This window comes from Lineus longissimus, chromosome 4, assembly GCF_910592395.1.
Source record: "Lineus longissimus chromosome 4, tnLinLong1.2, whole genome shotgun sequence".
Lineage (NCBI taxonomy): Eukaryota > Metazoa > Nemertea > Pilidiophora > Heteronemertea > Lineidae > Lineus > Lineus longissimus.
Window position 1 is genome coordinate 4,893,033 of NC_088311.1, and position 228,115 is coordinate 5,121,147.

Below are 228,115 nucleotides of genomic sequence, written 5' to 3' on the forward strand. Positions count from 1 at the left end.
TGGTTGCGATCGTTCTTTGCTGCAGATAAGACCGACATTGTAAATAACCAACTTGCAATCAATGGCGATACTTCCGTGTTCATATTGGAGTTTGATTTAAGGAGCTTTTGTTCCCGTATATTGTTAGCGCGCGGATATGCAAATTCTGGAAGCCTTTGCTAGTGATGGAACATGCCCATTGACCGAAATCCTTGCCTGTAGCATTTTTCTGAATTAAGCTATCGGACTTCTGTCCAGTGAATAATACAATTTTGCATGGCTGCTGCTGCGGCACCGTGAACGAACTTGGTCAGTGGTCGTCTTAAGAGTCTCAGGAAGCCTCAGAGGATCAATGTAAGGCTGTCCTCTAGTTCATCAGTGGATTGTTACAGGAGAACCGTTAGAACGAGTTTCAGTTTGCTGCTATTATCGCATCTCTGCCTGACCTAACCGGTGTGTGCGTGTGGCGAACGCTCTCGATAACCATTAGCGTACGGCACACCTTCTGGTCCGTCCAGAGGTCACCTATTTTCCCGACATTACGTAAACATACCATACGCAACATGACAGTCATGTCTTCCGTCCTGATAGATCTGCGTATTCAATATATATCTGGCCTCTTATTACTACTAATATCATGATATTTAATAACATTGTTACATGGACATTGTTTCCAGTAATGATAGTTGCGCAACGACATCATTGTGTCGGTCCATTACCTGTGTTATTCATTAGTAACCAAGGAGTCTCGGGTCCGGATTCGTACACAATGCACAAAGAGGCTGAATTTAAACAGGCAGTTTCGTTATTAGTTTTCACTGCGAGTTGTTTGAAGACAAATTCATCATAAACTCCAATTTCGACGCAATAGATCAGAAGTACAAAAATCTACATAAGTGCTTCATAATTTCTGTAGACGTCACCTCTGCTGGTTTTTCGATATCTTTGCTGCGATGAATCAAGGTCGGAATACGAGTTTGGATCAATGGATTTTCTCGAAAAAGACACTTATGGATCTTTTACATGTAGTGTGGATCGTAATGGTCATGATAAGTTTACGTGAGTACGAATCTAAAGGGCCGATGTGGAGGGAAAATTTTGTCGCCCGTTTTATTAGTCCTACCATTTTTTTCACTAATTGTTTAGGAACGGTCTAGACATCAGATTGTGCTCGTTCTTCTATTGTCCTTGTTTTGCCCTGGACATACCTGACCACTACAAATGTGTCCTCTGTCACTAAAGTTACGCTTACACTACAGACAACTTGTCGTAAAACAATTTTTCGTCATTTTGTCCGTCGTGTACCCGTCCCGTTTGCGGCAAGACAAATTTCCCGAATTTTCGGTATGATTTATTTGGGAAAATTTAAAAGGAAATCTCGTGTTTCCCGTGATTTCTATAGTCAACTACCGCGTTTGAATTCGACAGGTCGCCATATTGGGCAATTATCCCGAGAACTTTTAACTTCTGCTTCTACCTTCCCCCGATATGCAGCAATATCTGATGGTACGATCTTAGAAAGGTTTTTGGGCTTCATTTCGCTGAAAACCCCTACGAGGTGCTAATTTGTTTTGGTCGAAAAACCTAGAGCTCAGAAACCTTTATTTCTTTAAGTGTGTCCTTCCTGAGCATTAAACAGATTTACTATGACCTGATCGGACAAAGCCGTCGAGCAGTTGATTTCGTTCCAATCAGCAGGGAACGTGCACACGCTATATCAGCAATAGTAGAAATAATGTCATCGTGATGAAATAATATACATGTATGGAATTCACGCAGCGTTTCATAACTGCCTTCCATTTTCCTTTATTCAAGTTGCCCATCACGCAGCTGCCACCACTACAGTTCAAGCGACCACTACGGATTCAGCCACTACTGCAGATTCATCCACCACTGTAGCTTCAGCCACCACTACGGACTCAGCAACAACTGCTGAGGATTCAGCCACAACCGTGGATTCAGCCGCAACCACGGATTCAGCCACCACTACTGCAGAGGATTCAGCCACAACCGCGAATTCAGCCAACACTACTGCGGAGGATTCAGCCACAACCACGGATTCAGCCACAACAGTCAATCCAGCCACTACTGTGAATTCAGCCAACGCTACAGACTCAGCCACAACTGGACTTTTAGCCACTACTACCTCGGATTTAGCAACCACTGCGGGTTCAGACACAACCGCAGATTCAGCCACCACTGTCGCATCAGCTACCACTTCGGATTCAGCTACAACTGCAGATTCAGCCACAACTGCAGATTCAGCCACCACTGTGAACTCAACATCTAGTGTAGCTTCAGTCACCACTACAAATTCAGTCACCACTGCCGATTCGGCCACAACTGCGAATTCAGCCACAACCACGGATTCAGCCAACACTGTAGATTCAGGCACCTCTACGGATTCAGCTACAACTGCAGATTTAGTCACCACTACGGACTCAGGCACCGCTGCTGATTCAGCCACCACTGCTGATTCAGCCACAACGACTAACTCGGCCACTACTACGGATTCAGCGGCCACTACCGATTCAGCAACCACTATAAATTCAGCCACCACTACAGATTCAGCCACAACAGTGGATTCAGCCACCACTATAACTTTAGCCACCACTACAGATTCAGCCACAACTGTAAATTCAGGGACCACTACGGATCCAGGCACCATTACGGATTCAGCCACAAGTGTGGATCCAGCCACAACAGTCGATCCAGCCACTACTACGAATTCAGCCACCGCTACAGTCTCTACAACTAGAATTTTAGCCACTACTACAACGGATTCAGCCACCACTGCGGATTCAACCACCGCTGTAGCTTCAGCCACCACTGTAGCTTCAGCCACCACTATGGATTCAGCCACCACTACAGATTCGGCCACAACTGCGGTGTCAGCTACGACTGCTTCCAATTCAGCCACGACCTCTTCAGACTTAACTACAACTGCTGAGAATTCAGCTACAACAACTGCAAATTCAGTTTCAACATCTTCGGATTCAGCTACAACTTCTTCAGATTCAGCCACAACTGCTGTGATTTCAACTACAACTACTGCAAGTTCAGCTATGACTTCTTCAGATTCAACCACAACTGCTGGGAATTCAGCTACAACAACTGCAAGTTCAGCTATGCCTTCTTCAGATTCAACCACAACTGCTGGGAATTCAGCTACAACTACTGCAAGTTCAGCTATGACTTCTTCAGATTCAGCCACAACTTCTGTGATTTCAGCTACAACTACTGCAAGTTCAGCTATGCCTTCTTCAGCTTCAACCACAACTGCTGGGAATTCAGCAACAACAACTGCAAGTTCAGCTATGCCTTCTTCAGATTCAACCACAACTGCTGTGATTTCAGCTACAACTACTGCAAGTTCAGCTATGACTTCTTCAGATTCAACCACAACTGCTGGAAATTCAGCAACAACAACTGCAAGTTCAGCTATGCCTTCTTCAGATTCAACCACAACTGCTGGTAATTCAGCCACAACTACTGCAAGTTCAACTATGCCTTCTTCAGATTCAACCACAACTGCTGGGAATTCAGCTACAACTACTGCAAGTTCAGCTATGACTTCTTCAGATTCAACCACAACTGCTGGAAATTCAGCAACAACAACTGCAAGTTCAGCTATGCCTTCTTCAGATTCAACCACAACTGCTGGTAATTCAGCCACAACTACTGCAAGTTCAACTATGCCTTCTTCAGATTCAACCACAACTGCTGGGAATTCAGCTACAACTACTACAAGTTCAGCTATGACTTCTTCAGATTCAACCACAACTGCTGGTAATTCAGCTACAACTACTGCAAGTTCAGCTATGACTTCTTCAGATTCAACCACAACTGCTGGTAATTCAGCTACAACTACTGCAAGTTCAGCTATGACTTCTTCAGATTCAACCACAACTGCTGGGAATTCAGCAACAACAACTGCAAGTTCAGCTGTGCCTTCTTCAGATTCAACCACAACTGCTGTAATTTCAGCTACAACTACTGCAAGTTCAGCTATGACTTCTTCAGATTCAACCACAACTGCTGGAAATTCAGCAACAACAACTGCAAGTTCAGCTATGCCTTCTTCAGATTCAACCACAACTGCTGGTAATTCAGCTACAACTACTACAAGTTCAACTATGCCTTCTTCAGATTCAACCACAACTGCTGGGAATTCAGCTACAACTACTACAAGTTCAGCTATGACTTCTTCAGATTCAACCACAACTGCTGGTAATTCAGCTACAACTACTGCAAGTTCAGCTATGACTTCTTCAGATTCAACCACAACTGCTGGGAATTCAGCTACAACTACTTCAAGTTCAGCTATGCCTTCTTCAGATTCAACCACAACTGCTGGTAATTCAGCCACAACTACTGCAAGTTCAGCTATGACTTCTTCAGATTCAACCACAACTGCTGAGAATTCAGCTACGACAACTGCAAGTTCAGTTTCAACATCTTCAGGTTCAGCTATATCTTCTTCAGATTCAACCACAACTGATGCAGGTTCAGCTACCACTGCTTCGAGTTCAGCTACGACCTTTTCAGATTCCTCTACAACTAGTACAGATTCAGCCACTGCTGCAACAGATCCAGCGACGACTTCCTCAGGAACGGTAAGGTCATTGTCGTAAGATTATTATTTGCGACTTTCCGCTTTACCTATTAGTTTTCAGATTAAAAGTCAGAGAATGGGACACTAGGCCATGGCGATTTAGTCTGCAGCCTCCTGCCATACACGACTTAGTGTCTTGATTTGACTCAGTGAGATGGTGAAGGTGGTGGTCGGCGGGAAGGTTTGCAATGTTCTGGTAAATACTATCCCCCGGGACTATCCCTCATCCTTTCTAAATATTCATAGAACCCCATGGAGCATGTGAGTACATGTACGACATGCGTGTGACCTCAATGAATATTATACACGTATATACCGGTACATACTGATAACATTCATTAAATGATTTACAGTTGCCATAGCGAATGACGCATTGTGTGATTTGATTTATTTTATGCAACAGAGGTATTGATAGCCCGCTAGAAGCTGGTGCATGTCCCAATTGAATTAGTGATCGAGTGGCTTTTTTACTTGAGTAATGTTCTCGGTTGACGAGTTTTCTCAATTTGGTTTCAGCTCTAACATTTAAACTTGTAAAAAAACCCGCCTGTTTACATGTTATTTTCAGCACGCTCAATACCTGTCACCATGCATTGATCCGCCAAACAATATATTATCGCCGCACGGTAGCCTTTCTCGGTTCCAGTCGGGAAATGAATTATACATACAACATGTATCACGCTATTCCGATTTTAATTTCGACTGCGACTAAGATAGCTTTTCTTCACAAAGGGTTCATGTAATATACTGAAGCAAGTGTCTGGCCGTGTTGCTCCAGCCTTACAATGCATATTTGCCACAGTCAATCTTAATCTCAAAATCATTTGGTTATGTTACAGAGTTTGACTTGCTACAGCTGCTCGGGTAATATGAGTGGTTGCGGAGAGGCAAGGACATCCTCTGATGCAACATGCGCTAGTGGCGAATATTGTTGGGTAAGTTAACAGCTCACTATTAATAAAAATCATATCAATAAGAATTATGCTCTTTTATACCGCCAACTCCTTAATGCAGGTAATGGACTATAGATAACCTTTGCACCTACACTCGGCGATGCCGTCCATCCATCATCAATCTTTTTTTTAGATTGCTATTCACCTCATACACTCTACGATGCCATATAAATATCAAAACACCGCATAAATCTATTTCGTTTTGGAATGCACCAATGATCACCATTATATTCGAAATAGTCGGGAAGCGTAACCCTTATCATTCTAATTTTTACCCCCCCCCCCCCCCCACGTAATGATCGACGATGCCGTGACCTTTACCGTCCTCTGTAAACTGTTGTTTCAGATTACTTTATGTATGCATCGATATATTCTCGAAGACGCGGAATATAGCATAACCGGTCTTTATTCTTTGTTTAGATAATCTTGCACCAATACGCCAGGACGCCGTACAACTTCACCAGGACATGCTCCTCCGAGGCATGCGGCTCGACCTATATGGATACAGAGATGTGCTCTACGTCAGGATTAAATTCGCTGTGCAGGAAATGCTGCAATACAAACCTATGCAATGCGGCGACATTGGCGGGCTATCTAGGCAGCTCCGCCTTTCGACCAACTGTTGATACGGGCATTCTGTTACTGGTGGTGACACTGGTTTTATCGCAAGTTCTCATGCTAGACGCGTGAGCAATCTGAACGTTGGCAATCGGGTTGATGACTGTTCATTTTGGGTTGGTGAGAGGTACAAGCTAGAAGTGTGCACCGTTAACATTTATTGCTACATGTAGCTGTGTGATATACTCATTTGAAAGTCCTTTAAAACACTGTGATGTATATAGGATCTCACTCCAAGGAGAGGAAGTCAGTGGAATAAGACGTGGTTGAGTTGTAATCCAAGGCGTTTTTCTCAGGGTTGGACTATACATCCCTTAGGGAACCTTCATTTACTTTTTCAACGGGGTCAGAATACAAGGTAGCTCCATATGAAAGTGCTCATGAACGGACATTTTGGACTTGGTTGACGTGTAAAAAGTCCAATGATGTCAGGGATCTGGCGTGTTGTTTCAGTGTCATAGGCCTTAGAAATGATTTCATGGTATCTTGTATGAAAAATATGCCGTCCGTAAATAAAGACTGTGTTATAAAATCATATAATATTATAGTATGTATAAGAGAGTCTTTTGTTAACTTTTTCTCAAGAGCTGACTAAGCCTTTCATGCCAACTTGCGAAAAGAAGCCCGAGTTCAGGATGAGGTATCTTCCGTATGTTTCTTATGTCGTCAAAGAAGGGAGGTTGGTAATCATCATTGCCAAGGAAGTTGAACTCGGTGATGACGGCAAATAGACCCTGAAGTTTTAGACTCCGCTACGTAGCCTCGGACTTCGTTACAACTCGGATAGTTCAGATATGATATCGAACAGTAGCGTCGAAAACGAGGCATACACGACCAATAACATGGAGAGTGACTAATGAGGTGATCCACCGAACGTGTCGGGAGTATAAGTCGCGGTGTGGCGTCAGGTTGGTAAAGGAAAACATTGGCCCGGTTGTTCAAAACAGTTAATAGGGTCTCATAGGTCCGTTTACACACGACCAAACCGAACTAGATCGACCAAGATCGGTCCAGTTTGGTCTAAATGTACGTTTAAGCGCGCGCCAATATGAGCTGCTGTGAGCGGCTGGTCTGGTTCAATGTGTCTAAAAAGTGGAACCCCTGTAAATTTTCTTTCACCATTAATTGTCGTTTTCACTTGAAACGATTCATCAATGAGGCAGCAGACATAACTACTTGTAGTAACACAAGCATTTACATTAAGTAGGCAAGAGGTATCAAACCATTTTTTGAATTATTGCCGAGCTTATTCGGGCTGAATATTCGTTTCTACGGCCATGGATTCAGTTTGTGAACAGTAACCCCCGTTTCCTCGCCACGATGCTTATTCTGCCATCTCCACAATGCATGTATGTAGGTCTGTAACTTCAAGGAAGCTAATCCATATATACACCTAGGATGTGGGAGACCCAAGACAAAACAAGAATGGAATATATTAGGTATTTTATTGGCAATTTGTTGCTCCTACATCGTTAGTTACAGAACAAGAGACCAGTCTGAAAAACTAAAACAGTTTGGCTACACAAATACTGACACAATAAATAAACGCGGGATTGAGTGCTGACAAAATATGGGCCACTCAACGGTTTTCTTCATTCATATCTATTCGTATATAAATATATTTTACAAGTCTTTCAGAAATATTGCCAACAGATTCTTCATGATATTCAGTACAAATGCATTTGTTCATTTCATCCAGTCAATATACAGTCAACCTCGCACATGTCAAAATAACAGCCCAATTAGTCAACTTGCGGTCAAAATCCTGATGATAGTTACATTTATTTTTTTAAAACTATGTAGAATTGACTGAATGAATCAGTTGAGGAATGAAAACCCTTTAATTGAGCTATTATTAGGATTTCAGTAAACTACTGATTACCAACTACCTTTTAATCACCTCACATAAATCACACTTAAATCTCTAATTAAAACTGCTGGTCCCACTGACTCTTAACTTCTGCGAGGTTGACCATATACAGCATGTCCCGAAATAAAGTGTTGCAAAAATAGCACAAAATGTGTCAGTCTAAACTCGTTAGGAAATGCAAAGTAAAGAGGAAAACAAGACCTATCAAGTTATCATATTCTGTTTACAGAAATAAGCTGTTTTTGATTGATTTTAAGCTAGTATGACACTATTTCGGGATACGCTGTAGGTTAGAAGTGGCCCATGGTCACCACTTTTCAAACATCCAGATTTTGACATGTTAAATGAGAGTATATGCAAATTCCAGTAGGCACACCCTATGAAGTGCATCTAACTCCTTTTTGAAACTCCTAGGGGGTGACTTGATATTAGGACCAACACATATGATCAACTTCTGTTTCTTCTCTAAGAAACAAGAAATTCACAAATCTGTGGCAATTTCTCATATCAGACCAAATCTGAAATTCATTGGAGAGCATAAAGATGTTTGATCTTCTTTGGGGGAAGGAGACTGATCAAGGCTGAAGAAAACAAAAGAATTCAGATGTCTAAATGCCACGGACGTAATGCATGAAAAGAATGTGTCTACTGAAATTGCACAAAATGTATTGGCCATGTTTTGAACCAATAAGATGCTCTCTTTATGATAATATCATAATATATTAAAATCTAAAAACCCATAGACGTCCCCCGTGAACAAAAATGCACATCTCATATTGATAATATGTAAAGAAAATGTATTGCAACTTTAGCAATTGCAAGAGATTTGATAATAGTTCATTTCAACTGAAGTGAGCCTGAAACACCTGTATACATACATGCATTCTAAACACAGGCACCTGTATGATATCTATATATCAATGCACAATCACCTGTATACCATAAGTATTTTGATACACAGCCACCTGTAGAAGCTCCTGTATATCTCTGAAACACCACCAGAAGTTGACCTTCGTTTACTGACACACATGCACCATTGACACACAGCCATCTGTACAATCTTCTGTGTGTCAACAGCTGTAATATCTTCTGTATATCTATTGTTGTACAATCTTCTGTCCTGGTATATCAATACACAGACACCTGCTGTATAATCTTCTGTATATCAATACACAGTCATCTGTACAATCTCAGCAATCAATATAATCTTCTGTATATCGGAAGACAGTGACCTGTACCAATAAACAGTAATCTATATCTTCTGTATATCATCAATACAAAGACACATGCTTAAAATGTTCAGGTAGGCAGGCCCTCTTTGGTTGAAATGAACTGAAGAATGTGAAGTGAATTCTGTACATTGATGAGCAGACAGACTACGATATAAACAAAGGGGACATGAAACTTGTATAGACACTGTACAGCTAAATGTGTAAGTCCCAGGACCTATCATCATGTGGTTCAACATTAAATTCCCCGCAAAGTTAAATACATCCAATAATGAGTCTACTACTGCTGCACTAGATCTACATATTTAAATAAGAAATATCCAAACAATATTAAACAATGGGGTGAAGGCCTCGCATGGATACAACTGTATTTCAAGAAGTCAAACCACCTAAGCTGACCATTGTCCCCACACAATCAAAGGCATGTCCCATTACTCTCCATTAAGGCTTTCCATGTCTGGGGTTGGTTTTCCTGTGCAAATGATACTGTTTTCCCTGCAGAGCAGGTTCATTGATTAGATTTGAACAGCATGCAGAGAAACTTCCAAGCTGATCAAAACAGACACAAATTTTTTTATCAGTAAGGAAAACGAGATACATGTATTTGAAATTTCAAAGAGATTCTTAACTTCTGATGGGAATATTTAGACCTTTCCCTCAAAATTCCCAATTTCACTTGGACTTTCACCATTTAACAAAACCAAACTATTACAGCTATGTGCCACATCTTTGTGTGGATAAGTTTTTAGAAACACAAACCATGTAGTAAGCTGATGTCAGCGAAAGTTACTGAGGCCCACACTTAAGTGCAATTTCTGTGCTGCTTGAAATACAGTCTATCATTTTCTAGCCTTTTCAACAATGACATACTCCTAATATGGTCTTCTATAACTAGTAGAACTCATGAGAGATAAAAATGTACAAAAGAAATTAAGAAAAAAAAAACCAACCTTCAATAAATACATCTTGAGACAGATAATTGTAGCTATATGGATACTGTACAAAATGAATATTTTCCAAAATAACAGTGGGCAAGTTCTCAAATGCCTCAAGGGACTGGTATGTGTCATAAAATTTTGTAGAATGAAATGGCCAGGGCCATTGTGCTCACCTCATGTGGAGGAAAGATGGATAAAGAGCATGGTATTGTGTCATGTAGTGTTAGGTTTGATGTAGGTCCAAGCAATTACAATTTCCCCAAAATGGCCAATTTACAGTACATTCGACCTCTGTGACCTTGAAAAGTAGGTCAAATCAAAGAAGACCCGGGTGACACATTGAATGGTTGTTAGAATTAGATGTACCTATGATATAAAATTGGTGCCAATCGGGCAAGTCATTACTAGGAATAATGGCATTTTGAAGAATTTAGGATTTGGCCCCCTCCCTGGAGGCCAAACGGCAAATCAGATCGCACCAAACTTCGGTACCTGAGATCACCTGACCAAGGGGTACATGTGTACTTAATTTGTGATCAATAGTCATTGCAGTTAAGAAACGTGCCATAGTTACGGCCTGACAGCCAATTTACGCCATTTGACCTCTGTGACCTTGACAAGAAGGTCAAATTAAAAACCTGTGTGACATATACTGTATGGTGGTTAGATGTACCCATGATATCAAATTGGTGGCAATCGGGCAAGAAGTTAAGGAATAATCACATTTTTAAGGTTTTTGGATTTTGCCCCCTGGTGGTCAAGTGGTGAATCATATTGGACCAAACTTCGGTCCCTGAGATCACCTGACTAAGGGGTAAATGTGTACCAAATTTGGTATCAATAGTCATTGCAGTTTAGAAACGTGCCATCGTTACATCCTAACGGCCAATTTACACCATTTGACCTCTGTGACCTTGAAAAGGAGGTCAAATCAAAAACCCGGAGGATATATGATGCACCTTTGCTAGAAGTACCTACCATATTTTTTTCAAAATTTCCCGACTACTATTAAGGGAGATATTGCATATTTTCACTTTTAACGTTTGGCCCCCTGGTGGCCAAACCATGAAACGAATCGGACCGAAACTTGGTCTCCAAGGTGTCATTACATAAGGGTACATGTCTACCAAGTTTCAACTCAATAGCTCTAACAGTTACGAAACGTGCCCTGCTAACGGACGACGGACGACGACGACGACGACGACGACGACGACGACGACGACGACGACGACGACGACGACGACGACGACGACGGACGACGGACGCCACGGTATGGGATAAGCTCACCTCTGCTAAGAGGTGAGCTAAAAAGGATGATGTCCTACCAAATGTCGTCAGCGGGTTGGGTTGCAAGGGAAAAGACCAGGAGGCTACAATGCTGGCATAATTAGGAGGAAGTTTTGTTGATGGAAAGCTCGCAAAATACTCTGCAATAACAACATGGATGCTTCATTTCGTGGAGTTCCATAAAAGATGGAGGGGCTTGTCGCATGGTAAACTTTGCCGGGCGAATTTCCAACATATCAAAATGACAGATACACTGACACTTAATACATCAAGTTAGAATTCAAAACGTTGCAGGGAAAGCCATACTGTGTCTTCAGCACGGTGAATACTGTGCGTGGTCCTTTTGTACAGTGCACAGGCTCAACTAAATAGCAAGTGACTGTTGGAACTTAATTTGTCTACACACTGTTACTGTCAGTGTTTCTCATTCCAATTGAGAGTGCAGAAATCCAGTGCATAAACGCGGTTACTCAGGTTTTCAGGTGTGCATTGTACTTTACACGTACACCAATACAAACACTTGTATTACTTTTGTCGCCAATTCTGTGGAAGGATTTCCAGCGTAAATTTCAATGCCAGATTCTGCAGGTCTGTAAAATGCAAGCAGCAGCTTAATATCATTCTGCAAGCCGAATGCCAATGAGGACAACACTAGCTCCATACACAAGTATTCCAGTGAAAGCAAAGCAGACATAAAACACTTGACAACTTTGCTATCAAAATATAAATGTTTTCAGTGAAATCCAAGCAAGATGGCAACTTGCTGTTGAAATTATTAGGTGAATGAAAATTTCGTTCTGCAATTCAAACAGACAGCAACTATTTTTACTCAAATTAAGTGAATATTTCTGCAATCAAAATAGATGGCAACTTTCTTACTGAAATCAGGTGAATAGAAATGTTCTTCTGTAATCCATAAAAACATTCACACAAGTTGAATCCAGAGCAAACATAGCTAGTTCAGTTTTCAAAATTATTGATGAAGGATCAGGGCCTCTGATACTTACTGAAGCAAACACAAAACAGAACATCTGGTTGAAAAGAACAAGGGGTTCAAAATATTCAGAACACAACTGTCATTACCAAAACATCATAAAAAGGTTCTTTTCTGGATGCCATGACCTGTCATTCACCATGCTATAAGACACATCAGTCAACATCGCAAAATCCCCACATACTGACTACATCGCCTTCTATACACAACAGTTGAAATGGAAAACCAATGAAATGATACGTTATTTACAGTTTTAATGAATGTGTAATGATCAATATTTCAAAGAGGACTACACACCAAGGAGCACAGTATCGCTAGCACATTTCAAACACATGCCAACTGGTTATGAAATTTTTCAGTTTAGTCCTACTTTGCGTAATTTATACAAGACATGACTGCTGCCCAATAAGTGTGCTGCAATACTTTGCTCCAGTGGATTGTTTGAACAGTCACCAGCAAACACACAAAGTCACGTTTAGGGAAGGTCGTACAAACAGTCTGAACATTGATTAACAACATACGATAGCCACCCTTCTTCATCAACTTTGCAAGTGCCGAGTTCCAAATAGAGCTCATCCGATCCAAAGCATATAATATTAGGATTTTTGGTTGCATTGTACGATACGTTATTTCAAAACATTCCCAGACTGTTCGGATCGACCTGACCTGTTGTCCAAGACCAAAATCATTTGAGAAACACCAAGTATTCATTTAATTTTGAATGGTTCACAGGCACCGATAACAGAAAAGTCATGTTTGTTTGCCACAGTAGCAAATTCTCACTTGGCAACAAAAGCAGGTCACAGTTCATAAGAAATAGAGATCAGAACTATGTGAGGGCCTGCGTTTCTTTCAAGGCAGAATTGCCTAACTCAGCAAAATAAGAGAATAAGATCTAACTTTGCCTAACTCCGCATAGTCAGAGGATTGAATCCAAATCAGGAAAGTCAGACTCAATGTGCAGAGATGGTGCAATTACACAGAAGCATTTCGAATATTTCAAAGTACCAGGTATGTATTTAGCAATTTACACTTCACTAGACGAGACTACTGGATGCGTAGATATAAAATACTTGATCCTTCAGGTCGGACATGTTGCCCAGTGTATGTTCATTTTAAATTGTGATCAATATCAAAATGTTTCTATTAATACAGATGAAATTTTAACCTCACTAACTGATAAATGACACCACAAAAGTATGATAAGATCTATGTATGTTTACAAATGGATGAAGATAACGTCTACTGAGCAGACAACCAAAATGTTGCCGCTTCTGCCAGATTCGAAAATAAATCATTATTTGAACAAGAATGAGACTGAAGAGTTACCAGTTATATTCAAACAGGTCCAATAATCTAACCCAAAAAACAGTAAATTATACAAGAGAAATTTGGCGCAGGATGCATTGCTGAACTGGGTGAGGTTACTGTGCTGCACTTTACTCAATAGTGTAGCCAAGCATAACCCAAGAAGCAGAAGAAATCTTGAATGGGCAAGAACAATGTAAAATTGACAACACCCTCGGATAAGACTGTGCCAAACAGCACACCGGCATGATTTTTGGCAGAAAATATTCATAAAAATCTAGTTTTCATCGACCCACATCAGCAAAGTATTCCGCAAAACAACTTCACTCTGTTCAGCATGATTGCAACCCACGCTCTTTATTGCCGGCACCTATGGTGATAACTCTGTCAAACACCAGCAATGATATTCATTATGTAGCCCTGCAAAATTCTGTACAATTTTCCCACAAAAGAAAAAAAAACTAATTTCACATTTGACTCCAGACCTCCATATTTTTCAAAGCTGCTAAATAAATATAAAGTTCAGATCTATGTTCAGACAGTAGATGTATTTTGGTACCTGCTTTATCAAGAAACATTCGAAGAAATTATCTTTGTGGATATTCGAGTTTTATCATTCCATTTGATAAAAGATAAGTACCAAAAACAGCTACTGGAAGCATTTATTCATCGATAAGCTTTGCGCCCTCTATTGTTTGCACATTTCCCTGTGACTTACATAGAGCAAAAAACTGTAAGTTCAACTCGGCGACTGATGCTGGTCAGCACCGACCACAAAGATAGTCAAAATGGACAAGTCCGTGACCAAATGAATTCATAAATTAATGAAATAAATAAACATAAATGTTTTAACATGACATCAGGAGCATTTACCAAATTGGTTAAAAGGAAGTCATGAAGACTTCTACAATTATAAGGAAATTGCCTGAAACCATGAGACCCAACAGAATTACAAAGTACACTCCTTGTTCAGAATTGGTCAATCAGTCTGGACAAAATATTTTTCAATCATCTGTTGTGGGATAGGTCAAGTACTCACTAGTCAAGACAAAAGATTTTCTAAAAATATCAAAAAAATCCTAAGACCTTATCTCAATTCAACTGCTGTTTGTTCAACTTTAAAATTTTCGCACTTTTCAAAACATCAAAATGTCCCGTACACATCTTATTGGGAAATGCTCATGATAATCAAATGTGTGATGGACCCTCAGACTAAAAAGGTTTTGATTTATCTTGGAATTTGCGAGAATATTTTCTGAACAATCGCTGACTCTTTTAAAGTAATTAGAATCTTTAAACTCATTCATACTTGAATTCCTCAAGAAACAGACAATCAGTAATGGAAGGCTCGCCACAACGGAACACAATATCTGAAGAATTCGGATCCAAACTGTGATATACGCCATGTATGAAGTTTTGAAGTCAGCTACCAAGTGGTATGAGTTAGCCAAATTTCAAGCAAATTGCTCAAGACATCCAGATCCAGATCTTTTTAATGCATTTCAAAACAAAATTTCAGAATGCATGGCAACTTTGGAACCCAATGCAAATGGGACAACAGGAAGAGAACTTCTTCACGGTTCAAAAACAGATGACAACTGGACACATTTTTACAAGTCACTCAGACAACATCACGCCAAAATATTGAGACAGGATGGCCAAATCAAATCGAAGTTGCTCGACTCTTCACACACAACCTGAGGATCCATCCATTGAACAACGCCACTCACACCATCAGCATAAACTGACCTGCCAAGGGACGCCACATGCCCGCGCTGCAACTATCACCGTGCTTACGTACAGTGCAGGCCAGCAACTAAATCAATGGCAACTGTCAGGGTGTCACTCCAACATTCGCCATCGGCTCAGTCACCTGTGTGCACAGTTCTTTAGTAGATACTGTCAACTGCTAAATGTTTCCACAAGTTTTTTATTTTTGTACTTTTCACAAAAAATTGCAATTCGCAAAAATATTAATTGCAAAAATCATTTTTTGATTTGAAAAAGCGAAATAAATTTCGCAATCCATCAAAAGACAAAGCATGATTTTTTATTTTTTTTTTGAGAAATTTTTACAAAAGAATCAACAAGTGTGAAAATTTTACAGTTAACAGCACCAGACTTACCAGATCCAAGGCTGGCATGGCTTCCCATTCATCAACATATGAATAGAAATCTTGTTGCAGTGCAGCAGGAATTGAAATCTACACTAATAGACGGCGGTCCCTGAAGTCCACACCATAAGTCATAGACGTCTCTTCAAAATTAATCTCCAGGGTGAACCTCCAAGCCGTGTTCAAACTTCTTTCAAAAGCTGGCAGTACCCTATCATGCACAGTGCCAGTCCTGCGCAGCAGTGGCAGCACTGTGGTCCCATAACACACACAGCAGCGACTTCATGATCCACAGACAAAGTCACATGCACGGTGACTATATTAGTCACCAGATGGCAGTTTACCCAGCATTGCGCCAGAATCCCGAATGAGAGATAATGCTAGCACTGCACAAGTCAAATATCTTTTTGTATGATTATCTTTTGAAATGAGATTATTGCATGAAATAGTCCGAATGATCTGGCGGGCCCTCTGTTTTTTCAAATCGTTTTGCTTCCTCCTGCATGCTTTCTTTGATCTTCAATATAGCAGCCGATTCGTTTTGATCCTGAAATAAAAACGTAGAATAAGAAACAAGGTTCATCGGTAAGCTTTTATCTGAATGGGCAGATCACATTATTCCAACGTCCTATTTGAAACAAAGTACTTGATACGTACATTTACAGGGGGTTGGGGCACGTTGTCTTGATAAGGATTATAACCACCCATTTCTGATCCTGGCCCCCCGTTTGGGGGCATATCATCTCTAGGTGTCCCTGGGCCGTTCGCTGGTGAACTCTTCATTCCATCCATTCCGTCTCCTGTAAAAAAGAAGAGAGCATGAAGTATTGCCAATTCACAAAATATTGATAAAATAGACTTTAGCATCTGTGTTACAACAAAAGTCGAGAATTAGCCTATATCTCTGTTAAGAGATGAATCAGTACTCACAGGATGAAAAGGATTCTGACTTACCATTCATTACTGGTGGCATATCTCCTGGTCCCATTGGACCCATTCCCCCTTCAGGGCCCATTGGCCCAAACTGAAAGAAAAAACAATAATCTTGAGCATTATGACAAGACTAAATGCAAATTTATGCAATGATATAACTCCAATGGGCCTGAACATTCAATGAAAATGCATAATGACTATTTGGAAATCACGGTGCTTACCCCCGGCATTCCATGTCCCATATTTGGTTTCATCATTCCATACATTCCGTCTCCTGAATTTGAATCTGAAAAAACATCATATAATTTTCTGACGTTAAAGGCATAATATTCAAGAAATTATGGGTATTACAAGTATTTCAAATAACAGTGATAACTTCAAAATCAATCCCCTGTAAACACAGGTTTACATGTTTTGGAAAGTTTTGGCATTGAGGATGAAAATGTCTCATAATATCGACTGATGCAATCTGGTCTTTCATTCACATTTCTTTTGTAATTTTCTGTCACATGCACTGATTTGGACACAACCAGCTGTGAATCCAAGTTCGTTGATGTTACACTAGATGTCTCACCCATCAATGGATCAACTTTTTCATTAGGTTTCCTCCCAACATAAGTTCTGTTAACACTTATGTATTTTGACAAACCTGATATTTTGCAAGTCTCTTTTCAGGGGTCATTCAGGGGTCAAATTATACAAGGTGCAAATAAATGTAAAAGTTCTGGGCTGGGATTATAAACATATCAAAATGGTTATGAAGGGTTTACAGTAGAGATTCTCACTCTGTCCCTCCAGACATGCCAGTCGATCTTACTGAATTACTGCAGGACACAACCACCACCGATGATGAAGACTATAGGCACAAGATAGGTAGGTCACAGTTAGTTACACAATGTTGCCAATAGGGGCCTCTCCTACCTTAATCAAACATGACCCAGTTCCCAAACTGTGCATATTTGTCACCAGAAACCCACCAATTTGATCCCCCTAGCTCCTGCCTATAGTCCCCCTTTAATGTCGAGATTATCAAAAGATTCATTCAGGAGCATCCCATACCAAGGCAAAGAAATGCTGACCACCAGTCAGTAAAACCTAGGACAAAGATCAATGTTAAGATTTTACAATTTCTGGGCCAGATATATGCAATCATGCAGTTAAATTAGCAGAAGCTGTCTTCCAAACACCAAGAAAGATATTTGAATAATTCAAAAGTTCCTTGAATTTCCAAAGTCAATCGTCGGTGTTTTTCACTGTATAAGCCTGTTGTACACAGGCGATCAGAACAGGTGCGATTATTGCAGCAACTTCAATTTCCTGTTAGTAAAGTTCAGGAAACATTTTCAGTAAAGCAGGACATTACATTTGCTTGGAGGATGGCACCTTATGTGATCGCCCATGTCTGGTGGCTTTATGGCAGTTTGGGTGCAAGGTGTGGTGGGCTATAGTTGGTGCATGTTGACGGATTAGTCTCTTTTTGTTAGGTCAAGTCCTGATCAGATGAACATGGTCCTGTAGAATAACCGAAATCAGCTAAAACAATCGTCATACAGGTTGCTGCTAAAGTGACGATCCCACAGAAAGAACAATTTCGTGATTTCAATTTCAATTGTATTAGCGAGGACCTAGTTAGCCTGACCAGGACTATATAATCGATAAATGATTCACCTCGTCGTGGTGTGGGTAATCTGTGACTGGCGGGTGAATATGGACCTGTTGAGCCTGGCAGGAGGAAATGCATGGTTGTGTACTAGAGTGAAAATATTAACCCTTGAGGGGCTAGGGCGAACATGAAGACTTTTATTGCAAAATGTATGGTAAATCCAATGCTGTACATATGTAGAAGCGCATGGTGTTTAAATTTCACAGCAATCAGGTCAATTGAATGCTTTTTTTTCAAAGGACAAAGGTGGATTTATCGCGTTTTGCAATAAAATTCAAATATTAATACGGCCAGGGCCTATACCGGGGCTGGGGTTCTGTTATTGAAGCAAATTACAAATAGGGGTTGAAATAAAACTGCAACCAAGGAATGAATTGATTTCTAGACTGAACAAGCAGACAGATAAGGAGATTTCCTAAACAACCCACTTATTCCAAATGGAATGAACCAAACTAGACAAAAATCTTTAACTAGATACAATGAGAAGAGATATAGCAGACTTCCATCAAACCAGGAGATAAATGAGTTTATTTCAGAAGTACAGAAGTCCTCTTACGATTCAAAGTAAGGCTGTTTTGATTCAAAATATTCTTGAATTCTGCTATATCTTGGGAGTGAAAAACTAAAAGTTGAACTACGGCCACAGAAAATAACTGTCCTGGAGGGAGCCAAGCATTAGATAGATATTTTCAATGAAGAGTTCATTTTTCACTTACCATGGGGGCTTGACATAATAGGCGTACCCGGTGGCCCGGACTGAGGTGGACCCTGAAATGCATAAGATAATAAAGCATTAACTAAAGGAAGACAGAGGCTCATGGATGACAAGGAAGACCAAAGGCTTACAGATGCACCTCTAGGATTTTTTCTTACTGCTGTGCCGCATAGTGAAACATAGGCTCAGCTGCAGCGAGTATTTGGTTCAAATTAAATTACTCCCTGACATGTTTAGTGTGAAGTGCAAGTACATGTATCAAACCTGCTCAATGAAAGGAAAACGCATGAAAAAAAGTCTGCGGAGGCAATCTAGGGTTAAACGATGACAGTGTACGCCACCTATACTTACATTATAGTTCCCTGGCGAGGCGGAGGTATAGTTTATCTACAAATGAAAAGAGCAAAGAAGGGGTGTTAGTAGTGCTGTAAGCTGTTAAAGGGGGTGAGCAATATGGCGAAAATAAGAGGGCCCTAGCTAAAAATGTTGCAAAGCCGGGGAAGGAACGATTAAGAAAATAAAATAAACATGATAAAGAGCAAACCACATGTCTTTGCACAATATCAGGATGGCAGCCAAAATGATTGGATCATGTCTTCCGTTTTCCATCATTCAAAAATGTTTCCAATGAAATCTAAATCAAGACAATATTGTGACTAGGATTGTAAGAAATAAGGCATGAATATATGGAAAGCATAAAAGCTTCATTGCCAAATGCAATAGGAATTGTAAGATGAAATGCACATTTTCACTCCAAAGGCCTTGTCCAAACTAAGACTGCATTTCTCATAACTGAGCCATTAAAAGAATAACAGCCAGACTAGAAGGCGGTTTCATAACTCTACAATGTAGTGAACCATGAGGAATTAAACGATTTTCTCAGAAACAATGCCAGAGGTGTGAACATGTGTATGAGCTGTACGACAAGATACTCACTGTTGATGATGTTGGCGGCCACGGTCGATTTCCTTGTCCTCCCGGCCTGCAAATAAAATGCAATGCTCAATGACAATTTGGTGAGCTGGGAAAGATATACAAGTCTTGCTAAAGCATGTGATGGGAAAGAATCCTACTACAATGTCATGATACACGATACCATTCATGATTTCAATGGTCATTTTCAGTGTGATCAGAGCTAGACTAGAGGTATCGACAAGCAATGATTTTCCTGGAAAAGGTCGCATATAGTTTTTACATCATCTCATTTTTACCTTTCTTCTTCCTTTTTTTGGTTTCAGATATCAAACTGAAGAAAGGAGTTGGATTTTTTTGCAAGGTGTTCCAAACTATCTCAAATTAAACACAGAAGAGTTTAGTTCCTCAAAAATACTGAAGATGGCACCACTGGAGATGAAGCAGACACAAATAGTGTCATACAAGAACACATGGGAATTTATGCTTGGCATCTCTTGGTTACCAAAATGCGTCTACTTACATTGACATAGGCGGCATACCACCTGGTCCTCCAGGCCCTGGTCCCATACTGTTAGGTGGCGGACCCCTCATACCATAATTCTAATGAAAGAAAAGGTCAGTATATGAATATCTTGCCAATTTCATTTGAACTCATGAGTCTTGTATCTGTCCATGCACAACATTGCATACATGCAAGTGATACATATCAAATGCTTCACCATTACTGCAATTTTCGTCAACTTATTTAACTGCCTGCTACGTAGCATTTGGGTGGAACTGTCCTACTGAAAGGGTGAATGTCAAGCTCGGTGATAACATATTGCAAAAGTTTAAGCCAAGTTTGCTGAACAATTGCAAAAGATATTGTAAGAAAACATGTGACAACTTTACTAAGCTGACTTAAAGTGTTCCCACATCTACTGCACTTGTCAGCTGATTTTAATTGAACTTTGATTTCATCTATTTTGAACCTTGGTGACATTGGGCATCACCCAGACTGAGATTAACCAATTCAGCCCAAGTGCTCCTACAGACTTACTGGATTCATTGGCGGTCCAGGCATTCTTCCTGGATGGCTCATTCTCTGCATTGCGCCCATTCCAGGATGACCTAAAATGATATAAAGTGGTAGAAAACCATAAATACAATGTAACAAATAAGGCATAAAACAATATCAAAAGTAAAGAAAGTAATGTTTAAAATATAGTAGGAAACAGGTGCCTCGTGGATGGGGGGGGGATTTTTTCATTTTGCAGCACTGGGGGTAAAGCTGACTCACCAACTATAAACATAAATGGATGCTTTCTTTAAGGGTTAAATTGAACAGATCTCCTCAAAGACAGCGCAATTGAAGACCCAACATAATCAAACGAATTTTCCATGAGACACGAGAGAACGCGAAATGGCAATTAGAGTGGAAAGCCTCTGAAGTATTACAATCAAAACCCTCCAAGGAGATGGGCAATTAAGGCTATCAAATCATCCTGGTCGGTCTCATCAGTGCGCCTAGAAGCTGTACGACACAATACGCATATCAAGACACGAGTACAGCTCGTAATACCCAATTTCCGAATTGAGGGTCTCATAAACCGGCACAATCTGTCATAATTAGACCTCCGATTTGCACAGCGTGTACAACAGGCAAATATTCCGCAAGGTTGATTTGCCTGGCGTGTGTGAAATCAGTCTTTAGGATCTAATGAGGCTTGAAATGAAACCAGTCCCTCTATGTTGGTCGCGCACCTCCTGGGGACATTGGAGGAACACTCAACTGAAAGGGCGATTGCGCCAATTATGATAAGCAATGAAATATACTTCCTTTGATATTAGTATCAGAGAGATGCAATAACTCGTAAGAGAGCTATGGGATCAAATGGCTGGATACCACCAGGCTATGATGGGTTTACGATCGTGTAGCACTTCAGTTGTCAGGTAGATGTCGTGGATGGCATATCAGAGAGCTATGAACCTGTCATTGGTCGAGACTAGTGCAATCAGTGTGCAGCACATCGTAATCGACTGTAGATCTATCTTTAGTGGTGCCATAGCATTCAGTGGAATAGGTGGAGGGAAATACGAGTATGCTTTCAGTTTGTAGTGAAGCATGATCAGGATTGGAAACGACTTCAGTCTGCAGGGATGACAGCATCATTCATGGAATGTACAATTGGGATAGTAGTTTCTCATTCGATCAGGAGACAATAAGGTGGTTACCAGTCATGAATTTGTAATCAGTACCTTATAACTAACAGGATTTATCTTTGGATCACAATATGGCATATGATGGGTTTTTGATTAATTTTGCGGAAGTATAATTTGCTCTGGATTAGTAGGCTCCTGTTGCAGCCCGGATTATAATCTTAATAGGATAAATAATGAAGGATTAGGTTCTAAATCATTGGATGCTGGTGAGTACTGTCGGATTTACAATGACCCGTCTTCAACTTGTAGTATATGAGAGAAACACTACAGCAATCAGGTACATTTATAAAGTTGTATTTTAAATGTCAATCTTTTAATGCTAGAGTGAGGAGATACCTACCAGAGAGATATCGTGGGGAGACAGTACTATAGCAAAGGGGAAGGGCCTTAGCACTACAGAAAAGGTAAGACTTAAAATTCTTAGAGCCTAGAATCATTTTAGATTATCTTTATTGCTGATTGGGTCCCCATGGCATTTCATGATCTGGTCAGGTCAGTGGAGTTGGTGTAGGCGAAGTTCAGATCTGATGATAATCAGAAATGAAGATTATCTAAAATGGATTTAGACTAGGTCCCTATAATCAGATCTGAACTCAACTCATCTGACCTGACCAACATGATCATGAAATGCCATGGGGAGGCAATCAACAGTGAAGATAAGCCAGCTGGCATCACCCCCTAACCAAGATAAACAAAGGAGGACAGAGATTGATTGGCTAAGACGATGGAGATAGTAACATGTTTTAATCAGTTTCTGCAGCCTACCAGAAGGACACAGACCTCTCAAACTTGAAAGTGGCAAGCAAGCAGTATCACAGACCCTGAAGGATATACACTTCTTGAAGAAGAAGCAAGCAGGTATCAGTCACTGAAGGGAACTGACCTCTAAAACTTGAAGAAGCAGGTACCACCACCCATTACACAACATTAACCGTAGCGTGTTGATTTTTATCAAGTACACATCTCTGACACCAGAGAGTATGGTTTCATCTTCCAGAAGCCAAACAAACAACGATGAAGAGAAGCATCTCTCAGCCACTTTCTTGCATTCTGTGAATCTCCAGCCTGTCAGTTTGACAGTGGGCATAACTTTCCACTCATGTGCTTGAGAACAAGTCAAGAACATAGAGAGCTCATTTCAGCAGATAGACATACAACAATAACCTCTTAACAACAACTTCTCAAACTAAAGAAGCATGTTCCTAGTGATGAGCCAACATTTACAGGACGTATTGCATGCTAACCACAGTAGTTTAAAAGCACATCTCCATGATTATAAAAGAGTTATGCAAAGGCAAGTCATTTCTGAGTGTAAGACAGCTAGAGAATGTCTGACCTAAAACATGACAGAAGTAAAAGTCCGAAGCTTCATCAAAGTTCAAGAGGGAAACTGATGTTAACAAAACCCCAGTCAAGTGTTGCCGTGAGCTACATAACCAACACAGCATTTCCATCAGCTTTTTAAAGTTTTGCTGAAAACTCACCATTGGCAACTTAGCCAATGTTTGCTGGAAAAACAAATAGTTGTTGTTTGCCACTTTCATCCGAAAAGGATAAGATGACATGGCATGACACGCCGCGTTGTGATGGGATGGGCATGTCTTGCTGACGGTATGTTCTATAAACCTCATGGTACTTGCTCCTCGAGAAAATAAGTACATGACAATGTTTATCCCTTGAAGACAGGCTTTACCTATCTTGAGCAATGAAAGTGAAAGTTCCACTGTTGCTTCACCCAGAGTAAAGCATAATTAGGATACCTTTGATTTAATTCTGATGATCATATCCAAGATGCAGGTGTAATCCATCATCTCATAAAATTTTCACCTTGAGTAGAATTAAAGCAGGTGTTCAATTCTCGAAAGCATTTTTTATTACGAATAGATTTAAAATGCTTTATCATCTACATTAATAAAGCATTTTTTCATACGTGTGTTACATGTACCAATCAGTCAAACATAGGATTCAGCTCCATCAATATTAGGGAAACTTTGCGTTAATAGACTAGAGTGATCACAGCAAACCATCAGTTTTACCTCGGTGATTGAACTCTCAGTTTCAGCAGCAGCCCACAGATGAAAGAGGACTTAGTGTTTCCAATTACCAAAGGCATGCAAGTGGGCTTCATCAATCTAGAACTCCAAAGGAAAAACGATCTCCAATGCTGGAGGCTGGTGATACCACTGTTGTAGGCATGCACTCTCAAAGGTGATCACAAGAGCAGTATTACATACACTGTGTTGGACTTGAAGGGATTCCCTGATTTGTGCCTTGTCTCTCATTTGTGTGGAGATAACTAACTGTGGTAGGCAAGCTTCATTTGAAGTGAAATCACTCTGGTTACAAGGAGTAGCATTGATGTATGAAAGGCTTTAGGTAATGGATGGTGATTCATGTAAAGAACAACTTCACTGTGTATATGAAGGAGAAAACCCTATCATCTTTTAAAAATTTTGTGCACCTTATCTTCAATGAACTTGCTGAAAGTACGCCCAATTAAAGCTTAGCAGAAATGTTTGTGAATATGATATGAGAAAGCATGAGTTAACAACACAACCAATATGCCATCGCCAACAATTCAGAAATAACTCGAGTCAAAACAAGATCAGCTCATCATTACCACACAAATTGTTGTATCTTTCTTGTGTCTACAGAAATAATGCTATAATAATGAACTATGCGTTCAATGGAAGTTTTCTCTCATTTTTGACAGCACAGCTAATAGGGATGTCCACACCAACTCAGTTGGCGATGCAATCCAGGATAATTCACTGTGACAGAGATATCACATTAGGACCTGAAGTGATAAAAAGCTGCAGCATCACTCAGATGGTTTACAGCACAGGCGAGGATTAGCAGCAATCAACCAGGTTTTCTGCCGGGAGCTTTCTGGGCACTCGATTGACAGCAGAATACCTCCTATGACAACCATGATCCAGCGATAGAGCAGCCATTGGCGGAGAAGATCTCAAAGGCATTCAGCTACCACTTCTTGAGGTAGGCACATATTTATCTTCTTTTTTCTTTTTATCTTCTTCCCCAAGGGTGGAAAGCAATGCCAAGGTCAGGCAAAATGGTAATGGACATATGATATGCTTACAAGAGGCAAACTAATGATATATTCAATATGACACTAGGGGGCTGTTAACGCATTGAACATCATGCCTAACTTTAAGAAGCTCTTAAAGCTTAGCTTTCAAGAAGTATCAAAGCTGGATGCATATATCATCATTCAAACAGGCTTCGTGGTCACTTGTAAAGCTACTTGAATAAGGTGCAATGCTAGTGCTTCCTGTAATGGAGTAACAGCATTTAGAACTAAGTGATCCTGTCCAGACTGACTGCTTCTTATCACAAACATGCTCCCGTGATGTCCCATATGTGTTCATGCAAGCCGCATTAATGAGGCTTCTCATGATCTGATCAGTAAGGGCATGAGTTGATGGATGGGATAGGCATGACTGCAGATCGAAAACAGACTTGATGGCATGATAATGTAAAACGTCATGCTCAGATTCACCTGGTATTGTCCACAAGATTCCCTTGAACTTTAATAACTTGGCCCTCTTAAAGACCACGACAGTCAAAATCCAGGTGGCAAAATACTCTAAGGCTATTTCATCTTCAAGATTGGGAATCTGCTGGGGAGTCTTGTCAGAATCCACTTAATTTCAAAATGCACCAACTGAGAGGCACAATTAATCAGTCGAGCCATTATAGTAGAATTAACTCCGCAAACCACAAAGACTGTGATCACGTGCATTCTCAGACCTCCCCTAATTGCTAAATAGTTTTAACAAGAGGATGTGCTGGCCAATAATTAGACATTCCTGTCAGCCAACACTTCAAGCCAGTCAAGTTTGGATCGCTGGAGGGGAAGGCAGGTCTGGTGTTTGTGCTATTGAACATGTGACACTGGGAATTACGATAAAAAAACGAGGAATCATGTTCTAAACAGTCTTTTAAACATTGGATTTTTCAGCATAATTTCAAAACAACACATCACTATATAACGGGAGAAACGTTTTGAAACTACCGGCATGCAATACTGCTTGGAGCTGTATACCACCAAATAAGCATCACACAAACCAAACAAATTTCTTGTATACTAGGAAGTCTGACTCCAATATGGACATAATCGACCTCAATATGATATCCAAATCATCATTTATGATTAATTTACTAGACATTATAAACCAAGATTATTAACATCTGTAGTCCAAATTCAATAGTCATGACATACAAAGGAACTGCTTTTAAAATATCACCCAACTTTCAATAACATGGTCTCCTCTTTCTTCTCAAGAAGACATGAAAATAAATTACTGTTACTCTGTCAGTAAGTCAACCCATCAATGTACATTAACTTGACATGACGCTTCTAAAGATATCCCTTAAAGTAATATTACCAAGTGAATAATTTATAGTTCGAGAAAGCTCGGTGTTGATTGTGTATTTATAACCAAACAGTAAATGCTTTCAAAGTGTCATTCAATGTTAGTGGCACTTCCTAAAGAATCTTAAAAGAAATACACCGGGTATAGTCTCTGAGTCTCTGGTATATTTCACATGGTACCAGATATGTAGAGTCCTCAAGATATGTGGAGTCCTCCCAGGCAATCTAGCTTTGAAGACATTCTACCCTGAGTAGTTATTCAAGTATTGCATTCAGAATCGTTCAGTTGTGAGGATTTACCATGAAGCCCCACTCTGGGAGACTTCAGAGGCCGCTCAGATAAACACAGAACGGGCAAAGTGTCTGACATGGCAAAGGAGATGAATTGCCCCAAGGAGTGGAGATAAGTAACTCAACATTGCCACATTCTTTGTGTTAGTTGTCTACACAACACTAAGAAGCATGCTTCCTGATGGTGTTGCGTTGATGGATATGTGATCATGGTAATCACTAAAGGTATGCTAATTAAATTTCCTTGCTTCAGTTACAGGTTACAGTTTATGACATCTCGACTGAATGTGGCTGATGACCAGCCACAGAACAGATGGTAAATATCAAGAGGAGATGCCAAAGATCTGCTGATACATGTAAGACAGAAGGCAAATCTGCTGAACCGTCCACAAAAGGCCCAAGGATCACATACAGGAACTTGCTGAGGAATGTAGAATTTAAAAGCCGGTGATGGGAAGCTGCTAGTTCTTGATATGCCTACACAAGTGACTGGTACTGTAAGGCTTTTGGTGATGGCAGCACAACTGGCATTTTGACAACTTTTGCCACTCAATGACCAAAGGAAAATGACGAGTCCATGAAAGGGTCAAGGAGCGTTTGTTCAGGAATGTAAGAGCAGATGATCAAAAGTGATTAAGTTTGGCAGATGTTCAGAGAATGTGGAGAGCACTATACTGAGTGACATGAACTTGTGATGCTAACAACAACAGAGTAAGGAAGTTCACAGTGCCATGATTCAGGGACAGTTTGGTTATCTCCAGCAGAATGTTCTTTTAACTATCAACACTGGATTGAAAGGATGAACAAGAGAAGATGGTAAGTACCATACTAATACTTGTGTTGCCCAGGAAAACATTTGTGGGCCCCAGCTAATGTTGTATGTAGGCTACTTCCCAGGCTTGCAAGTCTAATACTGGCTGCCTGGGGACGACTAAAGCATGGATCACATTTGCTGCTATTCAGTCCACCAGCTAGCAGCACTGTTTCCAAGCTCAGCTAGGCAATACATGTATCACTCCGTTGCAAAGTTTGGTCCTAAGAAGGACATCAAAGTATACATTAAACTGAGGTAATTTTGAAAGTCACAACCATCCAAGACGTCATCAGTATTCTGTTAGAAGCAGACCAATGATTCAAAGCACGTGGACGTTTAAGACATTTCAAACGACTTCATTAAGAAAGGAAATTCGTTTGAGCACGCCTGATTACTGCTTCTCTGCGTATGCATATTTGATAGGCCACTTTATCACAGTTTTGCTTTGAAGATATTAAGATATTAGTTTAGAATTCTCCTTGGCCAGAGCCGATGCATTTAGCTTGAGTATCAAGAGTCCTCAGGATTATGAGAATTGAGAGCTTATTCTGTGTGCAATGGCTTGACAAGTATGCAGACCTATGCATAGCAGTTTCAGCTGGCAGATATTCATAACTTTTTCTGTGTAATGAGTGGTGCTTTGTGTTCAGATAACAGCATTGATTACCTTCCTGTGCATTCTAACTTGTCAAAATATCACTTTCACAGTTTGATGATTGATGTCATCATGCATGAAAGGAATCATAAAGCTCATGAAATTCCAAAACTCTATCACAACCTTCACTCATATGTAATTCAACCGAAACGAATAAAGAACTAACAGAATAAAGAATGTGAAAGTCTTTATATTTGATTTCTGCCATAGGTTCTGAGGTCCCAGTGGTCACAATATTATAGTCCCAGGCAAAACATGATAAAATATTGAATTCTGTTTTATACGGGTTTGCCATTCAATTCAACCTAAAGAATTGGCAAAAGCAAAACATGTCTCTGACAAAAAGATAAGTCCATTATGCACATTGTCAGTCTCTTCAATTCACCCAGTGATAAATATCCCTTTCTCAACCATTTCACGACCAAACACAGTCTTTTCAGTTTTAGTTATTCATGCTCAGATTGGCCTGTACTATGTTCCCTTCGGACTAAGACTCGCTTAATTTTGTCAACAGGTAGCTGTGATAATGGACCCAAACATGAGGGTCTTGTTTTTCATTCAGCTGTCAGAGATTGAGGAAGATGTTGTCTAGTGATTCAGAAAACAGAGACCTGAGGTAAGAGGGCCCATTTAGGCCACAATTCCTTAGTATAGGAACTGCAGGGACTGCAGGTGCATACCATTTCGACCACAATTCTACAGTATTAAAGAGGGGACTACTGTTGCACAAGTTGGTATACCGATTCAGCCACAACACCTGCCTATGCACAAGCTTAGGAAGAGTGAAATCAACAACATTTTTCCCAACATCAGATAGGGGTAAATATCAAAGAAACGTGCAGAGGATGCCATCTTCTATTTTATCTGAAGTCAGCTGCTTTTAACAAATTTTTCTTCTTTTTAAAGAAAAGCCATCAAGATAACGATAGCGAGGGAATCACAGGAAAGGAATATGAAGGTCTGCAAAAGGAATGGAGCCAAGATCATCATCAACATGTCCTTAGTGTGTTAATTTCAACTTAGGAATACTGAATCATTAGACCAATCATGGAATTACCACTACAGTCCAGCAGCAGAAATATCAGAAAAAAACATTCAAAGTGTTTTGTTGTGTTTGAAATGCAAAATATGATGAATCTAATGAAGCACTGGGGTGAATACATTTGAAGATGTTGAAAACACAATGCATCAGAAATATAAGTGAAACACTTCGGAATACAAAAGCCTACATCAATTGCTACTAAGAATATCAATGGGATATTTTTATTTGTGGATACATAAAACCTGTTTGTAATATGTCAGTTGAGAAGGCAACTTCAATGGAATATCAGATATACCACAGAGTTTGGATTCATCCGATAATAACTACTTGGAAAGGTATTTAATCTGCAACCTGGATATCTCTGGAATTTTTATGAATTTTTATGAACAATTGAGGAAGCCTGCAAAAAGTGGAGAAATAAACCTCATGGAATAGCAGACGCTAAAGAAGAAGTGCAACCACTGCACCTGGATGTTGATTCAAAACCAGTCAAAGAGATATAGCAGTAAGTTGTTTATTATACTCTCTTGCTTGCTAGAGACAATCTTCAACACTTGAACAAAATATCAAGGCAGACAGCTGATCTAGGTCATTTCAAGTACAAGAGAGATGTTGCTGGAGGGGGTAGAGGGTGCGTGAGTTAAGCCAACATAATGTATTTTATGGAATGAAAGAAATGAACTTACCCATCATACCATCAGCAAGCCCTGCAATGAGGACGAAAATACATGGTTAGTTTGGAAATAGGGCCAGTATTTCAAGGGTTTTCCGAACTTGTACAATTTACCCAATCATTATGGGTTTGTTAGTTAATTTTCACTATTCATAAATGATACAGCCTCTTTGTAGGTGACATAGGCAATTTCATGCAACCATTTTACCAGTGACCTAAAATAATCTTGACCAACAAGGTTTTTGTTTATGATAGCTATTTGGTATTTGGGGCATGGCCATTGCACATGGGGTCCAATGATCCCTGAAACACACAGCTAGGTCTTTTAATTACAAGCATAAGTTGACAATTTAAAGATTTTGGTTGTTTTAGAACCAGGATCATGCAAAAGACAGACAAATACTCAATCGATCTGTCAGCAAGAAATTTACAACATCATAACACATGTTTCATGCAAATCACTCAAGAGACACACATAAGCACAACAATCACACGCAATACACTGGAATTTTTTCAGTGGAATATCTTGCAAAACATATTTTGAAGTTTGATGTCTAAAAATTCTAAAGCCTCAAATAAATTTTTAAAAAACATAAAAAGAAGACACATTCACCAAAATGGCGAAGAGAGATTTCTAACAACACCACAAGAACCTGTTTTTTCAGTACACAAGTCTCTCAAAACCCACTTTTACAAAATAATTCCATCAGCTAAGTCACACTTAGTGCAGCCCACCTGCAGGTTTTGATACTATTAAATAAAAAAATCCTAAATGAAATTGTGCTTTCCTTTTGAATCCAATGCATCTACCATACATGCAATATTCATTTAAAGTAGATACGTGAAGTAGATCTTTATATCTACCAATTTACAGATCAAAGGCCCAGAATATCAAAGAAAGAAGCAACAAAAATTAAGTGTATGGGAGTTCTTCTTCCCGACTGAAATGTCATGAACTAAAGCAAAATGTTGCATATAGTGTGTCCCAAAGGCGCTTTGAAATCCAAGGTGCATCATTATTACCAAACTCCTACTGAATTCTCATACAAGATGTGGCCAGTACCCAACGAAATTGTTGGAAGGAATCAAGTTTCAAGTCTTTTGCCTGTTAACAAACTTATGATATTCACCTTAGCTTATAAGTTTTGTGATTTTTTTAAAGAAGAAATTGGAAGTTTCAAGCTGGATTTTTATTGGAGAGATCACTTTCATACAGATTTTCCCCATCAATATCAAAGGCTAGGTTTATATTACAACAGATATACACATCCTCCGCCTTGTTTGCATACTGGTAGCCAGCTCTTTGATGCTAAAAATGAAGCTTATTATTAGCGATAGTAGTGACAAGATTTACATTACATGCTAATGCAACTCCTGTGTACTATATAAACTCAAGACACCCTGGCAGAGCTCGTATTAAGTGAGTGATGCGCTTTGGAATATAAACGTCTTACTTCTATGCTTAGGTGAGTTATACACATATCTCCTTTATATTCATCTTTGGGGTGTGCATCTATTCCGAGTTCCTTGATATCATTTTCAATATCACAACAGGAAGCCGACATATACTTTAAGCCAAAATTTGTAAAACTAGGCCTACTTTAAGTGCCAGTGAGATGTCTTATTAGGTTTATTTAGATTGTTTATTTGTTTTAAATTCATATATACCTCATTTTATAACCTTCCTCTTCACTAAAACAATTGTCACAGAGGGTTTTGTTGTCACTGTTATGGATCTCAACACTCTGAGCTCATGTTAGTCGTCAAAGTTATAGGTCTCCGCACATTCTGGATGACACAGCCCTTACTTGAGCTTGAAATTGGAGGCAAACTATGATCGCATTAACTCGTACATCACAACTGACTTGTACGTCCTTTATCAAGTCTGAACATGGGAGCAATACTCAGCATCTTTCCATTCTGAACAACTTTTCTAACAATGTTTTGTGAAATGAGGTGGATGAATTTGGCTAATGGCACAGAGTTGTGTTGTGATGAATAACAAAGAAGAAACGTATGGTACAGCTTAGGTGGATTTGGAACTTCTTGGTCCAGAAATAAAGCCATTCCACTGCTTGATCAGGGCAATGACTTTGTTAATGTGTAGAGGACATGTGTTGATAACACAGTTGTAATAGAGCAGAAGCTAATATCTTGCTCATTTTCATTTTTCACAATGATGTTGTGTTTGGTAGACAAGCAAATGTTTAAAATGGGGCACTTTGAACCAAAATCAACATTGATTGAAAATGTTCTGAATTATTGTTAGTCATGTGCCATACATCATGTACAACGAAAAAGCAATTTTTTGGCGCATTGACATAACGAAGACACAGAGATGTATCGTACAGGTCTGGTACGTGTATATCGGTTTTCCTGCCTTTGGCTTCTGTCTCAATTCCTTCGCTCACAGCCTTCCAATGACATGTTATCTCTTTGCCAGCTTTCATGTTTTTCTACTATCTGAATGAGCTACAAGAGATCCTTTATCCCTCCGTATCTCAAAAGCCAATTTCCGTAATTGCAGAAGATGTGTCATGTTCCAAGTCTTTGATTAAAGGGGCCCTACATGTATAATGGTAATGGGTTGAAAGGCATTCTTCCAATATGGTTAGGCCTGTTAGTGTTGTGACAGTACATTAGGATGGTTTATAAATGGACCAAAGGCAGACATTGGGTAAAAAACATACAATAGGCCACAAACCATGTTTTTTGTTGTTGATTATCAGGGTATGTATATTGCAATGACCTCCTTTATATATGGTACAATCCATTCTAAGACGTCATTGGTATCAAACTTTATCTTATGAGTAGTAGGTTTCAACTGACCCATTTTCATGAACGTCTGATCTCCTTGAGTACTATTAGAGCTATGATAGGCTGAGATCATTTCTACGACCAACATGCATGTCAAAGGCCATGATTACTGATCTATAAGAGATTATTCCACAGTGCCTTTATGTATAGGCCGACCCTTTGCCCCTTATAATCTTTAATATTGAATGATGTACCAACACCGGTCATAGACTCTTTGATATAACTAAAGGATATCTTTGCATCAGAGGTAAGATCAACATACATGCATCATGAGAATACAAAGTTTGCCCATACACATAAATGTCTGGCGAATACTACAAATAAGAAGAAACATAAACCTCCCTAAGAGCTGCTTAACCATATTGAATGCCTAACATATCAAAAATCACCAGTGTTTCAAATTCCACCACTTATGAAAACGTAATGAGACGGGATGGTTCCCAGATCAGTCTTGTTAAAGATTTATTAAACAGGCTACATTATCTATCAGCTGCATTACTGTTATTGAAAAGATAACACAGAATCTATTACAGTCAATTTATTTCCTGGGCAGTAAGATTCTGCATTATCGTAATCTTAGTTGCCACATTCCACGTTAGATTGATCTCATGCAGGCTCCATCAGAATACAGACCGATCAACATGATCAATCAACAGAAGGCATTATAATTGCTCTCAGCCTTCAAAATCTAACTCAATCAAGTTGGCAACTTAATTGAACCCAATTGTTTCCAGTTTAGATGATTATTTTTTCATTAGAAAACTCATACCTCTCGGAGCTTGTCTCTGCCAGTTTGTGAAGTTCATTTTTCTTACCCAGCTATAGGCACCCACCTTATACCTCTCCACACAAAATGGCCATTAATATAAAGTCAAGTTACTTGCCCAAGAGCAAGAGCAATACTACAAGTCCCAGAGTGTGGTGCTTAAACTGACTGCAATGACTGCTTTTTGCCTTTTAAAAGTTTCCCCCAAACTTTTCGAACATAGCTGCTGCGTGATAATGCCGATCCCCATCTTTGGTGTGGGAAGTCTCATGACAAACGAAACATACCCAATGCATTACGAACACTTCAATTAGTCTTGTTCTCTCGTAAAATGCTCCGGGAAATTCAAATAGCCAGATGCTGTCATTAGAATGGCTTTTACTGTCAACAATACAAGCCACCAATTAACGAAACATGGCAAATTAAACAAAATAAGCTCTAGGCAAAAATCGTTCCAAGAGCACTTAAAACCTGAGCAATTCAAGCAATCATCCAGAGAAAAAATTCATTTGGCCTTGGAGCAATTCCTATGGTAGCCATTTCACTGGCATGTTCTTTTTGTACTACCATTTTGAAGTTATTTGAGTAATGCTCGAGTATCGTTCAGAAGACATGTTAGGTTGCTATGGTAAAGTAATCGTTATAGTAAAGAATCAAAACGCTATGGGATCGATGGAATAAAACTTCATGCATTCCAACTTGAGAATTGAGCACCAATTTTCTCAGCATAGCTTAATTGAATACAGTTACTTAGCAAAGCATAGTTCACCCGCAGTAATAACTCTCCATTACCAATACAGCTCTTTTCTTTTTACTCAACACTGTTAAGTTACATAATATTATATTAAATGTCATCTTTTTACCCAACAATGTTAAATCAAATAGCTCTTTTTTACTCAGCAATGTTAAGCCAAAGAGCTCTCTATTTTTTACAGAGGAAAGTCCAGTACATCGATGCACATCTCCAAGTCCTTGTATCATACTTCTTATATTACATCAGGTTGGAAGAAACAATCCCCAGGTGTTAGAAATCTGACCGGAGGCAATCAGTCCAGCCAATCAGTGCAACAACATGGCCATCTTAGGGTTCCCGGTCACACCCTTCATAGGGGAAATGATACTCGATTCAATTACAAACAATATGAAATAGAAACTGTTGGTAATACTTTTCATACCCCTGTACTGACTCTTTCCTGTAAGCCTACTTTGCAGTAAGCTGCTGCAGAAAACCACTGTGATCTCTGATACAGTTACACTGCTGGTCATAACTATAGAAAACATCAGAAGAAGAAGGTAATATTGCAAATGGGAACACACATGGGCAGATAGCAGAAGTAAATAGGCATTTCTCATGTCATATTTACAAATGATACATCTTCCATTGGACAGGCAGGTTTTTACCATCATGGCATAAATCAATGGGAATATTACACAGCAGCATGAACGTGCTCTGTTGTCAATCTCTGCAAGATGAGCTCTCAAGTGGAACTCTCAAGCAAACAAGATCCATTATCCCCTAGCATCCATTTACAAATTGACTGCTTCAGGTAGCAAACCCATCCATGTTAAAGATATTGGTGCAATCATGCAATGCACAACTAGATACTCTTTTCAATATCAAATAAGTTTCTGGTGTCATAATTAGTTGCCCTCGAGCTCTAGACACTACTACATAAGGACGTTATATTCATGTCTCCAAGCCTTTGATGTGTCAAATGTTTGAGATTTCTGACATATCCTTCAACTCGTGTGCACTCATGTTCAATGCCAGCCGCATTACTGAGGCATAAAGTTATGTCATGAACTGGTTACACTTGGTGAACTCACATTTGCCATGACAATTAAATTGTACAATCATTATCCTCCCCTCACTCTATCACTTCAAATCTTCACCTTATCGGCCTACCACAACTTCATCAGCACATTTACTGTAGCATGATCATGTCGACTGCCCCAACTTCATGAGACCTTTTATACTCGGCTTATTCTCTTTGGGCCTACCACACAACTACAATGTGTGCGTGTGGCCTTAATAGGAAGCTGGTTCACTGTAGTGGTGAATATCATAACTTCATGGTGCGGTTCAATTTCTCGATTGGGGCCTACCAACTCAGGTGGCTCATTTACTCAAATGGGTCCCTACCAACTTCATGTGATTCTAATTAGCAGAGCAGATTTGGCAACTAACTGGGTCTAAATGTGACACCACATAAATCTACTGACTGCTCTCTCATTCCAGCACAGTACAGCATGCAGGGTCTTCCCATCATCGCTGTGGCCAATTGAGATATATCAGACTCTATCCAGAGATCTTGAGTAGAAAGCCATTTGATGACAAAACATGACTAGGGGATAGAGTTAATCTGTTTCTTGTAGCAATGCTAATGGAACCTCTACTCGGCATCTTGTACAACATGACATTGTTCTTAGAATGCATCTTGGCCACAAACATGGTGTACATTAACTGGAAGATTCCTGCCCCATTATCTATTTTCATTCTAGCCTTTCATCCTCTTGGTTTACAACCCCGGTATCACCATCCATTAACATATTAACAGATGAAAGGGCCAGTATGACTAAGTGGGAAAGCCACACAGGAAGCACCTCAAAGGATAAAACAGCAAGAGAATGAATGAATGGGTGAATATACACACAGTGATATAGGTCCACCAACATGACTGATGAAAGCCTAATGAAAAGAACCTAAGGAAGCAGAGGATGGCACTTCCATTACAAACGAAATCTCAAAGCTCTCCCCAAAGCTTGCTGGAGCTCTTTTCAAAATGCCCTAACAAACCATAGACTAAAGCCTTTTCAGATAACTCCCATAGGACTTGTAACTGTAGCCATCATTATCAGTATCTGCAGAACAAGTGTTTCTATGAATGTGCCATGGGCCTTTGCAAGCTTGCCTGAAGCCAGGTCAATATGAAGACACCTACTGCTCAGAAAGGTTAATTCACTTGATGAACGGTGCCAATTTACAATCATCTTGAATAAGAGTCTCATCTCTGTTCAGAATCAGTTGAAGCCATGAACACTTTTGTACGTACTGATAAAATCCCTCATCGTGTGATTGACCGATGGGGGAAATATATGAATAGATCGTGCCTGCCCGTGTAAGACAGATCGACAGCAACTGACACTGGTCGTTCTGAGATCCGAGATCCTGAGGCGTTACTTAATGAGGGTGAAACATAGCTGTATTAACTTATTTGAAAAGATAAGATGCATTCCTTGCTTTATACAGCATGATGTCTCTCGAACCTCTGTACCAGAGAAATTCTGAAAGCAAGTCAAGCCAATGAATCCACCCCATCTTAGAATAAGATGGTGAGGAATCATTCAGCTATCATCAAAAGGCCAGGCAAACTCAAGAATGCTTCAAGTGGGATAATGGTAGTAGCTTTTAAAGCTAACATCTATCTGACTATCGATGGGCCATTAGGATGCAGTCGGCCTCAGTTGGATGAGTGTCAAGTGAGAGATCCTGCGTCAATTGTTTGCCATCACCAAATGTTTCCATCTCGCTACATCCTGAGCTTGAGAGCTGTCAACCGATAAAAGTCTTGCCCAGGCCAACCCTACACTACTTGACGAAATCCTTCCAGTCTGATAATGGCAGTAGCTATAAAATTCATCATTAATACCTGACAATCGTGGCCATTCGGATGCAGTCTACTTCAGTGTCACTATTAAAACCATCCATGAGCGTCGACTGCGAAATCCTGCTGAAGTTGTTAGCTGTCACTGATCTAAATAGTTCCATCTTGCAACATCCTAAAAGCCGTCAAACCAAAAATGGTCTTACAGGCAATCACATATTTACTGGCTTTATCATTGTGACTGTGGCAGAAAACTATTATTTACTCTTACTCGACAATTAGGCAAGTAGCACGCAGTTGATTAATAGTCCTCAAAGGAATATTGTTGACAGTTTATTTAAGAAACAAGAAAAAAACTTCCGCTGCTGGGATTCTGCTCGACTTCACTGGAATTAATCCTTTAACACCACAAAGATTGATTCCTTTGCCTTGTAGGAACTGTACAAATAATATGATCTCATCTCTAAAAATCCTATGAAATAAAAATACTCCGTTGGTCAATCGACTTCTCCATCTTGTACATACTATCTGTCCTCTGGTAAGAGGAGTGCATCTGCTCACGCAAGTCTTGGACATCAGGGGCTTCCGATGTCGCAAAGATAGCCCGCATAACATGACATGTTTAACATGACCAAGGCAAATACAGCAGATTATTGCAGTCCCCGTGTTTAAAAGGATGTTTTCTGAAAGGGTTGACAGCATACACCCGGCTGGTGTCAGGGGCTTCAAACAAAACATATATTTGAACTGTGTGATTGGGCAAACATGCAAAATGTATCGTAAATCCTGCAGCCAGCTTTGTTCTCAACATCATTTTAGGGTTGTCGAGCACACAAACATCTAATAACTTCTACTTCTCTCAATTTTTAGGGCTTCAAAACCTTTTTCGGCGGTCAAGAAAGTTACTATAGCCTTAATGGTTTTCTGTATGATGTTTTGTCACTTTGTGACATCTGTAATAAACTTCCTGACAACGAATACATTGGCAGACCAATGCAAGGCATTTCACGATTGTCAAGGGAAATCTTATACTCAATATTGCAATGTCTGTAGTTCTTGTTATCATTCTGCCATCGAGTTGATTGCATGCATCCATTCTATTCACTACAGGGGCTTCAAATGATGCCAAGCACACAATAACTTCATACCCCAATGCAGACATCACAATTGTTTTTGTAACTGTTACAAAGTATCAGACAAAAGGTTCTATTTTTCGACTGTGTGTAGAAATTTTCCAGAAAACAAACACATGACAAATGCAAACAGCACGTCAACGACTATGCTGTTCTACTCTGGAAGCTACCAGAAATTAACAAGACTTAATTAATTTTTCAGCTTGACATAGGAATTGGTAATGTCGATTGCAACATGCATGTGGATGTTGGAGTAGCATTACAAGGTAGGCTGACTACAAAATACTGTATCAACTCTTTGCACCAGTTTTCCCTGCTGGAAGCTATTTCTTATTGTACACTTGCTCATACTGCTGAGTATGATCACATGCATAACAATATATCAAACAGATATCAAGTCGACTTTGATGTAGATATTGAAACCTTTATAATCTTTAATCGTCCAACCAAAACATTATAGTGAGTTTCTTGGCATCAACTTCTTTAGATGGCGCTATCAATTGCCTACAACATATACCCATCTCCTCTGACACAATTGGTCTTCGCACAAGTAGACATTGGAGATCCCCAATGATCCAGTTTTGTACTCTGAAGTGCTGTCTGGATCAAACATGGATTCATCCTTTCATCATTTGAAATTGGAACAAAGCAGTTTTAGCTGATAATTTGATCAAATTTCAATTGAATTTTGCGATGAAGAGAACTATCCCACTCATTCACACTACACACGCTGCTGACATTCAACCTCACTGCCATCTAGTGTCATTCACATAAACCTATTCAAACTGAGCAGAAACACCTGAGTTGCCATCTATTAGAACCAGCCTGAAGTCTGCTACTTTGTTGACTTCAGCTGAACTGGGTTTCCGAGCAGGGTAAGCCTAAGTTGTGTTTCAGAATGTTCAACTAGAGGCATCGTCAGTGGCAGTCTGCAAGCCCGGAACGATTTTCACTGACATGTCATTAGTGCTTGCCAACCATTTTCCAGAGACAGACCATTTTCACACAGAAAACAAACCAATAATCAAACAACACGACAACAGTTGTAAACAGGCAGAACTGAAATGCTGGGTTTAAAGCACAACTTTCCAAGCTTGGGACAGATTTTTTATCAAAGTGTAAACTGTGACACAGAACAACCACGATAATCCACCAAACACATTTTGAATTGAATTGACAGAATCCAAGGATTCTGTACCATCACCAACCGAGGGCATAGGTAGTGTATATAGTAATGCATGGTGATACATAGCAATTGTGGTCAAACTACTTAATATCCCCTTCATTCACCTCTCTTTTAAAGTTTTACCGTCTCTTGAAAGTGGATTTCTCATTGAAGGCAAAACAGTGGTTCTGATGAGACCAAATTGTAATTCCTGTTTCAAATTAGGGAAAAATTTCCAAAATGTGTATGCTGGATGAAACTTCGACCACCACGAAAACATTAAGATTTCATCGTAGTAAATGTTGATAAGTACCCGGTGAGTGCACGTCGTGGAACCTACCTGGCCGCACGTCCATACTGTTGGGTATTGGCATTTGACCTCCACCAACGCTACCTGGTGGCTGAAAAACAAACCAAACAGAGGCATATAAATACTGGTTTAACATGTACATAACTGCATTACTAGTGGCCCTGAGAGGGTAGCCCAAGAGTATTCTACAGCGAGAGAATGACTATTGCCCCTGGCCTGAATGCTACAGTATGACACGGCCCACTTTAAATTACATCGCCTTTATTAATCTAAAATCTGGAAGAAAAATACAACTCAAATGATCGTTTTTTCTTATAGAATGTTTCAATATGCTGAAAGTTTAAGGTGTTATCAGTTTTTAACAAAATGACTTTTAGCTTTGTCTTGGATAACCCATTTGTATATAAATCAATAGATAATTACTGGCTGAAATTAGAACTTTTATTAGTATTTTCCCTGAGTGCAACATAGACCACATATCTGTCAATATAACTTCTCCACAAATTTTACCCTACTCACAATGACATTGCAAAAGTTCAACATTTGAAGACTAGATAATTGGATCTATAAGAAATTAAAAATTACACTTGGCAATCATGTTACCAGGACAAAACCCAAAATAAAACCTGATTTAGTACACTTGGGTTACCCTCTTCAAATGGCTGGAGGACAACATTCAAAACTTCAGAAACTAAACCTTTGTCTAAGACATTTTTTATTCTGCAAACAAACTGGACATTTTATATTTCGTTTGATGGCAAAAGTAATTCATATCTTTTGGCACTAAATGATTATACACACTTAGAAATAAAGGTTTTTGAGAAACCTTTTATGATTTTTTTGCCAGTATGAATATGCAGCCCGCAGAGGTTTTTCGGTAAATGAAAACCCCTTAAAAATAGTTTTGAAGACTCAGAAAAACTTTGCAATGTCCAGTTTTTTCACACAAATGAAAGAAAACGTTGCACCCCTGCTTTAACATGATAAAAGAAATTTTCACAAATAAACAGTAGGTGTTTTGGGAGGAACACATCACCTCAATTAAACTGAAAACAGAGGAGTCTATTAGGAGACAAAAACAGGGTCAAAGACGGGGATCAACACACTTCACAATGATTACGATACAAAATGTGGAAACAATCACTTAGACCACATTAGCATTTAAAATTATAGGTTTTCTCTCAAATCACGGGCTGCAAAAAGAGGACATAGCGAACAAATTGCGCTAAAGCAGAATATGGGTTGAAATAGTCACTGCTAGACATATACAAAACACACAAGTGCTCAGTCAGACACGGTACGAATAGTTCTGCTGATGAATTGAAAACTGATAGAAATATATATATCCACAAACTTGTACTCCATTTCAAATGCTCATGATGCACTTACATCAAATTCGCCTTGATTTGGCATTCGTACAGGCCCTCGCGGACTGCCGTAGCGTGGAGACATAAATGGCTGAAATTAAAGGAAGATGTTGTATAATGCTGCTGGGTGGATAGGATGTCCCTCCAGAAGAATTAACAACAGTTATCACAATTGCAACAGACTAAAGTAAATTCCCAAAACACAGTTTGATTTAAGGAGAACTGTTTTACTTTTCCTCCCAATTTTGTTTCTGCAGTGAGCCTTCTGATGAACGCTGAAACAAAGTGGGACAATCGTGTGCTAAACAAATGCTGGCCATTCTGCAAAATGGACAAAAATAATGCAAATCATATTCAGTGGAGCTATCTGTGATCTGACAACAAGACTACAAGTCTTTCCATTTTTTTCATATTTTGTTTAAGCCTTTTTATTAGCCCTATTGGAGACAGATGGCCAGGTCTGGTTGATGACAGCAAGCCCATGCATATTCACACAGGCCCTGCAAACACAATGCAGCGGCAGAGACATTTTCCATAGGCGTATGGGTACACAAACAATGACATTTAGCACCAGAACACCCTATGAAAGGTCTCTGGGGTCCCTCCAAAAGTGAATGTAGGACGAGAATAAGTTTGACAACATTCCACGTGATGACCATTTGCAGATGTTTGGTTCCATCAGTCTACAACAGATGGCACCACTGTATAAGGAAATGACTATTGGGCTCTCCCATTTTCCTGGATTTTGATATTGATTTGACGATTATTGATTAGCTAAATATAACTTCCACCATCGGGACAAAGCCTCAAAAAGGGGATTACCACTCTCTACTGTAGCTAGTATAGTGTTAGTTGTAGTGCAACTACCATTGCGCAAGGATGTGTTATTAACGTCCTTATGCTCCAATATATCTAGGCAAAGTTAGCAGAACATGAACTTGTTGAAAACTATTTGGCAAAACTTTCAATTCGAATTTTTCTAAAATTAAAGCTCTTAAACCCACTGTGGTGCTGTATTAGCAAATGATAATCGCAAATGGAATGAACGAAGCTTGGAAAGAACCCATTTTCACATCATCTAACTTGACACCCTGTGGATTTAGCAACAACATCTTCAAATTTGATTTTGGTAGGATGCATTGTTACGTTTGTTGTTTGTATGGCTGGGCTTTTTATCTTGGAAGCAAAATCTCACAAACTACACATGCAACATGAAAATTCATGCAACTTTTGAACTTATTGCCACAAAACAACAAGAGAATTCACAATATCAGAAAATACCATCAACTGCTAAAACAATTTAGCCTTTTATTTAGAAGAATGATGGAAAAGCAAAATGTGTGGTTGGGAGCAGTTTAAGGGTGTAAGAGATACCAGTATCTTGGGCAGATGTAACAGACATTGACAGTCGTGTAGCAGCCGTTCCAGGTGTGGCCATAACATTCTTCTAAAGTTGAGCATTGCAGCTTTAGTCCCACATAAAAGGCAAAGAGTTAAAACACAGAATCCACAATTGGCCTGAAAGCTGGAGAAAAGTTTGGTTTTTAATAATCTTTGTAACAAGTTTAAATCGTTCCGCGCAGAGCAGCCTGCGTTCACTGGACTAAATGTAGTCATTCTGAAGTACAACAGTTAGAATTGCATGCATAATTAACAGCATTAGCATATCATGAATATTCATACAAGCTTTACTAACTAGATACAATGCAACTGTACTACACATAAAGCGGCAGAGTAGCATGATGGTTGTGAATAAGGGATGATGGAATATATCTAGATTTTCCTTAGCAAAATACTCCAGATCTTTCTGGAAGGAGGGTGAAGATTGCCAAAAAATGTTTTTGCTTTTTTAGATATGTTTATGGATTTTATGCAGGCAGAAAAGAGCTATGAAGAAAGTGGAACACAGGTGTTGGTTTAAATAACACCCAAGGGGGCCCTCCATGGTCAGGGATTATTGGATGTTGTGGGGATCCTGTCTGAATTCACGGGGGGGGGGGGGGGAATAGGGATCGGGTCTGCAATTATCACCAAACACCCTGGACACCCTTTGAAAGACACCCTGTCACTCATCACAGCGAATATTCTATGCCCATTTGAAATTCTAGATGTATCATGACTGCGAAAAATAAACTTTCTCAGAAAGTTGTTATTTTCCTATTGAAAAATAATGTTGGTTGTAGACTGAAGATATTCAAACGGAAAACTTTCATGACAACAATACCAAATCATGATGGGGAATTTTACATTAAAAGATAAAGCCTAATTCCTTGATTTATAAACCAAATGAGGATATTGGGCCAGAAATTTCTTGTAGTACACTCTAGCAAAGTACATCTAGAGAACCAGGATGAGCTTTACGAAACAACACACAAGAGAATTCGAGGGACAGGCTGGTTGCTCAATGAAGCACAAGGGTTTTTCAGATCATTTGTCAAACCTAGATTATAAAATTTGATATCATGGCGGACACTGCCTACAGATTCAATTAAAGTTGTTAGGGGAGTTTGCTACATCTAGATGTGAATTCTGAGGACATTCTAAAATGGTGCAGTCAAAATGACAATCCTTATTTCCTCTACACCCTCATTTTTCACCCCCAACTGAAAAGGATCATGACAGACTTACAACGTTATCAGCACTTTGCAAAAAATCTGCAGAATCACGTTTTTAGATGTCATGCCCCAAAACCCAGCTGAAAATGCCTTTTAAATATGTGCACCGTGTATCTGCAGCACCTCACCAAAATAGAATGTCTGTGAACCTAATGCTATGTGGTGCAGTTAATTTCACATCAGATCTGATGGAAAACCAAAACATCATACAGCCTCATGTATGAAGTATACAGGAGGCTCTAGCCATAATGAGGTGAAATGAACAATGCTAGATCTTTCTGCTACAAATCCAAAAGAAGTTAAAAATCTGCCTTCTCCGCACATATTTCATGAAAGTGAAAGTCTGTGCAAAGAGTTTTGATGTAAAAATCACTAAATCGGCTTCAGGTCTTTTCGAGTAATACTAAGTCTCGTGCTGTAACTTAATGTATTTTGCCATAAAAAGTCTTTATACAGTTCCTGGAAGAATTTTCATGCACCATACGTAGCAGAAAGAGCCTGGCCATCCTTTTAAGTTTGTCCTCACATCACAGCTGCCATGACCTTGTTGGCATACTTAGCTGATGACCAATAATGTTGATGACATGGCTTTCCTTAAAATTGGATTGTCTGCTGTAACCCAGTAACTGCAAAAGACTCCTAGCCAAGCAAATATTGTTTAAATAAGTGGTCTACAGGAAATCTGTGACAAACAATTTCTCTGAGTCTCTGGAAACCCATGGTGCCCTATCGACTGACTCTACTGGCTACAGGCTACAATGGACACACTCAAGATCTTTCTTATATAAAGTTTAGAGGGGTGAAATGCACTCCTTACACCCCTAAATTTCACATTCAGATGCAATTTTTCACCATCTCATATACCTTAGTCTTTGAAAACCTCGTTCTTTTCATCCTTTTTTACCAAGGATTACAGCACACCTAGGAATTTTAAGGACGGCCAGATGATGATGACGATGATAATGATGATGATGATGATGATAATGATGATGATGATGATGAATATGGTTTTATACTCACTTGATTCTGTGGCATCATTTGATTGTGGGGTGCCGAGGGAGGATGGGGGGACGGCTGTGACGCTGGAGGTGGCTGTGGAGGGGAAGGAGGCATTGTGGGTCGTTGTACCAATACGGTTTATTAGGGCACATATTGTCATTTGGTTCCAGATTGAGACCATAATTAATTCCAGAAATTGCCCGAGCTTTTACAGGAAAAAGTGTTTCATTCCAACACATTTCATTGGCAATAGCAATTCCATGCCAACCAAATTCGGTGACATTTGAAATGGTATCACAGTCCACCTGACATTTGAAGTATGGTGTTACTGTCCACTTGACATTGGGAATGTGGTCATGGCATAGTCAAAATGAGCACAGAAATGTATTATCACATCCCAAATGGCAGTACATGGTTTGGTGCAAACTTTCCTTTTCAATGCAAAGCCATACCAGATGCAGGTGTAAGGCTGACGTTACATAGGCCTCATTCGTTCACTTCCCACATGTCACGTTCCAGCTTTACTTAACGTTCCTCGGTGAATGCACGGCCTTGTGGCATGCATTCAGTGAGGAACGAACGCATTAAGGGGAACGTGACATGTGGGAAGTGAACGAATGAGGCCTATGTAACGTCAGCCTTAGGAACGGGGTGACACATTTGACCTGCCTCAAACCATGACAGAATCTATAACCAAATGAACAATAATGTGACTTTGATTGTGGTGATTCTCAAATAATGATCCTTCAGAAGGGACAGACAGACATACCAAATACACAGACATAAACAAGAATACACTGCAGTCAATGGGAATGTGGCATTTGACTTTAACATCTTAAACATGTTCCAGTTTGAAAGTACATGACTTGGCTGAGAGGGTTTGGACATCAGTTTTAGTGGTCAATGCATTGGAGACCTGGTACACATGTACGTCTGGACACCATGTGAAGAGTTGCCACATGCACCTACAGACCTTGATATGTTGTAAGCAATGGCACATGTGCACAAGTTGTGTGAAGCATTGCAATAAAGAGTGTTAGAAATGGCAACTAAAACATAACCTGTTATATTTTACTAAGTGGTCTACTAGCATTTTGGAATAAAGGCAAATGAAGTTGAAAATGTGGATATTTAAATAAGGATAACTGAAGCAATGCTTATCGTCTACTGTCAAGCAATTACTTTGATGATTGGATCTGGGGCAAATTTGTTTCATCATTCTTGTAGGAGGGACTACATGTCTGACTCTTAGTTCAAGTGCTGGAATCACCAGTATTTTCTAACAGTTAAAGAGAATGATTGAACATTTTGAAATGGAGGTGATGTACAGTTCCTTTCACTCATTTGGCTCTTTGCTTTTTTTTAACCTTTTAGCCACAATTCGCCTGCTTTCCCAGAGACCATCCCAAAATTTTCTTGGAAAAATATTCTGAAAATATTCACAAAACACATCAATTTTGCCTGAACTGACAACTTAGCATGATTAACATGGCTTACTTTAATTCTTTTAGCCAAACCAAATAAGTGAAAGGAATATTGGTGATGTTTGCAGCAAACAACTGCAAGTTATGAACATGTGACATGAAGAAGATAAGCCAGCACAGACAATACGAAACAACCAAAACAGTAGACATGCGTCACAAAACCGAACATTTACAGGTTTGGGGTATACCGGAAATGTAGGGTATTAAACTACAGTCAAGGACTATTTCTTCATTTAGGCTCATAACATCCCTTTTTACCAAAGTATTTTAGACCTGATGTCGGGATATTTTTGTATTCAAGGTACACCGAATGTTAAGCCATCCTACATCAAAAAGATGGTTTGGCGGCCAAGGTCTCTGGCACATGTCACACACAGGGAGTCATCACAAATGAAAGTGCAAAACACATCCCTAATGTCTCAGAAGTCTGGCCTCCACATGTTGGGAACAAATTCACACCCTTAAAATGCTATTCTGTCTCGTTTCATTTTTACCCGGAACATGAGTGAAGTTTTCAGTAATTTTCTGGGCAGAATTAACTATGCAGCACATGGAGATTAGAAGAAAACGATTCCTTAGTTATGAACAAATCTGCAAAAGAGAAAATTTCGTAATCTCTCCGCAAAAGAGTGACACCTATTGGAGAGCTAAGAAGCTAGCAAAGATGCAAAAATCGTCTACGAGAAATCTACAACTAAAACTAAAAAGAGTGTGTTAGCAGTGCATCTATAGTACATAAAACATGAAATGAGTTGAAGTTTTCATAAATAAACAAGGAACAAACAAGGACATGAAGTTGAAAGATTGATAGCAGTAAATAAGAAGCGATAAATAGAACTTAATCAAAATACGGTTTGAATTATGTTGAAGCATGTAATTCATGCCCACTTTCAAAAGTACAGTCCCAGTTACAACTGACATACCCTCTGCTTTGCATATGCTGCGTACAACCCACAGTCTAGTGATGCACAGCTGCATGCACATACAGACTGGTAGGCATACACCACCATGAAGGTTTTGTCTTTGTTACGTAACATATTGTGATTAGGTCTGTATAACAAGTTGCTGTAAATTTCAGCAACAAGGTATTCCACCATCAGACAATGCACCTTGCTAGCTGCAGACAGAAGGTTGTGCTGCCCATCCTGATCATCCATTATGGCATTAGAGTTGCCTCTAAATGTCAAAACCACATTACACCCACATATAATCTCTAATCAGTCCTAGGTTTTTCCAAATTACATACTTCAAGGGAGAAGCCCTACCAAATTTCAGCAAAAATGAGAAATCTGCTTCATGCCAGTTTCTGCACCACAACTGATAGTCAAATATGTCATAAAATGGCCGTTCTTTCCCATTGCAGACGCAGGCAAGACACAAGGCTCAATTCTCAGAGTGAACAGCTTTCCCTGACGTTCCATTCAGATGGCACCCCACAATAAGTCGAAAGGATTTACTTTATTCTACGTTTGTGTTGGATTAGACCTCTTTAGACAAGAGGGGATGGCTAGGACAGTTATATTCTATGTTAACAAGGCCCTGCTGCCCAATGTTGCTGTGTCAACACACTGTCCCAAGCAGTGGTAATGGAACTGTCACATTTTATGAAGAAGACCTTTAGCAGGACTCCTATCCCATGCAGTATCCAGAGGACTGTCACATTCTATCATAAATCTCTAGCAGGGACAACTGTCCCATCCACTGCCAAGAGGACTGTCACATTCTATGCTGGATACATTTAGTAAGTGCTACTGTCCCACTTCAGGTCAACAGGACTGTCACATTCTATGTTGGATATATTAAACAGGGGCTGCTGTCCCATGCAGTGTCAACAGAACCGTCACATCCTATGAAGGATATATTTAGAAAGGGCTGGGTCAACCGGTCTGCATTCCAAGCAGTGTTATTAGGATTATTACATAGTATGGTGGATAGTTTAGCTGCTGTCCATCTTTTAAAAATGACAGTATACAATTTCTTTTCAAACTGTTTATTCTAAAATTCTTACCCCTCCCTCCCTCACCTAAACTTGTCTCTGTTAACAGCATTGAACATCAAACTTAAAATCTATGAGATCAACAAGAAATGGAGAGCCACTTACCGGAAAAAAACCTGGTGGCATAGGGCCACCCGGCATGCCATCCTGAGGAGGCATTTGACCTAATGGACTTGGTGCTGGTGCATTCTGAAGTGAGAAAAGAGGAACATATGGTTAGAAAGGTTTGACTATATATAATTCCAGGGAAATTTTTTTTGTAATATCTACTGGTAGTTCAAATTGACATGTATGATCAGAACAGTGAAAGATTTCTAAAACATCAAAATCTCCGGTTTTCTCTTTCGTTAGGATAGTATTTGTGTTAATCAGTGAAAATATAGCCTTTAACTAATTTGTAACCTCAAGAGTGTTCCATCTCTTTTCACTGTTCTGACTTGGACCTTATGGTCAGCCCTTCACTTGCTGCAGCTGCATCCTGCATGAACTCCATGGTATTGTCCCAAGACAAGGGTAGAGGTCAAGGCCATTTCGTTACCATGAAAGACAGGAGAAACAACACAATGATACTTCAGAGGAACCCATGGAAACTTTATAACTAGAGTCTCTTTCAAACCGCATGAGTTTTAGAAGGTTTTGGCAGCATTTAAAGTAACAGAACGAAAGCGTTTTTCTTCTTTTCATATACGTGGTTGAGATGTTTGAAATAATGGACCACTAACACAATTTGCAATTCAACTCTCACTTGACAGTGCATATCACTGCGGTTTCTAGTGGATTATATATCCACTGGTCTTTGGCGGTAACTGGAGCACATATCCTCTTTGGTATGTAGGAGTACAATGCATCCCTGGTATGGTAGGTACGGTAAGGGACATACAAGGTAGATCGCCTCCTCTTCCCAAATTGTAGGGACTAAAACACTATCTAGAGACAGTGAGGTCAAGTGGTAGCAATCAGACTAATTGAAGATCACCAGCAAGCCATATTTACAGAGCTGCCACATCCCCCACCCCCCACCCCCTAGAAGTCGTATGACATGTGCCTCAGTCCACAATATTCAAGAACAACCTATACCACTGATTTTCACTGTTCAACACTACAAGTATATCAATGCAGTAGGCTGCATTGTTGTACAATTACCATTTCCCCCATACATCAGCTGAGAGAACTACACAACCTGGCCTACCTAGCGCACCAAAATAGACTCGTCCCAACACTGCTCCTGTGCCATTGAGCCTGTTTCAAGGTACCCCATTTATGGGGCCTGAAAGGGCAAACAATAAAGCATGTTGTTAATCCAGTCTGGATAACAAGGAACAAATTGACCAAAAAACATTTGAATGAATCACAACAATACAATAAGTGTCTTCCTACCACCCATATTTTCAAATTCAATTCTTAGCCTATTTTGACATTTGGGTTTGTTACAGGGGTTTTAGCACAAAACATCTCAAAACCTCTCTAATAGAATGTCAAAAGCATGCTGTGTTGGAACAACCCAAGCAGCCATAACTAAAACAAAAATATGACAAACTACAGTTCTATATTTTCAACAAATCATCAAGTCTCAACTTGACATTATTTGTAAATCTGGACACTTTTTATTTGCAGGTAAAAAATTAATAATCCAAAACTCTAAAGTAACCTTGACCAAGGGGGTGCAAACAGTCAGCTCAATAGCCAACATTACAGCATCAATCAGTAAATATAGCCAGAATGGTCCAGCCCACCAACCATATACATGAAATTCAATATGGCTTAGTACAGGGGGGTGAGAAGTTACTTTCATGGATTTCTAGAATTAATCAACACCTCAAACCTGACTTCACAATTCACAAAAAATTATAGTTTTTTAGTTAAAGAACACTATAACAACACCAAGTGTACCGCTTGTAACCATTGCACCTGTTCCTTTCCCTTCAAATAGGCCTATCTGACCTAGTTATGAAATAGGGCGGTCGGTCTAGTTTTCAATGTCTGAAATAAGAATTAGGCTCAATAACACGTTATACATGAAGGCCCATGGCCAAAACACAATCCATCATATAATAAAGTCTACAATCCACATTTTCTCCTTTTCCTCAACATTGCTGTCTATTTTTGTGTTCCGACAGTTCTCACTGACCTACTACTCAGTTGAAGAAGCCTCCCAGGAGGCCCAAAAAGGTCATAGGCCCCTGGCCAATACGTGTTACATCATATTTGGTCTGTATGATCAACTTTTTTTCTTTCGAAGAAAACAAATGGGTTAAACCAATTATGTCATTCACCGCTTTTATTCAATACTTTGGCCCAATTTCAAAAGTAATGAAAGCATGCCACAGTCCTAAGGCCTAGGAAAAGACCACACGTTGACCACACATCAAATACTTCAAGTGACCTTGACCTCTTTTAACCTGATCAATGGCACTCAATGGGTCAAGTTGACCTATGAAGTAATTATCAACCTCTGCAGATGCCCAATAGGGGCCAAATAGGTATTTTAGGCTGCAGCACAACTAAATGTATTACGGTCAGAAAAACTTGACCTGATTCAATCAATGCTGGCTTAACCTGATAAAACATTTGGATATGTATAATTTTACACTTTTACGTTTGAGATTTTAATAGACCCTCTGAGAGTAGCCAAGCCTGTGTTTAGGATTGTGAAGTCATCTCGCCAACATATACCTCGAAGGGGAACTTGTGATATCGTGTGCCGGGAATGTTGAGGAAAAGAGTTTGATGTGCTTGAACATCGACCTAATTGTTTTATTATCACCATAGTGAGTTAAGTTAGTACTGCTTATGAAGGAATGGGAAGCTGGGAGGAGCAATAAAATCAATTTGAACGTAGATTAGACCAGCAAAATAAGAGAGTTATCTATCAGCAAGTTGGTAATGCAATTATGCACCACCACCTATGAATATGTTTAGAGCCAATCACTGTTCGGGTCTAGAAACTGGCGGTCATTAAAGCATTTACACAAAATTGAAGTGTGATCTTGATCACATATATAAACATTAGTCAAGGTGTCACAAAAATCTGATATGATGACAACACTGCCATGGTTTTGGAACGCACCATACTATTCTTTTCAGAACAAAACATTCATGGATGAACTACATGTAGGTGTGATGGGGATTCATCTGATGGCCTCGATCTTGGTTTGACCTATTTTTGCGGCCTCTTGTACTTGTTTCACTATTGTTAGGCCCGACATAGCTAATAGAGAAAGCAAGGTATGTATTTGTCAAGAACAGAGAGCCATGCAGAATTACTGTTGGTTTATCAACAAACCATATGTAACATCATTGAATAAGCTCAATCAACTTGCAACTTCTGAGAGCAAACAGAAGGACTTGGTCTCGTCAGCAACAGTCTTCCCCTTCCCCAATGATTCAAAGGTAGAAAGAGGTGGATGAAGCTTTTCTGGATTGATCAGGAGAATCGTCACCATAGACTGTTCGAGACACAAACATGATGACAAACATAGCAGACGAGAGATGATCTTGGGCCAATGATAGCTATCTGGCTGAGGATGACATGATAAAATGATGAAAGATATCTTGTGCAAAACCTGTTTATAGTTCTCTCCGCATGATGACCTTCACTCTCCACACTCCACCCTTCCCATCATATTGGCCGTGAAAAGTTTTATGTTTCGGTTACATCAAACTATTTTTTTGAGGCGACCCAGACAAGACATCACAGGAAGAGCCAACTTTTTGGTGTAACCATCAACCTCCAGGTGTCTCTAGTGAAATTTCTAGGAAACTACCCACCATGTGGAGATTCATCTGAGCTGGTTGCCAAGGAAACATCAGCCTCTCTACTGCTAGGAAGACTAAATACCACATGCACACTACCACCAGTGTACCAACGGTGAAGCAGGCTGGAACATCTGAGCATCAGAATCACCTGGCCAAGAAGAGTTCCACTGCAAAACTGAGAAAGGCCGTCTCCAAACAGGCACTCATTCTGTCTCTGCCACCACAGGCAACCATCACTGAAACCATGTGACTAAATTCTTGGAGCAGATCACAGGCTTGTGTGACGTGGATACTAGAATCATAGCAATCTCAACCCCAAATCAACTGATAGAGACTCTGAGCCCTAGCAACTTTAAAACGAAAGAGCAAACAAAAATGTCCATGCTCCTGTTCAAATACAAATCTTGCCCACAGCTTGCACCGCATCGTCACACTTGACATTAAGATGCAAAACCAATGACAAAATTGCCATGCCTACATGTAAGCAAAACGAAAGATTGGAATTATTGTTCCTCTAATGCAAGGAATTGAAACAGTAAGGACAGCGCACCAACTGTCATTGCCAACCAATCAGAATGCAGGATTTCCACCGCCTCGGGCATCCCGCGATGTGTTGCAACGTATTCATCACCAAGCCTAATGCCAGAATAAGATTTGACAAACAGCAGCAGATTAACTCTTGGAGTTTTTGTTTCAGTTTGGGAAATATCAGAACTTGGAAATATCTCTAAATTTGGGATGATAATGCGTCGAAATTTGGCTGTAAAAGTATTATTCAAATTTTCAGGTTATTTAACTGCCTCATCCTTTTTATGTAATGTGCACATCAAGCAGGAAACAAAGCTCATTTCACCCCAGTCCCATTCCCGTCTCAAACACACAGTCTTTGTTAAAGGAACTTTGCTACGATGTATCTCTGAGCCTCCCTCTGGGCCTGGCGATACAGAGAAGATTCTGAAGACCAGAAGATATTAGTGGTCCAGCTAAATATTTAGCAGGTACGTGTGACACACTGGTTTCCTTCTATTCTTTCCGATTTAAAAGACGAAGACGACATATCCGAAAATACCTATCCTTCAATGCACTACTCGCATATTGTTTTTGTGGTGTTGAGACTTACACCATAACCAAGGAGTCTACCATATCGCTGCCAAATGCCACAGTAAATGTCACATTACAGCATGGATAAAGAAACAACAAAGACATTGTATTGAGAGACGAGACACCGAGTGGTATCTATAGTTGGGCCAGCAAAACAAAATAGCAACTTGTATCCAATAGCAATGAGCAAATCCTGAACGACCAGCTCAATGATTTGAGGTGGTTTTCATGCAGCACCTTTTCTGAGTGTTTTCTCAAGCGCTTTACAAACTGGAACTATTCGCAAGCGCTTTACAAACTGGAACTATCACAGGTCCCCAGAGCGCTCTGGGGTATTAACAAGGATGCTCATACTCTTAAAGTAACTTGCTTCAACAACCTGTTAGTTGTATCAATAGTGAAATGGCAAGATCAAAGTCACTTGTCCAAGGTAACATGGCTGTGTCTAATTTGTTTTACTTCCTAACACTAATGTTAGACAACTTCACCACACATTTACTGAAGTCCCATTGTACCATCAACGACAGTCAGCAGGTCAAGGTCACTCACATAACCTCAAATGTTCTAACTGGAATTGCACACTTAACAGCCAAGGCTATTGAAGTATATATGTATAAAATAATTCATTATTTACTTCCAAGCCAAATGAGTCAGTTGCACTGCTCCAGGACTGTGTCCCACACCTAAGCTCTCCTAAACCTCTATTGATTTTTCTTGGCTTGTACTGATAGAATCTAAGGGACAGTCCATCATATCAGCAGAGGGTGGGTAACCGCCAAACTCAACTTCTGCTTGCCGATACAATAGGGCTGGCTTGGTGGGGATGTGCAGAGAAGCAGGTACAGAGTGTGGAGCCTGTTTACGTTGGAGAATTCTTAACCCACTCCAGGCTCAGGATTGTTCTTGAAAGACTTCAATGTGAAATCTTTTGCGGGATTACGTTTTTCCAGAGCAAATCTCAGATTACGATTGGTGAGCAATTTTGAAGCCATGGTATAACAAGCAAACGTCAAATGTTTGCGAGCATTTCATTTTTTTTAGATTTTCGATACAACACACAAACTTGCAAAGAATTTAAAATGTAATACACTAACCAGTAAATTTTGGCAGCCAACACAATATTTAGACTACCACCAATTGAAAATGAGCAAATTTGTTACATTTCACTTTGTACTTTGAAGGGTTAATCAATTCGAGCAACATAATCCACAGCGATGTGCGAAAAAAACGAGAAAAATCTTCGGGTCCGCACACGCCAGCTCCAAGACTATTGATTTTATAATCATAATATGCAAACATTAAGTGCAACTGAGGTTCACAAAGCTATGCGGGAAAAGTCCACAGAAAATCAATGATAGGACAATTCGTCGGGAGAGAGAGACGCATCTAACCAGATGACGAAATATACTAAATTTAACCCATAGATTGAAAATGTATCAGTGACAGAGCCAATTGTCTTGTAAAATAGATCACTGGCTGAAGACGGTAATTTTTGTTTGTCCATACGCGTAACAACAATTAGTTTATTGCAGGCCAAGAGCAGTACCCAGGATAAGGACCCCAGAACCATGCATGTGTCAAGCCACATGCAGTCTCGCTCTCGCCCTACCACTAAAAGCACATGAACTGTTCCACTTGAAATCTTTCATCTGAGATGATCCCCAACACAAGCGATGGCAAGGAGAAGTACCAAGGGAACATCTCAAGACCTGACACGAGGTGAAAACTTACTGCTATTGCTACAGCACTATCTAATATGGATGGAACATCACTGCTGAAGCTGCATTTCAGCTGATAGGATGGAGCAGACACTTCTGAATCTACAAATTGCCCGGCAACTATTACTGTTAAGATGGCCGCTAAAATTGAGAATAGTATCTAATTGCTTTCCCAAAGAGAAAGAAAAAAAGAATTTGGAACTTACTCAACATCCTCAGTGGCTCATATTGTAGCCTACACCACTCCTTACCTCATCATTAGTTCAGAAAGGCTGAGCTGATTTCAAGGTGTGTTTATGAGTTTTACAACAAGTATGTACCTGAATATTACATCATTCATATTGAAGTGAAATTTGTCACAAAGAAAAGTGGGTTGCTTGGTTGGAGAAATTTTACTTCCACCTTTGAAACATGGTTTTGATAACTCCATCCCCTTTCGACACTAAAACAGATAAATGACATACAAATCATCATTTTAACTGTAACAATTACAAGGACATCACCGATAAGTTAGTTCACAGTAACACAAAACAAGATTTTGCCAATTCTGTCTTTCATGATGACTAGCAGAACTCTCTGAAATTGACAAGGGTTAAAACAGTTTCTGAGACCACCCCTCCAACTAACCATAAAATTGATCAGGGATCAGCTCAGCGGCACAGGCGAACTGATGACCAGCTGAAACATAGGAATGTTGAATGTCTGAATTTGATAGTGAGTACTAGTTCTTGCACTAAAGCTCTCGGACAATATTCTGTTTAACTCTTTGAGAACCATTTCTGTAGTCATGCACCTGAAGAAGTGACAGAATACCTCATTTTGGGTTAAAGTTATTTCTGAAGACTTCAGAGCATATTTGGAAGTTTTATACCGTCAACCCTTTTATTTTCACCAGCATAGTGAAAAATGCAACCATTCATTGAAATCTAATTTTCGGAGCACAATGTATATTTTCGCAACTATTTTATAGGGCCACAAAATTAAAAAGGTTTGCAGTAGTTTTGAGCAAAATTTTGATCAAGTTGACATTTTCCAGTCAAATAACTTTGAACATGTTGTGTACCACCCCTTACCCAAGCATCACCAATAAAAATACCTGCAACATGGGGAAACTACAATGTATGCAAACTACCGTATCCATGACAACAAGCCCACTCACACAAGGGTTTGAAGAGAAATCGATCTCGACTCGACCACGTGGTATGGTGGATGACGCTGTGGGCCATGTGACAATAGTCATGACAGTCAGTTCCACGATCGTCATGGGAACACTCAAGGCCCAGAGAGAGGGGACCACCGTCATTGCCACAACCAACTGAATCATGGGTGCAGTCATTGACATATGTGACATGTAAAAAATCAATGTCTGAATCCAGCCAGCATAATCACTTCACCTCTCAAGCGTGACATGCATATACTAACACCTTTTTTCCAATTTTCTAGAAATTATCACCAGTGGACTCAAAAATGATCAGAAATCCAGCCTATAATTTGCTTAAAAAGGTATGACATTGAAACATACAATGGTTTAAATCCATCCCTGTTAGCTGTATATGATGCTTTTGGTATTCTATTGGGAAAACAAAAGTTCTCCAAGTGGACATGCAAGACAGTCCAAGAAAATCACACTATCGAACTTGCACTTGCATTGAGATGGTTTCGTCCAACTCACAAACCAATTTATCTTGATTTCAATAACTGTCATAAGTACTCTGGATACTCAAACATACTAAACTAAGAATGAAACATTTCAGGAATCTGAAATGACGATGTTCGGTTGAATAAGATTATGATTATTGAGACAAATATTCCAATAACAAAATCTTAAACTTCTCGTCATAGTCATAGTCAATTGAACATTGAAGGTTCTTGGGATGATTTGCTATAGCGAGGGGTTTACTCATAAGAGTAAGAATTTTTTTAACGAAAGTCCAGGATCACAGCGAGAAGGCACAGCAAACATAATCATTATCCCCATGGCAACAGTAACAACAAGAAGTTTCCTTCGGATCCAAACTCACGGATCACAATTCTGTATGTATTTTTTGCTGCCGTGAGTAGACTAGGTTCACAACTTCTGAAAGTGCAGGAGCCAGCACCGCCACCAATGAATGTTGTTCATGGCTAAACTCTGTGGAGAAAATGACCTTCGGTGATATTTTCAACTTCATTGGAATACACAGTCGTTAATGACGTCATGAATTCTGCCTAAGGGAAGATATGACAAACCTCTTTATCACAACCAGAATACTGCAGACTCGGAGAGCTTTTATTATATCTAGCGATTAGTAAGAGAGAGATTTCAGTCAACCCCGCTGCAAACTGCCATGACGACACCCGACAACCAAACTGCGACCACTTTCCAATCATCATGTTGCCATAGCTACGTCACAGGTCGCAGAGACAGATATCACTCGTTTGCGAAGCTCTTTAGTTCGACAACCACAGACTGCTGAATGACTGCTGATATGTTTCAACTTTGTATCTTATAAGGCATTAAAACTGAGTCTTTTGCAATAAATGCAAAGTCCCTCTAAACTCATGTTTCATGATTTTGGGATTTTTCGCTTCTGCTCATTTGACTCTTCAACCCTCACCGCAACAAAACTGCAACATGATTATTGTCTCTCCAAGCAGCCTCAGCATGAACTGGTTCCCTTCTACATAGAGTCTCTCTGCACAGCACAGTGGAATAGCTTATTGATTTTTCACGATTCTGGCCCATGATAGTGATGTAAGTACCCATTGTTTCGGGGACCATGACTGGATGTACACAAACCCAGTTTGAGGTCTAGGACCATGGACTGACTGTGCAGTTGAAATCTAAGCTGACTAAAACCACATTACTATGGTCTTTAAAGTTTTAAAAGGGAAATGTTTACTTCAATTTTAATTTGGGTCATTAAATTATATGACAGAGACCTGCTGCCCAAGGACCACATGGTAAAGATGGTGTTCACTTGGAATGAGGCTGCTGAAGTAGCGAAAGACAGAAAGTAAATGAGAAATTGTAGTCGGATGTTCGACTACATATGGAGAGTTGTAAGTTTAGTTTGTAAGTTAAAGGCCAATTAATCAAATTGGCACCCAACCATTATGGACCACACAAAAAAATGCTCACCAGATTGAATACAAAAAGATACTGGGTGTGCAAGGAAGAAGTTCATCTTGCAAGAAAGTTCAAAGTTGGGAAACTGAAATTAAAGTCGGAGTACTAAACGATTGCCTTCGCTTCAGTGATACAGGACGTTCCTGCCTATTGCAATATTTGTTCGCCATGTTCGCGATGAGCATAACCTTCAATCGGCCATTCTGCGATCCCACAAGATAATTGATGCAGACTTTTTCTTGCGTTATTTCCCCGGGGATGCATCATCAGCTTGGGATGTTGGGCCCAACGTCGTGATATACCACGTATACCGTTAGCAAGCGTTTGGGCGGTACTCCAAGAAACAAGCGAGTTGACTACCGTAATTGATAAGGTAAAGCCTTTGTTCTTTATTTGCTCTCAAACAGGGACGAGACAGAAGAAATATAAATCCTGAAGGCATTGTTAACACAATCTTTACCACGAGTAAAATACCCTTATTCACTTCAGGGCATCAGCATGAAGAGCTCCTATGGGTTATTTCCTCAGTTTCAATATAAACTATCACACTGTCTCATTTACATGTTTACAATTTACCAAGCTGATGGTATCTCTAAGACAGCAAAGTTGGAGCGCATATAATCAACAAAATCAATAAGAAGAAAGAATGAAAGCTATTGAATGTTAATTGTGTCCAAGCTGCCTCGTCTGCTTAGAGTGCAAGGTTTTTGAAAGTTAAACTTTAGCTTCTCACTATAGCACTTTTCCGGGACAAGTTCCAGTTGGGCCAAAGAATAAAGTAACCTGACACAGTCGTAAAAGTTTCCCAAGGCAGTTCTTATACAAAACAATAGTAGACTTTTAAGGTACTTACATGTGCTATTCCATTTACAGCATACCCTGAATTTACAAAACCCTGAAAAAAAAGAGACAAGGGAACATTATGATCAAATTATCAGTATTGACAGTAATTGTAATACAGGTAGGGCTAAAATGAAAGCTAGACTCCTACGCTAGTGAAACAACAACGACACGAGACTGCCAACACAGGCCGCCATTTTGGATCCGTTACTCCACAATTCATGGCGTAGATCACAGGTGCGTGAAAATTCAAGAATCATCGCTTCATCGATTTGGATGAATACAAAGCCTGTTTACTAAGTAATATTCTGGCACCAGAGGGGAGTTTGGTGAGACAACCAATACTAAAAGTGAGGTATCAATCAGTAATTCTAAACCACCTCGATCACACTTTATACATATCAGGAAAAGTTGGCTTTTGACACATTTTATACCAACCCCAAGAGGTTATGGTTGTCTTTAGGGCTAATACAACTGATTGTAAAAAAAGGAAACAATGTGAGCTAACTCCAAAAAGTTGAGATAACACCGCTGAACATGTTGAACATAACATAGTTAAACAACCAGAATCAATAATAGGTTTGAATGGCTTTGGCATAACACCGGGCTGCAACAGGTGTTCCAGTAGGTGTAGATTCCTTGCTACATACAGTCTTTCATGGGAGACAATGGCCAAACGACCCATGTATGTACAACACCTGTTTTCATATCTGATCTGGATGGACCGTCATCCCATGTCAGCACCAACACGTTGTATGGGGATATGGTTACAGGACTTTCTTTCACGCAATGGCTACTACAGGATGACAGGGGCCACATCGCCTTCAAAGGCCAAGTTCCTTTGTCTATATTTTTACCCGTACAGCAGTGGCCAGCTGTTTTTAAATTAGAATATGACACTGTAGTGTATAAATTTATACACACCAGAGGAGTACAAAGTATCAGTGTTAAAAGCATTGCATAGCGTAATTAGTGAAATACAAGATTGACAAATATCAATTGGATTCCAAAATTAACCTGACCTTTTCTATTGACAGGAAGCATGGGTTATCAAACATCAGAAATCATGCCTTGAATTGAACAAACTTTTAATCCATCTCAGAGAAACATACATGGGCCTCTTTACGATATTTTGCCAACTTCAGAGGAAAATTTCAAGAATTACAACATGAGCTTTATAGGCAAAACAAACAAATAAAACCATTGTCTTAAAGAATGTCTTTTGGTGACATTCGCAAACAGTGAAACAAGACAGCATCACGATACTATAAATATGACATCCCATTCTTGGTATCCATGGAGACGATTAGCCCATCAATCCACATTTGCATATGATTTTGTGATATGACATTCAAAATGTCATTATGGCCCACATGCTGTGACAAGTGCACAGGTCTGACTCACACAGGGTTCTCTACTGGCCTTGCTGGGATTTCCCACCCTTCCAAGGTCCCCCAGCTGACCCCTGGATTGCCCCTTCCTACCCACCAAAAAAACATAATTCTAATTGAAATTGACACCTCTACCCAAACTCCTTTAAAAATCCATTATGCCTCTAAACTTCTATATTGAAATTGACAACTCTACCCATTATGCCTCTAAACCTGTCTAAAGACAGTGGGTTTTAGACAAGAGGCTCAAGGGCTTGGTGCTCAGCTGAAAGTCACACCATAGCTGTTAGCATGAGTTGCTCTTTCAGCTCATGTGGGTGATAATCCTCTTAAAACCAAAACAACAACACACCCATCAACGCTTACAATGTAAAAGGTGAGATACCAAGAAGACGTTTCAGTATTATCTCAATAAGTTAGGCAAGTGCTGCATCGCTAACGAATAATGATAAAGACACAAGAAGAGAGATGTCAGCACATATTCTACTGGACATTGCTGTAAGTACTTGTGTTTTTTCCCGCCATGGACATATTCCATAAAAGTCACCATACATTTTTATTGGCTGCGAAAACATGGAAATCAATAACTCATACTTTAACTTTATGCCTAGGTGAGTCCAACATTTAATAGAAGCGCATAAGATATCATCCCAATCAGGATTGTGAGGACAAGTCGCAATCATAATGCCGGGATAAGATCACTTTAAGCTGATTCTTGAGGTGACAGTGCACAGAATCAGAGGTAGAACTTCGAGAGAACCTGACAAAAAGTACCAGAAGATGCTGTGGCTGGTGTTGTCATGGCAACACAAGTTGTGTTGGCACCCGAGAATGAAAAGGTGCTGGGCTCCTTAAAATCGATCTGACTGCTCTGGAGTTCTATAAACCCTGGGACGAGATCCCAAATTGTTGCTCCGAGACAATAGATTTACATATGATAATTTAAAAGTCGCTTTTTTTGAAGGGTGCCCTTTAAGTTAAAGAAAACGTATACTGGATAAAGTCCTAGAGTAAAGGAAGCCCCCAGTAACTGTTCATGGGACAAAAAATTAAAATTTTGTTGAGAGAGCACCAGGAACTTAAATGGAATAAAGTACCAGGTTAAAGAATACCAGAGAAAAGGAAGTCGAAGAAAATAAATGTGAAATAAAGTAGGAGTAGTAAGAGGAGAGTTTAGGAAGTCGAAGAAAATGAATGTGTGTGGGATAAAGTATAAGAGCACAGGTACCCCAAGAAACTGAAATTGGGGATGAAGTAGCAGAGAAAAAGAAGCCAAAGAAACTGAACCAGAGAATTAGAAACCCAAGAAACTGAAATATGGGATATCTTATTACCGCTACCATAGGAATAAAGCCCCAGAAACTGAATTGAAGGACTAAGTACCAGATTGTCCACTGTGTTTACATGTCCTTGAGTCTGTACATGCTGAAATGACCAGGGTATACTAGTACAGTGGGGATATAAGTGCACTAGAATGGATTTGACTTCACTATTCTTCTTCTGAAGTCTGACACACTACCCTTCGGTTGAGGGAGGAGGGGGAGGGGATAGAGGGGGAGGAGATAGAGGGGGATACTAGATCCCAGACTTGTTTCCAATTCCACATATTATTCTACAAATACTCACTAAGCTCTGTGCATTACGATGCAGTAGGCAAACTGGGTCACACTCTCCAGTAGATCTGGATCAGAGTGATTGACCGCTGCCCACTTGGAAGAGCCAACCAAGAAGTAAAGTTTGCAGCAACCTCTATATCAGAACATAACCTGTGCAGAAGAGGCTATCAGTGGTGGACCAAACATATTGAGATTTATGTGTCATACTTCATGCCCCCCCTACTGTGTATTGACGATCTGAACTGAGGCACCTTGACACAAGCACTTTTGTGACCCCCCAAAAGACAATCAATGGTCCAAAACTTACATAAATCTTTAAAAGTGAAGCTGTTTTGCATTATTATTTTCCCCTGTTCACCAAACAATATACTGCTGGCATGACAAGATGGAATTACACCTCGTCACCTGTAATCAACACTAAATCTCATCGCAAGGCCACCATCTTCATTTATACCAAAGTGCTTTTTTAATTTTACATGCGAGTTGACATTTTGAAATGTCAACCCCAGAGGCTTTGGCATGGGTTGGCACCCTAGTAGGCAAGCTGGAACATCACCCTGCGGCTGCCGGAGTCTATCCTAACTATACGTGGTCCACTACAGTGTATCAACTCCCGCTGATTCTAGCAACAAATGTACCTCTTCACTAAGAGACACAAGAAATCAATAATGCTGGGGAGGTTGCCATGGCAACATAAAGCACATAGGTCAAGGGTCAGGTGGCAAGTCGAATGATTGGAAATCTTTGCCGATAGGTAACTAGAAAGATCTGCTGTGTTAAGTTCCGATGAAAACATGTTAAGTCAAGGTATTTATGGATACATATAATCCTTTGATGCATCAAGAATGCTTTGTCTTATTTTGTGTAGATATTAAGGAATGATATTTTAATGAAACCTCCTTATGAAGTTTTGTACAAACTTTTAACCTCAAACTTTAACCTCAAACTCCCGCTTAGTTTTATCTTTCAGAACTTCCGATTCCTTTTAAGAATAATGCGTGTTGTATATAATAAAATACTACAGTATTACAGTTGTGACTTCATTCGGGGTTGTTCTTTTTTATTTTGGAAAAATTAAATGTGAGAATAATCCAAACAAAGAAAACAAGTGAATAAATTTTATTCTACAGAATAGAAAATGTTTGGTTACTTCTTGAATCTAAACAATAGAATGATGCACCTGACTATATGAATTATGCACTGGATTGGAAACATTCATTCAAGCATGGGGCAAAAGTTTAACAGATCACCTATTGTGGGCCCCAATACTCTCCAACACTGTTTCCAATGAAACACTCTCCAAGCTACATGTAATGCACTCTCCAATACTGTTTCCAATAAATCACTCTCCAACAGCACAGTGTAACGATGATGTGTCTCGGAGCCGGAATCACTGATTATCTCTGAACATTTGGAGTTTTTCATTATTTTATTTTTGAAAGACTTACATAATCATGAAATGCTTTGGCTTCACTAGAGTGATCACATGTGTCTCTTCGTTCTGGCGCCGCACAGTATAAATCCCAAAATACACTGAAAAAGAAGAGGGAGGGAGATTAGTAATTGGAACAGCCGACAATGATGCAGGTTGAGTCTCTACCAAATTGCTGGCCGAGGGTGGACAGTTAACAAAACTTTTTGACCAAAAAAACTTGGTGGTAATTGGTTTCTTTTGGCAGGTTATTGTCTGGTCATCCAATTCAAACCGGTTACTGTATATTACCGCAAAAAGTGACAAATAGTGATAGCTGATCCTTTTCATGATAATTTCTGACTTAGATCATGTCCTGCCTGTCCCCCCTGGAATGCATCAGCCATCAATGTGGTATATCAACCAGACAGGACCCGATGTTCAGGGACAGACTCTAGTACTGGGAGAGCCATGGTTGATGGTATAAAGAGTGGGCATGGCAGTGAAATATATGGCTGAAACTGAATCAGATGAAAATGAGTTTTCTGACTCAAGAACACATACATAGAAAACAAGATCTGAAATTCTCTTTGTTTCTCAGAGCACGTTTTTCAACCAAAGCCAAACAAGGTTTTATCCCCTGGTGGCAAACACAAACATCACAAGGCAAAAGCAAGTATCAAAATCAAGGGTTTGGAATAAGCTTTTTTGTAGCTGTGAACCTGGCGGTTTGGGTAAAATTTGATAAAGACATTTAGCCTACATTAACAATCTTTCTTTCTTCTGCCCCCACGTTTCTAATCCGGAAACCAAGTTCACCTGTGCACAAGTCTACTACATTCTCCTCCATACCAATCGTCATACAGTAATCAGTCATATTCCTTCAGCTCAACCATAACAATAGTTTTGTCATTCCTATATCTAAATACTCCTCAAGAAAGCCTTGGACCCAAGTCATTGCCCGACACTTTCGACAATATCAACTTGTCGAAAACATTCTCCTGCGGCAATACATTTTACTAGTATTACCAATGGAAACCAAACAAAAAGGCAGTTTCTAGTCAAGTTGCTCGCTCCTCTCTTCTGAACCAATCCTATGATTTCATTGAGAATTTATATCTCCCACAATTCAACCCACGCCATGTATATAGTTTCCGCATTTAGAACCTAAAGTACATGATGAGCCTGAGGTTGGGTCCCTAAGGTAATGTATGCTCCAGGCTTGAATCCACACCACCGCTGATACTGAACCAGAAAGGTGAAGCAACCTCAACTCTTACCTGAAGGCACATGCCATGCCATCAAGGACATGGAAGGGACAAAGAAACCAGTTTTCCACTGGTTGAGCCAGGGACCCCTCCGAGTCCCTTTCTCAGAGAACAACTTTGAAACAGAAAGTTCAGTTAAGAGTTGTAAGCGATAGTCATTAACAGATAATCTTGAAGTAGTCAATTTGAAAATCGTCTAAAAAAATCTACAAAGGTACCCCACTCACATTGGGTAACAACATGAGATCGTAATCAGCTCAAGGTCAAATTGTAACCCCATTGGTTGGGGAACCGCTCCCTCTTTCAATAGATACGCCAACACTCAATTCCGAATGAATTACTTTATCAGCTTGCTGAAAAGCAATTCTGTAACGAGCAATGAAAAGGAGAGGTCAGGTCCACCAGGAAAGACAATGTATTCATCATTCACTATGTATTTTTGCAAAAAAAGGTTTCAACATCTCAAGATGCAATACTCTCATTTAGACATTTTAAAGTTGTTACATCATTGAGAATACTCAAAAATATTGTTTCACAAACCTTCCATTTGATGAGATAAGGTGGGATCAGAGGCATGCATCAAGATATTGGATAAGAATGTGAGAATAATTAAGGGACACAAACAGAGAAATATTTCACAAAGACACTGGGTGAGGCTGTGTTGGGATAAGAGAAATCATTCATCAAGACATTGGTTGAGGTTGTGTGTGACACTGATCAAGGGAAAGAGTCAGAAAAATCATTCATCAGGATATTGAATGAGGTTGTGACACTGATCAAGAGAAGGGGTCAGAGAAATCATTTAACAAGACATTGGATGAGGTTGTGACACTGAATCAAGGTACCAGATCAGAGAAATCATTCATCAAGACATTTGGGGAGGTTATGACACTGATCAAGGGACGGAATCAGAGAAATCAATCATGATGATATTGGATGAGGTTGTGACACTGATCAAGGGATGGAATCAACAAAAATTTTCATTGCTACATTGGATGAGGTTGTGACACTTATCAAGCGCTGGGATCAGAGAAAGCATTCATCAAGACAGTAGATTAGGTTGTGACACTGATAAAAAGATGGGATCAGATAAATCGCCTATACAGATATTGGACGAGTTTGTGACACTGATCAAGGGACTGGATCATTCATCAAAGACACTGGACGAGAGTGTTACACATGTTCCACTAATTATGGGATGGGAACACAGAAGACTTTGTATGGGTATGGATGTTTTTGGCCAATGGTGAAGCAAGTCCTGGCCCATCTCATAGCATGAAAGCAGAATGTCCATGGCTCCTTGACAAAACCCTTACGAGAGGAAGGCACCTTGACCACATGGTCACAGTGAAAGGGAGTTAGGCCCTCTGCTAGCTTCCCCCTCCCTCCTCCGGCTTTGCCCTAACTTGGGTGTGCGTACACAGTTTGACCATATCAACCAGATACTGTATTCAGATGGGGTGAGATGAGGTTGTGTCACAATTCAAAGGTTGGGATCAGATAAATCTTCTTTTTTTCAAAGAAATTTGACATTGACAACGCTCTTTAGTCAGGCACCAGTTCTAAAGGGATGCGACCACAGGAACTTCTATTATTTATCTGTAACAACACAAAATATAATGTAAATCTGTTAATATTCTATCCAACATCATCCAACTTGATGGTGACAAAATGTCCATGCATGATGGGTAGAATACCAGTGTCATTGAATTTTATACAAGACCGACCTTATGATATATACAACACAGGTAGGTGAAATTTTCAACACAATATAGTATAAAACTATTCAACCAAAATTAGGTCACATTCATTCCCGTCATTCTCTTCCATAAAAATTTTTAAACACAACCATCCAGGTTTGAAATATAAATGTAGGTTAGCAATAGAATTAGTACAACTGGACTAGATTTAACCATTTGATTCTCTCCCACTGGCCCTGCTTAAAAGTTGGAGGAGTATTTGCCGGAAGCAGGGTGGCACAGTGAAAGAGTATCTGAGTTGTGATCGGGAAGTCATGGGTTCAAGGCTCCAGCTAGTGCCACCAGGTACTTTCAACTGGCCTAAAACAGCCCAGTGTTGTGGAGTGCATGCACTCCTTGGTGTCTTCAGGAAGTTTCCTGGGTTAGGTTGGGGAACAAATGTAAAGTGCTTGGAGACATTACAGTTGTACAGTAAAGCACTGTCTTTATGTAAAAATATAGTTTCAGTTTACGACAGTCACTGATGTATGGTTCCTTTCATTATCGGAAGGAATGTGTCTGCAACTCACACATGGACGAGATTTGAGTTGAGATAATCTACGCCATTTGACCTCCTCAACCTTGAAAAGCGGGTCACATCAAAAACTTGTACACTGTCATGTAGTTTGGATATGATGGGATAACTAGATCAGGACATATTTCGCTTTTGTGTTTTCATTTTTGGCTTCCTGTGACAAAGATAAGAACCAGATCGACAGTCATCCAACTGATCTAGGGGTTCATGTGTAGTGTTTCAATTCAATAGTTTTCATGGTTAGAGGATGGGTTAGCTAACTGATTCTGTCCTTTTTACTTGCTATTCGGTCCAAAGACAGCATTACCATCGGTTCTACAGTGCAGAGCTAGAGAATCAAGGCGTTCTGAGAGGACTTTAATGATACCTACCACCACCACGAATGTAAAAAACCTGGCGGTTCCCCTAATGTTATGTTCTTTTCCCATCGTATCTGAAATGAAAGAAGAGGATGGTTAAGAATGCACCAATAAATCATTTGAGGAGGGATTGTGCGAGTGTGATCCCCTCTTCAAGGCAATGCAGGGAACCTAGGGGATCGGCTAAATTGCCCAAAGTTATGACCAACATGAACCAACAGCATACAGGTTCTTCAAGACCATGGCTGAGCATACATGTGTCCTTGGGCTAGACACTTAACCCTACTTACTATCTCTCCAAGTTCCAACCCATCCAAGTCCTCAAGGAAGTATTCATTGCACAAACTTGTTTTTAGACAGTGACGTGCAATCCAGCTTTTAGTAGAAGGTCAGATTGTAAGAAGCAAATGTTGAACATGCATCCAGGCTAACCAAGAAAAGCATACTAGCATGATAGCAATGCAGCTACCTAGTCTGTACATGGAACAATAACAGTATACATTGTATACCCTTATGTACATGACATCATGGACATAGTCCATTTTGACTCAATAAAAGCATATAAAAAGGAACTCACTTCTGATAAAAATGTCTGTGCACTTTTCTGTGCTCCGACGTGTAATAAATATTCATATACATATAGTGCTAATCTGAAAAAGACAGAGGAAACATGTGTAAAACGCGTTGTTTATTTACTGGTCTCAATATACATGGGGGCCGCCATGTTGGAATTTTGAGTGGATGCGTCTTTCAGAAAAGTGGCGATTCTGGAGTAACAGGAGCAATAAGTGCTCAATCGATGCATCCTGAATATGCTAAATAAACCAAGGATAACATACATATGAGTTGTTTAGCTATTTAGACAATAGCGGCTTCAGCTGCAGTGTTTTTGTTAAATAGGTTACCAGGCGGGGGGCTGCGCGCTGAATGGACCAGCTATTATAAAGCATTCAAAAAGGGGCATTCCTCACGTTCAGGTGGAGATTTCTACCGATTCTAGCAAAATACAGGGCAGAATTTTACCGGCAATGTGGCAGAAGGCTAGTACAATGTATCATAGAGCTAACTGAAAAATAGTTTGCATTTACTTACTTTTCTCTGGCTTGAGCGTCGGAAGGTACAGTGGAGCCTTTCCCTTTGGCATACATGCTTGAAGCTGAACTGTCACGCACCTGTCAAGCCATCAAGAGGACGACACTGACCCCGTCTCTATGGTGACGTCAAGAAGACCTGTCAAATAGCGCCTTTCGATTGGGTATTCAATTACCGAGAAATTGGTGCGCCTTGAAACAGTTACTGCAAATATCACGTGGCCACATCTATAGACCGATTGGCGTATTGCCAGTTTCAACGCATACACAAGTTGAGGTGGTTTTTATGAGCGAGTATCGTATCCAGTACATATCGGATCAACTGCGGTTTTGCGCACACACTGTGCAATAAAATTCAGTGGCAAAGTGAAATGTTTTTGGTAGTTCCATGTTAGTTTGTGGTTTGGCACAAAAAAGTGTGGAAGGGAATTCCTCAAATATAAAAATGTATACAAAATTTCATGATCTCTCTGCTATGCCGCCATGATCTACTCTGTACACTACGGACGCAGTAGACCGGCCTCATCCCTCACCCTATTTAACATGAGACAGACAGAATAGGACGACGATACGGACTGTCTCGGGAGTCGAAATAAATGCATCCATGCGTGCGCTTTACGGTCCTGCACTCGGAGTATATCCCATGTCAGTGGTACACTCCTGGGCAGTACATTGCGTCATCCTAATTGGGTCTCCTAAGGGTGACGAACGGGCCGGTCCACTGCGTCCGGAGTGTACCCATGTGGACGCATGCTCGACTTCCAGCGGCTACGCGCGTTGTCGGAAAGCTGGGCAATGTCAATACATTGAGGGTCAAGATGATGTGGAAGGGGATTGTCCTTGGGGCTGATTTTTTTGGCCTGACTGAAGATACTGCCGGGGAGATAAAAATATTTTTCCTTTTGTGACGGCACACAAAACGAATAGTATAAAAATTGAAATCAACCATAATTTTGACACAGGTAACAGTCAAGAATATACCCCCTATATTGTCAGAAAATCTGCTTGGTCCCCTTTGTCGCGTAAGTAGTACGCCCGGCAGTACGGTTCTCATCAATCAGACCGAGAGCCAGGCAATATTATAGTTACTTTAGTATAAAGCTACTTTGAAACAAATTAACGCTGGTCTGCTGAAGTACTCATCACCGGCTCATAAGTGATTAGATTCGCGTATTTTTTTCGTATTATCCCGTATTTCAAGACTTAGGCCTACACTAAGAGGGTCGATTGTTGCATTTTCGTTGCAGACACTAACAGACAGGTTTTGCAACCCCTACGAACGAAGAAGTACGAACGACGAATGTCTGCCTGTCGTGTCATCAAGCCATGTGCTAATTCATTTACGCGACACTCGTAAATCATTTTCTGTACTAATTTGTATGAGGAATCGGGGAAACTTTCGAAAAAAGTCGTCAATAGAGTACATTTCCATACTTCGTATTTCGTTGTTCGTAGCTCTTCGTAAGGGTTGCGAAACCTGCCTGGTATATTCCGCTCTTGCAACTAAAATGCAAGGAGAACGGGTTAAAATGATGACCCAGTTAGCGTGTTCAATGGAATGGGGCGCTTGAAACAATCCGGGCGACACCATTTTACTTGTCCAAGGTATGGTATTGGAGTCCTGCAGAAAAGCCGGGAATTTCCCCATCTTGACACGAAAGGCGCGGGATGGGACGTTTTGGGATAAAATCAGGGGCTTAGATGGAGAAATCATTGATTACGAGTGAGCCATCCATTGTCATTGCGTGGTTGGATGTACACTAGAAGAACATTTTATTTCCCTCCGATATCTGCCGCGCGCTCATTACTCCCATGATATAAAGTGAAGTTCAATTGCAAGTAAGGTTGTGGCACGTACGCTGCTGCAGTTTTTTTTATGGGGGAGACGGCCTAATTAGAAATGCACGGTCGTTGAAAGTTCTGCTTTAGCTGAAATAAACTTCCTTGGTGGTGTTGATAATTTCTCAAAGTATCAATCAATGCTCATGTCAATGTAGCCCTTTATGAAGCCTCGATCCGCTACGCCGCAACATCATTTTGGGTTCGAAGTATTGGTTCAATGTCAATTGTGTGTGCTTTAGTGTAGTCAATTAAGTATAGAGTGCAGCACTGCCCAGCCCTAATTTGGCTTTTCCTCTCACGCAACAGCCCCCCTCCGCAGTCAAGGTTATAAGAATGGCGTTTGGGTGCGTTTCCCAGCAGCAGTTCCAGGAAGAAATTCTACGAATTCAGGCCTTTTCTCAGCAAAATGACTCTTTTCCTTGGTCCGTCAGATTTGTCCCGGCAAGTGCCTCCTTTTCTTATTACGTGGTATATGTGCTTGTTCTTTGTCATGTACTAAAGTAACACTTACACATGGGATACTCCACTGTAGTTGTGTATCGTGGTACAGGCTTAAAGCTGAACTGTCGATTTTTAGTCGAAATTCTTGCCATATGGTGATGGGAGAAAATCGGGTCCACTGTTAACACGGTTTCCAGATCGTTGTGAAACGCATGACTGCAGACTGGTCAGCGCCCAAACAAACTTGGTCTTATACATGCACCACCTCTTGGGCCTAATTGAGTCTATGTGATCATCCACGCTACCTTCACATTTCAAAGCTAACCTTAGTCTCTGGCTATTTTAGGGACTGCAAGAAGATGGATACTTATGCTGCAGGAGGCCAAGGGAGTGGAATGGTGATATTAGTCCAGATAGGATGGACAGCAATATTGAAGTCCCTGAAGAAGTGGGGAGTCAGAAAATAGTTGATGAAGTAGGTTTAGGTTGGGGGTTCGTCTGATCTGCTAAGCCGGCCCGTGATATGTACTGCCATAGGAAGGTCAGTGACTTAGGGATTAAAGCACCTTGCAATGCTTATAATCAGGAGACCACAGGTTCAACGCATGTAAGTTAATGGCCCCAGCTTTAACTAAGTCACGTGATAAATGTATGATGACAGATTTTCCTTGCACTAACAAATCTTTTTGCTAATTCTTTAATCATTTTCAGGATTCAGCAGCCCTGGATATTCCTACGTCTGAAACGTGCAACTATGAGTATCACATTGTCTACAGTGCAAGCTATGGCGTCCCTGTGCTTTATTTCAATGCCTGTAAACAAGGTTGGTACCGTTCTATGAATTTATATGGGACCAATGACTTCGGTGTAGACTCCCCATCAGTGTTTTAACTCCTGCTTCATGTGATCGAAGGAGATATCCAGAAATATTAATCAAGTAATCGATGAGATGGTGACAAAATAGAAGATCAAATTGAAATTGCTGTTACAGTGTTGTCAGATCTCGAAATTAAATGTACAGTGTAAAGGACGAAATTTCATGAAACTCTTGACTTTCCCTGCAGATGGCCAGCTATTGAGTCTTGAAGACATCTGGAGGAATGTGCCCCAATACCACCAAGATCGCTTGAGGCATGAGAAATGGACATTTATTACACAGCAGGTAAGACTGTACACTTTAAGATAACTCAACCTTGGTGCTGCCACCTGAACATCACTACAGAATAGAATATAATAATAATGTCTTGTTTTCTTTTTTCTCTTTTCTCTCTAGGAACATCCACTTCTTGGCCGACCATTCTTCCAGGTCCATCCATGTCACACTTCAACGTTGATGAAGCAAGTTCCGGAGAAACCAAGGTGTGCAACGGATAAATGTTCAATCACAAAATGGCTTGAGGAATATAGTAAACAAATAATGTAGGGCATAACTCTCACAAAAAGATTACAGTGCTGCTTTCTTATTAAAGCACTGCTTTCTAAAACTCTTACTTGTTACTGCATTGTCATTGTTCTACTTCTAGTTGTTACGATACCACAATGTCAATCAAAAAAGACATTCAAAACTGTAATTATTTTCAGAAATTATGTTGTCAGCTGGCTGAGTGTTGTTGGACCAGTTGTTGGTATTGATGTTCCAATGTCATATAGTGAAATAGGGTGAAAGGTTTGTGATTCTGAATGGACCATTCAACAAAAACTGTCAGTAATGGTTTCAGCTAAAATAGGTAGGTGGTATAGGTCTTCATTGGTCAGCCTTGACAATAATAGTTGTTGGCAAATTAAAGAGTGGCCAGTGGGGCTGGATTAAATTGTCCACTAATGACCATTATGGCTTTTGATAATGAAAAGTTTACTTAACCTTTTGTAAATCAGTGACATGCCCCACGAAGGTCCACTGGTGGGGCTCGGCCAGAATGTCATTTTGCATAACCGCAGCTTAAATATAATGACAAAAGATGAAAAAGCACTAGCGGCCCTATCTAACTATTCTTTATATTTTCAGAGATCTAATGCCGACCATGGCTTTCCACTAAGTCTGTCGGATAGGCCTGTGGTATCAGTTAGATGAAATGAGCGGGAGAGCTCTCCCAGTCAGCATGAAGAATGAACAACTTGGCTTAAAGGGACCATACAGGAAATCAACAATCTGAAATCTCTGTCGGTCCTTCTTTTGCATTTCAGTCCTTCTTTTGCATTACCTCTTAGACTTATGCGTGAATCTAAGAGTCAGTCTTGTCAATGCATGCAACAATGGCTTTGTTTGGGTGGCCATCTATACTGGAACTCTGCAACTATACATTGGTGATGACCTTGAGTATCTTGTGCCGTCATGCAGTGTTGTATTACAATGTAAGAACTTATTCTTGAAGGCATGGTCTGCAGTAATTTGCATTTGAATGGATTTTCCAATTCAAACTGTAAACCAAGTTATTGCAGAATTATTCATTTCGTCATCGAAATTGAAAATAAATCCAATAAATCCAATAAATATTGATACATATTAACGAAGTTGAGTCGTCTTGATTCATGTGCGCATCAACTCGCGTAGTGCGTCGCCCGGCCTTATTGAGCAATCTGTGCCTTACACGTATGTCAATTTTATATCCACTATCAGATTGTGACATAATGAAGCTCATAAACACCGCATTAAGTATTTATTCTACACATTTTGGCAAAAAATATGATTTGAAAAAAGAATATGACTAACGTATTTTCATAAAAACCTCGATTTTCTCCAAAAATATGCTCGGAACAAACCATTATCTCAATGGATGATTTCCTTGAGCGTCGCAACCTCATTCTCGGCATCCATGTCATTCTATTTCTCAATACTCTAGGTATTCCGGGTTCCGTTTTCCCCAATGATATATATCTGAAATAAAAGTACCCGATATGTTCATGTCGATGCCTTTTCCATACATTCTCTTATAAAAACGGTGGTGTCACTTCACACATCACACCTCGCACGTTAGCACCTCGACCACCATAATGAAAACATGAGCATGGTCTTCAAACTGCGCGACGACCAGTTTGGCAGTCGCCTGTTGCCTCACCAATGCATACCTTGCCTCAATACATTTTTTCCCGCTCTATTATTACCGGTATTAGCCACAGCATTACAAGACAATCGGGTTAGTCACGTGATCACAATGACGTCACATTTGCTGGATCTTGCCAGACGACAATAAATTCGATCGAGCTGCTACGTCTTGTGTCGTGTTTTATTTGCGCTCAGTGAATTATTAGGCCTACATCAGGAACACAATGGTAGAGGAGATAGAAAGCGTGGTAAGAATGTATTTTTATGATTTTGCAGCTATCATCATTGTTGTGTGATTTTTTGGACCTCTGATTTAGGCGTCGAATTAGTGTATCCCAGTCTATCAATTCAAATACACCAGTCTCGTTTTTTCACTTGCCGTTCGCTCACCCCGTTGCCCTCCAACTCGCTCATTTCTTTGTTGTGGGTTTATGGCAAAAGAGAACAAGACCTTTACATTATGTACACAAAATCGTCTGGATAATTTTTCATTCCTCGATTATAAGCTACTACTACTCTAGTCTTAAGCGCCCCAGTCTCAAACGAGCGGTTTATATCGCTGCGACATGCGGTCGTGATGTACCAGTTTCAACGCCGGTGTGACAGCGGATATAGTCCCCCTGGAGTCATAGTCCGGTAGCATTGTATTTGACCAGTTAAGCAGCATGATCTATTGTACCGCTAACCCTAACCAAAACATTTAGCAATGCGGGCTATTGTTACACGGACTATCAGCCCTAGGACTACTATCCCCGCCACACCGGGCTTTTCATATACATGTGTATAATTATACTGAGGACTTGAACCTAGGGTGACTTGCAATCCTATTATTACAACGACCTGAATCCACTCACGAATTGATAAAGTCTACGACCCGTGCCTTTGCTGTGCGCCTCTTTGGACAGAACGTGCTGGGTAACCACAGAGCATCTATTTGTTACCATGGAAACCTGCGACTCGCATAGATTTGAGAAGTCCATGATGGGTAAACATACAGGTAATGTCACTGTCATATAAGGTTCTCTGGAAGGAAATAATTATATCTTCGACTCTGATATTGATGTCCTACTGGATGTTCTGCTGTGATATGATTACTGTCTTACTCCCGCAGGAAGAGTTCCAGCAGTTTCTCCAGGATGCTGGCGACAAACTGGTCGTGGTGGAATTCGGTGCTGAATGGTGTGGACCGTGCCGGTTGATGGGTCCTGTGTATAACGTGAGTTAGCTAAAAGTGCATGGTCAGTCCAGTGACGACCATGAAGAGAGTTTTCTTCACTGGGAGTCGGGGTGCTAAGTATAAACACCATTTAGGGATAATCCCTAGCGAGATTGATCAAAAGTACATCTACACATTTTATGGAGAAATACTTTGATGAATATCATATTCTTTCTTGTAAGACGAACCGATTTTCTGTGCGACGAACTATTTTTTCCAGAACATGCGACAAAAATTATTGCCTGTCCCACAGGCGTCAGTACTAACGATCATCGTTACATGTAGTTCAGTAACAGATTAAGATCTCGGTTACTTGAAACCAGATAACAGAATGAGTTGCCTTGGTTACTTAATGTGGCGATTTACCTTATGTGTCATATTGACAACCATTTTGGAGGAAACGAGATAATCATTTCGTGATGACATTATCGAACGTGCATAAATTCGTTGATGATAAAAATAGATAAGACTTTTGATGATTGGATATTGATTAGATTAATTTCCGATGAGGTCATGGCCAAGGTGACTGTCATCCAACGCCATAGCTAGTTACTTGTAATTTACTCTTTTTTCACTCAAGGTCGATGGTCGAAAAGCAGTAGAAAATTACCCCCTGGAAAAATTGTCCTCCGTAATCAATGTATTCCGCTGACGGATTATAGCATGTGGTTCTATAGAAACCATGATTCATTTCCTCAGAGATAAAGCGCATAATGGAATCCTTTGTTTCCAAGACATTCTAGGACATTCCACACTTTTAATTGTGAACTAATCAGGCTTAGAGACCGTGTCCAACCGTGTTCAACTGTAACACACCGACTTTTATCTTCCAGCAATATTCCAAAGATCCGAAGTTCAAGAATAAAGTCATGTTTTTAAAGGTGGACGTTGACGAATTATCGGTAAGACACCACAGGCCTTCACAGAGAAAATCTCATGATCAGGTGACGCTTGTTTCTAACTTACTGGCGGTACATGTAGATGTCAAAAATACACATTTATTAGCTGTCGTAAAGATGTCAAGAGAAATTGTAGTTTTACAACAGAGTAGTGTTTTTCCGGTAAGCTCATTTAATGACCACGCAGATAGATGGCATCACCTCCCCTCCTGAGTACATTGTAATATATAGAATATGTAATCCATTATCCCGTCTAAAAATCTCGAAATTGGCGAACTCCTCGGCTGGCTTATCTCCAATTGTTCGTCGTCATTGCTGGCTGATCTCGCATTGTTCGTCGTTCCAGGAACTAGCAGAAGAAGTCGGTATTGCATGCATGCCCACATTTCTATTCTTCAAGCATGGGGAGCAGGTAGGTAATTGTATCCTGAGCTACAGGAGGTTACATTGTGGTCTGGTTCACACGATGGTAACGGTACATGTCACTTTTAAATTGTTCTCGAAGGGGATTCAGTTGGTAGTTCAGTTGCAAGCATTCGCTCCTGGATGAGGTGTTTGTTTATAAAGCGACACAAAATTGCTTGCCTTTCATCTCCCGTTTTAGGTTTCTCAACAGATTTTGATATAATTTTACAATATACGTGCATAATCGAGCTTCTAGAAAATTGCTTCTTTCTTTCAGATTGATGACATGTCTGGCGCCAACAAGGATATGCTGTATCAAAAGATGATAGATCTTCTCTGAAGGGTGCACCATCAGGACAATACATGTAGCTTTAGAATACCTTCTTGTAGCATGATACACGTTGCATGTACACAGACTAATCCGTTTGGAGGAGAGGGGGTGGGGGGTGGGGGGGGGGGCGATACTGATTCTCCTGGGTGAAAACCGTCCTAAAAAAAATGCGGATTTCAGGCAGAACTTCCGATCTTAACAGCCTTTGTCATAACAAACGAGTAATCCGTCCAATGAGGCATGGGAAACGCGCTTTCCAGTCGAAACGCAGCAATAACGAATTTACCAGGGAGCCAGCATTCTCGTTGTGTGAGTGTTTTGCTATAAACGAGTATATACATATATTTCAGAATGAATTTCCAATTGGGATCGCAAACTCTAACGCCATGAGGTGATTTTACGTTTTACCGGGGTTTCCTTACTTCTTGCGAAAGGCGAATGAGGTTACTATTGAAATGTATAAGACAATGCATCACTCACGTGCATTCACAAGCAGACTAACGATATACAACATGAATCCATCCATATTGAAATATTAGCTATAGACATGATAGAAGTGAAATAAATTCCGTTTAGTTTATTATCCTCTTCTTTCTTTGGTCGTCCCATCATCTCGTGCGAGCATGATCCTCCACACAGGAGCCTGAGAGCTAAACCTCAGGTTCACTAAATCGAACTTCAACAAAATCGTAACCTCCGATATGGAAGAAGTCTACTCTTCATCTTGGCGAAGACTCTCATTTTGTTGCCATGGATGTACACCATCAACAAGATGTTTACAGAGGAAATAATAAAACAAGGGTCAAATGCAGCGATACTTTGTATTTAAAAGGTATAATATAGAGTTAACCGACTTTGCTTATACAGTTTGCACGGTATACACGGGCATGTGCAGGTGTATACGTGGCTTTCTGAAACCATGTGCCATGCAACCTTGGAAGCCCGGCCTGGGGAAGACTGTTCTAGCATGTTCTACCTTGGCGAATCTCTCCGTAACGTGGGCCCACGGGACACTTGTGAGTCCGTTGCTGAAGGTGATTGCTGCAGTTATCCCGATCACTGCTCCGAGGGTTGGTCGGGCTGGTAGGCTGTTTACAGAACGTTACATGTACGATATTCAAACACACTTTTGTAGCGAGCAAAACTATTGTTTTTGAAGATGTGCGTGCCGTTACTCTCCGTTTTCATATTTGAATATCAGCCTAACCGAATCTTGTGAGTACTACACTGGTAGAATATCGGTCTCAATTTGCCAGTTATTGCACATGTTTTCTTCATCACATGGAATGTAACAGTGATTCTCTGGCGGTTTCACAACTCCTTGTCTAGTGCCTTGCATTTGTTTACAAAACTTGCTTTTGTAATAGTACGTGGAGCATTTTCTCTCTAAACCCTTGATGACATTTTCTGGAAAGAAAGTGATATTTTATTCATCCCATCACGCTAAAAGAAGCATTCAGATCCCACCAAGTATAGCAAAGGGTGAAGATTTGGATAACCAGAGAAATCTCAGTCATAATGGTATGAAGTTGTTTTGTTCATTAAAGAGTCAATATTATTTCAATTGATGACAAAACTTTGTTTCATAAGGTTTGTATTAATATAATACGATGTAGCTATTCATTGTCATGTGGTCATTGGTTGAGCTACAGCGGGGGACCTCATACTCTCTGCGTTCAGATGGAGCCGCCCTGCTGATTGTTCCGCGCACCAAATGCAAGACATTTGGTGACGGAGTATTCTGCAGGGCTGCTCCATATACCTCTGGAATCAACTCCCTACGTCCATCCGCAAGGCGGATTCAGTGGTATCTTTCAAGGCCGTTTTAAAAACTCACTTATTCAGGCATGCTTTTTTCAACAGCGCCTGAGAGTCGAGGAAATTGTTTCCTCGAATCAGGCGCTATATAAATATTTTAATTGATTGATTGATTGACAATGTATAGCCATACACGTATTGTCAATGCTTATAGTCATATAGCCATGCAAGTCATTATTGTCACATATATAACAGCCATAAAAAAAATTTGCTACTTACTGCTGTCCACCATCAGTACTAAAAGACATTGTCCAGAGCAGCTTTCCTTTCCATTCAAAGCTGTTGGTGATAATGCGCACAATCCTTCATCGAACCAGTCACCATTTCTTGCTTTTATTGATTCGCAGCTCCAACATTCAATGCTTCCACCTGGAAGAAAGCAGTTACTAAATATGTGATGGCATACAATCCCCCTATAACACAAAAAACCAGTCCTGCTTTATTCTGATTTTTTCTTCCTTGATATTCTACAATAAAAAATCTATCTCACCCTATCTCTTTGCTAATCGCAGAGTAAATTGTCGCACGTCGCTGCGATTAAATTGCTTGTCCGTGGTGCGTTTAGAGGCATAGGAAGGATAACGAGAATAAATGAGAGAAAATGGACTTAAAATTTGTATAATTGATATTGTTTATTGTCTTGATACAAAAATAATCAAGTGCCGAATTCAATTCATCATCGACATTGATTATGATTTGGCTCGTCAGTAATTTATTTATTGAATTTACCCGCAGACTAATACGACTTAGGAAGAATTATCATAAATGGCAAATATTGCACGTTTACATGTACATATGGAGGTCATTTACTGCTGGTATGAGCTCACAGAATTGAGAAGCAAAAGGAACGGAGAGGAATGCCTTTGACCCCTTCAATAATTTTTTGACAAAATATTCCAGTGAACATGCACTACTTTATAACAGGTATAACGCTGCCCAATCGAAAGAATGTATACCGCTTACCAGCCATAATAGACTCGCCCGAATACTTTCTCAAACGAATTTTAGAAGGTTGAAATGCACGCCTTCCACCCCTCAATTTCACCAATCACAATAGATCGGGCGGGCCTATTGTTACAGGAAATCTATTCCCCACGCAGTACGGTCGTCTCAGAACTAGGGCACAATGACATGAGTATACATTTCAATCGCCACAATGGCTTATATAGAAGTATGTAATACCATCATTGAACACCATATGGTATTGAAGTGGTAACTCAAAGCCTAGCTTCAGCAATGATTGTTGTTACCTACAGTTATACTTCTGTTGTATTGGTCCTACAAGTTTGCGCATTTCACTTGATCACGTCAATTGAATTGAGCATTGGCTACACTTGATCACGTCAATTGAATTGAGCATTGGCTACACTTGATCACGTCAATTGAATATGAGCATTGGCTACACTTGATCACCTCAATTGAATTGAGCATTGGCTACACTTGATCACCTCAATTGAATTGAGCATTGGCTACACTTGATCACCTCAATTGAATTGAGCATTGGCTACACTATCATGTGCATGTACGACTTGCAAGAGTACACGCGATTCACGGCGCTGTCGCTTGCCATGGTTAACGTGGAACATTTAATGTTTGTGAATTGACCAAAAGTAACATCGTGACATTATTGGACAAATCGAAAGCAGACGTACTTGGTCACTTAGAAAATAAGTACAGGTAGTTACTTGAACCCAACAATACGATGAACGTTTAAAGATTGCGCGGGTCGAAACTGTCGTTGGTACATTTGGTCATATACGAATGAGAAGATATTTGAACTCGACAATAGGATAACCGTTTTAAGATAGCGCAGATCCGGCGATTGCATAGGACATTTTAAAAAAGGCGGTTCTGTGAACTCAACAATTTGATAAACGTTCAAAGAGAGCGCAGATCGAAAGCAACTCATGTACGAGTATGAAGGCGATCATATGTGAAACGAACAATAGGATAAATACTGGAACGATAAGGGAAGTGTTAAGGGAATTTGACTTGACCATGAGTGTACATACCTTGTTCTAAAAGCATTAGTAATCCTATCGAATGGATAATCACCAATGTCAAGTTAACCGAGGCGGACATTTCTCCAAGTAATGTTCAAAATGAATGGTTTAAAATTTGGAAAGCATCAACTTCTCATTTGACTATCCAGTTTAGACTTAATTCTAGCAGTGTTTGAAAACTGTCTGTGAATATTCTCATGATAATCATATAGTCCTGTTATAAAATGGGGAATTCATCACTGTCACTTAGTGTTTCAATCCACATGGGTGTTGTATTGCTTTGTTAGTCCTAATTCAATATATATGCATGGATCTATCACCAGATCATTTCACAGAGGGACCATTGACACTTGACTCATAACTTTGCCAACTCTTCAGCTCTCCAACCAGATGTTGAACAAATTAGTTCATTTAGGCCTACGCTGATTTCAATCTGAGAACTTAGACCTTGGAATATGGTTCTAAAGCGATGTAAAGTGATGATAAATCTTCCAAAGAAATATTATCAACATGCTAAAATAAAGGACATGAATTTGATGTGCTCAGATTTGTTATCAATCTTTTGTGACATCGCTGCATGAATAAACATATTTCCGACGAAGAAAACATACATGTATATCGAACGGCATTAAGATCAATAATTTAACCTAAAACTAATCCGATATGAAACCTGTTTGACAATTCATGTTGAGCAAATGTAGTCTAAACATCCTCCCTGGCAATTTTCGTTTTAAAAAGCTTTGCTGGAACGGCTGCTTGATGTACATTATTTTGCCTGAAAACCTTTCCTCGATACGTGTGTTTCCGTGTGAGATTTTGGGCTAGGCAAGTTTAAGTTGACAAGATTCACTTGGAGATGTGTCGTGGACAATTTTGATCGAGATATAAAGATGGAGAGATCAGTCAAATGTTGATTGCAGTGTGCCGTGTGGCCCCACTGAAAGACCTAATAATTTTTACTATGGACAAAAATGCAGTCTCTCGCAGACAGTGACAGACACCGGATCAATATGATCAAATCACAACACTACTGACTCGGTTATATCATCAATTACCTCGCACTTTTCATGGCCTAAACCATCATGCTGTAAGTATCAACAAGTCTCCAATTGTCAAGAAAAACACTGGGCAGCACCGAGTAAACAAAAACGCAATTTCTAGGGGTGACTTATATTTCATGAAGAAACATACAGTAATTATAGAATTTGAGGAGAAGATGTTCAAAAAGGTTTGGTTTTTTATCACTGCTTTGATTGAGCGGGCATCTCGCAGTATCCATACGCCTTTTCGGCATCGTCCGTGTAACACCAGGGTTTACCGGCAGAATCTTGTTCCGTACACTTCTCGTACTTCACCTTCTTGTAGGTGAAGGGAAAGAAGCAGTTGCCTGTGGTTGACTTCACGTCTGAAATGTCAAGAAGAAAAGTCGGTCATTTACATGTAGCAGCTATACACGTACACAATGCATCATGCATTCCTCATAATGCATCATGCATACATTGAAATCCTTACATTTTATTCATCATTGTAGTGTGCTGCACTCACACGTATAGTGCATTTGAGATATTCATGATGCATTGCTCAAAACTAGATCACAAGTATATAATGTATCCTCTTACTTTCTCTCACTTTCCCTTCTTTTCCACAAGCGTATTCCTTTCCTCCATGAGTCCAAGTGGCTCCTGCATTAACTTTCTTCTGTTCCTGTGTTAGACATATAGCTGGAATGAGTGATTGAAATTCAGGGATGAATTTTTCAAAATTATAGGAATAAACAATGACATAAATGAGTGTTTCTGGGGCTAATCTTGATTAGAACCAGAAACGTTTAATTCAATCAACGTGCAAAGTTGTCATCTCACTATTGCACACGAAATACTGCTAAGTTTCATCTAATTATGGGTGTCTAATGGGTGTCTTGAAGACAAAATGTATGTCGCTGATAACGGACACCAATCTTCATTACATGAGAAGAATTTGAGACATAAATTTCAGTTTATGAGAATTCACGAGAGCAGGTTAAACAGGGTCCAACTTACCGATACAACGCCCCCACTTCTTGTCTACATCGTAATCAGCAGAGGTTGCACACCATGCATCGTCATCAATACATTCGCCGTAGTATTTGTTGTTGTATTTGAAGGGGAAGACGCACTGACCTCCTTCTTTAGTCTTGACGGTAACTGGAGGTAACAAACAAATGAAAAAAATCTCAATACAATCAGACATAATCAATACATGTACATGTCGTGGTGTCTGCATAGGAGAAATTTGATTTGCTAACATCTTTTATGATTCAGTTTGTTATACACATGGTGAACAGTGAAACAACCAATTGTACCCTTGATATAATCATTTGACAAGAAAAAAAATTGGCAGATAAAACCGGGCAGTGAACCAAGAAACAAGCCTCCTTCCGCCAAACCTTACTGCTAACAGCGATTGAGAAACTGGGCCCAGATGGTTGTTCCAATCCCTCCCGAACTATTCAAGTAAGATATTGAGCGCTTGCTGCGATTTTTTGCGGCCTTTTGCTTCTTTGCTTGCAAAGCAAACAGAACATGCAGCTGACCATCAGCTCAGTAGGCTTTGCTCTGTACTTACTCTCCTTCACTACGTCAACTAGTGCATTCTCATCACAAAAGTATTTCTTTGGTCCATCAATCCACCATTCTCCGGCATTCTTTAATCTGCCCTGAACTTTACATTGAGCTGGAAAGGACATTACACACTATATGAAACAAGATTCAACGTTAATTAACACTGATGATACCACGTTTGGCGAAATTCTTCACCATTTTTTACAACAAGGTATTACAAGGTTCACGAATACCTGTAGTTGCGAAAACTGTATGGTGGTCGGAAGGTGATGGTAATAATTTGCTCAGTGATGCAACAGAATGTCCTAATGTCGGTGCAGCCCTGAATCTCATTTGTTTTCAGGGCTGAAGTATGCAGGCAAAGAATCAAGAATAGCCACATTCGCTTACGTGGGCAGTATCCCCATGTCGACCCGTCCTTGATGGTGCCGCACCAGGGTTTCTCCGTTGAAATCATACATTTCCCGTGGTAGTATCCGTTGTAATAGTATGGGAAAACACAGCCAGATCCACCGCCACTACCTCCTGTGGTCATGGAGTAATCTGAAATGAGATTACGAAAGTTAGAAATCGTTACAGTGGCTAATTTTCAATCTGTACGATGTAGAGTTGAAACAAAGTCAGCCTCTGTTTGATCAATGAGACGTGATCTCAATCGTTTTGTCAACATTTATCAACAGATCGGTCATTTAATCTATTTCATCGATAACATCAATTATCTTATATACATGTAGTTCTAGCCTACCTCCTGTCACATTGCCAATGGTTCCATCTGTGTTACAGAAGAGTTTCTGTCCGCCGAAAGTCCATGCATCACCGGGGTACTTTATCAAACCGGACACGGTTCGGCATGTAACTAGACAGAAGAAAATATAAAATGATTTCTTTCAGATTTCGGGTTTGAAATGACCGGTCTTATGTCGTGATGCAAAACCTAATTGAAGCTTCGGTCACAGGTTTATCGCTGCTCGCCATACGTATTGGTTCGTCAATCCTACCCACTGAGGGCAACTGAACCTGACGATCATCAACAATTTGGCAAAATAGCTCTAGTAAAAATGATTGTAATGGTGTTATCATCACTTTGATCAAGAATGCATTAATTCAATATTACTTTCATCTACCTGGGCAATAGCCCCACTTTTGATCTTTGTCGTAATTCTCGGTTGTGCTGCACCATTTCCCCCTATCTCCTCGTACACAATCCTCCTGCCAATGACTGCCATATAAGAACGGAATGACACACCCAGCTCCCCCGCCGCTGCCTCCTGTCGTCTCTGGATACATCGGGTCTGAAGAAGAAGAATATTAATAGAAGGTGGAACTTTAGGCATATGTATCCATACCCAATGTGTTGAGATCTTACACGAGAATCTCAGTAAGCTCAAGGTAAAGTAGCCTGTCATCAGCATAGCATCAATAGCATCTGTCCTCATCAATCCCATTCCACACTTAAAACGACTTGAAACAACGCAAATCATCAATGACCACCCCTATTTAAAACTGCGACCCCTGGGTCATTAAATTGGTAAAAAGTAATGTTTTTCCGCGTTGGACGACAAAGCAGTCGGGCACATCTTCAGATGGAAGAAGAAGCTATACATTTTTTTATCGAGATCGAGGGCATGTAGTTTCACCACACCTTGAAAGCATTTCTTGGTTGGCTCATGCCATTTTTCTCCCTTCTTGCACCCTGAAATATACACAAAGCAAATAAACACTGATTGAATGAGTTAAAGAGATTGAAAGGCAACCAAGATAATTCCTTCTCTAAGCGTTAACCCTGGAGACTGCTGCTGTAATTTTGGGGACGCATGGGCGTTACGGGCGTTCTTTTTTCTGATAAATCAGGTGAAGGCCAGCATCATTACTGGCAGAGCTTTATAGTAACATCGAAAATTCCTCTTTTGACCATCGGCTTGGTAACCAGAAATATGACATGCATGCTACCGCAAATCTAGAACACACGGCAGCCGTAAGTTTATCAGGACTTTTTCACTTTCGAACTATACGGATGCTTCTGACATTTCAGACAGTGAAAGAAGATTATTTGCGGAACTGTAAGAAACGTATAAGCAAATTCACATAACGTGTACTTGTATATACATGTCGTGTAGTGTAGTTTTGCAGATAGAAGGCACATTGGATTTACATGTATGTGAAATCTTCCAACTTGAAATTGGGCGTTTTGCACGTACAACGTGTACATGTACACCATCATTGTATGTAATTTAAAACAAAGTCACACGTGAAAAGTGCTTGACCTTCGCTGCACATACTCACGATTTTCACAGCGGTTCATCTTCCATTCCTGGTCAGACTGACATCCTGTTTTGAATAGAAGTTTTAAAAATGAATAGTGCATGAAGTTTATTATTTTCAAGAGGTTTAACAACTGAGTGCTTGTTTTCTAAGCATTATGTTACATTTAGCACATATTTAATCCTTACTGTGTATCAGTGTCATAGAGTATATGCACTGCCACACACCACGGTGATTGATACTTTTATTCCACCTGGATATTTTGTCCATACACAACCTGATTGTAACATACAGAGAGCACCATCTCAACTACAAAAAAACCCAAACGTCTCGTAGACATACAAGAAAGTCTACGAAATTCTAATTTCACGAGGTACACATCACAATTCGTCCACTTACTCGGTACACATTTCTTCTTGGCTTCATCCCATTTATCAGCTCCTCCACATACTGGAATATAATGCAAAGGACTCAGATTTAAGTTAATTGCTGACCGTGCTATAATATATTCACGAAACATTCCTCTTGTGATCAACACTGCTATTGCATTTTTAGCTTATCTTATGCCAAGGAAAGGTTAAAGATGTGTTTTCAGTCTGGTATCGACCTAAGCAAGTGTGGCTTAATCTATACTTGACTTAACCAAGCTCCAAGTTAAAACCTATTGATTTCGACTCAGATCGATACTTACAGTCAGTGCATTTGTGTAATTGGTTATCCCATAACATGTGACCAGTACAACCTATAGTCGAAAAGAAAAAAGACTTGGGTGTTGTATAAATACGTAAACCTGCCTGTGAGGAGGCGGCCTTTGCCAATCGCTGCATGGCTAATGCAAATTGAAGTCTCTGAGAACACACATGCTGACAGAGCTCTAAGAGCGAGATTGGACCTATTTGGGGGGAGAGGGCGGCTTAGATGATACAAATGAACACGCCATATTTTTTTTGAACGAGACATACCACACCTCCATTCGCCGGGCCGCATCAGGAAGCGTGGTTCCAGAAATCGTCAGAAAATCTGTCCTCATCAGTTGTGTTCACTATTGTTCTCTCTTATGACCTGTTCCTTCATATGCCATTCTTAAAAACATCATGCAGACATGCTCATTATTCAAAGAGTTGCTGACTGATGAAGTGAACGAAACAAACTGAACAACCGCATGTTGACTTACGGTCGACACATTTGCGTTGCATTTTGTCCCATTTGGTGTTTACATCGGGGCAACCTGGAAAGGAAATCGTCATGAATGTTATTGTCGAGGACTCTGCAGCAGTGCTGGTATTACCAATTACACAAGAACTTCAGTGTGGGTGCTGTCAGGTCAGTACAGGACAGCAGTATAGGACTGGTCATGGTGGTGGAGAAGACCAAACAAATTAACATCGTTCCTGTCCCTTGAAGGTGTGGGTTTGATCTAAGTTTACATCACTTCGTCATGTTATCAACTGATAGAGAAGGCAACTAATTTTGATAGGTTTATTCGTTTCTTCCTACATTCTGTAACAATGACAAATCACCCATTTTCGTTTTTAGAAGCTTTCATCTAGCTGATCCCAATCTCGTATTTAAGTAAATTATTGGATGGCCAGATTTGGATAACTTTAGCTGTCACAGCGAGTGTACTTTGCCAGGATTCCGTGACCTTTCTGAGGAGCCTAGTCTACTCACGTGGGATGCATGCTGATTTAACAGTTGACCACTGTGTGTCTTGGTTCGGGCATCCTGTAATGTGAATGAATAGAATAACGCTCAAATATTACGATCGATAGACATTTCACCTCAAAATTTTATTATGAATTCTGCATGTTGATGCCCCGGGTTTAATGTATACAGGCAACATAAAATCACGCATCAACGCCTCAGAGAAGGTAGAATCGCTTCAAAATTTATTTTCACATACAAGCAAATGTGATTCCAAACTTCTCGTTCACCAGTAACCTTAGTTCTTTTTTATAACAGGTTAATAAGCTTACTTACGTAGGTTGCATTGCTGGCCTTTCCATTTGGTTTGAACGTCAGGACATCCTACAATAATTTAAGTGTATGACAATTAAATTTATTAAGAAAAACTATATAGCACAGAGCATGCGTAAACTGCAAAATTTCTGCACTCTATATTTTTAAAATTCGCAAAAATTTCTGAAACAGACAAAAATAAATGAGGTATTCACAGTGTCTGATCTGTCTAACTTTGCTTCAATAATAAAAAAAAAATCGGTCCACTTACTTGGAATACATGATTTACCATCCCATTTGGTGTCCACATCGGGGCAATCTGGAATATGGGTATGGTATCATTTGATATACTAAGGGGGCAACTATTAAAGCATTTTACAATACACGTAATTTCTTTTCGGGATTTTCGACCTTAATTTGGATCGAGTGTCAAGAATCCGCATCTTTTAGTTCATCAGTATAGTGCCAATCAGCTTATGAATGATGGTGTATGCTATCTGAATACAAGACTGAAAGATTAAAATCTCGTGTTTATTGGCTTACAAATGCCCCCTACAAGAGACGAGTGGCTCTTTGTCTCTCCGACTTTGACACCCAACTACGACCATATCAATAGATCAGCCAGAGGTCCTTGGTGTCGCCGCGTGGGAAACGCCCGGTGAAATTGTTTGCAAACGCAAGGGAACCCTCTATCTGTAATCTATAACCAGCGTATTCCCTATTCAAGCTGGTTATAGTCGGGTGCTACACAACTGAAGGGATAGTGGATCCAAGTGAACGATTGTTGTGTACATATTATACGGAGGTCAACTTATACTCACACAGAACACATTTAACTGACTTGGTATCCCACTTTTCTTCTGCTTTGGGACATTCTAAACACAGAACAAAAATTTGTTTTATTAAAATTCATTCTTCATAAAACAATAAACAAGGCTTGCTTGCAGCCGAGTCGGCATAACACCATTCAAACTTTGAAATAGAGGCTAGTTCAATGGCCATAATCAAACACAATCTGTTATTCGAGACACAACGTAAATACATAATGATATTTTTTTAATTTTATGATACGAGTCCATATATTTTGTCAGCATTCACTGCTAACTCCAAGCCAATGCTACGTCTATTATACATATATATAGAAAGGAAATACAAAATATTCTCACAGTATACTTACTTGTCTGGCAAGAATGTCCATTTCCATCGAATCCATCATTACACTTACAGGCGTACATTCCATTGACTGCAGCACAACTAGCATCTTTATTACAAGCGGGGAAGGCTACTTTCTTCAAGACCCCTTGCCCTGTGCATTGGTACTTGGTTGCACAGTCTGCCAATACCACCGATTTGCCACTCTGAAATGAACAATTACAGCTATGAAAGTGAAAGCATTTTATCAGCCTATATACATCATCATTTTCATAGGAGATGGATGATGCTGCTCAAGGAAGGCCCATTGGCCCATTCGAGACTATCGTATCAGATGAGTACTGCAAGGTTGTAAGCGGAATTGCATGTGCTGAGGCAGTAGAAGCGCAGCGTGATATTTCAATAACCCTATGATCAGGGCATGCCAGGGACCCACTATCATCATGACTACAGGCGACACAATTCGTGATGAGGGATATATAGGAGCATAGGGCAACGGCATGGACAATCAGAGCGACCTCAAACCAATCTCAAAGCAAAGCGTTGCGTGACTGCTGGTAAGGCATACATGGGTACTGTAGTAGCATATTATTGACAGACTCTCTCAGTCTAGTCCCCAAACATCTGACAGGTCTCATTAAGATGACACGGCGACAGTGAAACGGATTTTTGTAACGATCTTGAACTCACGTCGATATGCTGTCCGTCACTGACATCACAACCGCACTGCGCTGGAGGTACACAGTCATTTCCAAGTCTGAAGAAGCCATTGTTGCATGTGCAACCATCCTCGGGCTCTCCACTGTCACAGTCTTTTGGGGAAGTCCTCTGTTGACAGGTCTTTTCACATGCAGGGTACATCTTTGGGGAGTAGTGAGCATTTGCTTCACATTTCATTGCTGGATAAAAACATACAGGTCAGGCGTTGTCAATGATTTCGACACAGATGGATGTGTGGTCGTACAATCTATTTTTCGATTATCACTTTGTTAGGAAATGTACGTTATCACGTAGTCACACTAAAATGGATGTACTCTTGTTTAACGTCAATTTAAATTGTCATGTTCATAGTCATTCATAAAAATTCGTGCAGTTCGAAAAATGACACTTACGACAGAAGTTAGCTCGTCTCCAACTATTTCCAGCACCCTGTTTGGCACATTCATCGGCAAAGGCAGCCAGATTCTTACAGACCACCTCAGGAACATCCTTGGCTGCAGTCGCCTGCTTAGAGTAGAAACAGGCGTCAAATTCACAGCTGTCTTTGAAACGCTGTACATCCACTAATGCACTGGTGATACATGAACCGAATGGACCGTTCTTGCTTGAGATGTAGCCACAGTGGTCATTGTTCACGACTTTTGTGGCCCAGGCTACAGTGCAGTCTCCATTGACATCCGCTGCTTTACAATTTCTGTGGAAGACAAAAATGGTCATGAAGAAAACCCACACAAAGACACATAAATATGAACCAGATACTTGGAAAATACTAGACATAAAAGCGACATGTGATATATCGTAGGAAGTTGAGGGAAACATTCAAATTTGAAGCAGTACAGTACACCGAGCGTACCACTCCCAACATATTTATTATATGACTGATCTATCTATTTGCATTTGTTCCCTCCAGAGTAACCGACATGACCATTCGTAATGACCTCATGACAAGCACCTTCTTATGGTACTACATTGTATTACTTGTTTCACGATTGACTACATTTTAAGGTAAATAGGAACTTTTTCCAAGTCAGCGCCCATCGTTGAAGAGTTAGGTGACAGATTCACCCCAACAGATCAAGCCCGAGTATTACACCTACCCTTGTGTCTGCAGACCAGAATCATCAGGAATCGACCAACTCTCGGAGAAAGTCAACTTGTTAGTCGGCTTTTTCGTTCTCTTTGCAACTAAGTCATCTCTTCGGTCGCCATTGCATGTTCCACACATTCCTTCGACTTTGCTTCCCAGTTTTGAGGAAAGGTAGGTCTCAATGAAAGTGTTCCTGTATGAAGTGACTATACCGCAAGCTCTGGCATCAACGCTGAACTGACGGTTAGCGAAGGAGATCGTAATTGGTGTTCCCATGTTCGTTTGGATTTGCATTGGGAACTTGCTCTTTGTCCTGTCAATACCATTTATCTACAGAATAGATATTTGAAAAGTAATAGCAAAAAAGTGGGCAACAATGTCTTATCTGTATTTACTAGCAGTTTATACACAGTTTTGTTCAGGTGATCTTAAATATTTCCCTATTTCTCTGATAGAAGCAATATGTCCTTGATGAGTTCATACGTGTTGGACTCATAATAACGAAATTAAGATATTGATTAACTACACGTAATGTTTCATACCGTCAATCTACATGTACTTTTTTTCTCGGTTTGACGGGATACTTACATAGACTTTCATGGTTTTATCATTGTATCTGAAGGTCAGGTTCTCGATCATTATATCAACAAGCTTCACATAGCTCACGCGCTTGTTACCCAAATGAATGTTCTTTTCTTCAACGTTGAAGTAACACTTGGTGCGCTTGTCAGCACCGCTGAGCTTGGTGAACGTGTACTTGCATTTCCCCATGAAGTCGATTCGCGTGCCGTCATATTGGAAATAATGGGGATCACCAGATGCATAACAACGACAAGTTTCTGTGGAGAGCATAGCATGATGTATTAAACATACAAATTATATCCAAATGGAACAAATGTGATTTCGATAGATCAATAGTAGACAGCATTTCAGAATTTAAACAGAAACTATGGCTTGTCATTTTAAAGTGTAGTCACTTAAGATACACTTGACAAGTTGCAGATTGTTTGAAACAATGAAAATATGATAATACAAACTCCAATCATTGCCGGGTTAAAATACCCCGGCAATTGGCGGGCAAAACTAATCCGCATTAAATTTTCAAAGGTGTAAACGCAAATAAGCCGGGCCAGACCCGGCATTTTCTAATGGTGTAAACGGCGCCACTTGTTTTACTCATCGTTGCTGAGACAGAGTAGTGACAACTGAGACACTTACTAGTTTCACAAGTTCCGAACATAGCGTTGTATTTCTTCGGTGAAGCGCATTCTGCAAGGCAATAAGTAAAGTCCGTTCGTTAAGAGACCATCTCAAAATTCATTGATGTCGCAAAAGACCTCATAGAGTTTGTCTTTATCTTTACCCTCTCCCAAAGACTTAACATGGTGGTACATGGCATAATGGATGTTTCTACCAGATGCGTAAAGTAGTTGAAACTATCGAAATCCCGACACCCGCCTTCCACTCCCCCTGTAAAATCACACGATGATACCAAAATTAGCACTTTATGTATTTTGTGATACCAGTGAGATTGCCCTATGTTGCCAGTGCATTTCGTACATTTTTCTCAATTTCTAATTCAACTCATTAACGTGAGAGGGAATGTATCGTTGGGTTCTTCTCTCAACGCTGGCTATCTATTTCGCAAGTACACACGTCTCATCACGCTGGAAAACCCCGAGCTAACATTATAATAACTTACTCGTGAGGTGTTTCATCAAAGATTAGGTGCACATGTAAAAAACTTACTTCCTACACATTTCTTTCCGTCCCACTTCTGACTTGCCAAACAACCTGACGAGAAGACATCGAAAATGAATCTATCGTAATATCTATTGGAACCTGAGATTCATAGCATGAGCATGAGTGTATGATACACTGCTGATAGAATTTATGGTTTCATGAAGGCAAAAGTACTACGTAGAGTACTACTTCTCTTGTTCCAAACGCTATCGCCAAGGATAAACCTCGCTAAAACTACTACGCTGAAACCCATCCTCTTTGAGACCAGGTCAATGTTCGGTTCCCTGGCATCATGATGGCGGGATCATGGATGGATTTGAATAAAGTAAGGATTACCAGCGTAAAACACATTGTTGGCTACTTACGGACGGCGCATTTTGTTCCGTCCCATCTCTGCTGGTAGTCGGGGCAACCTTGAAGTAACAATAGAGACGTTGTGCATCAATGACGCCTCCGACAACGACCTTAACGATTTTTGATGTACCAGAACAAAAGAAGGCCTTTCGATGTGGTGACACACCCTATGCTCACGAAGAGGAGCAAACGAATCTCTTGAGATTTTGTTGATTTAAAACTCGATAAAGTATGGAGTAGAAATTCAGAATGATGTCTTGTACTTACGATCAACGCATTGTTTAGATTGCTCGTTAATCTTGAAGCCTGGGGAACATGCTGCATACAAAAAAAGACATGTCCGAGGATCAACAATTTATAGAGTTTTTAAAGTAAAAATTGAAAGAATATGAATGAGGCATGATAATAAGTTATAAAAACTTAGTTTTTTAATTCATTTGATTCATTAACTAAAATAGTGCTCAATAGTAGAGTTACACAAAATACATGAACTTCACACAGTTCAGTTACATCAAAACAGGAATATGGTGATATTGGACAAAAGCAATCACACATAAACCATAAAACATCTGTAAAAAGCTTTTTTTTTGCATTTCTCGTCAAAGAAACCACTGGACAAGACAGTGTAACACACTGATATATCAGCAGTATGGACTGTGTGGAGATACATGTGGTATTACCATGTACCTTTGAAAATCTATTCTATCAGTTTTTGATGAATTTGTCATCGGAAAATCTGGGCCAACATGTATAGGCCTACTTATCGAACATTAAAGGTGAAAAAAATATTACTTACCAATTGGATCTTGTTCTATAATAAATCAACAAGAAATCAACTTGAGAAGGTTAATTTATTGAAAAAAAGGCAATGGCAAATTATGGGAAGCATTTTGTATTAGACACTAAGAAGCTTTAAAAGTTCAGTTAACTCTAAGCGTAATTTGCATGCTACACAGACAAATACATGTATAAAAAGGACCATGCATACTCTTGAGAGAGATCACATAAATGATCAGCCTTGATCTCTACTTACGGGGAGGTACATATTTGGTTCCAAACACTTCGACTTCGCATAGGGTCAGGTGAACACCCCTCGACTGAACAATCGACACGTATCTGCCGTCTTTCCTGCAGACGAATGTTGCTGTACCACCTTGTGGGACGGCGCCAGTTTTACTAGCACATACATCGGCAGAAGTAAACACGAGCTTCCTCCCGGGTCTAGGCTTGGTGTCCGAAACCACTATTTTGAAATTTGCCAACCTGTTTCCTGCAGAAAAACTGACAAAGATACATGTATGGTTACCACTCATTAGATGCCGTATTTGCTTAGACTCTCCCCCAACATCACTCCATACCCTCAGTGATTGGTCGACACGGTAGCACGCAGTTATCGCCGTCAAGTCATCGCTGAATGCTGCGCTGGGATCGCACGATTCAATCTCCAGACAGCTTTCTTGTGAACAACTGCACGCAAGGGCATTGCATAGCAGAATACATCGCAGCGCCGGGGCTTCCGTCCGCGATCTAGGCCAGAAGCAGCCATGTTACAGGCCAGGCCGACTCACCACAGCAGTCTGCTCTGTTATAGAGTACCACACGTTGGACTGATGATTTGGTCCCTAAATCTACCGACCACCAGTTGTTGTTGACCTTATCTCCAGCTTTGGCGCTGGTGTGCGAGCAGCTGTTACCGCGATAATTCTTGTTCTTGTTTCCGTCAACAGCACGAGAGGCAGAACCTCCACAACATCCATCGATCTGCGTCGCTTTTTTTTTCAAGGCCAGATTGACCGAGCCTGGTTCAGCAACTGGAGTTAGAGATAGAGGTTGTGTTTATTTGGATATCACAGACGACGGAAATTTAGCCAGAAAAATGGCGAATTCAAAACGATTGTTCAAAACCAACCAAAGCTGAGTATCTAATTTTTAGAGCTGCATATCCGGAATGTTACTTCTGTCGATCTAATACATAGAGAGTGCATGTGATTGCTCGCTCAAATTCTTCAATCATAAATTCTCCTAGTCTAATCTGGTTTCACTACCGTATCTAAATGAATTAGCCATAAGTCTAATTATCTTACCGTCTACCAAGCTTGCGATGACCAAGATGGCCACCAGTGGAAGCGGCGTTCTCATACTGAATATGAAGGAAAACAGGAAATACAAGGCACCGTACATTGTATGTATTTATTTCAAATTGCGTATACTTAGTGAAATAAGGATAAGAATACGTCCAGATATATTGTTGGTATCTCGAGGAATACAGATAACTCAAAATTTTGACATCATCGTCACTATATTAAGGGAATAGGAAGATGTCGTGTCGATCAAGATGAACAATATCAGAAAGAAAGTATAAATAACACCATTGTTTGTAGATCGACATAGAATTATGTTGAGCCTGGCTTCCAACACTACCGTATCTTCTTCAAGGTCTGCCAGGGAAAAGTTTTACATAGTACATGTACACGTATGTGACTGTCGCACAATTTTCGCTCGCACTGATGAACTGATTAAAATATTTTTTTACATAGCGTGATGCCTGATTTTCTGGTAACCTGGCAAATCTTTAACTCCCAGGGATTTAAAAAATATCTAAACGACTTTTTGGAAAATCGAGTGAAACATTATTAGACAGCAATAAGTAAAAATAAGACAATAGATACCTCAGACTTCGGTGTTGACCTATCTTTGATGAAGATTAGGGACGGGTTGACGTCTGTTCCACCTGAACATCCAGTACAAAATGCCACGATATTTCCAAACCCACAAAATTGACATGAATTAATTAACAGTTGTTCCTTCTCAGATTTCCTCTTAATGTTTGCTCAACAAATTGTCCGTTTGAAAATTTGTCAAATAGTAAACACGCTGCATCTTGAGTTGACCAAGTCAAATATCGGAGGACGAATTCAATACAATCAGATCAGATGACGTGTATGGCAAGCCGTCTGTCTAATAATTAAGAAAACCAGGTTTTATTGAAAAAACCTGGTTTTCTTCTTAAAAAACTTAGTTTCATGGAAGAAAACATGGTTTTTATGAAAAAAAAACTAGGTTGTTTTAATTATTATAGTCAAATGGCTGGATGAAAACATGGTTTTTTTTTTCTTTTTTCGAAACTTGGTTTTGAAAAGAAATCATGGAACCTACACTTTATCTAAAAAGAATATGTTATTTTTAAAAAACCTAGTTTTATGGAAGAAAACCTAGTTTTCTTGTTGAAAACACACTTTTCGGGAAGAAAACCATGTTTTCTTCTTAAAAACCAAGTTTCATGGAAAAAAAACATGTTTTCTTCCATGAAACCAGGTTTTTTAAGAAGAAAACCAGGTTCTTTTCAAGAAAACTAGGTTTTATTGATTATTAGACAGACGGCTTGCCATAGACGTGAGCTTTTCAGAAACATGTGCAGAAGAATAGCCTCGTACCGCTAACGATTTTTCCGATCATTATGAAGTAATCCGATAGGAATAACTCTGGCTTAAAGTATTTTTTCCTTATGGGTTTATTGACATGCAAAGTGACAAAATGCGATTTACAAGGAAAGACAGGTGTTGTTGTTTGCAAGCAATGCTCCACGTTGCAATCGAGGGGTGCATATTTGTGCTGTCCATTAACTATGGGTGAAGCTGATTGCGGAGGCGGGCAAATCCCCTCCCCAAGAAGTCACCAAAAAATGCGTTTTTGATCGTGATTTCAGTCGAAAAATTTCAAAACGTGTCATTTTGCCCACTCCCTCCAAGACCAGAAAACTAGTTAGGCCCCTGAAAGGTTTTTCAGTAGCTCAAAACCTTTATTTCCGAAAGTGAAGGCTGGACTCCTTAATTTTCACTGGTAAAACCCAGCGCTACATCCTTCAAATCACATGGAAGACTGAATGGTGTCGGTAAACCTCGAACTTCATGTGCCGATTCGAACCATCCTGCTTGGTTGCCAGTCTCAATTGATCTTATCCTAGGAACGAGGTTATTCGACTAATATCTCAGTCAAATATATACTTTACAAACCGAACAAAGGAATTAAAGGTACATTGTTTTTTTTTCGATGTATGTGGTTTGAGATATACAATGTCTTTATTTCACTGCTCTTCCTTGGAAAAACACGGAAATTTTATATTTCGATGACGCCACACTTATGGCAGCCAATCGTACGTCATGTTACCAGAGCTACTAAAAAGAACACATAGTTGATGAAATATGTATACATATATAAAGGAAACTTAAATCTTCAATTGAAGGCACATTTTTATACACAGGATCGACCTGAATATCACCAAATGGTGACATACAGCAAGTAAACAATCATAATATCAAATCTATGGTTCACTGCTCTTGTGAGAATTATAATGAAATCGTTTTGAGTTTCGGCAAAATCTATCGTTCCGTTCAACAAAAAAAGCTATGACATATAGCTACCTTCAATTATGGTACGCCTCAATAGCAACATGTACTCCGAATTTCAATTTCAACCTTTAAATTTCAGTTTAATACCATTTCTACAATCATTCATTGAAGTATAAAAAAAGTGTCGGGCGGTTTTCACTTTTTGAAACTCGACCTATACCGGCCACAACCTCGAGTTCTTCACCAATCACGTGCGCCTGTAATTTCAAAAAAGTGTCAGTAACAACGAGCATCTCTAGTCGAACTTCTCGTCTTCTTCATCCGCTCTGTAAGGACATATTGGCTCCTCCAACCTACAAGGATGCTCAAGGTGATACTGCCGCGCCAGGACGACGAAGGCCAGGGTGATCAGTAGAAGGAAGGCAGCATGACCGTAGTAGACGTATTCCATATGAAAATCGTCCAAGTCTTTTGGATTAACTGAAGAGGGAAAAGCGAAAAGGTTCAGTCTTTTCATATTGGGGTCATGTAGCCTAAATCTCAAAGGACCGCTGAATCAAATTTTACCCTTTAGGTGAAGAGGTAAAGTGTAGTACACTTACTAAAGTGTGTGTGAGGCACACCGATCATACTGTTTTGGCAGGGTCTAATCGACAAGTGAAAATTGTCCCCGACTTCATTCTGAACATATACATGTATTCCCATTCTACAAGAATCTGCTCCATAAATACTGTGGAACACATTATTAGCAGACGTACATGCAAAGACTGGCTATTGCAGCACCTCAAGAAAGAGAAATTTGGCGTCAATGTACTTGGTAATGCTCGCACGTCTTGCTGCATAAAAGGATGTGAACAGCAGCACCCAAGGGAGAACAAATTACTCGTCAAAGCAGTGGTGATTGGGACTTTACGTCTATCACATAGAAAGAAAGTAAAAACTGAAATTTCTCAAAATACAGTGTATTGATTTAATTTAATCTAACCTAAACCCTTAATTGATTAGATCGGCTAATTACGTACTTAATGAGCCAGATGCACCCGCATAACAGAAGTATGCAAGAAAGTTGCCGAGTCCATACGTCGAAATGAACATGCCGATTGTAAAGCCTTGTAGTCCAGGTAAACTTTCAGTATTCGCAAATTCATATGCTGGAAACGAAAATAAAGAAGAGATAATAACTTCTCTATGAGTATACATATCGTTGACGCAGATTTCAATGACTATATCTGGGCAAGATTGTACAAAAAGAGAAGGGCCTCAAAGTCCCAATAAAATGCCGTTCCAATCAACAAAAAGCTTGATCTTTCATTGGCGATTGATGCCTATCATTACCTTACATGACAACATACCAGATATTTCTCCGAATTCTCCTATTCCCAAGATGATATATTGTGGCACCTGCCAAAATACAGATAAACCGTGGTGATTCTTGCGGAGAGTCTCTAGAATCCCAGCACAAAGGACTGCTATAGCGGCGCAGATAAGACCAATGCCTGAAAGGGAAAAGACATTGCGTTATGTTACAAAACGGGTTCTGTGCCAGGACCCTGCTTCGTAAAGCAGCATGGCATTATCATATAACATTATCACTCTGCCGTCTCATTTTTGGGTCATCACCGGAACCTGGCTTTGTGAGATACTCCTGCAAAAATGTTCACCGTTTTACTAGTTTTCTATCTTGTAACTTATTACAATTGCATCTTATACATCAGGCCGTGTTTATAGAAATGAGCGCAGTCATGTTTTAATTTCTGTTGTAACCAAATTAAATATCCAAACCGTGCCTTCTGAAGTTGAAGCCTACTTCAATAGTATAGATAAATTGAACTGAGTCCGAAAGAATATGTTGCCTGCGGATACTATTAAATCATTTCAAAAACCAATTTGGCATTTTAATGGAAAAGATGAGTGTAAATCAAAACACATCTTAGTTTCCAAGTTCACCGATCTTTTTATCTAGAAATTCTACAATTACCCATTCTGATCAATATATCCCGTCTATGTTTAGTGGTAGAAATATCCTCCGCCACTTGTCGTCTGAAATCTGTATCCAATGCGTCTACATTAAAGTCACTTGAAATGCTGCTTAGGTTCTTTCGTCTTCCTCCAAACTTGACATACTTGGCTACGCTGGCTTGGCGCACGACCGATGCGGGCGTTGTATTTTCGATTCCGCCACCTTCGGTCCATTGCGCAATCTTGTCGTCTATTTCAGCCTCTGTGATGTCATCAGCTGTTTTCCGTCTGCACGAGAAGATTTCAAGTAGTGGCACATACACCACGAGGACTAACGTCGAAAACGTGTTCATGAAGGGCAAAGGTAGGTGGACGGTCATACCCTCTGGCTGTGATAGCTTTTCGAATTGCAGCATAAATATTGATATCTTCTGCAATTGAAAAAAATTAGTACAGTCAGTAAAAGCAATTTCATCCAATCAATGGAAAATGTATACATATATGATGGAAGTTTGACTGGTGGAGTCTCAAATGAAAATGAGCACAGCCATTCGTTCAGAACGTTCAAAAATATACTGGGACGCTTTTCAAAGCCACTCAGTTCAAATGACCAACAATCATGACAATAGCTCCTTTTTAAGAATATATTCAAATGAGAAACAACGTTTTTATATTTACCTGGCCTAAATCTTCACAAGCTGCGGCGACAGTAATCAAGAAAGCCATACAGAACGATGGAAGATGTTACCAACCTGGTAAGCAACCGCCTCAAATATAGTGTACAAGGAAAGCAATGCGGCCATGAGGAGGGTAAGACGGAGAACTGCTCGTTTGTATGTATTCATTTGCTGTCGGTACTCCTGGTACACGCTGGTGTATGGCGAGAGTTCGCTCATTCTGCGGTCATGTCGATTGAAACAGAAGATGTAATACATATGATGTCCACCTGCAAAAGGACCAGATAGCTTTCTATCAATAATGTATGAACATGTCACAAAGGTAGGTATAGGTTTTGGTTTGCATCTCTTAATAATAAATGTTCCTCTGTTTTCAAGACGGAGGACCAGTTATGATTTTTAACAGAGCCTTAACGTACAAACAAAGTTTTGTAGTCAAATTCGACCGCTTGAAAATAATCGTTATTCACAGATTACTCAGATCGTCAACTGTAACTCATATTTCTGACTTTTAAGAAATCGGAACATCTTTTTCCCCTGTACGGGCTTTGTAAATGAATCATTAAACGATTTAGGGGACTTACCAGACGGTTCTAACATCTTGTACTTGGCCTTCCCTATCATGAAGATGAAGATACCTAGTCCCACAAACACGACTTGGAGAATAGATGCTCCAATTGCCAGGAGATCTTTGTTACACACTTCATCTAAAGGTACAGCTGTAGATATGACACTCATGTTGCGATGCGGCTTGCCAGTGGGTTCCCGATCAGACGGAACGTAGTTGACGAGAAACATGGAAATTGGGCAGAAAGCCAACAGCCTTCCTAGGTTGATGGCAAAAGTGTACCTATAGTGACAAAAAATATTATTTTGGGATTCCTAATTAAGATTTAATTCACATTCATATTCGTGAACATGGACAATTATCATTAACCGCATTCTTAAGATCTCATCAACTGTTGGTTGTTTTTGGCTTTGCTGTAGGTGTCACGATGAGGACATTTCAGTAGCAGGTCTTTGCATCACAAGGTGATATCAGTTGAAGTCGCAGTGTATTCTTTGTTCTCTAGCCCTTATTAATTTTTGTGGTATTTGATGATTCTCACTTTAAACACGTTCTTACCATCTGTAATACGACTGGATCTTCAGTGCACTACATGATGTATCGTGAAGCTGCCCGGCCCCGAATATGGTCACATTGGCTTTGATAAATCCAGTACCAAGAGCTATCAGAATCAGTGCGGTCACAAAGAGGAATGTCGCCACCTGTAAGGATGCAAATAATCAATGATTACCTGACTTTCTGGATCGACGTGTGATCAAGCTTCAATTTATAAAGAACTTACTAACTACGAAGATTACCTATTTCTCTTGAAGGAGTCTAGTTTGTTTATTTCATGCGATAATGAATGCAGGAGGTATACGTTATCATCGGTAATTTTGAATTTGGTTTTGTCATCCAGTCAATCAATGTAGACACACACACCCTTCTCCATCGTCCTCCGGCCAAAACATACTCTCCCCGCTCACATACGTCTGAAAAACAAGGTTTTCATTTCCATGTGTAACTTTTAAGGTGTGCATATTTGTGTTGGTTGAAAAGCCTACAACAACTTTTCAAAACTCAACATTGACCCCAGGCTTTATTTCTACGAGCAATGTGTACCCTCCATGCTTACCGGGATTGAAAATTTCGGTCCAATTCCAGTGTTGTCTACATAAACTAGAATGGCATAGATGAGTAGAATGACCATTCCAAAGAACTCCATGACGGTTCCAAATAGTATTGCCTTGTAACGTCCAAGGGCGATGTCTCCGATAATTCCACCAATCAGCGGCAGAAAGAAAGCAACACCTAAAATACGCAATGCAGATTAACCCAGCTAATCAACGATTTCAATCGGTTTAAATGATCAGAAAGAAACAAATTGGCCATTGGGTTGTTAATATCTACATTTACCTGTGTGGACATCTCCTCTTGAATACTAAAGTTCGTGTGGGCAGTTTTTAATTTCATTACATGTATATCATGTAGCTTCTACGGAATCACCAAATCCTCGCACGAAATTTCAGAAATATGCTTACTAATTCCGATACAACGGGCTGCTCTAGTTACCAAAACGAATGCGGTAAGAATCCCCCAAAATATTTACCTGTAAATATGAGAATAATGGCCACCGCCTGGCTATCTGTATACTTCAGGGGGCTTCCATCCTTCATGTAAAACACGGCAGGAACGAGAATGTAGAAAGCAGCAGAATGGAGACTTTCATGCAGGACGATGCATGTCAGGCCAAAACTACGGTCAAAACCGATAGGTTCACACCTCCTCGGGCCTTGAAATCTAATTGATTGGTCATCAGTGTTGTTACCATGACTCCTTGTTTGACCGTCAGCTCCATATGACATCCTCACCGAATCGCGTTTACCGGCGTTTTTTGCCAAACAGGTGTTCTCGCTGCTTCCATCGAGCAGGCCATCATGTTTCGTGTAGCTGCAGGACGCCATCGTACGGTGGCTGGGAAAGGACAACACATGATTTGTTTTTTTCAAAATAAAACATTTTTTTTGAGGAAAGATAATAACTCGATCACCTGAGATAGTATCTTGATCGCTCGAGATGATGAGTCCATCGACCGAGATATTTCCTGAAAACAAGGGGGTGCAGTGTACCCTCCCCCTTCCCACGTAAAGCTCCCTTTTTGCAAAAAGTTGCTGATAAAAATAAAGGTACGTTTTGCGGCATGTTGCTGGAAACAGTTTTGATGTATATATTGATTAAAGTAGTACTTCAATCAGCGAATACCCCCCCCCCCTCCCATTACGTCCAATACAATAAACAACTAAACTCGAATTTTTAGTTCCAGCCTCACCCGAAATCCACCCCATTTTCCATCTTTGTTCGTTTTAAAATGACCATGGCGGCAAAAAACTAGATCCAAGGGGGACGTGGTTGGTGTGAGGTGATGGGGGCATCCTGGACTAACATGCCATACCATTCGCTACAATAAACAACTTGAATTGTTAGTTCAAGCCTCAACCGAAATCCACCCCAATTTCCATCTTTGTAGCGACTGGTATGGCATGTATAGGAGTGACCCTATTGGCGATTTCGTGGAACTTAATCTTGCCTATCTTGGCTGCTGCCTTTAGTCTCCCTTTATGGGCCAGCGAAAACTGTAAGGCCTACAGCTGAATGAACGTTTTATTCCGCGGACAGAATTTTCAACCAGTCATGCCTTGGGTGTTTGAAATCCTAAATACATGTTATACTTATCAAGCTCTGTAGGAAGGTTGCTTGATTGCTAATCAAAACCGTCTCGAGAAAGCGTGTGAGGAAAAGAAGGATGTTAATAGATTTTATATGATCATCTTACCTCAACATATGTTTCTAAATCAACAGTCGTTCAGGAGCTTCCCGCGATTCCATACAGCTGTTTTTCAGGGAATGTTCGTACAAGGAAGTCGTTCAAAACGTAGTTTGTTATTAATGTAAGCTCACATGGTTCTGTTAGAGGGTTTTACCAGATTTTACTTTGGTATAGGAATTTCAATGTGTATACCAGGAAGTTGGCTATAGGGCATGAGGTCAATGATGATAATTGATTAGTCATAAGTTTGACAAAGCCATGATAAAACTATTTTCACGAGAGCAGACTTGCCTCGTATCTCATCTGTCCCGTAAATATATGTACATTATATTTCTAATACGATTAACGGTATAACATTTGGTACAAAGATTGAAACGGATTGTGGGAGACTGGACGTGCAGTACAGCTGGCACAAACATGCTTTACCTGTTCATGAGTAACACACCAAATTCATTTTTTAGAATCTTTTTTTCTGGCTGTTTCCCTCCATTGTTTGGAATGCTAAAAAGCATAACAATGACACATTCCTCTCTGCATGTAATGGCCTCTCCAACTGTATGCACAAAAACACTCACAAATGCAGAAATTGGAATGTAGATATAATAGACATAATCATGGGTTGCATATCTTGATAACCTTGATAGAAAGTCGTGTCCGCTCCTTGAAGGCAGTGGAAATCTGCAGCAAACTTGACTGATGTTACAAGGAATATTTTCTACAGAGAACATCAGAAGACCTGACCTGATAAACGGCCAATATTTCGTATTTACTGTTGCGTATCTCATAACAAGTGAAAGTTTATATCATGAACCAGTGTTTGCTATCGATGTTTATACTAAAATCTATATCGGAATCTTGATGCCTTTTACTGATAATGCATCCGAACTCAATCAAGTGAGCAACATATGCTCCAGAAATGTAATTCCAGTTCTGATCACAAGTGACACTCTTAATGCGGGCCCTGGTTGACGCCCACTGCTGAATGAAATATTGAACTGATTTATGGTTTAGTGGCTCTTGACTGCCAATGTCTTAGTGCACAAATAGCGTGCGCTGAAATTACACCTGATGGCGCAAACCGCTAATATTTTCTGTACTGCTAACAGCAGCTGCGGCTGAATAGGGGCCTTTAAAGGTGTCGATTTTGTTTTATGAACGAAAATCAATGAAAAAAAATTGGATCAAATTCCAACCAATGAACATTCAGCTTTGAACACGCCAAATTGAAATTTGAGAAAACCAACTGTTTGAGTAAAGGCGGCCAGCACAACCAAGTTAATTCAATAAAGCGACCTGAGCAAGCTGACGGGGCACATTCGGCCCCACACCACCAGTGGGAACAGAAGACCCCCAAAACTCCATTATAAAAAGTATATCTGGATTTTTTTGACTCAACTAATTAAAAGGTAGGCTTTCGTGAATTTTACTACATATTCTGATATGTTGACTAATGGATTACTTTTATTTTCCATTGCCTGTACAGCTCCATCGACCACCAAGAAAAGGTTTTCGTGGTGGTAGGTGATATCAAGATTTACCCTGGTGACCCTTTGATAAGACTGTAGAACCATGGGAATTTAGGTCAAGGTGCGATCGGGTTTTTGTTCATAGACAATAGACTGTGTATTGGGCAAGACCTGAAAGTGTGAGGCCGAGGTGAGGGCCAAATGGCGAACGGGGAAACACTAAAAAAACGTCACACCGGGTCTGTCCCTCCTCTCATGTCAGAGATAAAGTTAACCGTTCATTACCGGGTTTGTCTAGACCGGGTCATACGATAAACACGCAAATTATCAGAGCTAGACCTAATTTCTTATGTGTAAACACCATTTATGTCACAGCTTTATTCTCTCCTACCAATCGACTTTAATGAGAAATTTGGTGTAAGAAAATGACCAGCTGAGATGAACAGCAAATTTCTCCAGAATGGGGTTATAATAAAGCGTGTGTTACTATGGAAATGGCTTGTCAAAAACGACAAGATTTCTTTCTCGATCTTTGCATATCAATCACAGGACCAGCGAATTACAGAGTGATGGAAGCAAATTCGACTTTTTTCCGTGCATTTTTTACAGAATGAAAGCGCCACTTGTTATAGCGATCATCGCGGTCATTGCCACCTTAATAGGAAAAGGTACATCACAGTCAGGTAAGCAATAACACCCTTTTTTGGTTATTCAAAAGCACACATTTTTGAGGAGGCTCGCAGTTTAAACCAAAAAATAGTGAGTATAGATTACCAGACGAAGATTATTACCTATACTCCACCAGGGTCATATAACGATCAACCGAAGGGTGCCACAGCAGCGAGGATGGTTACCAAAGTTGCTGGACAGCACAGCCTAATGGACATGACTCCAAGTAGAACGTTTGCCTATATTTGCGAGAAGGAAATGACCGCAAGTAAGTTGATTTGTCGGTGCGCTACATATGCGTGTATATACCCATTGTCGCTTTTCGATGTAATTTTTTTATTGATGGAAGTATTGGACACAATAGACACGGTGACTATAATTTTCCGGCCAGAAATATTTTTACTTTATGTTGTAATGTCAAATTCGTATTCAGATGTCGCAGGCGATGCACTCCCATCACTGTTGGTATAGCTTCTGTACGATGTATACGGTCTGGTAATATTTTTGGTTGCACATTTCAGAGCCAGAATGCAAAGATAATCCAAGGAGTAAGTACTATTTTGACAAACTTGGCAAATTATCATACATGATGCCGATATACGCCTGCGACTTGGCTTGCATTCGTTACCTATTTTATACTCTTGTTTTACCAATCTAACACCCGTTCTGAGTACTATTCAATTGATAAATATGCATATTGTCGTTCGATGTCATTCAGCATGTTCGATTTGAAAGGAAAAGGGGTTGGTGACACCAAGGTGTCCGATATCGTTACTTAATGTTCGGTAGTCTCATAGTATAGTTAACCGAGTGAATGATTTTTTATGTCCACATCAGTTGCAGATGCTACGGGCGCAAAATCGAAAAGTTCTGATGATGCAAAATCTACGGTGAAATGTCAAACGGGCTTTGTTGGTCAGGCATGTAAATGTGACGTCAAATGTGACGGATCTTACTTCATCGATCAGGAAACTTGCGTTGCCTTTAACAGATACAGTGTCGGTGGTGTTAAGGTACGACCATTAGCCTGTCTCAAGGAAAATTTTCAATCATTCTCAATTTGTTCCTCAATATAAAAATCATTGCCTTACATGAATTGCACCTTCATTTTAAATTCAGATTATTTGTGCAAATCGAATACAAGCCAATTTCATTTCATTTAGAAGGCAATACACTTGGAGGAATAACAAACAAGGTTGTGTATTGGCTTGATTCTCAGGAATGCATTACTTGATGGGAATCCTGCGGTATGTCAGTTTTGAATTGTTCTGGTACAGCGGCTACAAACAGCGCCAGTTTGACGTTACTAAAACTTGACCCGTTCGCTCGAGTTTTTCCCCTATTACGGATGGTACAAATGAATATCGACCACCAGCTTAACATGTTAAAATTCAATAATTCGCGTAACTTTTTTAAGGCTAAGGTGACCTGTATTGAGAAAGCTTGCGTGAAAAGTCGTATAAATCTTACCTCCGATGGATATGTTCCCGGCCCAACAGTGACATGCCCTAAAGATTCTGAACTTGTATCATGTTCCATTTATTCTCCGTACGTATATTTCTCACCACATACTGTTCTCTGTTCGTTTGATTCAAATTACCGGCAATGAGATACCCGCGATTCTACTTTAATTACTTATAATAATTTTATTCGACCACTGTTTGCCCACTGAAACGAGAATTTCAGCATTACGTGTATGTCCGTCCTGAAAATAGCAGGACACCAGCCAGGCAGATAAGCATAAGGAACATCTTTAAACGGTATCAGTCAAATTTTGCGCTCAAATGTATAGTGACTGAAAGGATTCTAAATGAAATGAAGTGGGAAAATCTAAGTTTGACTTGGTTGTAACATTTTGCTGTTAAGTGTGGAAAAATGTTCTGTAATGAATGAAAACAAAGCAAGTTTATTATTTTGTTTCGTCATTTCAGGTGGTCTCAATCTTACCCGTCTTTTATGACGACTAAAGTGACAGGCAACACTTGCGTTGGCCCCAGTCAATGCAAGAAATGTCGTGTCCAAGCAGTGTGTATTGCGAAAAAAGGTAAGTCACTACACACTATTCCTGGGGTAACCCCCCCCCCCCCCGCTCTCCAATGGTCTTTAACGCCCGACATTTATAGCGAAGCAATTCATCGTCGCCCAGTAATATTTCGATTTAGTGCAAAAATGACAATGACACCTCTTATTTCGTGATGCCTACTTCGATAATAGTGGACACAACAGACACGGTGACTATAATTTTTCGGCCAGAAATATTTTTACTTTATGTTGTAATGTCAAATTCGTATTCAGATGTCGTAGGTCAATGCATTCCCATCCCTGTTGGTAGCTTCTGTACGATGTATACGGTCTGGTAATATTTTTGGTTGCACATTTCAGAGCCAGAATGCAAAGATAGTCCAAGGAGTGAGTACTAATTTTGACAAGCTTGGCAAATTATCATACATGATGCCGATATACGACTGCGACTTGGCTGGCATTCGTTACCTATTTTATACTCTTGTTTTACCAATCTAACACCGGTTCTGAGTACATGTACTTATATTGTCGTTCGATGTCATTCAGCATGTTCGATTTGAAAGGAAAAGGGGTTGGTGACACCAAGGTGTCCGATATCGTTACTTAATGTTCGGTAGTCTCATAGTATAGTTAACCGAGTGAATGATTTTTTTATGTCCACATCAGTTGCAGATGCTACGGGCGCAAAATCGAAAAGTTCCGATGATGCAAAATCTACGGTGAAATGTCAAACGGGCTTTGTTGGTCAGGCATGTAAATGTGACGTCAAATGTGACGGATCTTACTTCATCGATCAGGAAACTTGCGTTGCCTTTAACAGATACAGTGTCGGTGGTGTTAAGGTACGACCATTAGCCTGTCTCAAGGAAAATTTTCAATCATTCTCAATTTGTTCCTCAAGATAAAAATCATTGGCTCACATGAATTTCACCTTCATTTTAAATTCAGATTATTTGTGCAAATCGAGTACAAGCCAATTTCATTTCATTTAGAAGGCAAAACACTTGGAGGAATAACAAACAAGGTTGTGTATTGGCCTGATTCTCAGGAATGCATTACTTGATGGGAATCCTGCGGTATGTCAGTTTTGAATTGTTCTGGTACAGCGGCTACAAACACCGCCAGTTTGACGTTACTAAAACTTGACCCGTTCGCTCGAGTTTTTCCCCTATTACGGATGGTACAAATGAATATCGACCACCAGCTTAACATGTTAAAATCCAATAATTCGCGTAACTCTTTTAAGGCTAAGGTGACCTGTATTGAGAAAGCTTGCGTGAAAAGTCGTATAAATCTTACCTCCGATGGATATGTTCCCGGCCCAACAGTGACATGCCCTAAAGATTCTGAACTTGTATCATGTTCCATTTATTCTCCGTACGTATATTTCTCACCACATACTGTTCTCTGTTCGTTTGATTCAAATTACCGGCAATGAGATACCCGCGTTTCTACTTTATTTACTTATAATAATTTAATTCGACCACTGTTTGCCTACTGAAACGAGAATTTCAGCACTACGTGTATGTCCGTCCTGAAAATAGCAGGACACCAGCCAGGCAGATAAGCATAAGGAACATCTTAAAACGGTATCAGTCAAATTTTGCGCTCAAATGTATAGTGACTGAAAGATTCTAAATGAAATGAAGTGGGAAAATCTAAGTGTGACTTGGATGTAACATTTTGCTGTTAGTGTGGAAAAATGTTCTGTAATGTATGAAAACAAAGCAAGTTTATTACTTGGTTTCGTCATTTCAGGTGGTCTCAATCTTACCCGTCTTTTATGACGACTAAAGTGACAGGCAACACTTGCGTTGGCCCCAGTCAATGCAAGAAATGTCGTGTCCAAGCAGTGTGTATTGCGAAAAAAGGTAAGTCACTACACACTATTCCTGGGGTAACCCCCCCCCCCCCCCCGCTCTCCAATGGTCTTTAACGCCCGACATTTATAGCGAAGCAATTCATCGTCGCCCAGTAATATTTCGATTTAGTGCAAAAATGACAATGACACCTCTTATTTCGTGATGCCTACTTCGATAATAGTGGACACAACAGACACGGTGACTATAATTTTTCGGCCAGAAATATTTTTACTTTATGTTGTAATGTCAAATTCGTATTCAGATGTCGTAGGTCAATGCATTCCCATCCCTGTTGGTAGCTTCTGTACGATGTATACGGTCTGGTAATATTTTTGGTTGCACATTTCAGAGCCAGAATGCAAAGATAGTCCAAGGAGTAAGTACTAATTTTGACAAGCTTGGCAAATTATCATACATGATGCCGATATACGACTTCGACTTGGCTTGCATTCGTTACCTATTTTATACTCTTGTTTTACCAATCTAACACCGGTTCTGAGTACTTATATTGTCGTTCGATGTCATTCAGCATGTTCGATTTGAAAGGAAAAGGGGTTGGTGACACCAAGGTGTCCGATATCGTTACTTAATGTTCGGTAGTCTCATAGTATAGTTAACCGAGTGAATGATTTTTTTATGTCCACATCAGTTGCAGATGCTACGGGCGCAAAATCGAAAAGTTCCGATGATGCAAAATCTACGGTGAAATGTCAAACGGGCTTTGTTGGTCAGGCATGTAAATGTGACGTCAAATGTGACGGATCTTACTTCATCGATCAGGAAACTTGCGTTGCCTTTAACAGATACAGTGTCGGTGGTGTTAAGGTACGACCATTAGCCTGTCTCAAGGAAAATTTTCAATCATTCTCAATTTGTTCCTCAAGATAAAAATCATTGGCTCACATGAATTTCACCTTCATTTTAAATTCAGATTATTTGTGCAAATCGAATACAAGCCAATTTCATTTCATTTAGAAGGCAATACACTTGGAGGAATAACAAACAAGGTTGTGTATTGGCTTGATTCTCAGGAATGCATTACTTGATGGGAATCCTGCGGTATGTCAGTTTTGAATTGTTCTGGTACAGCGGCTACAAACACCGCCAGTTTGACGTTACTAAAACTTGACCCGTTCGCTCGAGTTTTTCCCCTATTACGGATGGTACAAATGAATATCGACCACCAGCTTAACATGTTAAAATTTAATAATTCGCGTAACTCTTTTAAGGCTAAGGTGACCTGTATTGAGAAAGCTTGCGTGAAAAGTCGTATAAATCTTACCTCCGATGGATATGTTCCCGGCCCAACAGTGACATGCCCTAAAGATTCTGAACTTGTATCATGTTCCATTTATTCTCCGTACGTATATTTCTCACCACATACTGTTCTCTGTTCGTTTGATTCAAATTACCGGCAATGAGACACCCGCGTTTCTACTTTATTTACTTATAATAATTTAATTCGACCACTGTTTGTCCACTGAAACGAGAATTTCAGCACTACGTGTATGTCCGTTCTGAAAATAGCAGGACACCAGCCAGGCAGATAAGCATAAGGAACATCTTAAAACGGTATCAGTCAAATTTTGCGCTCAAATGTATGTGACTGAAAGATTCTAAATGAAATGAAGTGGGAAAATCTAAGTTTGACTTGGTTGTAACATTTTGCTGTTAGTGTGGAAAAATGTTCTGTAATGAATGAAAACAAATTCTAAAATACCTTGGTACCGTAAAGTCAACTTTTAAATGGAAAATGCATAAGCCTCGTTCTGAGAGCGGAGTGTTTTGGACACGCAACCAAGATGCTCTACCAAAGTTCCCTCGGGTTGCACTAAAATGTGGAAACCATGCACACGTCACGTCAAAGGAATTTCACCTCACTTCAGAAGTTTGAGGCTCTCAAAACACTGCTTCAAACACAAATCAGTCAAGGAAGCATCAACCACCCTAAGTTTTTTAATGAGCACTACACATATTTGCCGAGAAAAACGCTCCAAATAGCCCATTTGCGCGGATTTTAGCATCACTTGAGCGAGCCGATGCGGACTTCCTATGCGCGCTAACATAATGTAAACAACGGCGCTACCGGCGCTCCGGCCGGGCCGGCGATGGATGGAATTTGCCAAATTCGCACATATTCAAGTTATTTTCGTGGCCTATCTTTTTAAGTTTGAGGTATTTTAGAATAGAAATTGAACCCTCGGCTTCGGACCTTGGTTGCGTTACCAAGACACTCTCGGGTGGAGCTAAAATTTCGTCCAAACCCTCGCCTATCGGCTCGGGTTTGGACTGTATTTTAGCTCCACCCTCGAGTGTCTTGGTAACTCAACCAAGGTCCTCCGCCTCGGGTTCAATTCCTTAAGCAAGTTTATTACTTGGTTTCGTCATTTCAGGTGGTCTCAATCTTACCCGTCTTTTATGACGACTAAAGTGACAGGCAACACTTGCGTTGGCCCCAGTCAATGCAAGAAATGTCGTGTCCAAGCAGTGTGTATTGCGATGAATGAAGAGCCGAAAAAAGGTAAGTCACTACACACTATCCAGGGGTAACCCCCCCCCCCCCCCTTTCCAATGGTCTTTAACGCCCGACATTTATAGCGAAGCAATTCATTCATTCGTCGCCCAGTAATATTTCGATTAAGTGCAAAAATGACAATGACACCCTTATTTCGTGATGTCTACTTCGATATGAGTGGATTTCAAAAACGACGGAAACCGAACTGCCTAAGGTTTCAGTTTACCTTTCTTATGCATGTGTTTCATTTTTATGCACAAAGTGAATTTTCTTTGCAATTTGTTTCTTCCTCACCCTTCTTAACATTCTCTACTAATACATTATTCATCTAGAGTATATTTCTCTTCCAGACTGTGCACCAGGCTACAGCCTGGATGTGAAAACAGATAGCTGTGTTGACCGTAAGTAACTATTCGCCTTTACTTGAATATTTCAAGTTCCTTCTTGTTACACTGAGGCGGACAGAGCTTTTATAAACCACAGGGTAAATGCATACAAGATTATTGCATGCATCATTGAAAAGCTATGCTTTTGTCTGAAGGTGCTTTTCTCTAGAATCTTCGTTGCAAGATTTGTTTTCCGTTGTCCAATACAGGGTATAGTCAGATTTGGATATTCCAACATCGACCTTCGTAGTGTAATTGACTTGCCCACCTAAACATGACAGTGGAAAAATGACAGAATGGTGACTACCATTGAAAAGCAATGAAAAGATTTCGAAGCTTTTATATTACACATTACATAATATACGACGAATCATATATACACGATACATATTACATCCACGATACATATTCCAGTTTGTCCTGATTACCAACAGAAGTGGGATGGAAAGGAATGTGTCAAACGTAAGTAAACACTTGATCGGGAATGTGTGTGTGCGTGTGTTGGGGGGGGGGGGGGGGGGGGGTCATCGTGGTGCTTTGGATAAATTTCTCTATTACCTGAATGTCCATACATCTTTAGATCAATGTTGAGTAAAAAAAATTGGCAGATACCTCATCAATGACTTTGGGGGAAAACCACGCTCAGCATTATTTTCTTATGGTAGTTCCGATGGACACTCGCAGTAAGTTTCGTATTCGGCACCTACTTGTTGTATGAGAGTATGTTCTCGTTCTTCAGGTTGCATCGCTAGCGAGAAATGGGACGGGAAGAATTGTGTTCTGAGTAAGTACGACAGTCCGCTCATTTATTGGGGAACTGTTGGTAAGCTTTTATCAGAATGATGTTTTTCTTCAGCCCTGACCTGAGCAAAAAATGGACGTCGACTTAAACGATCATGTCATTGGGCCCTTCTGTTTTCACCCTTTTCACTCGCCCAAAACATTATAGTGGGGCCTCCAAAGAAAGTTCTGGATAACTCTGCTCCTGATAAGTTGCGCTGGTGTGTACCGTTAAGGATGATATATACTCCTATGTAAGCACTTGACGAGCCAAATGAAATCTCATTCGGTTATTCTTATTTTCTTCCAGGATGCCCGTTGCCGAATAAATACAATGTTGCCTTCAAAACTTGCGAAGAAAGTAAGCAGGGATTTCTTGGTATATACTGCATGTCCACTAACGTCGGACGATTCAATGAATTCATCATTGGATTTCAGTTATTTGCTAATGATTGACATTGTCTTGAACACCTCGAATATGAATCAATTCATCGCAGTATGCCGAGCAGCTAAAAACCGATACGTCTTTTATAAAACTTTGTGATAGATATCAGACCCATGCCGCACAATTTCAAACACATCACCTAACTATCTAGGGAATATAATTGTATATGACATCCATCCCACTCTCCATCTAGTATGTAACTATGACCAAGTTACTACCTTGCTTATAGCTAAACCGTTTTATCTCTGTTCCGCTAATATCGGGATAGAGATAACGCGTTATTATCTCTTCACATTTTTCACATTTTTCACATATTATGTGAAAAAAAATAACAATTATAAAGAAGTCTTGACGTATTTGACCGTCATGTGATTATCTGTAGGAATCTGCCGCTGTTTGGCCGCCGGGGATCCAAACTACATCCAATACGATGGGCAGAAAGTCGAATTCATGGGGAAATGTAAATACACCTTTACCAAGCTAAGAGGAGCAGACAGTCACCAGAAGTGTTACTTTAATGTTGAAGAAAAGAATGTCGTTGCCGATTCTTCTGACTTGACCTATGTGAAGCTTGTTGATGTTCAGGTCGAAGACATGACCTTCAGATACAATGATCATACCAAGAACGTCTCCGTAAGTACCTTGAGCACGTTTTCATATTAGCTTTAGATATGCTGAGTATGACTAGGCTATGGAACCATGAAGCACAGTGATAGTCTATAGGACAGAAACGCAACCTGTCCCGTAGCCTGATTTCAATATTACCAAATGGCCCGTACATGTACGTAAAATACTGATGAGGGTGATCCTGAAAGTTTATGCATCTATAGAAACAAGTTGGTGTATGAACCCATTTGATACGATTTTCTATTGATATCACAATTCTATGTTAAAGACATTTGTAAAAGATCGTCAAGTCCTTTATAATTGAGAAATGCATTGATGTTTAGTTGCTCTTATTGCTGTTGTTTCTATTGCAGATTAATGGAATCGACGATACAAATAGTAAATTCCCAATGACCCTCAAAACAAAACAAGGGACCGATGTGATAGTCTCCTTTGCTAACCGCAAGTTCACGGTTGATGCCAGCGCCTGTGGTATGATCACATCGTACAGGGATTCCTTCCTCACAACAGACATCAAATCATCGCTGGGCAAACAGGTTGAGGGAATTTGTGGAACGTGTAATGGCGAAAAGAATGATGATCTCATTGGCAAAGGAATGAAGAAGTCAGGCAATTTCACAGTGTTTTCCTCGAGTTGGTCTGTTCCTGACGATTCGGGTCTCCCAGTCGAAGGGTAAGTAGACCTACACACCAGTTCCCGGGTCGAAATCCGTATAATATTGTGTGATTCTTTAATAAGATTCACAGAAAATTTTTCACAGCTTACATACATGTACCTTCGTTGCAAGTTTTTTGACAGATTCTCAGTTACAAACCTCACAAAAATCTTGAAACGAATGTACATGACCCAACAATAAAACCATGTCGGAAGATATAACTAGCCAATCGAATAAAACCGTCGAGTCCTCTCTACGTACATCTGTATCATTACATATACCTACTTGACCCAAAGGAACACGCCACCATGCGGCAACTTAGCGACAGTTTTTCTAATGTGCGTAATCGCCGTCCCTTGGCTTTTGAAGGCACTGTACATCGGCTGATGTAAATGGTGACTGCTCAGTTGCCTGGGCCAAGAAAGTGCAGAACAGTAACCACTGTGGTGCCATCACAGACACGAACGGTTCATTCAAGACTTGCATCGCCAGTGGAAGCGTCGATGTAGACAAGTTTAAGGAAAGCTGTGAATACGATGTATGTTCTGCCTCGAAAGGTAGCACGGCGGCTAAGGATGTACCCCTAGTTGTCTGCAAGACCTTGGCTGCATTTGCTGATGCCTGTGCCGCACAGGGCGCTGGGGGTGTTTGGAGGAGCACCAGTTTCTGCCGTAAGTTACATTGTAAAATCATGCATAGAGCCTATAATACCGCGTACTCTTGTCTTTTTGTCATGGAAACAGGCCCTACTTCATGTAAATGTATATCAAAGGTAATGGCGGCGAGTAATTTGAAGCCTGACTTCGTACATGTATTGTGGAAAAGAATCTGAACTTCGCAGTCATGCATGCAGTCACAAAACACGAATGCCCCCTCTCACATCACCACTAGGATTCACACCCGAGGCAGTACCAATTCGTTCAACCATAAGCTGTTATTCTTTTATCCCCACTAGCCCTGAAATGTGAAACAAATGAATACTACTCCCCAAAGAAGTATGCTGGGTGTGAAAAGACTTGCGAGAACAAAATGGTATCCACGAAATGCGCCAAGGGCGAACCTGAAGATGGTTGTACGTGTAAGAATAGCTATGTCAGACTAGGGAATAAGTGTGTTCACCCGAGGGAGTGTGGATGTGAAGTCGGCGATGGTCAGCACCTTGATGTAAGTAAAATGAGGAAACGAGTGACTATATTCCGACGATTACACTCGGTAAAATGCGATGTTACAAAGACGTGGTTAAAACATAAACTACGTTAGTATTACAAAGAATAAAAAGAACCCCCTCAGTGAATCAGAAATTCAAATTGTAGATTTCACGAACTGAAAAACAATTAACAGAATTCCGATGGCTTTCACAAGGAATGCATTTTTATTACGAAGTTTGCCACAGTTCCCTAACAGTCACAGTGAATGCTAGTCATTCTAGTAAGTACATGTAGCAACATCGAAACCATGTATTAGATTCCCAATTCATGCTCATTAGTCCTCCTGATAATGAAGTGTCGTTATTATCAAACCTATTTTCAGAGTGGCGAATCTGTGGTACTGGTCGGCTGCAAAACCAAGTACGAATGCTCAGCTGAAAGCGTGTTGAAGAAAGTCGATTTCCCCGCCTGCCATGATGATGCGACTTGCTCTGTCGTGAAAGGAGCGTACGCCTGCAAGTGTAATGATGGATTTGATGGGAACGGACATGATTGCAAGTCGAGTAAGTTCAGTACAGTATGTGTCGGATGAAACTGTAAACCGTAGTCCATTCTGGCTGAGTGTATGCCAAGCAAGCCAAGGATGCAATACGCAGATGAAGTGACATTTCCCGCTGTCAAATGTTCACAGATAAGAAGCTATCAATTATAATCGTATGATGATGCCGATTGTCTCAGTACCTGCTGCGCGGCATGATTAACGGACTTTGATTCTTAAAACCCAACTTTCAATGGCAAATAATATACTGTAGGTTCTTTTGGTAAACTCGACAGTATGCATCAGTAACGCCAGCAAATATCTCATTCTATCAAGTAGCGATTTCTTTGTCAAATACGAACGTCTTTAAGACAGCAATTAGGCACTAAAAGAAACGATACCATGAATCATGAACTGCACACCTTACAAACTGTTTGTGTTATAACACAGAATGCCAGAAAGCTGAAGAAAAGTGGGACACGAAGTCATCTAAATGCATTCTCCGTGAGTATGCGTTTTACTTTCATCTTTCATCGATTGGGTAAGCAACCTTTTTTTTACAACAACGAAGCCTTCCCCAAGGTCTGGTATGAACACAGTGACAGTCGTCATGGCAAACAACCTAAAAATGTAGTGTATAGCATGAGGTTGCCTGTCCGAACGCATTTTCCATTACACTCATCGTGGGTTGGGTTAATTCTCTGATTGTGTGGCCTGGTTTTCTATGATTTCTAATTACCGATTCCTTTTCCAGGTTGCCCTGACGAAGACACCAAATGGCATATCAAATCAATCTCGTGCATTCCTAGTAAGTTGACTTATTTTAAAACAAAGCCGTGCGCGGTAGTCATATTATTACAATGATATTTAGTGATATAATCGACACAGATGTGGTACACTGTACATGTATATCTATATTATTTCCCATGACCGGTGAGGCCGAAACAAAATTTGAACACACAATTGTATACCGAATTGTTGACCTCCCTTGATTTCAATTAAATTTCAAATGAATATTTTCTCAATGTCATCGTTCTACAACCCTGATGAAAGAAATCTATACATGTACAGATTTTCCCGCCTGCTCACAAAGGTCAAATCATTTACAGGATGCCCCGATATTCAGACTAAATGGGACGGCAAGATATGCGCACTGAGTGAGTAAACTATAATTATTCTGGTTTCAATAGCTTCATCTTCATCTTCTTCTTTTTCTTCTTCTTCTTGTGAATAACAAAGGAAAGGTTAAAATTTCGTATTTGGATTATTCTGATAGGCCAGCAATCACAGATAAAAAACTGCAGTTGTTGAATCATAAAATGACTATAATGAAGACTTTTTTTCAATTGCCGAATGCTATGTAATCTATTGCCCATGCGCTTGCTTCATTTCGTGTCAATAAATTCCAATGTTAAAATCGTATAAAACTTATCTGTTGTTCCATATCATCTCCTAGGGTGCCCTAACCAAGACGAACAGTGGTCCAGCGTGAAGTCAGCGTGCATTCTACGTAAGTAAACCCAATAAATTATCTGCCGAAACGTACCGTAATATGTGCTGTGATCGCAAGTAAGTACCGGTTAATACTGTAATGATGTTGATGGTATCTATGATACGACAAGCTAAATGCTCATTTGAATAAGCATCTTATAATATTCCTTTTTTTCAGGTTGCCCCGATGTTAACACCAAATGGGACCAGATGCAAGGCAAATGTGTTGACCGTAAGTATTGGCTGAAACATATATTGTGTTCTTTGTTACTTTGCAAGTGTATTGATGACAAACTGTCTATGGTAATGATGTATATACATGTACACTGTAGTTTCCAAAAAAATATTAAATGCCGTCCTGTAGTAATGTCATCCTATTTCTTAAATATTCGCTTCTTTGACACCATTTCTCGACTTATGGTAGATGATTATCTTGGGCTGACTAGCTCCTAAGTCTTAGGATCGCGCACACATAATCCGCCATCCAAATGTGGGATTATGTCTTCAAATTTAGGATAGCACGACACTCCACCAGCTGTTAAAAGAAGATTCATATCAGGAAGACAGGGCATGGTACGAGAATTACGGTAAAATGTACATGTTTGTTTTATTTTCTTTCGTTCTCAGGATGTGCGAGTCATATGCAATGGGATAACCAACAGAAAAAATGCACAAGTCGTAAGTATGATATAAAACAGTGACTTTGAAATAAGCAAAACATTGTAAATCAAACTTCAAAATAAAATCATAAAATCTCTTCCTCAACCGCCTCATCGATAATGAAGCCATTTAATTTTTTTTTAAAGGAAACACCTTTTACCTCTAAATTATCTCAAATTTGAAGGTAAACAATGTCAAATCGTCAGTGTTTCCCTCCGGGTGATGGTAGTAACGTATCTGTTGCTGTTTTTCCAGGATGTGCGGCAGCTGACAAGTGGGAAGAAACCAAAAAGAAATGTACACCCAGTAAGGAGGCATTGCAGTGTTTTACTTCAGTAATAATCGGTGGTACCAATTTTGGTACATGTGAATGATTGAAGAGATCCTTGGCATTCGTTAAGGTGGCTGTAGGTTCGACCATTGGTGAGGTTGTAGTTTGGACTATCGGCGGGCCAACACTATTTCATATATGTTTTCGTAAGAAAGACACGTTACCTTTACTAGCATCCCTCCATTCGAGAGTAAATATGTTTATCGCTGGCATGGTAGAGATGAATCAATGATGTGAAGGGAGGCAAAGAGCGCTGGTTACTTTGCGGCAGCCCGACTGTTATACTATTACAAAAGCCGTTCAACTGGATAACGAGGTTGACGAACCTGTGGATATGGCTACAAGAAGAAGGCCTGCTAATTGCTGTACCAGGACAAGAACGATAGAATACAACAAACCGTGTCTGATAATTGGATTTATTCAATTTTCAGGATGTCCATCCCACCAGGATTGGAAGACTGACAAATGCGAAAACAGTAAATAGTGTTTAAACGCTTGACATGCCTTTTATCATGGACCAAATATACTCGAAACTGGTTTCGAAACAAAATGGATGCATTTTCGAATGTCATACAGTCATGTAATCATCACTTCAAATTTCACCGGTGTAATTTGACATGATATATTTCGCCTATCACATAAAGCAACACCGTAGTAGGCCCATAAGGTCAAGAAATTATCGAGTGTTGTAGCCTTATAACTCTTGGCACTTACTTCGATCAACTGTTTTAATGTCTAGGTATTTCTGTTCGGATATATCATGCATTGATTGTAGCATGGCATCATATCTATTCTATTGTAGAATGCCCAACGGGAGAAAAATGGCACGATCCGACCAACAAATGCTTCCAAGGTACGGTCGATGTTTTGTAAGATTTGACTGCAAAGACTTTCATGTTATAACTAACACAAACTTCCAACTTCCGAGCCAAATACAGTATAGGTAGATTCATCGTCCACTCTACCATTTTAAGTCTCAAGGGTTTCTAGCATTTGAAAAAAACGTTGACTACCACGATAATCAGATGATTTCTTGCATCCTCTACCTTAAGTTATCTATGTAATCATCTGTGCTGGGCTAATGCATCTTACTACGGTCAGAGGCAAAACAAAAGGAACTTTTCTCTTAACACTTCTGCACTGATTTGCTGGTGTATGGTATGGTATGGATCAGAATCGTACGTTACCGAATTCTCCACCCAAATATGTTCCACCACGTCTGGTGTCGTGTTTTTTTGTGGGTCTTAAGCCAAAGCTGGAGGGGTTCAAACATATCAGTTGTATTTCTGTAACTGCCTTTCACCCCTTTCAGACGTCATCTATCCAAAGACAGAGGGAGGCAATGGCCAGGAGGCTCCCTGTGTTATACCTTTCTTGTATGGCAGCAAATGGCAGGAGGACTGTGTACAGGGAAAAGAGAAGATGTGGTGCTCAACTACGGAAAACTATGATGCGGACAAAAAGTGGGGTTATTGCCCTGGTAAGAGAAAACAGTTTTTTTTCCCCAGTGATCAGTCGGTCAAATATTTTGCTGCTAAATCACCTGAAATGGTTCGATCACTGATTGCAAACATCAAGGAGAACGAAAATAAGAGTAACAATGCCTAGTTATGGCAATCCTTGCATTGTCATGTCAATATTCGTAATATGACACTTGTATCGTAAAACATTTTTCAGTTATGTGCCGAACCAAGGGTGGACTGATCAAATTCCCTGGCGATGCCTGGACGGATGACGGGAAGGGAGTATTCTGTGACACCGATGGGACCATTGGAATGATTACTGGAGGTAGATTTTTTGAAGGGTTATCCAATCCGTGTTCACATCGTGTGCCAGGGATTTGTTCAAGCAATTTTCTGTCAAAGTCATTTTAGAGGGCTGATGAAAGGTACTCCATCTTCTAAGGCCCCGGATCCATCATTTCTGTTGATTATACCAGTATTGATGGTGATATTTTGGAATAATAGTTTTATGGTTCTTGGTCATCTTGTTCTCACTAACAAACCAAATTAAATACTATAGAGGAATATAAGTTTCAACAATAAAATAAAAATCTGTGATATTTTTTAGGCGAACTGTATGTTTATCCATTTCATGTCAAGCTTTCCAGGACTTAAGGAACTTCACTTTCATTTCAGAATTCTCGTTAACGACAGGCGGTGATGGCGGTGGAGCTGGGTGTGTATTCCCATACTTATACAACGGACGCTACCACGGAAAATGCGTGATTTCCACCACATTGCCTTGGTGTGGCACTCTCAAGGACGGCTCAAAGTGGGGATACTGTCCACGTAAGCACATTATTTGCTGATAAACCCACAATGATTTCAGCCAATTAACTTGGGCTACTCTAAAACTCTTATGATCACCCAAACAATTAATTTGTGATGATTTCTTTTGATTGGAGGCTAGGTGGTAATGTTTTGCAGGCCTGAAAAGTTACTTGATAGAACTAAGGCGATATCAGTATAGCTATAACGCATCCTGAAATGACAAGTACTAATTGTGGAGAGTGGTAATCCTTACTCTTCGTTCCAGCTCAATGTATGCCAAAGGACGGGAGTAGGAAGAATGCGGGAGACTGGTGGATGGAAGGACAAATGAAGTACTTCTGCGATGAGAATGCAGTCATCGAGGAAATTAAGGATCGTAAGATGTTGTTTCTTTTTACACTCAACTTACGTGGCTTAAATAATGCGTGCATTATTGGTTAGAGTTTACTCAGATGTCACTCGTATCGGCAATGCTTTAGTTTTTTTCAAACATGTGCCTGTAAAATACATATGTACAATAAAATATGCAACTTATATATATCTGGTACAATGTATATAAATTCCAATGATGCAGCTTAAGACAATGGCAACTCACATACAAAAAAGATACGATAAGTTTCGGCGATGCACCAAGGAATAGAAAGTGCTTCATCTCTGCTTCGTATTGAGATGCCATATGCATGTACCGTCAATATTTCAAAACGATATTTTCTATTGCTATAATTGATGTTATGTTTACCTCTAGTTTCAATCAAGACGAAGGACGGTGTTCAATGCGTCTTCCCATTTAAATACAACAGCAAGTTCTATGGTGGATGTACTGGTACGACCCCCTGGTGTGCCACCACTGCTGACTACGACGCCGATGCCAAGTGGGGCCACTGCGCTGGTAAGTTGGGCGCGGGGAGAAGGCCATAGTGAGCTTTCGCTATGCCGTCCGATATATCACATGTTGCATGAGTACACACGGTCACGCTGCTTTATAGATGACCGCACCACATCGGAAATCCATACCCCACGCTAGTACAGTCATCGAGTGTGCACCGTGGTACAGTGTTTTTATTTGGATTAGCTAATCCATTGACTGGGACCAAAATATTATATAATAGTACCCAGATGTCAGATCTTATCATAAACAACCGTTGTCCCTGGAACGATAAAAGTGGACTTTGACCAGTCCATTCAAAATTCGATATCTAAAAAAAAACAGGTCGCATCATTGGTTTCTCTTTATCATTATAGTCACATGCCTTACCCAGGATAAGAAGAAGGTGAATGCCGGAGCCACTTGGTCACATGGAGGGAAGGAGTACGCCTGTGGGAGGGATGGAAAAGTCAGAGCAAGTAAGATAAAACAAAACGTTCATTGACTCTTATTACAAATCATGGTTGAGTGTCATCGACAATTCTGATAAGATTTAGACCAGGTGGTTCAGAATGTGACACATGCGTCCAGGATCAATAATACAAGGGCTCATTTTGATACATCAGGCTTAAAAATACGTTAGACATCGCTTCCCATGGTACTTTATACTGTCAGGCATGTCTCAAAGTGCTTGGGTATTTACTACTCTAGATATAGGCCTTCACACTGCGGTTAAAGTTCATGGGGAGTACCAGAGTACGCTGGCAGTGGCCCTTAAATCACTTTGACTAATCATCCACATTGACGGACCATTTGCACCAGCTAAGTATCCAATGCCAGCAACTCCTTCTTGCCACTTCATAAAAATACAAGGCATTATCATTTGAGCTTTGACGAGGGTAAATACTTAAGCTATAACCGCTTCATTGATTACTTCTAAATCGACACAAAGGTATATGTACATGAAAGACTAAAACATTACGTCATGGTCATCGCATGATTGGTGCCGCCAGCCTATTGTCTAACCCTATTGAACATGTTGAATGGCCATTGTGTGGAAACCGATTTGATCAATTTGCTTTGGTTCATTGAATTGACTAGTGCGAAACCTGATTGTAGTAGATGTTTGTCATGTTCTTTATTGGGTTGTGTGTAAGATTTGTATTATCAACCAAATAAATCAATTCTCCACTGGCATTCATAGCATTCGTGTCGGCGTGTGTGACTGTCCAGTGTGCATGCAGGCCATGTACTACAAACTAGTCTTCACAGCGTGCTTACTTTGGTGCCGGACTTCGTTTGGAGAAACTAACATTACTTTTTATTCATATTGCAGACGTGAATACCCCACCTGGTAACTGCCTTTTCCCGTTCAGCTACAAGGGTAACACGTATGAGAAGTGTACAGAGGTTGGTTCTGCCGGTAAACCCTGGTGTTTTATCGATGAAGCCGAGAAAGCCTACGGATACTGTTAGATATACCTTTTTCTCTTTGCATACAACGAAGCGTGAGGAATGAGATTTTTATAACGTGGTTCATTGTTACAATTTAAGAGTGAATTAAAAATACCTCTTAACTGTACATTGATCGACCGAATAATATAATGTCTCATCCCTTATCGACTTCTAAATGAAAATTCATCCGGTCAACGAATGGGTGCATATGTATGTAGTTAAAGATAAATAAAGTTGATCAATAATCTCAAACCGCGTTTCTTAATTCTTTTAGAGTATTTCAATATAAATTATTGAAAGACTCTGATTCTTTCGAGTCTACGAATTAGAGCGTCGGCGTCATGATTGAGGGGCTCGGGGTCGACCCCAAGCCAAATGACTGTTTCTTTCTCCCACGGGACAAATTCAATTAGGCACTTTCCAGTTGCTCCTTAAAACCCTGGACGTTTTCCATGCAGTCTGGCACAATGATCCCGAAATTGCTTTGAGTGATGAAAATACTTTACAGTAGAAAAGTACACTATGGCTTTCTATTGATCATTATGATAATAGATCGAATCAAATTCTCGCCTACGAGGTTGACCAACCCTTCAAGATGGTTCAAACTGAATAGAACTACAGTCATCAGTACAGTTTACGTGGACACATGTATATCTTTATTGAGTGTCTATTGATAGTGCTTACAAAGAGTGAAGATAACAGAGAAAAATGTAGCAATCATACAAGTATATGAGTCCGCTGATCTTGCATGTACAAAATTCTATGGTTCCCGGTTATGTTAATCGTGTTAAACATTTGAAGCATTCAGTTCATCCTTCTCCGTCAAAGACTCCGCGCTCTCGTGGTGCTGCTTCTTCCGCAGACATGCAACATCAAATGGCGGCTGGCCCATTACACAAAGGGGTTGCTTATTACTGGACCCCGAAGATGCACTCCGCATTCCGCAGCATATGAAAATTGACAGGTTTACGCAGATCAGCAGGAATATGTAGACACCGGTCCTTTTGCTTTCCCCATTATCCTTCCCGTCATTTCCATTTGGGTTGACGTTGAAAAGATAAGAGTATGGGCTGTCTGACCACAGATTCTGAAAGAGGCATTGGACTATCATCACAAGGAACCGATACACTTAACACATATCGCAAATACAAATCCGTCAACCGACTCACGCCATAGTCCTCGACCACCTGATCATTCGATGATAACTGGCAAATCTTCTGATTTCTCTCCAATGTTATCCAAGAGTTATTTTTAATCATGATTTGTACATTATGCAATTACGGCAAATAAGTTGATGTCTTAAATGGTTAAACAATTTGCTCTCAAAAATTAAATCTCAATGGCCAATTCATGTAATTCCTATACCTAAGCCGGAGGGTGTTAGTCAAAGACTTTATGATGTCAGTGATGATTGCTTGAATTGTGTAAATATCGAATTGTTCTTTACAATTTATTCAAATTTCTTCTTTTACCTTATGTAGAGAGAACACCCTTACAAATACTACATATTCAGGTGCGCCTTTTATTGGTTTGTTCTTAAAGCCTCCGTACGTCTTTCCATCGCCAAGAACAAATTCATCCGGTCTCTTCTTGAAGCTTGCAGCCACATAAGGCTTCATCATGCGACCCTCGAAGTTATCGGGAATATCAATCAATTTGTCAGGCTGGAAATGGATAATGATTTAAAGTTTATAAAGTTCCTCGTCCTTTATTTCATTAAAAGTATATCATCACGATATCCATGCAATTGAATCAATGTATCGGTTTCGAACCACAATAGTCTCGCTCGAATTTTTTTCTCTTAGTAGATTTTGAGAGGGATGTAATGCACTCCTTTCACCTCTCAATTTCACAAGCCAAATACGATTCCTGAGAAAGAAATCGGCGGAAATCGGCGGATTTGCCAGATAATGTTATCATAAATTTCATCTGCTGCAAATATTGTGTGATGGAGTCTTCTTGGAAAGTCTCGCTTTTTAGGAGTGAGGGTTCTGGATGCCATTCCCTTATAATCTTGATGGCATGAAAAGCAATTTCAGACCATCCCCTACGAATACAGTACATTTATATACAGTACGAGTTATTAAATCAATATAATATGCTTATATCAAGGAATCCCATTTCTAACCAATATTTATAATTTTTAATGAAACTGTAAGAAAGCACCCGGCATCTGGCCATGGCTGGATGCAATACTTTTTGTTGGACACGTACGTGTGTTGTGTCGATATGCTCCGATAGGAGTGTCTGAGACAGGTAGGAGGGCACCACTATCAGGAACATGTGACTGATTTTGCCGTTCTTGGCGGAGACGACGGGGAACTCCACTTCTATGGTTCTAGTTACGTCGTCGAAATTCTTGGTATGTGGTTGACCTTTCACAATCGGGGCTAAAACAAAGACAACAAAACTGGGTCGAATATTTTTCAGGACATTCGTATTGTAAGTGCAAACCTTTCGGGTAGTTGGATTTGATAACGGCTCTCAAATGGTGGTGTCACATTGTTTCATATAACGTTAAACGTTTTCACATGTGAGCAATATGTATGCGATATTCCCGGCATCTGATATATCTTTAGTTGACCACACAATGGCTAAAGCAACCATGACACGCTCAGAAGCCTCGCTACGAGAAATATTGCACTGGTCTGGCACTGAAACGGTAGGCCTTCATTTTGTCAAGAGACTATACGCGCTGACATGGTGTCTGGAAAATGATGGTTGTACCTCTCATGATTACTTGTGTCAGTTGGTTTTCAGAGAATCAACATGTGTGGATCAATTTGAATCAAAGAGAGGCTTCATCGGAAATTTAATCGCATTTTTTGGTAAAAATTAACGATGATCTGACAAACCTGCTACGTCTGTTTTGATGTGAATGGCAAACACGCTGCTATTATGCGTGAGGTAATTGACAGTAACATTGATGTCATACAGGGCATTCGGTCGTAAGTTTTTGATGGTAAACTCGGTGACGTTGCGTGACAGGACTTCATGGAATGGGCCATCATGGATCTCCTCTAGGTGATCATATTCATTACGAAACTTAAGGTATCCAGAATATGCAAGCTGGAGAATGGAATACTGAGAATCTTATTGAAATTGAGCAATTAAATCAATAACATTTGATAATTATTTACGACAATGAAATGCTATCACCTCAAACTTTCTAATTAAAGTGGAATTATTCACCTTATCTGGTTTTATATAGTGGTAATGAAAAATTCAAGATTATTCCTCTCTATTCAGCTGCGTTAACTCAGAATCCCAGAGTTTTGCTATTGCAACTAATGAAATAATAAACTTATTTCGCGGAGATGCACCATCAGTCAAATGACAATATCAAGGGATCAAATTATTAAAAAACCTACCGTGTAATTCTTGAAGCCCTCGGAAATGGGCGGAACTATGACAACTCTGGTTATGTTAGATGTCGTGTTCTTCACGATCAGATCTTGGACCATCTCATTCAGAACTGAAAAATATACGACCAGCTTTGCTCAGATTTATTTATCATTCAGCCTTCAAGACGAAAAGCACGCACTAACGTTATGCAATGGCCACACCATAGCAGTATAATGATTTAAATGCCGTTGAATTGAAAACATATATGAAACTACATGTATAAATAAATCTTATAAGAAATACTGTGCCATTACCTGCGAGTTCAGCCCCAGCCACCACAGTTTGGGAAACCGGTCCGTACGTGCCATCTGGAGCTTGAGACTGTATCTTAATGGCGTAGGGAAGATGTTCCTCCAACCGGTGGATAACTGCACTGGTAGCGCCTTGCACCTGATATGCAGAGGAAATATACAAAAGTCTGTAACATGTTCATCAAGCCTGTGTAATGGCCGGTGGTAGCTGCAAAGGATTTGTGTCCAAAAACGCAGTGTTTGGTGTAGCGAAAAACACACAGATACGACGCTTCAGAGCTGGAAAAACTGCGGTCATTAGCTTGCCCTCATTAGCCTCCAGCCAGTTTAGCAGGCACTCAGTGAGCAGTCAGTAGTCTTGTCGGTAGCCTTCGTCAGAAGCCTGCAGTATAACTAGCCCGCAGTCAGTACAGCCTTCCACAGTCAGTAGCCAGTCAGTTACTGTCAGAGTAGCCTGCAGTCTGTTGTTGCACTCATTAGCTTGCAGTCAGCCTGCGATCAGCAGTCCACCCCCAAATTAGTAGTGGCCTACCTCTATCGATGACCATGTGTGTCCCTGATGATCGTCAGCACTATCAGTTGTCAAGTTGAAGTTCCTTAGTCGATGGTAATAGATCTTGTAGGCAGAAACGGGATAATCCGGGGGATCCCAACTCACGCCAAGGGACCAGTAGGTCAGCCGGGAGATTTTGATATTTAAGGGCGGATCCGGTTCTGCAAACGTATAATTAACTTACCACTCAGGTACATGTAATGGTGAAAGTTACGACATGCGAAGACTATTACTATTTTCGGAATTTTTTTTTCGTACTTTCCTTTATAAAAGTGTTGTCCTGTCAACCCTAGTCAACATAGCGGCCTATATGATTTGTACTCAACGGGGCGAATATCAATTTGATGATGGGTAAGAAATGTCTGAATTACTGTCTCTATATATGCATTTGTACCATGTTTATTTTCAGTTGTGTACTCGATTTTTGTGGGCCACGCGATATCATATTGACTAGATTCGCAGTTATGGGATCTGTACTTACTTCGTCCATACGACCTGAACACCAACTTCCTGCTCCAATCAGTCAGACCCTTCAACGTTACTCCCCGAATCTGAAACACATAGTCCGTGTTAGGCTTGAGGTCATGAACAACCGCACTTCTAAACAGAGCGGTAGCCTTAACGACCTGGTCTTTACTTGGGTGAACACGCGGGTAATACATGATCTCGTGGGTGATGATACGCTCTTTGAGTCGACTTGGGGGCGCCCAGTTTAATTGGACTGTCGTGTCATCTATAGCCATCATTGTTAGGTTTCTTGGAGGAGTGTTTGCTGGTAAAAAGTAAGTGGACTTCAAATCAATACAAAAATATTAGTTGATATGACGAGATAGTAAGGTCAGACTTCGAGATGAGGAACTTAATTAGGTTGTTAGATGCTGCACGTGAATGATAAAATCAGTTTTTATAAAAAAGGTTCAGCTTTTCGCGAGTGAGCCTAAAAGTGAAAATTACAAAAACCTCAATACCTGATCGGAACGTTTTCACTTTCATTGGTGCACTAGGATTCCCAGCCCTCTTTCTCGTAACTCCCCAGATTCTAACCGAGTAGACCGAGGAAGCCTCCAAGCCCGTTACCGTCAACTCTGTTTCATCAGGTATCCTGGTTCGAGTGTTGAATCCAGTGGGCTTGCCATCGTCATCAAGACCTTTGGTTTCAACCACATAGGCACGAATTATACCACTCGTTCTCCCATCTTCAGAACGCGGACGGCTCCAGCCGATCCTTATCGCGGTAGAGTTGATGATATGGACGTGGACATACAGCGCCCTTCCAGGAACTAAAGGAGATTCAGTGTTACATATTAACATGTGCATCCAACAGGAATCTAGAATCATTCGATTCGACGATAGTTATCTGCATAAAAATCAAAGAAAGCAGTATATACCGTATACGTTAGAGGCAGACCTACCATATTCTTCCGTCTTGACCATAAGTGTGTCCGTCCGTTGCCCCATTCCGTGCGTGGTCCTTGCGGCCACCTGGATCTTATGAACCGTACCCTCGGTGAGGTCCCTCAGTGTGTACTCCGGATTCGGCCCAGTCACAATCGTCGCCCGAGACCGTGATTTGGTAAAGTTCTCAAAGACGAACAACTCGTAGCTGACAAGTGTGCCGGTGTAGGTCTCTTCAGGGGCATCCCATGTAAGTCTGATTGTGTTCGGGGTGATCTCGGCGGCTGTCAGGTTAGTCGGGGCCGCTGGTACTGAAGAGAAGAAACATACAGCCTGTTTTTCACTTGCGGTAACAAGGCATAAATGTGATAAAGCTTCCACATTCTTGGTCTTTATCAATCATAAGTACATGTACATGTACATGTATCACGTATTCGTAAAAAGTTAATCTATGCGTAGATAGTTTTTGGTATAAAAACTTGGGAACCGGCAATATGGCCCCTGACCGAGGCCGAATAAGACCATGAAGTACATTGTAGATGCTTACAGTGGGTTTGATGCGGCACGACCACGTCTCCTTATTTGGATTATTCCTACCAATTGGAAGGTAGAGTGGATTATCAAAATTTCGGGTTTTTTTAAAAGCGTATCGTGCTCAACCTTCATTTTGACATATTTTTTCATACCACTGCTGAACTGGCACCTTAGTAAATTTCTCATCCATCATCTACATATCATCACAATACCTTAGCTGGAATCGAATGAACTGAAAAAGAAAAGCTTAGATAACGAATACTTACGGATCATATTTACATCTTGGCCTTAAACGGGAAGAGAGATCATACTTTTGTTAATTACGTAGAATTAGTTAACTGAGGACCTGTAGTTGTACACAAAATAAAAAAAAACCTTACCCAGGTCAACGTTGGGGTGATTTCGGAACGAAATTGAGGTAAACTATTGACACGATTGAAACTGAAAATGGTGTATTTGCACCATGCACCTGCTAATGTCTATGTACAACCAAATTACCGCAGAGGCCGAGCGTAATTTCAAGCTCGACCGCAGCAGAAAAACACCGCAGTGGAATCCGACATTTGCTCATCAGTTAGCAGCTGCACGTGCACTATTAGATCCTTGATTTACTTACGTGATACATTTAGAAAGGCCGGGTCAGAGAACACTATCCCTGCCGTGTTTTCCGCTGCACATTCATATATTCCGTTCATGCTTTGATCAATACCGTGCAATTTGAGGGAACCTGCAATAGCAATGGTGATATAAAATGCCTACTTTCAAAAAACGTATGACTTCAATGGAGTATTTGGTGAATTGAAAAAGGAAAAAAAAGTCTTTAGTGTTAAAATTCTCAAAAAAAAATTCCAGATCTTTCAAAAAATCTGAGTTTAGGAACGATCGTCGTACCATCTGGAAGTACATCCATCCACGGATTACTATCATCTACGGGAACATGGTCCTTCATCCAGTGGATATTGGGCCGTGGGTGCCCAGTGGCCTCACAGCTCAATGTATGATATGCCTGTCCTATCCGAAGATTAGTGGAAGCTGGTTGCCTGGTAATGGCCGGGTAGTCCAGTGGTAATGTTCCTGCAAAATGTTGAGCAATTGCACAAAGATCTGAAGATATAGGACGTTTCTGGGGGATACTCGTATCCCAGTATGACAGACGGCAAAGATGATAACGTACGTTATCCATTGATAAACGCTAGCTCCGTAGAGGAGTTCATATTACTAGTTTATAAAAGAAAAGCTCGCTTAGTTTCTGCTGTTACAACTAGTTTTCTTACCGGTATATCGGAATTGAGTAAAATTGAAGTAATTTTCCGGCCTGGCCCTCATGGTTTTATTTAAATTGTATTGATGAAAAGATGTGTGAGGTTCACCCGTCAAAGCTAGTGAAACTAGGATGAACTGCTCGTGCATTTTTGTGAAACTTTGCGTAACACTTTCGTTTCTGGATCAATATTTACCATTTTCATATACTCTTATCCGTGTCCTTCTGTATCGTATCTTTGTCGCCGAGAATCGCGCAGTGCACAAGACATCTTGGTCGTTGTACTCCGCATACGTTACGGGCGAAATACGCAGCACCGACCCTAGGGGATTCTGAAACAGTTTGTAGCCATGACCGTCCTGTTTGACAACGGCTTCCTTTAGAATGAACCAGATAGCAGGTCTGGGGGTTGTTTTCACTGTGCACACGAAATACAACGTGCCGCCATTTTTTACTCTAGGCGATGCTGGAGCTAGGTTAAAATCAGATCCTGGAGTGCTTGATTCTGAAAGGACATGATTGACACTAGGTACTATAATGTATACTTGATAAGGATTTAGTCTCAAAGTTTCTTTTAAGCACTACAGAAGAAACTCAAAAACTGAATCCGCCTGAAATTATATATTTTTCTGTTGTTAGGTCCTGCTGAGACGCCGGCATTGATGAATCTGCCCACTCTCTTTATGAACCGATAGCAAAACAAAATTGTTCACTTTACGTGATAGAATGTACAGTGTAAATGTAACAATGTAACTGACCAGATGGGACTAGTACTTGTCATTGTTTTTAAGTATTGCTGAAATGTATGACGAATCAATAACGTACTCTTTCAAGCGCCGATACTAATGGAAATGAACAATTTGTTTAAATTAATGTGACTTACCAAAAAAAGATACGGTCCTGTAAACTCCAAAGGAAAGGATTATGAAAAAATAAAGACCCAACATAATTAGTTCGAAATAGCATCCATCACAACAAGTTTGAGCTACAGCATCGTATTATGCACGTCTGTTGCAGGCAATTATCAAACAAATGGAAATGCGTATACCACGACAGCGACTGTACACGCACATAATAAATGGAAACTACTTGGCGTAATGATAAATAGGAAGCGTTTTGTTTACAGCTATTTTACGGGATAATTGCTGTAATTTTGGCTGGATGAGGGATAGTCACTGTTATGCCGTACGAGACAATTATTGTATCGCTGAGCAATATGCCATTTCCTACGAGATTGGAGTATTTGGGAACACCTTGTCCTTCAGTATTGTATTGAAAACTGATCAGTAACAAGCGACATATCGATATGTTTTTAGTTTTAGCCCCCTGGTGGCAGAGTAACCTACCGTCACCCCTTCCATTTGCCAGATAAACTGCGAATACGGCAACCAAAATTAGTTATGCATGAGAGATTTCGCGTCCAAATAAAATAATCTTGTCTCCACCCGAGTCGCGGCGCCTCTACAGAGTACGCGTCTTTTACTTCAGGTGGCGTGGTGGTCGTCGGCCGTGAATTTTGGTATGGATTGAACGTTACAAAAGTTTGGCCTGTTCCTCAGTTTCAGGTCGGGGGCTTCCCATGATTTTGGCATTTTCACCATCGCAAACTGAAGATCAGCAGTTCTCTCCGCACACGCTGAACGAATCACCATGATTTCGGACGCGCGTAACATGACATAATCGGATGGGATTTTGTATGTGCCCGCTGTGATGGCCGCTGGGGGTTCTGGAGTGTGGGGGCTGACCCAGCGGGGCAAGTTTAGACAGGGATACAGAAAATACTACCATGTTGATCTGCCAATATCCATATGCTACCAGGTTCTTATAGCATTAGCGGTAATCTGCAGGTTTCCGATGATCGCCTACTTTAATATCGAGGAATATCCGGTGTGGCAGCAGCTGTAGTCCTTTCTCGATGAGTTCAATCCTCGCGTATTTCATTGCCCGTGAGCAGATTCCAACGAAGACTAATCCTTATAAAACGTAATAGGCATGCCTTGTAACGTGTACTTGTGGGTCACAAATAAGTCGAATAATTCACTGCATATCGAATAAACTATACATGTACTGTACATGTATTTTGTCGTGCTGCATGTGGTGACGATGAAGTGTGTCTAAAAAGAAATGGATATCTTCATTCCACAAAATTATTCAATGAAGGAATTTTTTTGTATCTGTTTTCAATTACCAACACTTAACTGAATACTGCATTTTCCACACTGGCATGATTTGTATAACGGATCCCCGCGGTTAACCATGTGCGCTAAAAACAGTCTTTCACCAAGACCAGTGTTGGACAAATTCACCTAATTTTGAAAAAGATTATCATTCAAATAACATGTAATTGGAAGATTAATAGATTTCCAGCTGATTCGTGCGTGGTTCAATATACCTGGCCCACGGGCCAGCCTCCCAGATGGCCAATCCCGTATTGATCCACGTGTTGCAGGGTGGACAGGTACATGTATTTCACCTGTGACCTAGGCATCAGAGTAATGCAAGATTTTAATACCTTCTTGATTTTAAACCGGATTAGGCCTATCACAAATTCGTGCAACGACAATGCAATTTATTTTAATAGATTTCCTTTTTATAAAAATCAACCAGGCTTTCTCTTGTTGAAAATACAGAGAAACAAATACTTATATCGTCCCATTTGGATAATATCAACAACCCAGTGTGCTGGAGACAAAAAGCCTGCATTGAAGCTTTAAACAAGTGAACAAAAGAACAAAACGTGAACAGTAATTATATCTATTTAATCAGGTATTTATGAGTACGTATCCAACTCACTGATAATGAATGAAACTCGTGACTTCAGGCATCATCCGAGTCAGATGGCTATTGACGCTGTTTAGATTGTCCCACAGGTGTTTTATAGTATTCAGATATCCATCAACCCTCAATGGTTTAGCAGTGGAAAAACTGACTTGATTCGCGTTGAGTAACTCCTGTACATACTATGTCATCCTTGAAGTGGACTTGATGATGAGAAAGACATGAGACTCGATTTGCGGTCCCGGACTGATGACTCTTCATCCGCTTTGAATGGATGGTGGTATAGATGACAGGGAAAAGACAAGTGTTTGTTGTGTTACTGGTTATGAGTAATCCAAGAATCGTGCCGTCATCGGACATTTCTGCTCCAATATTCAGACATCGTTGTTTACGATTTTGATGTTTTCAACCTGGGGGCCATCAGGGGAATAACCGATTTGGCGATACAAAAAAAAACAATTTTGGTGTTTTTCCTTTTAGTTCATTCTTTGACTTCATTGTGTTTCACATCCATCTGCAACCAGTTGGGATTATATGTTCAAAAAATAGTCATCTCCCGCTTGACAACCATCAGTGCTTGATGTTTTCAGATAAGAACAGGGTATTAGTTCTAGTTTCTGCCGAAGGGCTGGTGTTGAAACTGATAAAACAAGTAGAGTGTTCCTTTGGCGCTACTTATCGAGGTTGCAAATTCCTCATAAAAAGACCTATCATGGTTTCAGACTTTCTTATCAAACAAGTAACTTTCATGTCAACATAAGAAGATCATGATATACCTTATTTGATGTACATCAAATGCACTATTCTATAGAAGAGGCCTCATGAAACCTATTTTTGCTTTTATAGAAACCCAAAGTTGTTGCTTCGACGAAGGTTTGACTGGTACCTGTTGGTTTTTGGTTACTTTTTAACGCGATTCTTGTTTGTTTTGTGTGCTCTGCCATGTGGTTGGATAAGGTTGATAGGGAAACACCAAGACTTCAACAGAACTCACCACTTAAATGATCACTGTTGCGGAAGGCTCCGCGGGCAACAAATTCAACATATGTTCAAGAAGCTGGGGGCTTATTCAGATATGTTGTTTTACCTCTGTCACATGTTAGTTCTGAATCCGCAATTTGTAAAGATTTTCTGGCCTGTCTAGCTAAAGAAACAAGTTTGAAATTCTATCTCCCGGAGGATTTTGTAAACAGTGTTCCGCTGTGCCTTGCGATAGGCCACTCTGGTGAAAAGTGGTAGTTAGGTGGTATTGATACCCCACCCACGAGCCATCGATGAGAATCCGACTCTTAGCGGCCACTAGGGGGCGTACTCCTCCTGGGTTAAATAAGGACATTGGAGTCTCGGTCTCGAGGTGTCCCCATGTATCTTGTTGTGGGTGATATAATTGGTGGTCAAGTGCATAATATAAATTCTTAGTTCTCCAGACAATCCATCCAATGGCATTGCAAACGTTTACACAGTCCAAGAGTCAATGCAACACGACCTGACGATGTCACCAATCTATTCAAGTGCATGTATAATAAGTTAATGCCCCTTGGATTAACTCATCAAGAGGCAAATGCCAGTTTGGCAACATCCACGGTGAACGTAATCTTTCTGCAACAGTACAAACATTGAAAACGCCATATGTCGAGGCACCTGCTGACGAAAAAAAAAGTTCTAAAGTCAGGTGAATATTGAATATCAATTTGAAAACAAAGATTCAATTTTAAATTACGCCATCATTTTTGGCAATATCATGCTGATCTACCGACCAAGCAAAAATTAATAACTCACCTTTTAGAAATTGAGTTGAAAGTGACTACAAAATGATTTTTATTTCGATACTTTTGGTAAAGCCCCAATTTTCTACCACGACCGACTGCTTAGAAAAGTACAGTTCATCTATTGACATCGCAATGTTCTTCCCTTTTTGGGAAGCCTTTGAAGGCCTTTGAAAATGTTACAGTGAAAATAAGTTGGCCATCCAAATAGACGATGGTGATTTTCTTGATGTTTAATCCCGTTGCGGCATTCTTTGCTGCTCTGTACTTACATCATAAAAAATGTAGATACATCTTTGGTATCGTATAACAGTGTCGTTTTCCTCCCACAAAAATAATGAGTGAATTAAAATCTACCGCCACGTAATCACAGTCATTTTGATTGTTCAATTTTCAATTGAGAGGATTATATTTTTCTTCCAAGCGCGTAATTCTGTAACGGTTATGCCATTCATCCCATATTATAGCTTCTTGCATTGTCTTTATCTTTGTGGTAAGACACATTAATTTCGGAAGTTTTCAGTCTTATTATAGAGAACTCATGTCAATGCAGCTACTAGAGCGAAAGTGAAGTTAATTCTTCCTGAAATCATTGAAGGTGGTAATTTTCCTTGGTAATTCTTAAATTAAAGGGTTCCACGGCCGCCTCCTCGCTCTGCAGGACCCCCGTGGTGACTTTCACGCTGTGCGTTCACGGGGCTTCTGCTGCAACCCAGGGTGACAGCATATCGGCCGCAGTCACCACCAAGGTTGGAGAAAGATCCGTCTCAAGGTTACTCTTCGTGTAAATTTTGCTAATACCAAAATCCCAAAACATACTTACCGAATCCCAAAGTACCCAAAAATTGTTTTTTTCAGGGAAGAGGTCACGATCAACATTTAAGTTAGGATAAATATTTGGGCACACAAGAACATAGCGATCGACTCACATCACACAGTATGTATCATATCAGTGGGATGGCATGAGCGCTTTTCACTTTTACTTGTAAGGCATTTTGTACGGCGGCACTCTTGGTCATCATTGATCTTCACTACTTGTAATGGAGGTGTTGGAGAACAGATATTCAATTATAAAAGGTTAATAATTCAATTCATAGTATTTTATGGTTCGTTTCCCGTTAATTGATCGTCCTTGGTAATTCACTGATACATTTTTCGCCTGGATGCCTTACTGAAGCTGAACCCATATATAAAGTTTTTGTTATATTTGAATTTACTGGCCTTATTCAACAATGTTATTTCCTATACAAATACTGAAAGAACATTTACATGCCAAGTTTACCCCCCCCCCCCCCTGGTTTATATCGCTTCTGTACTGTAGCAGTCATGGCCTTTAAAGACAAAGCGTTTGTTTTCTTGCGAGTATTCCACAAACGCCAGGAGAATCCGCCTCTTAACCTCGCGGTTATCCGTACAAGGGTCAGGGGTCCGCATATCAACCGTGTAAGGAGCTGCTCCCACAACCCTTACAAGTCCTCACCGTATTGTTACCAGTTTCTTTCCCCACCAGCTTCCCGTGTTAGCAGATTATCCTGTAGGGCCTTGCTGTGACCCTCTCGCCGTTAGGCCACGGCAACGAATCACTCGTACTGGGTACTGGGTCCAACCAATGAAGAGCGATATATCTATTTGCCGTTAGAAACGTTTCAAAAAGTTGTTGTCAACATTTGCATTTGCATCTTCAGTTTTTATATTTGGAATGAGCCGCCAGTCCTTAGAATATAACGGGCCGCTATCTTGGGGAGAAATGGAGGAGCAAAGGTATTCATTCATCAGACTGAATTTCAATTCAGTGACAAAACATCGTTGCATCATTATGCGAATGCAACCGAGGATATATCTTTTGAGTTAATCCCGAAGTTTGGCCTGTCTCAAACATCCTAACCTAATCACCTATCAAAGAACAAGGGCAACACGAGTACATTTCTGTTAGATACATGCATATAATCAGGGGAAGAAGTACAAGTTCCGAGGGATGTTTTCAATTTGACCCAAGAAATAATTTTTCCGTCGCCTCATAGGAACCCCTCGCCTTCCCAGCTCAATATCGGCATGTAATTGTACAGGTGCGATGACAATGGTCAAGTCAGCGGGATGCTGGACATCTTGGGGTGATGTACAAAACATTTCACACCTTTCTAATGCTATGATCATTTGAGGGGAATGCATGGCGAGTTGCAACCTTCCCCCGGGCAGGACATATTCGCAAGGATTCTCTTTAGGCACATTGTCAATTTGTTATTTTTGTTCTATCAAGTCGAATTTGAAACCTGGACAGCACTCTTTGCCATGGTGTCAATATGTAATTCTGTTATTTTGTTTTAACTTTTTACTCGGGATACTAAGTTTGCCCGGCTTATGTTTGTTCGACACAGGCCTGCCCCTTGATCAGGGGTTGTCATTATTATGGATGTACATTGTATTTTAACAAGAAGATGTAGGCAAGGCCATCTTAAGAAGTATGTGTGTCGTATGTTATAAAAGTCTTACGTTTGGTCTGGTAGGCCCGTCCACAATATAGTAATCATGATCTTTGATGCACACAAAGCTATCATCCAGTCCTAATCATCATTACATCGTCATCATCAGCATCATCATCACTTGCTCAGGTTGTAGCGCTGATTGAGCAGCTAATCTGACTTCTACTGAGAAGTTTCAAGATAGACCGAGGATAAATGTAAAGCGCTTTGAGAATGTTGTAAAAGCGCCATATAGGAACTGGCACTTTTATTTCATCATCGTAAGCACTATCGGATAGCATAACTGTAATAACTTTTCAAGAACTTGCCAAAACGAAATCTATCCCGAAAACATGGTGTAACCAGAGTCTTAGAAAGACTCTGGTGTAACCAATTGTTAGCACAAAAAGAGCAACCCTGTTGATAGTTCTTTCAACATGGCCTTGGTGCAAGGTCTCTTGCTGTCGGCCATTTCGAAGCCAAGGTGACATTCATAATAGCCAACCGCCTTTCCTCATTTTGAGTGTCGGTCCATAGAACAACAAACGCAGCCCATGTTTTTGGAAGAATTACATCACACAATGCGATCGATGTTAAAATGTTTCATTATCAGTCTGACCTTGGATGATGTCATTGTGTTTGAAGATCATGCTGTGATACCGGGGCTGGCCATACGAAAGGCATCATTTCCGAACACCTTTCGGCAGTTCCGACTGCTTCACCATTTTGTCATTTTAATCGGAAACTAACAACTTCTCGAAAGCATTATCTGAAGGTGGGAAAATGTCAAGTTTACCGTTGAGGTTACAGGGAACTGTTGCGTCACACCGTGTGCGGATTAGTGCAGCTGCAGACATAACATATGTCGGTCGAAAAGCTTGTATCAACAGACTTTAAAAAATCTATGAAATGTTACAAGAAGAATAATCCAGAAAGTTTGTTTTAATGCATCACTCCCGTCTTCTTCTACGGGGTAAGATGCAGGAAGCTGTTCTTCATTTTGTAAGTTATGTATTGATTTGATGTAAGTAATTTTATGTTGGTCTATCAAGTTATGTATTGCTACGTGACTAAATGCATCATGCAATGTAATCGATATTTACAAGTTGCTCTGGACCGAAGAGCGGTAACTGAGGACTTAAACTGTGGACAATTTTTTATGCTATGGCACATCAAATCAGGCTTGAAACGACAATAGTGCTTGAGTCTAATGAAGCTTAGACAAGAATGAAAGTTTGTCTTAACGGTCGGTCGGACTTTAGGTTAATCAAATTGGTCTGGTGTGTCTGTTGAGGCGATCAACACGACACGACTACGGGTCAGGCCCGGGAATCAGAGGCTCGGATGCGGTTTCCTCTCCAGGGTGGGATGCAAGAACTTTGGATTCTCTAGTACGATTTCAGTTCTAGTTTTTCTTGCTGAAGCTGTTAACTTGTCAACTAGCTGCTGTGTTTGGGCTCAAATGGTTTAGATACAAGCAAGATATACGCCTGTAACAGCAGGGTACATTTGTAGCATAAGAAGTGACACAGTTTGCAATCAGAAAAGGCTTTACATGTGGGCGCACACTTGTACAAGAGATCAAGGCAAAGCATCACCTCCCTGCATAGGTTTAGAAAGACCATGGAATTTCCCAGTTTCCGAAATTAATGAATCGTTCTCATTGATTTGCTTCAAGCGGCTAGTTGAACTCAAAACAACTGTAAGCATTGAGCTCGAGCCAATATTCTGTTTTGATAAATGTTTCAAATAATAAACAGTTGCAAAGCTTATGGAAGTGTAAACCAGCGTCCGTTGCTAAGGCCAGGTTCTGATTTCTGGTAGACATTTAAATGGACATTCTCGAAAACAACTCTTTGATTGTTTGAACTTTAGATTAAGTTTTTCTGGTCGTTCCCCCAATGAGAGGGTGCGTATTGTATGTAGTTGGAGAAGAGAAAGGAAATTAAAAGAGGAAAAAGATGAGAAATACAACTACATCATCGCATAAATTAGGATTCAGATTTCAAGGGACAAAAGGTTTCTTTGAAGAGAGATCTTTAATTTTGTTTATCAGCTACAAAGGAACCGTTTGAGAGGTTAATCACCGAACTTGATATCATGACGAGCTCATTAACACCGACTAAATGAGCCTGTTTAAATTATCTCAAAATCACAATAGAAATCCTAGCATCTTTTGTGTCGCTCAGTATAACCTAGTTTGCATATGTAAAGTTGGGATGACACCGCAATAAAGGAAGCGGAACAAATAAGACAAAATCAGTGTCTCTTGTCAATGAGTCGCCTCCTTTTATGTATTATCATCGAAAACACTGTATCTGTGTTGTTTTACTTCATTACTTTGAAGAACCACACGTCGGGACCCCGCTGACCGCTCCAAGCCAAGGCTCCCTCGGCTAAAAACCGTCACCCGCACTACCAGCCGCATCGCAGACAATCTTTTGTCAACATTGAAAAGGATGGGAATAAATTACACTGTTAAGACACAGGAAGGGGACGCCGAATTTGGCCCTTACAAAGTGGACGCCCTGGGGACATTCAGATCCTGAGGGTAGGCCAGCATGACATTGGTCAGAGTTGTATATCTGGCTCCTGCGGCCCTTGTTCACCAGCTTGAGTTACATCTGGCTCGCTAATCATTGCCGAGTGACCACTGATCGTATCATGTCTTATTGTGCTCTTTCCAATAAATCATTACATAGCGTAAGCTACCAATAGCTAGTTAGTAGTTAGCTGTAGTTTATTTTGTGCCTTTTACATACAATGGGTGTGGTCCTATAATTCTATCTGTGTACCGATATTTCTGTTGCTCCAACCACGGATTCTAGAGGGAGAGGAGAAGAAGGAGGAGGAGGAGGGAAAAAAAGACGAAGCAAAATATAAAAATATTAAGAACAACAATTACATTTAGCAGAATGGAGCAGTCGATACTGAATGCAATCAAATGTGCACAATGCATGGCAACTTGGTTGATATTATTTCCGTCAACACGCCATTCGCTCTCAATGGTGTCAATGTCATTGTGATTCAGAGAAGGTCCTCCTCTCCCGTCACCGCCCATTCACCATCAGAACCGAATGGGACTCGGAAATGAGGATTCGGCTTATACTGGATGGAGATAATGAGCCGTTATTTCTCTAGATATATGAACAAAATAAATGTTGTATGGATTGATAAATTTGAAAAAATAACGGATTTGTTTTTTCGCGGAAAAGAATTAACCCGGAGTAACTCTGGTATTGCGCTCCGCGATTATTATCATTTTCATAACCATTTGCATCTCAACGTGAACTATATTTGCGGAAGTCGGGGTTAACTTACTTACAGATGACTTGATATATTGGTAACTAAGCAATATCGATATGATGTGCCTTACCTATTCTGACAGTGATGAGTTTAGACCCTTAGGGCTATAGGATTACGGGGGTGGGCACAACTGGCATCACCAATGAGGCGTATAAATTCTTTCCCTGATGCAGTGTCATAACGAACATACCACTGATAGGATTTTGAGAACCCCTCGACGTGAAATATTTTGAGAAATTCTGGAATGCTCATCCATTAACAGGCGACTGATCAAATTGGTAACTATTTTGACATGTTGCCTACTTTTACCTGCCAAACCTGGTGTTAGCGGGAAGGACCCTATAGGGGCTAGGATTAGGGGGTTTGATAGACGTTTAAGTCTGTTTTGGATGATCAACATACCATATCTTTAATGAAGCGATTTCGAGAAGCAAACCTGGCAATGCGTTATTTCCGGTAATGTGCTGTCGTCGATAGTTGATTTCCCCATTACCTGTAATTTCAACCCGGGAAGGATTCTATTATTCTATTATGCTTCAAGTTGTTCTTTTTCGATAAGATTTAATAAATCATGAGTCAATGCCGGGTTTCCATGCTAGTGTCCCCAAGCATCGCTGGTTCGATGGTCTTGTCGTTGGTTCCTCGAAGGAATACAGATGGGCCACGATGTCAGCAGAGATAAAACTGCGTCGAGAACGATTACCCCAAAGACCTATCTTTCGGAATGCTGATGGGAGCCCAGAGGCATTGCTTGGTTGTTGAGGTTGACACTGTGACCAAAATGCTAAAGGACCTCTTTGGTGCCGCCGGCCGGGTAGGCTTAATAGAATGATGACCTGTGAAACCTCCCGCATCACAACTCTCAGGTGTGGGAATAGCACGGAACCAGGGCGGCTAAATACTCTATTAGCACGATTGTTGGGCGAAATGTTATTTTGCAAAACGCTGAATGATTATGAATATTAGTTTGATCAAAACCTTTTGAATGATGAAATGGTAATTTACACAGCATCGATTTGATGAGATAGTAATAGCAGACTGTGCATAGCTGTGGTTGTGCTTTGAATATGCTGGGAGAAGGGGTCAACTACATGTACATCGGGTATATTTTGGAAATCTTAGATTCAGCAACAATGAAATACGTATCAAATATACATTTGTATATATTGCACGCTGATTTTCCTCACCCAATATTTGTCGAATAGTCAGCTTGCTTCTCCGGAAAAGCACACATCCGTCCTTGCCATTAAATACATCATGATAATACTCTTGCTGGAAACGGTACTAATTATACGACCCCGAGGTAAAGCCATGAAATCCCTTTCATCGCCACGATCTGTAACCATGTCGTCGAGTCGATACGACGAGTGGTTAACGACCCCTAACCCCCTCAAACTCTAAATCCCCTCAGCCAATTATTGGTATCATTGTAAGTATCTACTGAGCGGTCAACCCAGATACTGAGCATAATTGTGAACACCTTGTGACGTATTGGTAAAGTGGATTTGTTTCAAATGGATTAGTTTCCCGCCGTTATGACAGTGGTAACAGATTTGGGGGGGGGGGGGGGGTTCCTCATCTTGGATGTTGGATTCTGCAATAGTGCACTACAGTCCCCTCCAATTTCGGAAACTTCATGGGTTCATTTGATCTTGTTACAGGACCGTAGGGAGAAGCAAACGCCTTCAAAGCCTTACTAAAAAACGTGTTGTGCAGATTTCCTCTAATATTCAAGTCGAATGATGATGACAAAAATGAGGTGTTCACGTGTTTGTCCGAATACTCTATAAAGAGCTTCTCTGTAACCAAGTCACCTACCCGATACGGCGAGTGGTTAACGACCCCTAATCCCCTCAGACTCAATAAACCGGCACTCAGCCAATTTATGGTATCAATAAGAGCATTCGTCAAGAGCCAAACAGAAATACCGGTGCTATGCAGGGTTTACTGTGACTTATTGATGAAGAGGAATTACATTTCCCGCCATAAGGTACACTGTATACCTGCTGTATCGTCTTCAAGTAGAACGGTGAAGGGGATTTGTCAGATTTTTGGGGCCGGTTGTTTCGTCACCGGGAAGGGTTAGATGGGAAGTTGTTTTATATTTTAGATTGCTTCCTCATACCAAAAATGCAAAATAATATGACTGACAACAGATTTCACCCTTTAGATAACATCACTGACTAATAACTTACATGTAGTACATGCTTAGTAACTGACTAATAAAAATCAACGATCCTTTCCACTTTGATGACAAATTCATTTTAATATATTTTCTGTTACCAAGTGCCGCCTTCTGATCCATTGAATTAATTAATTTATGGAATCCCATCAAAAATCGTGATCTTAATAGCTTTCCATCATCATATGGTTATATTGATCCATAACGCTTGCGCTTACACACCGTCAGTCACATGTTGGCGATTAGACTCTCGCACGCCACGCCTACCGCTCATCATGAATGGAGAATCTCTCTCCTCAGCTCCCCGTACCCTGACTGGCCACAATTATTATTCCACCCAGCGCCTACCGACCAATAAAAACAAACCTCAAATATCCACCAGAGATTAAATATCAATAACAATTACCACACTTGCCTCAGGGTGACAGAGGTGTTAGACTATTGACAAGCGATGGTATTGGAGCTCTCCTCAGCATCTTCGAGATAGTAGCATTATCATTGCCAAAACAGACGTTAAAGAGATTACTTAGCGCATCTTAGAGCGGAAGAATTTAGTTCCTGTCTGTAACTTAAGAGAAGTTAGGATGAGTTCCCCAGACGGGCATTCGGATTCTATCGGACACCAAGACAGCATCAGTACTTCGATGGCGGACTCTCAACCCCCTCCGTTATTTTTAAGAGCATCTGAACGATTTCCTAGGACCCCAAAATGTGCCCGTTGTAGGAATCATGGAGTAGTATCAGCGTTGAAAGGACATAAGCGTTACTGTCGTTGGAGGGACTGTGTCTGCGCTAAGTGTACCTTGATTGCGGAGAGACAGCGAGTGATGGCCGCTCAGGTCGCTTTAAGGCGGCAACAGGCCCAGGAAGAAAACGAAGCTAGGGAATTGGGCCTTCTTTACGGACCTTCTGGACTTCTTAGCATTAACAGCGAAAGTCTACCAACACCAGAAGCACGACATTACGAAATGGCCATGTACATGCAGCCAGATCCTACAAGGGCACCCGGTAAGAAGTTCTCGCAGGTCCTTTTTTGTTATGTTTTGTTTATTTCAATTTGGAAAACCAATTTCTTAAGGGTGCAATTCTAAAAAAGAGCAACAAGAAACCAAACAACAAATTAAAGTAACTCTTATATAGGCTCAGATTAGCCAGTTTGAATTCCATATCACGCATTTTAGTTTTATTGGTAAACTTCTTTGAGAAAAGTTTTCTGTCAGAGGCATTTTCAATATTATTATGACATTGTTTCTTGAAAACATCGATACTTATTTGAATTTCAGCGATACATTCGAAAGGATTCCAGATTCACATTACCGTGAAATCAAATTATCGAAAGTTAAGAAGAGTGAAAGAAGTCCCTCAATTTCGTTCACTTTATATGATGTACTTGTATTTACTTGTCCAATAGTTTTAACACTTTTTGCTATTATATCATATTTCTTACAGTATAATCTGCACGTCTACTTGCTTCGTGATAAAAGAATTTAGCCTTTTATATTTTCTAAGTGATTTCATGCATCCTCAGTACGGCGGTGCCTGTAGAAAAAATGCATAACTCACGTTTCTTTTTCATCACCGATTTTATTCACTAACATTTCATTACATTCATTAATTACTAAAAATTACGTCTTGTGTTTGCATATTACCAAAATCAAGTATAGACTTGCTAAAATATAATGCAGCATTGAAATATGAGAGAATATTCCTTCCGTAGTACTCCTATCATCAATATTTAGATTTTTCTCTTCTAAGCAAAGTAATACGACATTTCCATAGTCTAGTCATAAGAGACTAATCTAGTCATAACAGATTAACAGATTAATAAATTAAACATATTGTTTCCTCCCAATGAACTTGTCGTCGTTATACGACAAGAAAATGTCCTCCTGTTGTACTCTTATCATCAATATTTTTAAGTTTTTCTTTTTTCTTTTTTCTTTTTTTCTATTCTTACTTAAATGATGATAAATAAATAAAATGAAATCTCCATAATCTAATCACAGCAAAGATATAGTACCAGATGCATACATTATTTATTAGAACAAGCTAGTTTTTCGGTGATGTTGTTGGCCGACATTCGCCGAGTATGATTTTCTTTCCATCACATGTAGTGGCATGTGCATAATACATATTCACCGTACCTGGTAAATAGGGTGTTGATTTCAATTCGTTACTCCTTGTGATCTCGTCGTACTTGTAGCAAGCCTTTAAAAGCATGATGATAACACATCGACTAATATGATAACATCAATTTTGAAAAAAGGGGGTGAGTTTTGAGCTGTAGGGTCAACTTTTTCAAGTAATCATGACGATTTACCCGTAGTGTACGATAATTCTGGTCGGATCGGTGAAGATAACTTATTCAAAAGAAAATTTTCGAATATGCATGTCTGTGTTTAAAAATACATGTAGTTTAAGAATCAACTTTTTTAACATGTTTAAAAAAGATGGAACCTCCGATAAATCTTAGTGTCAGAGCTTTTCAAAATCAAAATCACACATGTCCTGTTTAGAAATATTGTATTTGGAGTAACTGCATTCCATTCCAAGTGATTCCACTCACAGTGAGCCCAGCATCCCCTCAGAGTGTCACCTCTTGCTCTTTTCCGTCCTCCCCTGGAGATGCAGCGTCACTCAAGCGTAGTCACCATTTACACACAGTAACTTGCTTCAAAATAAACGGGCTTGTCAAACCAATTTGTGATCACTCAACTAGAAATTGTGACAAAATGGTTTTATGCTCTTTATGACAGCTTATTGCCTATTTAACACCCAGGGTGTGAAAGAAGTTGGAGCTTTCATGAATCGAGACGAGATTTCTGAGAGTCTCACTTCCCGTGGCACTGAATGTCAAGGAGTAATTGTGGTCCATTGATAGGTTCCAATTCGCCGTGCTACGCACAGACGCCCTTTCACCCAAACTATGAACTGAAATTTGAAAGTTGAAGAAAGAAATGATATTATGTAATTATACAAGGTATAGTCATAGTGTTATAATTTGAAATGGTATTCCAAGTGGAAAATTAATTTTTTGATAGAAACTCAAAAAGAGAGAATTTGCTACGGGGTTGTTATGTAATTTTATCAGGTTACGTATAGCCTAACGAGATAGGCAGTTCCCTTACAATGACTGAAAACAACTTGTGGAGTGGAAAATTGAGTTTAAGTTGTAAACTAAGTAAAGGTTATAGGTTTTTAGAGCTAGGCATTCAGTACAAAGTGCATTCGGCCGTAACACTAAAAAGTCATAGTTCTATACGATACGAACCATTGCTATCGCATGATAATGAGATGATATTTATAAACGCACAACATGCCAAAATATCAAAATATGATTGGTTAAATCATCACTAGTTCAGATAAGCATTGTAATAATATTTTAGCCTGAAAATCAATCTTTTTGATGATTGAACATAATTAGGTCAATAAAACACTTCTTAAAATCTTGTGCGATTAAACGAATCGATTTAACTTCCACAGTGTTGTTATAAGTACATTGATAACATCACGGCTGGTAATAAATGTTAAAATGCTTTTAGCTTTAAAACCAATCATTAGAATCACATTGAATCTATAAGCGCTTCCAAATATCTTTTACATCGATTGAATTATATAATTGAAATTTTCACCTGTAATGTTGTTATAAGTACTGTAATTAGCGTAATGATCTCTTGCTTTCAACCTAACCGATCATGACGATGACTCCTCATTTTCCGGTCAGATCCGCCACTCATTCCAAGCTAGATAAAGTGAAGGAAATGCTTTGAGAAATTTTGCCGTGAAGTTTCAAAAAAGAAAAAGTCATAAAACCATATAAAAAGACAAATTTAGATACCGAGACTTTGGTATGCTATTCAAGGCCATGCTTGTTCCAAGTTTAAAAATCAATCAGATTATTCCTGAATCCTCACCCTCGCCCTTCCTTTCACCTACCGATGAGAGATTGATCTAATTAATGGCCAGCAACAACATCTCCATTAGATAAGTAGAGAAGAGCAGTCAAGCATCATCAGCTGAACCATAATTACACCTGCGATGCGGCAATTAGCAAAGATGGGATAGGGTGTTGGTAACAAGATGGATATAAACGTACATGGAACCGGAACAAATTCGCACAATAGTAATTATATCACCAGATAGTAAGGTACGTACACAAGATATTTGCCCTTAAAATAAGAGGTTACAGCTTTAAAATCATCCAAAAATCACTCTGTTTTGTCAGCTGATATGTAAGTCGATTGAACATATAATATAAAATTTGCTATATTTACTTTTCAAAATTTAACTTCGTCACAAGCGGGGTAAGAGCGTAACTTAAGTTATCTTGTAAATACCCATATGATAAAGTATGAAGAGATAACAATGGCTGAATCAATGATCAACTACAGCTAATATAACAAACCCCTTTGAGTCTCTGAACACTTGACTTACTGTAATATCATTTTCAACCAATTTGACAACACGGGTATCAAGTCTGCATCAGCCTTAACTGACCATAACATCTATGTAACATACTGTGTATAACACTGCAATACGCGTGAGTCCTAATTCTAGTTTGGCTGGAAATGCATACATGATATGTGTATACAAATGATGCGCTTCAAACAGCTGAAATGAAAAACCTTTCAAATCCTTTGTTTGCACTTCTCTGAGTTCGTTGCAACTCGTAAAAAGTCAATATTATGACACATTGATAAGTTGACCAAATTACGTCTACCAATGCCTAGCATCACACTTGTCCAATTGACATCTTTGGCCTCGGGGGAAACACAGTGGTGAGGGGGCACACTATTTTTTGGCTTTAGCATTACTGCGAATGCAGCAGTTTTTTCCCTTCTTGATCTTTTCATTGTTGCTGCTCATGAATGGGAAATCCATTTCCAATCAAATTTCGACATCCCTGAACCCACTTTTACCTTAAGGAAATAACCCCTCTTTTATGAGTGCTTCAAATTCTTTACATGTATGTCTTCTACATGTGAAATTAATACTAAGTATGCGACTCTAACCAAAATCGACTCTAATAACCTTAGTAATATCAGCATACACTAAGTGTCATCTGTATAACGGAAATCTGTCAAGAAAAGCAAATGAAAATAAAATAAACTGTCAAATTTATCGGAAACCCTTAGCAACACATGTTGAACAATGTGCCATTTTACCAAATTAACTCGATTTAAATTCTCGTCGCGTCCGTAGCGAAATTCAAGTCATAAATATAAACATTAAACAAACATCATTTCAATATTTGTTTGATTGTTGACATCTGCCATTTTAGCGGTAATGGCCTGTTTTATTTGCATAAATGCCGCCAAAGGATGTTAGAAGCGGAAGGATTGATTGGCGATATTTCCGCTAAAACAAAAGCTAGAGTATCGCAATTGTGATACCAATTACGGCTATTTCTTCTTTTTCTCATAAATGTCGAACGAAAACTTCGATCGGGGATCGTATAGTCCAACATCGCGCTTCCCAACCGGTTATTCTATCCCATTAACCTCGAACGGATGTACAACTGCTTTGCGCGTTTTTGTACTTTAGGGAAACCAAAATCAATCACTTTTAGCAAATCTTATGGATGAAGTAATGTACATATATATATTTGCTTACTATAGGCCAACTACCTGTCGATTTTTTTATGTAGATAACAGGCTGGTTTCCCAACACACACGAAGAGCTATGAACAAAAAACGATTAAGTAGATACGTGTATACACTTTATCGACGATGACGACCTTGTTCAACTAGCTTACTTTATTCCACTATACTCTCATGATATCATTATAAATTCTTGATGTCTTTCTATTGATTAGGTCAACACATTTAACCAAGAACAATGAGATATTGCTATAATGGCACTTCAATTGCGCTGTTTATAGCGATATGACACTCGATGTAATTGATATGACTGAATGTTCAATAAGAGGACTGTAAAGCTTTTCCTTTAAGTTGTACAGGAAGATACTTCCGAAAACAAAACCAGGAGCCAGAAGCGATTTTTATGTCGATCGCGCACACTCAGAAAGAAATTTTTCATCCTGGTGCCAATTGTGCATTGACCTGAAATTAAAAACAAACACAATTGAGTATAGGACTCAACATTTGAGATAAACATAATCTTAGACTAAGATGCAGTCCATTTCTAATAGGTGGGATACATGCAAGGTTTTGCCATCATCAAATTATAACTTGATGACCTCATAGATGCAATCCTCTCACTCTTCTAATCAGCCTCCGCAGTGCATGTGATTCCTCGAGGGATATATCTAGCAACTCTTTCCCTTCAAACGCTCGTTTTGTTTGAATAAAATATTTGGCGACGAGAACTGCGCCGATGGCAGGTTGGCTTGTAGGAGCAGCTGTGGGCAAGCTAACAAATTGTGGGAAAGTGTCCACCGACGTGTTTTCAGTTGACGTTTCACACCAGCCCGTATCCTCCGAGCAGGCCGGAAGAATCCTATAGAAATCGCCCGATGCCTATCTCTGCCTCCTTTAGGATCATCTGGTATTGAATGAGTCTCCGTGTTTTGTATACAGTGTCTATAAACAGTCAAGGAGCATATAGCACGGATGACAATCAAGTCCTGGTCTTCCTCGCCGGCCAGTCAGCTGTAACACGGACAAAGGATCTTGTCAAAACTGCCAAGATGGGAGCCAGTGCTTCAGTCAGACTTCTTCAGGATTCTTTATCCAAGACAAACGTAGTAACAAAACTTACAAAGCTATTAATCCTATCAAGATTTTGCTTCATCTTCCTTACTCATAATGGCAAACAATGTCTGACGTTTGCAAAGTAGCAATTTCTTTTGAGAGGACCGGCCGCAGCTGGTACGGAGCTTTTTCAAAGCTTACCAGTGTATTTAAGATTTAATAGGCTTACTATTCAATTTTGCTACACTATTAAAACTTTGATAAAGACGCTGTCTTCAAACGGGTACGGGATGGATGGACCAACAATGACGCACATTCACGTTAGTGTAGGATACAAAATGCTTTCATTCTGTCTCTAGTCTGCATGTGACAGTTGTATTGTCCTCCTGGTGCTTAACGCTTGTCGGGGCGAATGGCTTTTAGTACAATTACATGGCAGTCAGAATCTGGCCGAGTGGCGCACCAGTGCCTCTTATCCGGGGATGAGAAGAGATGAGAACCATTGCTCTCCTCTTCAAGTCCCGACACGGCTAAAGACCCGTCACAACAAAGATTGGATTGGCCGAAGACGGAGTTTACAACAATGTTCTCATTGTCTCTAACGTGTCGGAGCAAGAGTGCCCTAGTATAGGATGAGTTGGGCCTTTATTTCTGTACATCACTTGTAACAATCGGATCTAACATCCGTCAGAAATCAGACGACTTTACAATCCACGGCATGTATCGTATGAATGGAGACAATTCGTCAATGAAATTTGATAGCCCTAACTATCTTACTGCAAAGGGATATGGTGGAAATATTGAAAATATCAAAAGCAGTGGCCATAGAAACGCCCGACTGTCATCTCTTAGAGCAACATTACAATTCATAAAAAGTGAAGAATAACTGCACCAACTATCTACGTCTGGACTATGGATCAAAGCATTCCTTACATGGTGAAGTCATAAGGCGAATACAACGATATTGAAAAATGATATAACAATATCTACTAAGGCATACTGATAAAGTCGACTTCATGGTAGCTATCGTGGGTGAAAAGCTTCTTTACCAATCCCTGTAAGATAGAGATATTTGTCAATGCTCCGGAAATTAGTACTTCCGAAGACTGATGCAAAAAGGAATATTTTTGGTTATTTGTTTTTGATACCACGAAAAAGTAAAAGTACATTGTTGCTGTAATTCTAATGCAATATCAGTAAGCGTCAACGGCCGAAATAATCAAACCAGAATAGCCATGAAACGAAAACAATAACAAGGCATATTGAATGTAATATAAATGATAACATTCTCATAACTAATGGTTCAGCAACTTCTCTGACATTTTACGAATTGCCGCAGTTTGATATCGCGCAAATGATAAATTTCAGCGCCCGGCCAGTGACTGGTGCCGTCGTTAATCCAAACGGCATCGAAACAAACTCATACGACTCTCCGCAAGTGATTATGACAGAGTCTAATGGTCGTCATGATATACACGCCAAACACAGCAGGATAACCCATAACAAATGATAGTGTCAGAGGCATATAACGACTTCCATGAAGTACAATGTATACGCAATTTGAAGAATGACTTTTTCTAGATTGTGCAGCCCAGAGTGTGAAAGTTTTTCGTAATTATAGCATATCTCAATAAAATGAGATGTTTGTTTCTGATGGGCTATTGTTGGTGTCGTCATTTTGAACGCATGGATGACGGATGGCCAATCGGAAACATGGGGCGACTTGGAAACAGATATCATAAATATTACATTTTCATCTTGTCTTGAAGTATTGGATGCTGATTGTAAACGATAAATCACTTTTAGGATGATTTCTTGGACGGGTTACCTTTTGTAGCTTGTTTTATATTGTAGTAGCGTCAGTGGACGCGCCCGGCATGCTGTCGAAATTGCCATTCAATGGGGGAGCGGTTGTTGTCACTTTTGTCGCTTTGAGCCAGTTTCAAGTTGACACTCTTGGGTAGACTTATATTAGGAAGAAGAAAAAAAGTAAAAGTATGCAATGCTATAGTACAATGTAACTCTAAGTCTCACGTTTATAACAAGTATTTCCAGCGTTATCACACTAAATGCAGAATCTCTCGCAGCATTTACTGCCACCTTTGTAATATGCCGAGTACATTAAAATCAGACAAGTAAAAGGTCGAAGTGGCTGTGGTTGCCAACAACTTAACCTGAAAAACTTGCCGGTCGGTTTCTTGCTAAAATTCTCGCCTCCTGGTTTCTTTGCACGACTCCAGTACAACAAATGCATTTCAATTTATTTTCATATCGCAAATGTCACAATCTTTGTCTTCGCTATTAATCATTTTCTTCTTTTTTCAATTTTGGCAAGTCCAGAACCCAAACCAGCTCTCCTTTTATTCCAACCACAATGGCATTTTCTAAAATGTTTACCCATCGCTGAGACATGGGTAAAGTCTGTCCTCCCCCGGTTGAGAAAAGCACATAAATGTGTTTGAAATGTGTATTAACTTCAAAAGAACTTTACATTAACAGTTGATTCGTATTGTTAAACTGACAAGCTATTGGTTGCGGAGTCTCGAACCATTCTTGTCACCTTATTTCGATTGTTCAAATACCTATCCGATTTCACCAGTCCGTTTGTCACTTAGGGTGGCCATCGGACATCACAGCCAACCCTGCCTTCCGCCGAATCAGCTTCGTGATGACCGCTCGCCTTCCGATGTGGACTGTTTCCTTTATGTTAGCAAATAGCGTGAGAAATGTCACCATAGAAATGCAACCACTGGAAACAAGATATAAATGTCCGCGGATTCGTGGCGCGGAAATCTCCGCATATTTCACCCGCCTCAGTGCGCGTGTCGCTCCTTCGTTTCGGCCGAGTTCGTGATTTATGAGGCACTGCTGAGGCAAATTGACCGTACGTTTACCGCCGATTTGACACTGGTGAATATCAACCCAGCCATCCTGCCATGCAGTGAACATTAATTCGATGTCCCCGAAAGCTAATGTTAAAAACATTATCAGATAATCGAAACAATTATGGAAAATGACTCGGTTGAGATAAATGCCAATAAAATCTGCCGCCCCTTCCGAACACAATAGAAGGATCATTCAATAAATACGATTTTTATTGATCCGTAATTTACACTTTAAATTGCCCATCTCGAGGGAAAAGAATGCTAACCTATTGAAGTGCCATCGTCTTAGGCTTGCACAATGAGAGAAGCAAGAACATCCCTATTGCCAATGGTAGTTGTCATATTCACGATCTCGGTTACTTTGTTCTCGGCCACTTCAATAAATTACCAAGCAATAGATATCGCAAGTTTCTCCAATCCGCAGGAAGTTTCATCATGGTTTCGATTCGGCGTTAGCTACCCTAGAATAAGATCCTCTATGTCGCCTCTCTTCGCTAAATTGGCTGCTGAAAGGGAAAGGTGGTGAGTGGGGCTGGTTCTGGCATGGCAATTGTCAGCAAAGTAAATAACTTCGGGCCGCGCGGTTAATCCGCCATCTAAGATAGGATAGAGTACTTTATCTATAGATGGTAATTGAATGACTTCGTAACGAGAAGACTTACAAAGAAAGAGATCAAGTAAGAATATCTTGAATTTGCCAGATGATGGCAAAGGCAACTGATCTGTTAGGTTATTTGCTGATGGTGCCAGCCTGCTTTGAAAGGGAGAGTCTAACTTTAGAATGGGAAGTAAAGGAACGTGATATTCATAAGCAATATTGTCAACACAGACGTTGTAATGTTTTGACTTAAAGATCAAATTATAACATTTTTCAGTTTATTACAATACGCACATTAAAACGACTGATGTCTCGCATTCATTCTCAATTTTAGGTGGGCTTAGGGATGAGTGGGAAAATATTTGAATAATCTTGTCAACTTTTACTCTTTAAACACTCCAGATAATTCTAAGAAGTAAACAATGTACAAAATGACGGCACCAGAAGCTGAAGTGTTGTTTAAATTGGGGACGCTGAAAGGAAATTGAAGTCATACATTTGTGTTATTGAGTTCCTTCATACCACTAACTGCCCAACCGTCCATTATCAATTAGGCTCATTCTTTTTCATGTCAATGAAAAAATCGTTTTTACTGATTTTTAAATCAGCAACTTTCTCAAAAGGTGACCATATAGGAACTTCGGAAAGTAGAAACGCTACGAACTAAGACATTTTATAGGCGATGCGAAGTGATGCTGTCAGAACTTAGTGTGACTTTTATATTTAAGGACACTTCAAGTTTATTTTCAGACCATCCTTGAAGAAGATTATAATATGGCTCATTGCTTGATGTTTTTACTTGAATACAGAGCCACACCTGCACTGCAGATCCCGCAGCTTTCCGTGGTATACCTTGCTTTAAAATCCGCGGGATCATGTTAAAACATATTGCCTGGGTTAAACTTCACACCGGGCAGGAAGCAAACGAAAAGAGACAAATATGTAGTACAGTTTCTCTTTCGGCTTTCATTACTTTTTCTTAGGTACCGCGCATTAGTGGTAAATGCTACAAGATGTTACTCATTTGGAACGGAACATCTCAATCTCCGGCCGACCATTCTATAAAAGATTCGAACCTCCTTACTGAAAATAATTTTTTGGACCGAAAATACTCGTCAGTTTTGAGCGACTTGTGTTTTACTTAATGATAATTTGAAATCCCTCAGATGTAGGAATTCCCAATTTTAGTGGAGGTACTTTCCTTCGTGATGGTGGCATGCGGTGATTGCGAAACATGATCCGACAATTTTATCTGTGGAAATGTCAGTTATTGGCATCAAGAAGTTAAACCGCAGTCGTCGAGAGACCGATATAGTTTAGATCCAGTCCGAGAAAATCCCGGCTAAATTCGAGCGTTTTCAACTACAGCTGCTGTTCATGGTGTCGACATATTCGTCTTCAAAGTCCCATTGCATTCAGCGGTCTACCATTTTATGACCATGATGAGCAAAATATGAGGCAGTGAGTTCCGAAGGGTTGTTGTGTATCACAGACTATTAACAGCACAGTTAATGTATCGGTTAAAGCGTTTCGAAAGATTCCAACATCCTTCTGTGTGTTATTACGCCAAGAAATAAATAAATGATCAGTATAAACAAACTAACAGAAAGTTCGAATCAGTAACAAATCGTCCCGTATGTAACTTGTTAACGAAGAATATACACTAACCATTCCTTGGGGATCGCGTGGCATGAGCTCAATGCAAATGGTAATGATGAGTATCTAGTTCGAATGTTTAGCCCACGGGATATTGTCACCATATGACTGATTAGCTTTACCTTAGCTTGGGAGACTTCAAGTTGCTTTCCGGTCTGCTCTTAGTTGTTGGAACTATTTTGAAACTATGTGAGAACGATACAGGTGTATGTTTCCTATCCTTCGCGCTCTTTATCCTGCGATAAAAAATGAGGCCAAAGAGTGTGGCAGTTCTCAACTTTCATCTGAAAAGAAGTGGCGGTCTGTATCATTCCCGTACTCAGGGCGACAAACCGGCAGTTTAAAAGAAAGTGTTCACCATCTTAGATATATATTTGTCTAGGATACTCCCGTTGATTATTTTAAAAGCTTTTTATTTGTCTGCAACTGAGGACACACACTGCCTATCATAGTCCCGTAAGACTCTTTCTTAGAGCCTGGTGTCAGTTTGGGAGGTGACTCTCTCTCCCTCTCTCTCTGCTCCGCTGTCTCATTGGCCGTTGTTCCGGGCTTCTAATTTTAACCCGACAGTGCATGGATAGTGTACGTCTTGAGTGTATAAGACCCTGCCTTTAGCTGTTCCTTTGTAAATAGCAAGGTAAAACAGCATCTGTCTTCTACTTTTGAACTCAATACCAAGTCATGTGGCGAAAAGTGGACACCCCACTATGTTCCCCACGTAAAAACTACGAATGTAAGTGATGGAGTATTTGATATGCTTGTATCACTGGTTCCCTATCAGATTAGTCAAACAACAACCATTATCATTAGTTTTCAGCTTTCATTGCATGACTGAAACCACCACCAAGGTTTTCGATGGATAACCCCAAACTTTCTTCAAGAAAGTGAAAGTGAAGTAATAAACTGGCTACCTGTGGTGGCCTCCATCAAATAACAATTACGAATTAGGAAATCACGTGTCCTCATCGTGTGCTTCAAAAGCGTGGACTCAGTGTGAACCAATTAGTAAGCCGAAACGAAGCAGTAACGTCAATATTTTCAGTAACCACACTCTGACGTCGAGAAGAGGATACTTTCCCTTAGAGAGGGCAAACATCCCATTCGTTCGAGTTGTGGGGGTCCCGAGTCAAGCTGGGTAATGCGTTCTGGCAACTGATCTAAAATTGCCACACAATGAAAACCAAAATTCACCCTGACATTTGAAAAGCTGTAATGGCTGTGTTTCCGTAACGCCTTTGCCATTAATGTCATTTTACCGAGTCTCTTACGGGCCCCCTCCTGGTTAAGTGGTTGATATTTTAACGTGATCTATGATAGGGTGGATTTCAAAGAAACTAAATAATACAATGATTCCTTGCATCATGCTGATTAGGAGGTTGGTAGTCTCTTGATAACAGAAATACTTTTAGAAGTGTCATCTTTAAAGTAGATGGTCTTTCTTTTCGTCAGCGATCAAGATAATCAAACTTCCATTTTCACGTTCTAAAGTCTTCTCTTATCCTCCTATTTTATTTTCATTTCAAGTGCGAGATAATACTTTGTTGACTCTGTAAATGAGAAAAAGGCATGTAGTCTTGGGGATTTTTTAATTGTCAGAGATGGTAGAAGGGTGGTTTTGTCGTGATCTGACGATTCAACACGCCGAAATCCGCTGACTAGGAATGTCGAAGTTACTTCGAATAAAAGAATAAGAGGCAACATAATTGCTTCTAATAGAAGCCTTAATCATATCCAGAAGCCAAAATTCCTTCGGAAAAGCAACATAATTTAAATGGAGGCCCGAGACTAATAACAGTTACAACCTTCGGCGGTCTTAAACGATCAGAAAATCATGGTTGGAGAAGCCACCCACATTGGACATCAAACGATTTTAATGCAGGCTGAGCTAGGTAGAGAACGGCATCAGACAAGTGAAACAACACTTACCTTACAACGAGTATCAAATATATATTTAATAAATAAATAGTAGAAGTAACTTTTCGTTTCTTAGATGTGACGTACTGGTAGCGTGGTTGGAACTCTTGAGTAACGTTACTCTTTGCAAAGCGAGTGTATATCTACCGCCTTTTGCGAATTGTCAAAGAGGGAAATGTAGCGGCCAACAGATCACAGTCACCTCAGTGAAACTTATTGGGATTGGTAATACATTTCAACGTGAAAGGAAAATATAAATATGCTCTACAGTAATGCATCATAAATATGCTACTGTATTTTTTTTTCTTGCCGAATTATATCCCACACTGGTAAGGTGAACTCCTGCTAGGTTTTGTCGATTTCTTATCATCAGCCTTTCTTTGCGAATGAGTGATGTGTTGCGACTTAAACTTAGATTCTTCCACCATATGTTGTAGATCTAGTTTCTGCAGGCGGATCAGCAACCATGGGGTGGGCTGAAAGTTTGCGTTGGACTAGTTTGGTGCAACAAAGCGTTGTCTATCAGCTTCACTTGGTCATTTCGGATCAATCAGCAAATCCATTATAGATTCTCCTATAACATTTGTGTACATGTTTCTGCACAACATGTCCTACTCGGACAACTCTCCGTCCGAGACAAGTGGAGATTTTGTCGCCGGTATGTGTCTTAATATGTAACAGTTTAAAATATCGTGGAATAGCCTCCTGGGGACAGATGACGCTTTTTTACGCTTTGATATCAGGTGAATAGAAGGTCATATGTATCTATAAAACCATAGTCTTATTCATCACGATAAACTTGACGTAGAGATGGGAACTTTTTCCAGCGGGTATTTTAGACTGCTATACGGGAAAGTAATAGTCACTCCTTCTCGAAACGTGGGCGAACCAAGCCTAAAAACGGTACGAACACTCAAGTCGTGCAGACTACATGAATCTCTTCGAATTATACGAAGGAGGAGGTTTAGATCATCGCCATTCCTTCTTCCCAAAAAGACACGTAGAGTGTTTAGTTTCTGAACTTTCCTGAGAAACTGATTGGGGAATATTGGATGTCTCTTCTAGGGATTACGGGGAATTTAAGCATTGTGATAAGAATGCAACAAAGCTTACCAGTACATTCCTGAAACAAGTTGGAAAGGAGAAGAGGCAGTCTGAGGATAGGAGTATTCTCTGTTGCTGCTGCAGCACCCACCTAATGTTTATCATACAGTCATTTATGTTTCGGGTCTGTCTAATTTGAGCATAATCATCTCTTATGCTTAAAAGTAGAAGATGGCAATGGTTGGGCCATGTGCTCCGAATGCCTGCAAACGCATTGCCAAGGAGAGCACTCACATGGACACCACAGGGGAGACGGAATAGAGGCAGACCAAGAGAGACCTGGCGGCGTTCCATGGCAAAGGAACTTCAAGAAAAGGGCCTAACGTGGGAGGCAGCCAGACAGCGAGCAGCCAACAGACTTGAGTGGAGGACCCTGGGGAACGCCCCATGTGCCACCTAGGGCACGTAGGGTCCCAAGAGAGAGATGCTTTAAAGTTCACGCTACATGTATAAACCAAACATGGAATTGATCAGCGTAAACATACAGTCAGTTATCCGGTTTAGTTGGCCAGGAACAGAACTAAAGCATGGTCTTCTTCTTTTCAGGTGAAATGGTTTCGTCATCTCAAAAGTTGCAGATATTATAAAGTCACAGTCCATCTAAATGCAGTTTTAGTGATTGCTTCTCATGAAGTTTATTTCCTTTTATCTTCCAGATGCCAAACGTCTCCGCACAGATTCCAGCAACGCTAGTCAATGCAGCCAGTCACCAAGTCCATCAGGGAAATCTTTGGCCAGTCCAGTAGGAAGTGATGTCGAAGACGGTGACAGGCAGATTGTACCGGAGCAAGACAAGTCAGACTCGCCCAAGCCTTCGACTCCTACTTCTCCAGCGCGGTCAAACCAGGATCCAGAAACGTCATTCACTGCGCCTCCGAAAAGAGCATTGTCAATGTCATCACCAGAGCGGACGGAACACAGTGAAGTCCGGTTACCCGGGACGCCGATATACGGTCATGCCAGTCATCATACGAGTGCTAGCGTGATGCAGGCGCTTCACAGAGACGGTCGGGACAAGCGTCCACCAATTGAAATGCTGAGTCGAGTGTTTCCACACATGAAACGCAGCGTCCTTCAGTTGATACTGCAGGGCTGTAACAATGACGTTGTGCAGGCGATTGAACAAGTGTTGAACAACCACTCAGAGACTGGCCCTACCCCGCCTGCGGCTCATTCGGGCCGGAGCGCCATCAACCACAAGCCGTACGCGACCACCGCACCAACAACAGCAACATCTACCGTCAAGTCCGCTTTCTCTCCTATCAACAATGTCGGACACAACCTGAACTCTTTACAACAGTATGCTTACGCGACGAACTCTCGCGGTTTGGCTTTTATGCCGTACGCGCCAAACTTTTTGCCAAATCTGCCAATGGGGGCTGCTGCTACGGCTTATAATTACGGTGCTTTGGCCAGTGCTTGCTCAACGGTCAAATCAAATTTATATGGACTCAATCCGTATCTTTATGGGACTCCTTCTCTAGAAAAACAAAATGGCAGTTGCTAGGACTCATCACATAAACTTAGCGGACAGTAACATTGCCATCAACGCAGGGCTTCGGCACCAGTTCATGAAATGCACATTCCGACAACCTCTGTATATAAAGTCTTGCTTTCCTGCATTTCCCCTGTCGAAAGGTCAATGTCAAGAGAGATGCAGCATTTCTCTGACATCAACGTTGTTGCCGAATTTCATCATGTTCTCCCAAGTCTCCCAATTTCCTAGTTGTAGTTCTGTCACTAGTATGATGATCAGGGTTTGAAAGTGTAAATGGAATGATAGTATTTATCTGTAAATTATTACATATTATATAAATAGACCTGCATATTGTAACGGTAATCGTACAAAGGTGTAAATGGTGCATGTACAGCGTTTATAATGTAGTCAATACATGTAGTTGAGTTGCAGAAGAAGCAGAATCTTTAGACAATACTAAAATAATCATTGAAGCGGCAGAGACCTGGTGATAAATGACGTCATTAAGTCAAGCCATCACGCCGAAAAGGATAAGATCTGTGCTGATTGGCTGATACAGAAATAAGGAGAATTGCCCGATCAACAGTCAGCTTACAACGTCTCTCAGCTGCCAACAAATCCCATTACACATTGAGATTGCAGTGCAATCGTTGATTGATGCTAAAGCGTCTGACGTACTGGACAGTGTAATTTTCCATTGAATTCATTGTAGAAAATACGTTATAGTCCGCAATTCTTATTACACCCATCTTAAGAATACTTCCCTGTCATCCGTACATACCAGCTGTTAAGACGGATCATTAATTACCAAAATATTTGGTAACTAAGGTCAAACATTTCTTTAATGAGGTGCTAACGTTACATTCTTGGTACACTATCCGTTATTCGCCACTTTGCCGATTTCATTATCTAGCAAAATAACGGATACAATGCCAGTCGCTGTAATCAACAAGAAAAGGACGGCATCACTAAGTGAAAGAATGCACCTAATAACAGTTACAACTTCAATCCATAACGGACGCTGAGATAAATTGGGAATTAAATGAAAAGACACGTTATAATTGCAAAAACGTTCGCTTCTTCAACTCAATATGCTACTTAAAGATCTTGTTACGATGGCTTTCTGTAGATGGTGTCTGGCTGTTCTTCGCAGCATTCTTAACAGAGCTTCTTGATGATGCGTCGATGGGTCGGAAAGTTTCTGAATAATTTGATAGTGTATGAGTTGTCTACATTGACTCTCGAAATGCATTGATACATGGACATAGGGAAATTCGATAAATGGTTGATAGATGCAGTGAACGAATGCCATTTAGTTGAAAGTTGAGGTCGCAACAATGCTCTGGAATACACAGGCAGTTTTGCGGGACAGTGTTTCTTACCAAACATAGCTCTTCTATCATTTGGACATCCAATGTATAGATGACCAGGAAATATATACAGGAACAAAAAAACACGTGAAATGGATGTCCCACACAATTGCTTGAGTATACACATGCCTAACATTCTCGTATAATTTGAATTCGAGATTATGTCTTGCTAAGTACATGTACATGTACATGTTTTACATGTTCTTTTTGAAGAGTTGGATCATTTGTCTCCTGGGTGGCGGTATTTTTGCAAACCAATGACGTCATCTGAGCTGGAAATTCTAGAAAATAGATATTGCGTCTAGAAGTGCCAAAATATTGCAAGAAAATTATTTTCAGTTATGTTGCTGATTTCAACCAGGTTGCAACGAGTTTAAAATTAATTTTCTTGTTTGGACGATAGTCTTGCTGTTAGGACACGTATTGAAGTAAGTGATAGCATCCAAGTTGAAAAGATGTCCCAGTTTACTGTTTAGATTTCCCCAAGTTTAGCGCCGGTGTCGCTTCTTATTGTTGTGGAAGAAAGGCTAGGACATTACGCCGGCCCATCTCAAAAGAAATCAACCCCATTGCAAGAAGATGTCAACAGACTGCGGTGAATATTTTAACTCTAACTATAGTCCTGCCTGGCGTTCACCACTCCACTACTAAGTATTGACATTCGCGTTATTTTAGTCACTCTGTAAATGATTGGAGAAACCGTGTAAATATGAATTGTCAAATATCAATAATAAAATATTGTATTAAACATGATATGGGCTTTTAGTGTTCTTTTGATGTAGAGCCTTCAGACTTTGTCTGAGGTCAGATGGCTTAAATTCCTTGGTTAACTATCCGCTAGATGGTCATAAGTAACGCCTTGTTCGCTTTATGAATAACCTAGAGACAACGGGCGAGATGCTGCACGAATGAATGTGGACACGTTGACGGAGGTGTATGGTCATGGCCCGTTTTTCACCGTTTTCCGAAAGGTGTATGATAGCCACTGTAGGGTGGTCTTATGAAACACATTCCAAGTTACCAATACAACCACGTACGTGATGAGAATGGCCAATGGAAACAACGGATGCGAAGGGAAAGAACGATATAACGTGTTTATAACAAACGTAAATTTGGTGATTATCTTGAAAGAATCACAGTCAACAAGTGCTACTTTGTCCATTTCGGGAGAGCGGCGTAAGAAAAATGCAATAGGGCAGTCACGTTTAATGATGTACACTGAGTTATAGGTCCATTACCTCGTGCACCGACCTGGCGATATTTTGAAGCTTCAAGCTTCTCTTCAAGCTTTACAATGTCTCACTGGGAAGGAGCCGCTGAGGCGGTGCGGTCTTCCCACTAAACAGAATGACTACAACTACATATGGCCTAAAAACCTAAGCAAACTTGGCTTGGGTTCGTTTAGACTTGGCTACTTGTCAAAGGACATGTAACCATCACTGTCACTGCATAAACCAATGTAAACAGACCCATCCTCGGCTCAATAGGCTGACAGTCCAAGTCAAAGACGGGACATTTTAACGCATGTTTAGGGAGTTTAAATATCTGTTTTATTTGTTCACTGTTTGTTGCCATATCTCATGGGCCGACACGCATGGCCGCGCCTGAGTTCTTTGATGGCGAATCTTGAGAAAGTGTCCCAATTAGGACATATTCCGTATTCCAAGATTCTTTTAGGCGGATTCTGAGTCTGTGGTGGCGATATTTCAATTGTGCTGGACAAGGATTCGAGTCTGGTGAAAGTTATCATTGTTTCATTGTCGAATGTTTGACTGCATTGATGTACGAGTGAAAAACGGTTTGAATCTCAGAATCAGAAGGATTTCAACTGAAATTAAAATTTAAGTGGGATTTCAGTGAACTGGAGCTTGTCCAGCAGTTCTGAACCCACTAACTCTAGTCATCATGCAAGTTGGATGTTGTCACAGTAGGGGAATGCACTCCTAGCAATTAATCATCGCGTCCATGCCCCATTAATCACTACAGATGCGAAATTGAAGTTACTTAAAATCTGAGAAGCAAACATCTATTTTGAAGGTTTATAGCAATTAACTATCGCATTCAGCGTTTAAACTTAAATGATAGCTCGAGAACAATGGTTAAACAATTATCCAAACAACACTTCATCTGATAACACCATGACCAATGAATGCTTCACCAATTATTTGGGGCCGTCTTAAAACTCAAACTGGAATGATTAATGAAAATAGTATGATATTTGATTTGTGCAAGTGGTCACATAGGGTTTAGAATGAGAAACAGAAGCACCAGCGTACCGCCTGGCGCTGGTATTGTGGCGTTGGCTCTGCTTGGAATCCCAGTCAGTATTGTTGGTCACGATATGCCAGACTTGCGCCTGGGGGCCGCGGGACTGATACTGACGTGGACGCCAGTGGTGGCCCCCGGGCCACATAACGGGAACATTATGACATGGCATCGCGGATTTTCACCGACCAGGACTTGATATTCTTCATATTCATCCGTGAGACGACGAAGCAATATGGATATATAATGATGGTTATAAGTTTCATAATTAGAACCCATGCGGCTATAAGCTAGGAGTGTGATGTTGATTTCATGATGTAATAAATGCCTTTCTCTGGCGAGTGCTGTCTTTGCACCACTCGCCATCGTTCTCCATCTTCTGTGTTTTATACAAACCTACACCGGCGTTAAATTATCAGTGAAAATCGACAAATGGTTGATTAAGGGAAAAGAATCGACAGGAATTAATTACACCTTGGAAGCACTTGCATATGAAGGCAGCCGGCGATGCAACACAGCACCAGAGATTGGACGCAGGCGACAACAATAGGAAGAAACAGCGGAACACCAGAAAACGACATCCGAAATCAGCCATCTTGAAAAGACGGTGAACGCATTAATTTCATTTCAATAAACATTGCCGGTGGATGTCTTCCGCCTAGTTAATTCTATTAAGACAGGAGAGATTACCTTCGTTTTATTACTAGAATGATGACATTAATATCCAATACAGTTTCCATGACTGGCACCCGAATTTATCAAACTTTCGCGCTAACAAACATTCATTACTATGACATATCGACGCGAGGCTTTTGATGTTTATGTCCGTGGATAGAAAAGCAACGACACCTTTAGTGACCTGAAGAAAACCGAGATATTGCTAGAGAAAATCTGTTCAAGCATAACTAGATTGAAGATTGATCACACTATTATCTTGGTAATCAAACAAATTTGTATTAGATAAATAGCATGTGATAGCGACGAGGTCTCCGTCATCAACCATGTTTTCAATTGTCAGTCCCAGCAAGGACAATCTGATCATCACAAAATGCTCCCAACCGCATAACACTTGTGACAAGTGTTTTCCTTGGCAAATGTCAGAGGTCCCGCGATTGAAAAATGATTAATATTATCAGTATAATGGTCTCTAAGTGACTATTCGGTTATTGGCTTTTAGCAGACGATTTCTAAGAGATTACGGATGAGAAAACCAAAAGAAGCCAACAAGCGCGTTAGGCTAATCATCGCGGAGCAGTTTGAAAACTTGGAGCTTTCGATTTATTGTTAGCTGCTGACCTTCTCTTAGTCTCTCAGTTAAATTGATGACTTCTAGCGATTATCTCTATTTCCGCTGTCTATTCAAATGCATGTAGTCAAGAAGAAGATGAATGGCGGAGGCACCGTGATGGAGGTATATCAAGTTCTTCCACCATGTTTTTTACCAATTTCAAGAGAAGAATTTTTTTAAGAAGATTTCTTGGCCATCGGGGAGTGATTGAAATTTGATAATGCTGTAACGTTTTTGAATATTTCTGTTTCTTGATATTTCACATCTTTGTAAGGGAAGGCTGCTAGACAGATTGGCACTTTTTCGCTGTTTCTGCCTATAGAAAACCCATGGTCTCTCTTAAAGCTGTCTGTTGTGTGGAAACACTCACGGGTGAAATATGGGAAACAACAAGAACTATCACACCGGCTTGTAATATCTTGGCCCGGAAGTAATATCGGTTCCCAACTATTCGATAGTTTGTTTCCGCAGTCCTTACAATATCTTTATCAGCGTTCAAGACAGCGTCTCGATACAAACTATCTCATAGGGAGGTATCTAGCTGGATCTGATGATCAGATAGGGAGACAACCTGTCTCCTTGGTCCACCCATGGAAACCCCTCATGTCAAACATCCGTGTGAATTTTCATACAAAAAGCGTGAAGTATTGAATATCTAGAAAATTGGTAATATTCACGGATTTGACAGGCGGTTGGACAGGGGGAGACTTCCATAGAATTAGCAACTGTCAACCAAAGCCAAAATTGCCACCGCCGATTTAGAGGTGTCAGAAAAACGGCTACGGAGAATCGGAGCTACAATTTTCTCATAACTGGCCACGGAGCGAGGGAATCGCTTTGACAGGCCTATCATTAGCTGAAGGCAGGTGAAGTCAAGCGATGCATCTTTTGACTCGCCGGAATGGGACAGCAGGCGGATGATATTGTGTGAGGAGACAGAGAGAAGCCGTGTCGGGACGGCTAGAGGGTGGAGCCAGCCTGACATCTTGGCTACAGCAGCCTTTCCACTTGTCATTCTAGCTTATAACGGGCCGCATTGACAATGATAGCAAGGGTAATTAATAGATGATCGACTGATCCATCGAAGGGTTCCTGCACAGGCTATCTTGGGTTGCGCTGAGGTTTCGAACTAGGATATCCCACTGCTTGCGGTATAAAATCCGACGAATGATTGTTGTGCTGTGGCCTTGCGAGTTAATTTCATCCGCCATCATCATTATCATCCTCATCGTCATTTCATTTTCTTGGCTCATGGTCATGATCAACGATCCCTCAAAAGGAAATAGTTACCACACCAGAATAAAACGACAACCGTCAAACAGTTTTTTAGGAACGAACGCCAACTTGCACTCTGTCCCAATAAAGGATCGTTTTTCATTCTCAACAAATTAAAGTCAAATTAAAACCGCGGTTGCCAAGCGCTCTGGTCGTTTGATGATTTATTTCAAATTAGGTCAATCAAACCCAGCTCGGGAGTAAATGACAAAGTAATTCAGGTAAATCACTGGGCAATTAATTAAAAATCAGGCAAATAATTTACATGCTGATGACACTTAAGTTTGAAGTGGGCCTCCGTAAAAAAATTTGAGACCTCATGGTCGCTCGTGGCTGGCGGCAGGACCGAAGTGGAAGTGTTGCTCGTTAATTACTAGTATTTGCCGAGGGGTAAACGGACAGTGTCCTTTCTAATCAAGTCCAGATTATGGCTTCTATTCTTTTAAACACCCTACTAGACATCGAATAATCGTGTGAATATTTGAAATATCCGTCATGTTACCAAGTACAAAAACGATACTTGATGTCATCGAAATATTAGAAAACAAATAAAAGACCAGAAGAAAATCGGAACGATGAAGGGATGCTCACTCGACATTTGACAAGACACTTACATCCTTTTTTGAACTAAAACAATACATGTAAGAATCATTTGTTCATGCGACGAAAACGCTGTCAGGTAAATTAGGTGTAGTAAACTAGCAAACAGCATCATGTGTGTGAGATGTATGCTCGTTGTCCGACTTAGCAACCAAATATCAGGTTCAGTTGCTTTTCAATATAATCCAAGCGCGCTTGTTTTCAAGTGAGTGAACTTGAATGCAGTTTCACACCTAATCTGTTAAAACGATACAGGGCCTGCAATTAGGGGCTTCACCCGGATATTAGAATCAAAATTATGGTCCAAAACTATGGACCCTTATTCTAAAATGATCTGGTAAACCATCTTGATACCTTTGATCAGTAATGAAAAGGCTGTCCTTTTCAGAAAATAACAGGTCTTAGCGGTGGTAGTTTCTAAACTGTTGGTTAACTGCAACGATCTTGTGGAGAACGGTTGTTGGTTGAAAATGATATCGCATCCTCTTCATCGAAAATCCGTCCTATTCTAGCAACATTAAACTTACCGGTTTTCGTTTAAAGGGTCACATGTACGTCTTTTTCAGACTTTTTAAATTAAAGTTTCTCATTGACAGCAGCATTGAAATGATGGGTCGTAGTACTAAACTATTTTAAGAGAGTTATATGAAAGATATATAATTCAGTTTCACGGGCATTTAAAATGTTTTTAAATCCATTCAACCCTGAGTAAGGGATTCAAAGCAAAACTGGTTTCTCGTGTGATGTCTTGTGATTCTCTTGCCATCAGATGGTTTCTCATCTCGTAAATAAACTTGTATACACAAACACTCATCTTATTTTATTTCCTTATTTTTGTATAAAAATTACCAGATGCCCGCATCCTTCGCATCCACAACAGACAAAGATAACGACTTGGGCGTGTCGCACTGAAACCGACCCCGGGTGAGATTAGAGAATGTTTGAATCCTTTAACAGGAACAATGGTCTTGGTGAAATTTAATCACCTCCAGATTGGCTCCTTGATGAAACAGCGTTGTTTGAAATGATAATAAGTGGGATCCATTTTTGTCAAAGATGTCAGTTTTCCTAAAATGGTATTTTTACGATGATCGCCTTGGTTGTAATCGCACGCGGTTGGTTTAAAAGTAGCCGCCATTTTTTACCATAATGATTTCGATTGCAAGGATGGATTTCATTAGTTGGGTTTTTTTGCGACCTCAACGTGCCTAAGGATAGTTTGGGAAAAACTGATGAGCTTTCCTCGAGATGTTGGGAAGAGTCGAAAAGTCTAGATGTAGAAGCGATCAAAACGTTTGCCAGACTTAGTCATGTAGGTATGTAACCTCTATGTCGTTATCATGGGTCTTGAGCGAAAGTGCGTATCCTCGTTTTCTGGAACCGATCCTGTATTGATTGTTTCTATTTCCGGTTTCACCAAAACTTGTCCTCCACTCACGAGATACGGGTGTTATGACTACGTTTAAGCGGTAACCTGCTCCAGGGGAGGAGATAACTTTTGAAATCTCAAGCAAAAGACACATTTAAAAGTCTTCAGATATTAAAAAGCTTTTTTTCTACACAACTTGGATTCCGGAAGCGTCCTTGCGTCCATTATGCTTGCATTGTATTCTGGGAGATAATGATCACCAGGATGACACCGCTGGCGGCAAGATGACACCACGTGGTGTCTAACGCAAGATCACCCGACACTCCCACCCTTTTTACCGCGGCTAATTCTTCGCCAAGATTTGACATCTTGATATAACCGTGTTGACACCATATCTGTTTACCGCGCTCGTTGCTAAGTCAAAGACAGAAAGGACACGACAGTTTTTTCTTATGTCAAGTAAAAAGATGATAACTTTAACTGATTTTAATAACCTATAATTTGTGTTTGATTCGCCCCAGGGGATGACAAGGGAGTAAATCGAAGTTGTAATGAGTCTAATGAACCATTGGAGGTAAAGGATTTCTTTTACCACGACGAGTATAAGGTCTAACGTTACTGATAACGCTTTAGGTCACCTGAATGATTAGGGTGCGGGTCACGACGGACGCCCCAGGACAGAGAGTCTCAACTGAGGATTTTTAAATTTATAATTGTAATCACAATACAGTAGTTGAAGGGAAGGTAGAAGAGAATACAAAGAGTATACATTAAAACAGTTCTGGCGTTCCTTGAGGCGTCAGACAACTTACTGTCCATGGTCCACCTTTGTCTCTTTGCACCCTGTCAGGAAAGGGTCTTAAGTTGTTATCATAGTGAGAAGTTGCGGTATAAGTATCTTCATTACATGTAGTCATCTAAAAGATGGTCAAGTTTTTTGAGAAATAAAAACTGGTGCATTGTTAATCATCACTGGGTTTGTAATATAATTCCCTCTGAATCAACTTCTTTTTGTCTCATCAAAAACAAAGGAATGACACATACACCCGATGAGTCGGTGAGGCTTTGGATGTGTTCCATGCAGGGATGACTGGTCACCAGGAAAACATCAAATTGAGACTAGCAGTGTAGCCAAAAGCATTCCCCAACTTGTCTCAGCGCCATTATCCCCAAAATATACCTCTTTTTGCATAGGTGGCTGACGACATATGACAGCAACGCCTCCGCGAAAGCCTCGATTCCAACAAACCCGGTAAAGAGACTGTATCACGCCGGAAACTGTAAGATTCAAAAATCAGTGTATCTCAAAAATTGCCTATCGTGGTTTAACAAGGGTTTCAATTATTCTGCCCCATCACTCGGCGTCAATGACTGCAGCCAGAATTTCCCTCTCGGGGATATTCGCACATTTTTGAAAAGAGGATCCTCCTCCTTTGGATGTGCCTAACCAAGCGTGCTGGTGCACCGGGATCACGGCAAGGTGCAACAATATCATTGCTATTAGCCTGCCAGATCGCCTAGTTAGGCCGCTCTATTCCCACGTCGTCTTTCTCCGCCGCCACTGGCCCTGGTGCTGTGATGGGCCAGGGTGAAGGGCTCGGGAGAATTGCAGAGAACTCAAATGGCCAACTCAGTTGCTGAGTCTGCGTGCCGCCTCGAGTCAGAGCAGATGTCTTCTAAGAACTCCGCAATGATCCTATCTTAGAGTTGACTTAAATGCAAGCGCATTTTGTCTGTGAATATACATATGATTTGCCAAGACAGTAAGGGTGCAACAGACCATGTTCGATGTACATGAAAAGGTTTATGATTTTACGTTCTTCAAAAAAATGTCTTTGAATTTTGACATCTGTTTAAAGTAGCAGTCACTTTCACTGCCGGTAATATCCGCACCTGCAGCTTGAAGATGTTTTTACGTTGTCTTTTGGAATAAAGATCTATTGGTGTTCTGCATGGTCCATCGCACATTTCGCTTCGTCGTTCGTAGGAGTCGCGAAACCTGCCTTTCGCAGCGTATAGGCGAACGCGACATTGTCAGTTCGTAATTCCGACCACAGCAACAGCCAGCCGCGCCAATAGGATCTCCGCCAGATCCCTATCTTTCAAACGCCTCAGGGGCATTGCTCGGAGGCAAGAGCAATACCGATATCTTCTCTGCCATGGACTGGATATGCGGCTTATCGTCCTTTCACGGACCACATGCGGTCGGAACGATATTACTAATTAGAATTTCATCAAGCGCTGCTTCTTGCGTTGAGATTATTTTAAAGTTATTTCCAGGACCAACTGATGCGCAACTTGTGCCCTTTTTATCCATATCATAACACTATAAGGCGGCTCGATAAAGTGCCATTTGGGGGTAGTGTTTCGTCTCGAAATTTTGCACGTTTGCAGGTGATATGTTATTCTGATGCAACGTCATGTTCATTTTCGGTGATTTACTTCAGCGGAGCAGTAATGAGGGATTTTTAATCGGACACTGTCAATTCTTCTTACCACTCACAGAAGCCAAGTCATTGCTGTTTAGTTATGCAGGGGCTTAATCAATTACCTGCACTCCCTGTGTGGTGACTAACATTACCGGTTGAACAGCTGGCTGTAGGGGGATGATTGGAACAGCCTGTACCTGTTGACCAGCTGAACTAAGGTTAATGTTATTTTTAATCCACGATTGCAGGTCACCTGATCTTCGAGATTTCGCGGGGAAAGAAATTGTAAACAAACGTATGTGTGCAGTTCAAATGTAAACAAAAATGTATTTTTGGTACTTTTGGTTGCTGGACTCGGGTTTTCCCGCAGTAAGGAGCTGGGGTCAAATTGGTGGTCTATTGTTTATTGGTGCTGTGTTAGCCAGTGCTAGCCCTTGATTATGAAGGGATTTTGAAGAGGCACTCTGAACTTCGCATGGCCTTATCAAGGAGCTGCTCACGGTGCTGAACTTCTAGCTTGCCTGTCGACTAAGTGCCTTGCCCGAGATCATGCTCATGTAGGAGGAGCACGCATTTTAAAGTTATATTACATGTAGTGATAGGCCTAGTGCAATTGGTTCGAGCCATTTGGAAGCCGACATGTGAAGGCCTGTCTGGGTTCTCCTTCTTCTCCGTATAAAAAGGGGCACATTGCTGACTAAGGAACGAGGCATATTGACATTGCCTCATCATCTCTATCGGACCAATTGATATACTTTTTATGCACGCGCACAGCACGCCACATCTAGGTCCGAGTCTGTGGACAAATGGTTGGTTTAATTTGTCTCTTCGATATTGCTCCTTTTATATTGCATTAGATTTTCATTGCAATTCAATCTATTCAAGGTATAGCCCATTTGAACCTGCCTGCGCCACGGGTACAATGCTAGTAATATATATTGAAGGTCAGGGGTTTCTATCAAACCATACCTCAGCCGTCACCATACAATATGGAATGACCGTGACATTTTTTTTCACGGGCGATTATTAGTCATCTATACATGTTCATCTCTATTGTTCGTCTGATCTAGCTAAATGTCCTATGGAGAATGGGTCAGTGCCCATCACCAAAACACCTCCTGAGCCTTTGGTCCTCCACCCAGCATCTGCTGTTGACATAATGGGGATTTAAAAGGTTGCATAACAGTCTACTAACTATTATGGAACGCGCAGGTATACCTACAAAACGCGACTCGTAAGTTTCACCTCTGAGGGAAATGTCGCCCATTCAAAATAAGGTTTCTTTTTTAATCAGAAAAGCTCAGTGTCACGTCACTTTCAGTTAGGTTGCTGAATGCTTGAGGTGTTGAGACCGTCTGCTCTCCTCAACCGCTTAACCATTACACAATGCCCTGAAAATAAAATAACACTTTTGATACATGGCTAGCTTCAAAGCTCTCCGCTTCAATTAGTCTAAAAAGAAAATTAGACGCCCTAAATTTTGCCAACAACAATGAGTCTCTTGGGGCTCTTTGAGATACGCGTTATGCCCAGCTGAAGTCACAGAAGAGAATTTGTGTTAAAATGGTGTTTAAGGCATCTATGTATTTTGCTAGTGTAGCCGTGGAACAAGAAAATCGTGATTTGAAGACGTATTATGAAATAACAACGCCGCCATGCCGCAGGCGGGTTTTCAAAATCTCGTTACTCTCTCCCGGCTATCACGTGTCTTAAACACATTATAATAATTACCACTTGCATACGTTTTTCTTTTTGACCAAAATCTTTTATACTTTGGGAGTTTTTCACTCGATTTGCTACGCTTCCGCACGTGTATTGTACGCAGATGAAAATTTATCACTCGAACGCCTTTAGAAAATGAACTCTTTTGGAAGAGGGGAAATAATGGGTGCTGATGAGGCAGGGGACGCGTGTGAAATGAGGAACAACCAGGACACTAAAGACTCGTGGTCAAGACGGGTGGAGAAGACCGCCCCGGGGCACACATTGTCATCTCCGTAAAATACTACAGTGAAGATTGAAAACAACACCGGCAAGTAACCTCCCCAAGCGTCCGTTGTCCATGACGGATAGAATTTTAATCACCGCGGATGAAAGAAGAAAAATTTCACGGTAGTTTTGTCCAGGAAAGTGCCCCCGGTCTCTGACTGGAGCGGGAGACAAAAGTCAAAGCTTGCAAATGTGATTTTGATGGATTAACTGTAGAACAAATCTGTAGTTTCCAAGTGGGCAGTGGATAATGAATTAATTAAAAAGACATCGGCTGCTGCGGGCGGTGTCAATGGGTCGTCAGAGTAGAGTTGTTGAAATTTGAAGATGCTACTATTTTTACTTCATGGAAACAATGATTTCTTTCATGATGTTGTTGTACACCGAGTGCCTACCACGTGAACCACGTTTCCAACTCTCCAACTAAACCTAGAAGAAGGAAAATTACCATCACGACATTTATTGGGGTATATTGCGCTTGGGCCTATGGTAAGTCCTGTCTGTGGTCACAATCAGTGGAATCGTTATAATTCTGTTGGCGTGCTACTACGAAATTCTCGCGTCAGACCATCAGCTTCATTTCGAAATAATGACTGCAATTTACTATTTCACACATTTATACCAACCATCACAAGTCGCAATCCGGAGTCCCCGCTTTAGCGACAGTTGATCAATAAACCCATCTACGTCGGGCCTACGTTGTCACTGCGGAAAACTGCTGGAAAATCAATAGTTCGCCGGGGGAAGGGGGAGGCGTAAGCACTCCTATGTCCCATCTATATTCGTGCCTGTAATCTCATCAACTACATGTCCAAGGTTCCAGCTTTAACTGACCTTCAATACTGCGGTCGTCGTAGATTTATTCAGTTTGGCAAGTATGAAAATCACAATATTCCTCTCGAGATGATTTCGCCATCTATCTGGCTGGAGATGAGCGCCGTAAGTCAAGGACAACGGCACAACCGACCCGAACGATAAGCCCGCGTCAACCGACCCTTGCTCATCAGAACGGAGCTGCAGTCATTTGTCCGGATGGCGTCGCTGGTTCAATGTGGTCGAGATGCATCATTTAAAGTGTATAGTACCGGTGCTCCAAGTGGCAATCACTCGAAATGACTCATGTCCAATTTTACAGTAGACCGTAATACAATCACAACCAAGTAATGAGGTCGTCTTCAATTCTGGTTGTCTCCAATTCCGTCACAACCAAAGAAATCAAGAAGACATACATCATCAAAAAGTCCAGCATTTATTACTCTGAATTTGAAAAATTTGATCAAAAGAAGTACATTACACACTTAATACATGCAACAGCAAGACATCAGGACATACAAATACCAATTCCGACATGGCAATGGTCTGTTCTATCTGCAGATACCTGCGCAGGCATCCTAGCCATCCTCAGTTTATGTCTTAGTTCCTAACGAGACATCCTTACAGCCTTTTCTGGCCTGGTTTCTTTATGAAGACTATGACCTACTCTATACACATTCTTAACTTAATTAGCACCATTTATAAACCTGTACAACCTGCACAGAAGTTGCACATACAAAATCAGATTCGAGACAGAGACGTATTCCTCTGAATTGTATTCATATTGTGTGCTTTTTGTACACATCAACCTAATCAAATGAATTTGGTTTCCCTAGCTGAATGTCAGCTGAAAAGCTGAATGCAATTACTGCAACAAGAGTACTCAAAACACCAACTAGTGAACACTGATACTATGCAAAGGACACACTAGAGTTGGTGACTATTCCAGATAGTACCAGTCCCAACAGTTAGGCTGTAACATCCTTATTATGGCAGTTTGTGATCCCTACAGTCATAAATAGCCAACAACTCTAATAGATGCACAACACACATCACAAACACATACATTTTAAAAACGAGCAATACACGATCGACATCGAAGACAGACAAGAGTACCAAGTGCAAAATTTTACATTGAATTCCCTTACAACGGCAGTTTGAATCGTAATGAATGTAAATTGTTTGTACATGTATAAAGTTTGCAAGGCTTTCATGGAGAAATTAGTCCCTTTAAGCCGTCACAACAGTTGAATAACCTCATCCCACTCATCCTGCGGCCAGACTCCATTCTCCCTTACGTTTGGCGGGCTCTGTTTCCAATCCCACTCGGTGACCGGCGTGAACCAGTTTGTTCCATAGTTGGCTTCAATATAAGACAATGTCTCACATGGAATGCGTATCTTGAGGTCGAGGAAGGATGTCCAACAGAGTGTAAACTTGGGAAAGAAATATCTGAAAGACGAAGTTTAACCTTAACACAAGTGGTTGTGATCTTGGGGGCAGAACTTAGATTAACATTTTCAGAGCTTGTATTTTTTGATACGGAGTCAAATCAAAGTTGTCTCTTCTTTCTTTCACTGGGATAAATGGGCAAGAATAATATGGTTTTTCCCAATGAAACTTATCCCGACAGAAGTTGTCCTGCGTCTAGAAAGGTGATGGCTCCTGACCGATTTTACAGCATTTTGTATTAAACTCATTCTCAAAGGAACATACTTGAATTTCTTGCCCGTCTTTGCTTGTGTGCCGCCATTCCACATGTACTCCTCCTCTTCATAGAAAAAGAACATGTCAAGTTTAACATCATCTGACTGGAAAGACAGCTCAAAGCTATCTGCCACCTGAAAAATTCAAAAAAAAATTTTAAATGTAATAAACTACTGCACCACAGCTCAAATGATGTTACTTTATTTTCAGACACACAGAGTCCTCCGTAACAGTCAGGTTATAGCCACTACTTTTTTATAAATGTCATTTTTAAAGGTATATTCCACTAAAGATAGTCAAAAGTACAGAAGTGCCATCTACATGTAGTTAGCAGAACTAAACTCCTTACCATCTTGTGAGCTCTTAACGTCATCTACATGTAATCTGTCTTGCACATGACACCAAATTCCCAACACCTATCTCAAGCTGCGTTCAGTGTCCACCAAAACAAAACTACATTGTACACCTATTACCTTTCCAAAGACATGTTTGATGGGCATCGAATTCTCTTCAAATGTTGGCATGAGTTTCTCATTGTAGTCTTTTATCCAAATGCCAAAGTCAACATCTTTGCTGTACGGAATGATGTCACACTGTCTGAACCAGCCTGAAGTATATCAACATCTCAAATGTCAATTAACCATGTTGCATTGGACTACATAGATAGACACTAAACAAATCTTTGGGAAATGAACTGATGTCCTTGCCCAGGTACCATAAATCAGACAGTATATGAGGACTATTTACATACTATTAGGACAGAGACACTTTTCTTTCTATATTTGGAGTAATTAAGCACAAGATGGCAATTTGATTTGAGCAGTCAATTATCATTCTTGAAAAAAGAGATGTTTAAAAAATGTAAGATGGCTGCCTAAGGACATATGGACAATGGGTTCAGTAAGCCACTATTAGCTTTACTTGGGGGGCTGTAACTAAGTTTTCCATGGTATTCTAGTGCAGTAGTTAAAAGCCACATGGCTTGGAAGTGATTTTTCTATGTTGGTAGTTGGCAGAAAATAAGCCATCAAGTATGGAGGAGTAGTCAAACCAGTCACATTAGAAGATGATTTGTCAGGAACTGAAGCACAGAGATAACCACAGGTAATTCAGTTGAACGTACACTATACGGCCTCAGCGTGAAGTGCCCAACAAACAAGTGATTTTTATCGCAACGACCTGTAATCATGATTACATGTGACAAAAATCTGTGGTGATCATCACAGGCACTGGTGAATGCCGCAACCTCTGATCACTATCAAACCGAGAGATTATCACTTTTGCTCACAGATGGGCCATATTGATGTTTCTTGCATGTGGTAGTGGTTATTGCTGCAGCAACAAAATCCGCTTGTTTGCTGGGCGCTTTAGACTTCAACTTACCAAGACATGTGCCACTACTCATCCAGAACCTAACACCAATGCTGTCTAAGTAAGCTTTGCCTCGTCGCACGACACCAGCTGCTGCCTCCCTGAATGCTTCAGCCTCTTCCCCATTATCCTTAGAATGCAAACGATAAAACTCCTGAGCTCTTGTGTAGTTACATTCGATGAATCTTGCGTGGGGGATTTGGTCCAGGAACTTTTTCGGGTAGCGTGGTGCACGGAATGTGACGCTGTCAATGGTGACCTCAGCAGTATCAAATCTGGAATTGAAAGGCCGTGTCTTTACTAAACTTTAGTTCTATCAGCTAAGAAACTGAAGCAGAAGTAGAAACCTACTTTTTCTAAAAATCATAAAGAATTGATTCCATCCAATCAGTGATAAAATCGCTTCATTCAATGTAAACTATATATTTCATACCCGTTGCTCATAAGTCCAATGGAACAGTGCATGAAGTAGGAATACCAATCAATACATATTTATAATATGAAACTGTTTCAATTAACATAACATACACAAATTAAAAGCCACTGCCCAATCCTCCAACACAGTAGACATATTCTTCATGGAACAATTTAATATCCGATTATAATGATGTGCCAGGTGCAGACTTTATACATTACTAGTGCTGACGAGCCATACCACACGCACACCTCGACCACCTGTGCATCCATCAAGTGATCCATTATGAGATTGTTGCCGACAATGTGTGATATCAATAAAGACTACAAAAGATTTGTAGGAAAAGCATTTACTCATACATGTAGTGGAAAGTCAGTTTAGTGAAGACTTAAGTTCCACCAACTTGTCATGTTCGGCACCTGAGCTGATTGTGGTATTTGACAAGTCACTTAACTAGTAACGGACCAAACTAATACTTACGTGTCATAAGCACCTGGATAGTGCCCAAACCGTAGTAACTTTGCATCAAACTTCAACCGTTCAATCACATTTCGGCTTTGCATTTTGAATCGAACTGGTCCATGCCAAAGGAAGCCGCCTTGCCTCTCATAAAACACAACTAGGTGAATAACATGAAAGTTTCGCAGGAAAATGAAATGAGTACTGATTTTCTCAGCTTTACCAGTCAGCAGACTGAGATGCCTGGGGTCCTTATGTAATACTGGAATAACAGTGAATTTCTCCTTTTCCATTTCTTCAACCAAAGCAGCCTAGATAGAGGGAAAAAGAACATATATATACGGGTAGTGAAATGCATCTGACAAAATATGTTGGTTTTCTATTGGGGTGTTTTAAATACAACCAAAATATTACAATGAATTTTGATTTTGAAAGAAATCTTGTGTAGTGATAGTAGTAGAGGTCAAAATCCCTCAAAATCCCTTGACTTCTCACCTCGTGCAAATTATTTCCCATGATAGAAAATGTTGTAACTGTCTCCTTAATGCAAAGATAGCGACATTTTGCTGCCTTGTTTTCTTTGTTGACTATTCTGGTTAGTATGGAAGGTTCTATCAGCGTCACAACCATGCTCCTGGAAGCACATATTCTCGCAAAGTGCTGGATATTGATCTGAAAGAATGAAGAGGTATACAACCAGAGAGGAAAGAGAGCCATCATCAGAACTGCTGCAGGGAAAACCCCATTAGGGCTGAAATTTCTGACCTGCTCAGGCATACATGTAAGTAGCCACTTTGGGTCAAAGACAGATATTGAGTTTTTGGCATGGGGTGATTGTGTACAAAATTGTCTTTAAAACTACATGTATATATCGCGTGTACTCACATAGGATTGCACAGCAAGCGCTTCTGACACTTCACTAGGATCATGACTGATTTCCACGATTGATAGATGCTGGAAAGAATAAACAATTGATGAGGATCTTTTGAAATTATCATTGTTATCTCCCCTGTAATCATAAATTGAAATTACTAGGTTACTTTAATCTTTTTACATGTGGAGGGCCTATCAACTTTAGCAAGAAACCCACTTTTTTACTTGATGAAATCCCAAACTTGGCAAGAAAGACTTCTAAACAATAACAAATGGGTGACAGGAGTTGTCACTGGAATTACTGACAGCCATCACGAATATATGAGTTCACACAGACCCTTCTGTATGAAGCAACTGATATGCATAAGAAAGGAGTCTGCCGTCCATGATCTAAATATGTGGGGGGGGGGGGGCTACATTTGTGATAGCCGTCATTAATTCCCATGGCATCCACTGAGTCTGATGGGGTGTACCTTGTTGTCATTCCAGGAGACATATTTCACCATATAGAGCTGTATGCACAGAAAACCCAAGGCAAAGCATACCAGAGCAACCAGACTTCTATGAATGCGCATAGAGAAAGCTATGCAATTTATGACGAGTGGACATCTGCATCTGGCGGAATTTCAGCAAGAAATTGCACCTTCTGTCCAATTAAGCGACAGATCAATAGTTCTCAATTTATCTCCACCATCTGTATTGTGGCTGAAGTCATTAGAAAAGTAGGTTCACAGCTGCAGCTTTGTCACCTGGTGATGCACTCGGCTGTCGGCACCGACAGACACTGTATAACAACCTGCTTTTGTCTGCAGGTAAAATGAAATATCGATTTTCCGAACCAATGACGTGTACTATAGCCCCAAATACATTTCATTAGAAGGAATACATATGGAAGTAGGGATTGGACGCACTGGATACATGGGATATCTCAAAGGATAGTCAGAAACAGTGAATTTGATCGTGAAAATATTGCCAAAAATTATTTTCCATGGGCGCTGACATGTTGAAGCACCGCAGTGAATAACTCAACCCAAACTTGCCAAAGCGACTTGTGATAATTATTCAATTGGTGATTTTGTTGGTGTATTTCTATAAGAAAGGTGTACGATTAATATCAGTTGAGGATTATATCTCTGTGATTTATTTCAATTGTGGATTAGTAATTATTTTAGTTATGGGCCAATCAAGAGAAAGGAAGATCAGCGAGACCGAACAGCTTATAATTGACAGAAACAACATGCCGGACGCGGACACGTATCGAGATTGTACCCGAATAATATTTCTGTGTATGGCCTGGTATTCAGTCAGTGCCACAAATAATGTGGTGGGGAAGATGTTATTGAATGATTTCCCATACCCTGTGACTGTAACAATGATACAGCTCCTCTCCATATCCTTTTATTTACCTCCAATATTGAAGTGTCAAAATTTCAAAGACACAACACGTCACATCAGCTGGAGTTACTGGTGGAAGATGATATTACCACTTGGTTTAGGAAAATTCTTTGCCTCTGTTTCAAGTCACATTAGTATATGGAAAGTGCCAGTATCTTATGCACACACAGGTAAGCATCAAAAAGATATTTGAGTGTAAAACTGTGCTGCTGTTGCATAAAAAGTAGTTGTAAAGGTAAAGACGAGGCAAAAGACCGTACATCCAGAACTCGGGGATTCCACCGCATGGCGGGTGGTTGGGAGATATGTCTGCGTATGTAGTTTGGTCCACAAAGACAAGGTGAAGACAGCGACCGAGTCTCGGACAGTCGCACTCACATCAATACGCAGATTGGAGATTTCACCATAACATTAACAATCAACATCATGACATTACTGACAAGATCGCAATTTTAAGTAGAAGCTAAAATAAATGAAATGTACATAACTTGATATGGTTTAGGGCAGGCTTATAGGTTTTGGAACAACTGACAGAGTATTCCGAGGATTCCTTCTCTTAGATTTCATTAATCCATGATTAAATATTGACCAATGATAGTTTGATACTCGATCAATATGTCTTCCTATTTGCAGTGAAGGCAACCATGCCTTTCTTTGTCGTCGTTTTATCAAGAGTGCTTCTGAGAGAACAACAAACAACTAAAGTAAGTGCTTTAGCCTCAGGGAAAATGCATTATCGATCGATGTAGTCCCGGCCTAGCATGGTCCATGCTTCAGAAGTCTAGCTTTTTTTATGTCACTGGTCATGATCCATCCTTTAGTCTGTTGCTTGTCTTCAAGTCAAGACCAGTGTTCCATCAACAGGCAGATTGCTCGACTTCAGAGTATCTTTATGCCTAGACCATGTCAAGACTAGATGGGCCATAATTCTATCTCAATTTTGATTCTGCAGTTTCAAATGATAACCTTCTTCCTTTTCAAGCAATCATGTCATAGTATTTATTTTTGTTTCAGGTTTACCTGTCGTTGGTACCAATCATAGCTGGTGTGGTGATAGCAACTGTCACAGAATTATCTTTCAACTCCATTGGTTTAGTTAGTGCCCTCAGTGCTGCCCTCACATTTTCACTCCAGAGTATATACACAAAAAAAGTAAGTTGTTTACAGCATCTTTGGACACCGTGTTCAGCCATCAGTGCTTCTGCCAGGATTGAACGTTGAACTCAATTCAGATACAAAACTTTTCAAAAAACGATTTGATAAAAAAAAATCTAAGGGTAAAATGACCTGTCTGAGAAATTCTTTGCACCTAAAGTTTTAAAGTCATCTCAATACACTGCATATGTAGTACCCAGGGAAAATATGGATTTCACCCTCATTGAAATTCTCCACAAAAACGCTTGTAGTTTGAAGTTGTATCAAATACAGAGTTTAACAAATATTTCATAGCAGTTGGAAAGAAATGCTTTCTCCTTGTCCTGCATGCTGTAAGTAAGCTGATCCATCTGAAACATTCTCCTTGTTTTGTTTCAGTGTTTAAAAGATACACAACTGCATCATCTGTACCTGCTGATGGTACTGGCGCGGTTAGCAACATTGTTATTCATACCACTCTGGTTGATGTTAGATATCAGGGTGATTCTCACAGACCACACTTTTGTAAGTATGGATTCGATAGCATTATTTCTTTCTATAAATTAAAGAGAAGATTAGAAGAGATTGTTTTCACACCTTCAGAATCAGATCAGAGACTTATCAACATGAATAATCAGCCTCAACATCCTATTTTCACCCTCGAGGTGTGGTTTTCGTGATTTCCTCATGAGCTTGGGCTTTCAACTAAATCTATAACAATCTGATTGCTTTCTCCTTTATATTTCAGGTACACAGTCCCAATTGGACGCGGACATTTGTTCTGCTCCTGGTTGATGGTTTCTGTAATTTTGCCCAGAATGTGATTGCCTTCTCCGTGTTAGCTCTAGTCACGCCCCTGAGTTATGCCGTTGCCAATGCTACGAAACGAATAATGATCATCACAGTGTCGTTGATGCTGCTGCAAAATCCTGTCACATCGGTGAATGTCATGGGAATGTTTTTAGCCATATTTGGAGTCTTATTATATAATAAGGTGAGTATCTTTAGACATAACCTGTGTGGGCTACCCTGACAAAATTATAGGATAAGATTTCTTTGAAAACTCTTATTACTGATAACGGCTAATACCCGAGTTGAGCAAGTACAACACACCACCAGCTGAATAAGGCTAGTCGTGATGCTTTCAGCTAGACTTTTAGTAGAAAGTTTTTACTTGTTTTATCTTTAAAAGACCAGGCAGTACATTTTGGGGTCAATTACCCTGCCAATACCTTAGTTGGTCATCTGCTTTCTGTCTGCCTATGAAGGTTAAGTGAAAATCGCTATTTTTCATTTTAGGCAAAGTATGACCAGAATCAAGAACGAAAACGACAAGAAGTCCTTCCATATGTCAAGAGTGAAGCTGACTTTAACAAGTTAAATCATATGCATTTGCATCGTTCAAACTCTATAGCTTTCTCGTCAGAGGATCATGTGACTGTAGTCCCAAATAATAACTTGCCTTTAGGTGCTACACCAGAGGAGGAATATCACCGGCCGACGTTTTATCAAAATGGCGATCTCAGTACGTATTCGAAATTTGGTGGAAGGCCACTTTATCATGTGTGATGGTGACGTTTTCTTAGGCATTTGACATTTCGGTAGTAGGAACTCGTGCTTCAGATTTTCAGAATGGTGCTATTAGCCAAATGGTCAATGTTCTGGACAAATCATTGAGTAAGTTTTGAGTTTCTGGTACAACAGAAAGTTAAAGGCCTACTGCTTACGTGTTCAACTGAGGAAAAGGGATGGTTTTGCAATGAAAATCCAGCCTGTCATAGCAGAAACTGCACCTACAATTACCAGTTGAATTTGGCAGATTTTGTGTCACTTGGTGTTAGAAAATGGCACTAGTTAGTCAAACTACAGGAAAATACAAAGTAAAGATCGCAGGCTTATCACCTTGCGTTCTCAATGATTTGTCCAGCATTCCAATGAATGACCAAATGAAGATCAAAACTTCACTCAGCTTACTCTAAACTTCGCCGCTGTGTGTATTTACTTAAGTTGAAGGTGCTGCTGCTGCTCTGTACTGTTATGTGTGTTGTGTTCATGTATGTTAATTCCAGTTGTCGTGACAAATCATTTAAAACCTTAAGGTACAATGGCCCAGGTACTATGTAGCAAGATATTTGAGTATACTAGGAGAATTTATTCATATTTTCCCTATGGTGTGGAGTTATTACATGTATGTTGTTATCAAACACACCAGAGTATTGAATATCATCATACATTATAACAGTTATAGATTAATCTATACTTGCTCATAAACATGTGGACCAAATACATCAGGCCAGGTTGTTCAGGCCCACATGGGGTAAAATAATTTTCAGTTCTTTACGGCGTTGTCAAATTACTGGTCAATACTTATACAAGACAATTTGTCAGATTTCATTTCGTCAAAAGTTTTCTTTCAATTTGGGTATTTGGTTTTGCTGTCCTTCATTCATTTTCTGTCCTTCAGCATGAAATGCTTTCATTAAGTAACATTTGCTTTTCTATTTGCCTGCTTTACCTGTTCCCTTTTCTCCAGTAATCTGACAATCAGAGACCTTGGTCACACCTTCGTTTAGATCATGACTAGTTGTCCATTTGAAACTTCCTCCACATTGGTGCTTTCAACCTATGCTTCCCATTTGTCTCTCAAAATTGTCTATCTTTATGTTTTTGTTTCAATTTTGTTGTTTAATAGTCCATCGCAGTAGTTCAGAGACTGAAGGTTAGTGTCCGCTGAGTTCTTGCATGTCTGAACTGCATCTTACATGTAACTTACTTACATGTATTTAGTTTACCATCTTTGTTTGTTTTTGGTTTATTATGGTAGATTTTTCCACCATTCATCAATACTTATTCTACTTTTTTGATTTTTAGAAGGGTGGTGGTACTAGTCTTTTAGAAGTTAAATATGATTTGACCTTAAATTAAAATGAAAAAGTTACGGGCTTCCATGTATTCCAAAGTGCCATCCCTGTCAGGTTTTGTTCACTAGTGTTTTACCTAAACATCATATTTTGGCTGAGTATTATAAACCAGCAAATAACGAATGCTGTAAGTACAAGAAGTACATCTTGATCTACCGTCGAGGACTCAAAAATTATTGAATCATTTACGATGGCAGACTTGTTCCAAGTGAACTTCTCAGCCACTTGACGTAGTTGTTCTGGTTCGTAGTACTCGAGCACTCAGTCAGCATGTGAGCCAAAAATGATAATTCCTATCGTACAGCATGGGGATGGATATGTACATTGCTCATTATCAGAATAGGACTGCATCAAAACATCTGGAGAGTCTTGACTGTTAGAAACAGATGTTGCCACCAGTAATGGATGATAATGATGTGATACTAAGTATGTATATGGTGTGCATGAAACCGCAACTACGCTCATCAAATAATGTGCTTTGAATGTATATCATGCATAAAAGATATTGTCCTTCAATAGCATGTTTACGGTGCATAAAAAATACACGATTTTAAAGTGATTTGCATATTCATGAGTCCATAACTCAGTGTTAGTATCTCACCACTTGAACTACAGGCTATGAGGATGATCAATGCATGTAAATGTAAATGTATAGTTATTTCACCTAACTAGATACAAAATACATTGAGCACAGTATGCAAAATCCCTGTTAGTGTTGGTGCAAGACTAGTTCAGGTGATGACCACTTTTGAAAAAGCCTGTCTGTAGATAATCAACTGAAGATTTTACATTTTTTGTGATGTGGACATATTTTGACCATCATGTGACATCATTTGATGATGTCATGTGGGCAAATCTTACAACCATTCCCGATGACACTGAAGCTGTCCTTGTCCTTGTCCAAAACCAGGCTGAAGGTGTAAAAAACGCTGAATATGCACTTATTGGAATTTGCCTTGGGTTTGAGTTTACTGATGGCCTTGAAGCCACGAACACCGGGCTCGGACCCCACCAATGTCTCCAAAGACCCAAGGGATCATATCATGTTAAAAACGTTGTGCTGCTTTAATGGCATTGGTGTTTTATTTTTTTCTACTCTGAAGGGTATTTAATGGCAAATGAATGGCATAATGGTTTTAACTCCACATCCTCAAGGTGAGTGGTATATTTCGATTCAATGTCAATGTATTGCATGCGGAATCAATTTTGTGGATCTGACGATTTGAAATTGTGTCAAGGTTGAATTGGTCGGTGCCCTAATTGCACAAAAGAGAGGTGAGCTCAGTATTGAGGGTGGAGTTGGAGTAAATATGGTGGAGAATTGACGAAGGTGTCGGGCAAAGTTTTCTGCAGTGTATGGTACTATTTTCAACTGTCTGTATGTGTATAGTGTAGACCCATTTTCTCGGTCCTAACTTTTAGCGAAGAGAGCATCTTTTTCAGATCTCACTACCATTAAATTCTGCGAGTGGATTGGTTTTCCCAGCGATTAGGGCCTACTGGTTCACCATTAATGTTTGCATCTTGACCACCTTACATAAAAGTCCTGAAAATACTGTGAAAGTGAAGGGGTTTACAGTATTAGCCTTTCTCTTGTCTTCTTCCTTTCGTAGTTTTGTTGGACTCGCAAGCACAATATCTTTCATTGGTCTGTTGTATTCAAACTATAAAATACTGGCTGTGCCTGATGTAAATTATCTTTGAGAATCAAAATTTGGATTGAAATATTATATGATTTGTCTTATCGAGGCTGTGATGCATATCAATAATGATATTTTCGCAAATTAATAAATATCTGTGGTAAAGAGTTATTTTTCTCCTTATTCTTTTACTCATTAAACCTTGGCTGCAAACTTTTTCCCCTGCTAAGGTTGCTTTGCTTTGCGAGAGGCACGAATGCTAGGCACATCCAGCATCCCTTCAGTGCCTCAATATAGTATATGATTTACTTCAACAAGAACTGTAGACACTGAAGTGGCTGCAGGAAACCTAGATTTTTATCTAGTTATGGTCAAGACAAGTCGAACCCACAACCTCCTGATTATGAGCCCGGTGCTCTAACCACTACACCACTGATCTCCCCACTGATCTGGATTGAACATGTTGAAACTGTCATAAAATCATGCGCTTGGAAAATTTGTTACTTCTACAAAGCATCTAGTAGACTACTTGCTCTCTCATGATATGTCATCTGAGCTGCTATCTGTTTTGGATATGGAGATGTAATGATGGAACCAGATGTCTGTTCTTAGTGCCACAAATTTTCTCACCTATCAAAATGTTCATATTTTCAGAGAGACTGCATGAAACCTAGAGAGGAAAGGTACATGTATATGGGGTCCTGATTGAAGAGATTGCAGCAAGTCTTTTTAAAAGCATTCTGGGCCTCTACCACCAGGCCATGATTGTGATTTTGTCTCCTCCAAATGAAATACATGCATGAGTTGATCCTTTGCTGTCTTCCCTTGAGTATAAAGACTACTACTTGTGTGTGATAGGGCATGCTGGGTGTAGTACTGCATCTTCCAAAAGAAGTATGTGTCAACACTGACACTTCCACAGCACAGTCTATTTGGAAAGTTGTCCCAGAGACTGGAATAGAGGAAGACTTCACAACCATAGACTTTCTATAATCACTACAGTGTGTTTCAAAACGATAATGGAAACAAAATATGGAGAGGCAATCATGTGGGAAGCTGGCATAACTGAAACAGTGCTGCTTAAGACGATCCTGATCAACAGTAGCTGGAGCTGAAATGTATTGCCCCAGGGTGGAGAAATGCAGGGGCGTGTCCAGGATTCTGAGCAGAGGGGGTCTGAATGCCATAGCAATAAAAATCCCTGAGGGGTGAGCGTGAGGGGTATCCATCATGGAATACTGAAAAGTTTTTAAAATCTTAAATGCCAAAGATGCCATTTTCTAGCATTTTGGCCGTGACATATCTGTAACACAGACCTCAATCGAACATGTCCTGTGCTAAATCTATACTCGATCTGTGCGGGCAGGAGGGGTCCAGCTGAGACCCCCTGGACACGCCCCTGATTCGATCTGGGTTGGTATAGAGACATAATGTAAGAGGGCCATAAAATTGGACTTACTTGGTTTCTTTTCTTTTCTAATATTTAGTTATCTATATTTTCGAGATTATATGTTTGGTTGAAGTTATGTTTTGAATAAGATTGTTCAAAATGTATTGCTATTGCTTCAATGAGTGAAACATCATCATTTGTAGAGTAAAATCATTTGTTCTGTGGTTGTGTTGCTGCATGTTTTCCTGTTTGAGTTCAAAGGTTTTTAAAGGGAGCTCTTAGTCACTGCCACTTAACATTCTCCACATATATCTGGGCTGATGGAACTCCTCCAACAAGGACTTGACCACACAAGAACCAGGAAACATGATGAAGACTGAAGATGTACGAACACATTCATTCACTTAACTTCTAACTCCTATTAATGTACTACTAGGCATTTTTATTTAATTAGACCATCATTATTTAGATTCCACCTGAACATTGCTCATTTCATCAAAACAGCAGATAAATTTAATCTGTCATACATGTAGTTTGCACCAACCTGACCAATGCCTCATACTGCTTAACGAGACTCCGACAAGAACTGTCATTTATTGTAGCGTTTCAAACAGAAGCTCATGAGGGCTGGTTAAGGTATTGTTGGGTTGAACTGTAAATATGCTTCTTGTTTAAGGAGGAGTGCAAGTTATTATTGGGCCAGCACTAACGCATACTTCAGAGATCCTGTGAATTGGGTGCTGTACATGTATGAAAAGTTGTTAGGATATTTGTGTCATTTTCCTCATGCACCCAACAGTGCTTCCAAACAGGAACACTTCAAGCATACTAAGACCGCTCCTTCTGATTTTTTCTTAGACAATGTTATAGTGTGAATAGTTGTAATACATGACCATGTGCCAAGTTCAGATGAGCTACATGAACATTTATCATACCGTTAGTAGAATAAGAACAACGTCAATCCTTTTAAGTTTTAGGCACAAGTAAGTTACATGTATCATTCATTGATGAGCCCGAATCGAACTTGACCCAAGGACAGAATGTTTTTATATGAAAAACTTGCATATACTGGTAACAGGACATTAGTATACTGTAGTACGGCAAGCCTGATATTTTTCGCGACTTTTGCAAGAGGGGGTAGTATACTCATGAACTCATGGGGCGCGAAAATGTTTCACTTATTGGTTTTATCATTGGAAATGCACCCAATTTGCAACAACAAATTGAAGCAAAATCTGAAATTAATGCTTTCGCGAAAATATAGGGCCACAAAAGGGTTTACAGTAGTTTGCTAATACTGTACAACACTGGTATATCAAGCTTTGTATTAAATTGCATGAAAAGTAATGGATAAGGATTGTAGCAGTTCATGGAAAAGATAAGAAATGTATATTTTTGATGTAAATAAATGAAAAACGACGAAGTGTACAGTAAAATGTTTGTTCTGATTTTATTTCTCATGACATGTTAATGACCCGAACATAATAACATGGACTGTTCACATGCCTTGAAGATGGCAACAAGTCTAAGCTAAACAACAACATGATACGCGCACACTGCACAGGGCCTACCTACATGCACATATATTCTGTAAATGCCTTGATTCGTTAACTTGAAAATGATTCCATTTACAAATAGGTTGCAGTTTTATAGGGGTCACTAGTGACAATGTTCAATAGGAATAGTCACATATTTAGCGAGGCACTTTTGTATAAAAATCAGTACATGTTACCTGGCCCAACTGACCGGATTAAAATGTTCAGTCAAATTCACCTATTTCTTCCCAAGCAAACACTAGTCCACACTTCACACAAGTAATGAAGGAGCAGGTTTCTTTCCAGGCCATGCCTCCTTGGCATATTTTTTCTTTTTTGGTTCTTTCGATAGGTCCTCCTGAACAACATGAATAGGTGGTGCCAGATTCACCGGGATAATGTTCGCATGCATTGGCTCAATGTCAGGTGCAAGATTAGGAACTGGCAGTCCGAGTTTAGCTGCGATACTTAGCGTACCGAGAGAAGAGGTTGGCAAGTGGTGATCGTCGCCTCCTGAACCGGGCAGATCACTGTACAGATCATGATGACGAAATGCTGGATGATGAGCTTTTTTACTATACTGGTCCGATCCGATACCCAAAGGTGCATTCTCCAAACGCATTTTCTGCAAACATAAAGCATGTTTTAGTGGCTTGAATACAATAAGAAAACCACACAAGTGGCTGATCCGAGTATACAGATTGCACGAGATAAATTTCTACGGCCGGAAAGCACGAGACCGCAGGCTTCGGAGATTTATTTTTTAAAAAGCATTGTATCTACAGTGCTGCCATCTTACCTTTGTTGGTACAATTTTTGTCTGTATAAGATTTCTAAACCTTCCTATCGTTGGGTCAATATCCTCTGCAAATGATAGAAAAAATGCTAACTTGAGTAATGAAGATCTATGTAAAAAAATTATCAGATTCAAAGCAATTAAAAAACTACAACAATTACTGAGCTTTTGCTCTGATTGTTATTACATGTATCTTGACCATTTCCTCAGTAGACGCAATAGTATGTATGTAGCTGTGCTGGAGGTATTGTCTTCAGTCAGACAGATTGTGCCTTTGTCCTCATTGCCACTAACACATAGCATCGCTTTACCTGGGTTGATAATTTCTTCGTCTTCATTGAACTTTATGCGAGTAGATGCCCGTTTTCTTTTCAAAGGATTTTTAGAATTATCTGGCAAGTCACCCATGTTAGTAACACGTCGATTATGAGCCGTGTTGAATTCTGTCAAATTCTGAAAAAGATATTTTTGCGAATGAAAAGAGCAGTAAAAAAATGTCAAAAAGCAAGCGCAACAGCTTACAACAACAACTGAACCTGCCCACATTTTGTCCAGCTGGTCAAGGGGAATGATAATAATATTTGAATCACACCATTCCTTCATGTCAAGAGCCATAATACAAGAAAGATTGATAGTGCCGAGACATATTATATCACTCGAGTGCCTCCATACACAAATTTGACTCCAATCGCACACTTACATCTAATTCTGTTTCTGTCTCAGGTAACCCAAGTAAGCCACCTTCCTTATCATCAGTTTTATCATCATCGCCATGTCCTGTCTGCATTGACTGCGGCCTCTCTCGAATCAGATACTTTCGTGTTGAAGCACCGAAGTGAAGTTCTGTTTCGAGAGGCACTGCTTGAGGCTTCTTATTTTCCAGTCGTATTGATCCAATATAAGTGCCATGAGCTGCAAAAGAAAAACATGTTTTAAGGATTGCAAAATCTTGAACATGTAAGCACAGGTGAATTTTGGCAGCCAACAATTTCTTACTGACCCGGAGGTTCTAAATTTGCTTTTTCCCACTGGAATGAGAAGTTCGATTTACAGTGCTGCCCAGAATACTGCACTGAAGCACTTATCTTCCTCCTAGTTCTCTAGAAAAGAATGACACTTACTGCTTCCAAGGTCAATGATGAATGGTCGTGCCAGATGCTTGTGCCAGATGAGGGCCGAGTGAACTCTTGAACATGACTGATGGTCAATAGGGAAATCACACAGCTGCTTGTTACGGCCAAAGAAATAACACTTCTTTTCATCTATCATCAATTTCTGAAAGAAATAATCAGACTTCATACAAGCTGGCTCATACTTAAAACAAGCTAGGAAAAGGAAGAACAACACAATCACATTTATGTAGGTCATGCTATAACCGTGTCTCTATTTCTCAGACAAACTGTTGATACATCAATGACCTTTCAGTGTAGCACATTTTGTTGTGAGCCACATCATTGAAAGATGAAGCACAGCTCTGTTCATGTGCATATATTTCAACAACATCACTTATTTATTCCTTTGAACACAAATCAGTGGAATCATGGCCAACAGAACAATCAGCAACATTACCGTCAGGAAAAAATGACAGAGAAAAAAAAACTGCAACATCTTTGTTGCCTATTTTTACCTGGACCATCTTCCCATCCTTCGTGACATCTAAATGAAGTCCAGGAGGCGGCTTCCCTGCCCTGGAGAGAAACAGTTTACATTTCATAATTGCAGAACTGGTACGGTAATAGAATGAGAGGAGCAAAAGGTAGGCCGGGGGGGGGGGGGGGTGTCTAGAAACAAGAACGCGTTGGCTGTGCAGCAATGCACTGATAAAATGCACTCAATCTCTGCACTGCAATAACTGACCATCTGTTTTGGAGGTTTTTTCACGCAATAAAGCACTTCGTGGCGGATGATCGCCCATTTTGTTGTGTTCTTCGCGTCTTTTAGATTCTTTCTGGGCTTTGCTTATGCTCATTGCATGAATTTTGAGCCTAAAAAGGGGTATTTACCACGAGGGAACCTCAAAATTATTGACCAAAGGGCCAGACATGTTTATTTTGAACTGAGCATGCGCGAGAGATATTCCAAAGTTGGAAAATAAATTTGACATAAAACATCCCAATGGTTTTATCATAAGTACACAATCTTGACAACCAAAAACAGATAATTGATCACTTTTAGTTATCTTTTATGAAATATCCGTTTGTTTGCCTTCTAATTGAGTGTATTGTCAAATAGTACTCCAAGTTACATCTGCAGGTATTACAACGTTTGAAGCATAACTTGCTGCTACAGTTTCCGCATTTTCCGATTTGGACTGTTCTCGACTTAATTTTGTCCCTTTATCTCCATTAGTACATAAATATGGCTCTTGACATTGTTGGGTTTGGTTATGCTACCATTGTAGCACTTGGTGGCATCGTTGGTTACATGAAAGCGGGTATGTTGATGCTGATTCAAGTCATTTTACCTTTCAGTTTCAGTCACTTCAGTTAACAATGTTGGTGTAAAAGGAATTTTAGTCCCCTGGAGAAAAAGTCCATGGACATATTCAAATATTGTTGATGATAACTGAGGACCTTTCAAGGAAAGGGCAGGGAAGGGACTGACCCACACCTTCTCTTACTTTTTCTGTAATATAGGAAGTACCATATCCTTGGTTATGGGTGTGACATGTGGCAGCCTGCTCGGGCTCGGGTCTTACTTGATGACGAATAACCCCAACAATGTGTACCTGTCCTTGGGTGAGTAGAGAATACAAATAATTTCAATACATATCATATCATATGCATGCCTACAAAAATTATAAAGATGTATTTTGTCTTGTGTGCTGGTGGTTGTGACAACACCGTTTAATAGGTCATGTACATAGGTGCCAACAATAGCAAATTAGCATGCTATGTGTTCATTTTTTCCGTTAATATTGTAATGTAAATATGAAAATCCCGTGAAGAATCTGGCACCCCTGGTGGTAGAAAGGTGAACTAGTTTAGTTGGCATCACTTCATGGACACATAAGATGGAAGTGTTCCTATACTCGATGCTCGCAGTCAGTGTTAGTGTAATGAACTACTTTAGTTGATTTTATATTTTCTGATAATCTTTCAGCTGTCTCTTCTCTTCTGACGGGAGTGATGGGATACCGATTTTCTAAAAGTGGCAAATTCATGCCAGCAGGGATGGTGGCAGTGTTGAGGTAAGAAGAATTGATATACTGGTAACACTTTGCAGTTAGCACTGAGGTGAAACTAAAAGACTAAGAGCCAGAGAATTCAACGTGATGACTTAAGTTTTCTAGCTTTGTAAAAAAACCTGTCCATTCCTTGTCATAGGTGATGTCAGTGTGATCAGGGACATATGGATTTGATTGCACTAATTGTGATCTTCATAAACATTCTAGACCAGAAAAAAGTTTGTATCCATGATTACTGCAGCCTTTAATTCACTACTATCCATTCTTTTGTTGATTCCATCATTTCTAATTTCAGTTTGGTGATGGTAATGCGACTGGCTCCACGGTTGATGAAGTGAATGATTCTTGCAAATGCTACGTCCATGAGATTAATAAACAGATAATAAAGATAATAATTCAGAAAGATATGCAAGGCTTTTTTCCACAAAAGATCCATCTACCAAATGTGGCGATTATTAAACATTCGGTCCAGGCTTCCATAAGTAAAAAAATAATGCACAAACTGATTTCTGAGACAGCTGGAATGAATGGAGAAATATGAGAGTTCTCCATTCTTTAATTTGAAAGTTGCTGGGTGCTGTTTTAAAACTGTTAATATGTATTATACATGTATTAAATGTTTGTAAGTATTAGATTGAATGTAATTCATTAATACGATCTATCTGATATTCATCTTGGGATTCCATTGATCACCTTATCATTGCTACAAATTAATACATGATGTCGCTGTTTACTGTTTGTATTTCTGTATATTTATCGATGCACCTTTTAAGGGAAGGTGAGGTCCATAGAGAATTTATATGTAAATTAGTAAACTAGGATTCGGTAGCCAACAGCCGTTAGGACCAACGATTAAGGGTTTGTAATGACTTTTAACTATTAGACACCAGCCACACTCAGTGACCACTTATGAGTCTACATTTAGTTAAACTCTTGCCAGATCAGGCTAATTCTATGTTGTTGGTCAAGTGCAACCCAACTTAAGCTGGAGCCTCCCAGACTTAAGAGCCTGGCACAGATCCAAACGATCATTCCTCTTTCGGCACATTAACTAAGTATTTTTGCTCAAGTCAATAAAACTCAGTATTTTTAATCATTGGCGTCTTCATATATTCTATTTTGGTTTGTTGTTTAACAAAGATGCCAGTTACACTTGTTGGGTTGTGATTTCCTCAAGGCATATCCTCCAATCACTAACCTAGATCCTTCGGACATGGTTTGACCAGCCTAGTGATTGTGACTTGTCTTCAGAGCAGTTACTAGATCCCACAGACCTCAGTTGACTGGTGTGATTGTGACTGTCCTCAAAGCAGTAACCTGGATCCCATGGACTTCGTTAGACCACCAGCCTAGTTGTGACTGGCCTCCAAGCAGTAACCTAGATCCCAGGACTTCGTTAGACCAACCTGGTTGTGACTGTCCTCCAAGCAGAACCTGGATCCCAAGGACCTCATTTTACTAGCCTGGTTGTGACTGCCTTCCGAAAAGTACTCCGACCTTGTTTGACCAGCCTGGTTGAGACTGTCTTCCGAGAAGTATTCTGCTCTGAGCTTGTTTGAACAGCGTGGTTGAGACTGTCCTCGAGGAGTTAACTAGATCCCTAAGACCTTGTTTGACCATCATGGCTGTCCTTCAAGTAGTAACCTCATGACTACAGTCACTGTTCGGTTAGTCAAAGAGCTGATGGTGGTCGAACGACCCATGTCCTTCCTGGATACTACTGGCCTTGTTTGACCTTGTACTTTGACTGGTTGTGGCCTATAGTCCAGTCGTCTTGTCTGACAAGCATATGGCAAGCAGTTCGTGGCTATAGGATCCTGGTGATCTTGGCTGTGATTGTCCTCATGGCAGTGAACTAGATATTTGACTTGGCTCAGCACTGTTGAGAAGTGATAAGATTTCAAGTTATCAGATGTCCTTGGTTCAAACATGAGCAGCACAACTTCAAACTACATTAGGCCTACTATAAACCGCCAAACTTTCGTGGGCGTTTTATTTTTCGCGGGTTTCGCGAATATTTACTTTGATTCGCGAATATAAAACTTGCGAAAATGATAAGTCTATTCGGAAAACGGAAAGACCAATGTAATACGTCAAAATAGAGATCGTGAAAAAGCGAATTTTTAGAACTTTTTTGCGAATCAAAAAGCGCCAAAATATGAAAATATTGCGTTCGCAGTAATAGATCTTATCACGAATCTGATACTTCGAAGAGACCCTCTCATGTTGTCCCGCACCGGTAATGACATAAACTAAAAAATAAGTTGATAAGATAAATTATGGTGTTTGCTTTCGAAGAACGATTTGACCGACTGCCTTCCACCAAGCAACATGTCTTGGCTGCGACTTCTTCCTCTTGTGTTAGTCATCGTCTGGGATCACCAACTGGTTGAGGCCTTTCTCAATAGCAATGGACATCTTGAGTTGATCGGCTCTGGTAAGCCTATTCTTGACCAAATCAATAGCGTTTTAAACCTGCTTTCTTGTATTATCATAAAAAATCCAACGCTTGTAGAACTTGCAGCAAAACTACACCGCCGCAACCCCCCTTCGAGCGACAAAGTACGAACTACGAAGGTATGTTGTGTCATCAATCATCCTGACGATCAGTGATTATAAATATACTCCGCCTCTCGATATTTCCATTTTTTATATTTCAATATAACATTTCAAGTTGTGTATACGATGTAAGAGTATCAAAAACCTGTATCTCAGGATGGTCATCAATAGTCCTGTGTGCTTATTCATTTTACACGCCACTTCGTCGTCCGTAGCTTTTCAAGAGTTGTGCAACCTGCCTATCATATACTGTCTCTAAAGGAACAATCGTTTGAGTAAAATGTCTCGCAAATTTGGGACTGTAGTTCAAAGTTTGGAAGTCGTCTGACACCCCTCTATATGATAGTAGATACGGGCGCATGGAATGAACTGCGCTGGAGACGGTCCAAAGGCAGAGCCAAAATGCGCGCGCGAGCCTCGTTCGGTTTGGCTGCGCCCGAGGATTCTCAGTTTAGCACTGACACTAACGAAGGAGATGCGAGAAGTAGGCATGGCAGGTATCAGCCGATAGTTCACGCGATCATGCAAAGACCAATCATCAAATAATGATACGATTGTACCTCCAACATTTGGTAGGCGTCATTAATCCTGAGTGCAACAATTACGACCTCCTTAAAGATCCTTATCAATTTTTTACGAGTTGTGATGGCCGTTTCCGATACCGGTACTAGAAGAAGATAAGTATATACGTGTAGTGTCCACATACACGATGATTTTTTTGAACGAGAGTACCTGGTAAGACAACATGATGTCCTCGTTGGAACTTGTTATACTGGTTGTGCTACACCCTCTTGTCTTATCCCCTGGTTGAAGCTGGGTCATTCATGCCCGATTCAACTGAGAAACATGAGCTGCAACATGTCTTCTTCGATCTTACAAATCTATCCCAGGACAAAACATTTGGTTGTGACTTGTTTGCGTCTTCTGTGCAATGGCCGATGTCGCGTTGCTATGATTTGACAAGCCAGGGTGTCCTCGGAGCAATGTTCAAATACTGCTCTCCTGTATGTGGTTTGACAACGTGGTTGTGACTATCTTTTGAGCAGTGCTGACTTTGTGCTGGTTGTGACCGCCATTTGAATCGTGCCGCGGTGATGGTTTTCGGAGGACTGGTGGAAATCACAACAAAACAAAAATAAGCTGTGATGAAGAAGACGCCATTTCGTTGTGCTAGTCACCAGGGAATGACAAGCTAGCTGAGGAGACCACCACTAATTTGAATTGTTAATCGCGTCCTCTAGAACTTGCAAACATCATTCCATACGACCTTCCGCTTGCCTTCCTGTCACTTTCCCGGAACCCGAGTAAACATCCGCACACTGCTCGCGTTTGTGGAGAATGTGTCGATTTTCTGGCAAAATGGTGTTAAAGCTAAAAGTTTGATAACAACGTACTGTTGTTTCCGGTGAAGTTTATCATTTGGTGTTTCCTTCTTGAGGCACATCATCAACTTTAAACTACATCACCAAGATCGTTATCAAAGGTTTGACCTGTTTCGAATAATATTATCTTGATGACAATGAAGATAACAAATCAAGTGAAGCCTTCCGGGAGAATCATTCGATTTCGGACGCGAGTACTTACCAGACATCATGTCCTCGCTGGGCGTTCTTACTTTAGTGGTTCTAACTCACTTTTTGTCTCACTCACTGGTTGAGGCTGGGGTGATTGGCAATGTAATAAATACGGGTTTAAATCTGCTTCAAAAAGAAAAAGAGCTCGCCATCTCTGGTAAGTCTTTTCCAAAATTCATTACTGTTAGAAGGTCGATCCGGCATCAGTCACAAGCTACCCACGTCACGTTTTCACTTGGGGTTGTTTTGCTTTTCCTTGCATAGGGACGTGACAATTTTATATTACGCCGAGGGCGAAATCTCTATGCCAATAACTCAACTGGCACCTAACCGCAGTGGCATGTCCAGGATAGCTGACACAAACATTTATAGGTTGTAAGAGGTGTGTTTTTTTCGTTTGATTTGAAATAATCGAACAAATTTAATTTAACTTTATATAATCAATGTTTTCCACTCCTGTCTTATCGAATCACAGAAATGAAGTAATGAAATAACTAATGATAAAAAACTGATAATAATTTCGAAAAATCAGGGTATGAATATAATGTATGGCTTGTTAGCTCTGAAATGTGGCAACTAACCGGACTCCTTCTCGGTCTATTTGTTGGATTCTGTGTCTCTTCCCCGGTTGAGGTGGGGGAAAATGGACCAGCGGATGAAACACGTAAGTAGGACACTAAAAATTGGCCTGGATTGGTTTTCGTGTAGTATCGAGTATGTATGAAGGTATTATAAAGGTCTTTATACGTACTTGCTTGTATTCTAGATATTGTTTTCCAACGGGTTAAAGACACCGCCTACTGGGACTTACCGCTAGTAGGCGCCTTAGTGCGGTGCCTTCAACCAATCAGACGTCTGCAAGTTCGCCTTGCCAAAATAACCGCGATGTGTTGCTCGCGGCCTACGACTGACTCCGGATGTTGCGAGAGTGCCTGATTTATTTTGAGAGTGAATTTCGGGCTTGTATAATCGTCTGGCGTCGGGTATTTTACAGGTCTGATCCCAGTGACGAAATGCTACGGTGTATTGGGGTGTATGAGTACGGGAGGTGTCTTCTCCGACCTCTCTCATCGCCCCCTGCAGCTCCTTCCCCTGGACAGAGACAAAATCCAGACCACTTTCCACCTCTTCACGAAAAGAAACCACCAGTCTGAGCAGATCCTCGTGGCTGATAACAATGTCACCATCACGAACTCCATGTTCGACCCAACGAAAGAAACTAAAGTGATAGTCCATGGGTTTATAGACAACGGAAGATTACCATGGGTGTTGGTAAGTCATGAATTGAAGTTGTTGGCTGAAGGATACTCAAAAACTTATCATTACTTCGTTTTCATGTGTCTTCCCTTCAGCAATCGATCCTTTCCATGGGTCTACCCTTTAGAGTAAGCAACAGTCTCTGTCATGAAGAAAATTATACCCACCGAGTCATTGACCCCTAGCCCTGATGAGAAAGACACGGGTGTTTAATCAAAAGATAACCTGTATGGGAACAAAGCACCTGCATGCCTCAAAGTGGCCCTCAACCAGAAAATGATACGATTCTTGAGTCAATGACCTGATATCCCCAATAAGCGAATTCGCCATGATGTGTTGCGTTTTTTATACTCTGCGGAAAAAACCAAAGCCGAGACCTGGGCTTTCAGTTCGGGTAAATGCTTTTTAGCAACGCATGTTTATACATGTTGCATTGTCGGACAAACGCGCATTTTTTTGCTCATGTCATTTTGACATTTTCAGAAAATAAAGGACGAGTACCTGAAAAAGGATGATTATAACGTGATCGTCGTTGACTGGGGCAAGGGTTCAATGTTCCCTTACACCCAAGCCACAGCTAACACCAGACTGGTCGGGGCAGAGATCGCATACCTTATTCAAACCATGCAGGTGAGCTGAGAATTTCTCGAACCACGATCGTTTTTATAATGGATGCGTCAGATCAAGATGAAATAGCTGAGGGTCCAATCATAGCTGTTAATCTGGCGTTCGAAGTAGATGCTGCTGCTCAGTTATCCATTTAGATAATTATTCCTTCCGTCTTTGAGGCTGTGCCACGCCCATTGATGTGGTGTATTCGGATGTGCGTGGCACAAGGGCGGTGACAGAGAAGACAGCGAGCATTATGTCAGTGAAAATAGCACTGAGCGGCGGTGGAATTTTCGGTCCAGTCCGTCACCGCCTTTTGGGTGTAATGTTGCTTATATTTACCTCAATCCTGACCAAGCGACTAATCATATACTGCATCCATCTCGACTTAGCTGTACCTTCTCTTTCATTGATACAGACCGTGGTAGCTGCAGTTCCCGAGCTATTCCACATCATCGGTCACAGTCTTGGTGCACACATTGCTGGCTATGCCGGCGAGCGGCTCAGGTTCCTCGGAAGAATCACAGGTAAAACCGGAGGCTTTGAGTGCGAACATGTATCTCGCGACATGTAGCCTGAAATGAATTGGCTGGACTGAAATGAAAATGAATTGGTTGGTGGCAATGTTGGTGAAACAGTAGACCCATCAGTTTAATTTTCGGTCCCCTAATAGCGAAATCTTAAGACCTCGGATGAGATGCAAGCGCTCAACGACAAGAGAGTTTCAAATGTATCCCAAAAGTGTTCCTCTCCCAGCTTTCTGGTTGTGACTTTGTCCTCAAAGGGCGATATAGGATGATCTGAAATCATAATCCCTATGCAACAATGTCAATTTAAGTATGATTTGTTATGGGTTTTCATCGCATCAGGATAATGCTTTGCTTTCCTGGGCGTATTATTGAAGGGTCAGTTCAGAAGCATGCAGGTTCATTTTTACAACCTCCAACACTTTAAGGCATGGTGAGACACTAAATGATATTTTCTCGGGTAAAACTACTTTAATTCTTTCAGCCCTGGACCCTGCTGACCCATACTTCTCCGGCACAGACATTGCTGTCCGTCTAGACCCCTCAGATGCACTCTTCGTTGATGTCATACACACGGATGCGGAACCCTTCATCGCCATCCTAACCAATGAAGGTGGTAAGTATCCGACTATCTTTTTCTCTGAGAACCTGATACCGTATTCAAGATACCTGTATTGGTTGTCTGACCAAACACCGCGATATGTGTTTGGTGAGACAACCAATACCGAGATAGGTATCAATTTCTATTCTCAAAAAACCTCAAGGTTGAATGTTTTAGGCATATACAGAGCATCTGCTTTTGACAAATTTTATACCAACCAAGAGGTTATGGTTGTCTCACCAAAACATTTGTGGTAAAAACGAGGCTAATACGTAATCCATTATTATCACTTACATGTAGGACAGATCTTGAGGATTGAGAAGTGCAACTTGTCAGCCAATTGTCTAATGCTTTCCATCCAGGATTTGGAATGAGGAGTCCAACTGGACACGTAGATTTCTACCCAAATGGCGGTTTGACCCAGCCTGGCTGTGACAATGATGTTACAGCAATATTGATAGAAGGGCTGTACGAAGGTGGGTGAAAACGCTAGTTGATCGGATCCGAATTCGACCAAAATGCAATAATAATAATACTACTAATCATAGGAAGCTCGGGCTGCATTCTAGCGGGCGGAACATAAATCCCTGTCTCCACATGTTAAGTATATACCATCTTGAGAATGTACGTCGAAGGAAAGACGGTAACATGTACACAGAATATGCACTCTATTTCATTCTTATCGAAGGGTGTGAGCTGGCTACAAAAACCATGTACATTACACCTTCCGTTGAGAGCCGAAATATCTTTCAGGTGGCAAACGGTTCGTTGCTTGTGATCATCTCCGCGCTTACGAATTCTTCACCGACTCCATCAACAACATCTGCAAATACAAGGCTTATCCCTGCAAGAGTGACGAAGATTTCAAGGTATACCAGTCCCTCTAAAATTACGACTATGTCATTTTCATACATAATTCACACACATTCACACCCAGTGAGAATTTATCTTTCAGCAAAATTATCAAATATGCCACCTCCTTCTCCTTCAATGTTCCCCTCCACAAAACTGATGTTGACGATCAATAGGAGAACGCTCTTGGAACTTTACTAATTTCATGGTATTCCCTATAGGCGGGACGTTGCACCAGATGTAACAGCACTGTGAGTGGATGTTCATATATGGGTGAGGATGCCATCAGGAGCAGACCCCCGCCAGGGCAGGAGAAGATCACATACTACCTCGAGACCGGCGGAGACGCGCCGCTCTTCTGCCGTAAGTAATTGCTGCTGAGTTTGGTGCAAATGACACCAAGCTTATTGAATATGCTAATTTCGAATTACAATCAATAACATCAATAGTTGTACATCCAACATTGGGGCATTATACTAATGCTCCACCCGTAGGCCTACTTCTACGCAACATTTCAATAACCATTTCTTCTACTTCAGGTTATGAGGTATTTGTCCGTGTACAGCTGAGCACCGATGCCTCGAAGGAGCGAGGGAAGCTTCGCGTAAATGTGAAAGGATCAAATGGAATCGACACTGGAATGACACTACTCCATACTGATGCGTAAGTAAAGGAAGTCTGTCTTGCAATTAACTTGTTAAAGGGGCATTATGTACTGTCGTGGTATGGTTGTGTCAACACTGGCAGATGGCGGCGCAGCATACTTTATAATCTAGCCTGCATTCCTGCTTTTATCGTAATCTCAGGTTTTCTACAGTCACAAACACTCGGGAAGAATCTGCCGGTGCCCCTGGTGGTGGAGAGGAGACTTACCAGTCCCTTTCAACGGGTGCGGTATCACGTAATACGTTACTGTACACCATGACGGCTGTTTGCTGTTCCAATTTCACCGTCTCTACAAGCTTGTCCTCTTTGACACGAATGCAGGTCGTCTTTTTTGTGCAATGCATGGAAAGAGACGCCAAGTTTATTTTTATTCACCGGTACTTTTTACCAGCAACCAAGACTTTTCCCCGGGAACGAGCTACTTCTTCGTGATTAAGAGCAGGGCGGACATAGGCAAGCCTTCGGAGGTGCAGTTGATGTGGGAGCACAACCCCTCCTGGCTGAAGCCTTGGCAGTGGGGACCCCTTTACAACGCCAAGCTCAACATTGATAAGATAACAGTAGTCGACGGAGAAAGTCAACAAACGTAAGTCATCAGACTCCATGGGTTTACAACAAGCTATCGTGTTTCTCACGCACTTGCCCTGTCCATGCCGAAAGGTCTATCGTGGCATTACATAGCAGATCATTCAGCGGGTCTCGAATCAAAGATTCCCACACCATCCCTCGAAGAACTCATAAATTTCTAAATTTGTTGAATTCGGTGTCGAGAGATGACACCGTGCCGTGTGCTGTCACTCGTCCTAGGCCTATTAGCTCCCCAAAATTGAAAATGAAGTCGCTCTAATGTACATGTACGTTCCCCAGAACTTTTTCACGACTGTGTACAAAATATGCTGGGTTTTTTTCAGATCGGAGTTGTGCTATCCCTTAACCATAGACGATGGTACTCAAGTCTCTTTTGATGAAGTATCCTGCCTCCACTAAGAAGGGTTTCGGTTCTATCTCGATTTAATGTAGATAATGACATTAAATGAAATAAAAATTGTACAAATTTTTTCCTGTCAAAGTTTGAAATGGAAGTTGGGATGACGACACGTCCTGTTGAAGTTTGAGATGAGAAGTTGCATGTATAAGGATGTCAACTCGACATGTTAATGTCTCGAGATGGGAAGTAATGGTATCGACTCGTCCTGTTGATGTTTGAGATGGGAAGTTAGGGTGTCCTCGTCTTGACAATATTTGAGGTGATGTTCACCTCCTGCTACGTTTGGGACGGGAGCTTGTCCTGTTGATATTTGGGGTGTTGTCGGAGGGTGTACTCCTACTGGTCTAATAGGATGCGACCGAAGGTTGTGCTTGTCCTGGTATTGTTTGGGAAGGGACTCAGTGGCGCAATCGCCTAGATGATTACTTGGATGGACCATAGGCAGCCCTTGTCCTGTTTACATTTGGGATGGGACCTTTGCATGACTAACTTCCCATTGATTTTGAGTGGGGAACTAGCCTACCGTACAATGACAACGCAGGTACAATGTATCGTTAAAACATTATTTTATTGTATTCTAATCCTGATTTATCAAGAAAATTACATGGCGTCACACTAATCACATAGGTGCCTAACTCATTTTTTGTACTTTTGAGAAAATCAAAGAAAACCTATTCAAATTTTCAAAAACTTGTGTTTATTTTCAAATAACCTTACAAAATTATTTAATAACAGTACAATAATAATACAATAACTGATTTTGCCTAATGTGGCTTACATATAGTCTAGATTGTGTGGCTTTCGATGGGGAGCCGTTTCTGTAAAAAATCTCAATTTGGCAAAAAAGTGAGTTTATAAGGCACTTATGTTATTTGTGTGACAGTGAGATATGCTGGTGCCTGCACAACATATCAATTACTAGTAACAAAAGATAATATCAACATAATTATATACATGACATACAGTACATAGTGCAATTACACACGAAAATGAATTTGGATTCACTATTTGTGATTAGGTCTCTTGTAGACCTCTTAACTGGTGAGACTGACACATTCAAAATATCGATTGCCAGTATCATGAAAGACTAAACAACAAAGATGATGGGTTGTGCAGCTTTGGCCACCACCAAACGTGAGCTTTACAATGTTTACTTTGACAGCAAATCAAACCTGAAACTTATACTAACATATTCAAACATCACTTGGAATTCTCTAACTGGCAATTTTTTTTATGTTACATAAATTAAAAGTCACCTAAGTATTTGGAATCACAAAACACCGATTATAAAAAGTAACTAAAAACTTAAATGCAAAGGAAATCTTAGTTCATATACTTACTCATTTCATGAAAGAATGAATCCATTACATGTACATGTATATGCATAAAACACCTCAGATAAACAATGACAATGTTGTGTGCTATAGGGCTATATCAAAAATAAAACTATTTTTAATCATAGTCATTATGATTCGAACCATAAAATAGCTTAGAAACACAAGAAAAATAAAGTAGGGACACTATCTTTGTCCACCAACCTGATCAAATACATGACAACATGAGACAATAAAATTTAGTCAAAACTCAATCCAAATAAACTTGTTAACATTGCGTATTTCAATGCAAAATTTAAAGCAAAATGTAACATCTTGTTACAACGACAATCAATGACATTTAGGTTGTTATTATATACACACTACCAGTTTGCATTTTCAAATTTTCTCACCATTTACACAGGAGTTGGGGACGATGACTGAAGAACTGTGGAGCAATTGATTTTTAAGTCTCAAGCTGAAGTACCCACATTACTTGGACAAAACATTAAAGAATATTTCAATAGGTACAACTATAAGCTAATCAGTTCTGCCAAGGAACTGCTATAAAATTCTTTTAAAAATCATATCAGAACATAAGTAGTTCATTCAATCAATCTATCGTTACATGTCATGATATGTAACATTACAATGTTGTATACTATAAAAGTTTGAAAAATAATAGTTTTTAAGATGTGTTGACAGCCACTTTACAATTCTACATGTATAGTCCTGGACAATATCAATTTTTTTTTACCAAATTTGTTTTTACCCTCATGCCTTGCATTGACCCATGATAACCACCAGCAACTGTGACAATCGAGTTTCTTTTTACTTCTGGTTGTTGTGACGGCATCCGCTTGTCAATCGCGGTAGGGAGTCTGAAAATTAAAGGACAAAACTGATGAGAATACTTGAATAAATCATTGACATTGAGTAGGACTGTCGTCGACCAGGCTAGAACAAGCCATGAAGTCGAAGGGACAAGGAAAGCAAGTACTTGGAAGGCTACTACTACTATAGCCTTTCTATAGGCCAATTAATAGCTTTCGAGACCTCTATGGAGTTAGCCTTTTCAAAATGTTGTAACCCCATACAGACCCCTGGTTCATTACTGAGCATCTATAAGAGGTTCAAGACAGTACAATGTAGGCTAACGGAATGAAAAATATCCTCACCAACTACTATTTCCCGCTTTTTTTGGTCGCTTGAGGTTGTTGGGCAGTTTGGGGGCTCCTGGTTGCGATGTGCTGGTAGCTTATTCCCGAGTTTATCATGTTCTGTAAGCTCGCTAAAGTTTCCGCCGAGACGCACGATACGGGAATAGGAACCAAACGAATTTGGGTTGGGGGCTGAACCTGCGCCATCGCGGTCGAGCTCGACGTCATCGGTGAAGCCTCTGCTCCTCCGTCCGGCATCAGCGTGGTCATGGTATCCCCATGGTCGAGTTCATGGAGTTGCGGCATCGTGGGGAGTTTCTTTGCAGTCTTTTTCCCACTTTTCTTCTCATCAGTTGACTTTCCACAAGGACAGTAACTTATTGTATGAGCGTTGTCTCCAGTACTCTTACAAATAGGGCAGACGTAACGACGTAATACTGGGCAAGTTATTTTTCCATTATTATCCCGCAGCCCGTGGCTGCGGTAGACTGCAGAACTTTCGCCGTTATTTCTACAAAAAGGACAGAGAATATCCCGTACCTTTTTTGTTTTGGTCATCAAAGTTTTCCCCGCGATGTCACTTTCGGGAATTTCATTACTTTCAACGCCATTACGCATGAATTCCTCCATAGGAGTAGAAATGGGTGGTCGACAATCAAAAGCTGTATCGAGAAACCTGAGAACACTAAACGGAAAGTTCATGAATTCGGATTCAAAAGGCGGCATTCCTCGTGCTTGAGCTGGATTTTCGGGTCCACTTTGCGCCGATTCCGATGACCAGTTACTGCCGGCACTGGCCGATCCTCCCGAATTATGAGGCTGCCTGTAACTCCAGAATCGCGACAAAAAGTCGTCACTGATATCGAAAGGACTGGACATCTTTTGATTAATAGTTTTCTTTCACTTCCAAAGTCAATCCCGAGATACGTTTTCTGTTAGTTCCTGAGCATGAGCATGAATGATTCTGAAGCTACGCGATGTAAACTATTTTGTCAATGAATTTCCATTTTCCACCAATCAAAAAGCGCAGGATTTACTCCGACCAATCGGCTGCAGATAAATTTCTACACTGTATAAATTTTTGATACTTTGTGTCTTTTTTGTCTGCAAGGTTAACCCGTTCCCTCACAAAAATCGACTGTCAGCACCACTCATGCCGCATTGGAAAATTTTGGAGGGAAATTGGACGCAGGGTTAATAATACTAGATTATATATTAAGAATCCCGCCACTGGTTTTCGACCGATTTGAACAGGGTCACTCTTGAATTTGACCTTCGGTTTTGACCTATGGTTTGCACTAAGCTGATGATTATACTGGGTGCCCCCCCTCCAACCACTAACAGTCAAAATTAATATCCATAAAACCCGAATCATCAGAAATTCTCCGATGATTCAAGTAAAAGGAAATTCGGATTACATGGCATGGGATCCGCTAATAATAAACGGAGGCATCCCTGTCGCCGAATATTTTCTCATTTACTCTTTATTTTCCAAAAGATTCATTTTGTTGGTAGGTCTACTATGCAGAGGGCCTACTTTCCCTTCTAGAAATGGACCCAATTACGTATTTTCGGGCGAGCCCAAAAATCTTGATTAAATAGAGGTGCCACCCTATACATAATAAATATCATATCATACGGGCGATATCGCATCATACGGTGTTGACAAACTTTAATCACCCGGCGGGGAAATCGAATGCCATCCTGTCGGTTTGTGAGTTGAATGGATTCGAACTTCAGATCGCCCGAGCAGTCTTTCGTAGACGTCATGAACATGATTGTAAGGCACTCACACAACAGAAGTAGTTGATTCGTCACTTATATATGATGACGTAACATCCAATCGGATGGCAGCAATGCCTACTTGCCAAATTTGCTTTGATAACATCCGATTAATCTGTAAATCAGTGTTGTCCGTCTAGATAACACTATATTATTTATAAATCCTCCACACGTTGCGAATCATGTCACTCTCTGCTCTCAAGTGATACAATTGAATTACACATGCACAACTAGCATGCAGAGATCGACAAAGCCGCAGAACAAGGCTTGGTTCAAGGTAAGATAATGAGTTTCATCGATCTCAAGCAATTCACTTACTTCTTTTCGTCGAGACGAACGGTTGAAACAGACGCAGATGACGCGTAGCTCGATCCAGTTGACTTGGTGCAGCCCCACAATCGCATAACACGTGGATTGCTGACGAAGACAAGGCAAAGGAGAATGCCTTGCGAACTATTCAGAATGGTGAAAATATATTTCACCACAATGATGTCCCCAGTCATAACGGCAAGCCCAAGCAGCCAGGACAACCCTAAGATGACGGACAACTTGACGTATGGGAGAAACAACATGGTTTCTTTCTTTGAAGACTTGACTTTATCCGTCATTGCTCTGACCTTAACGATGCTTGTCACGGTCCAAATAAAGAGGACGAGATTCAGGAGGCAGATGAACCCAACCGGTGCAGCAAATGTTGCAATTTGCTGCACCGTGTTTAAGATCCAACACTCTCTGCCACCATATTTGAATTCTACAACCGGGACAAAGTAGGTCAAAATTGCTGAGATGACGACGATTAAGGCCGCTGTACCGAACGCGTAAAGACATCGGAGGCCAAACGCTTTCCTTGTTGCTCCTTGATCGATTTTGATGGAATGTGGTCGGAATGTCTTCCAAGTGTCAATCGCTATGACATTCATCCAAGTGAAGACAGTCAGCCAAAAGAAGTGCGAAACTATCCCGATAATGGAACAGAGCAAGGGGGTATCAGAGGTAAGAGACTTCAGAAGGAACAGAAGTATGGCAATGAACATACAGGAACTAAGACACATGAGATTCTTCCCGGGCAGGTTTTGTAGGACAGCGAATCGGACGTGGGTGATCAGGACGAATGCTGTTCCGGCGAGTGATAGTGCCAAGAGGACTTGACTGAGGACACGCAGGGCTACTGTTGCAGCTGAAGGTGGTTCATCGGTGCAAACTGATAAAATCATGTACCGAGTTTCATTCTGCCAATACCGATATTTAAATAGAGCCCCGCTGCTTGAAAGGTGAAACTGGTTGGTATAATCAGTCGAGTTAACTGTAATCATGTCGCTCTGATCGCTCACCTCGAAAAACAGGTCTTCATTCTGGTAAGTCGTGTTATGACATTGAAAACTCGTGTTATCTTGGTTAGAAAAGATAGCTCCTTCGATTTTAATGTTACTCCCGTAGTTATTGCTCGTCCCTGGCACAAAATACTTCAGGAACTCTCCAAGCTTGTTTGGATTGGACCACATCTGGACATTTCGGCGCATTGCCAAGTGGGCGTGCACTTTGACTTCACATCTTGTCTTTGCTGCTCGTCCTGGAGCTGATTGTTCAGACTTGCATTTCTTCAGATAAACATTGCTCACTGTCGCTGACTTGACCGAATCAATCTGGTTACTAGAAAGGTACTCCAAAATAGTTTTATTGACAAGGAACACTGCTCGTGCTGCATTTTCAAGCGATACCGTCGCGTCTACGACAACATATAAATTATAATCTCTGACGCAAATATTGTTCTTAAGCAGCTGATTCTTTGGGCATGTCTTACACTTGCCAACTTCGGTATCCAGGTATTCATAAATCGGGCAGACTGATTCTTCTGTTGAAGGCAGTACAAAAAGCCCAGACAAATCTCCGGGAACTTTAAATTCCCCACCCGGTACAACAGCCTCTGCATCCCTTCTGGGGCAATTCGCACTTACATTCACCACACCCGTATTGTTCCTGAGACACTGCGCACAGAAACTGTTCTTGACCATCAAATCCGACCCATTATCAATCTTGATTGTGTAAGGTAAATAGTACTTGTGGCACATGGTCTTGAGTTCTTCATCACGATGTCCCTCACAGTTGTCCTTTCTCTCACATTCATTCCGACTCAAAGCAAGTTTTACACTTCTGCTTTGTTGATCAAACGAAACATTGCAAAATCTGAAGATGATGTTCAGCAACGTATCACCGCCGTATCCGCCCTTGAAGCTACATGCGATTTTCGGTTTAATAAACTCAAGTTGGCCATCGGGAAGCCATTGTCCAGTGTGGCAGCTAAGACAGAATGTATTACCGTATATAAGGTTCTTGTAGATAAGTGGCAGAAAGGGGTACATGTCCTTGAGGTATATTGGGCCCGCTGCCCCATGTCCACCTGAACACTTGTCAGCGATTTCAACAGGAGTCGATGCTGGACACTTTCTCACAATAGTCAGCCCTTCATCGTAAGGTTTTCTCTTAAACTTTATATCACCTATCCTCAGGGAGTCGCAAACTATGAAGTCTGTCATTGATGCAGCCGCATCGTAATCCTCGGTACCATGGCAGAATTCTTCGAAATCGGCACAACAACGGCCCTGAGGAATACACTCCGGGCTACAAGAACATCTGTCAACACTGCCCTGCGCGTTACATCCTATCTTGCAACTTTCAGGTTCCTCACAAGAATAAGCGGTGGTGTTTTCAATCTTTATCCAATTGGTATCTTCAGCTTTGCCACCTGACCCTTTTTTGGGGGGCTTGGTGGGTTTGGTTGCGATACCACCGCCAAACACACTGTCACCTTGAGGCGTTTCGTTGTCTGGAACCAAGAGCGTAGGTTCCAAGTGATTTGGGGCCAAGTTTCGTGTTGGATTTAAATTTGGAATTAACCCAAAAGTTGTTGTCGTTGTTAACATCGGACCTGCAACGGAATCATTGAAATACATGTATTTCGGAAATTCGTCTATTAATATTTGTACCACCAACCGAACATTACATTCAAAATTTCTTTACAGTTCATCGTCTTAAAACAAATAGTAGCAGTCGTTCAGATAGAGCACTTTGTTGGCTTTTTGAGGCTCAAATTTCGCATTATATTTAAAACAACTACTGCTAACTCTGCGGTGGATGCAAGGTTTTTGTTCATTTTTGGTGACAATGGTCTAAACGTATACATAATCATAATGTATGCATTCTTCGTCGAAATGTGATAATGACTAGAGGACGATATGCAACTACCCGGGAGAAACTAGGGACAACCAATGCTAAAAATCATCAGAAATTATTTAGATTGAATTTATTTGATGGCCAGTATGAACTATACCTGCTGACACGTTGCCTGATCCAATTCCGAAACCTAAAGAGGAGAATGAAATCGTTCAGAGGAAAGCAAACAGGATAACTATACCGCCTGAATTCCAATAACTGCTTTCTTCCTGTTTCCCGCCAATCCCTGAAGAGCTGGAGAACGACCTCCAGAACGATAGTCATCGAAACATTATAAATCTTAGAAAGATAACAAAGTATTGACTTTTCCACAATACAGACCATCACAGCCATGGCATTCTTTCATCAAGTCGATGCGACAAATATTTTACCGATTTGAACCCAAGACGCCGAAATATCGTCTCATCCTGTCTGCATGTCGATCTTTCGGCGTTGTGCGTCAGGTCAATTCCCTTCTCCATGCAAGGAGGATGAAACTTTTGGATTAACGCACACTGCCGATAAACCGGCATGCCATCCTGAGATGTAAGGGTGTGAACTATGTATATGCCTACACTTACCAGCAAGAACACCAGAGACAAAATTCAACGAAAATAGAAGCAAAAGGTATCGATGCTTCATGTCTGAATCCATGGTGTAATCTGTCCATTTGTCACACGCTAATAATCTAGTTTATGACTTTTCAATTGTATTAGTTTTGAACTTGTCACCAATGGACAACCCAATAACTGGTCTTAATGAGTCTGACGTCAAAGGCTTAGCTTCATCCCCATGGCGTCCATTTTATGACCTCCATCAGCTTTGATCTGTTGTTTGATCAGGTGAGTGGTTAGAACACAGTCATGCTGGATTAATTTTTTTTCCAACGTGGGAACAATGTAAACATACTCAATATTGACACAGCTTTTCAAACTTGATTTCAAATCCATTTGCTTGAATCGCACGAAATATACAAATGACCGCCATCAAATCTGCATGGGTGGTAAGCTATCAATAGCTTCATCGTTGCTGGCTAATGGAAAGCTTTGTTCCATTCGTCGCAGAATCACCGCCTTTGTGAGCATTAGTATATGAGCATAATTTCGCATGGCTCATTCCGCGAACAGCGCCACACAGCGGCAAACTAGTTGTTCAAAACAAGTTTTGTCACTAACGCCGGCGGTAAGTCTAAAGGCTTAACTGGAGATAACGTCAAGTCAACTTAATGCCATCGTTAGTGACAACATTGTTTAGAACAACCAGCCGGGCCAGGAGGGTAGATGGTAATTCAAATTATCCGCTAGCGCCGCAGTTGACGGGGAGTTGAACTAACTCTTACCTTAATTCAAGAAAAAATAGGAACGCAAGTCTGAGACTATATGTTTGATGAGTGTCTACAGTTGGTTCAAGGGGTTACTTGATGATTAAAAGTTATTTCCGATTTCACACACCGCACATGACTACTACAACGTATGCGATTTGCATTACTGAGGTACAGTCGGCCTGAAATCGGAATCATCGTATTCAGTGTAAACCTATGCCTGGGGCATTGCATGTCACAGTATTATACGGCATTTTTTCTTTCCTGTATGAAAATGGTGACCGTACTAATGTTTCTCATTGAACTTCCAATTTAAGATACATGTAAATTACAAAAACTACAACTTTTTATGAGTATAATACTTCACATCGTACACACTGTAGGAGCTGAAAGTGCTATTTAAAGTCGTGTATAGGAGTTGAATTTATCAATCGCACAAGAGCTGGTGTGGAGTATTTTTGTCACCGCAACACCGTTAATTCTCACTCAGCGGTTTTATCAAATGTGGAATGTGGTACGTGAACCAGTTTTTGGAGAGTATGTTGATCGAACTAATTATCGAGAATTTCGTAGTAATGACAATGGAATGCAAAAAGAACGCTATTTAATCAATAAAGATTTATTACACAGTATGGACATGAGTAGACACTATTTCGACCAGTAGGAGAAATTGCAAAAAAATCGATACAGTTCCAGACATGAATAATAAACCGTGGTTGATATTATAAATCGTTTATGTATCAATTTGCTACCCGGGCAATATCTACATATCTATACGTATTACCTTTGCGTCGTTCACCCATGCATATATATCTAATTGATTTTTTTCCGTCTCGCTGTCCATAGCTATCGCATCGAAAATGTCGAATTGTCATAGCTTGGAAACTGAGTCAACAATATTTTCATCTCCATTGTTCGTAATTAAATAAACGGCATGATGCTATAAGTTAGTACGAGACAGCCCTGAGCCAGTTATCGCTTTTAAGGATATACCTGCAGCGTAAAGCCGAATTCATACATGTCTACTCGGACACACCACCATGAAATATACTATCCTTTGTCTGGCGGTAATTTTGGACATGTCATGCACGATTTGTGTCTCTTTCTAAGGCCAAGGATAAAAGCGCTCTGCAAACTAGCAAGTAAAATCGCTGCGACGTTTGTGGTGGTCATCGCATATGAAGCTTTTTTCAAAAGAGTGAAGTTTCTTTCAAAACATTCCTTACAGCACTTCCAAAACAGTAATGTTCATGCGATATCACAGTCCAATTCTTTGGAATGATTGCTTATTACGCAGTGCAGGAACAAATTACAAAAGTTCCACTCCCATGACTGCAGTATAGAGTTGGATGCAAGACCAACAAAGTATATTTGAATATGTTTCTAATTACTGATGGTGCCACATTGGCAAAAATTACGAAAATATCATATCCAAGACATTTCGCATTGCTAATGCATTTTCTGATGAACTTTTTGGAGAGAAAGAATTTCGAAACAAGTTTGTGGGTTTTGAATCGCAACTCTTAATACATTCACACTGATTGATAAGTGCAAGAAAATTAACCGATATACAGAAGTTATCTTTCCTATCTATGGCCAGTTGAAGTCAAACTATAGCTAGTCCGTTTTGTCTCTAAAATTACACTTCCTTGATCACTGCTCTCATAGTCAGAGGCAGCCAATGTTTCATTCAGAATTACCACCTCCGGATGAAGATGATTTGCACTTGAGTGTATCACAATATTAGTATCCGATGCATCTTCATTTACCTGCTCAGCATCAGTGACCTTGATCTCTGGCTCAACGGAAATACGCGTGCCACCATTTTGCTCCGGAAGACATCTTTCCTCGTCCAAGACCTTTTTAATGGAAGCCAACGAAGATTCTCGGGACTTCGACTTTTTAATATTTTTGTGGGGTTTTGCCGATGTGTTGTGTAAACTGTTCATCGTGCTATTCAAAGAGCCCTGCGAAGAATTCCATGACGATTCACGCAGTGACGTATTGTCATCGCCATACAAAGGTACAAGAGAAGGAAGTGGTACGAGGCGGTTGTTTGGCCTTTTTTCCGACAGAGGACTTTTCTGCAACCATCCATTGTCAGCTGGCGGCGATTTTAGCGTGGGTGACATAGTTATATGAGGCAAATCCTCATTGGAATCAATTTTAAAGGGACTGATCAGAACACTGGAGGCAAATTTCATCGCCTGGTCCATGCTGTAGACACTGCTACGTCTGTCGTCCTTGATTTTCTTAGGGTCACCGGCCTCGTCAGCCACGAAGCCTTCATTGACATGTGCCTCACTGTACTCCTCTTTGAATTTTGCAACAATTAGGTCATATTTGCCTTTCTTTTCTTTGTTTTCCTCGACCTCTTTTCCTGGCCTAACTCTTAGTCCTTTCTCCCTCTCCTCGAAAATGATCGTACATGCCACCACGAGCACAGTCAACCCTATCCCCATCACTACTGGGCCTACGATAACCATTCGTTTTAAATGTAAGTACAGTTCGTAATTGTGTTCTACGGGTACCGATGATTGTGTCGTCACCCCGACACCCCCCTCCACAGCAGAGTACGTAACATTGTACGTCGTAGTCAGCTCCATCGCGTAGAATCCGACGGCGGCCATGCCACATCCTACTAAAAGAATGAAGAGACCCAGAAAGAAACCAACAAAAGTTGACCACAGAAATGGTACCCAGCAGGCCACTGGTTTCCGAGGTTTTGGTTGCTGTTTTGGGGGCGGGATAAGATTCCCTTCTTTCTTGACTCTGCCGGTCAAGCCTCCGCGCACATTCAACATGGCGGCCAATGACGTCGGAATGAATGAATCTGACGAGCAAACGTTTGTCCTCGGTGTTCTTTATAAGCACGATTCGCTAAGAAAGTGTTCTGAAATATCAAACAATGTCATACATGATCCCAAGATCGCCGACAACTAACTGGGTAGCAATTGAATAATCTAGCGTATTTCGACGATATTCATTCGGCTGAATGCAACTTGGATCTTGCAGATATATTTGGCTATGTTTTTAAATGTTGCAATGCAGTGCACGTCTATATAGCCTTCGTGATGATGGCACAAAAATATCTTTAGAATATTGATCAAAAACTACTCTCATGAAATAGCGCTACATTTCCAATCGTTTGCATCTATAACATTCACACTTTACGCGATATTCTATAAATCCATTAGAACTGTTTCCGTTTGTTTCGCCATTGAGCAAAATCGATATCCCGGAGATTTCCCTTGTTTCGTATGCTAACTGTTACACTATTTCAAGCCAATAATACGTCGTTTGCGGCGACAACAGGTGCGGTCAAAAGCAAAATCTGAATTCCAACATTTCGGACGCTTTCTTGCCATGTTTCTTCCTGTGTTGGCTTAACATGTATCTGTACATCAGCTGACGTTTTCCTTTCGAGAGTTGCAACAGGTCCTCAACACCTCGCAAACAAGATGGCGTTCGCAAAATGCTCCGTAGCAACGCCTTTAACTGATCGTTCGTATCTAAGCGACTCCCTCACAATATTATTGTAACGTCGAGTGGTTAGTATATCAGAAGGAATTTTCCTATAATTTGTCCAATGTAATCGTTTGATCAGTGCCAAAAGGCATGTGTTACAGCCGCCTGGATCTGCAAAGAGTAAAAACTATAAGGTGTTGATGACGTATGCTTCTCTGGATTTCTTATGTTGGCTTTGAAATTATAGCTGATATATTGTATTGATTCCAGAAATGACAAACAACTTTGGCTGGGAATAGAACTAACCTGATGACATTTGTGATTTTTGATACACGATTTGTTAAAATACGACAGTATAACTAAAAAGAAAATTTTTAAATGATTTATCATGCTGCTTTTGACGCACTTTTTAAGCATCGTCATCATCTTTTTTTGCCGCATCGTGAAGCTTGTGGAGTCTTTCTCATGCTTTCTCTAAAAAGGAAAGCATGTTTTATCCAAATTGTCTGATTCACTGAAGAGATTTTGAAGAGATGACAGAGAAACAAAAATTAAAAAACGATTGGATAATTATCATACCGAACGGTTCGTACCTCAGGTAGATCAGGTACTTGTTTATATATTTAGCACCAATCGCAGACAGAATGTACATTGTACATCGCAGACAGAATGTACATTGTACCCTTAAGTGTATTGCACGAAGGTTTTTTAATGGTCTCCAGCGTCTACTCAATAATTCATCCAACAAAGCGTTTGCAATTCCAGGAGGAATAATCGCACAGAATAACAGTTACACAAATGCATGTAGTGTACTGTACCTGCACATTTCATAAAAATACCAATCAAATGTTGATGGATTGCTGATATATTATTAATTTTAAATAATGTTCGGGCTCCACCTCTGATAGGCATCCATTAATATTGATAGCCATGTTATGTATAGAAAACCACCATTTGTGACCTATCTGATCGATTTGGTTGAAATGACTGTGCTCGGAAAACGTACCGAAAATATCATGATTGTGGCTTCTGTAACATGCAATGTTCTCTATTGACTGATCTAGGACCGTTCCTGAATGAAAAAATATTCACAGGCCTGAAAGATATCTTCAGACCCCAGTACAGGGCTCTCAGCTGAAAAGCATGTTCATGTCCAACGATGCATACATGCATTCATGTGTCTCCTATGCTTTATTCTCCTAATATTGTTTGTTGAGCTAATAAAAAGATGATGCAGAATCGTTTCTAAAATGAATACAGAATGTAACCTTTATTATGATCAAAGAGAAGAGAGACTCTATCTTTCTTTCAACCAACCTCCTGGGCCATCCTCACCGAAAGAATTTCCGGCATAGTTTTTTTCCAGTCTGTTCTCTCCCCTTGGTGAAGGGCTGTGGCTGAGATGAACAAGATAAAAGGTACCCGCGGTACATACAGTCAATAGCATATGACGTAATCCGTCATATTTCTCATGATACAATGAATAATTTGGAACTGGGATAATTATAGCTCTCCCTCCAAATATTTATCATGTTAATGAAATCTCGACCCCTGAATTAGGATTTACTACGCTACACGTTGTGGATATCAGCTTATGTGTTGATGTTTAATATACATGTATATTTACATGGACAACAGTACATCTTTTCAACTTACCATTTGGATACTAAATGCATTCCCATTTCTTCGACTGCCATTATGTCCTTACTGATGTTAAAATCGTGCCGTTTATCTCTGTATCCATCCGCGCGATGAAGACCCTACCGTGATGAGTTACCACTCGAAATAAAGATGTTGGTTTGTCAGTGGATGACTTTAGTGACAATTGATTTGGTCCCCCCGGATAGGTGTTGAACCACCTTTTGGTTTTTTCGTGATGATTCTATAATACAACACCCCGATCCTCACACCTGTAAATACTTGGGTGATAATTTTCTTTTCCTTATGAGTCTCGACGTAAAGTTCATGTACTTAGAACGTTATAGTCTCGCAGATAAATGGTGTTCCATTCGATCCCCCACCCAGAACCTACCAGTAATCTTACCATTTCGAACAGATTCCGGCGTGATATGCGCTCCAGGATACGCTGCGTGTCCAGGGGTTTTCAGTTAGCACATTCCATGTACATGTATTTCATTGGATTATATAGAAAAAAGAAATCATTGGAAAAGCCACTTCCTAAAACTTGTCCTCGGGTGCCCCGATAAAATCCACGACCCGTGTGAACCTGATAGCTACATGTCGCTAGCTCGGACCAAAATAGCCCGAACTTGCAACGTAAGTAATATAGCATACAACAGGCTATGGATAACTTATTTGCCTTCCACGTTTTTGACACTTATGATCAAACAAATCAAAAGTTCTATGTTGTCTAAATAGCATGCAAAATTACCATTGCGTTTGATATGCACCTATATGTGTGGCACATCTGTTGAACAAGGCAAAATTGACTTGTTTATATTATGGCCTGGTGAAATATTATGGACTTGTTGACTTTTCGTCATCCGTTTTGAAAATAGTATAACCGGAAACAACAATTCCGTATAGCCCTTGCGGTACATAATACTTCTTGTTCGATCAAGGCCTTTTGAGTCAATTAGATTAAGACTTATCGCTCATGAAAAGAGAAGTATTTAATGAAGCAATGATAAGTCGCTTTTGCTTGTGATGGACCAATCAAGGTCGTCTTTGACAAAATTATTTCCTTACTGAATCATGCTAGAATAAATCAAAAATTTCGGAACTTGAGGTCAGTTGGTCCTCTGATATTTTTCACCTACATATACTTGTTGCTTCTTTGTTGAAAGTACATGTAATTGATTTATGAAAACGACAATATATTTGAAGCCGATTTTATTGAGTCAGAGGCTTGACAGATAAATTACATGAAGAGACAGAGATGTCCCCTCAGTTGGTGATTATTACCAGTACAATGTATCATGTATTTGGTTGATCCCTATTTACGCTATTTGCGGTTCACGTAGCTGATTCCGCTTCCTCTAAACCTCATGTAGATGCCCGTGAGCCCGGAAAGATCGATGCCGTGGTTATACTTCTGAGGTACGCTGATGACCCAGCCGGTAAAGGGGGTCGTCTGGGAAAGGAAAGCATTATGAGTCTCGGCCACTTTGGCCTGGCGGGACATGACCTCTGCAAGAGCAAATACATTTAGATTAGAATCTACTAAATAATGCAAGGCCGAAATAGAAGAACTTCACATGTCGTAAATTCAAAATTTCAGCATTACCGTTGTGTAGACAGATACAAATACTATAGTACTGTACAGCGTTTCTGCGGCAAATCCATAGGCTTAATAACTGCACTACGCATTGTGTATAACTGCATTTTAAATTTCTATTTTCTTGGACCACCAGTACATGTAATTACAAACATCGTACCACTTTCAGTTACTTATTTAACGCACACAAGACATCTTATCCGAGCCGGCCATAAAAACCCAAGAGACGTGTAGTTCCGAACTTTCCGCCAGAGGAGAAAAATACTGCGGCTTACCATTCTTCGGCTCATACTTGAAGACGAGTTCCATGGGGGCGCTGACAAAGCGATGCTCCTCCTTCCGATAGTAGTCAACAAACTCTCCTGTTGTACCCAATACAACGTAGATGTCACGACCTTGGGAGTTCGTGGCACCTAAAACAATTGAGGGTAAAAACTGATTAACCATGAATGAAAAGCACACTGTCTTGCTTTTTGTTTCTGCTATTTGCTTCGATCGTGTATAGCATTTTTTCATATCATCATATCATCATTTCATGATTTTTCTGTTTTTCTGTCAAACACTACAGAAGAAAATGAAACAGGTCCAGGTGCAACTACACGATACTCCAACTTCTTCACCCGGGGACTACATGATTAGCAATTCAAAATGGCAGCACAATAAAAGGACCGGAAATTGGGGAGCGCATTGACCCCTGGGAATAGAGGTTGCCAAAATCTTCAGTGACATACATACCATCGAGGAAAACTTCAATTTCGCTGACTCGCACTCTTTCTAAAGTCGAGAAATCGGCCATGGCTCTGGTGATGTCGATGGTGATGCTTTGTTGTCTTTTCATGAAGTCGATTGGGCAGTCATGTGAACCCTCGCATTTATGGCCAGGCTGAAACATTGCACACGGGGTTGTTGAAGAGTACTAAAGTGCGTTAAAATAGTAAATGTCCAAATGGTAGAATTAGAAGTAAGGCTATTTGGTATAGCTGTGTATCGCGTACGAACAAGACATGCGCCACCCGCACGTTGTGAGGAAAGTTCTAATTTCCACTCGTATACGTGAACATCACTCACCGCATCTTCAATCCAGAGAGTCTCAGTGATCGGCTCGGGGTATCCAACAAGACTCTCCAAATTGACCACTTCATCCAATTTGGCCTGGCTGATCTTGTTGAGGAGGTTGAACATAGAATCGTCGAGTCTGGGCTTAACTGTAGCACTGCACTCGCGGAATTGGTAAAAGAAGTAGGCTCGGCAGTATTGGAAGAGGTAGTCCATCAATGTGATCTTGATCTAAAAGAAATTCATATTCCGTAATTCAAGTTTGCAAGAGTTAAAATTCAGGTCATTTTGTTGCTGACCGCGTGCTATAAGAAAAATCCCTCTCTGGAAAAAGATATGACTGTCCTAATCTAACCCATGTTGACGGAATAAGTGAGCTTCTAAAGAAACACAGAATCTATTGCACTCGTACATGACACTCGATTCAACAGACAACTTTTCCTGCCACACGAGAATTATGGTGTCAATACTGCCTTGTAATTTGTCACGGGTCCATGTTCTGAAGACTTCTCGGATTGAAAGCTTCCGATTGGCCTATACGACAGAGAGTGCTGCTAGCGGAATGGGGCAAATGAGGAAAATTCTTGGCGTACCTGGAACTGTTGCCCCTTCAGGAGCCACACCAAATCTTCTGTTGTCTCTGACTTGGCTTTGGCATCGTTATACTCGACAGCCATGTAGTTTTCAAAGTCCTTTGCCAAGTCAAGCTTTAACTTTCTACCATGAGCTTCAGCAAGGAGCTGAGCCTGTCTGATGAGCTCCTCCGTCAGAGCTTTGCCCCAGTTGGCGACCTCTTGAACTGCTCGGCGGAAGTCAGCAGCGCCACCAATTTCTCTGAAAAAGAAGAATCTCTGGGTCGGTCTGAAGCACATAAATGGCACTGCGTGTAGCCGCAGAGCCATTATGTATCTGGTGCAGTGTTTTGCTAAGCTTTTAAATAGCAACCAGTTTCTTGTACCAGCTCAATATTTGTCCACCATAGGTACAAATTCTCAAAAACTCATTTTTACACTTCAAAACTTACGTTCAATCAGACGATTTCGATGGTACTTCTATACGTTCAAGGATTTGAATTATGAGTTGAATGTCACAACCGTATTATTGAGGAATTGTATTTTACCTCTTACCTAACAGCATCTGTGTCCATCTCGGTGTTGGTCATAGTGACCATGTTGTCCCAATGGACAATCTGAACTCTCAGGTCAGCAGCAAGCTCAAGGTCATCCAAATAGACGCCAATATCCATATTCTGGTTGCTACCCTCCATTCTCATTGCCTTCACAATCTCTGAGCAACTTCGCATCAGGTCCATAACGCTGGTGATCAGGTCCATGAGATCGGTGATCGCGTCCATTAAGTCCATTATACCCTCGAATACGGCCGCAGGATCTTTTTCTGCTGCACCCGTAACAATCCCAACAATAGCTTTGATAAATCCAAATACTGCTTTGACCGCTGCCTGCGCAATGTGCTCCTTAACGGCCTCGTCAAAATCAGCTTTGGCCGTCTCCATATCTCGTTTCGAATTATCGAAATTATATTTCAGCTTTTCTAGGGCTATTTCAGAGACCGCTAACATGTCGTCGCTTGTCTTGTAGTCACTGGTTGCAGTGGTCACCATATTCTCAGCCTGATAAAGAATGATGTCGAATGATTTTGACTGGGCTTGCATCCTCTCTTTATTCGCCATGAGGTTGTTATATTCGTCGTAGTAGCTCTTTCCGTAGGTGTACATCTCAGTCAGGATCATCGTATAGGCTCCGTTATTGAGGTAGGGGACAAGGCGAGCGCCTGTTGATAGTTCAGTCAGTAGCCTGTCCCTGATTTCATAAGCCAGTTCATATACCATGTCAAACTTATAGGTTTGCGCAAGAGGTGCCGAGGTATAAGCAATGACGTTGTTGAGCATTGGCAATGAGATCGTCCTGATGTTGTCCTCGGTATCAGCATTCATCTGGGCACACTGAGTGACCGCTTGTAGCCAATCGTACCTGTTGACGATATGCATTTTCGTGATCAAATCATCTTCAGTTACACCGCAATACCTACCTTTGTAGCGTATGTTCTCAACGAAAAAGGAAAACGCCCCAAATCTGGCTAAAATTAGCCTCTTGCCTCCGCTGTAATTTGGAACGTAGTTCATGTTACAGTCGGTCCCCCAGTATTCCTTTCCTTTCTCAGAGCGGAGAAACGTCGGCAAGATCTGTCCATCTTTAATGATAAAGTTCCTTGCGTAGACAAATGTCTCAACCTTTTTGTCAACATCCTGATTCGCATAAACTGTATCAGCATAGATATTGACTTTCTTTAGTCCGTGGATTTCTTGGTGTCCAAGCGAGAAATATTTCTCAATCGTTTCAAGGTCGAAATGGAAGGCGAAGATGTTTATGGTGTCTTGAGTGCGCATGAAAGAATATGGCCGATTGAAGTCTTCATCAACTTTACCGCACTTTGTATAACAACTTCCGTCAAGGCAGTTGAAGTCTTCTTTTGGTTTCTTCGTCATCAGACCATTTCCTTTCCTGTAAAGATCAATGAACTTCATGACCGCTAGTCAGAGACATGAGCCACTGCACCACCGAAACTCCGGAAATGACTGCAATGTTATCATGATGATGACATTTGATAAGGCGCAATTAATCTTCACCACTGACGCACTTCGAACAGAATTATATAATTTTAAATGAAAATAATTCCGCGGGGAGCAGACAAAAGCTATACGTACAGGTCGAGTTTTTTAAGTTTCGTGAAATCCTGGAAGACGCTGATATCAAATGTAACTCCGTTCGACCTCATTGTGCTGAAAAATCAAAATGAGACTCAATATGTTATTTCAACGAAATCTCCACCTTTTCGGTGTTGCTTATTAACAATCAGGTCATCAGAAACAAGAGTAACACAGGGCGTGGTATATGCCCCCCCCCCGAATGATAGTGTGCTTGAGCGTGATGAGGTGTAGATCCGAATCTTGACACGCCTATCAACACAGCATTTGTCTATGGATTGTAATGGTGTCGAAAATAGAAAAGCAAGTTCCTCTAACCATTATCAATCAAATTGGCACCAACTTTAAAAAAATATCAACACATAACGCAGTCAATCATCGAAGGTGTTTTTTAGTTGACATATCTGTTCTACCATTGTTTGAAATTAATAATTGATTAATTATTGCTACAATATTCAGCATCTAGAAATAGGAAAATAGCTAGAAAAACTTACAGGTACTCAAGGCCTTTGAGTTCGTCAAGCACTGTCAAAGGGATGTCCATTTGATTGAAACTTAGGTCGCTGTGGGTGGGATTAAGGGTAAACAACTGTTAATGGGGGCGATTTACAGATAATAGAAATATGTATCCCTTGCCTTGGTTCAATGTTATAACCCGTCTTTTTATTGTATGTCTCGTCTCCTTTGTTCATGGCGATCCAGTCATTGTTTGCTTTGATGGAGACAGATGGAGCGGCAAAATACCACCATTGCGAACCGAAAACAGAGTAAGTGACTGATTTCTCTGAATATATGATATTTTTGCGCTAGTCGGGGGTTCCTCTGTCCCCGCTGACTCATTTCGATGTCCCCCATCTGATGTACATGCACGCTGTCACGCTGGTATACAAAAGCACTGCAGGAAACTCAACACTTCATACATGGCATTTTCATTCACTCGTACGATCAAGAGGTAAGTTTATCTATAACAGTTGATGCAGTCTGTTTCAAATACATACACTGTGTTCAAGTATCCGGCAAGTCCGCCTTTAAATATATCTGGTGATATCGCAGTCATCTTACAGTTCCGTAGATTTCTGTAAAGGAAGAGATATCACACTTATGAGTGCATCAACTGTCTAATCGCCGGTGTGGACAAAGACGCCCCTTCCTTAAGTTACAGAATGCTCAACAACCGGCCTGGCCCTGTTGGGAACTTTGTCGGGAAGGATGCGGCAACGCGACGGGTCTAAGAATCATCAGCATTACCATAATAGTGCGTCCAAACAAACTGGTAAGACAGTCCACCCTGCTGGGTCCTATTCCCGACTGCGTCGATCGAACATCAGAATACGAAGAGCTGCACCCAGGAGGACTACTTACATTTTACGCAAAAAACGGCTTTTGCTGAAAGCTTGGCTGTTGAGGGTCCCAATATCGTTATCGCTTATGTCACTGGAATAAATGGAATTGAAAATCTTGGCATCTATATGGCAATGACCGAAACTATAGGAACATTGTTCATTGAGCCTTTATCACATTGTTATGATAAACATTGTACCTCGATACATGTCAAAAATGATTTAACACAAATCCGCTGTTCCAGATTACTAGCCTTAAAAGTTTCTGGGCTTCTCTTCAGGAGTTCCCATCACGTCATCCGATCATTTTGATTATGAGCATTTTCATTTTTTGGTAACGCGTTTACTTGAGGTATAGTGCCAGTCAGGCCGAAGTGGGATAGATATACTCACAGTTCTTGAAGCACCCGCAGAGTGTGAAATGTATCCGCTGCAAGACCGGTGATGCCCGCCTTTATTGCATTGCTAAAATGGAAAAAGCATCACTCGAACACATCAATATAGTCTTGCATATCTGAAATCAGCAAAGCAAATGTAATCAAGAGTTTACTGCATCGGCAAACACCAAAATATCGTTCGTGCTATCCTCTTGTAACTGCATTATTATAAACCGTAAAGTTTCTGCACCTTATTTTTCGCGAGAACTTTTTAAAACATTTTATTTCATCGGTGGATCACGAAATTTGTTCCTCGGTTTCGCATTATCAACAAATATCATTTCGTGAATCATAATCATTCGCACAATCAGCGAATATGAACCGGCGGCAAAAAAAAAGGCAATTTCTTACTTACAATGTTCTCAAACCGCGCAGTCCTCTGAATGTCGCTTGCGTGACTGCACCAAGCTTATTGTAACTCAGGTCCCTTAAAAATGAAGGATGTAAAGCATCTATCATCTATCATCTATCACGTCGTTTTCTTAGTGATTAGTGAAACGGTCTCAGATCTGTGAAATTGTAGTATAAGCAAGAAGGTCATTCCAGAGTTGCTCAGTATTATGTAACATGCACAAGCATAAAGATGGTTTGTCGGTAGCTTGAAGTAATGGGAAACTTACAGGGTACGTAGGTAGCGAAGATGGTCGAATGTGCCCTCCGCTATGTTCGACAGGCTGGTCGACTGGATGTCTCTGAAGACAAAAGTAAAACTAGTCACTATGTACCCATGCAAACGAAACAAATACATTATAAGACTTATGGTTTCATTCTTTATTTTGGTTTTTCGACTGCGGCTGTAGGGTAAGTGTCGTTTGTCTATGGCTGGTTACAAGCAGAAATCAGTGGCTGTGGAGCCGGTTGTGGCCGTGCTGAGGTTTTGCAATTGCCGACTGCGGCTACTGTTTAACAGCAGTGAAAAAAATAAAACAAGTACAACGTCAGTTTAATAGCGTGGTAAATGGTCAGCGCACTTAGCCTCAAGGAGCACCACAGCGTGCGTCGGTCGCCGGATGGTCGTGCGTCAGGTATCACAAATCATTCCTTTTGTCATTTCGTCATTTGGCTGATTTGACGCAGCCACGGGAAAGAGTGTCATCCATCTTCCTGCACTCCGGATGGATATTGGGATTAAAGGAAAATATCTTACAGTGTGATCAGGCTGGAAAGGCCTTCGAAGCTGTCTTTGTTAATTGTAGTGAGTTTGGTTTGGTTGTGGATCCTCCTGAAATATAATAAGAAGTAAATAAGAAGGTAGTTGCAATCGAGATTTGCTTACCAACTCAACAAAGTGATTGCTGATGTCTTAAGAAACGCAGTACATGTGTGTATATTCACAACATATTCCTCTCATCTGCTGAACAGTTCCTTCTCCAGGATGCTGGTATGGCGGAGTTTCCAGCATATGTGGCATTTACGTGTCGAATCAACCTATGACAGAGACATCAGTATATCATACATGTAATAACACATGCAACCATCATTAGTATGATGATCTGGAGTTCTATGGCCACCAATACTTACAATGTTTCCAGGTTTGTATAAGTCTTCAGAGCGCCGGATGGCATACTGGCCAAATCGTCTTCAAGGATCTCACTGCAATGTTTGATTAAATAGTAAATAATTTGGAACGCCTTGACATCATCAGTTTTCTCTGTCATTATTAATTGACTTGGCGTGGTATATTCCAACCGGCCTGAAGCCACTCAGGGCCGTATTTAGAGGGGGGCAGGGGGGGCAGCTGCCCCCCCTGTGCAATAAATGTTGAAAAAAAATTTTTCAGACAGTAATAAAAAGACAAACTAATCTTAGCCATAGCTTTACCAGCATGATAGCAGCATATGGATAGCAGATGTTATCAACTCAGGTGCAACCCTTATAATCTGACCAGTCCAGTGCCCTGACCCTAGTCTTCTTTCTGACAGAGGAGTTTCATACAAGTCATATAGTAAAATCCCTAGTCTTCTTTCTCATAAAAGTGGTCCTTTTTTAGAGTAAAAATACTATTGATTCACACTTCCAAATGCCAGGAAAATGCCATTTCAGACCTTTTATTTTCAAATTTTTCTGCCCTCCCCCAGACCCCCCCGTTCGGATGCGCCTGCGGCGCTTGCAGATCGCCTTCGGCGATCTATCCCACTGCCCCCCTGGACAAAAAAGTTAAATACGGCCCTGCCACTTTCCTGCTCAGTAGGACTTCCGGCGAATTTTACTCGAGGATAGCTATGAATATAGCCACACCTATACGCAACTGACCGCCCTAAGAATTAACAGAAGCCAGCGCCGAGAATACGCCAACTGGGCTGTGCATACAACACAATATTTGAATGTGTCTGAGGAGATTTTTTGTGTTCGAGCATACGCACAGGGTTTCCATGTCTGAGGGAAAGTTGTAGTTATCATATCTATTCATGTGGCAGGTCACCGTCTTGCTGGCCTTGTGACAATCACATGGACGAAATTCGCATCTCTTCCATGCCGTCACACCTCCTGAAATAAAAAGGCGTTCACTCTTCGCGTTGCAACGTTCTAACTCTCTGCAAGGTGTACTTATGGACAGAGTGTCCTTGCATTTCGGGGAAAACGTCCTGATTCGAAAATGATAGAACTCCAGAATAACCCCTTTTTCTAAGGTTTAAGTGTATATCGATACGATCGTCGACATCGTGACACCACCTGGTGCCAGCAGGTGGCACAAAATAGTTTTCGTAAACCTTTTTATAATTGCACCTTCCAACATCTGCATGTCTAACGTTATGCAATATCAGACTGTTCATGTTTTACATAAGTACATGTATTTCATAATGTCGAATTAGTTTTGAGACTGTGGATGCACCCATTATGACTCAAGAACATATTTACTTTTTATTGGCCCAAAAGGTTTTGTTAGCGCAAACTGTATAGCCAATATCGAATGCAGAACATTATGGTTACAATTTGTTGATTCTGTAAATAAAGATTCAGCTGAAGTAAGAATAGAAAATGAATGATAAGGAACCGACCGAATCATTTTCCAACAGGCCTATTTATGAGTACATAATTCATGCAGGATCACTGCTCTGGCTGGTATGGCCAACTTTGCGTTGAGTTTTCGTACCTTGACAGTTAGCCTCATCTTTCCCCTCATCACAGTCGCTGTGGCCGTTGCAGACTTGTGATTCCTGGAGACAGCTGCTCGACTCACCCTTCTTGCAGTAAAAGCCATTCAGGCACACAGGCGCTGCAAGCAGAACAGACAAGAGATACCTTTAATAACCAATTTTTTTGCTAAACAAAGTCTTTGCAGGCTGCTCATTCTAAAAGATTGGTCATAAATTGCTGTGTCAGAATATCACTTTGCTGGAGGTTCACCCTCTTGTGTGTTTTTACTCTCGAAACTTTGCTAGTTGAAAAAAAGGAATTTCTTCTCGTATCGGAGAAAATGCTACATGTATTTTGGTATATTTTGTAGTTTAATTTGATGACTTTGCCTAGGAATCACGAGATTAGCTTAAAACTGGTGAATGGCTTGCCCTAGGAGACATCACTAGCATGCCAAGAGCCGATCTTTTCTTCTAATGCAATAAAATTGTTGCTTACATTCAACTATTATGGTGACTTTTTGCCTCGGACTTCCCGGGTATGTGTGGTAGCAGAAATACTCCCCGGCTTTCTCCTGCGTCATTTGACGGATGGTCTAAAGGTAATAATTTAGCAATTAATGTGATTATCATTATTGACATCAGCACCATTACGCGATCGATATGATTCTAATGATCTCCAAGTTGGTTCACTGACAGATTTTCCCTTCACTGCATATAGTGGATCGTACCAGTATGTTGCAACATGTTTTCTTTAGCTAAGGCAAGAAACTGTTCACACCATTACTGGTCTGAAGCGGACACGAGTTCGATGTTAAAAATAGGATTATATCAAAGCCTGTCATGCAAGTTTGTCAGTTAGCCACGACGTTAATTTCAGATCTTTTTTTGAAAATAATGAATTCACCTTGTAATTTATGTCAATTTGGGCAGTAGTTTTTAATCCGATGGTCTGTGGCAGAGATAGCCAGCTAAGAAAGAAAGCGGAGTTAAATTTCCTGATAGTTCTTACCAGTCTGAACAGGTGATCCAGGTAACTCTGACCACTAACACGCGGCACCTCAACAACCGAGGCTGAGCCCCCAAGATTGTCCTTTATCTCATCATTCTCCGAGATAACTATCTCATCAATGTACTCTTTGCCATAGAATGTGTACGGTTCCCCCATGGTCTCCCATTTAAGCTGAAAAGAGGACATGTACTATCAACATCGAATACTCCACTCTCTGCATGTGCCCATCAATAACCCCCAATCAGCTTTGATTGAAATGTAAAAGTGCGTCGTCCGTCCGAATATACATGTACATGTACATTGCTATATAAAAAGCGACGAAAATACTACTTTCTCTTGGAAGTCTCACAGTTTTTTGTCTCTTTAACTCCCTTGAGCGAAATAACTCTTTAAACATTTTTTAAAGCCCTGAGTAAAGTCATTGGTGTTTCTTTTACGTATATTTGCTCCACCGTGATGGCGTGCAGAGCTTGCAATACCTGTACCTTATAGTAATTATCATTCATCCTCCTCCCCCAGCAGTCAATAACAGCGTCCGCTCCTGGAGCAACTTTGACTACTGTTTTTGGCAACTCCGCATATGGACCACTGAAGTAACCTGAATTCAATACAAAACTTCAATTATAAGATCAAAGAATGATGGATTCTTTGACCCAAATTTGATAGAGGCGTCATTTTGTGCTGTTGTGTTGACATTCTTTTAAATCTCTTCACTACACATGTCTTTATGAACTGGTGCTGTATCTATCTTCAAATTAGGAATTTCGTCTCTTTGAGTAACAAAAAGTTGCAAATTACATCCAGATTTTTAAAATAACCCTTCAAGTACAGTAGAACCACTCTATTGAAGACGACCGCGGGCCTGACAAGTTCTGTCCTTAATATAGAGCTGTGATTCCTCCGCTTAAAGTATTAGATAAAAAAGATACCGAATGTTCTGTGAGCTTACCAGATACTATCGTTAGGCAGGCAAAGCCCAAAAAGGTGTACGCCGCTCCTCTCTTCTCCATGGTAAAAGATATTTGTCCGTCACAGTCCCAGATTACAGTATATACATTTGTGAAATGACGTGTCGAAACATGTTGCCAACTCGTTGTGTCATCAGGCTACAGTCTGTGGGTACCCATGCTTATCAAATAATTGAAATGGGTCCTGACAAACATGCTGTGGCCAAAATGATTATAGAAATAATAATACAGGTGCAGTATGGATTACACCCAAAATCACCCCATAAAATTGATTTAACACAAAATAACACCATAAATACATGTACAGTGGAACCCCGGTATAACGCGACCACCCCGCTATGACGACCAAGAATCGCCGGTCTCGAATAGTTTCCTCTCTAATTACCATTACAAGGCCCTATAACACGGCTCTATAACACGACCACCCCGGTACCCAGACCACGACCACTGGATTGGGCGGTCCCAATGACCAAATTCACCCCTCTAACCCGATCAAATGGGTTAATTGCCATTAAAGACGAATGCTGCCGTGATTTCCGTTCAGTAATTGAAGACAAATGCTGCCGTGATTTCCGTTCAGTAATTGATTGTGGCAAATTTATAATGCCACAGATGAAAAAAAAATTCACAAGTCCAAATATTTTTTTCACTTGTTTTTTTTCTGCTCAAATTGAAGAAACATCATCAGTCCCAAAAAATTGTTGCCTTTGAAAATTTTTCAGAATTTTGAACTTATGAAAAAGTTCAACAATTTTGGCGGAAAACTTAATCATGCATTTTGTCCCCGGATTTTCAACTTCGCTAACGCGACCAACCCGGTAACGCGACCAATCAACATCGGTCCCATGAGTGGTCGTGTTACCGGGGTTCCACTGTACATGAGTTTTTCTAATCGCATGGTGCTCAGTTGCAATAACGGATCGCCTCGCCATTTTCGCATTGAAGGCAAGACAAGTAGGAACAAAATGATACCCCTCTCATCCTCGTGCTTGCTTTAATAACTGTCAGACCTGCTTTGATGATTTTTTGTGAAAAGGAAAAACTAGGCAAATCTGTATTTCTCTATTACATGCATTTCAATTAGTCACAAAGATCGGAACTAATCAGTCTTAGTTGTCTGTAGGGAATAATGAGTTAGGGTTTGTGATTTAAGTTCAAT

General features: G+C 40.4%; 16 protein-coding genes and 2 long non-coding RNA genes across 36 annotated transcripts; 9 read left to right on the forward strand and 9 right to left on the reverse strand.

Annotated features, from left to right (window-relative positions):
• Positions 1-2,132: 2,132 nt before the first annotated feature.
• Positions 2,133-6,622, forward strand: LOC135485987 (streptococcal hemagglutinin-like; the record flags this gene model as incomplete). Its single annotated transcript, XM_064768426.1, has 3 exons — positions 2,133-4,595; positions 5,434-5,529; positions 5,968-6,622. Coding segments are annotated over 3 exons (2,829 nt in total), but the record flags the coding sequence as incomplete, so codon positions are not given.
• A 5,396-nt stretch (positions 6,623-12,018) lies between these two features.
• LOC135487019 (single-stranded DNA-binding protein 3-like) lies at positions 12,019-68,523 on the reverse strand. 11 transcript variants are annotated; one of them, XM_064770268.1, is made up of 21 exons: positions 68,397-68,523; positions 67,882-67,954; positions 67,317-67,378; positions 63,441-63,525; positions 61,760-61,801; positions 58,999-59,040; positions 48,567-48,650; positions 45,003-45,074; positions 41,390-41,458; positions 40,031-40,091; positions 30,218-30,238; positions 21,171-21,241; positions 20,652-20,731; positions 20,153-20,198; positions 19,568-19,603; positions 19,218-19,269; positions 18,507-18,560; positions 17,060-17,124; positions 16,860-16,929; positions 16,563-16,705; positions 12,019-16,452 (listed from the first exon to the last, which is right to left on the reverse strand). In XM_064770268.1, exons 1-21 carry the CDS (start codon positions 68,450-68,452, stop codon positions 16,339-16,341), a joined length of 1,398 nt encoding a protein of 465 aa, XP_064626338.1. In that variant the 5' UTR covers positions 68,453-68,523; the 3' UTR covers positions 12,019-16,338. The 11 variants fall into 11 exon arrangements, with proteins under 11 accessions (XP_064626338.1, XP_064626337.1, XP_064626340.1 ...); XM_064770267.1 differs by having other exon boundaries at positions 40,004-40,091; XM_064770270.1 differs by lacking the exon at positions 61,760-61,801 and having other exon boundaries at positions 40,004-40,091.
• LOC135487020 (uncharacterized) lies at positions 21,948-48,576 on the forward strand. Of its 5 annotated transcripts, none has more exons than XR_010446765.1 (8): positions 21,948-22,539; positions 24,390-24,541; positions 25,047-25,330; positions 27,274-27,836; positions 29,004-29,105; positions 29,396-30,036; positions 38,728-38,791; positions 47,829-48,576. It is a non-coding gene; the product is annotated as an uncharacterized LOC135487020 (long non-coding RNA). The 5 variants fall into 5 exon arrangements; XR_010446768.1 differs by having other exon boundaries at positions 25,052-25,330; XR_010446766.1 differs by lacking the exon at positions 24,390-24,541 and having other exon boundaries at positions 21,949-22,539.
• Positions 68,524-70,561: 2,038 nt separating the features above from the next.
• On the forward strand, positions 70,562-73,339 carry LOC135486288 (ubiquitin-like-conjugating enzyme ATG10). Its single transcript, XM_064768975.1, has 7 exons — positions 70,562-70,678; positions 71,025-71,153; positions 71,390-71,501; positions 71,743-71,840; positions 71,952-72,037; positions 72,260-72,405; positions 72,684-73,339. The coding sequence occupies exons 1-6, from the start codon at positions 70,571-70,573 to the stop codon at positions 72,339-72,341; spliced, it is 615 nt and encodes a 204-aa protein (XP_064625045.1). The 5' UTR covers positions 70,562-70,570; the 3' UTR covers positions 72,342-72,405; positions 72,684-73,339.
• Positions 73,340-73,842: 503 nt separating this feature from the next.
• LOC135486289 (thioredoxin-like) lies at positions 73,843-76,661 on the forward strand. Its single transcript, XM_064768976.1, has 5 exons — positions 73,843-73,969; positions 74,833-74,937; positions 75,771-75,839; positions 76,183-76,248; positions 76,519-76,661. Exons 1-5 carry the CDS (start codon positions 73,946-73,948, stop codon positions 76,579-76,581), a joined length of 327 nt encoding a protein of 108 aa, XP_064625046.1. The 5' UTR covers positions 73,843-73,945; the 3' UTR covers positions 76,582-76,661.
• A 4,886-nt stretch (positions 76,662-81,547) lies between these two features.
• LOC135486997 (zonadhesin-like) lies at positions 81,548-95,039 on the reverse strand. The gene is made up of 30 exons (XM_064770245.1): positions 94,940-95,039; positions 94,355-94,410; positions 93,839-94,081; positions 93,304-93,540; positions 93,067-93,081; positions 92,538-92,588; positions 92,282-92,329; positions 91,923-91,967; positions 91,392-91,442; positions 90,762-91,012; positions 90,184-90,503; positions 89,479-89,780; positions 89,057-89,265; positions 88,392-88,572; positions 88,036-88,089; positions 87,486-87,533; positions 87,236-87,283; positions 86,927-86,980; positions 86,430-86,483; positions 85,947-85,997; positions 85,655-85,705; positions 85,277-85,321; positions 84,636-84,686; positions 84,118-84,285; positions 83,739-83,849; positions 83,384-83,536; positions 82,998-83,105; positions 82,433-82,576; positions 82,013-82,114; positions 81,548-81,798 (listed from the first exon to the last, which is right to left on the reverse strand). The coding sequence occupies exons 2-30, from the start codon at positions 94,407-94,409 to the stop codon at positions 81,635-81,637; spliced, it is 3,414 nt and encodes a 1,137-aa protein (XP_064626315.1). The 5' UTR covers position 94,410; positions 94,940-95,039; the 3' UTR covers positions 81,548-81,634.
• Positions 95,040-95,647: 608 nt separating this feature from the next.
• LOC135486231 (uncharacterized) lies at positions 95,648-102,734 on the reverse strand. The gene is made up of 10 exons (XM_064768892.1): positions 102,636-102,734; positions 101,412-101,776; positions 100,938-101,113; positions 100,382-100,524; positions 99,840-100,105; positions 99,331-99,524; positions 98,598-99,009; positions 97,972-98,115; positions 97,642-97,770; positions 95,648-97,099 (listed from the first exon to the last, which is right to left on the reverse strand). Exons 1-10 carry the CDS (start codon positions 102,641-102,643, stop codon positions 96,915-96,917), a joined length of 2,022 nt encoding a protein of 673 aa, XP_064624962.1. The 5' UTR covers positions 102,644-102,734; the 3' UTR covers positions 95,648-96,914.
• Positions 102,735-103,955: 1,221 nt separating this feature from the next.
• LOC135486148 (uncharacterized) lies at positions 103,956-123,051 on the forward strand. The gene is made up of 39 exons (XM_064768698.1): positions 103,956-104,035; positions 104,705-104,778; positions 105,286-105,312; positions 105,602-105,777; positions 106,182-106,312; positions 106,696-106,808; positions 107,147-107,173; positions 107,453-107,628; positions 108,033-108,163; positions 108,545-108,657; positions 108,998-109,024; positions 109,298-109,473; positions 109,878-110,008; positions 111,042-111,169; positions 111,514-111,564; positions 111,964-112,011; positions 112,289-112,333; positions 112,640-112,690; positions 113,157-113,407; positions 113,755-114,074; positions 114,427-114,728; positions 115,013-115,221; positions 115,588-115,768; positions 116,194-116,247; positions 116,498-116,551; positions 116,853-116,900; positions 117,200-117,253; positions 117,413-117,466; positions 117,862-117,912; positions 118,150-118,200; positions 118,657-118,701; positions 119,028-119,078; positions 119,538-119,705; positions 119,903-120,013; positions 120,364-120,516; positions 120,764-120,874; positions 121,244-121,387; positions 121,741-121,842; positions 122,700-123,051. The coding sequence occupies exons 2-39, from the start codon at positions 104,706-104,708 to the stop codon at positions 122,837-122,839; spliced, it is 4,278 nt and encodes a 1,425-aa protein (XP_064624768.1). The 5' UTR covers positions 103,956-104,035; position 104,705; the 3' UTR covers positions 122,840-123,051.
• A 400-nt stretch (positions 123,052-123,451) lies between these two features.
• On the reverse strand, positions 123,452-131,268 carry LOC135486454 (receptor-type tyrosine-protein phosphatase S-like). The gene is made up of 15 exons (XM_064769247.1): positions 131,101-131,268; positions 130,414-130,722; positions 129,848-130,030; positions 129,573-129,683; positions 129,223-129,243; positions 128,440-128,733; positions 127,996-128,307; positions 127,509-127,799; positions 127,007-127,188; positions 126,478-126,613; positions 126,190-126,293; positions 125,674-125,887; positions 125,033-125,208; positions 124,291-124,482; positions 123,452-123,905 (listed from the first exon to the last, which is right to left on the reverse strand). Exons 1-15 carry the CDS (start codon positions 131,162-131,164, stop codon positions 123,606-123,608), a joined length of 2,889 nt encoding a protein of 962 aa, XP_064625317.1. The 5' UTR covers positions 131,165-131,268; the 3' UTR covers positions 123,452-123,605.
• Positions 131,269-143,139: 11,871 nt separating this feature from the next.
• Positions 143,140-161,078, forward strand: LOC135486202 (doublesex- and mab-3-related transcription factor A2-like). Its single transcript, XM_064768847.1, has 2 exons — positions 143,140-143,716; positions 158,175-161,078. The coding sequence occupies exons 1-2, from the start codon at positions 143,293-143,295 to the stop codon at positions 159,023-159,025; spliced, it is 1,275 nt and encodes a 424-aa protein (XP_064624917.1). The 5' UTR covers positions 143,140-143,292; the 3' UTR covers positions 159,026-161,078.
• An 11,732-nt stretch (positions 161,079-172,810) lies between these two features.
• Positions 172,811-178,207, reverse strand: LOC135487319 (ribitol-5-phosphate transferase FKTN-like). 2 transcript variants are annotated; one of them, XM_064770953.1, is made up of 8 exons: positions 178,130-178,207; positions 177,231-177,299; positions 176,841-177,017; positions 176,367-176,656; positions 175,484-175,746; positions 174,574-174,707; positions 174,110-174,234; positions 172,811-173,845 (listed from the first exon to the last, which is right to left on the reverse strand). In XM_064770953.1, exons 1-8 carry the CDS (start codon positions 178,136-178,138, stop codon positions 173,632-173,634), a joined length of 1,281 nt encoding a protein of 426 aa, XP_064627023.1. In that variant the 5' UTR covers positions 178,139-178,207; the 3' UTR covers positions 172,811-173,631. The 2 variants fall into 2 exon arrangements, with proteins under 2 accessions (XP_064627023.1, XP_064627022.1); XM_064770952.1 differs by lacking the exon at positions 178,130-178,207 and adding an exon at positions 177,692-177,956.
• On the forward strand, positions 178,201-187,116 carry LOC135487320 (solute carrier family 35 member E1 homolog). Of its 3 annotated transcripts, XM_064770954.1 has the most exons (8): positions 178,201-178,783; positions 179,247-179,317; positions 179,628-179,765; positions 180,147-180,272; positions 180,496-180,741; positions 181,047-181,272; positions 182,440-182,466; positions 184,963-187,116. In XM_064770954.1, the coding sequence occupies exons 1-8, from the start codon at positions 178,393-178,395 to the stop codon at positions 184,980-184,982; spliced, it is 1,245 nt and encodes a 414-aa protein (XP_064627024.1). In that variant the 5' UTR covers positions 178,201-178,392; the 3' UTR covers positions 184,983-187,116. The 3 variants fall into 3 exon arrangements, 2 of the variants coding, with proteins under 2 accessions (XP_064627024.1, XP_064627025.1); XR_010446818.1 differs by having other exon boundaries at positions 181,047-183,823; XM_064770955.1 differs by lacking the exon at positions 182,440-182,466.
• An 18-nt stretch (positions 187,117-187,134) lies between these two features.
• LOC135487321 (nuclear inhibitor of protein phosphatase 1-like) lies at positions 187,135-190,085 on the reverse strand. The gene is made up of 7 exons (XM_064770956.1): positions 190,033-190,085; positions 189,657-189,717; positions 189,151-189,304; positions 188,730-188,941; positions 188,341-188,482; positions 188,033-188,097; positions 187,135-187,858 (listed from the first exon to the last, which is right to left on the reverse strand). The coding sequence occupies exons 1-7, from the start codon at positions 190,071-190,073 to the stop codon at positions 187,505-187,507; spliced, it is 1,029 nt and encodes a 342-aa protein (XP_064627026.1). The 5' UTR covers positions 190,074-190,085; the 3' UTR covers positions 187,135-187,504.
• A 205-nt stretch (positions 190,086-190,290) lies between these two features.
• LOC135486305 (transmembrane protein 14C-like) lies at positions 190,291-192,312 on the forward strand. Its single transcript, XM_064769001.1, has 4 exons — positions 190,291-190,463; positions 190,666-190,767; positions 191,132-191,219; positions 191,512-192,312. The coding sequence occupies exons 1-4, from the start codon at positions 190,388-190,390 to the stop codon at positions 191,552-191,554; spliced, it is 309 nt and encodes a 102-aa protein (XP_064625071.1). The 5' UTR covers positions 190,291-190,387; the 3' UTR covers positions 191,555-192,312.
• A 1,212-nt stretch (positions 192,313-193,524) lies between these two features.
• On the forward strand, positions 193,525-200,918 carry LOC135486122 (pancreatic triacylglycerol lipase-like). 2 transcript variants are annotated; one of them, XM_064768656.1, is made up of 11 exons: positions 193,525-193,653; positions 196,344-196,621; positions 197,090-197,236; positions 197,634-197,742; positions 198,227-198,358; positions 198,706-198,819; positions 199,097-199,212; positions 199,417-199,558; positions 199,735-199,858; positions 200,253-200,447; positions 200,773-200,918. In XM_064768656.1, exons 1-11 carry the CDS (start codon positions 193,548-193,550, stop codon positions 200,846-200,848), a joined length of 1,539 nt encoding a protein of 512 aa, XP_064624726.1. In that variant the 5' UTR covers positions 193,525-193,547; the 3' UTR covers positions 200,849-200,918. The 2 variants fall into 2 exon arrangements, with proteins under 2 accessions (XP_064624726.1, XP_064624725.1); XM_064768655.1 differs by lacking the exon at positions 193,525-193,653 and adding an exon at positions 195,332-195,506.
• A 3,280-nt stretch (positions 200,919-204,198) lies between these two features.
• On the reverse strand, positions 204,199-207,423 carry LOC135487021 (G-protein coupled receptor Mth-like). The gene has a single exon (XM_064770279.1). It carries the CDS (start codon positions 207,171-207,173, stop codon positions 205,419-205,421), a length of 1,755 nt encoding a protein of 584 aa, XP_064626349.1. The 5' UTR covers positions 207,174-207,423; the 3' UTR covers positions 204,199-205,418.
• A 16-nt stretch (positions 207,424-207,439) lies between these two features.
• LOC135487022 (uncharacterized) lies at positions 207,440-208,969 on the reverse strand. Its single transcript, XR_010446771.1, has 3 exons — positions 208,896-208,969; positions 208,433-208,465; positions 207,440-208,030 (listed from the first exon to the last, which is right to left on the reverse strand). It is a non-coding gene; the product is annotated as an uncharacterized LOC135487022 (long non-coding RNA).
• A 6,972-nt stretch (positions 208,970-215,941) lies between these two features.
• On the reverse strand, positions 215,942-226,998 carry LOC135485988 (uncharacterized). The gene is made up of 21 exons (XM_064768427.1): positions 226,938-226,998; positions 226,474-226,586; positions 225,989-226,159; positions 225,476-225,572; positions 224,994-225,116; positions 224,263-224,386; positions 223,421-223,492; positions 223,047-223,121; positions 222,520-222,591; positions 222,255-222,326; positions 221,856-221,927; positions 221,485-221,556; positions 221,121-221,198; positions 220,617-220,685; positions 220,123-220,197; positions 218,525-219,919; positions 217,991-218,231; positions 217,410-217,628; positions 217,077-217,224; positions 216,617-216,754; positions 215,942-216,253 (listed from the first exon to the last, which is right to left on the reverse strand). Exons 1-21 carry the CDS (start codon positions 226,996-226,998, stop codon positions 216,069-216,071), a joined length of 3,672 nt encoding a protein of 1,223 aa, XP_064624497.1. The 3' UTR covers positions 215,942-216,068.
• Between the last annotated feature and the right edge of the window lie 1,117 nt (positions 226,999-228,115).

What these genes read in the sequence shown, in the direction of transcription:
- LOC135487019 (XM_064770267.1), bottom strand. Translation starts at nt 68,452, where the DNA reads ATGTATGCCAAAGGGAAAGGCTCCACTGTACCTTCCGACGCTCAAGCC. An exon ending in TGCCACCAGGTTTTTTTCCG is followed by an intron (nt 45,075 to 48,566) that starts GTAAGTGGCTCT and finishes TCCCCTCCACAG; the next exon opens with CCACCTCCAGCGTCACAGCC. An exon ending in GGTATGCCGCCTATGTCAAT is followed by an intron (nt 20,199 to 20,651) that starts GTAAGTAGACGC and finishes TTTTATTTGCAG; the next exon opens with GCCGGGAGGACAAGGAAATC.
- LOC135486288 (XM_064768975.1), top strand. Translation starts at nt 70,571, where the DNA reads ATGGCGTTTGGGTGCGTTTCCCAGCAGCAGTTCCAGGAAGAAATTCTA. An exon ending in GGTCCGTCAGATTTGTCCCG is followed by an intron (nt 70,679 to 71,024) that starts GCAAGTGCCTCC and finishes TGGCTATTTTAG; the next exon opens with GGACTGCAAGAAGATGGATA. An exon ending in CAAGTTCCGGAGAAACCAAG is followed by an intron (nt 72,038 to 72,259) that starts GTGTGCAACGGA and finishes AATTATTTTCAG; the next exon opens with AAATTATGTTGTCAGCTGGC.
- LOC135486289 (XM_064768976.1), top strand. Translation starts at nt 73,946, where the DNA reads ATGGTAGAGGAGATAGAAAGCGTG. An exon ending in TAGAGGAGATAGAAAGCGTG is followed by an intron (nt 73,970 to 74,832) that starts GTAAGAATGTAT and finishes TTACTCCCGCAG; the next exon opens with GAAGAGTTCCAGCAGTTTCT. An exon ending in TGGACGTTGACGAATTATCG is followed by an intron (nt 75,840 to 76,182) that starts GTAAGACACCAC and finishes TCGTCGTTCCAG; the next exon opens with GAACTAGCAGAAGAAGTCGG.
- LOC135486997 (XM_064770245.1), bottom strand. Translation starts at nt 94,409, where the DNA reads ATGAGAACGCCGCTTCCACTGGTGGCCATCTTGGTCATCGCAAGCTTG. An exon ending in CGGAAAGAAATGTGTAGGAA is followed by an intron (nt 91,443 to 91,922) that starts GTAAGTTTTTTA and finishes ATTGCCTTGCAG; the next exon opens with AATGCGCTTCACCGAAGAAA. An exon ending in ATTACACAAATGCACTGACT is followed by an intron (nt 85,706 to 85,946) that starts GTAAGTATCGAT and finishes ATTATATTCCAG; the next exon opens with TATGTGGAGGAGCTGATAAA.
- LOC135486231 (XM_064768892.1), bottom strand. An exon ending in CATTATTCTCATATTTACAG is followed by an intron (nt 101,114 to 101,411) that starts GTAAATATTTTG and finishes TGCGTATTTTAG; the next exon opens with GTGTTGCTTTCTTTCTGCCG. An exon ending in GGATATATTGATCAGAATGG is followed by an intron (nt 98,116 to 98,597) that starts GTAATTGTAGAA and finishes TTTCCCTTTCAG; the next exon opens with GCATTGGTCTTATCTGCGCC.
- LOC135486148 (XM_064768698.1), top strand. Translation starts at nt 104,706, where the DNA reads ATGAAAGCGCCACTTGTTATAGCGATCATCGCGGTCATTGCCACCTTA. An exon ending in ATGCAAAGATAATCCAAGGA is followed by an intron (nt 105,313 to 105,601) that starts GTAAGTACTATT and finishes TGTCCACATCAG; the next exon opens with TTGCAGATGCTACGGGCGCA. An exon ending in TCATGTTCCATTTATTCTCC is followed by an intron (nt 108,164 to 108,544) that starts GTACGTATATTT and finishes TCGTCATTTCAG; the next exon opens with GTGGTCTCAATCTTACCCGT.
- LOC135486454 (XM_064769247.1), bottom strand. Translation starts at nt 131,164, where the DNA reads ATGTTGGGTCTTTATTTTTTCATAATCCTTTCCTTTGGAGTTTACAGG. An exon ending in GATGGATGTACTTCCAGATG is followed by an intron (nt 129,684 to 129,847) that starts GTACGACGATCG and finishes TTGCTATTGCAG; the next exon opens with GTTCCCTCAAATTGCACGGT. An exon ending in AGGGCTTCAAGAATTACACG is followed by an intron (nt 125,888 to 126,189) that starts GTAGGTTTTTTA and finishes TCCATTCTCCAG; the next exon opens with CTTGCATATTCTGGATACCT.
- LOC135486202 (XM_064768847.1), top strand. Translation starts at nt 143,293, where the DNA reads ATGAGTTCCCCAGACGGGCATTCGGATTCTATCGGACACCAAGACAGC. An exon ending in AGATCCTACAAGGGCACCCG is followed by an intron (nt 143,717 to 158,174) that starts GTAAGAAGTTCT and finishes TTTATCTTCCAG; the next exon opens with ATGCCAAACGTCTCCGCACA.
- LOC135487319 (XM_064770952.1), bottom strand. Translation starts at nt 177,793, where the DNA reads ATGCGCATTCATAGAAGTCTGGTTGCTCTGGTATGCTTTGCCTTGGGT. An exon ending in TGGGAAATAATTTGCACGAG is followed by an intron (nt 176,657 to 176,840) that starts GTGAGAAGTCAA and finishes CCCTCTATCTAG; the next exon opens with GCTGCTTTGGTTGAAGAAAT. An exon ending in AAGACGGGCAAGAAATTCAA is followed by an intron (nt 173,846 to 174,109) that starts GTATGTTCCTTT and finishes TTCGTCTTTCAG; the next exon opens with ATATTTCTTTCCCAAGTTTA.
- LOC135487320 (XM_064770954.1), top strand. Translation starts at nt 178,393, where the DNA reads ATGGGCCAATCAAGAGAAAGGAAGATCAGCGAGACCGAACAGCTTATA. An exon ending in GAGTCTTATTATATAATAAG is followed by an intron (nt 180,742 to 181,046) that starts GTGAGTATCTTT and finishes TTTTCATTTTAG; the next exon opens with GCAAAGTATGACCAGAATCA. An exon ending in CAGTAGTTCAGAGACTGAAG is followed by an intron (nt 182,467 to 184,962) that starts GTTAGTGTCCGC and finishes TCATATTTTCAG; the next exon opens with AGAGACTGCATGAAACCTAG.
- LOC135487321 (XM_064770956.1), bottom strand. Translation starts at nt 190,073, where the DNA reads ATGTCTGGCCCTTTGGTCAATAATTTTGAGGTTCCCTCGTG. An exon ending in AGGATGGGAAGATGGTCCAG is followed by an intron (nt 189,305 to 189,656) that starts GTAAAAATAGGC and finishes TATTTCTTTCAG; the next exon opens with AAATTGATGATAGATGAAAA. An exon ending in CGAAGAAATTATCAACCCAG is followed by an intron (nt 188,098 to 188,340) that starts GTAAAGCGATGC and finishes TATCATTTGCAG; the next exon opens with AGGATATTGACCCAACGATA.
- LOC135486305 (XM_064769001.1), top strand. Translation starts at nt 190,388, where the DNA reads ATGGCTCTTGACATTGTTGGGTTTGGTTATGCTACCATTGTAGCACTT. An exon ending in CAATGTGTACCTGTCCTTGG is followed by an intron (nt 190,768 to 191,131) that starts GTGAGTAGAGAA and finishes ATAATCTTTCAG; the next exon opens with CTGTCTCTTCTCTTCTGACG. An exon ending in GGGATGGTGGCAGTGTTGAG is followed by an intron (nt 191,220 to 191,511) that starts GTAAGAAGAATT and finishes TTCTAATTTCAG; the next exon opens with TTTGGTGATGGTAATGCGAC.
- LOC135486122 (XM_064768655.1), top strand. Translation starts at nt 195,368, where the DNA reads ATGTCCTCGCTGGGCGTTCTTACTTTAGTGGTTCTAACTCACTTTTTG. An exon ending in AAAAGAGCTCGCCATCTCTG is followed by an intron (nt 195,507 to 196,343) that starts GTAAGTCTTTTC and finishes GGTATTTTACAG; the next exon opens with GTCTGATCCCAGTGACGAAA. An exon ending in GATAGAAGGGCTGTACGAAG is followed by an intron (nt 198,820 to 199,096) that starts GTGGGTGAAAAC and finishes AATATCTTTCAG; the next exon opens with GTGGCAAACGGTTCGTTGCT.
- LOC135487021 (XM_064770279.1), bottom strand. Translation starts at nt 207,173, where the DNA reads ATGTGCCACAAGTACTATTTACCTTACACAATCAAGATTGATAATGGG.
- LOC135485988 (XM_064768427.1), bottom strand. Translation starts at nt 226,998, where the DNA reads ATGGAGAAGAGAGGAGCGGCGTACACCTTTTTGGGCTTTGCCTGCCTA. An exon ending in TATACAAACCTGGAAACATT is followed by an intron (nt 223,122 to 223,420) that starts GTAAGTATTGGT and finishes ATTATATTTCAG; the next exon opens with GAGGATCCACAACCAAACCA. An exon ending in CTTCGCTACCTACGTACCCT is followed by an intron (nt 222,327 to 222,519) that starts GTAAGTTTCCCA and finishes TTCATTTTTAAG; the next exon opens with GGACCTGAGTTACAATAAGC.